The sequence below is a fragment of the Polyodon spathula genome, chromosome 20 (genome assembly GCF_017654505.1).
Source record: "Polyodon spathula isolate WHYD16114869_AA chromosome 20, ASM1765450v1, whole genome shotgun sequence".
Taxonomy (NCBI): Eukaryota; Metazoa; Chordata; class Actinopteri; order Acipenseriformes; family Polyodontidae; genus Polyodon; species Polyodon spathula.
This window is the reverse complement of record NC_054553.1, coordinates 6,929,670-7,218,027: the sequence shown is the minus strand read 5'-3', so window position 1 is coordinate 7,218,027 and position 288,358 is coordinate 6,929,670. Positions and strand designations below refer to the sequence as shown.

General features: G+C 38.6%; 12 protein-coding genes, 2 long non-coding RNA genes and 1 pseudogene across 20 annotated transcripts; 9 read left to right on the top strand and 6 right to left on the bottom strand.

Moving 5' to 3' along the window:
* Positions 1 to 57,432: 57,432 nt before the first annotated feature.
* On the top strand, positions 57,433 to 80,230 carry LOC121295886 (Krueppel-like factor 5). Its single transcript, XM_041221007.1, has 4 exons — positions 57,433 to 57,713; positions 66,454 to 67,170; positions 67,545 to 67,650; positions 78,109 to 80,230. Exons 1-4 carry the CDS (start codon positions 57,546 to 57,548, stop codon positions 78,285 to 78,287), a joined length of 1,170 nt encoding a protein of 389 aa, XP_041076941.1. The 5' UTR covers positions 57,433 to 57,545; the 3' UTR covers positions 78,288 to 80,230.
* A 12,794-nt stretch (positions 80,231 to 93,024) lies between these two features.
* Positions 93,025 to 117,254, bottom strand: LOC121295689 (Krueppel-like factor 8). 2 transcript variants are annotated; one of them, XM_041220655.1, is made up of 7 exons: positions 116,885 to 117,254; positions 109,012 to 109,059; positions 108,545 to 108,646; positions 102,150 to 102,639; positions 101,021 to 101,132; positions 97,933 to 98,066; positions 93,025 to 94,996 (listed from the first exon to the last, which is right to left on the bottom strand). In XM_041220655.1, the coding sequence occupies exons 3-7, from the start codon at positions 108,590 to 108,592 to the stop codon at positions 94,815 to 94,817; spliced, it is 966 nt and encodes a 321-aa protein (XP_041076589.1). In that variant the 5' UTR covers positions 108,593 to 108,646; positions 109,012 to 109,059; positions 116,885 to 117,254; the 3' UTR covers positions 93,025 to 94,814. The 2 variants fall into 2 exon arrangements, with proteins under 2 accessions (XP_041076589.1, XP_041076588.1); XM_041220654.1 differs by lacking the exon at positions 109,012 to 109,059 and having other exon boundaries at positions 116,885 to 117,253.
* Positions 117,255 to 120,894: 3,640 nt separating this feature from the next.
* On the top strand, positions 120,895 to 125,226 carry rbm41 (RNA binding motif protein 41). Of its 2 annotated transcripts, none has more exons than XM_041220920.1 (7): positions 120,895 to 120,972; positions 121,416 to 121,532; positions 121,694 to 121,895; positions 122,348 to 122,552; positions 122,923 to 123,338; positions 123,639 to 123,714; positions 124,227 to 125,226. In XM_041220920.1, exons 1-7 carry the CDS (start codon positions 120,965 to 120,967, stop codon positions 124,328 to 124,330), a joined length of 1,128 nt encoding a protein of 375 aa, XP_041076854.1. In that variant the 5' UTR covers positions 120,895 to 120,964; the 3' UTR covers positions 124,331 to 125,226. The 2 variants fall into 2 exon arrangements, with proteins under 2 accessions (XP_041076854.1, XP_041076853.1); XM_041220919.1 differs by having other exon boundaries at positions 123,567 to 123,714.
* Positions 125,227 to 129,247: 4,021 nt separating this feature from the next.
* Positions 129,248 to 155,487, top strand: LOC121295498 (MORC family CW-type zinc finger protein 4-like). Its single transcript, XM_041220188.1, has 17 exons — positions 129,248 to 129,394; positions 129,546 to 129,618; positions 131,715 to 131,847; positions 139,844 to 140,061; positions 141,774 to 141,921; positions 142,158 to 142,317; positions 143,189 to 143,317; positions 144,578 to 144,697; positions 145,614 to 145,717; positions 147,277 to 147,375; positions 148,724 to 148,846; positions 149,024 to 149,101; positions 149,364 to 149,403; positions 149,888 to 150,009; positions 150,487 to 151,123; positions 152,094 to 152,365; positions 152,996 to 155,487. Exons 1-17 carry the CDS (start codon positions 129,356 to 129,358, stop codon positions 153,144 to 153,146), a joined length of 2,646 nt encoding a protein of 881 aa, XP_041076122.1. The 5' UTR covers positions 129,248 to 129,355; the 3' UTR covers positions 153,147 to 155,487.
* A 2,549-nt stretch (positions 155,488 to 158,036) lies between these two features.
* LOC121295499 (claudin-14-like) lies at positions 158,037 to 164,475 on the bottom strand. The gene is made up of 3 exons (XM_041220189.1): positions 164,372 to 164,475; positions 163,314 to 163,384; positions 158,037 to 159,246 (listed from the first exon to the last, which is right to left on the bottom strand). The coding sequence occupies exon 3, from the start codon at positions 159,115 to 159,117 to the stop codon at positions 158,359 to 158,361; it is 759 nt and encodes a 252-aa protein (XP_041076123.1). The 5' UTR covers positions 159,118 to 159,246; positions 163,314 to 163,384; positions 164,372 to 164,475; the 3' UTR covers positions 158,037 to 158,358.
* On the bottom strand, positions 161,082 to 161,835 carry LOC121295500 (annotated as a pseudogene).
* A 7,029-nt stretch (positions 164,476 to 171,504) lies between the features above and the next one.
* Positions 171,505 to 175,520, top strand: LOC121295885 (protein ripply1-like). Its single transcript, XM_041221006.1, has 3 exons — positions 171,505 to 171,588; positions 174,649 to 174,725; positions 175,003 to 175,520. Exons 1-3 carry the CDS (start codon positions 171,505 to 171,507, stop codon positions 175,208 to 175,210), a joined length of 369 nt encoding a protein of 122 aa, XP_041076940.1. The 3' UTR covers positions 175,211 to 175,520.
* A 2,264-nt stretch (positions 175,521 to 177,784) lies between these two features.
* LOC121295528 (transmembrane gamma-carboxyglutamic acid protein 3-like) lies at positions 177,785 to 186,354 on the top strand. Its single transcript, XM_041220259.1, has 4 exons — positions 177,785 to 177,846; positions 179,924 to 179,969; positions 182,071 to 182,231; positions 183,267 to 186,354. Exons 2-4 carry the CDS (start codon positions 179,960 to 179,962, stop codon positions 183,759 to 183,761), a joined length of 666 nt encoding a protein of 221 aa, XP_041076193.1. The 5' UTR covers positions 177,785 to 177,846; positions 179,924 to 179,959; the 3' UTR covers positions 183,762 to 186,354.
* Positions 186,355 to 197,736: 11,382 nt separating this feature from the next.
* LOC121295378 (cyclic nucleotide-gated olfactory channel-like) lies at positions 197,737 to 201,480 on the top strand. The gene is made up of 3 exons (XM_041219920.1): positions 197,737 to 198,255; positions 198,625 to 198,731; positions 199,252 to 201,480. Exons 1-3 carry the CDS (start codon positions 198,131 to 198,133, stop codon positions 200,682 to 200,684), a joined length of 1,665 nt encoding a protein of 554 aa, XP_041075854.1. The 5' UTR covers positions 197,737 to 198,130; the 3' UTR covers positions 200,685 to 201,480.
* Positions 201,481 to 202,074: 594 nt separating this feature from the next.
* On the bottom strand, positions 202,075 to 205,767 carry LOC121295789. The gene is made up of 3 exons (XR_005946974.1): positions 205,492 to 205,767; positions 205,329 to 205,379; positions 202,075 to 202,603 (listed from the first exon to the last, which is right to left on the bottom strand). It is a non-coding gene; the product is annotated as an uncharacterized LOC121295789 (long non-coding RNA).
* Positions 205,768 to 205,886: 119 nt separating this feature from the next.
* LOC121295788 (nuclear pore glycoprotein p62-like) lies at positions 205,887 to 211,131 on the top strand. The gene is made up of 13 exons (XM_041220837.1): positions 205,887 to 205,997; positions 206,307 to 206,604; positions 206,945 to 207,411; positions 207,770 to 207,868; positions 208,197 to 208,301; positions 208,614 to 208,733; positions 209,046 to 209,172; positions 209,353 to 209,497; positions 209,728 to 209,777; positions 209,879 to 210,013; positions 210,176 to 210,305; positions 210,625 to 210,691; positions 210,991 to 211,131. The coding sequence occupies exons 2-13, from the start codon at positions 206,315 to 206,317 to the stop codon at positions 211,080 to 211,082; spliced, it is 1,827 nt and encodes a 608-aa protein (XP_041076771.1). The 5' UTR covers positions 205,887 to 205,997; positions 206,307 to 206,314; the 3' UTR covers positions 211,083 to 211,131.
* A 1,182-nt stretch (positions 211,132 to 212,313) lies between these two features.
* LOC121295226 (calnexin-like) lies at positions 212,314 to 222,404 on the top strand. Its single transcript, XM_041219654.1, has 15 exons — positions 212,314 to 212,401; positions 213,053 to 213,117; positions 213,480 to 213,556; positions 213,919 to 213,980; positions 214,864 to 215,005; positions 215,538 to 215,619; positions 215,906 to 216,098; positions 216,605 to 216,794; positions 216,996 to 217,109; positions 217,206 to 217,362; positions 217,567 to 217,782; positions 218,513 to 218,632; positions 218,981 to 219,083; positions 219,531 to 219,622; positions 220,562 to 222,404. Exons 2-15 carry the CDS (start codon positions 213,055 to 213,057, stop codon positions 220,586 to 220,588), a joined length of 1,638 nt encoding a protein of 545 aa, XP_041075588.1. The 5' UTR covers positions 212,314 to 212,401; positions 213,053 to 213,054; the 3' UTR covers positions 220,589 to 222,404.
* A 609-nt stretch (positions 222,405 to 223,013) lies between these two features.
* LOC121295229 (vesicle-associated membrane protein 7) lies at positions 223,014 to 227,506 on the bottom strand. Of its 3 annotated transcripts, none has more exons than XM_041219657.1 (8): positions 227,187 to 227,506; positions 226,218 to 226,402; positions 225,960 to 226,017; positions 225,734 to 225,871; positions 224,838 to 224,928; positions 223,869 to 223,936; positions 223,531 to 223,623; positions 223,014 to 223,173 (listed from the first exon to the last, which is right to left on the bottom strand). In XM_041219657.1, exons 2-8 carry the CDS (start codon positions 226,361 to 226,363, stop codon positions 223,105 to 223,107), a joined length of 663 nt encoding a protein of 220 aa, XP_041075591.1. In that variant the 5' UTR covers positions 226,364 to 226,402; positions 227,187 to 227,506; the 3' UTR covers positions 223,014 to 223,104. The 3 variants fall into 3 exon arrangements, with proteins under 3 accessions (XP_041075591.1, XP_041075593.1, XP_041075590.1); XM_041219659.1 differs by having other exon boundaries at positions 227,340 to 227,506; XM_041219656.1 differs by lacking the exon at positions 227,187 to 227,506 and adding an exon at positions 226,557 to 226,708.
* A 6,108-nt stretch (positions 227,507 to 233,614) lies between these two features.
* LOC121295230 lies at positions 233,615 to 244,444 on the top strand. Of its 3 annotated transcripts, XR_005946887.1 has the most exons (7): positions 233,615 to 233,638; positions 237,819 to 237,913; positions 238,385 to 238,431; positions 238,723 to 238,799; positions 242,110 to 242,192; positions 242,821 to 242,852; positions 243,258 to 244,444. It is a non-coding gene; the product is annotated as an uncharacterized LOC121295230 (long non-coding RNA). The 3 variants fall into 3 exon arrangements; XR_005946886.1 differs by lacking the exon at positions 242,821 to 242,852; XR_005946888.1 differs by lacking the exon at positions 242,821 to 242,852 and having other exon boundaries at positions 238,326 to 238,431.
* LOC121295228 (endothelin receptor type B-like) lies at positions 243,535 to 256,555 on the bottom strand. Its single transcript, XM_041219655.1, has 8 exons — positions 256,241 to 256,555; positions 252,490 to 252,991; positions 250,632 to 250,744; positions 250,161 to 250,365; positions 248,237 to 248,386; positions 247,460 to 247,593; positions 247,208 to 247,316; positions 243,535 to 245,447 (listed from the first exon to the last, which is right to left on the bottom strand). Exons 2-8 carry the CDS (start codon positions 252,925 to 252,927, stop codon positions 245,298 to 245,300), a joined length of 1,299 nt encoding a protein of 432 aa, XP_041075589.1. The 5' UTR covers positions 252,928 to 252,991; positions 256,241 to 256,555; the 3' UTR covers positions 243,535 to 245,297.
* Positions 256,556 to 288,358: the final 31,803 nt, after the last annotated feature.

Below are 288,358 nucleotides of genomic sequence, written 5' to 3'. Positions count from 1 at the left end.
TGTAACATGCACTATGAATCTAAATGTATTTTGATAAATGTATACTTCTTATAAAACAATGGTACCATGGTACCATATCAGACAGCTTGACCAGTGGTGCTGATACTGTATGAGGACCACTGGGCAAGCTTTTCCAAATTTATTATGTTGCTATTGCTCCCAATGCTGTGATCCCCAATGCTTGGCTTTCTTCATTGCTGGAATCGTTGTGGAATGGTATGTTTCAAACTTTGCAAAGAAATACATTCGATTCAATTCTAATCAACATTAGCTGACCATAAACTTTGAAAAGTGTCAGCCAGCTTATTAAGTCTGGCTCGGTTAAGAGCTGAAACAATCAAACAGGGTCTAAAGTTTGTGGAATTGTTCTAAACTCATGGTTATGCCACACCTCCTCTGTTCCCACTGTCAGTAAGAAGGCAGCCCTGCAGACCTGTCTCAGTGCATTAGGAGCATCAGCTTGCCTGGGGGTATGCAGAGGGTGGGGGCGGGATGGTGGGGTCCCTTCAAGAGCTGTCATTTAAAATTGAATGAGAGCAAGTGAGAGAGAGAGAGAGAGAGAGAGAGAGAGAGAGAGAGAGAGAGAGAGAGAGAGAGAGAGAGAGAGAGAGAGAGAGAGAGAGAGAGAGAGAGAGAGAGAGAGAGAGAGAGAGACAGTCTTTAATGTTCCTCTGATCTCCAGCACACAGTTCACAGCTGGTGTGGCAGCAGGTTTCCCTGCTCAGCCATATGTTCTGTGTGCTGCTCCAATTATCCTCCCAAGGAGCAGGGGATTTCCACAGGCTGCTGCTGGGGGTAACAGGGGCCAGCTACAGTTACACTGCAGCCTCCCTCAGCCCTGGGCAGCTTCCACTGCTGTCACTGCGCTGTCTGTAGTGCTGTCTGTCGGCCTGTCTTTCTGGCTGTTTGCTTATTGATCTGTCCCTCTACAGGGGTCTATCCATAGGTCTGACTTTTTATATTAGGGGCATGCAATTTATTTTTTTCTATATGTTTTTGCGTTTGTCTGTCTGCCTTTTGATCTGTGTTAACTGCCCTGACCTGATTGAGTTGGTGGGTATTGTATTTACACCAAGGTCTGTCTTTCATATTTTATAGTATCTTAAGGCTGTTTGTCAGGAAAAAGGACTGAGTAGATGGCATAAACGCATTTCCATATATATATTTATAACCCATATAATATATATATATATATATATATATATATATATATATAATATATATATATATATATATATATATACCAACCAAAAACATTTGGTTTTTTTTGGTCAGAAATCCAGTGTGATGTGTATATATATATATATATATATATATATATATATATATATATATATATATATATATATATATATATATATATATATAGTATAAGCCCTAGAAGTTGTGATTAGCCATACACATTAGTGTCTATGGCACCTATTTGGTAGTCAGCACAAAGGTAAAAGGACATTTTCTGGGAGGAATAAGAGAATTGTAACAGTATAAAATAAACAAATTGAAGTGAGGAGCAGCCATTGTTCTTGTTCACTCCTGTTCACCCTCCGCTAATTATTACACATTAAAATATCCAGAATATAAGGGGAGTCCATAGGGACAAACTCAACTTTGTTTAATATTACTTCATATATAATAATAGGGTTAGAGTGGCTTATTTTGTCAGGTTATTGCTGAGCAACTATACCTTCAATATAATTGTCATTATGTTTCCTCAGGTTGGCACTTGTTTTTCTGTGACAATTGCTTCATACATTGTTAAAATGATGGTGCTAATTTGGACTCTGGTTGATTATCAATGGAAAACAATAGTATCATAAGAAACCTGCACTCCTTTATCGACTGTTAACCACTGCAGGTTCAACCTTTACTGTTATAATACACCCTGTATTCATAAACCCTGTATTCGTTTTTCATGAAGATCTTCAATGTGAGAAAGAGGGGACCTACCTAGCCTTCCCTGTACAAATGATCCAACATTCGTTGTTTTGAAAAAGAACTTCAGTCGAAACTTTTGATCACTTCACTTAGTTGGACCATCTGAAAGTAAACATATTTGTTTTTATCTAGGCGATTCACCACAGGATATACATTATATATTCTGAGATTCATCAGAGTACAGTAGTTGTGATAATGATTGGCAATCAGTTTGTTTTCACTGTTTCCCCAGCCTCTCGGGCACAGACAGAATGCTAAGTGATGTCAGGATACAGCAGCAGCATCCTCCCAGATTAATCCCCCTGATCAACTGCACCTAATATACGGCGACTCTCCTTTCGATTCCGTTTACAAAACTTTCCTTATGTGAAATATTTATTAGTTCAGGGAGGCTCACAAACATAAACACCTGGGAGACAGAAAGAGAGAGAGAGAGAGAGAGAGAGAGAGAGAGAGAGAGAGAGAGAGAGAGAGAGAGAGAGAGAGAGAGAGATGATTTTTCACCTCTAAAAAACACAGAAGTGCAACTGTAATATTACAAAGAAAACACAAATTAGAAATCAAAACAGCGGCACAGTGGAGCTGGCCCCTGACTCTCAGCCACTGACCCCTCTCCAGTCCTCTATCGGACAATGACTTGAACTTCTCCTCTTACTCACATTCTCACAGTGACGGTAACTAAATAATTAGCTCCAGGCTAAACAAAAGGGTTATCTTGTTGTTCCAAAGCCAGAGGTCAAGCTAACAGTGCCAGATTGGTCACTTTGTGTCAGGTCTTTGTGGAATACTGTGGCCTCAACTTTCAGGCTGTTTTTAATATCCAGGAAAAGGTTGTATTAACCAAATAGTTTTGAATAAATTCCTTTCCCCTTTATCTTTTAGTTATATGTGGATAAACAGGCTTAGTCTAATTGGAAGAGAGCAGGCCCCCAATACAGCAAAATTAACTAACAGGGAATTTGTAGGGGTCAGTGGCAAGGACTAAATAACCTTATCAATTACTATGGAAAGAGCACTAAGCTGTAAAAGTTTGCCATACAAAGGTACTTCTAGCATTGTCTGCCTAATAAAACTTATCACACTGAATTCAATCAAGATGACCAGGGTGGAAGTCTGGTCAAGTAGAGTTGACAGCTTTTTGTAGCTTTTGTCCAATGTATGTTGCATATAAGTAAAAAAAATACTTGAAAATTACAGAAAAGGCAGTGCAAGTCTGACTTCAAATGATATATTTTTTATATAACACATTTAAACAAAATATTTGAAAACTGTGAGAGATTTTAACATGAATAAAAAGGTATGTGCAACCTCATGAAGCATAGTATTAAAATATGCTTTCAGGCCAGCTCTGCCAGTCATGGAGAACATTGTCCATATTTAAAATGAAATTAGGGGTTGTGTGCTATAAAAGAAATCCCCTGATCCTGTCCTTTTTTTATTTGGACAAGGCTTTAGAACAAACTTCTAAGTGCCGCACCAGTGGGTGTCATTGCGCGGTAGTTAAGGAGGGAATATGCTGATATTTCATATGGCATGCCTCATAAACGTGCATTCCATTAACAAAAGGTGTTCACAAAAAGAAGATTTTAGAATGATGTTTCAGTCATGTTCTAATTTTACTTACCTAATCGTGGGCATCCGGGTTTACAACATATGTAACTGGAGCGCTCTACTGGTCATCTCTGGTTTTTATATAGCCAAGGATGATTACATATAATTATTTGTTAAATGTTTCTATATGGATTCCCTTTTGCAAAAGGGATTCCTTTAAGTGCTGTGCTGAAGTTGAGTCAACATGCCACCACTACTATTAACTAGATGCCACTTCTTTTTTTAAACTACTTCAGTTAAGGTGTGCTTTGTTTTATGGTTACTCAGCACTGTAACTGCACCATGAACATCTACTATAAGTTTTATAAAATAAGTATGCTGTATTAAAATATTTTTCAACAGCAGATCTCCATGTTGTGATCTTAAGGAGTGGAAGCTAAGGGTTTGTTTATTTACCTAAACAGAGAGCTCAGCTTGGTGCTGAGATTTTAGTGATTTATCAGCCACAGCTTGGAGGTGTCAATTTGTATTGTATATCGCATTTATAATTTATAGGTATGAAAAATGTACACTATAAACAGATTAACTTCTTTGGACATTATTCAGATATTCCCTGAGAATGTACTTTTGCCAACTGGGGTAGGCATATTTTTATTTTATTTGTTATTGTGTTTATGCAGAGTTTCACTGGACCTGGCGTTACTTGTTTTGATGTAGTTGAATATGCATTTCTTAACATGAGGTTTGAAATGGGATTATAGAAGATAAGGAAGTGTATTTCTGTCTCAGTAAGATGATGATTCTTCAGTTTGTTGTTTGAATATCACCCATTCTGACCCAAAATCTAGAAAACTATAGTATGATGATGGTATAATGACTAGAAAAGGAACAATCCATTCTTTGGTCCAGAAGTCATTGTAAACATTCCCATTATCACATAGGATAACTTTATATTAAAGTCACAAAATAACCGACCAATCCTCTCCAACGAATGGCCTAGCAGGCCTCACCAACTGCGGACCCGGGTATCGCCTGGTCATGACATTCTGGGTGATCAAGTTTACAACAGTCAAACCTGTCAGCAAATTCGAGAAAAATAATTAATTTTGTGCCACTACAGCTTCGGTGCAATGATGAGAAATGTAAGTAGTGTTTTTATTTGTTTAACTTTATAATTATTGTACTAAAATTATTAAAAATAATAATAATAATAATAATAATAATAATAATAATAATGACCTTGACCGGGAGTTCCCAAGGGGTGGCGCACAATTGGCCGAGCGCTGCCCAGGTAGGGAGGGCTTAGGTCGGCAGGGGAATCCATGGCTCACCGCGCATCAGCGACCCCTGTGACCGATAGGGCGCCTGTGGTTCTGTAGTGGAGCCGTCACCCTGTGTTGTCCTCCGGCGCTATAGATCTGGTGGCCTCGCTGTGGATCCACAGTGCGATAAATGAATGATTTGCAGGAACACGTTTCAGAGGACGTTCCAGCCTCCATTCCCCGAGTAGGGGGGGGGGGGGTTGAGTGGTGAGCCAAGGACACACATAATAATTGGGCACATTAAATTGGGGAGAAAACCAGAGTAAAAAATTGGAGACGACTAAATTTATATAAAAAAAAAGAAGATAAATACGTGTTTGACACATGTTTGAGATAAAGCGCAGATAAACCTGTGTTGTGTTTATGATGTCTTCATCACACTTTACTGGAGTGCAAAATGTTTTGGAATAGAAGACTGTTAAACCCCACTATGCCAGACATACTCTAGGTATCTTGCTTGTTAAAGAGAATATGGCTTAAAGCTTTACGTGTCAAAGTTTTAAATCCCTTTGAGCTAATTCCTAAATCAAGCACGTCAAACACCTTTTCCTCTTTTTCAAAGATGTAGACCTCATGAAGTGTTTGCATGGATGGCTCCCTTACAAATAATGTTGCAACTATTAATAAGGCATTATGGAGCAGGTTAGAAACTGTAGAAAATGCACATATATTTTAGCAAAAAGAGAAAGATTTTTTGTGGGGCATTACTGATAAAAATTGCTCTGCGGTTCAAAATGGGGTCTATGGGCTGTTTGAATCTGACAACCTCCCTTTAATACAGCCCTGTCTTACTTCACATTTTACAGGGGGTGGGACTGAGGTACAAAGAAAATGCTGAAACATCCAGAATGGTATTGTTACTGTGGGAGTGGGGAAGCAGGCCTACCTGCTGTTAGCTCAAGTTGGTAAGTATGTCTCCCTATCACTTTGAGAGGAGGTTTATTTAACCCTTCTAAGTTTCTCTTAATAAACCCCCTACACACACACACACACACTAGTCATTCAGCATGGCCTCTTTGATGTTTTGTTTAAGTCCACCCCTGTGGATCCCAGCCCTGCTCCATGGCTGAGAGGAAGCACAAAGACAGGTCTGTCCCCAGGCACTCCACACCCCAGGTAGTCTTTATAACCAACACACCTCCTGCACGAGAGGCCTGCGGCTTTCTTATTGTTGCTGCAGAGAGACACACTCCAATCTGTGCAACAAGACACACACGCCATGAAGCAGGAAGCATCTTCAATATTGTTCTCTTCAGCTGGACATCATGGTTGCCTGTTAACATGCGGTATATTTAAATATTTGTTTACATTGAAACCTTGCTTTTGGCCTCCTCAGTATAAAAGCCAATGAAAGACACTTTTTTACAGTCCAATTTGCAATGTAACTGAAGGCCACCCCTGTGTTTAGAGTTCAGTAAGGACACCATGTTCAGTCTCAGAGATACCAAGCGTCTGTTCAATAATAATATGCTGAAAACCTTTTTTTCAAAACCCTCGGAAAACTTGTATGCATCACTTTATGACTCATTTGCACAAACTAACAAAACAGTAATACCAATACAAATACAAATGGATAAACCACTACCTTGTCAATATCTTATTGTATTAATTTGTTACAAGACCTTCTATGTACCTTTAGTAATAAGGCTAAAGGTAGTGACAATACAATGGCCCTGTAGTAAAAACATATATAAAGGCATTGATAAATACTTTTATGTTTCTTTTTAGTACTGCTATATGAGAGTCTGATTAAAGTTACAGATCCCAAGGCACTGCAGAGGAACCGTAGCACAAAGACAGCTACAATGTTGTGTGCCATTGGTAGAAAAAAGATAAGGTATAAACCTATACACAGGTAGCCCATTGCAATACCGTGATACCATATCAGCCCTAGTTTAAATTCTAAAATCCACAGTGCAATATTTTATCCCACTGTGCAGCTGTTAATGTTGTGATTTGATATTGGTTTCTTCACACTGGGATTGTATTATTATCGTTTACTAACTGGTCTAATTGTGATGGCAGTTGATTTGAACTTATCTTAAAGGTAGTAACACAAGGCTAAATAACAGGAATGTCTTACTGTGCCAGAGCCAAAGTTCAAACTAGCAGTGCCAGAGTGGTCACTTTGTGTCAGGTCTGTGTGGAATACTGTGGTCTCGACTTAGATTCAAACACTGCTCAACATCTCAGAGAAGGATTTTTCAACCACATAGACTTCAGTGGATACCTTTCCACTTCACCTTGTAATTACATGTGGGCAAACAGAATTAGTCTAATTAGAAGAGAGTATGGCCCCAGTGCAGTCCTGTTAAGCAGCAAGATAAACATGAGAGAGAGTTTGCAGGGGTCAGCGGCAAGGACCAAGTGGCTCGTTGCCTCATCCCAAGGACGCCCTAGGAGTTTAGCTCATCGTTGCATCGATCGAATCCCCACAAGGGAGTGTATACTCTCCAGCTCAGGACCCCATGGGTCACGCCAGGAGTCAGGGGTCACTCGCCTGACTCCGGCTGAAAACTGAGAGCAAGCAGTGGGGATGAAGAGGTCACTGTAGCTGAGGATTGAGGGCTTTGACTAGGCCCACACCAAAGAGTGTGAGACATGAATACCAGCACTTATAAACATATAATAAAGCAAGAAAAAAAGTAATTATATGAAAGCCCTGTTTACAGGACACATAATATACTTCCACAACTATCCTAGTTATGAGGCTACAGTTGGACAGCTCCCAATAGTGACCATGTCTCTTTAAAGCAATTCACTGTAACTCGTACAGTAGTTGGTTCTTAACAACAGCGTTATCAAGGCATAGCTGAATCTTCAAACAATACCTGTAGCTTTCTGCCCCAGAGGAGCTCCCCTTGTGTATAGTGTACCAAACAAAGTAATGAAGACTGGTTAGCTCCCAATGTAAAGCACTAAGGCCGACTCCTAAGGAACATGGTGGGAAGGGCAGCTTTTCTTGTTTTGAAATCCACACATTAATAATTAGGTGTGGTTTGATTTATTTAATGCATGCCGACAAATAAGTCATCACAGCCCTAGCTTATACTATGCATTAACCATAGTTTACCATGTTTTTTTAATATTCTTTACCGTACTTCTCTTGGCTTTACAATGCTTACCTATGCTTTACCATGCTTTCACTGTGCTTTTTTTGAATGAAGCCCACAATGTGTAGCTCCCAGCACATTGTTTAGGGTGGAAAGGTGTGTCTCCAGTGTAGTAGGTTTCTGGGTCACTGTAGCATATCAGAATGCATTGCACATGTCTGCAGGTTCAATCCGTCATGATTCCAGTGGTGTTTTTCTGTGAACAATGCCATAAAACTATCTGGAGCTTTAACTGACACATTGGTCCATACAGTTTGGAGAGAAGTCTGTAATACAGGCACCCACTATCATACCACTTGGGAAGTTCACTGAGATCCTTCTGCTAACAAATGATTGTAGCAGAATAGTTGCACACAACTATGATATAAATTGGGCTTCTGTTTTTCAGTTTTTATCATTTCATTTTTCTGTGCTTATTTTTAGCTATTTTCAAGGCATTCACTTTTTATATACTGCATGAAAATGCTTTCCAAAATGCTTGGCTGTTTTTTTTCTGTCTATGTATAGTAGTAACTCAATAGTACTTGCACACTTAAATTGCACCTTTTTTCCTTTGTTGTCTTCCACAACTAAATCCTATGGTCATGGGTACATTCTTCTGGGGTTTTTGTGTGTAGACATTTTTTTAAATTTCGCCACAAATTGCAATTCTGTTTTAAATCCTCCATATATTAAGTGTAATACAGCTTTAAATCCCAGGAACAGGCCTCCATTCCTGAATTTAATCTTGTTTTAAATCTCGCAAGCAGAGTCTACAAAAAGAAAGTAGGAATGGGCTGTCATTCAGTAGCTGGGGTGGGTTTAAAGTATTCAGAACGAATCAATGATAGATACAAGTCAGGAAGGAGGGACATTGCCCATCTGCACTGGTAAAGGTAGTTTGTTTTTGATTTTTTTCTAATGGGAAAGGGGCGGTGAACGTGAATTGAGTAACCATTTCCTCAGTTTTTCCGGTGTTTATTGGCTAAACATTTTTATTGGGAGTGTTTTCATGGGTTCTATCAGTTAAAACTGAAAATCAGAAGCCCTAGATATAACTAATATAGGTCTAATAGAGGACTTAACACTGTAGGGTTTTTTTTTTTCATTTTACTTACATTAACTTTGCCAGTCAGTGTAACATCTGGCAGTAAAGAATATGGATTGTTATGGTTAGAAGGTCTCAACTCTTAAGCAAATTAAAAGATCAGTTTTTTATTCAGAAGATCTACTGACAAATAATATTCCTTCTCATGCATTTATAAACTTTTTAAGATGTCTAATGTCATGCTGATTCCCTACAGTCTTAAAAAGGGATTAGTTAAAAGCTTTCAACAATCTCTGTCAAATCCTTTTGAATATAATGTTTGGGGTTCGTACGTATTGTGCTGCAGCTAGCATGCAAACAACAGCAGTTTGTTTTTGAGGGCGTTGTTGGTTTACTGTAACTGACAGACCCTCCTGTAGAAATTAGTGTGCTAATAGGTCTTAATTCCCCTGTAGCTCCTGATTGAGGCATATGATAGGAAGTAAACTGAGGGGAGCTTCGGAGCTTGCCATAAATCATTAAGCAGTGTTTGTTCTGCCTCTTGAATGTAATTAATGCATAATTAATATTGAAAGATCGAGTGGTTTAAAAGATTATATGTCTTTATTATTATTATTATTATTATTATTATTATTATTATTATTATTATTATTATTATTATTATTATTTTGCCTTGCAAGTAAAATAAATACATAAAAAAGAGCCAGAATATTTTGATTAATTTGAAGATGGGTTCCTCTGATGTTCCCCCTGTCTTTAAAGGTATTTGTCTATAAGAAGGTCATAACATTATAAACCCTTGTTAAAACACTATTGTCATACAGCTGGTATCCCTACAGCTGAATGTAAACAAACTGTACGGTGAACCATGCAGCCCGCTAATACCATAGAGTGCATAGGCTATAGAACTATGGAATCTACTAAACAGATGAAGATGAATGGAGCAGGATTGTGAGGCACCACAGCTTTAATCTCCCTCTCCCTTGCTCTCTCTGTGTGCTCCCTGGTGGCTGGGACAGTTGTCACGAGAGTTCTTCTTACAGCCTGATATAAGTGGAGGCTAAGTAGGACATTTCTGTCTGTCAATATCTCACTATTAACCTCCCAGATGTAGGGGAGCCCAGTTTCAACTGGGGGAGGGGAGGGGAGTGGAGGGGAGCAGGGGCTCTTATTTCTTCTCACCCTCTGAATGGATTTAGGGTTAAAAAAGTCAGGCTGGCAGCATGAAGAAAGCCGTATGTGTAGAGTTTGGAAAGGAGCCAAGAGCTTGTGATCTGCAAAATGTACAGAGTCTCTAATTAGTGCTCAGTGGTAAATTCAAGTCCAGAAAGTGTCAGGTTCAAGTGACTCAGTCAGTAGTCAGGGTTAGTGTAAGGCTGCATTTTGAAAGTGTATTGCCCTGAAGAACATGGCATTACCAAAAATGACAACAAAATAGATATTGATAAACATGACTCTTATACTGTAGCACAAGCTAGCTCATACATAGTGTGTATTGGTTCATACCATTCTCATACCATTGTCCGAAATGTTACCACTGTAATTCTGCCAATGGCTCATAACATTGTAGCTGCCCTTGGGCTCTCATTGTCCCTTCGCACAAAACCAATGCATTGTCTTTGTAATGCCACTACTGCATTGACATTGAAGATTTGTATTGCTCATTTTTCAAAGCACTGTTTTACATATATTGTTTTTCTGTTGAACAACTGAGTCAGAATGTACACAGGCTCCCTTTCTGTGAAAGTGCATGTGGAACATGGTGATCAACTTCTTTGAATTAATTATAGCAAAGGCACAGGGCATATTAATTACAACTAAATAAACTCCTTAGCAGACCAAAATGTCTTCTTCTGTTTCTCTAGTTTTGCATAGATAGTATGACTGAACATCATTTGTTTACTGCACTCAATAGCTTGCTTAATTAGAGCAGCTAATCTGTAAAGTGGACCATTCCCCAAAGTATTTGGCTTATAATAGTAATAGTTTTGAAGATGGAACTGTGATGCATAATGCAGATGTGCATCTCCAGCTCAGTTCAGTGCCCACTACCCTTGAGGACAATTGAAACCCAAAATCTTTCCACACAAACCAACAAGTGAAATGCTTTCTGAGCTGTCGGCAACTTCAGCTAATGAGTTAATCTAATTTTAAGACTGTGCAGCACAGCCTTGTCCTCAATAATTAGCCTGGAATGGAGTCCTGAATTTTTAATGACAAGCAAGGTAAAAAAAAAAAAAAATCCCCACTTAGAAAAGGTACCAAAGAGCAAAGGGATAAACATATCATAATTCTACTAGGTTCAGGGCACTACCTCACAATATTACTACTACTACTAATAATAATAATAATAATAATAATAATAATAATAATAATAATAATAATAATATTGATGTATACCCAACTATTTATAATAAGGGTATCATTTGATCAAGGTGTACTGACCACATTTATAAACTACGAGAGCAAAGCTCACCCAGACCGTAGCTATTGTAAGGCCATTGTGCATCACCTTTCGTGAGCACCATGTTTGCTTTCCCTAGTAAATCAGACAATGAGCACAGCTCCCAAGCTTACCAAGCAGTTCAATTCAGAAAACAACCATCAAGAATTCTGTGGGCTTTGCGCTGTATCCGAACACAGCACACAGATTCTTTTTTCCCCCTAAACCCCTTGTGCTTTAATTATGATATTGAATTTCTCCCAATTATCAATTCTGTCAATTAGAAGGTAAGGTGGAGAGGAAAGCACTCCCTTTGGGGTCTCACTTTGAGGTTAGTGTCAATGACAGTTCAATTAAATGCTGAGCCAACCCTTCCTCCCCTGTTCTACCTGCCAACCAACAGAGGCCGTCCTAATTGACCCGATTAGTAAACAAATAATTATTTTATTTTTCCCTTGAATAATTTATAGCCATGCCCAAACCCCAATTTAAACACAATCACCACACACACATGGCAGGCTGCGAGCTAGCGCTTCCCATCAGAGACTGAAGGCAGGTTTAAATACTGACAAGGGAGACCTTTCATGGAGCTCGATAAATAAATGATAGCAGTAATATATTATGAATGGTTTTGGTTCGTTGTGGATTCTCACAATCAGGAGTATGTGTTCAAGATTTACCAGCAGGCTTTTTTGGAGTTCCTTTAGCTAGGGTAGAAAACCTGCCTTGGCTCTCAAATGTCATCTCTGAGCTTTTAACTGCTGGTGATCTGCAAAAAGTACATACATGCAATGTAGAGAATGGGAAGAGAACACTTCTACACCTCTACAATGTAATACCAACACATTACACAATGAGAGATATACTATTGGCATGCTATAAAATGTGGCATAGAATTAGCTCTAATGGGGCTGTTGATGGGAAGGGATGCAGTCTGGTTTATGCCTCCTTGCACTGTGATTGAGTGTAACGCTCACATTCCACTGCACTTGTTGTGAGAAGAGATTTCATTGGGTTGAACCTCAGATGCTGAATCTGTTGAGAATTTGCAAAGTGGGATCTTGGATCACACCTTCTAAATATCAGCAATGTATGTTAAAGTTATACCTTGGTTGAAGCACCAGTTTCTCTATTTTCCTATTTTACCTGGAAAATGTATTGAAATCAGTTATATCTCAGCAGCCTGAAGAAACCCCCAATAGAGATAGCGAGTGTCCGCTGAGTACTTCATGATTTCTTATATCTTGGGGTTCAATGCATTATAGCGAGTGTGCAGTGTATTAACTATTTATATACAGATGATCTGAATGGTTCAGTGGTTTTACATGTCACCTCCATTGGATATTGTGGCTAAGTGTGGATCTTGTTGATCAGGTTCTTTTAAAAACCTCTTGGTTAATATGAGAGCTATGTAGAGCAGTACATAGGCATTGTATAGTGCTCTAATGGGAGCAGTGCTATTTTGTAAAAGGAATACAACTTGTTTTACTGCTATCCCAGAAAACTCAAATGCTCCTATTTGCCACTACATGATTTCTTACCAGTTTTAAAATGTGTGTTGTTTCTTTCAAACTTTTCACTAGCTTCAATATTTTAGAAAAAGCTATATAAACAAAATGCTGTGTCTTTAGTAAGTAAATATGGCATGGAGTAGATGCTTAGTGAGTTGTGTCTTTCCTTCATTATTTATTTACTTATTATTTTGATATCCTCTTGTGGCAGTAGTTATTTTGAAAAGTTTAAAAGCATTAGCAGGTCATGACAAGATGTGCTGCTCACATGGCCTGGCTCGCAGTGTGCTTCGTTTGGTAGAGTTTCCCTCCGGGCGGGGTCTCTCTCGCTCTGCCATGGGGTGAAAGGTAATTCCCCTATCTCATCTGTCTTGAGAGGGAGCCAGGGGCTGCTGGCTACCTGTTGGGAAGCCTGCTTGTTCCCACATTGAAGGTGTGCTGTTCCTTCAGTACTTCATTAGTGAGCACAGCTATTCCTAGCAGCAAATTTGACAGCCAGCAGCTTGACTTTAACTAGAGGTGAAGGGAAGAGAGGGTGAGGGCGATTTTCATTTCAACATGCAGTTCAGCCCCCCAGCCCCCTGGGCTAAAGGCATGCCAGATGAAGAGCGACAGACTGAAACAATCCTGAGGCTGTGTCAGGTCAGGTGACTCGAATGTCAGCTGGGAAGCAGGTCTTTCTGTCTGGTTGAGAAAGGGGGGAGGGGTCTGGGGCATGCTACTAATTACCAGGCTATGCTATATTAATTTCACTTCACCCATTTGGGTAGATGAGACAAAGATTTTAGTTTTCCATGCAGGCACTTAAAGGGTCCTGTGTGCAAACAGGCTTGATATGATAGGACCAGAAGAGAAGAAGGGGGGCTGCCCCCTCGAGACTGGTAGTTTGAGAACAAGACCCCCTTTGAAAGTTTAAATGTTCCCCTGACCCAAACTTTATCTGACAATGATTGAGCTTAATTCCAATGTGGATGTGGGAACAATACATACAGCTATGGCCAAAAGTTTTGCATTGTCCTATAGAATTGTAATTTTGCTTCAGATTAGTTGAATGAAACCTGCTGAATAATGTTGCGTTAACATATTGAATTACATACCACTTTGCATGTAGTTTGCCAGGTACTTATCGAAAAACTGTGGCATTGTGAAAAATGTGGCATTTTAAAATCTAACATGAAATACTGTACTACTATTATAGCTTCTAGTAGACTTTTGCGATATCATTTAATAGTTTCTTTGATTACATGATGTTAAATAAAAGATCTAAATTATGTTCAGATATTTTTATTTTTATTATGTCTCAGTCTTAAAATTCTAGATTTTCTAAACTTTTGGCCATAGCCATACATATACATATAGATTAAAAAGCATGTATGAGAACGTGTGTGTGTGTGTGTGTGTGTGTGTGTGTGTGTGTGTGTGGTGTGTGTGTGTGTGTGTGTGTGTGTGTGTGTGTGTACTGGTTTATGTAGACCTGTGCGTGACAGTGATGATTTTTACATGGATCACATGTCTGTATGTCCTAATAAAAATAAAAGTACAAAAGCTAATGTTAACTGTAGAAAACTGTTCTACTCAGAACGGTAACTGAACTGCACCTTCTTGAAACTAACTTGTTTAATGTTGTTACAATTCTTTTGTTTTATTCAGAAATGTTGGTCTTGTAAATGATAGGGCCCTGAGCATCATGTAAATATAGGGTTACAAAAATTAATATATAAAGTATTACTGTATATCAGCCTGAAGTCTAACATTAATCCCAATCTGTTTATTTAATGTCAGCTAACACAAAGAAGCACATTTTAATAGTGGGTGCTTATTTATAATTAGTGAAATATGAGGATTTGAATTCAAGGAATCCTGTATCAGTTCATACATTTTAGTTTGCGTGTGTATACAATGTGTTTAATCTCTTCTCCAGCGCTGTTCAGAAGATGATATATTTTAGTACAGCTCTGGCACGTATTTAATATTTCCAGTTATTTAAACTTAACTGTTGAAGCTGAGCGTGTCAGAAGGCTGAATCGAGAATGCACTTTGAGATTTTAATTGCTGACAGTGTTCAACAGAAATGCATGCAATGGTTTTGCTTTTGTACTGAATGTAATGTAGTTCCCTGCTCTTCTTTTGCATAATTTGCTTGCTCTTGGTTTTCCTTGCTTTTGTACTTTTAATGTTTCTTATAACATGATAATCATTTTGGAAACATAATTTTTCATCTGATTAGGTTTATTGACACGTGACCCATGGTATAGACCAATACACATTGGTAATCCTTGGACTTGGTACAGCACCACACCAGTATAACTGTGCTACAGCACTAGCATGCAATTACTGGTGTAATATAATGGTATTAACATATGTTCTATTTTTATGTAAAGCTTGGTGCTCAGGAAGGCTTATTCACTGAACACATTTGTCTTCAAATAACTAATGCGTTAATCTGTGTGAATTGGGACTTAAATCAGGTATAAGGTCAGAAAATATGAATTGCCAACATTGTAAAAGAGTAGTCATTATTTTAACATTATCAGAACAACTACAGCATGATCTATACTATAAGATATTAGCTACAGGTATTCTTTATGATACCAATTTGAATAAAACATTCCATTTGTTCTTATACCAAATGTTAGCAAAAAGTAGTGTTTGTTGATGTGATGTCAGTATTACTGAAGTATAGACAGATTGCAGGAATATGGATGTGTAATGGTCTCCCTTATTATAGATTCATACTGTATATGAGGTAATTGAATTTGACACTTCTTATATGATCCGTGCTCATATATGAAACTTTCATGGATGATTCTCAAATATTAAACTGGTTTATAAATTAACCATATGAAAGCTTCTATACAGTCATACAGTTATTTTTTCCTGTAAGGGATTTTGTAGCTTTGCAAGCATTTGGAACAACAGAAAGTTACTTCAAATTTGCACTGAAGTATCCCGTAAGTATTAACAACTATTATTTGATAATAGCATTGGTTTTCCAAATTGAAAAAAGTTACCAAACTATTGGATTTGTGGTAATACTGTACCTATAGATCTATCTATTTCTTATGGAGTGTTAGCATGGTTTGGGTCTGGCAATATGAAAGTGTTTGAAAGTCTTTATGCAAATACATGGAATTGTGGTGGTGTCCGTTGCTGGTTCTTTGCTTTGACTTGTTAAATGGGTGTGAACTTGTTAAGATTAACGGCTGGTAGCTGTGGGCAGATGCAGAATGATAAGTGCTTATTGACTCCACACAGTGTGTTAATGTAGGAGGTGCTACTGTGTTTAGGGTAGAGATGAGTATGTAAAACCGCAGGGAGCAGACCAGTAAGCTAGTGACAGGTTCCAACAACGCAACAGTGAAACCGCAATGAAACATCTGTCAGGGATGGGTCTGGCTGCTTCTTTGTTGTCCTCTGTCCCCAGGTTTTAATGAGACTGGACCAAGCAAAAGAGTAGAGAGGTGGCTATTTGAAACTCATTTGAGCTTTCTATCGTGTGTAAAAAAATGATATTATATGATTATATCTGTTATGTTATATTATTGTTAATAGTAGTACTATTTCATGACCTGTAGGGAGACTAAATCAGTTGTCAAACAGCACCTGGTATTCCAGGTGTTTCCCATCCAAGTACTAACCAAGCACAACCTTGCTTAGCTTCTGAGAGCAGATATAATATTTTTATTATTTTTATTAGTAGTATTATTTTTGTGATTTTCCTCATGTTTGATTTTTTGAAGCAGGTGACAGAATGAGGAATACAGCACAGTAAAAACACAGTTGATTTAATGAATAGTGTTTCTCTCTGATGTGTCGTGGAATACAGAAGGCAATAATACAGAACCAGTCCATTTCAAAATTCATCATGCCCATTCCCAGTGATATCAAGATTGTTTGTTGAGGAGGGCTTTACAAATAAGTTAGAAATATCTATTATCACCTACTGTACTGCCTTGAATAACCCTTAGCAGAGCAAATAGCAGACCACAGTATTACCATCCATGGAAATACGTTTGAAATACAACTCTTATGACCAAAATTGCAATATTAAGAAACCGAAGATGGCAAACCTGAGTAACCCTAACGTTTGATATACTAACAAAACAATAGTTTTCAATAGAATTCAGCTACACTCGATAGAAAGAAAGCTGTGCTCATTGTTGATGAATTTTATCGACGGATTAGATTTACAATTAGTGCAACAACTGATTTGGTTTTATCTTAAATCCGTGTCTAAATGAATCAATTCAAACCATAATGACTTTTTAATCAGCAAAATATGTTTAAACAGTAAAATGCTTTTAAGTCTACTATTGCCTACATCCCTGTTTGACTTGCTGATTTAATTGATAATTGGGTTTGTAGACAGTTTCTGCAGTTAAACTTCCCAAATAACTCAAACCTTCTCTTCTGATGATGATGAGTGTGGGTGGGTCATGTGAGTAGTCTAGACCCAAATCATCATATGGTAGCTAAGGAATATAAAATAACTAATCATGTCTACTGGTGCCAGAATTTATTGTTGCCGGTGCTATATGAATTACCCTGCCGCTAGAATCTAGTGCCTTGCACCAAATTTGCACCCCTGAATTCTACCAATAACTCATAGTACTGCCCTTATGCTACCATTGCACCCCAGTAGATAGCCATTGCATTGCCATTGAAGATACATTGATAGGGGACCTATGAGATGACAATCTTGGGGCTTTCAACTCATACTGTGCCCTTAGGCCAGGTGATTCATGTTTATGAGTTCTGTCTGGACTGCTCTCCCAGCTGTCAGTGGGATGGGAATATCATAACGCTCTTTATGCGTCCTAGACAGATGCTGCCACTGGTCAGAACAAGGCTGAATAAAACTGATAACAGTAATAATCATTACAAAAACGTATCATCATCGTTTGAAATTGCTTGGTGTGGTTGCTGGTGCAAGAAGCTCTAGGAGATTCAAACACTTCTTGGAGAGATATATTGATTTAAACATTTCACGGATGTCACCCTCTGATCTTTCAGTTGATTAATTCTGTGATTCAACTGAACACCGTGAATTCGTCAAAGAAACCAATGTAAAAATCAACAACAGTGCAAATTGTCTAACAGAAAGCCTGTCAGAACACCACACTACTACTTCTTTTTATTCTTAGGAAAGTAGAGACAAACATATTAGACAAGTTATTGTTTATTTGGAAATTTTTTGAAGCAGAACATTCCTGTGACATTATTCTTTGATATTTTTAATTGAATAATTATCCAGTTCAACTGAAAACTGGGATTTAATCAAAGAAAACTATTGGAACCAAATCCAATAGTCATGACTCAGTTTTCCTATTTGAAAGTAAATAAAATTGTTTATACTAACTCGATTTAATTGCTAAGATGTGGAATATCAATGATATTTGTCAATGGCCTTTTGAACTAAGATCAGTTTAATTAGAAATGTTTAAGTAAAGGATAAACAACAAATATTGAATCACTGCAGAAATAATCCACAGTTTTCTGGACTTTTTATGTTTTGGTTTGTTAATTTCAAAATTCTCTAACTCCTGAGTGGCAAAAACATCTGTCCGAGAGTGTCCCGGATAAATCAAAGACCCAACTATCATTCTTAGATTCACTGTACATACTATACACATACCAGAAACAAAGAGGAACAAACATCAGTTATTAATAACTGTGAAAACTAGTAGAAGATCTGAAAAAACGTATCAGTTAAAGTCATCCAAAAGCTCTGTGCAAGATATGCAACGGAAAAAAAAAAAAGTCCAGTTCAAATCGAGGGACATTGAAAGTTAAGATGTCCTCTGATCTTAAGGAATATGCTGTGGACCAGCACTTTGGTTGTTTATCTCCATTTGTTGGATCTCCTGAGAGAGATCTCTGATTAACAAACACAGTCAGTTTGTACTTCTGGGCTTTGCTTTCCAGTTGAAAAGCTCTGTGAAGTCACACATTTTCCAATGCTAAGAAAACCTTTTTCGGTACCATTGGGAAACTCTGTTACAAAATGGTCTTCATGTCATCAGCGGCTGTAGCACTACATGTACAAGTGCAGTGGTTCAAAAGTGCAAGAAGCACAATGACATTAGCCATTGATAGAATGGTATCATAGTGGCCAGATTCAGACAAACCATGACAAACATATAAACTGATACCCAGTGGTAACGGCACCAGTGTATTACCTAACATTACCAAATCCATTATGTTGCCATTGCCATGCACCTTTTATTAAAGCTTAACATTCATCGGAAACTAAAGGTGTAAAAAGACCCTGCATTCTACAAGAAAAGTTGAAACCTCATATAAGTATCAAGTGCAATGAAAGTGGCCATATCTGCTGTGATGGGTAGGGGAATAGAAGAATATACCAAGTCCATACTGACTTAGGGCCAAAATGTACAGCTGGAAAGTTGTTTCTTGCAGAGAGAATGTCAAGTGCTTTTTGATAGTTTAGATTGATATATATGGCTACATTTTATACAGCATCCTAATCTGACACTAACAATAATTTTAAAAGCTATATTAATATACATCCAGCAGTTGTACTGTGAAAATGCATATTTTATCCCAACACATTTTTGAGAATGTTTACTGGCATCATAAACATTCTATCTGTCTCATCATCCATCCGTCTCTTGTTCCATGCATGTTGAAGTATTTAACCGTGTAACTGAAAAGGTTTCACTTTATTTTTGATGAAATATTTAACTTCTTTAAGTGTGTTCCACTGTCTGCAAGTACATACTGTCAGTGTGGTACTCTATTACAGGTACTGCCAGTGCACCACCTAGTGGTAATGCACTTAAGGTGCGTGTAAAAAGAGCCATTCTCCATGCCTCTGCACCGGCACACACCTAAAACAACTAATAGCATGTTCAACCTACTGTGTGGCACAATCTTCATGATAAAACTAATAAAATACTAATCATAAATCTCACATGATTAGCTACATACTGTAGATCTCAACTGTGGAGTTTGAAAGAAGCACGTGTTACAGCAAATGTGATATCTGGTACGACATTAGGTTAAAGAATGTTCTCACTTTCCACGTCTTTCCACTTGAATTAGTCAAATGTACTGTTGTATTAAACTGCTTTTGATTGGCACATACCCAGTTAAGCATTACCGGGATATTGTGTAGGCATAGTAAAGTGTATTACAGCATTGTAAAGGAATGGTGACAGTAAAGTAAGCAATTAAACCACAAAACATGGAGACTGTATGGTAAAGCATGGTAGACAATGCATCACAAGAAAGCTGCAAAATTACTGTGCATGGTAAACTTGTATATAAGTATGCATAATGATTATAAAATATAACAATAATGGTTGTTAGTTATTATGTCTAGATACTTAATAAAAAAAAAAAAATTATTTAAAAATTTTCAACCACCCCCCACCCCACAGAAAACCTAATTGACACTGAAGGCAGCCCGGCAGTGTGGCAGCCAGGCTGCAGTTTAGAAGATTTCTGTTGTTAATTCTTTTAGTCTGAAGAGAATGGTGTCTTCTCAAGGTATGCCTGGATATGTGCTTTCAAGACCCTGGCTTTCTTGAGTGGCTGGGTGCGCTATTAAAACCAATGGCTTATTTTGACTCAACAATGAGTACACACACTGGCAATCCAGCATACTGCAGGACCACAGTATCTCTTCAGATGCATTGTGTTGCTTTCGCTGCTACTGCTGTGGTTGGCTAACTCCCTTCAAGTGAATATCTTGACATACACACCAGCTCTCTATTGAGACCCCTCTGTCAGTCCTTTTCCATTTGGGGGTAATCTGAAGATCTCCCGCTATTAAGACTAAGCATAATTTTATTCATTCATTTTTGGTGGTCTGACAGATGAATTCCACTATATGTATATACATTGGTAACTTTTTGTATGCTGGCCCCTGTGGTAGTGAGAAAGAGAGTGTTTGTAAGCTAATGGAAACACTAGTGAAGGACACAGGACTATTAGTATGGGAAAGCTCCAGGACAGGGCTGATAGCCCAGCCAGAGACAGCTAGCCTAATGATGTAGACCTCAGCTATGACCGAAAGTTTTTCATCACCTAGTATTTTAGGATATATATATATATATATATATATATATATATATATATATATATATATATATATATATATATATATATATATATATATATATATAATATGTAATTAAACAAGCTAGAAAATGATTTTGCTAAAGTCTACTAGAAGCCATAATAGTACAGTATTTCATGTTAGATTTTGAGATGTTACATTTTTCCATTTTTGTCAGTTTTTCGTATATGGAAAACTGTGAAGTGGTATGTAATTCAGTATGTTTACATAACATTATTCAGCAGGTTTCATTCACTTTATGAAGCATAATGTGATAATTCTATAGGGTGATTCAAACCCTTTGGCCATAGGTGTACTATCATTCTAGCTACCCTTGCATTACTATGACCAATTAATACTGAACCATTGAATTGATATTATAGTACCAAAATGGCTTTCCCACGGAAGAGCAGTTCGGAAGGGTTTGATAGTGATCCTTAAAGTTATTTATCTACAGGTCTTTACAGGTGACAGACCTGTAGAGTAGTAATATACACACATATATTTAGCTCTGAAGCACTGGTATTGGCTCCTATCTGGCAGTGTCTGCATACACATCTGAATACCTGAGCTCCACGTCCCCTGGAGAGTGAAGACTGTTCTCTCGTTTTCCCTGTCTGTAGATCTTTTTACAATCTTCATTTGGACAACAGCAGGTGCTAATTAGCACTCATTACCTGCTCCTGTTTACAAACGGCAGCATGGCAATTAGAGAGACAGTCTGATGGATTGAAGAGAGAGAGTGTGTGTGTGTGTGTGTGTGTGTGGTAATTAAGAATTTGTTTAGTAAACACACTAAGCATTAATGTCAGTTATTGCTCCTCATGTTTTATCATTCTTTTACATATTGTTCCTTGAAACACATTTGGTGAGTGGCGCCCCCAAGGGTCTAGCATAGCAATAGGCTTCCCCTCGCCACCACTTCCTGCCTGTGTACAGTATGTGTGTGCTTCTTACCACAAATACCATTTTGATAGTCTATCCCAATCAGAACATTACCGGACTACAGCACAATTTGCACATTACCTTTGGCATGGAAAAATATGAATGGTGCCAATAGCTCTATTGCAGCTGGTTTTGAGCTACCATTTTCTATGTGACAAAGCCATTCCACCACTGTAGTGCCCCTACTGCATTGCCATAGAAGAGCATTATTTGGTGATAAAGCAGCAGTCCAGACAGAACTCATCAACATGTATTCCATATAAATACTTCTCTACTGGTATTCAGTGTCCGCAGCCTGGTGGGTTGTGTGCCAGTGGTTTGGGAGCAGGTCCACCCCGGTGGAATGGGTCTCGCTGGGGTGCTCCTGTCATTGTCCCTCCCTCCCAGAGTTGCTTCACTAATCAACCCTGCCTAATGATCCCACCAGAGAGCCAGGCACTAATCCACTGAAGAACTAGGAGCTCATCTGACGACTTACCTGCTTGTCTGTCTGTCTATCTGCTTGCCACCTGTAAACACAGTGGAGTAGAGCCTCATGGAGATGTCTTGTTACAGGGGACTGCACAGCTTTCCAACAGATTCATTAAAAGCTTCCACACGCAGACACTAGCAGCCATTTCGCTTCTACAGCACAGGTGTTTCATCACTGGGGTTTGCATTTACACGTACCACAATGATGTAAGTCGTACAATAAAATATAATACAATAGAAACATACATGTTTGAAGCACCCTTCATGTTGACACTACTGTACATGATTTATAAGAAGAAACTTTCACAAAACCTACAGCCGTAATTAACTAAGGAATTATAATCCTAAGGCGAGGGACATTGTTACTGAAAGCTCTGGCTCCAGCCAATTTCAGCCAGACCTGGAGACTACAAGGAGATCAGCATCGTGGGATCTCACAGTATGAGCGGGGAATAGAGAGTGAGCAGTTCAGAGAGGTAAGGTGGTCCAAAGCCAGACAAACTAGCAAACTCTTCAAAATGAGTTCTAACACCAAGCCAACAGGCAACCAACGCAGGGAACTTAAAAGCACAAATATGACATTTTCTTTTTTTTTTTTAAAAGGTTTAATAAAGCGTGATGCAGGCCTGCTGCAGATCAAAAAGCAGACAGATGGTGAAAGGATATGTGTTTGCTGTATTTTGCTGAGTCTGTCCTACAGTAGTCACATCTGAAGATGCATTGGTTTTAAGCTGAGCATGTGTTGATGTTTAGCTGGTCATCAACTATTTATTACATACAGTTATATTGTATGAAGCAAGCTGGGCATGTTGTGAAATGAGCAATATACTGACAGAGCACTCCAGTCAGTATTGGTATACTTTGGGTATTCTATAGATTAATTCATAGAAGTTGAGGCATTGCATTTGCAGTGTTTAGTGAGGACAGTCCAAAAGGCCAGAACATGGGAACATACTGTAGTTATTCAGGAATATAATTTAGGTTATTTGCTTTCAGATGTTCAGTAGGTGATAAAAAGGAGGCTCGGTCTCCATTGCTACAATGCGTTCTGGGATAATTTGACCTCGGATCACAGTCTTTTCTCAACCAGCTCAGGTGAACAGATCTGGGGAGAGGTCCATGTCTCTTCAGCTTCTTGTCAAGAGACTCCCAGGAGAGGAAAAACAGGTCTGACGAATATGGAAAGTGAGAGCAGATTTTTCAAAATTATCTATTTAATAATCTAGAACATCAGCTAATCAATAGCCCAAAGGGAGGCTTTGTGAGGGGGCTGACAGTGTGACAGGGGAGGATGTGACCCAAGGACAGCCCCACTTAACCCAGGACTTAAGGGACATGCACTATCAGAGGCCCAGGCGCCAGCCTTAATTGCAAATTACTGTGAGCTGCATGCACCTAATTGCAGGGGAGATCAAGATGTGTGTTGACAAATGGCTTCGGTCCAATGTTGTTCAGTACTGAAAAATCTGACTTGATTGGGCTGGGCTGCTGCGTTACAATGTTTCATGATCCCAAATGTTCTCAGTTTGTCTCTAGCAAACAGACAAGTTACTATTGTAAAGACCCCTCAACACACTGCACCGTGAATACAGGACAGGTGCTCGCTTACAAAAAACTAGAAATGGGATCCCATTTGAATACCTGTGCATTACCCTGAAGAAACTTTTAGCAGCAATGGCAACACAATGGATTGGAACGCACCAATACTGTAAATGCAATAACACACTCCAGGTTGTGTAGTAAGGCAGTAATTGAGGCAATCAATTACGACTCTGCTTAATTTTATTAGTGCTTGAATAATAACATTTAGCAGGATGACAGGATGGCAGAACTTGATTTCTCCAGTTCGGGTTGATGGTGGAAGTTACCTATGACATCGAATTGAAAGGAAGAAAAAGGCATGTTTTTTTTTTTTTTGGTAAATGAATTAATAAATAGCAATCATACAAAAACAAATTATACATACAGGTGATTTTTGACTTTTATCTGGTTGAAAATCAATGGTGACTAATACAAATAAAATGCCCTTTTCTCACAGAAACATAGAAATTCGATATCTAATAATATACATGTATATAACATGGTTTATCATAGTTCTATGTGCATGCCCAGTAAATATCACCAAGAATTTGTATATTCAAACCAATAAGCCAGGATTATAGCTTATATTTAGTGCTTCTTTTTCAGTGTTTATTTTTAGTAATTCTTAAGATTTTTGCTGATTTTCAGAATGGTATCAGGGTTTTTATTTCTTACACCATCTGAAAACTTACTAACCAAAATATTCCTCTCTTCAAATAAAAATAAATAAATACAGAGAGCTGTACCTTTCAACCACAGTTACTAGTTACTTGTTTTATTCACATCAAGGAAATGTTGCATGCAGTCATTCAAAACAGCATGGTTTGTTACAGAATGTGCACCAGATTGAAATCTAGATTGTTATGTAAAGTGTTTGCCACTAGATGCCAGTATAAGACAATATTGCCTGCTGGTGCTGTGCTGTGTGCGTGCTGCAATTAAAACAGCAGCAGCAGTGAGCGGGAACTGTTGTGCTGCGCGTTAACAAGAGCAGAAGCTAAGCTAGTCATAACGTGCAAATAGAATTTGGAACTACAGATTGAACAGAAACAAAAACCGAATGCATTACAGTATTGTATTTCACCTTCAAAGTTGTAACAATTTGCCATTGGGATTTTAAATTAGAGCATACAAAAGGGTGAATTTTTTCAAGAAAACAGCGAGTAACGTTGCTGGCATAACTGATAACCGACGATATAATATTAACAGAACTAATGACTGGAATGAACAACAAAACACATTGCGCTGTACAAATGTTATTGAGTATTGAAATATGTTGCATACTTTGCATTACTTTATTTTATGTTGTTTATTTTTATGATCGCGTGCACGAGCCTGAAAAGGCTCTACCAAGGTGGTATTTTCTAACAGAACCCATAATAACCCTGTTGTCTTATCTAAATAACCATGTCAGGTGCAGATACAACCTGCAAACTTGCTGGTCCAGGACCTCGGGAGGTTATCTAGAACAGGTCTCACCTGTTTTGTGTTCAGCAATCTTTACTACAATCAACTCCACTTTGGTACTTTAATCCCCTCTTCTTTTTATGCTGTTTCTACTGATTTTTCTTAATGTTTTTCTCTAAGGACATAACTGTTTACAATGCTGCTTGCAAGAATACATTGTTATTTTATTTGGTAACACTGTACATTGCATGTATTAAGTGTCTCTATTTATTGTGTATTGACATGGAGGTTATTCAGTGAGTACATCAGTACTTGCACATAGTTACAATGTTATTACAGTTACAATGTACTTAACGTGTCAGTCTTTTTGCACGATATTACACAAATGTATCAGCAAGTGCTAGGGTGAGGGTGTGGTTCAGAGTTCGGGTTAAGGTGGTTAGGGTAACTATGAATAATAGCATTGTAATTATGTGTGAGTACAGATGTATTTACTAAGTAACTACTATGTAAATACAGAGTAATTAGAGGCATAACGTGTTACCAATTTTCAGAATCATTCTACTTATCATTAAAGGGAAAACAAAGGGTGAAAACAAATATTCAGCATGCCAATTGTAGCTGCACGGTATGTCTGTTTAAGATACAGAGCAATACGTGTTTGTCTCCTCCCAAAATACAGGAATTAAAGACTGGAGTAACCGAATGTTATTTCTATTAGCTGGTTTGCTGCCACCCTGTGGTACTCAGTTGTTACTGCACATTGAATAAGTATTGTTTGTATTCATCATGAAGGCTGAAGAGGTTTGTTTTTCGTAAATGTTTTGTTTGAAAGCTTTGTTTGCCACTGTTCTCAACAAAGACCACATTCCAGAACAGACAGTGTGTGCTTCCAACACTGGGATGCAGAATGTCCTGTTTAAGTGGTTATCTCATCAGTATAGATTGTGTTGATTGTCAAAGAACAATAATAGTAGAAAAAAAAAAAAACAGGTGCTGTTTGTTTTGATTGACTCCACTGTAATATAACACATCACAGTGAAACACCTATGATTGCAAATCAGTTGGTTGAGAAAAACCTAAGGCTTCAATATATTGGCTTCAGATGTTGTGATTATCTCAGTCAAGTTCTATCGTGAGAAATTACACAATGCAAATTAAGCCTTTTGTGCCAATAAAAACAGTTGCTGTCTCGATGTTTTGTACCAAGCTGTAATACTGTTTTTTTTTTAGCTAGCTAGTGTTATGCTTTAAAAAAAATCACAAAACTCTCGCTTCTAGTTTTGTGATTGATTAACACTTCACAATAACAAACGAGTGGTTATAAAACCTACGAGTGTATATGTTTTCATATTCCATTCTAAACTGTGTTTGAGTGGCTTTAGTGCTGGCATATCTGCACAGAGTTTTTCTGAAGTTTGTATAATGGATTGACAGGTAATGGTTAAGTATAATATAATCTCTGGTTACATCAGTGCAAACATTTAACTAGATATCCTGGGGGACACTTTAGTTTAAGGATTTGTTATAAATATTAAATAACACCTTTAAAATTGTGATATAAAACATATGTTAGATCACTCGGCATAATAAGACTCTTACCAAAGAAGGGTGTCTTTAATGGACATTCCTTCATAATAATATTCGTCAAGCACTGTTAGCACGGATGTTTTATAAATGGTGTTTTTACTGTGGGGGTAAAGATTTAACTGTAGGGTTTCTGAATGCACAACCCCATAATGGTTACATCTCTGATGACATTTGGGGGGGGGGGGTTTGAAAATTAATAATATATAAGTTTCAAACTCTAGACCCAAACAAACCAGCTCTGCTGGTTTTGCACTTAATGCACAGTTGATTTCATTGGGGATCCTGAGATTAGGGGTTCATTAGCAGTCAGTTGATACTAGGTCTTCTATAAATATGCAGCTACTCAAACCAAAGTGAGATGTTATCATAATTGTAATATTATTACAAGTATATTCACTTTGGCAGGTCTGAGGTAAATAGTATATGTGGGTTTGTGGGTTTTTTTTTGTGTGTTTGTTTTTTTTTTAGTTTTTTGTTAAAATCCTATTGTTGCCAAATCTATGTGCATAATGTGGCTTGGTCTTCACTGATTAATGTATTGTCAGTTGAACCCAGCAATATTGTTTAAAAGAGGAGCCAGAGCCTTTGTCCTGGGTTGGTTAGTTTTAGGGAAAGGACTGGGAGTAGCAGGCTGTGCTCCCTGTCTTTGTCTCTCTTTAGCATAGCTTGGGTGCCTCTTTTGTTTTGTATTTAGTTTAAATATTAATTGTTTAAACCTTTTGTTTGCTTGTGTTGTAAAATAATAAAAGTGCATGAAAAAGCGCCTTTTGAAAACTGCAATCTCCTGCATCTTGCCTCTGCTTGTCCCGTTGCTTGACTTGACCACAAAGCTGACCTTCCACATTCACCTTATATATATATATATGTGTGTGTGTGTGTGTGTGTGTGTGTGTTTCCAATAGTATTCCACAGCTTATCCTTCACAGCTCTCCAAACACCTCAATCCTGACCTGAACACATCCTGCCATTCAGTCCTGGGCCTCTCTCAAGCAGACATGTTACTTGTGAGGTGGTTCTGTGATGTGGACTCTAATGTACTACTACTCCCCATCAGATGTTATATCCATCTTTTTGTCTTATCCCCAAACTCTGAACTAAGAGGTTTCATGAACAAGTCAGAATTCCAGCGGTCTTGTTAGCAAACTTGAATTTCACTTTTCCTTTTAAAGAACTGGAAAAATTATTACAATGACTGCCAGCATAGGTGCAGAAAGACAGGCCAGCTGACATAATTTAAATAAGACCTAAACATAACCCAAACCCAAACCCTAATCTTAATTGGTTATGGTTAGGGATAGGGATAGGCCAATGGCTCAAAAAGAACCTTTCATGTGTTTGAAAGAATGTAGTACAGTTTTACACTGGCTCATCTTTCCACACCTATGCCTGATTGTTTGTTATCAGACCTGTCAGTGGAAGCAAAAGAAAAAAATAATATTTTATTACTGTTGTAAGGGACATTGTGTGACATGAGCAATGCGTAGGCATGGGAAAGAGTTTAATGTTTGTTTTTTTAGCTTTAGTTAATCTTGATTGCAAGAAAAGGAAAGAAAGGGGATTGTGTCAGTGTTAGAACATGAACGTCATGTGTGGGCTGCCTTTGTGGGTGAACATCTATGTGGCGTGACTCAAGAGTGAGATTCAGCCTGACAGATTTCATCAGCTCTGCATGCGATTTACAGGTGGGTGGAATAAAGAGGGATATGAATTATCACAATCATCTCAAACAGTGTATACACTGATGTATTTCTTTCACCCACTAGGGGCAGAGTGTTGCAGGAGGACCGGTTAATGGTTACACTCAGGTATACCAGCTGTACTTGGAGATAAGACATCCTGTGTGATAGGTGACATGACCTGGAGTGAAACCAAGCAGGAAGTGAATTAATTCCAGGAAGTATCCAAAACTTGCATTTAAATAACATTTTCTTTTAAATATCTACATATTCTAACAAATCTTCCATATAAACAAATTGGGACCAGTGATAATACAGGTAATCCTAATAAAAGGTAAGCATTCACATCTTCAGTGGACTATTTGACAAATAAGTTAACTTGACAGTGAATTCTGTGAATTCCATTCTTATGCCTTGAAGGAACCACAGCAGCAGACTTCTATTACAACTGTCTCTCTGTGGACAAACAGTATGTATCTGATAATTACCATCAGATCCTGGGGGTGTGCTGCCTCTCTTCTGAAAGTGTACACCATGGTAAAGACAATGCAAAAACAAAGCTTTTTCTCCACCCATTAATTAACTCCTATTATTATAAAGAAAAGTCCATGTTAACCCTTTAGGGTCTGCCGGCAACCTGGCCCTGTAACTCTTTACTCAGGCACTGTGAGAGACAGGCACTGTGTGTGTGTGTGTGTGTGTGTGTGTGTGTGTCTTTTGTGTTTTGAGGATCAGATTCACTGACCAGAGCTGTTTAGGATTATGTTGCCATGATCGCATCCTTGCTGCCCGTTCAAGCCACAGTGAACAGTCCCATCTTGTGCCACATGCCGAATAATTGAATGGATTCTTTTTTCTTTTTTCTTTTTTTTTTTGCACATTTTCCATGTTCCCTACATGTTGAAGTGTCATTGTACACTGTCAGATTTGAACTGGCCATGCTGAAATATTTTTTACAAATAATAAATAGTGTTTATTTCTAAAAGCTCAGTCCCTAAAGGATTAATGCTACAAAACAAACAACAAGAGGGCTTAAGATACCTTGAATTGTATTACGTAGTAGTTTTAAATAAATGAACCACTGCCAATGAATGTACCTGCTTGAGTAATGCAAAACTCTCCACTGGAATGTAATTCTTTCTCTTGAATTAGCCTTGATTGTTTAAAGAACTCATAAAGGGACTGGTAATTGTGCAAAGGTGTGTATATGTGGTTTTATTCAGCTCTGTAGGTGGTGGCCTTCTGAATGTGTTTAGTGCTGCTTTTGATGACCAGCCTCGTTTAGTTTACATTTGAACCCCAAGGTGGTGTAAAATAAATCAATTCACTTTTAGACCTTATAGGGAAAAATGATAACTGGTGTCAGTGAATGGATTAACAGTTCTCCAATCCCACCACCAAGCAAATCATCTCTTTCTACCCAGAAGATTTCAACAGCAGATTTCAATTAGTTTAAGCTCACCACGGCCAGCAGGGTCTGCCATAGCTACAGTGAGGAGAAACAGCCTGGAGATCTTGCCTCCCTAACCAAAATCCATTGTGTTGCTATTGCTGAATATATAACATTCTACTAATGTTATTTATTTATTTATTTTGTGTAGTATACAATGGTATCCCATTTCGGCTATTGTCTACTTGACTAGCTTACCCGCATTGTAACTACACTCAATGACCTTATTGACTGCCCCTCATTGTACTTAAACTGCAGTGGAATTTCCTAAGGCTCTATCTATTGATAGCAACTGTACATACAATATAGCTGAAGAATGCTTGTATGAGTTCAGGGAGTTCATGTCTGTTATTAAGTAGAATTGTGTGCACTGTGAAACGTAACTGCTGAGTAAGCCCAATTATAAGTTTGAATCAGCTCTCTTTTTTTGACTTTGGGTTTGAAAAGCAAATATATTACCACTGTACCAAGGTTGCAGACTCCTTCTTTTTATAAAACCAATAGTTTTCAAAGACAGCCCAGGATTGGAAGATCTGCTTTTGCATGGAGATCGCCCCTGTTTGATGGCATTAGTATGTCTGCATTTTAATCAAATAGTCCCAGAGACAAAATTGTCTTGGAAGGCAAAACTATTTCTAAATAACTGTATTAGTGTATTGAACCCTGCATTTGTGTATTGAACCCTGCATTTGTGTATTGAACCCTGTGTTTCAACTAATGACCTCCCTGTCTCACTTTAGAAGCTGAAGTTGAAATTCCATTAACTTGAACCCAAAAATAAAACAGAAATTCCTACTAACACAGACACAGCGGTTTCTGCAGTTCTAGTCTGAGTTCGAGGCTATAACCTTTGTTACGCACTCACTCACACTTGTTACCCTCTCTTACTGTTCTAAAAACAGTATGGGGATAATAATGTTTAAGACATCGCTGACAGGGATGAATGATTATATTCTATATATAGTACTGTTGCTCATGGTACTGTTGCTTGAATTATAGTTTCTAATGGATTTTAAGACAATACTCCTGCTGCTTATATCCAGTGTGTCAGTAACGCTCTCCAAATTGGAAAATTGCCTAGAACTGCTGTTTTAATGAAACAGGGTTTAATTATGCAGAGCTTTCCAGAATTAATGCTATCCGTCAGCCAACATTCATTACGATTCAAATACAATTTTGGGCCCGGCCCCAACCCCTACTTGGTTGCAATGTATAATAGCACGGCAAGGGTTAAAACCCGTTCTGTGTCATGAAAAATAAAACTAAACCCTGTTGTGCTGAGCCTATAAATGAAGTGTGCCTGGAAATAAACAGGAGATGGGAGAACATGATAACCCAGATCACAGGGAGTTATCTAACTTCATCTCTTGTTAAGAAGAGGACACACATCCTTTTCAAGCAACTTGTTAAGGGGCATTTGTAAGCAATTTTTTACCATGTAGCTCAAATCAAGATGGTTTGATATTGATATTTGTCTCTAGATCTATTAAAATGTAGAAATTTACTTATAAATTGAATCCACAATAAGCTTTTCGCCAGAGAAACTTGCCTGAAGGCTGCTTGGTGTTACAAAGTGGCTTTAGAGTACCTGAAGGAATTATTCCCACAAATAGCCTTTGCTTAGTCATTTGCACAACTGCAAGTGTACATTTGTTGTGTGTGTTTCTTCAAATTGTTCAAGTATATATCTGGGACTGGTGACCTCTGTTTTCCACTGTCAAGCCAATCACCTCTATTTACCTTCTTCAAAACAACAGGGGGTGCTACAGCTTTCAATACAATGTGGAGTGACAGCTAGCAATAGCAAGTCTATTTCGAGGAGCTAACAAAAGATTCCTGCATTGAAAGCAGACCAGCGTCCGGAGAAAGGAGGACATCCTGAAGCTGATAACTGAGGTTTCTCCCAACACGCAAGCCGACAAGTGCTTGTCAGCAGCATGTGTCAGGTTCCAGTAACAGACACTGCCTGCAATGTCTCAAGTAAATGCTGGGGGCTGAATGGCTGTTTCAATGTGTGAGGCTGACCTGACCTTCTCCTCTCTCCTTGCTGAGGTGCCAGAGGCCCACAGTAATCTGAGAGGCCGGAGATTCACAGTTTGAGTGTTGACGGAAACTATCACATTTCAGTCTGCAGAGCTGTTTGAATAAATCCTTAGTAAAGCTATTTGAAAAATTCTACATTCAAAACAGTAGCACAAAACAGCAACCAAAGGCCAGTTGCTTAGAACAGGTCTGGTTAAATGTACCCGTAGCTTTCCCTTTAATTGTTTCTTGAGTTTAAGGGTGTTGCAGAAATCGTCTTAATTGACTTAAATGAATACCTTACAAGGGGAAATGCACCCTTTATTGTTTACTGTTTACGCACTCATGAATATTTGTCATGTTTAATAAAGTCACTGGCATATTTTACCTTTGGGGCTGTCTCTAAGCAAGTTTGTGTACATGTGTGTTTGCTTTATTGAGGCCTGTATAAACATGACCACTGGTAGTGCTCTAAGAATGAAGATGCAAAAGTGGCTCTACACTTGTTCTGCAATAAAAGACATTGGTAGCAAAAGGGCAGTACAATGGTAGTATTTTACCACAGTGGTGTAATATTAGTAATTTTGAATTAGTGCTCATGAAAGTTGAGGCATGCAATAGTGACATAGAAACTGTTCTGTATGCTGATTCGGGTTGGCCCTAACCTCCACTGTACTTGGCTGCACAGTGACTATTGTAAACTAGGCTTGATTCACTGTAGACAGTAGAAGAAACCATTACATCCCTCTTCTTTCGACCCATTAATTATACAAAAACAAAATATAAACTGCTTGTAAGAGTACAAATTCAGAGCCATATCATTTGAAAGCTGTGTCATACGTTTAAAAATTAAAGAAAATAAGCTGATCTTGGTAGCACAGATTCATTACAAACATTTGTTTTGCTTCCTAACTTGAAGCTATTCTCAAGGGTCACAGGTCTGTGTAATTCTACAATAGTGTTCCAGACGCAAAGAGGTTTAATCTTTGATATAAAGGTTAAGATGTGAAAGGAAGTGAACTGTTTACCATGGTTCACTTGTAAAATTATGGGATTTCAAAAAGTCCAAAGTTGCAAATTTTGAACTATTTCCTCATTTAGGGGTGTTTTGAAACATTTTGACACAAAGTTCTAACTCAAACATTATACAATTATGTTGTTTGTATACAAATGATTTTAAAAAACAGTAAAAAAATAAAAATAAAAAAAAGGCTACTTTTTTCTTTGTGGGTAACTTTAAACCAAGGTACAGTATCTTAAATATTCATGGACCAAACAACCTCTTTATACAGACTTTCATGTAAAATTTAATTATTACAATTCTTAAATTATTATTTATTACAATAGTCTAAGAGCATGGCTGCAGTCAGGCACAGAGCAAGCAGACACCTCTTCCTGTGCAGTCATATTCGATTGAATTGGTTCTAGGGGCCCATCAGATTTTGTAACAAATACTATATCTCAGAGGGAGTCATTATATTACATTTTAGTTGCTTTATTAATGTTGGAGCATTTTAAATTAATAATATCAGGTTTGTCAGTGTGTCTAAAACACCAAAGTACGGTACTGCATGTATACTATACAAAGAAAACCAGCAAAGATTATTGCAAAACAAAGCAGCGTAATACAGTATTAGGCAATTCACAAAATAGCATTCCAAAAACAGCTCTTATGGTGTTTTATCAGCCTATGCCAAAATATTACCAAAAATTTTTTTGCACTGTGCATGTTAGCCCGAGACAGGAACACAAGCTGGCTTTGGAGGTCGATGGAAACATCTTGTTTCAGCTTTTTAACGGTACAGTGAGTTTTATAATGTGTAGCTTTCTTGTTTACTTCCAGTTAACATATTATGTGAAGTGACAGCATATAGAAAGTGGAAATGAATTCCCAAACACACTGTCTTTTCTTTTTTGATCTGCAACTGAATCTATTCTGTCCCGCTGAGAACTGAATTTACTGTTTTAGACCCATACTAACATGTGCATTGATCAGTTTCCATCACTACTGTTCAGTTGGGAGCTGCATGTGTAAATGGCACATGCCAGAGGTTCATAAGTTAATAGAGGGTATCTTATCTTACAGAATCACATAGCAGAATCACATAGCACAGTGGGCATCCTCTGATCCCAGGACCAAAGCCAAGCGCCTCTTTCACACCCAGGAGCTCTACAGTGGATTTTGCTAAACTATCAGCCTCGGACAAAGTCCAGCCCTGAGCTCCATTGTAGCACGATGAGGTGAAACAGCTTCTGATTAATCTACCTCCCTATTCCGCTGAAGCGCCAGTCAGCAATTTAGCTCCCCTGACTGTATGACTCATCCTGAATACCACATGAACTTAAATATATTTTTAACAGTGCAATTGTGCTGCTGTTTTGTGATGTGCTCTAATGACCATTTAAGTGGGGTCTGGTTTCCCAAACTCATACCGCTTGTGATTTGGTTCGAAACTCAGGCCTCCTGAGTTGAAACTGACAAGGATCTAGTTTATTCTCCTGTGCCACCTAGCTGTTTAATCTGAACTATAAAAATATCTAGGTCAGCGTGTTTACAAGTAGAAAGAGAATGCAGTTTGACTGCTCCGGATCATTTGTAATTTGTGATGATACCCGATCCTTGTCAGAAAAGAAAACAGAGTAAGGATCACTGGAAGTCTACCGATAACTACAAAGATTCACTGTTCAGACTTTGGCAGCTCTTTGCTTAAAATGCACCTGAGGCCAAAACTTTTAAAAAAGCCACTGTGCCATGCAGTGCTTGGTAACACCAAAGTCATTTTTAAGTGCAGTTTTGCAGGGAGTGTGCAGCTGAATGTTTGTAACAAGGGAACACTGTTCAAGACATATCATAGGATAAACTGACTACGATGCCAGTTAGCTTGTGCAGTATTGTTTAAACAGCACATATTAGGCATGTTACTTGGAAATACCATTTTATTCAAGAATGTGTTATAGGAAACTTCTCTTTAGAGAAGGGAAAATTATGTAACTACAATATTTGGTAGTATATTTATGGAATTGTATTAAAAAATATTAATAATTTTAGTAATTAAAGAATGTCTAATGCACAAATGCCTGCTTAAATATTAGTTTACACAGTTTATGTAAAAAATTAGAATACTGTGAGCATCAAAATGTGCTCTTCCTTTTGAACTTGAAAGGATGTTTGTATTGGTTACAAGCTCCTGGGTGAAACCATAATGTGCATTCACAAGATAAACACATTCCTGCTGATGTTGCAGTTGGACTTTAATTCCATAATTATGATCCCACAAAGATATGTAACAAAACCTGCTCATCTTGTTCACTAGGTGGGAAACTGAGGACAAGTCTGCATCTCAGCCTGGGGCACAAGCCTTCAGCTAGTGAGGTATGACAATCAGCACTATAGTATCCAAGTGGAGAAATGTATTAGCATCATAATGGTATAAAGCAATACCTAGTGTATCAAATTCCACTGTGTTGCTGTTGCTGGTCATGCTCTGGACTGGTAATGGTTGTGCTGTGGTTTCTTTAGGATACTATACTGGTATTATAATGGTTTACCAGTGGTACTGTTCAAACCTTCTATGAGTTTACCATGCTAAAAGCAAAAAAAAAAAAAAAGCATAGGGAAAGCATAAAGCAAGAAACATAGAGAACTGTGAACCTAACATGCAGAGTTACCATGGTATTATTTCATAAATTATTCCTGCAATTTTTTCCATAGTTGCTTTAGAGAAAGGCTGTTTTTTTTTTGGTTTTGTTTTTTTAATTAGACTAGTTCCATTATGTAATCTTCAAACACCAAAAACAGTGGTGTATCATGAGAGATTGGTCTGAATCAATTTGATGTAACAGTGGCACGATAATTACTGGCACGTACTGTAATAATACATGGGTGTAGGCTGCAGTCTGTGTATAGAATTGCAAAATACTTTATCAAATTTTATCAAATTATTTTATCTGAGATTGATCAGAATTTTAACCGACCATAGCAATGGTTTAAAAGTTGATAAAGAATGTTAAATAATTAAAAGAAAACACAAAAAAACTAGATAAACAATGTAAAGTCTGTGCGTGTACTGTAAAAAATTTATCATTTACAAGATGTTGCCCAAGGAAAGATTACACAATCTCAAGTAATTTTTTTAAAGAAATATGCCACTCCCCAGACTGTATTTTATTATTCTTTTTTTTCTTTTTCTGTTTGCTCATTTGTGTTTAGCTTGAATTGTTGTGTAATCTAGTCGCTATGGCAACAAGGTGATCTTAGGCCCACGTTATACTGTACAGCGAGAACATTCTAAACTTCCCTCCAGTGTACTGCCTCTGACGTCAGCCAGCCCATAGTCCTAAGATTGACATGGCTAGGCATGCAAATGACAGCCTCCACCTTCCTGATCCTGGACCAGAGTAAAACGTGGAAGTGCTTTCCGGGACAGCTAGTCCAATGACAGGACACCTTTTAAAGCTTAAATTGCACAATTTTTTTTTTTTTTAAATGAACACTGTGCCAACCAATATATCCCAGTTATCTTAATTAATGTATTCTTCTTCTTTATATCTGTTGTATACTTTTACTTTCACATCCTGTGACTCTTCAACTTTGAACTTTAAAGCAACCTTGTGGCCTAAATAGTGGTCAGAAGCAGGTGAAAGGTACATCAAGCACACCACAGTTTATATTTGTTAAATGTAAGAAGTATCTTCCATATTTACCTTTGTTTCAGGGCATTCAATAATCATTATCAAAACAATCAAGGCAGAATGATGATATGTTTAGTTAAACAAACAAAAGCATTTCACTAGGTGTGGACAGAGGGTGTACTTGATAAAAATATCTCTGCATTGCATACAGCTTGCTAACTATCTGATTTAGCCTTTTTTTTTTGTTGCTGTGTGGGTTTGTAAGACTTGCTCGCTCAAGCAGAGGTGTTATTTTTTTAATATGTAGTCTGACTACACCAGTTCAGTGCGACAAGCACACAAAATATTTAATAATAATTGATCAGGTTCTTTTTATTGAGATACAGAGCTGAAATACGGGGAACAGTGTCACCAAGAAAAACACAGACAATAGATACATATAAAATCAATGAGAATGTTTTTATCAGACAGCATGGTTAAAGAAGCAGCAACACATTGTTCAATATCTTCATATAGGACCACAACTATTCAGCTCACTGGCAAGTGATCAGGTACAGATTTTCCATTAATAGGTCATCATTATTAAGCTCTGACAAAAGTCATTCTAATCACCAAAGTGTAAACAACAATATTGCTTAGTGCATATAGTAAGGGTACGGTTCATTAACCAGGTGTAAAATAGAGGACAACACAAACACTGATCATTGTAAAACAAAACATATAACACGCTGTCTGTGCAGGGGAGGCAACATCAGAGCGAGAGAGAATCTCTCTCTTTCTATACCATGGGTTTCAATTAGCTACCAACAGACTAAAGACTCTTAATTCACACATTGTTCAAACCAGCATACAGTACGTCAAATACTTATCATCAGGAAAATCCATGTGCAGACTTGTTTCACTTTCCTCTGTTACTCTCTGTTCGAAACATTCAAATTGTGTTCCCACTCCTGCAAAAATAAAGGACAGAGAGACACAAGCCCCCAGGATGTCCATTTATATTCAGGTACGTAAAACTGGCAATAATTAAATTAGTCAGTACCCAATAAGGCATAACAAGTGAACTGAATGGAGAAGCTACTGCAAAGTGATAATAATATTATAATAAATAAAACGTGCACTAATCAAATCAAAGTGTAAAATTATAAAACTAAAGTGACAAATAAATAAGTAAAATAGGTGGACTCAATCATCTGCACCCGTCATCTTCCTCAAATCAGTGACCCACTGCTTTCTACCACACACTGACCTTTCAGTCATTTATTCAGATGTTTAAGACACCTTGGTCTTTGATTTTCTCATTGGAGTTGGTTTAACTGGTCTGGTACCCACTATCTAAGCCCTTATATACTAAAATAGCGACCCTTTAATCGAAGGAGATAAGCAAGATGGCAAAGGGAAATAGGTTCTAGATAGGTGCTGTGAACAACTTTGTCGTGCAGGGTTCAGATGTGCCCTTTTAGTGGGACTGTATCTTTACCTTGGGTAGCCTGACAAACTAATTTCACACACACACTCGCACGGCAACTGGGGACTACGCAATAAATCACAGCCCTCGTTTTCCAAAGCCAGTAATTTACTATTTTATATGTTGCATCATCAAAGGCAGGACAAATATTAATGCACCTAAGACAGCTCTTGCTGGCTTGTAATTATCTTTTCCCTATATTACCGTATTGATACTGTAGCCAGAAGCACACCATGGCATTTAAACCCCTAATTAAATCTGACAGGATGGGTACAATGAAAGTTGGTTCTACGTGCTTATTTAAATTCTTCAAGGTGAAATATATGTTAAACCTGTCTTTATGGTCACTGGAACTATCACCTGCTACTACTGGCTAGTTAACCTATTTTTTTAAATATAAATGACAGTTAAGCAAAGCTTTTTTTTTAACTTCAGGGAATACATGTTAACAAGCCATTTTTTTTTTCCCAGGAGGGAAATGTCAACCTGTATTCTTGTTTTAATTATGTATTTTGTTATGGTTTCTTTATTTAGTGCACCCAATTATTTTGCCTTTTGCCTCAGATTTTCTCCCCAATTTGGAATGACTAATCATTTTTCTCTTCACCGCAGCAATTTCCCACACAGCTCAGGAGACCTGAAGGTTCAGTGGGCATCCTCTGATCCCACGAGCCAGCTTCCTCTGGAGGCAAAGGTCACCCCTGCAGGTATCTGCTTTTAAGCCCACAGCGGACAGCAAGGTTTGCTGTAGAGGGATGAGGAGAAACAGTCCCAGATAGTTTTGCCTCCCTAATCCATGGGAGTGCCAGAGCCAATGCAACGCTCCCTTCAGACAGCCAGGATGCAAACCTCCACTGTATGACTCTTATTGTACAAGGTATGTCATTTCATGCTGTTTGTGCTGCAAACCCTCTGTGCAATGATCTTATATAATAAAAGACTCCCTACGGGATGTATATTCATACACAGGATGTAGTGGACCAGCAAAAGTATCCTTACATTGGCAAACACCATCACCATCTAGTTACAACTGTGTATTGCCTGCAATATAATATGAAACATGCTTCCATTTGTTCATGTGCACTGATAATCATATTAATATGCATGAAGAGGTTCAGAAGTGCTGCTGGTTTATTAAACAATTAAGTAAAATGTAATGGCTACCAAGATTATTCAGTCTTTGAAAAATCATTCCTCAAAAGTTGCCAGTGGCTTATTCCAATGCCCCACAATGACAAGGAGGTACAGTTTGGTATGACTTCACTCTTGTGCCTTGAAAGGGGAGCAGTTGGAACGTCTTCTTGTGTAATTAGTGTAATCTGTTTAAGTCCTGGCTGTCTTTGTTTGATGGGTTTAGTGTGTTATTGGGGTTTCTTTGTGTGGTTTAGAAAGTGCATAAGTGCTGGAATGTTGACCAAAGGGAAGGTGGAACCTGTATGTGCACTTACATTTGTAAAGTCAACCTCTGGCCCCCCCGGGGCTGGCAGCCTGAAGGTGTTGCCATGTCAGGACCCTCCTGTCGGATTCTCGCAGTCAGAGCCAGTCAGATGGTGGAGTACAAGGGCAGACAGGAAGACCTATAAACTCAGTTCTTCAATGCTCCAACCATCTCTTTCTAGATCAACTGATTTTGTAAACCGTTTAATAGTGGGTGCCTTTTTTCTTTTCAATTCTTCTTTTAACATAATATTTGTTTATAATAGTATACAGCAGGTGTTGAAAGATGTAGTGCCAAATAACTTTTTCGTATGAATAATGTTTTCTGAATCACGCCTAACTAGAGGAACTGATTGAAGTCTTGTTAGCTGTATGAAAAATTTGCCATGCCACACACTTTAATCCAAAAGGGGGAAAAAATGTGTATTTGTATGCTTTATTATATTATGGTCTTTGATGAGTTGACCAATGGCCTTAAAGGTAAAAGCAGATTCACACACTGGAAATATTGGAGGGGAACTAAACAAAATGTAGGGATTTTACCCAAATACCTGCACTAATACTCATCATAACTTATAATTACACTAATGCTCTCTTGTGACGGGGGGGAACACCCTATAAATATTGACTATAGTATTACATTGAGATTCATGTGGCTATTTTAAACTTAAAAAAAAAAAAAAAAAACACCAGTAGTTAATATTTAAAGAAATTTCAACAAAAAAAATAAGTTACTTCATGAACAGGAAACCTGTATTTGCATAAAAGCAGGGTTCTAATTCCTAATGGAAACCGTTGCCAATTGTGCGGTCACCCAGCAGTCAGCAGGTTCTGATAACAATAAGCCTTATTTGTGTTTAGCAATACAAACAATCACATTGATGAAGAGGGAGGTGGGCAGCACAATCATGCACAATCATGTGTTTGACTTACTGTGAAATATCTGATTCAAAGTCGACAGAAGTAGCATTGTTGCAGTCAAGGGATGTTGGAGGCAGTTAGAACTGGTAGTCAAGAGAGCAGCAATAAGTTTTATCTCCACAAGTGATTAAACCTACATTTCCTCCAACCCACATACAGTATAAACTACTCTTCGATCTTTACACAGTATGCTATCTATAGTATATAAATCGGAGGTTACACCAATCTGTTGTCAGTGAGTAAACTACAAATTGCAGTAGCTGACAACCTGTTTTCAAAATGAAATCCCTGTTCTCAACTTCTTGAGTACAACAATAGGTTAATAATGACTATTGTCTCAAATGGAAACCAATAACCATTTTCATTTTGATAATATTTTCTATCTTACCTATTTAATAAAAACACACCCAAAATAGTTTAGTTTGCATGAAGCATTCTTTGGTACCGGGGGGCAATGAAGGGTCAAACTCAATGAGAAATGGGACATACACAGCTGAAGTAGCCATATGCACCCACTATCACCACCCCTCCACTGCAGAAATTCCTATATCATTGTGTGAACAGATTATTAAGAACTATTAGATAAGCTAGTACGTTGTGAGGCGATGTTATGTGAAGAAACCAACAGTGCAGTATAAGAAAACTTGCAACAAGGATTTAGGTCAGCAATGTCACTGTTTATATCTAGAAAAAAGGTTTGTGCTTTTATGAACTAGGTTTATATACTTTCTCCCTGACCCTTACACCCCAGCCTCTGACAGACACTGACTGTGAATCCTGACACCACAACATGGAGCAGGATAGCAGATAAGACAGGCAGTCGTGACCCAACATACTTTAAAAATCCTGTATTTTCAATGTACTGTAAGTGTACATGCACATTCCTTCCCTTTGGTTAACACCCCAGCCCATATGCCTTTTCTAATCCACAAAGAAACCCAATTACACACTAAGCCTTTGAAAGACAACCATCCTTTCATATAGGGGTTGTGACTGAAGATTGAAACCCTTTCTCCAGGGTTAAAGTCCATTGTGCCATGTCCTCTGCCACAAGAGCAAGGCTCATTAAGCGGAGAAGACAACCTTTAATTCCTCAACTAAGTCAACTACCAGAGTTGATTCTGTCGGTATCTGCATGTGTTTATTTGTGTCTCTGTGTGTGCCTGTGTTTCAATCTGTGTATGGTTGATAGTGAGAGGCGCACTACCAAATCAAACACCAATCACTTTTGATATGATTGCTTATCCAGAAACAAGCAACAGCAATAAAAGGTATCAATATTCAAGGCCGACATACTTCCAAAACATCTGCTGGACATGTTTGTGTCCAAAGGCTGGCAGGGTGTCGGCAGTCCCCTAAAAAAACCCTGTTACATCTCTGGAACACATCAGAGGTTTTGAAATAAGATGAGTTCAAAAATAAAGAAGTTCAGTTTGTCTCGAAGATACTACAGCTGCAGTCACTTATACCTCAGGGGAGAATCAAATTGCTTTTTAATGTCCCTTGTCTTTCAACTCTTTTATGTATTTATTACTTGCTGCTTTAAAAAGTGCTTTCTACAATCTAGAATGGACATTGAAATAGAGAATCTTCCTTACAATAAAATCAAGCCTACCATAGGATGTATTTAATAGTGCATCATAATTAAAACTGAGTCATTGGGTATGTAAGGGAGTGTGTTTTCTCTTTGCGTGCAGATCCCTTGTCCCTCTGCAAGTGCAAGAAAGGGGTTAAAGTTGTGCATTGTTTCCTCAGGAAATGCCTCAATGCCAGATTGCTACCTGTATTCCCTACACCTGTTAGCAATGATGACAGCAGCAGCCATATCAAACCTTAAGCAATGCCATCACTTCCTTTGCCTTTATTTGGGCATGGACCTGTCACATTGCTGAGGGCACAGACTATTGCGCACTTTTTCTTAAAGGAGAAAATAACTTCTATACCTGTCACTGCCTTGCGGTCTCTACAAAGATATGCCAAATTAAAGGGTTGGTCTGGATGATGATAGTCCAAAGTAAAGACTGCCCAAAGTAAGAAAATTACTTTTTAATTAACAACTACATTTCAGAATAAAACATATCACAAACAGTAAGAAAGCAAATGCATATAATGTAAATAAAATATTCAAAATTAACTTTTAAACATACCTTCAAGTTACAAATACATCACACCACAAAACGTGTACCGTACATGACAAAGTGAAACAGCCTGTTTCGCAAATGACAGAAAACAGCTTTTTAAAAAAAATCGAATAGTTGGAATTTATCTTAGCTGTGTTAGTTTAACTTTTATATAAAGATAATTGTTTGCCTGAGAACATTTTATATTGTGTCTGTATGTTACTTCTTTGAAACACTAAAGACGAGAATGATACATAACCAAGGGCTTGGCATTTCTTTTATTACCTTGTGTAAACAATAGCAGCACAATCACTGCCCCTTCTGTTGTCCTGAAGGTCTCTTAGTTGCTTGTTTGCCTGTTCATCAAATGTAATACTGCACAATAGGTTGTCACTTCCTGTGTTGTACGATAGTATGATCACAGTTAAACACATTTTCATAACTGAAACACAGTACAATAACCAAGCAAAGAACAACAAGGGATTCAGTGCAAAAAAAGAGTGCAAATGTAGATGCAAATAAACATACATGCCTGGTAGTTTATTTAACCTTGAGACAGGACTGTACTGCACCAGTGCTGTAAAACACTGGTAACATACTATAGTGGAGACACCTAGAAACATACTGGTTTAACATCTAGGCATTTGATATATTCAATTATTAGATTCAGTCATTTAAAAAAAAAGGTAGAACCAGTTTTGCCATTTATTTTTCTTCCTTGTCAGTTAATTTGCAAATATAAGTTAAGCCCAGTAAATAGTATGTAAATAAACATTCTTATCACACAAAATGTAAAGCCAGAAGAATGACAGTCTTTTGGAGAGTAGACCCTGTTTAATGGGATGGTTAACAGCTAGTGCCAAAGCAAGAGCCTTCAGATCTGAGTTAAAAGAAGGCTATGGATGTGCTGCGTTCAGCTGTAGCTAATGACAACCCAAGGGGGGTTTTAGGATGCTGTGCCACAGGTTAAGAACAAACATATGAAAGATCTGCTTCATTAATTTGCCCTTTCTAAATCACTTATTATGAAGCTATATTTCTGAATGCTGATTGTGAGGCAAATGTTCTAATCCATTTCTTCAAAATGGCTACATTGTAATCATTTGCTAATATGTATAGAGCAGATTATCTTTGCCTTTGACCAGTTAACTCACAGTACACATGCAAAACGTTTATCCGAGTACATTTTTTGCTACTTTTAGTTTACCTGTGTTTTCTATTTCCCACGCTGATCTGCTTTGTACATTTTTACAATATTTATGAAAGGAATCATTTCCTTTTCTTACCTGTATCCTTCATGAAGGGACTGAATTGTAGATAGGAGTGACAATTACAACTGAAGACAGCTGTAGGAGTACCAGCCAGCTTGATAATATAAATGCAACAGGTAGAGACTGGCTGAGTACAGGTGACTTTGTGTTTCCAAAGCAAGCATCTTAACTACAGTACAAAACAGTTGAAAGTTTTGGATACCTTTTTTTTCAAGCTTAAAGGGGTAGCATTACTATTGAGAAAATACATTAAGCAGACACCACGCAATCATATTGTGGTAGCCGAACACTGAACATGATTGTAAGACAATGCAGCTTTAACCAGTATCAACCTTTACATTGAATATACTGAGGCCTGAGGAAAAGAAATGTCCTACCTATCACATTGCCCCTTGAAGAAAAATGAAATCGCTTACAGGGTTATTTAGCCCAATAAATGATGAAACTCTGAACTCTGTGTGTTGCTCAAAACTATTGGCACAGTCTTATAACAACATAAGCACTTCAAGGGAGTGCCTAATTAACTTATTGTGTTAGAAGACGTCATGACAAGTGAAGATTAATAATGAGCATTTAGGTCCAATTGCTTCGTCCCTGTGTGTATATGTGTGGCAGGCTGGCAAGTGGATAGAGGCCCAGAGACAGTCTGTAGTTCAAAAAAATAATTTTATTATAAATACACAAAAATAAAAGTGCACAAGGGCAAAATAAAGGGATTTAAACACAAAAAAAAGCAAGACAAAAAACAAACTTACAAAAATAAAGGTTTCCAGGCTGGGCAATGCCTTCACTGGATGTAGAATTCACAAATCACAAAAACCCACAAACACCAACCTGCTTCCTCAGCTCCCTCCTCCCAAATGAGAAGCAGAGGCCTCCTTTTATGTCAGGTGGCTGGGCGGTGATTGATAGTTAATTAAGTTAATCATTTAATCAACTAATCAACCCCAGCCACCTGAACATAATAAACCCAGGCAGGTAAGGGAAATTAACCCCATCCCTGCCAATTTAAAAAGAGCAGAGCTTTGCTCTGCCACAATATATAATGTAAGCATTGGTTGAAGAGCCAGTGCTGGCACTTACTAATATAAAGACACTTTAAGTAATCTGGCCTACAAGCCAATGAGTAGCTCCTGGACTCAAGATCCAAGAATAATCTTTGTTACGGCAGCCTTCATTTTATATATATATAAAAATAAAGACAATGTAATGTAAAATGAATGCAAACACAACTCAATTTAAGGGCAATGAAATCCACTACATGTAAATTCTGTACTAACTAGTAAAAAACAAAACCTTTGACCATAATTTCAACAAACAACTGTCTTCGTTTTCTTTGTAGCACTTTCAAATATCTCGCAATTCACTATTTCATTGCCACGGAATAACATCACTGGTGTGTTAACCATAAAACACTTTGCACAAGCTCTTGTATTTAAACAGCTGGGGAACCCAAGTTGTAATCCCTATACAACACAACTCCAACTCCAGGATTCATTTCCACTGTTCTTTTCACTCCAACAAGAAAGTTCTTGGTTTGGTTGTCATGGTTATATGTCACAGAAATCTCCCGGCTCCTAATCCACAGTTCCAGCTACCAGACCATGCTGTCTGCATATAGATGGACTGAACAGCTGACATAAAAGCTGTCAGTTGGGTGTAGGGTCACCATGGGCTGCCAGGACAACACTGATTAAAAGTGACAGATCTGCCAGTTATTTAAAGACATTATAATACATATTACTTGCACCAGGGGGCTTTGATCTATTACAGAATATCAGGGAAGCTATATTTCAGTCATGTGAGTGGCATCCCATATACACAAAAGTCTGTGATACAGCACTCACAATAGAACCCTTACAGATAGAACTTATAAGAAACTCAAGTAGACCAACGTTTGAGCTTAAGCCAATTCCAATGTAAGTCCTGCATGGACTCACAGTGGCAGTTTTTTATATGGGTGGGATTCTGTTATTCTGGAGATGCACAAACACATCCCTCTGGCTATGTTGTGGTACACCTTTAGCTCGTGAACACTGTAAAACGAGGACAGATTGTTTACTAATCTGCGGGCTGCTGAGGTAATGTGTTTTTAGGAGTTCAGAAGCCTAGATAATTACATTGATTAAATGAGAGCTGTCTGCTTGCTAGTCAGGGGATTCACATTGACCACATGGATTTATACGGTTAGCTGCAGGCTGATTTGTAGACAAAATACAATGAACCATAAAGGCAAGTGTTGTTCTGACTTGTTCTAAAAAGCCTTTGATTGAAACGTGCTTTGTTACTAACAGTTGGTGGATCATTCATTTGCATTTTTCTCTGTCTGTGTGAATGTTTTAAGAGATTGTTGGTGTGAAATTTGTTTGCATGTGCTTGGCCTGAGAATCAATCTGAAAGTGCAAATATATATTTTGTTTCCATTCACCCAGTTTACGGTTAGGGATCATGAATTCCAGCTTTCAAGTCCCATCTCTTTGAAACTGAGAGAAAATGTTTGTTCCTCGTATGCAGAAATCAACAGAATATTGCTTGAGCAAGGGGTGAGTTAAATGTAACTTTTATTCATAGCATAAAAGGGAGCTCCAGAGTTTGCACATGTATCTCGGTACCAAATCTAATTACTGAATACAATGCTGATTTGAGGGCATCTGCCTGGTTGATGGATAAAAAACAGAGATGTAAGCTGGGACCCTACCATACAGACACGTCAGCTACCAAGGCAATGGCCAACAATAAGGGTTTTATTGCGATTAGCAACTGCTATCCACTGGTGTACAGTGATTTCTTTACAGTTTCTATATATTGCTTTCTTTCTGTTTCTTTTTTTAAAGGTAGACATTCTATATGAATGTTGTTTGGTAGTGCCCTGCAATGCAGCTTCCTGATTGTAGTTGAAGGTTCTGAGGATTTTAATAATTCATTGTATTGCTAAATATTTAAGAATCAAGATAATTTTTTTCATTCGTAATAAGTATCAGTAAGTTTTTTTTCCTTACAAAAGAAAAATAAAAATAATATTGTAAGCTTTGGATGTTTATTGTTTTATACAACCTATACATTTCTAAATAGAAATGACATACAAACCTGAATGTTATACTGTTTGATAATGTATAAACATCACCATTTAATCCATTGAGACCAGTCTCAAGAGCAGTTTACAGCCCTACACTTTTCTTCCAGTATCACAACCACATCAACCTTTCTGATCGATTGATAATTCAGAGAGCGTCTTAATTGATTATCTACACTCCAGGTATACCCACAACCACCCACTCTCCCTTGAAACAACAGTTTGCTATACATCACATGTTTCTTTCCAGACCAGACCACCATAGGCACTTTGACAGTACAGTCATTCAGGTGACTAATGCTTTAGTATGAAAAGCTATAATGCCATTATAATCTTTTAGGAATGGAATGAGCATTTACATTGAAATCAGGGAACAGCCATTGGGCTTGATATTAATACTGTACAATTACAAACATGAACATGCATAGTAACATTCTGCATAATACTGTTTTTCGCTATCTCCCCATTCTAGTTCAGGTTTCATTTGTTTTGCACCCTGTAGTAGATCTATGGTTTTCTTTGATAATGTGAAATTCGCCAAAATTCTACAAAGAGCTTCCTATTGTTCTTGTTAAATAGCACAACTGCAATAACATTTAGATTTAATCTACCCCTAGGTACCAGGAATATGGCTTGGATATTGTGATACTTGATACTGCAGTGTAATGCCAAACCATTTGTATACAAGACAAGATCACTCAAGGTAACATCTTGTTTTTTGTTGTGATGGTTTCAATTCTAATACAGTCGTCAATGTTACAAAAGCTAGAACTGTGTGTTAATAGTGACACACGTCATAAAACACTTTTTCTGATTCTACAGTGTCCAGTGTAAGATTTCTTCAGCCGAGAAGCATTGCTTTTTTGCTATAATAAAGAACTTTGTATGATTTTTTTGTCCCTGTGATTTCAAAGCAATCTATAAGTTAATAAAAGTTTCAAATAAGGCTTTGAATCATTGTTAATTAATTAGTTAAACAGTCAAACAATTATGGCTTGTGTCTCTTTGCCTTTTTCTCATCTGAAACCACAGAGTGCAGCTCTAGTGTGAGAGATTGCTGCCGACATGCTATCTGTGTGGAAAGATTGTCCCACATTAGTCAGAAAGTGACTATGGCGCTAAAGCATCCTCCTTTGCTTTGTAGCTTCAACAGTTTTGAAACTGCCCAGAGATGTCATTAACTTACAAAATGTCAGTGACTGGAATGACTGCAATTAAATCCATTCAATATCCAACAAAAACAGTTTTGAATACAGCAAAAGTGTTCCTCCCTGTCCCTCCCTGACCCCAGGCAAAATACAATATATATTGAATAATGCACGGGTCCAAATATAGCATTATAATAATGTGTTGAATTATTTTTTTTGGCATTAGCAGTCCAAAACCATGAAAAACAAAGATTTAAAACAAATCATTAAGAAACAGAGGCACGCAATTGGTGTAAACCAGAAATTCCTCTCCATGTGACTGGAGAAATGTGCTTGTTTCAACAACTGAACGTAAATACAACATCTGTGAGGTTAACCAACATCAAGGTTTGTCTTTGTGCGTTTATTTATTTGCAGTGTTTGCAATGCTTTGTTTAAAAACGGCCTGCTAGCAAAATGTGTATATTATTAGAAAATATGTTATATGGTCCATATGTTTCCCTGTTTAGAGATGACTTTTGTCAGTCAAAGCTCATTTTAGAAAACACTGCTGTAGTCCTGTTTACAGAGTTGCCGTTTAGGAACATGAATCAGGATTTGATTTTAATTGGCACAAGCAACAGTGGTTGGCACAAAGTTCTGGCATAAGAACATCTGAAACAAAAACACACTGTAAATGTGAAAAAACACCAAACTTGGCTTGTGTTTTTGATGCAAGTTCGATCTGCTTTTATTGTGCCCGAAAAACATAAGCCAAGTTAGTAGAAACAAGTGGGGCAACCTTGACCTCCACAACTTTTACAGTTGTCCCTATTTGCTTGGTGCTGACCATGGTTGTTGAAACTTGGTTTATGTTTTTGATATCTTTAAATAAGAAGAAGAAGAAGAAGAAGAAGAAAGAAGAGAAAGAGTCACTTCAGTCTTCATAGAATAATTAATTTACAAGTCCACTTTTTACTGTGAAAGCATTCTTTAACTTAGAGTCCTCCTTTACAATAGGAAAGCAACAAGTATGTCCTAAGAAATTTACAGTGACTCAATAGAGCCACGATTTGAACCAGGCTCCTGGTATAAAGCAACTTTCTTTAAGCACTGTTCCTCAGTGTTACAGTAGGTTTAACAAAATGTTGTATCACATGACTTTGCAAAATCAGATTGGAATTCATCAAAATAGAAATGTATTTGTACTTGCTGCACGACTGGCCCAATTGGTTCGGAGGGCAATTCAGAACTTTGCGAAGCGTGCGTTAATCCCATAGAAGAATCAGTGATCAATTGTAATGTCATTCAATGGACAGATTGGTGATAGACTGAATGAAACAAGTATTTTCTTAAAACAACAGTTGGTGTTTACATAAAATCCAACAAAATAAGACATAACAACAGTACAAAAAACTTTCATGTTATGTCTCGTAAAATGACATTCTCAAGCACAGCAAGTGACTTGATTAACGATGTGAAATGCAGAAGCAAATTAGCTGTTCTAACACATTGCTAACAATAACACACACACACATTATGTGAATAGTACAATTTTTCAACATATATTGAGGCAATGTATTGCCGTTTGGATAGCGTAAGTGTAAATAGTAGCCTAGTCTGGAGAAAGGGTTAAGATGTGAATATGTGTAGTGTAGCGGTTATGTAGTTGGAGTAAAGCTATGACTAGTTAGGGTTCAATTCTTGCCATATACAGTATGTATATATATGCACATTAAAGTTATGTGTGCAAAAGTATGTATGTTCAATGAAAGTGTCATTCATATCAATTAAAAATGTATTTGTTACACATAAATAAAATACATTTAATATTTTGGTAACACTTTAAAATAAGTTCATGATTATTTCATCAGTATTAAGGGAAATGTTATGAATTCATGAAAAGTATGTCAGGAACTCATGCTTGTGACTTTTGAATTCAAATGAATTTCATTTGAACTCAGTAGGAAATCATGTGTTAGTTACATTGGAATTACAGACACTCACTTTAAAGTGTTACTAATACTTTTTAAAGTTTGCACTATAAACCCTGTGTGGAAATTTAACCTAAGACATGCTTGAATTCTCCAAATATTTGTTTTATTTTAAACTACAAAGAATTCCTGTCAGGGGCTGGAATTCACGGCACCAAAATAATAAATCTCTGTTTTAGTCTTGGCACTTTCACTGCATATTCTCTCCGGTCACAGCTCACACACTCGCTCAGTCACACCCACAGTTTCTCATTCAGGTTCAGTGCTGGACTGTCTCCAGTCCCCAGGCTCATGCACCCCCTTACTATATAACCTCCCTTCGTTTCCTGCCACTGTCCAGCTCATCAAACAGCAAGACAGCAACACACATTCTCCCCACTCATTCACACACATTCTCCCCACTCATTCACACACGTTCTCCCCACTGATTTACACACATACTCCCCACTCATTCACACACATTCTCCCCACTCATTCACACACATTCTCCCCACTCATTCACTCACTCCCCCTTACCACGCTAAGTAACGGTGTGACCCATTCCCCTTACAATACATGTAACATAAAAGACAGATGAGACAAACTGAACAGACAACAAGTCCTGCAACAAAGCAATTGTCTGGGGCGTTACAATATATTTTTTAATTTGAAAGTATAAATATATGAAAACATGATGACCTTTATGTACAAAAATCTTGTACAAGATTGAACAAGAACTGTTGAGTATTTATTTTCGTTTCATACAGTATTAAATGGCAGAGTTTATATCTGATAGTGAAAAATAAATAAATATCAAGATAATGACAGAAATAAATGTCTATGTATTGATTTATGTATTCATTTATTAATGTATTTATTTATTTATGTTTTATTTTTACCAAATATATAGGCTATTCTTCAATGTATAGCTAATTCTCAGAAATGAACATTCCTTTTTGTCCAGTGGGGACCACAAATAGCATTACTTTCATCAACCAGTATCGAGAGGAACCGTACTTCCTTGCAGCAATAGGGACCACAATGAGCGTTACACTGACATGAAACCAACATTTTTCAGAGATCAAGAACAGAATCTCAGAATGATAATGATGATGAGAAGAAATCTCTAAAATGTAAAATATAACAACATCCAGGGAATTCTTTGCAGGCAAATGTTCAATTTTAAAACAGAAATAAATCATTTAATATAAATGATATAGACGTCACCATAAGTGCATTCCCTAGTATATTTCATAAGAACATAAGAAAGTTTATAAACGAGAGGAGGCCATTCGGCCCATCTTGCTCGTTTGGTTGTTAGTAGCTTATTTATCCCAGAATCTCATCAAGCAGCTTCTTGAAAGATCCCAGGGTGTCAGCTTCAATAACATTACTGGGGAGTTGATTCCAGATGCTCACAATTCTCTGTGTAAAAAAGTGCCTCCTATTTTCTGTTCTGAATGCCCCTTTGTCTAATCTCCATTTGTGACCCCTGGTGCTTGTTTCTTTTTTCAAGTCAAAAAAGTCCCTTGGGTCTACATTGTCAATACCTTTTAGAATTTTGAATGCTTGAATAAGGTTGCCGCATAGTCTTCTTTGTTCAAGACTGAATGTTCCATGTTGACAAAACAAATTAATTGTCATTAAACACTGATTCCTCTAATATACGTATGCGTGTTAAAACTCCCTGGGGTCTTCAAAAAAGGTTGTTTTTTTGCATGCGATGCATGAGACTAGTCAATTTTAAAATATAACAATAAGTCGTTTAATATAAATACAGACGTAAAAATAAGTGCGTTTCCTGGTATATTTCCATGTTTACAAAACAAGTTAACTGAGATTAAACTCAGATGTCCAGTAGTATACATATGCATAGATAAAAGTGCCTGGGGTCTGCAAAAATTTCCAAAAAAGCAAAAAAGAAGATGAAGAAGGAGAAGGACGTTTTTACCTACATGTAAACTGTTCTTGCTGTATAGAGAGTCTCTGGCAGTCCTTGCTGGTAACTTGGCGCAAGCAACTACCGTTCCTCTCAATCTCAATTTGATGTGGCACAAGAAAATGTATTAACAGCTTTTAGTTTTTATGTCTTTTCGTATCAGTACCGTAAACCAAATACTGCATCTGATCCTTTATTGAGATTTCGAAGATTAATAGGAGTCTTCTCTCTTTAAGGAGATCTCTGAAAGTGAGTGGCTGACTCTTGAGGTTAAACAAGTGATAACCTAAAGCTTTAAAATCAAATTCCTTTAGTGAGAATTCTATTGTACTAAATACTGTATTGATAGAGATGATTTACTGCCACAAGCAGTCACAGGAGCCTGGCTGACAGAGTGCAATATAGCATAATAGAATAGTAGTTCCAGCAGCTACATTTCGTAAACTGGACTGTCAACACAGTATTCTTTCTGCACAGCAGCACAGGAGGCTAAATTATGGAAGAATGTGGAAGAAAGACAACAAGGAATGATATGATATTACATACACCTACAATAATTACGCTATATCCCACATAATCGTAACACATGTGAAGCTGGGCTTCTTCAGACAAAGAGCTAAGCAAGTCCGTACAAAGGGCCAGTATAGTGTTGACTACAGTTTATTCATTTCCTGGAGATGCGGTCACATTATCTCATGGTGTAATGTAATGAACTGTAGACTGGGGAGAACTGGGGCAGGTTGAATGAGATGACTCTACTATTTAAAATGCCTATGTAATATGTAGGGGGATTAACTTCAGTTGAACTGCATACTTTTCATTTTTAATGTATTTTCTTCAGTTTGAAAATCTTAGAAGGTTTAACACTGCAGGGTTCGATGTTCTGTCCCGAATAGATTCTCATGGCTTTCTATCCTGGGCACAGTCCCTTTCTAGTTAGTGATTAATATTTCTAAAGTACATCTGCATGTGAGTTGCTTGTATTTCTGCCCTAGTTTAATGATTTAAACAACAGCAATATTTTGATCTGCCACTGTGTAGATTGAATAGACTTAACTCTGTAAATGCCAGAGAGCACTGGGGGATTCTGTTACATGCAGATCAACATGGAGGGTAGCACTGTAGTGTTTTACCTTCACACATGTGTTTAGATAAAATAATACTTCATGCACATTTTCCTAATTTCTGTAATATTTGCTTTAAATAATGTTTTGCATTCTCTGTCATACTCATCTATTAAAATGTGCTTGTAAAGACTTCCTGAAAAGGATAGTGAGGATTGTGCACATAAGTGAAGCGTTGTGCACTGAAGCCTGTGCAACATTAATATGTTTCCCCCACCTCACTTTCCCGCCATCTGAGGAATCTTTTTTTAGAAGCATGTCTGCTGGAATAGTTTAGAAACGCAGCAAATAATAATAAACACTAAGAGAGAAAAACACAGAACACATATTAAGATATGAATCAGTAATTAGAAATATTAGAAACTATAGACTATATATGTATCCTTTAAGAAAGGCTGTATTACTGTAAAAATGGTTCTTAAGTTAACTGATGGTTGAAAAATGTATTTTGAAATCTTAGTTACATAAGAACATAAGAAAGTTTACAAACGAGCGGAGGCCATTCGGCCCATCTTGCTCATTTTTTTTAGTAGATATTGATCCCGGAATCTCATCAAACAGCTTCTTGAAGGATCCCAGGGTGTCAGATTCAACATTACTGGGGAGTTCTAGACTCCAACAATTCCACAACTCACAATAGGAGGCACAAAAAAGTGCCTCTTATTTTCTGTTCTGAATGTCCCTTTATCTAATCTCCATTTGTGACCCCTGGTCCTTTTTGTTTTCTTTTTTCAGGTCAAAAAAAACATTTAAATGTACCTCCACATATTTTAAAGACTTAAGTTTTTATTTCCATAGAAACCTGGCCCTTGATTCTTGATGAACATGTGTACCAAGAATTCTGCTGTTTGGTTACGACAATCATTCCTGAATCAAGACACATTCCAAAGCAGGTAGTAAGCAACGTTGGAAAGGATGTGATTACTGGTGGAGCATTCAAAACTCAAGAACACCCAAACTTGCGTAACAATGGTACAAATATGTAAAATACCAAAATGTGTATAAATATTCCTGTGACGATAACATCCAACTGTGCTTGACACGCAAGAATAGCTCAGAATGGACACACACACACAGTGTGCCACACCATAGGGTTAGCTGAAATTTAAACCAGAACTACCATGAGTTTTTTTCATATTTAGTATTGTTTTTTTTGTTTTTTTTTGTTTTTTATCTTATTTTAGAATCTATCTTGCATTCATTAAAATCCAACATTCTACAAAAATGACTTTCCAAATCACTTTTGATCTTAGGAAAGCAATTATCTGGTTTCAGCTTTTTTTTTTTTTTTTTTTTTTTTGTAGATTTAAATATACTTTCTTTTCCACATAGTCTTATTTTTGATATACTGTGTTTTGTGGTTATTTCACTCTTGAGGATGAACGTTCTTGTTTAAACTTTGGGTGATGGAAGCTTTGCAGTTCTCTTCTCTCCCCAAATTGCTCACAAAAAAGAGCTTAATAACTGAAGAGGCTAAACTATACATTCTAAGTTAAAGCCCAGTGTTGCCATTGGCTAAAGCATGACAAAATAAAATAAATACACCATCGCTTTATCAAACTGTGCAAGCCTGTGTAAACTATGAAGGTGACAGCTAATTGTTAAGCAGCTTGTTAGTGGTGTTATCATCTTCCAATACCCCTCTACACATGTGTCATTCAGTGTGTATACTATGTGTCTTATCTATCGCACATGAAATCTAATCGTACATAATAAACTCTTCAGAAAAAAACATATATAGCTGGTTCTCGATTCAGCCACTGAAAATGTCTCAGGGAACCTCCATGACTCCAGGAGTATCTAGGTTTGGACTAGGATGGTGTTTCGTTTCTGCTGTAAATTTACAATAGGCCCAGCGAGTAAAATGGAATTCTTTTTTATGGTTAAAAAAGTTAAATTAGCTTTTTATTTTGAATTGCTTTTCAAGCAAAAGGAAATGTAAGATTGAAAACATTGAAATATTTCATTTGTTTAATTTCTGAAATACTATTTCATTGGCCTTAAGTTTAGAGAAAAGAAAACAGTTAACCATCCCTAAGAAGTTAAAGAAATATTTAAACATAAGATATTCCAAGAGCATCTTGAAGAAAGAAAATTAGCTTAGGGACAGAAGCATTGTAGATGTGTTCAGTTTGTGTGCAGATAGAACTGGTAATGGTTTTGTTCAAGTAAACATGCGCTAACAGAGATTTACTCACAAGTGATCCTCTATTTATTATCTCCTTTATGAGCAAAAAAAAGCAGTCTGTTTGCAGTTTGTAGCAGAAACCAATAATTGTGATAAGCAGCCACCTTTATTCCAGTATTTTATGTAACCTGACATATCTCTGCGTAACAATAAACCTGCAGGTTAAACTTATTGCTAAAGAATGGCAGGGTTTAGATCACCCGTTAGGTTGTTAAAATATACGTTGGTGTCTGTTTCCTCTGCCAGTCAGGAAGACTCTACTGTACAGTGCAGAGTGCACATGAAACAAGCTGGCTCTCTTTGAAAGTGATCACAAAGGCGAGCAGAGAACCGGCTGGGCAGGTTTGTAGGGAAAAGAGGCAACAGGGGGAGGGGAGACTCAGGCTAAGGACTCCTGTCCAGGCACGATGAGCATTCTCACAAATAGGTCTTTTCAATCAAGTCAAAAAAAAAAATTCTCTTTTGTTTGTTTTTTTCTGCTATAATCCACCATAGCAATGTGAATGAAATGATCTATCACAGTAATAATAATCAGGAATATTTCATTTAGAAAACAAAGCATCATTATAACGGTCAGTTGTCAACGCTTTAGCGCTTTAAAATGGATTTGATTATTAAATACATTGTGAAATATCGGCTGCTGTTGGCTTGCTTAATAACAATCGAGACAGATTTAATGAATGCCAATCTCCTTATTTGTAACTTCCTGAACACCGTCCTACATTTTATGCATAAATCATTCCCACTGTCACATCAAAGGGCGGTTGGCTTGGTACAGCACTGTTTCTATTTTCTTTTCAGTTTTATATGCAGCAGAAGCTTTTGATGTCAATAGCTACCCTTGTTTGTATGTTTGTCTAAAATATCCACAATGTCTAAACAAAACATTTAAGTAAAAGACTCTCAAAGTCACTGGACCGTTGAATGTTGTAAGTCCAAACAACCAAAAGCTGTTAAAATAAATATATGTAGTAAAACTAGTCTTGTTTCCATTGTTTTGTCAGCAGTATAATGTGGTCCTAAGATTGGCCCCCACACCCATCACACTATAATATGATTCTCAATATAATTAAACAAAATATATGGATTCCCGTAGAGTAGTCTGAAATGATTTGGTAACTTTATAGTAATAACTTTCACTGAACTTTACATGTCTATTTTTGAAAGCATTCTTACTTTACAGCATTTTTTCACACCTGCCTAAAACTTTTGCACAGTACTGTGTGTGTGTGTGTGTGTGTGTGTGTGTGTGTGTGTGTGTGTATATATACATTATATATATATTAAATGTTGAGATTTGTTACAGGTGATTACGTTTTAATAGCACCTCAAATAATATAGATAATTTTAAAAGTACCAGAAGTAAATATAACTGCAGATAGATCATTATATTACCGTTTAAAAGTCTTAACTTAAATGGTCTTTATCATAGTTTTCGTTTATTTTGTGTTTGTCTTGCTTCAAGACAGCTGTGCTGTATCCCAGCATCATTTTCTAAGAGCTATGGGGCCAAGTTCCACAACTCGCAAATTATGTAATATTCACTTCTTAACGCCTAATGAAAACGAATTGTTTATGAGAAACTGATGATTACTTGCTGGAGGTGTTTGAGCTCACATCGCTTTCTAAACAGTATGCTTTCAAATTGATGTTTTATACTTACAAAGAGTTAATTCCACATGACAAAAATAAAATTTACTGCAATAAAATAAATTCATAAAACGGACGTAGAACGGTAATATATCTGTACCGTCACGCTTCAAAAATACTAAAGGCTAGTCTCGTATATGGCTATTGAAACGTAAGGGAGTATCAGGCTAGCTTCAGTGTGCGCCCTGCAGGCAATATTATTACCTAAAGAGAATCCAGGTAGTCCATCGACTCTCTACCAAGCATGGAAGGTTGTTGACACCTCCCTTAAATGATAGGCTGTTGGTCTCACTCCCTAATTCCAACTGGGCGTAGGCACTGTCAGTCAAGAGGCCTCTATGTTATTCAGCCCCTACTTCAAGACAGGTAAGACTCATTGAATGACAGAAGGAGTATGTTAAAGCCGTGACACACCTGGGTTTTTAAGGATTGCTAGCAAACTCACTTGCATTGATTTTTTTTTTTTTATAGACATAAAATACAAACGGAAAAGTTATGGCTAGCATTGGACTGGCTATAAATGCCCCAAACCCAGAGGAAAATGCGGTTTTTACCCAGTTAAAACCTGTAAGGATGTCTGGAGATGGGGGCGAAGACTCCTCTGTGTTTGAGGAAATCAAACCTATGGTGAGGATCATAAGAAACTCGCATGATATTGCCCAGGTAGGGGCAACGGGGCTTCGGTATCTGCAATTACACTTAATTGCATGTGAGATGCTTGCAATATTTCATCTTCCAAGCAACACTCTTTGATTTACTTTCTCTCAACTAACACGTCGTGTACACATCTTTCGAATGTTTAGTTTATCTAAGAGAGTGAAGTGATTTTTCATCTTTAGAAAAGCAAATCTGTATGCATTTTCTGGAGAATTCTTAATGCAGTTGTTTCCTGCGTAATACAGCAGAAACGAAAGGAACAAAATGTTTCATTTTTACAGTTAGGAATTATTACTTTCTCAGTGGATATGTTTATCTTACTTACAGAGAGTCAACAGCATTTAGTCATTTTGACGCAACATGAGAAATGTTTACTGTCAGCAACATTGTGGTTATTCCAAAGGGAATGAAGGAGGTCCGATTTTGGCTCTTACTATTTCCTTATTCACATTTAAACTCCTAATACTTGACCAAGCTTTTAGTGAGACATTCCAAGCGCTTTACGGGATAAAAAAAAAAAAAAAAAAAAAAAACTATTATAAATCACATATTGTCAAAGCCACGTCACGCTTCAGATTACAAAGAAAGGTTAACCGTGTTTCTTCACTTAGCCTAAATATGGGCTTTTTATAAGGAGTTTGTATAAAAGATAAGAAAGAGATTGCGAAACTTTAGTGCTTTAATATACAGGTGAGGGTTTTTTAAGGCAGCTGAATGCGTGCTAAAAGTCTGGATTATGATGGAGATGCGTTGGCGCCTTAAAAATGCTAGTTTAATGAGATGAATTTTTACACAGACTATAAACAAGGGGCTAATGTATAGTAAATTTAAACGGTAATTTAAAACGGTAATGCACTATGGTGTGCAGGTGTTGTTTTTGGTCACTGGTAATATTTGCATGGGCTCAAATGCATACATATTTGAATACGTGTGTGGGGGATGCGTGTATACTAGAATGCAAATAAATTCCAATTGAAATTGTTGCGGTTGTTCTGTTTGTGGTGGTTTTACATGCTAATATATTTCTTGTATTTTAAAATACGTTTTAATACGCCTATGTGACACACGCAAGGTCCAATCTAGCTGCATGTATTGGTCCAGGCGCTTGAGCCCCTGCTTGATAGTCAGGTGAATCTATCGACGACAGTGTAGTGAAGTACTGTAAAAAACATTGCATCAAGAAAAATAAAACTTAGCAGACCATAGTGGAGCAGCCTGCCTAATAATAAATCATTTGATCCATGTGTGTTTACTTCACCGTCGCTTTGTTGAGTTTGCCAGGGACTCTTTTGTAACAAGTAGCCTATGTCTTCAGAATTGTATAAAAACTCGAATATCCATATTATTATTATTATTATTATTATTATTATTATTATTATTATTATTATTATTATTATTATTATTATACTTAGTAATAGTAGTAGTATAATAATAATAATAATAATAATAATAATAATAATAATAATAATAATAATTCACACTTTATAACCTTAACCGAGTTTCGTGTTGTAAAAGGGTTGAATTCTAAATGGGTTCACTGTCTTAAAATTGCAAACGGTCTCCCAGTTAGCAATCCACTTTCTGCACCCCATTTGAAATGGAAGGTAATCGCAGAAACACATCGCCGAAGCTGTCGGGCGTGTTTATCTGCAGTGTTTTTCTTGTTCTTCAGTGTACAGATTATCTGACACTACAGTGAAATTTCACAGAAGTTTAAAAACTGGCACTGGTTTTAGGAGGTAGAGACAAAGGCAGATTGCTGCGCAGGTCTATATATTTGAGGTCACAGTTATCGGACTGCAATAAGCTGCCTCTCACTTTTCCCCATAGAGTTTTGTTAATTTACGGCTGCGCTGATTTGTGCTCGACTGCCGCTTCTCCTTTTTCAATATTGCCTCTTTTTTCTTTAAAGCACATACCTGGGAAGTCGTAATTCTTGCGATTTAGATGAAAACTATTCAGAAATACAGAACATTGAAATAAATCTCTAATTGGTTTTAAATTCTGATTTACTGGTCACAAAATCTTAAACTGCCTTTACAAAATCCATTTTTTCCACCACAGATGACTTTGTACTGACATGCTTGAGCTGTAAGCATTTAATTAACAGTAGTTCTGTTACTCCTATAGCCAACAGCCTTCACCTTTCCAGACTACTTTATGTATTAATAATAATAATAATAATAATAATAATAATAATAATAATAATAATAATAATAATAATAATTACGTGAAAATATCCCTGTTTGTTGTATTTTTCTATAGACCTATGAAAAATCTAAACTTTTTTTTTTAATCGGTTGAAAAAAAAGTAGATTATATTTCTGTTTATGAGCTTGTTCACTTTGATTACTGTGTTATTGCTGTAGTATTGGCTGTGCAGTGGATATAATGCATTTACCATTATCATTAAGAAAGTAATTTAGAAAATGTGAAAGAGCCCAAGATGGAATAAGTCTTCAATTTCCAATGTAGTTCTACCATGCTATAATTGAATGTTAATTTGAGGCAGTTTAACCTAAATAAAATAAAATTAACACATATATCCATGCAACACCCCCCCCCCCCTCCCCTCCCAAAAAAACAGGAACAACCACGTTAAAATTAGAATTTATTTTACAAAATCCACATGTTTTCACGTTGAAGCAATCAATAGTTTTTTTTTTTTTATTTATTTTTTTTTTTTTTTTGTATATATATATATATATATATATATATATATATATATATATATATATATATATATATATATATATATATATATATATATATATATATATCATAGTCAACCAATTCAAATTGCATTGGGAAATGAAGAGATTTGCCCCCAGTGACTGGAATATACTAATAGCAGTATTGGAATGCCATACTATCAACCAAACCTATTAATACATCAATGTGCTGGTACCCATATAAATGTTTACCCTGCACGGTATTATTGCAGTTTTCTGCTTTTCCCATGGTTATACTCTGCTTTTCCCATACTGTGCTTTTCCCATACTTCACCGTGGTTTGCCATGTTTTTTTTTAATATGCTTTACCATGCTTCCCTGGGCTTTACACTGCTTTCGCTGTGCTTTATTACACTTTGCTATGATTTTACTATAGTAAACTTGTATAAGAGTAACGGCAGTGTTGTATTGAAGCAACAACGCTGCAGCAGAGTAGTTAGCCACCATATACTGTGGATTACTTTCAGCAGCACGACTGGTACTTCATGAAACACATGGCAAATGCACAACTCAGTAGTAAGGCAGTGCAGGGCAGTGGGTTACCTTTGATAAGGTTACACACCCTCCCATGTGGGATTTCCTTTGACTCTTTGAAGCTATTAAAATAGGTCTGTTTTGGTGGGGAAGGGTGTGTCTTTGGCACAAGTCTAGTTTACATGTCTTCCATGCAGACCAAGGTCTGCAATAAGTTAGTTCTCTTTTTTTTTTTTTAGACACCAAAGTGAAGGAACCAACGGCTTTAGCAGTTGTAGAGTCTGATAGTGCTGTTTACTGACTTAACAGACACTTCAGGGAACAGCTTGATGATGCGCACATGTTGGCTTAGGCACCATGTTTGTTTTACCCCCAAAATTGTGTGATCTGGACGTCAGAGGACCTGCAGAAACATAACTTTCCAGAATCACAGTTTTTCCCATTTGTGCAGATAAGGTCAGGGGTGTATCATAAAACTAATTTCACTTCCCGTTGGAGAAGTCTTGCAATAATTTAAAGTTACAGTAAGAAAGGCCTTATCTCCCTTGAAGGAATTACTATTAATCACTATTTTGAACATCTGGGTGTTTCTCAGATCCTGTTAGCAAGATTTCATTCCCTTTAACCTTCATTAGTTTACTTGAAGAAAGGTTTTGCCACAAAACTTGAGAGGCAGATTTTTTTTTTTTTTGAGGATGTGATACATTTTAGAGAGAGAGAGAGAGAGAGAGAGAGAGATTCTGACAAGTCGGCTTTTCATATACCCGTGACAGTACATACAAAATATATATTGAGTAGACATACAAGACAAACAGAATACTGGTGGATTTTCTTTAAAATGTGAAATAGGATTTTTGCAATACACACAGTGCAAACAGGTGGCCATATGTTGTCATTCTGACAAGGGCCCTGCAAACAGATTCTTAGTAATTTGACTATTAGAAGATGAATGACAAAAAACAAAAATAAAAATACTGTTCACCCATTCAAAAGATTACAATCTGCAATGCAGATGATCATTTCTGTCCCAGGCTTTCCTCCTGCTCTCTGTTTTGTAGAGTTGATGTTTAATAATGTGTGTATGGTGTCTAGCTTTTATTGTTTAAACTGAAACGAATGAAAAGATTCATATCTTGCTTTCCAAGAAGTCATAAACATAACTATTGTTTCAAAGGTTTTGTTTTTTAATGGTCTTCTTCAGTTGCTGTACAGAAGTAAGGGTATGACAGTCTACTTCATTCCCATGAGAGCGGGGGAAAAAAAATCATTAAATATGTTTTAAAAGATTATACATATAAGGAAGCTAAATATAACAAATTTGTTTGTTTTTTACTAACAAAAAAGTATTTTTTTTCAAATCTGTCAGCAGGCTTAGAACATGGCTCAAAGCAATATTTAACAAACCAAAGTTTTAAAATGACATTTCTTTGCTCTTATTAACCTTGTTAACATTTGTATTTTGTATTTTATTTTTTGGTTCTTCAGTTGTTTTTTTGAATTATGTTAATATAAGATAAGGTGATACAACTCTAGATAAAGTTATGAATCCTGGCTCCTTTGCTGAATGTATTTCACCCATAAACTATAAAACACTCAATAGAGAAACTTAACAAGTTCTATGTTTTGTCTAGAGGTCTTGCTCAATCTTTTAAAAATCTTTTGAAATACTAGCATATTCCAAGTTAAAGTGAAAATTACAAGCAGAGAAATAATAAAATGGGTCAAAGAGATAATTTGGAGGTTGACTTTTGATTTTGCAAACCGATAAAGAACCCACTCGATAAACTTAAACTGCTCTACAGTAAATACCTGCTGTACTTATGAAAATCAGCCCCATTGTTAGTATTCTGTTATGTAAAGGGTTAATAAAGTGTGAGTCTTTATTTCAGGAGATCATGCTTTATATCAAAAGCATGTTTATTTTCACCCACTGTTTTATTTGTTTTTGGTTGCACTTTTCTACTTTATTGTACAACAAGCTTTGTCAGACAGGCGCTGGATTAAATTGAAGGTGCACATGAATGGGCATGTCTGGTAATACTCAGCCCAGAGAAACATGCTGCTTGTGCTCCCCAGGATGGAAGCGAGACTATAGTGAAGCTTTAGGCGTGTTTAAAATTGCTAAGACATAACCAAACAGGTAAAACTGTCAGCTGGGAACTTAGTCGAGTATTTGAAACATCAGGAAAATGCAGCTGGGTATTTTAGTAAGTAGCAACAGTTAGTAATTTGATTATATTCAGTTCAGAAAATATGACTTTACTACAATGGCAAAGTAAAGTCAAATAAAGTGGTTTAGATTTCAAAGGGAGGTAAAGCATTAAACGGTCACTGTACCAAGCTGGGATAACATGTCAATTTGTGATCTGCTATCCTTAATCGCTGAACATCTATAAAGAAGTACCAAATAACAAAAAGATGTGTGAAAGATTGTGTTGCACTAGAAAATGCAGTTTGTGTTTGCTTTATTGTACTATTATAAGGATCACGCTACCTTAATTAAAATATAACCCCAGCCACAGTCTGCGGTTTCGGTACTTTGCCAGTGATGCTGTCAACTGCAGTTACAGGGTAACAAAAATGACATTGAACTGTGGGATGTCACTGATCTTTGCTGGCGATTCTACTGGGTCACGTCACTAAGCTGCTAAGCTGCAGTTAAGAATTGTGCCAGATGGCATCAGAACGTCCTGCATATTTTTATAATATGCACATCATTAAAAGATAGCACATGTATTCTGTGTTATCACAGTGTTCATAACTTTACTTTTTTTTTTTGGGGGGGGGGGGGGGTATGGTGAACCAAAGAAATAAATTAAAAGAAAACTGTTGGTTCAAAGCTACTTATCTTAATGGCAAGCTTTGTTTGGGTTTCTCTCATTCCTGTGATAATATCCTTTGAACTTGTAGTTGATGTGAACTGGATTCATCAAAGGAATCACGGTAGCCAACTCCACCTGATTTGTAGTTTTGTAACTGAGAGTCAGACAGTTACAGAGGAGCTAGATGTGTTCTTTTAGCTTTATTTAGCAATGTATAGATCGATTTGGCTCAACATTTTCACGTCAATCCAAACTTTCATGTGCAGAATAATGGTTTACTCTTACTTGTATAAGTGTCTGAGATATATTGTTAGTATCCTTTTCTTTGGACATAATCTATAACTGCAAAAACTTAAATTCTAAAGCAAAATGATAAAAACAGTAAAAAAGCAAAAGTCAAGTAGGTGTATGTTTAGGCTAACACAGATGAAAGCAGGCATTTGCCAACTGTCTACTTGACTCATTTTAGTACAGAATGTATAGATATCACAAACTGTGTCAAACCATTTTTGTTGATTTGCAAACAGTTGTGAATATGATATACATTGGGTCTTTTTTATCGATTCATTTTTAGAAAGTGGAGGTCGTTCTGAACAATATGATTCTGTGGTGCTAAAGTTGTGCAATGGCTGGGCGTGGTGCTGGAGTCATGGAGTTGAATTAGCCACTGGTCCTTTGTTACATGTGTTTCTTGTTTGAGAGCAGTGCTCTATTAAATGTGGTTTGAGAGCAGTGCTAATCCAGGGTGTGGTTCGCTAATGGGATTAGGAGTACATTGCTTGGTTGACAGATCTGAAATAGACTGTTTTACAAAGAACAGGCATCCGATGGGCTTTGGGCAGGATTGTATTGCAGTGTTCCCTGTGGTTCTTAATTATGGAACGCAGGTAGCAAGTATTCAGGAATTAGGGTCTGAATTGTTGTTACATTTATAATAATATCTATTTTTATATAGTGCCTTTAATAGTGGACCACTATCACAAAGTGCTTTAAAGAGGTAGGCTGTGAACTGTGCATTATATGCAGTGTCACTTACAATAGGACATTGATTTATCCGCAGGATGGAGCACAAGGAGGTTAAGTGACTTGCTCAGGGTCACAGTGTGAGTCAGTCAGTGGCAGGTGGGGTGGGGTCAGTCAGTGGCGTGGGGTGGGGTCAGTCAGTGGCAGGTGGGGTTTGAACCAGTGACCTTCTGGTTACAATTCCTAGACTTTAACCACCAGACCACACTATGATAGAAGGTTATTTGAAACCAACTTAGCAGAGGAACTGGACAGACCGAACATGGGATGTGTTGTTTATATTACCTGTTAATCTTCATTTGCAAGGTTTTATACTTAACTTGTCATTTGCATGGTCTTGTTTTATAGATATAGTAGTTATTGTATCGTATAACCTTAGATCATCTGTTAAGTTGCTTGGTGTGTGTTAATCAGTTTTATTTAATACAATTTATAACAAAAATAAGATTAAATACATTTATAAAAACAGAAGTAGGGGTTATAAATGAGTTTTGAAGGTTGTGTGTTAAATATGCAAGATTTGGTAGGAGGTCTTCTCATTGGATCTCTCCTGGAGCCTTTACTTTTTACTATATCAGTCAAAGAGAGAAGATTGCACTTCCTGCGTCATGAGAGCCCCATAAAAGCCTTTGATAGAGGAATTAGAGCAGATGCAGAGCGGAGAGTCGCCCTGACTGCAGTGTATTTACGAGGTGTCTGAGACAGGTGCTGTGCAGATCCCTTCCATAGACGGCTCCACAGGTGGTCAATAAATAAACCTTCGTGTCACTGCAAGGCTGCAAGCGAGGCTCCAAAACAGATCTTACTGCGTCGGTAATATCTGGGAATGTATGTTTATGTACTGGCTATGATAAATAGTTTATTAGGCAGTTAATGTGTAACACTTTGTATAGGAGTCAGCTGCAGGACCCTTTCTGACCGTAGGTGCCAGAACTTGGTTGAACATTGTTTGGTGCCTCCACCTTCCAACTTTCTTTGTTCTGCAATGAGTGCTTTATCAACAAAAGCAGTACATTTATAATCACCCTGGAAATGCAATGTTGATATTATTTTTATATTTTTATATTATGCCGGTACTAAAGTATAGTATTTTTAAGTCCAGGTTGATGGTTTGTGAATTTTACAAACCATTATCCTGGAGGATAATGAATTAGTGGACATTGAGGTTTATGTTCCCGACCTCAGCTACAACTTCCTGTTCCGAGGTATGCTCGGAATGAGAAGGCAGATAGGAACTCCTGGTACCACCAGCCAGCCAGCCTCCTCCTCTCTCTCCTTTCAAATAAGTGAGCTGGGAATCCAACCGTTTGTAGAATAATAATAAAAATCAATCAACGCCAAAGGTATTTCTTTTGGGAAACATTTACGACCACCCCCTTCCTTCACAAATTATCTGCAGCCAAGCGTACACCTCAGTGTGAAATAGTGGGAACTTCTGCTCAACTCCCCATTTCTGAGAATAGATGCTGAGCAGCAATTTGTAGTAGATAGTGAGTAAAACTATTCTGTGGTCAGGCAGTAGTGCCAGATTAGAGGTTGGGTTTGTGATGTAGGTACAGTACCTGACCCATGGGAACTGGCAGAAATAGATTCCTTTAAAATAAACTCAACAAGCTGGGCTACTACAAAATGTATGGAATCTTCGTTCTGAATCTTGTTCCATAGTGACTTAATTTTGTCCTCTTCTGTCCACAGACCCGATTAGAGATGGATAAATACCTTCTGCAGAACGCCCCTCCTGTTCCTGCTGCCATCCCAGATAAGAAGTATCGACGGGAGAGTGCCTCGGTTGTGGATGAATACTTCTCCACGGAAAAACCGTCACCCTACAGCGTCAACATCAATGTGATACTTCCACACACCGCCCACCTTCGCACCGGCCTCTACCGACCGACCAAGCCCTTCTCACAGATCAAAACGGAGCCTGGGACTTACCCCCAGCCTACCTCCTCTCCACCCTCTTCCATTCAGACACTCCCGGACTTCACATCAGTCTTCAGCATGCCACAAACAGTCAACAGCATGTTTATCAAGCAGGAGATTCCCTCAGATGAACTCCAGATTGGCCCCCAACAGCCTCAGGTCTACCAGCTGCCAATCAGCAGTAACGAGGTCACAATGCCCCTGACTTCCAGCCAATCCAACTGCAGCACTACCATGCATACGTTAAGTAGCGTCAGCATGACAACCGGCAACAGGGTCAAATCCTTCCATGTCCCTGTCAGCACCCATAGTGGCTTTGCAGTACCCGGGCAGTTCTACCAGACCCAGTCTCTCAGTCTTCCCCCCTCCCCTCCTAACTCCCAGCCGGGGAGCCCTGAAAACCAGCCAGAGCTCATAAACACCATGTCCCCACCACCTCCGTACAAGGCCATGCTTGGCCTGAAACTGGTCCAGGAGCCCTCCCCCCGAGCCGGGGATCCCTCCTAACAAAACCATGGTCCCCGCACCAGGGTCGGTACCAGTGGCCAAAGGGGTCTGTGTCCCTTTTGGTACTGACCCGAGTGCTAAATGTTGGCGGCCTTTGTTGGGTCTCGACCTCTTCTCCTCTTAGGTAGTGACGCTGAAGGTCCCACTCCATGTACCACTTCTAAGACACTGTGAACAATGTGGGGAGGGGGGGGGGGGGTTCTAGGGGTACACGTAAGACGTAGACTAGTCCAGACTAGACGTCTTGACCTCGGTTTCAGTACTCGAGTAACAAACACTCATTCTCATGTGCATTCTGCCATCTGATCAGGTCTGATCTGCAGAACTGGAGCCAAACATGAGCTCATTGTTTGTGAATGAAAAACCTGAGAAAAGGATTCTGTTTTTGTTTTTTTTTTCCAGGATGCAGCAAAGTTTACACTAAGAGTTCTCACTTGAAAGCACATCAAAGAACACACACAGGTGAGGGCAGTTTCTTTTTCTCTTGTTTTCTATCTGATCAGGCCTCTGTCAAAGGAGGGCGTCTTTATCTTGTGTTTGCCAGGCTTCCCTGTGCTCCCAAGTGAGCCTTTCAGGGCACAAATAACAGTTTCCATAGAACCCAACCAGACAGTTTAAACAATTCATTAATACACCAGTACTGCAATGTTTCATGCCATTGTGATAACATTAATATGTTGAGCATGATGCTACCATTAGTTCATAGTGCTCCGGCTGTGGACAGCTTTGCCACTAGTATTGAATCATACAGAACTGTTTAGTCATTAAATAGTAACACTACTGCATCACTTGTTAAGGAAAGATATTTAGTTAAACAGAACACCTCACAACTATAGATTTGCTCTTTAACATTTTAATGTGTCTTTAATGCGTCTCCATGCCTACACAAACGCGATACAAACTTGTCAGTTCATAGCGAGACTAGACTAGAGAACTTGGAGAGCAGAACAACCCCTGAGCCAAGAGAACCCTGCTGTACCTTGCATTCCTTAAAGAAATACAATGTTTTACCTGCAGCTGTTAAACTTAGTTATAGGCTGCAGTTTAAATGCGTTATAGCTGAACTGGATTTAGAATGTGACTGTGGTTTGAGATCACTGTAATAATAATCTGTAGTGCTAGATTGCTGATTTATAAATTCACTTTCTATTGCATGCTTTGGAGAAAAAAAACCTCAACCAATGCCTCTGTGCTGTAGCTTGACGTCAGAATGTATGACTGAGTGATTAAAGGTATGGATAATGGAAAAACCGTTCAGTCGTCTTGGATTACCACCATGGGTCATAAACTGAACTATAACTGCTAGCTTTACATACCCCATTGTATGGTATCTCAATGGTATTGCTGCCCCTCCCTCCCACAAAGTACAGAGACCTTTACAAGAGGCAATAATATACCAATGTGACATCATTAAAGTACAAGACTTTTATTTAATAAAGACAGCGTGCTGTGTGATGCAATGTATAGGACGGTGTTGCATGTACTACAACCTGTCTCCCAGAAGCAGCTGCAGCTGTCTAATTGAGGACATTAAAGACAAATCACCAGAGTTCCCTCCAGACACAATTAGTATTCCAGAAATATTTAAGGCATTACTCGGGAGTGCTGAGCCCAGCATTGTCTCGCTGTCTTACATGATCTCAGGTTAAGAAAGAAAACCCCTTAATGTGAGTGGCTATAGTGTGGGGTCCCCTGGTAGGGGACTGTTATAGCTGTGTGTTTAAAACGTTTTACACAAACACACAACTAAAATGAGAAATTGCTGAATTCCAATGCAAATTGACCAAAAAAAAAAAATCCTCATATATATATATATATATATATATATATATATATATATATATATATATATATATATATATATATATATATATATATATATATGTGTGTGTGTGTGTATTTATATATATGAATATCATATTTATATATTAAGTTTTAGAGCCTAGAGAGAGAGAGGGAGGCAGTGAGCTCTCTGGCAGCAGGGCCTAGCAAGAGCAAGCTGCAGCCTGTATTCATGGCAGTCAGTGCTTTGTTTCCATAGCAACTGCATTACACTCCTCAGTTGTCTATTCTTCTAAACTACACGCCATGTTAAGCAGGAGATGGTCTAACTCCACCATTGACCCTTTTTGGGAAATACTGGAACAAGAGCCAGCCTAGGGAGTGGCATGGCTTGTTGTATGGATTTCTTTCTCAGTTCATGAAAGAAAATTTGTCTAAAATAAAGTTGTTGTTTTTTTTGTTTTTTTTTAAATGTAATCATTTTCCAAACCGGCACTTTATTTACTTTGAATCAGATGACAATTGTCATATGTGAGAAATAATAAGATACAAACTGAGCCGCGTTTTCAAAAAATACGTTTTTAAGGTTTATTTACCCATGTTAAAAATAAAAAAAATCAGTTAAAATCAGAACTTTCTTACACAATTTCTTTTCATGTTTACACTATGAACAATTAACAGTCAATCCTGTTTAAGCCATTAATTACCAAGGCTAACCATTGTATCATCACCACTCTTTATTATAGTAAGAAAGCCTTGTTACACCATGAACACCATGTATATCTCAGTACAGCACTGTTATTTGAAACATGACTGCTACTGGGTCTCCTCTGTAGCATGCAGTTATAGAACCTCTAAGTCAAGATTCTATCAAATCCAGGATTGACTAATCCAAGATTGAATCCTAGATTTATTTCTGTTGCGCATATCAGGATTGGTCGCGGATCTATGAATCCAAGATTGGGTCTAGGATTCTCTCGGTAATCCAGGATTGATGTTGTCAGTAGCACAGCTTGATTGCGAGACATCGTTTCGTATGCGTCTTTCGTATGCGTTTCACATTCACATACTTAATAGTCAGAGCATCACCATGGGATATTATTTAGTATATGTAGGCCATAAAATAATAAACATATTTGTTATTTTACTTTGGTAGTGAGTAGGGCCGATTACCTCATTTAAGTTTGTGTTATGAATTGAAAAAATTAACCAACCAAGAATCGAATCAACTAAAAACATTTATTCCACAGATTGGATACTTTCGTTGTTATATTCTAGGTAGCTGAGTTGTTTGAAGACCTGGTTGAAGCGGACGCCTCTCATTGTAGCTGTGCTGTAACTGTAGCATCACCTCCTATAGAGCAAGGACCACCCACCTTTACTTCACCTCCTGCAAAGAAAATGAAATCAGAAACAGCTGACCCTGGTCTAGTCCTACTTGAGATGGCTCATAAGGAGCATGACATTAAAATGAGAATCAATTAGCTGCTTTGAAAGGGGAGGGTAGTAAGCAGTTTGACAGTGCTTCAATTGAACAGAATAATAATTAATTTGTATATAAACTCGGTTAACGCAGGCAGCCGCATCACACAGGGGGAGTCAATCTACACACAGGCAGAGGGTGGGCGCTAACCCTGGACCTTTTGCACTAAAGCATAGTGCCAATACCGCTATACAGAAGAGCCAGCTCCTTTACAACAAGCATATATCGGTTTTATGTCTTCAAGTGTGATTACATCACCTACCAGCCCTGCTGCTGCCTTCCCCCGTGCACGCTACAATATAATAATAATAATAATAATAATAATAATAATAATAATAATAATAATAATAATAATAAAACTACAATATTGGGGATACTCTCGTTTCGACTCCCTGTTCCCTTTCCTTATTTTATGCTTTTATTTTCCCAATCATTATTGTTGTAAAGAAATGAATGGCTTGAGCCTTTCATTTCAACCCTACCTCTGCTGTCTAATCTCTGACCCATAGAACCTGAAACGCTACAATATTGTATCTTCTGTAAGTCAGGTGTGCTCCTCAAAGTAATGTACTACATCTTGGTGAAATGGTAATGAGTTATTTTACCATTTTAATTTATGAAAAACTGTGTCAACAACCTCTGTCTCATTGCCTGTCCACCTTGGTGTCTTTCATGTACAGGAGACAGTGGGATAGTTTCATCAGGAGGTACATCTGCTTCGAAATCACGAAGCCCTGCTCGGCTACCTAGTTTATGCAAAACTGCACATCCAACCATGATCACAAGCAACCTTTCCAATTTAACACGAAGAAATGTTACACACTGAAACCTCTTTTTAAGAACTCTGAATGTCCGTTCAGTCACAATTCTGGTCTGTGCATGAGCCTTGTTGAAACCCCTTTCAGGACCAGTTGCAGGGTTTAATATTGGGGTCATTAAATACTGCCTACAGGGATTGCCATTGTCGCCTAACAATATACCTTCAATCTCACTGTTTTCAAACTTGCCGCAGACAAAACTGTTTTCAAATATTCGAGAATCATGTTAGATCCAGGCCATCGAGCAGCTACATTGGTAATATTCAGCTCTGAATCACTGATCATTTGAACATTGATTGAAAAAAACCTTTTTGATTCTGAAAAGTTTCAGCCCTATCGCCCCCCTGGTGAAATTATTGGCACATGGGTGCAGTCTATAGCACCTACCACAGCAGGAAACCATGCTCTAGAAAAAAAATATTGCTGTATACGATAGATACTTTGTTCTGTTGGAAAGGTTATGTGTTGCTGTCGTAAACTTGCAATAGCTTCAGTGAATTACTCTGCACACGCGTCGACACGAAACAAGTCACCGATTACTTTTTTAAACGACCCTGTGGCATAAAACCTCATTGTTATTAGCACTTGAATGAGAGGTGGAAGAGAGTCTTTTATGGCTCTATATCTAATGATTTGTGGTTTTAATATTGCCACCAGACCGATTTTCTCATCCTGAATCTCTAGAAAACTTTTAGCATTAAATTCAACAAATGGATTGCTACAATCGTGAACAATACGATATCTAATTCATTTGTCTAACAAGTTCAAAATAACCGTCAGGCATAACTTCACAACAATCCAGACTCAATCCACCTTCACACCAGGATTGGAATGTAATCCAGGACCAAACTCGAATCTCGATCTGCGCAATGGAAAAAAATATCATTCCACGATTCTGATCCAGGCTGAATCTCGATGTGCGCAATCAACCTTTAGTTGAGTTGGCAGTTTACTCCCTCTACCCACCTAGGGCCTCAACCCTAAACAAGGGTTTGAAAATGGACACATAGAAACTTGTTTCTCTTATCCCCCCCCTGTTTCTCACTCCCTTTCCTAATAAAGAGAAATAATAAAAAAAAAATGTTTAAACATTGTGAATGTCCTGTGGAGTTTACGAGTACTCAGAAAGCACATTCATCTAGCTTTTATACCTCTTAAACCGTTTGCATACATTCAATTAAACCAGCAATAAACGTATTTGAAGGCTCTTAAGTACAGAATTATAGAGGGACTGGTCACATGAACACCCATGGTAACTTTGCTTGCTTTTTATGTTGCATGTTTAAATACTGCAAAGGATTATCAGTGTGTCTTGGCTCAAATAACTGTTTTGCCATCGGTCTGTTAAAATATGAAAATACTGCCACTGGCGCATACCATTATAAAAGGCCTGTACCATTGTAGCGTCCCTTATGCTACCATTATCCCAAGTACAGCACAGTTTGGCACTCTGATGCACTGCACTACAAACCTGAAGAAATATAGGTCTGGTTATGTATTGTATTGCCTTCTGAGTCTAGTATGGTATTCCAGTTCGAGCATTGTATTAGCATTGCAGTACTGTACTGTTTTCTTATGCTCTGACCTAACATGAGGTCTGATACTAAGCCTGATTGCAGCCCCCCCCCCCATCGCTATGTTCTGTTCTGTTTTCAAAGTGCAATTCAGTGATGCTTCGAGTAATCAAATTGTCATACACAGAGGGACCACCGTGGCATTTCATCCCTTGTCAGTACATCAGGTTGTGAAAAACAAGTGTGTTTTTCTGGCGTTGAGTGCTGTGTTATCTATGGGCTATTTGCTTTGGCCCTGATTAGCTGTGAAGGGTTAGGCAATAACCCCCCTCTCTTGCCCTCTTCAGCTACACAAGCACTAAATCAAATACACCTGCTGTCAAGCTAACAAGCTCAGCTTCTTGAGTCTTTTAGCCAACCACTAAAAACATGACCACAGGTCACACGATAACATGTTGTGGACAAGATATAAACTACTTCAAGTAGACTGCAACAGGGTGAAAGTCCAAGTCTACCCCCACCCTCAATTACAGTACTTTCACAGGAACACGGAGGTATTTAAAACGCAGGAAAACAGTCACTGGTAGCGTTCACAGGTATAAATGTTTATTTTAACACTGGATACTACAAATATATTTTGCAAACAACAACTGATGCTCACCGACTAGATACACTGACATAATAATCCTCTCTCCTCTCCCAAAGAAAGACATGGCATTATATAATCCCCAGCCCCGCCTACTCCCAACAGGATTAATTATTTGCACCTGGAATCATATTATACTAAAGTAAAACTATTACTTCACATTCATATATTTTACGTTAAACATGTTTCTTCTCATTTATGAGTATTTGTTTGACCTGCATGAACACTGTCTTTTCAAACACGATCATTAAACTATTATATTGTTTATTATCACTGTCATTATGCAATTTTGTCCTTAACTATTACCAGTAAAGACTGAAATTTAGCATTATCCCTTCTAATGAAAGATTACCGAACATATGGCAATAACAAAACACTTGTTCCACATATATAGCTATGGTAACTTATGGTAACGCCCAAATCTAATTACAGTAATACACCATCATATATCAAACACACTTGAACACACTTCAACAGCATGCACAATACAAACTAAACCATGGCTGTATCGCCAGTAGAATAACAAATCCCAATAATAATCACAACAACACATAGTTCAGTGTTAGAGGGAGGGTCTCACCCTCACATAGACAAACATCAATATTTGTCTACTAGACCTTTTGCTGGTAAAGCTTAAAAATGCTGAATGTTGTTTAAAGAGTTCAAGGTGGCTGAAGGGGGTCTTGGAGTAACATGATCACAGTCATATTTGTGATTTTGCGGTGTCTCCTAAATCCTACTTAGTTAAGTTGATGATATAAACAAGGGTTGAGGACTGGCATTCGAATACAGAGTTCACACAAGGGACTAAGACTTCCACGTTTATCATCTTTTTGCAACTAACTGCAGTAAACTGAACTATATAAACCTAAAATACTTTAAGGCACTCTCAAAGACACATATGATCTGAGGACCAACTCAAATCCTTGTGATGGAGTTGGGCATTAGGTCTGTTTTTTGCTGCAGTACCATGTAGTTCTTCAGAAGTTGTGCAAACTGGACGTTGTGCTGAATGTTCATGTTGAGTATTTTCAACCACTGGCACCTGAATTGCCTATTGCAGTCCCAGTAGTACTAAAGAGCTATTCTACTGTGTATATTTGCTCTCGTTTGCTAGATGGTTCATTACTGTGACTCTGCACACCTGCTTTCTTGATACAGGCTTGGTACAAACGCTTCTGTTTACTGGATACACCTGAAAATAAGTCTAAAATATTGTTTTAAGGTCAAACACATCTGAAAAGAAAACTGGAATATCTTCCATTTCGATATGGGTTAGTACACCTCAGGCTTTGAAATCCCTGTTGTGTATCCATGGTAACCGCCCCCCTCCGTTAGAACTAGGACAGAGGTGGCTGGTTTATAAAAAAATATGCTTTCCCATGCTCCTGCAGTGCCTATTATAAGACGTTACTATAGTTTACCATGATTAATTAAAGCAAAGTGCGACAGAGCTTAGTAAAACTGATGGTAAATTCAAGTTTGGTAAGCAGTAACATATGTATTTACCATTGTAAGCTTTCTGAAGTTTCTAGGCCCAGGACTAGTTACTCCGGCACTAACGTGACTCTGCAAGTTGAAAGAGAAGCAGGTCGGACAGGAAATTCCTGTCACCTGGGGATCCAGTTACTGCAGGAGGGAACAGCAAATGCGCGGAGATATCAACTGCCTTATATGGAGAACCTTTCCGGTCTCTTGCGCAACGTGTGTTACTGAGGAACTACTCACAACAACGATAGCACTTTGTTATGGGCATACAATTCTCTTGCATTGTTGTTTTTATATTGTTTGGAGGTAGGGGTGGAAATTCTAGGAAAACCTGAGCACACCAGAGGAAACAGGTAGAGGGGTCACATGACGTCCTGAAGTCAAGAAGGCAAAGATTATAGAAGTGATTGTCTAGATAGATTGTCCATATGACTAATGGTATCAGAGTTATGATGGGTCTATCTCAACAAAAAATTTCGACCAGTAATCTCATATTGATGATTTATCCAGTGTATCACGTCTTACATTTTTATAGAAGGGCTCTTGTTTTACCAGTTTTTCATGAACACACAAGTTAATCTGTGAAGTAGACAACTGAAGTGTTTTCCTGTGAAAGCTGAGATCTCAACATTGGTGCACACACAAACACACACACACACACACACACACACACACACACACACACACACACACACACACAGAGTTAATGAGAGCCAAAAATTGTATGTATGAATCTTTGGGATCTTTTATGGTATGTATCTCGCAGGAACTTTATTGGTTTTGGCAGTACTGTCCAATAGAACACTGCTTTCCATTTAATGTTTAATTTTCAATAAACAGTAGTGTGTCAGTAGAAAATCTTGCCACAAACATCTAGCTAGCCAAGCCAGTTGGATCAAAACATTACAGTGTGACTTCTCTTTGACTTAAAAACAAACTTTTCTGCAGTATAGTGTACCGTAAACTGTAGTAAATTGTAGTGGTGAAATTATGGTAAAGCAGAGAACAGATTAAAGCATAACAATAAGAAAGGATAGCACTGTATAATCCCCACAAATCCTCTATATGTTGGCATGACCTTAACCAGCATTGTATCTGGGTGCTCAGATCTCAAACCTTTTGAGGTATAAGAAACTATTGTGAAGTACAGCAGACAAACCACTACTGTACTTCCTTTATAGGACAGTTTTGAATTCCCTACTGGGCCCTGGCAAAGTGAGGTGCTGTCAGCTAGTAAACAAGTAAATAACTGGGGTCAAAAAGTCTCTGCCTGTTTTCTTCATCAATCAGTGTGAAAGCGAGGGCCAATATTTGTTGGCCACACCCTAGAGCTAAGAGCATTAAGGCTGTTTGAGATTGTGAACCTTTTTTTCTAAATAAAAAGAGTTATTATTTTCCTTTTTTGGAGTATTGGTTTTGTAGTTGCACTTTGCAAAGTTGTGCTGTACTGTACAAAGGGCAACCCTTATACAAGTATACCACGTAAATTTCCCATGCTTTTCACTGGTTATATTCCAGTCACCATAATTACAAGTTTATATATATATATATATATATATATATATATATATATATATATATTTAATTTTTTTTTTTTTTTTTTTTTTTTTTTTTTTTTTTTTTTTTAATGCTTTATCATACTTATCTGGGTTACAATGCTTACCTATTATGTCCCATACTTCCACTATACTTTATTACACTTTTATGTGCTTTTACAATGCTGGTACTTTTTATAAGGAAATGCTTGTTACTAACAAAAGACTGCAGAACTACTATATAAATTGTACTCTGTAAAATGTTCCCACTGCCAGTGTTAACTTTTGATCTTTGAGGTGATGTTTACCCAGTTATCATTTTTTTCAACATTGTTTACTTTCTGTCATTTATTCATCGAAAGAAATCGTTATGCATTTTTCCTGATGTAGCCATGGATATGAACTGGTGCCATGTAAGAATGGATTAATCACTGAAACCCATAGCTAGGTTTAGCTAGTCATTGTACACGTGTAAATAAAGGTGCGACATGTGAGCACAGCTGTTGTTTCAGGTGCATATTCATAAATATAGCATATAAGCAACTGTGTTAATTTAAACATTGGCGCAGTCATAAGGGACTGTTTCGTTATTAACTGGAGTTTGGACTAACCTCATACACATTGGAGAATTACCAATGTTTTACCAGATGTTATTTGCCCAGTAATTTAGCGGTGTATGCTGTTCCCAAGCTTTTACAAAGCATTTGTGTTGTTGCTCAAGTCTCTTCCACCAAGCATCTATAGCAAAGCATTTTGTTTTTTTTTTTTTTATTTTTATTTTTTTTTTTTGTCGCTTTGCCCAAACACACAATATTGACAGTTTGTGCAGTTAATGGAGTACTATAGTTAGGCCAATTCCACAACATGGCGTCCAAATTCGACAAGTGGGTTCAATACGGTTGAATAACCACAAAACTTCATTAACGTTCAAGTTTATGTAAAAATATACAATATGTTTAAAAAGCACAATGCATGGAAAATAAATAGTTTAAAACTAAATTAAAAAGCTGAATAATGAGAATCATTTTCCTTAGATAAAAACTGTATCTGCTTAGCAATGGAACAATGCAATGTGCCCGGTCATTCTGTCGCTGGATTTGAATGATTGCAAGATTCCAAACGATGCTAGAACTCTCAGCTCTTTTTGTATAATAATGTTGACAGGGTACATTGGTAGATGATCAAAGCAGGATACTTTTAAATGCCTTGGGAGCGAAAAACACTTTTGCTTGTATTAAATTGCTTCACACACATGTGGCTTCAAGAAGTTTCCTTGGCCAATGTATAGTGTATTATATGCCAGATTCCCAGCTTGGTTAGTTGAATATTTATTCTTCTGATGTGCAGGGTCTTTGTTCTCTATAGTACAAGGTGTCTTTTTCTGTCCCTGTCACTTCTACTCAGGTAATGCAAGAATCTAAAAAGTCATTCTGCATTGTCAACTAAATGGGGAGCATTGTTTCAGTAATGTTTAATTGTACACTTTCTGAATGTTGGCTTGTCATCGTGTGGTTTGGTCACAAGGTTATGCTTCTTAGTAAACTCGGCACAATCAATAAATTTAAACGGTTTAGTTTATTGAAGTATTTGTTAATGTGGAAGCTCTATTCTAAAGGAATATGTATAGTTTACTGCTTTTATTTCTTTTTTCCAGGTGAAAAGCCTTACAGATGTAGCTGGGAAGGCTGTGACTGGCGCTTCGCCCGCTCCGATGAGTTGACCCGGCACTTCCGCAAACACACGGGCGCCAAGCCTTTCAAATGCATTGCCTGCGGGCGCTGCTTCTCTCGCTCTGATCACCTGGCACTGCACATGAAGAGGCACCAGAACTAGGGTCTTCCATACCTCCCTGACTGATGCATCTTCTCTATTCAAAAAAAAGAAAAAAATTGTATATATGAACAACAAGCTGCCATGAAACCCAAACAAACCCAGTACTAAAAATGTATTTACAGGACGTGCGAGTGTACGTGTGAGTGTGCATGTGAGAAATAGAGAGAGAGAGGTTAAAAGATGAAAGATTTTATGTATAAGAAGATAAAGAAACTTGACTGTTATAGGTTTTAATGCCTAACTGGAGATTTTAATTATTTTTGTATTTATTCCTATGCTTGGTCTTCAGTTCTCTCCCCACCCTCACCTCCATCACGAATGTAAGCCTTTCAGAAATACTGTAATATAATTATAAAGTTTCTTCATGCTGTTACCTTGGGGATTCCCTAGGCCGAGATGTCGTCCTTTTAATTATGGCGATAGGAAGACTATTTGTCTCTTGTACAGTTAATCAACTGCTTATGATAATGGCCTTTTTTAAATCCCAGCACTTCCAAATAAGTTTTTCTTTTTATAGTGTGAACTGTTTTTACTTGATTGTATAAATTACTGAAAGAGAAAAGAGCATAACAAAGATCAATAGAACATAAGAAAAATGATGAACAAGAGCAGGATGTTTGACCCATCAGTGTTCTTTTGGTTACCAACAGTTGGTTGACGCGTATTTTTGATTGAATCTGCAGTAGGTTGCGTTAGACATTTAACTATGAGCAATAACTCCTCATAGGAGCAAGTATTACCCTAGCAGTTATCCCAAAGTTTACAAAGTTTTTCTACTTCTTTTAATGCAGCGAAGTGGTGATGTCTTCAAGACCTGTCTTCTGTGGTTTAGTGGTGAGACTTGAATGTAAAGAGAAATGTGGAGAAATCTTTCAAGGGAGCTTTTTCACAGGACGGGTTAGAACAGGACAGAGAGAGTTTACAGTGCTTATTCCAGGTACATAGTCATAACCTGTGTGGAAATGTCTTCCAGTAAAAGAAGGTGCGCACAGATTCAGTCTGGATTATGGGTTTATTAGTTTACTGTATTAATGTACTTTTGGAAGTGGCTCCCTGATAATGTACAATTATTGTACAGCAGTGTTGGACTGCGCTCAAAAAACAACCATAGACAAACTGGTAAAAGAAAAATGACTGTTAAACTCAACTGCCAATAACTGCCATTAAGATCAAGTAAGATAGGAGGCAATTCTGGCCTGCAAGTTTTTATACTGGTTCGTTACTCACTACAAAGGGGAACTACACATCCACAATGTACAGATTGCAATAATATTAATATCCATAATAAGAATATATAAAAAAAAGAATTGTACAACAATGGATATTTTGTGACAAAAGCACTTCAGTGCTCATACTAATACTGTTAGCAAACAGCTAGGATCATTTGCAGTGTATTGATGGATACTCTGTTCTGAAGGCTCATTGTAATATTCCATTTCCACTGGTATTGCAAGACCAATCATCCAGGGCTCTGAGATCATGACGTATTCTATAACTTCAAACCTATGATTCAGTAAGACATAGATTTTTGGTTTCCAAGACTCTATTTTCAGTTGGTAAAGTCCATTAAGACACCACACTTTATATTCATTCCCTGTGTTCTAAAGCAAGCATTAGGATCACATGAGCCCTGAGACTTCAAGTGGACTCTAATGTGTGGTGTATAACCAGAGTACATGACTATAAAGCTGAAATAACTGAACTGGCTGCAGACAATTGATAAGAAAGTTGTTTTGCTAGTGAGAGTGAGAAACACCTTTTACGCAAAATGGACACATCAGGAATATCATCTGCCCTATTCACTAAACTTTAAATCTAAAGTCAGTTAACTTTTTTATGTAGTTTAGACCCATCAGTCTGGAACAGTTTAATGAGTACTGTATCACACTTATCCTACAAAATGGAGGACCTTAAGTTTTGTCTTTTGTTTTACTGAATATCATCATTTAAGTGCCCAATATCTTTAGAATACCATGGTATTCAGCCACCACCCAATCAAGTGTGCAGCTCCCAAGGGTGGGTACATCTTTGTAAATTGTGTGGTTTTAAGGACATTTTGTAAATATCAATGATGAACCAATGTTTAATATTGTGAACAAAGGGGGATTTTAAATGGTGGTAGAACTTTTTTCAGAATGTTTCATTGATAATTTCATATATTGTAGTATTTTTTTATAATTAAAAGAAAAAATCAATTATGTATATAAAAAAGTGACACTGCTTTAATTTCTAAACAACTGTTTTTTTTGTGAAACAGAAACTTCCTTAGAAAAAGAAAGAACTAAATAAAATGTTTATAAAGTTTAATTGGTGTGGCTTGGTTTTTGGGGGCAAGCTAATTTTCTTGAATTGAAATCCAAAATTGGTACTACAAACACAATGCAATCGTTCTTTACCAAAGGGTATAGTGGCATACATGCTGCACGTACAATAAAAAAAAAAAAAAAAAAAAAAAAACTTTTTATCTTAATATTTGTTGCATTGTTTAAATTCTAAATAAAAATAATTAAAAATAATTTTCGAGAAAATAATTTCTCGAAAGGAAAATAAAATGATAATATTTAAATAAATACGTACATAAGTTCAGGCATTCATTCATTCATTCATTCATACCTACAAAAATGAGTTTTACAAGTAAAATTCTGCACTGAGAAGCAGCTAGAGCATGCAAGAGCCAGGAACATTACAGTCTGCTAGCCCTCTTCATTTAAAATACATAAATGTTTTACTAAATCTGCTTGGAAGCTGCCTTAAATGTATAGAGACAATGTACAGATTACACATTATAAATGGTAAATGTACTGGCATGTATGCATCGATTAATTTGTTACTCAAACTTCCCTCTTTCCCAATCAGTTTTCATTTGACCCTGTATATACAACTTCCGCCCCCAAACAAAAGTACTGCCATATTTTGACGCACAAAAAGGTAATAAAATATGGTTATAAAGTAATAAAAGAAAAATGTGACAGCAAATTGCAGGACAAAGTTGTAAAAACTATTTACTTTGTCCTTCTGCTCTACTGTATAAAAAACATTTTTAACGTTCAGATCCTACACCATTATAAGGGAGTTCCTTGTTTCATATATGCTGTATATAATTATAGCATCCATAATGGGTGCTTATGAGATAGGTAAAAATATACATATATATATTGAAAAGTGATAAATGGAATATCTTTGTGAATATAAAAACAATTAGGTTAATTCATCTTATACTTTCAAATTCAACAACACTGCAAGTGAAAACATGTATTTTTAAAGTACATTTTGGTTAAACATTTGTAGCACCCCGATATTCCTAATAATTTCCTAAGTGTGCTGGTAACTGTATTCAGATCTGAAACATATTTGGGACGAGGTGGCACTGCGGGTCAGCCTGCCTGACCTTTCCCCTATGGAGACCTGCCTTCACACATATGAGTTTGGAGGCCTAAAGTCAGTACCACTGTCCAACCCCTTTCATGAGCACTGAATTCACAAGCACAAAAAATGTGAAAAAAATTGCCACAGTTTTACTGAAGTTGTTTACTCCAGAGTGGAATTTCCAACATTTGTATGAAAGTTTGAACACTAGTTCTGTAGCACTGCCAGTTTTCTTGTCATGGGTATGATTTGATAAAACGGGCGTATTTGATGCTCTGAGCCTTGTGATTAGTTCTTGGTGCTAATGTATTTCTGCAGTGTGTAAAGGTATCAGCTGGGCAGACAGGGATGTTGGTAAAACTGGCAGTTGATCCTGTTTGTTTTTCTTAAAGCCCTGTTTCCTAATGTATTCAATAATCATGTCTAACAACATCACCAACCAGGGTGATTGAAACAACAAACAAGAGCTGAATCAACAGAGGGGGCTGCCTCTGAGCCACAACAGCGTCAGGCCTTTCCTCTTTTATCCAGGCTCTGTTTATCTCAACTCAACAAGGCTGCACCCTTTTGTGATGGGCTAATTTGACCGTTCACACAGCTCAATGGCTTCCTTGTGCAACCACTGCCTTTGTGAGCCACAATCCATTAGTTATGAAAACACAATAACTCCTGTCAGGCAAGAAGTGATGGGGTCAGAGGGAATCTTGTGAGAAAATAGTTGAGGTGAAGTAGAGCCTATTAGAAAAATAAAGCCACTTTCTAAGACTCGGGGAGAGTTCTGCATCCTTGCTATTATGTAAGTTAAAGGTTTATCCCCGGAATTGCAATACACTCTATTTATAATGTTTACATTGGGTTTAAGCAGACAGCTCTGAAAGCCATTCACTCCCATATCAGTGGCTGCAGAGGACTCCGGATCGCTATCCTTTACCAAATAACTTTCAATGGAAATTCACTGGCACTACAATGGCAATACAATGCTTTTATAATGTGCAGGGCAGTGACAATAGTATGAGACGTGATAGATTGGTACCCTAGTGACATACCATTTATCTCATGTTAACATATCTCATGTATCCATTGTGTTGCTATTGTTGGTAACCTGCATATGCCGATATTATATATTATTATTATTATTGAATTCCAGTAATATGTAAGGGTAGCCATGACTGTTCCCCAATGTTTCATGTTTTGCCTTAAAAGATGTGGGAATCCTACTGTTTGTAGTGATGTTGAGTGAAAGGTGAGCTAGCGTGGCAAAACCAAAGAAAGAGAGCTAAAAGGATAAGGTTACCCACCTCCTGCTTGCCGTTCATTTCTGTTTCTTAAAAGAATTGCTTCAAAATGTCTGTCACTATCATTTTACAATCCTTATTGATATTGAGTAATAAAGATTGAGACATGTTTCAGTCGCCTTCATGGTGTGTAAATACAGTATGGGTAATAAAACGACGCCAGTAATAACACAGACATGGTTTATAGACGGCACTATCTATACACCACAGACATCAGCCTCAAGCCTTTTTGCATCAACAGACTCCATATCGCGAGCTACATTCCTTTAGACTCTGTTCCTCACAGCAACATGCTGTAAATAGTCAAGTCAATGCTGCGGCAGTTATCAAAAAGTAAAGGGAATTGGTTAAACACTAGAGTTGTTTAGCAAATAGAAATATTATTTTATTAGCACCACATTTCATTTTGAAAAGAGCGATAATACAGAATGGAATATGTTTGCCAATAAAAAATAATATTTGCTGAGCAGCTCAAATGTTAGCACAATTTTTAATTTCTCCTTTACCTGCCTTCATCATCACTTCTTTAAAGGTGACTAACCAAGGGTTTAAAATCAATTTTCTTACCACTTATTAGCACGAGCAGTTAATAAGAAACCATTTAAATAAATACAGAACTATGTCTTCTGCAAGGGGAAAAACTAACATCCACTACCAATGAAAATTGTACAAACCTGCCATATTTTTCCATGAAATAGCTATGGAATTCTGATACATACAGTGCTTTGTATTGTTTTGCTGGGTACCTTGTCTAAACCCAGTTGGCTTATTGACTTGTGAATATTGGTTTCCTCTCTGTAAATAAACACACACAAAAAGAAAAAAAAAAGTATTTACTTTTTTTAAGTTACTTCCAAGTGCTGCAGGGGAGTCTGCATTTCCAATTAACAGAGTCATTGGTGTTTTGATTTCTTCCTTTGTACCATTTAATCAATCCCAGACACATTCATAAACTATTACTAGATGGTATACATGTAAATGCTTCATGATTATAGTCCTATGTGTCTTATTATTGGGTCTGTTTGCAGCAGTTCTTTATGTTGACCTTAAAGAGTTTCAACAGATGCTATGCTAGGGGGAATACCTGAAGAGATCTGACCATAGGCAACCACATTGACTTCAAGCCTTGAGGACAGAAAAGCTCTTGTTTTCATAGAAAGTCACTATCAGTTTTTTTTAGGAACATAAGAAAGAACATGGGAACCAGTAGGAACAAGAAGAGGCCATTCAGTTCATCAATGCTCATCCGGTTCCTAGTATTGTAGCTGATTGATCCCCAAACTTTGTCAAGTTGAGTCCTGAAGGATCCCTATGATTCTGCATCAACCACATGTTAAGTCATTCCATACCCTCACCACTCTCTGTGTAAAAGTATCTCCTACTCTTTGTCTTAATTTCCAAATGATACCTCCAGTCCTGTGGGGCTAAGTTGAGACCACCAAACACACTTGTGACTTGAGCTGGTTAGAATCCATGCTGCCTGAGCTCAAAGCCAAGAAGCCATGAGCACAAAGCCTTTACTTTCATACACCTGGGTAGATGTAGCCTATTGCATCAGTTAACTTTGTCAGTCGGATAGGTATACAGTAGAACCCCAAAGTGACGAAAACAGGAAAACTCTTAAACATGAATTATTTTCAGCAATTTCATGCATGTACTTGTGGCAGTGAAAGCACTCCCGGTGCACATGTGTATGTGTTGGTGTGGGTAAATTTCACCCTGTTAAAACATGTGGGAATGTGGCTGGAGCTGAGAATTGAATAAGCGATTAAATGATTAAGGCTCCAGCATCAGGTGTATAAACAGGGTGAGAGATGGGGGGTTTTGTGTTCAGTGCGGTCTCATCTCCTCCCATCTGTTTCTGTTTCCGTGACTTTTTGTTGACTTTTTATTCTGGCCCTTGTGCCGTTTTATTTTGGTAATGTGTTTTGTTTAAGTGGTTGTAAATAAACGTGCACGTTCCCACTTGAAACTGCAGCTTCTGTATCTGAGTCACCCTTCCTGGTCTAAACAAGATTGCCAGTGATGCTGTCCTGTCGCAGTACTGTATTAATGAAAGGTCAAGGGCTGTATATTTAATGTGAAGAAACCCTAGCGGGGTGTTGATTACATGGTAAACCTGTTTGTTAGGGCAAGTGGCTTGTGTTAAATTTAGGTCATTCTTCTGACAGCCTTCCCAACTAAACACACTGTTGTATCACCTCTAATCTGCAGGTAGTGTGCACCCAAGTCTGTTTGAAAAGTTAAAGGAACCATAGCTAATTTAGAGAGACACATGGAGGCAATAATCTCGCTTTTGTCTCTTTTAAGTAACTCTAGCAGTGTAGCATGTTGTGACAGGCTGCAATGTAACACAAAAGTATTTAAGAAGCTTGAATGCAGCCGCCAGTACAGAAAGAAGCCTTTCATAATGGATGTGTCACAGTAATATCAGGCGGCAGTAGAAAAAGGGTGGCGTGCCAGTTTACTTGACATAAAATACTCTATTTTCTGCAGTGATAATTTACCATTGAAATCCTGCCCACAGCTGGCAAAGATTAAACAGTTGCTCGTCTAAGTGCTTAAACCTTGTAGAAGTCAATTGCCCTGCAGGACAGCCCAACTTGTTTTCCAATGTGGATTGGTGTTTGTTTACTTATTTTGGGCTACCACAAGAAGAATAATCATCAACACAACCTTTTAATACTATTTTAGCCAACTACGGTTCCTTATGCAATAAAATCACATCTTCAAATACACACAAAACATTTTAATGAGTTCTACCCCAAGTAGGATCTCTTTACTACCAATAGAAGAAATGGTGCCTATAGTAAATAAAAATGATAGCATTGCCAAAGCCAAAGCTGTAATATATTACACCTAGGACGGCGTCCTTGACTGTTATACTCTTGTGTAGTTACGGCTTCTGTTCAATAAGTAATGTTGCCTTTAATTAATTAGTTATTTAACAAATATCTAATTAAACATTGAGCTGCTCTTCAGTCGGATCTACTAGTATCGTCTTGCTAAACATAATCAATTAGTTTTAATGTGTTTTAATGAACCGTAAATACATCTTCAACAGTGGTGCATAGAGCTGAAGCCTGTGTCACGTCAATGAGCAATGACTTCTGCATCCCACCTGCCTCTGTTGGAATAGAAGACTCTGTTAATCCAGGATGGGTTTGCTTGCCGAGGGGAGCATGTGGAAACACAGCTATAGTGATTATACTCTACTTCAGTTGAACCTGTAATGTCTGTATTATCCCAGAGCCCCCTCGCTCTAAACCTGTGAAAATGCTGTGGCACAATGCACTTGTTATGTTGCTTCACTAGAGACAACATAACATTAACCCTACAGTAGAGACCTTCCCTTTTCTAGCACCATTTTCTGAGCAAATCTTTTAGTGTACAGGAATGCAATGCTGTTTAACACTGAAATGTGGGAGCCACAGGGACAGTCTGGTGCCCTGCAAACCAGCGCATACCTTTCCTTTTTGACATTGTATGACAGGCCTACAGTAGCAAAGACATCAATAAAAATATATTAGCTCTGCAGATCGAAATCAGACCTTCACTCCACTTCTTGAATACTGATTAATATGGAGTTTTCTGGGAGGGTCTGCTTTTAGCAGGCGTTATCAGTCACCTTTGCAAAATAAATGAGAATTAAAATAAACATACTAACAAACAAAAAACCTACTATTGATTGAAGATTTATGAATATGTTCCTACAGTAGGGTTTGAAGTAATCTACATTGTAGATTTAACATGAACGTTTTTTTTTTATTTGTATTCTTGAAATATGTCTCCTCTTGCTATCATGGCTCAGGCCCCTGGTCAGTTGGTACTCTGAAGTGTGGTGAGGAGAAACAGCCCTTGACAATTTTGCCTCCATAACCTGAGCCAACGAGAACACTCTTGTGTAGACAATTAGTGCTTGTAAGAGGCATTTCCCTTCCTGACTCAACGGTTACAATTTTTTTAAGGTCTGTGAACATATATATATGTGAACATATATAACCCAATAGATTTGGTTAAACTGTCTTCTTATTTTCTTGTTTTCATAAAAAAATATATATATATATATATATTTTCTTGTTTTCATATATAAAACAAATAAATATATATATATATTTGTTTTTATATGAAAACAAGAAAATAAGAAGACAGTTTAACTTCAAACAATGGTGTTTATTCAGTACACCCCAGAAAGCCCAAGTCTAAATACCTCTTTCAGGGTGACATAATACAGCGCAAAAAAAAACAAGTTGTGAGCTAAAGCTTTGTGAATAGGCTTGGTTTCAGGTGAGGTAGAATACCCTGAAGGGTGAATTACCAAAGAATGCATTAAGTCAAGTAAACAAAGATTTGGCCAACACTGTTCAGCTTCAAATTACATTGCAGTGTACTGTCCTCTTACTTCCTTATGATGTTTCCAATTGGGGGTTCTTGCTAATAAACAATTCAGGTTGAAGCACCTTGCGCAATTATATCAAAAACTGCTTTAAACATAACATTTGAGTAATTATAATGACAATGTAATGGGACAATAATGTCACAGTTATATCAGCACTACAGTTATTCCAAATCTATTGGGTTGCCATTACTGGTAATGCTGTAATCTGCTAATGGGTCTCATCATGGTAATATACTTTTGAGTGGTTAGATGAGAAGGCTTATGTAGGACAGCACACTTTTCACCTTTAGTGCTCTAGTACAACTGTGGAGGAGTTGAGCAGTCATAAACAAAGACAGCAAGTCGGTGTGGGGCCCCAGTGCTCAAGGACAAAGAGAGGATGAGAGCCCCCCTCCCTCCCTCTGTCAGTCCAGGAGCCAGAAGTACTGGAACAGAGGGGGGAAAAACAGGCCTGCCAGCTCACCACTAATATCTGAAGTGAGGTCACCTTGATCATGGGATTGTCATTGTAAGGATTACTTTTCTATTGCTCATACATCGTTAAAACATAAACATTGTACTACTGAGGAAGTTTCAGCCAAGTTTTGCAACAACTCATAGGTCACATTTTCTACTCATTTCATGACATGCAAAGTTCATGTGGATTTGAGCAACGTGCATGAACTGTTGTCTGGTTTTAAAATCCATTCCCTATGCTTTAGTAGCTAGTGCCAGGTTCCACTAATCCCCCAATCATTATACAGTTGAACTGTTCATGTCTCCACAGCGCCTTTATGTTTCAAAGTTACAAATTCGTATAAGAAATGAAAATTTTAACTGAACAATTGTAATCAGAAACTATAAAAGTTGTTTCTTGTTAGTTTTAGTTACATTTAACTGTCAGAAAGGGTGGTGAGATTTTTTTTAAGTAGGGACAGACTTAGGAGAGAGGGTAGGAGACACTTCTTTACACAGAGAGTGGTGAGGGAATGGAATGGGTTACCAAGATGTTGAAGCTGAAACACTGGAATCTTTAAAAAGGGAAAGTTTTGGAATCGATCAACTATATGATCCACATGAGCACTGAGGTGCCGAATGGCCTTTTCTCGTTCTAATGGCAATAAATAACTCCAAAATAAGTTTCGCACAGATTAAATACTTTATGTGACTTGAAAATATGATGCTAAATAACATGCTGTCTTTTTTCTATGTGGCAGTTCTCACAAAAGTGAACTGCCAATGTTAATCATTCATCAGCCAAGCAAGCTCTTCTATAATCAAGGCCCAGACTAACGAATAACCTTCTTTAACAGACACCTGACCATAAAACACAACCAATTCCAAGCAGAGGAAGTTTTAAAGAGACATACGACCTGTTACCTTGGTATTTCTACATAAAGAAATGTTCACCAAAAGTAAAGGTGGGAGTTCTCTTACTGTGATCTAGTCTGTAGGCTCCATAAACACATATTTATTGGTTGTTTAAAAATAAAGGCCTCTCTATTGCTCTAATGTTTTTTCTTTCCTCAGTTTAGCTACAGGGGCCCTCTTGTGGTTGTCTACAGTTATCCAATCGTGGTCCTTGAGGGCCATTCCACTCCAAGTTTACAGGTAAAATTAGAAAATGAGCTACTGTAGGGTCAATTAAACCATTTAGAACAGGGTTGGAACAAAAACCAGGAGTGGAAGGGCCAACGTTGGCCACCCCTGGTCTGTATATATGCTGCTATATACTGCTATGTGCAGGCTTTTGTCACACCAAATGTCCCTATCATACCCTTTATAATTTACTTAAAGCAGCCTCCTCACTTCTGTTTTACAATTTGCTCAGGTACAATTAAAGACATTTGACACAATTAGACAGGTAAGACAGATTTACTGATAGAGCAGTCATTATCCCACAGGTAGACGCCCTCTAAAACCCAACGAAGCTTCAGAATCTCGAAACTCACTTTAAATGATGACATAACATTTCAAGCAGCTTCAGTGATCCAGAGCAAAATACACATTTTTTTTTTATACATAACAACAAAACATTTCTAAGGTTTATAATGGCATGAATACCATCTGGAGCGGCAATTACTGGTTCATAACTGTCTTTCATCAAGTGCCCTCCTGTCACCAATTATCTAGCAGGTAATGACCACTACCTCTGACATTAATAAATAATACATACACTTCCCCTTTAAGGTATTGTTGAATACATTTTAATCAAAATGAATTAATTACCATGCAGTCATATCTGCCCAGAGCCAATTTTATCACCCCTTATTTGCATTAGCACCAACCCCACCCAACATACAAGCCCTTTACCTTTCAATATATAGCTTGCCTTACTGTACTGTAAATACTTGAGATAGGGGGTGCGTTCACCTTGATAACACGGGTGTGTTGCAGGGTACTGTTAGGGGACTGTTTGGAGAGCAGAGGTGTGAGAATCACAATCAGCAATCGTGCTTCCCATTTAAAAAAAAAAAAAAAAAAAAAAAAAACACGCCTTAAAAGGGTCAGACCATATTTTGTGCAAATCCTTGACCACAGGAAGCCAGCGAAAGCCATTACGTCCCACTCACTGGGTACACAACATCAAGGAAAGAGTGCCAAGTGTCTTCAAACAGACGGAATTCCTGCACTGCTTTCCCAAGTTGCACAATGTGACTAATAAAATAAAGCATGCTGCTGCAGCTGAAGAGGGGACATTGGATTAGTAAACAGTGCAGGCTGATAAAAGTGGCGTTTACTCTGAAGGGAGGGGCATTGGCGCAGCCTCTCTCTCGGGTTTTTGGACCTTGTCAGAGCCTTTAGCCAAGAATGCTGCAGAAACCTGGCTGCTCTCAGAAAGAGTATTCCCTACTTTAGATTATATATATATATATATATATACACACATAGACACACACACACGAACCCGTTTTATATCACCTCGCTTATACCTTGTTTATTATCACGATGCACCATAGGTTCTTTGAGAAATTGCCTCTCTTAATCTCATCTCAAAAACTTGTTTATTGTCACCTTCTGTGTGGCCAGGCTTTATGAAGTAACCACAGGATATAATTAATTTCCTACGCAACTAACAACCAATAATCATCTCGGCTGACAAAATGACATTTTGCACAGCCTGTCAAATGCTGCGTGGGCGGTCACAGGATAGAGTTCAGTCACAAAACACCAACGTCACCAATTTTTTCTTCTTTAACATTGCCAGTCTTAAATGCACACAAAAAAAAAGACCTCTCATCAGTCCACAATTCATGCATTTTTTAAAGATAATGACACAAACTGTTTCATTCCAGTTAATGATACAGAACGTATTTGTCCTGTAGTAAACTACATGCATTTGTTTAAATGTAAAGAACGACTAAATGCACAATATTAAAACACTGCTCTTTAATTCACCGTTAGGTTTCTTCGTTTATCTTCACAATGTGCTGCCATAGGCAAACATGAAACCCGGTTTATATCATGACCCCCTTTATATTCCAAATTACGTCTGCACAGCAATTATGATATTAAGTGGGTTCATCTGTGTACTGGAACCAATATATATATATATATATATATATATATATATATATATATATATATATATATATATACACACACACACACACACACACACATACATTTTAAAATAAAACCTTGAATAAATAAAAAGCAGAAAAGCTGGAGTTCCACCAAAAGAACTTTATTTTAAAAAAAAAAAGGTAAATCATGACAACACAGGAAAAACAAATCATTTCCCAATTCCTCACAGTATCAAAAACTTCCTCACTGATTTTTAAAGATTTGTTCTGTTCAAAAAAAGTTAACTGCATTGCACTGTGTTACATTACTGGCCTGTAAGTGGCTGCACAAAAAAAAAAAAAAAAAAAAAAAAACAATGACATAGCATTAGATTATAATAATTTTAAACCAAGGAATGACAAAATCCCTTGAAGAGCAGTTACCTCTTTCTTCCAACAGGTTGCACTGTCTAGAACAGAGTGGTCTATGTATCAATCTGTCTCACTTGAGCTAAATACTGCAGACTGTTACATTTTCAGAGGCAGACAACTCCTGTCGAAAATGATCTTCAATCTATAATCTGACACTATAATCTGTACAACCAAGCTATTGTAGCAAAATGACAAATGCAATGTGCCGCAGTAGAATGGTACCACATTAGAAACATTTTTCTATTTTGACATGCCAATGGTATCATAATAATAAGAATCAGCATCAGGACCACTGTGCAATATATCTTCCAATGCTGCTGTGTTTGTGCTGGTAACAGGTTTTATGGCTGGGTAATACACTGTTAATGTAAACATATACCAATGGCTACCATGATTCAAATTTAGACAAAATCAATGGTACTTTCAACAAAACAGCTTCACAATATCTAGCCTGTGTTAAAAATAGAACTCACACCTGTTACATTTAAGATTCTTCAATTATATACAATATTTACATTTTTAAAACATTTTTTTACTGAGATTCAGAAATTCAATGAAATACCCTTTAATATTATAAATATGTGGTTGCTACCACTGCAGCGAGAGAACAAGATTTTGTTTATGCTCAAAATTATGAACATACTTCCCCCACTCAAATTGTTTTTTTAAATTGTCAATTAAAATACTTAAATCATACATCATGAAGGGGTGGACATGTTTTATATATATATATATATATATATATATATATATATAGATATATATATATATATATATATATATATATATTTTGTGTACATACTAAATTCATAAAATTAACTGTTTCATAAAATATTTTAATTTTTTTTGTTAAAAACACCTTTCATATATATATATATATATATATTTATATATATATATATATATATATATATATATATCAATATAATTTTTGAAAATACGAACCTTGTCTAAGCATAAACATTGCCCTCCTCAATCCGAGTTGAAATGTGCTTTTTTTTTTGCATGCAGCATAATCAAAACCAAGTGCCACCTACTGGCAATGAAGTATAACTGCTCTTAAGGAAGTTAAAAAAAAAAAAAAAAAAAAAAAAAAAGCACTGCAATACATTCGTTAATGCGACAGGAGAGGTTTACATTAAACAAAATACAGTATATCTAATACAGACAACAGATATGCAGAAGTGCCATGGAGGACCAAAACATGACAGTTATTTTTTTTTTTCCCTGGAATAAGGGAACTGTTCAAGTGACTGTGTTTCTGACTCTGCTTTATTATAAGTTTGACTGTTGACTGAGCAAACAGGACAGAGATACAGCAAAGTGTTTCACATCTCAAACTATTCATAGGTTTCGTGCTTTTTTTTTTCAGGCACTATGAAAGGGCACCGACACTTCTGCCCTCTCCCAACTGGACCCCGCTGTAGCTACTGTGAAGGCAGTAGCAGTACAGAGGCGATAGAAACCATATTTTAAGTTTTTTCTGATATAAAGCTTAAGTAGCAAGCTCACTGGATTTCTAGGTAGACTGTAATGATTAGGGACACTGCATATTTCAGTATGGCTTTCAAAGTGGGGTCCCAGTGACTACTTAAATGCACACAAATGTATATTTAAAACAGCAGTCAAAATGTATGTAATCCTCCATAGAATTCTATACTTGTATTTGTTTATTTGTTGCTGTTTTTCTATTTATTATTTACAGTAGGTAACACCTGAAAATCAGAAAACAAGAAAAACCTTTTGTTTTGTTTTTTAAATAGATAAAACATCATAAAAGCAAAGTAAAATTAAATCTGAAAAAAGTGCCCTTTTTTGTTCTTTAAAATTGTTCCAGAGGGAAAAATCTTCAAGAAAAGAAAACTGGTGCTCCTGCTATAACCAAACTGTTTCTCTGTCGTACCAGCTTGCAGAAGTGGAACCAAAAAGCCAGTCTTAAGCTGGGTCTACACTTAGCAACTTTGTAGTGCTACCAGTTGCTGCTAGAAATCCCCCAGTCAACACTTAAATTGCATGTCAGTAACTGAAACAGCAGCCAGCCAGGAATGGGGCACATATAAGCTGCTTGAGTAGACCAGTTTAAAACCCTGGTCTGCTCAACACAACCAGTTGTGCAACTGCTCTTAAGTAGCCATTTAACTGCCTACTCCTACACAAGGTAGTGTCTAGGCATGAATCCATAATTGAATATAAATCCATAAATCCTTCTTCAAAAGAGTTACATAAACCTCTCTATCCCGGCAGTAGAATAACTGACCTGGCAAGATTCAACAGGTGATTTTCCACAAGCGGCAGATATGAAACAAAGATTCACAAGCTGCAACAGCAGGAACCGTGGGGCAGCACTGTCTCCTAATCTATCGCAAGGCTTTTTCACAGTCTTAAAAATGATAAAATACCAATGCTGCTAAACTGTCATATATTTGATATATTTCAACTGTATCACAGCTATGTGCAAGTGTGTAGCAGCCAGCAGCTGTGTCCCAGGACAGCAGGGTTCTTGCGGGTTGGCAAGAGAACATCACTCAAGTTTCAACGTGAGCCAACCGAGTGAGCAAAAAATGTCAAACAAGCAAAGCTATTGCATTTTACGAGACGTCAATGTGAAGACTCACAAATGTTTCTCAAGAAGCTACAAAACAAACCGTAGTGCCTTGGAACCTTACAATCATCCATTTCAAATGGGAAGGGAGACTTTTTCCAATTGGAAATCTACAAGTGGAAGGAGAATTTCTTTTTGCTTTGATTTTTCAATGCCCCTAAAAAATACTGTTCTTGTACCACCCTTAAAAAAAACACAGCCATTTATTTATTTAAACAAAAAGGAAAAATTCACAGTCTTGAAACATTTTCTCTCCTCTCTTTCTTTCTCTTGCTGTGTTCATTTCTAAGGCATCCACAGGTGCCATGTCTAAAGTCCAACCATGCTGAACGTTTTAAAGATCCCTCACAGTGAGAATGCTCAGTGTGAAGGCAAGGCTGAAGGCAGGGGCTGTAATAAAGGGGAATCAGAAAATGGCAGCCAGCTAAAACCACTACTCTTTAAATAACACAATTACCTTAGAACTTCAGCTATGCATGTATATTATTATTTTATTTACAGTAATACATTTGAAATTTTGTAAAATCATCTTACAGCGCATCAAAAGAATTACAAAAAAGGCCGCCATTTTTTGATTTTGTAGCCTTGTCGCCTCAAGCTCTTTGCATCGACTGTAGCCTTTTTGTTGTTGTTGTTGTTTGGCCCTGCCCTTTCCTTATTTACTTACTCATATTGGTTTAAATTTAGTTTCCAAAATAATAAAGATGGCGACCGCTGAGTGACACACAGGCCGGCATCTTTGACAGCAGAGGGGACCAGAACACTCCCATTGCTAACGGATACAAACCCCGCCTCCATCCTGTAGGACCCATCCACTTCAGGAAACAGTTGGAGTCACGGTCTGTACCCGTCCAGTTCAGCACGGCGTACAGCTGGCAATTCCCTCCCTCCCCCAGGGCAAGTGGAGCCATCCCCATGTGGGCGTGGTGTGTGCAGAGGCCCCGCCCCTCACAACATGACATGTCGACGCCGGTGCAGAGCCAGGTGGTCGGAGCGCGAGAAGCTTCGGTCGCAATCGGAGCAGCGGAAGGGCTTGATCCCGGTGTGCTTGCGGAAGTGTCGTGTCAGCTCATCGGAGCGGGCAAACTTCCACGTGCATCCCTCCCATGTGCAGTGGTATGGCTTCTCCCCTGAATCGCAAGACGAAGAACTGTGTTAGAGATGCTCAGCTCGCAGGCTGCTCACAACAGAACCCCATTACACTTCCACCAACAATATCTTAGAGTCGGAGCCTCCTAATGAGGATACTGCCAATCATTCATTGAGAAACCTGCCAAATTCATACAAGTAGGCAGCAATTTACAGCAGGTTTATGTAAATATAGTGACAGTGCTTACTCACTTACCACACATGCTGTGACTGATAAGCAGGTTTAAGCAGATTACATTTCTCACAAAACATACGAACCATATGATTCAGATTGCTGATTATAAAAGACCTTAAATCTATGAAAGAGGAAATGCACATGACATTCTGAAAACAAGATGACTTTTGTTTATCGATTTAGGTTGTATGCGTTACACAAGCGTAGGAAAGACATTCTAAAATGATGTGTCTTACAAATTAATTGGACCTCTACACAAAAGTGTGTGTTACATATTGTGGGCATATTTGTCATCCATAATTTGAAGTAGCCTGCATAAAGCACTTACTTACACGAATAATAAAATGCTCACATGCACTGACAGACTCAAGTACATTCAACTTAGCCCAGAAAAACGTCCTCATTAAATAGACTACTTAAAGTGATTGCAGCTAACAATCTGTAACTCTTACAGATTGGGTATTCCACTCGCTATAGTCTCAAATGTTCAGTTAAGAAAGATACACTTTATAGTAAACTTTTATTTTAAAACGTGATGTGTTTGCAAGCCACGTTTTAAGTTTGTGTTGCAATTGCTTAGTAATTTCACCTGGAGAGTGGCATTTCTTTGCATTCGTATTGTATTCTGTGTGTGGGTGTGTGTGTATGTGTGTGTGTGTGTGTGTGTAACAATAACAATAATAATACCGTTTAACTGTGAAGTCATTTTCATAAACAGCCCACACCTGTCACACAAGACACAACTATGCAAATCAAACAATTTGTGTCTAGACCTTTGTTCTACTTGTATGTTCCTTCTGGGGCCCACAATGACCTTTGAACCCAAATGGGTTGCCAAACAGTCAGTCTGTCACTGAAGACGAGGGGAGTAAGTGTGGCCTTGGCGTGAGAGTAGGGGGCTGGAGCAGGAACAACACGTTAAATTCCTGCCTGACTCAGGGACACCCAACAACTGCAGAGCCCAGAATAGGTTGTGCACAATTAAATCAAGTATTATGCAAATAAATGTTGCAGGTCTTGTATGATTTTTAACTCCACATTTTGTTCCTGGTGCAGACTGGGCACTAATTTCAATGTAAAACAAGTACAGTACTTCCTGTACTTTTAATATATATTGTACATATTTTTTTTTATATTCTATTAAACACATACCTGGCACCCCTACTGCCTACTCTTAAACAAGACTAAGAGTCAAGACTAAGAATCGGTGCCAGCTTCTGGAGAATTTTAACTTAACCAAGAATGTTAAAGCCACCAAAAACTTCAAAAAGTAGGCATCAGGTCCTATATCCACCGCTTGTACATAGGCGCAGATCCTGGGGGGGGGAATAGTACATGTATTTGTCCCCCCCACAAGGACATACACTTTTATGACCTCTTAACAATATTTTTAAATGGCTTTATGATTCAGAATTATTAACTTGTTTTGTTGGGACTATAACGCACCAGATTCTCCACCCCTCCTTATTTTACACAATGAACTAGTCCGAGCATGTGAACCTGAAACGCCTCATTTGTTTGCACACGTGCCACTGATGAAGTTGATGCGTACGATAATGTATTTTTTTGATTTTAGAAATGGAAATTCGATTTTTTTTTTGGGAAGCTACCTGCAAAACAAACAAACAAACAAACATAACAATACAGTGCAACAACTTGGTGCTGGCAGTGAAAAACTGACAGAAGTTAGTGAGGTAGGGTTTTTTTTTTTTTTTTTTTTTTTTTTTTTTTTTTTTTTTACACACACACACATTACATTATATATATATATATATATATATATATATATATATATATATATATATAAGATATATAATATATATATTATATATATTGTTATTTTGATAAGGGCAGCTGGCTCTTTGAGCTATATATATATATATATATATATATATATATATATATATATATATATATATATATATATATATATATATATATATATATACAACATTATATATAAAATATTAAGGCTAATCTTACACACAAATTATTTTGGGAAACTTAATGCAGCTTCTGTTATTTACCGAAAAGGCTTTGATATGAATATGTTTAATTAAGGGGACAGGTGAAAAAATGCAAAAACAAAATGGAGATAGAAATGTGTTTTGATGAAATGTAGCTTATCGTTTTGTGAAGGTAATCGCTGAGACTACTGCAATTTCGACTTGATACATAACTTGTTTCCAACTTGTATTATCTAGCTAGCTACAACACATATGCATTGATAGTGGTGATAAACTGTTTAATAAATAACTGTGCAAAGCAGGAGACAGAGTAGATGTATTTATTTTAATACAGGGTCAGCTACATTGGCTACTTCTCAGAAACCTGCTGTAGGTGTAAGTAATGAATTAGTTGGCAGCAAAGGGAATTTAAGCATCGTTTTGTTGCTTACAGACAGGTTCCTCAACATATCCCCAGATTCTTGTACAGCTATAAAAAGCAGTTGACATACATGTACATATTGAGACATCTCCTTATATCCCCATATCTTGATACTCTCAGAATGTCTTTACCAAGTTCCAACCCAGTCAGAAGTTCAAGAGATACATTTTACATTCTAAGGAGTTGACAACTCCACTATGCCCCCAGCACAGGGTCTGCATTCCGAGCGAGGCACAACAACCTACTGTTTCATTAAAGGATGACAGATAAATCCCTAAAGGTCTAGTCCCTTCAGTGGAGCTCGAGTGGGGCGAGACCAGCAGCAGATGGAGGAGCTCTGAAGGGAGTGTGTACCTGTGTGTATGCGGCGATGTGCCTTCAGGTGAGAGCTCTTGGTGTACACTTTGTTGCAGCCGTCGTAGTCACACTGGTGGACACGCCTCCTCTTCATCTCTGGAGACCCGGGGGCCTGCCGATGTGGGGTGGAGCTGAGAGAGGAGAGAACGGAGCACTGGTAAAGACAAACACAATGAAAAACAAGAACCCCAGATTCTTTCATAGAGACAAATTAGGGGGAAAAAAAAAAAGTGCCCACCTCTGTGCGTATTTTGTGTTGTATGTTGTGTGTTAATGTTGGTGCATAGTCATTGGTACACGGGATATAAACGGGTCTGTGTAACACGAGTGTTTAAAATGTATATTTGTATTTAGGCACGAGGATTGCACAGCACTTCATGTGCAAGTAAAATGTAACAAAATGTGAGCACGGGGAATTGCAATTTACTAATTCACGTGCAGTTGTACCGCGACTCCAATTGAATGATTGATTACCAGTCGAGTCTCGGTACAGCTGCATAAAAGCAGCATGTTTTCACTCACTCGGGGTTGTGTGTTCGGTGAGTGGAGAACGGGTGTGGAGAGGAGAGAATTAAAAACGAGAAAACTAAACAAAGTAAAATATATAACCGCTGTTTTGACTCGCTGTGTTTGTCTGTTAGTCCACTGTTTGTTTAAGTGTTAGTCCGTTTTGTTTGTTTGTTTATTTTGGCCTCATGTGCCGTGTGCTGTTTTTGTTACAGCCTTTTTATTTACTGTCTGTTCATTTATTAAATGCTGAGCGCAAGGAAGTGCTCAGCTTCCCCAAAACTCCACCTCTCCGTTTATTTTGTGTTGGTTCCTGTTTCTGGTCTGACGTCACCCACTGCAGCCGTCTATGTGACAGGCCCTAATACAGCTTTCACAATGTCTACTTTCCAAGAAAAGAGCGACACTGAGGACACAGGGGTGCTTTTAGGGTTTAAAAAGTTACCAGGATGTGAAGGAAATGACCAAAAATGGGAATCTAAAGAACAAGAAAAATACATTAGTTAAGATAACTCATACCCATACCAAGTCTCTCTCTAATCCCACAGGCCGTGGGCGCAGCAACTAAAAGCCACCAGCTCACAGATTGAAGGCTAATTGGTGGAACGTGTTGGATTCAGTTTAAAGTTATTAGATCTACATATTGCAGTGGTCCCCATGTCATTTCCCAACCCCTGCACATCACAGCATGTACGGTGTTCTACAGGATCACGTTTCAGCAACACATCTCCCAGCCTCTTTCTGATCCTCTGACTGCCGAGCTATACATAGCTGCTGACTCAGCGGAATGCCATGGGATTGACTCCCGCTGCTGGGAGAGAATTCCCAGGACGACCCGCCAATAACTTACTGACAATCCGGGCAGATAACTCACTCTATCCCCAAACGATGAAGCAGGTCTCTGGAAATTACCTGCTTGTAATTTCCAAAGATCTGTATATGCAGGACAGGTAAATAACTAAATAAATGAATCCAATCTGAAGTTGCTGTGAATTCACTGGACCCAACACAAGCGTAAAACTGACAGCGCATCATCACATTCGACGGTGTAAAAATCTGATGATCAGACACTAAATAACAAGTTGCATCAAATGGAATGTTACTTGTAATTTGTTTGCATCAGACCCGGGCTCAATTCCAATTATAATTGTGCAATTCGTAATTCACTGTAATTGTAGTTGAACCGGAACGGAATTTTATTTGTGATAATACCATATAACTGATCGATTACAGTTCAAATTACGCATTTATTTGTCATTCGATCATTAGTTATATACCGGTAGTATGTTTTTGTATTTGTACCTGCAATTATTGCTTGGCTATTTACAATAGAGTAAACATGTTAATCTGTGTAGTTGTTTATGTTACTTTTTAGCAGAATTGTAATTAGAATTGTAATTGCTGCTGCCTAACTGTAACTGAACAAATTAGCACTGGAACTGGAATTGCAATTTCAGCAAACAATTCTGCTGTATTTGTAATTATAATTATAATTGACCACAGGTCTGACTTGAATGTCCCTTTCAATATTGTGTTTTTTTGTTGTTTTTTTTGTCTATGACCGGCAACTAGAATGGAGGAGCAGATCCTAAACTCAAAAGCACCTTAAAAGACTAATGTATATATGAAATCTGAAGCTCACTACTCTTTAAAAACAACCCCCCCCCCCTTGTCTACCCAATGTTTACCCTGGAAGATAAAGGGTGTAATACTGCCATGATGACAGCAGAGGGCGCTGCTTGTATGTGTTTCCATTGCTGTGTATTTTTCACTGCTGACTGCAGTCTAGCCTGCTGCTCTTTCCCAATCCGCAGCAGGGCGTGGAGGCAGCAAGTAGACTCCTCGATTACGTAACCACTGTACACCGAGCACAAGCCTGCAGTGAAAAACCTTGCCAGACTCCATACCCCATACCTCCCTCACACAAGAGACAGAGAAAACTACTCGCTAGTCCACCCACCTAGGTTACCTGTTTCAAACAGGGAGGCTGACACTGGCCACCAATCACCTTGTGTACTGACACCATGGCAACCACCCTTCGAACAGGGCAGGATTGTGAGCCTGCAGGCTGGGGAGGTGTTCAATAAAACTGCAGTGTTATTAACCCTGTTATGTGTGGTGTAAACCATGCACTTGGTCCCTTTGGATGCATATCAGACCTAGCACACAATGTACTGTAGTGAGAAACAATAACTGTACAATTGAAACATTAACCAAAAACTGTTGTGGCAAAACTTGAGTGGGAATTTCTAATAAAAAAAACACATATTTGAGTCCTCGAGCACTACGAATTTGACAAAGTAAGTCAAAGACAGATTTTAACTGTCATCTCAGAATATTTTGAGTCATTTTGACTCAATGCTATGAGTGTCTTAATAGTTGGTTTACACTCCCCATTAGCATCCCCATCTGACCCCACAAGGATTCGTATGTGCGGAACAGGATGCAAGTATCAGGCCCAGGTGGTTTCTTAATACCTGTAACACTGAAAGTTAACAAAAAGCTCAACAGCAAAACAGTAATCATTTTGTGACGGTTTCATAGTTGGTGAATTGGGCCGAGGGAATGAGACACTTACCCCATCCCAGAATGCAGTGGGTGGTAGGAAGTGACGCCGGTCTCTGTGCCACTCTCTGTGTCACTGTCGCTGTTGATTTCTACTGGGGAGGCGGAGCCAGGCTTGATCCGAACTGCGGGAAGACAGAGGAGAAACTTAAACACAGCCCCACAGATCAGTCCTTGGGAACCCTCAACCCTCTATTCAATTGACAACATTCTCTGGAAATGACCTTAACATGTGATGCGCAGCCCTATGCGACACCTACATGAGTTTTAATAAGAACATGAACTGCTTGAAGCCTCACGTTTTGGCTCGGCTTCTCAGAACAGTGACCAGTCTGCTCTTTTCAGCAGAGTGTGACCTGAAGTGAAATGCAGTCTGCACCAGCAGAGCAGCAATCAAATACAAGAATATCTTCATGGGGGAAACCTTAACTTGAGGCCATTAATATGAATGAATAATACAAAGTTTACAATGAAGTACCTACAGGACATGGAGTGTGGCAAGCTATTATTAGTCTGAAGCATCATTTCCTCTTTGAGAAACTTTCAGAATGAAGGCAGCCCCACCCCTAAGCATACTGTCCCCAGCTGGCCGAACAAGACCACCCCCTCCAGAACACAACATGAAAGGCTTCCCCGAGTGGGTAAGAACACACTGGCTACTGTTCATGTATCCCTAAGTAATGGTCCATCTTCAGACTATTAAAGCCTAATTACTGTTCAGTTACACTCTAATAAAAACAGATTGGAATACCAATTTTTATTCTTTTGTTATTATTATTACTACATTCTGCTTAGATTGGGGTTTACTTAAGCAATTCTTAAAGAGTTGACTCCGGGATACCAAGAGATTTAGTGAGCAAGCAGTCTGAGTGAAGTTATCCGGCAATAAACTCCTCATCCCCAGCTATACTGCTTTCGTAGAAAAAAGGAGACAATTTCCGGGGTGCCATTCTACTTGAGATGTCTTGCTCATTAAAATCCTTAGCGTATGTTTAAAGAGGAGACAATTATCTATTCAGGGATACCAAAATAGTAAATAAGTAAAGGGTCCAACCCCCACCCCTAGTCTTGCTGTAAAAGATTTGTTGTTTCCTAACACTACTGTATACAAATGTTGTCTGGTTCCTAGATATGCTTCTTACCCGATCCCTCAGATTTGCCGTCGCTGCCGATGAGGGGCACTGTGATGGAGCCTGTCAGTCCGTCGCTGGGCATGGTGCTGTAGACCACGGGCATCGACTGCACCACCACTGGGATGGTCTGCAGGCTGCCCATCTTGCTGGGTAGGTTGACGGAGGAGATGGTGTGGATGACATGCAGGATCTGCTGGCCGTCCGCCCCCTGTGTGGAGGCCAGGATGGAGCCAGGGGAGAGGACCGCGGGGATGGTGGAGCCCAGGGTGAGGGGTGGGGGGTTGTGCGTGACTGAAGGGGTGAAGCAGACTGGGGGCGAGAGACGGGGCTTGTTCAGGGACAAGTCAACAGGTTCGGTCTGGTCACTGAACAGCAGCTCCACCGGGGGCTCCGTTTTGATTTCGCAGAGTGGGGGAGGCGGGGGTGAGGAGGAGGAAGCTGAGGACTCCATCTTCACAGCGCCCCCTGCTGGCTTGGCTGTCTCTGCAGCCCGCTCGTACTGTGAGGTAGAGTGAGAAGATACGAGGAGGAATGAGGGTGACAGAAATGCAGTGGGATACAAGAAACAGCAGGAGGGAAAGGTGGGGTGGGATAGGAAGGAGGGAAGGAGAGAGAAGAGCCGTCAATAAACAGTGTTTACATTCATTGAAGATTCATTTTTGTACTCGGATTGGATTTGAAAATAATTACAAATGGATTGTTTTTGCTGGTACTGAAAACGGTAATGTGTTAATGAATGTGTGTTAAAGAATGCATTTAAAATATGAATGGATTCTTCTAGGTTTGCTTACTGTAAAAAGTGTGAAACTATAAAAAAAACATAGAGTCCAGCATTGCAAAATCATCCACTTGTATTTCAATCGTATGCAAAGAATACACTGCAGAAAAAATATATTATCCATGCAAGAATGCAATTCCAGTCGATTTTTACTGTACTGTCATAACAATTTGCTTATTATCTCTGTGCAGAGTACTGGTTCCAGAGAACATTCCAGCTCAGTGTTCATATGCTGCTGGTGGATATGCAGGCTGTGTGAGGAAGGGTGTGGTCCAGAGGAGCAATGTCTGTCTGCTCTTGCCTGCCCCACCCAACCCACAAGGAGACTGCTCACAGAGGCACCAACAGAACCTGGCTGGGCTGGAAAGAAATATGGCATATTTCCAATGCACTTCGCCTTCTAGATAAACACTCAACAACAAAACTATAGCGGTCGTAAAGCTGCAGTGTCCCTAGAATCATGATAATTTATTCTATGTATACAAAAAACAAATACTGAAGCGCAGTCAAGGTGCAATCTTTGAAAACACACGCATCCTTGTATTGTGCGCTTTACTGTATGTTTCTGTGGGTGTTGTTTACAGCCCAGTTAGTTTACATAGTTACAAGTTAGAACAACAGTCATCTTCCAAACTCTGTGATAGCTCAAGTAACTCAATCTGACCCCTTTCACAGGGCTTCAAAAGCAATACCATTAATACACACCTTTCTCTTTTTAAATGTACTTTGTCCCCAGAGGAACACACCAGCAGTACTAAAATGCTTAGATCATGGAACAGACCCCCTTGAATGAACCCATTGATACTTAAGGCACACTGGTACAGGTTTTTAATGCTTACTATGCCAAGCATATTCAGTTTGTTTGCAGAACAAATATCAGTCAGCCTGTTGAGATGATCATTAACTATATGTGCCGTTGGATACGACATATAATGCACAAGTCTTCCTTGTTTTTATAGCAGTAAAAACTAATTGAAGTATGCATTTCCCTAAAGTAACATTACTCAATCTAGCACAGCTCTCCATTTTCACAGATTAGTACTAATCTTGGACTACGTAATGTTAATTAATCCAAAATCAGTGCTAATAAATTCCTTACTTCTATACAAACTGGCATTAAAGTCTATAGAACCCCATTATTATTATTATTATTATTATTATTATTATTATTATTATTAGGTTGTAAAATGGAAATGGGAGGAAATGTACTTTTTATCCCACTTTTAAAAGGTGCAGACAGAAACATAACATTATAGCTTAGGTTTGAATCCCTGACTCAATGCTGGCCATGTTGATTTCACAGTCCTACCCAGCTGCAGCTCAGCCACTCCAAAGCACTCCAAATGAATTTCCGAATCTCAGCCAAACCTCCCTGAAAGAGGGATTCCATTTTTTAAATACAACTGACAATACTATTGCAGTTGTAGGTAATCTCATTTATTGGCACTTCTGAGCTCAAGGTGCTTCTTTTTCTAACACCAAGAACAGTGTCTGGGGAACGAAGGCAGCTGGAGCTGTCAGACTGGCAGACAAGGCTGCAAATCCATACTTGTTAAAACATTTTTACACTCACATACATCCCCCGCTAAGGCTATAAATACAAAATTAGCTTTATCATGATAAAGTAGATCACCATGACAACTATACGTAATTCCAGAGCACTCCGGTGAAAGTATTGTGACTGTGAAAATACACCAGGTAACTCCTGATTAATTTTAACTCATGAAAATTGAGTACTTGGAACGGTAAAACCCTAACGTGGATTAAGTGGTACGGAATCTTACCCACATCACCCAACCCCCCCCCCCCCCCCACCCCCCCCCCCCCCCCCCCCCCCCCAGCCCCAACCCCCCCCCCCCCCCCCCCACCTGACGTGACACGCAGACCAGACAGACTCGAAACACTTCCTGTTTCTCAGCCGCACAGCACTGTCAGCAGAGCACGGAGAAAGAGAAAGAGGGGAGTGGGTGGAAACGGCCTTTGGTTGCCATGGCAACTAGACTAGAGTTCACTGTCTCGCTCCATTTCTTACACTTCTCTAATTTCTCTTCACATTCCCTTCCTTTCCCAGTCACCCCCTTTCCTCACCCCCACTATCTCTCTCTCTACATCACACACACACACACTTTCTCAACCACCCACCATTTCCCTCCCTCCCCTCTGGAGTGTAGCCATCCTTCATCTCTCCTCACATTTTAAACCCCCCCCCCTCTCTTCACCCCATAACAACACCACCAACGCAAACCTTTTTTTCTTTTCTTTTCTTCTTTCTCACTCACTACCACTATATGGCAGAGCTCTAGCTTCCATCTTTTTCTCCCTCCCTCTCTCTCCAGCCTCTTGGGATGAAGCTTCTGCTGAATCTCTTTCTTCCCCCCCAACTCCCTTTTACCTCTTGCTGCAACCAGATGGCTGCTAAACTTAATAATAATAATAATAATAATAATAATAATAATATCTTTAAAAAGGGGTTTAAAACCTAGTTAAACCATACTGTATTTAAAGAGTAGCTTTGTCATTACAATAGACTTTTTGGCATTTCCCCTACTATCTGTTGGCATTTGCAATCATTCAGGGTTCTGTTTCCCCACATTGTGTTACTATCGTTTTCTCTAAACCTGCCTTTACCTGGCTCTGAGCTGCATTGAGATTGTCTGTATGAACAGCCTCCCTTGTTCAATTCAAATCACATGAAACTAGCCTTTTAACACTGTCAGCCCCACCTACCTATATATATATATATATATATATATATATATATATATATATATATATATATATATATATATATATATATATATATATATATAGAGAGAGAGAGAGAGAGAGAGAGAGAGAGAGAGAGAGAGAGAGAGAGAGAGAGAGAGAGAGAGAGAGAGAGTGAGAGTGAGTGGGTGGGGCTGACAGGGATTATGAAAGAGAAATTGAAATGCCATTTGAAGCTGCTTACTGTGTTTTCTGGTAACGCCGTCAGTGAGTAATTAGTGTCAGGGTGAGCACCCCTGATTGAGTGTACGTGCCGCCCAGTAAGCAAACAGCCTCTCAGTGTGTCCAGGAGGGCCCTCATTTCCCTGCCTGTCTCTGAGCACGTTCCCTGACAGTACTGCCAGCTGGTCTGCACCCAAACACAAACAAACACGCACGCACGCGCGTGCGCGCGCACACACGAGAGAACTTTACAGCACGGCTTCTACTTTCTCAAAGTCGTCAATGTTGAAATGGATTCATTTTAAAAAGAAACACCTTCCCAAAACACTCGCTGCAGGTTTTATTTAGCTCATCTCGTTTGCAGGCTGTCATCATCATTCCGTCTTCAAAATAACAGTGAATGATTTCTTGGTAAGCTGCAGGAAAAATCGACCCAGTCCCAAACAAACAAAGTTTTCTATCGCAAGCTTGACAGTCCTGAAAGGGCTACAAACTTTATACGCTCAGTTGCAGTAGTGCTACCGGGCTTCATAGTCTCGTTACACGGAAATCGCCCTGTGTGCAGTGCAGTAAAGTTCTGTCAAGGTGCTCAGTTGTATGCAAAAGGCAAGTCTATTTGCAAACCTGACCAATGCAAGAGGGACAGATACTGGCTGTATTTCTGTCGGTACAGATTTAAACAGAAGCTGACAGCTCTTAGGCAAATAACCATGTTAATTGTGAATGGTCTTTTGAAGAGGACTGCCAGGTTAGAGCCACGTCACGACAGAAAGCATGAAAACACTGTGCAATTTGTCCTGGTGCATTAACCTCAAAAGGAAGCAGAAGAGATCATGTGTACTGATTTTTGATTGCTAGTAAGTAAACGCACTGGTAACCCTATTGGCAGATTCTTCATGCATCTTTAAAGCACCGCAGGGGTTATAGAGGTACAGAGAGGAACATACGCATCCTCACCTCCATGAAAATAAATAAAACATTGCAGGTGTCATGAAAAAGTAGTTCAACCTGCGTCTGCAGCCTAATGAATAATGTGCAGAACCAAATGTTAAACGTCAAGTGCTTGGAGGAATTACTACACACCAGGTTATTGGATGTAGTTTTCAGGATATATGTAAACATGCAAGTGCTTGCCAATGCTAGCAAGCATAAGCCTCTGCTTAAGAGACAGTCCATCTGAAACTGACAAAAGCTTGGGTGCACACCAGCTAACTCTCAGCCCTTAATGCAAACTTCTCATCGCCCTCCAAAAGTTTCCCTCCCCCTAAGACACATAGTGAACAGCTTTGATATTCCATTGTATCGTCACATCCATAGGGGTCAGCATTTCCCATTATTAGAAAATGACTTGGACCTACCCAAGAACGCATGACCTAATTTCCAAAGTGCAAGCATAACATAAACATTTCTTGGATGTGTTGAAATATTACACAAGCGTCCATACACCCTGTTTGTTTCTAATGTAGCACATTAACTAATATGGCACAACAAAAACAAATCATTATCGCTATGCATTTCAATTTCAAATGCTTGCAGAGACAGAGCACAGGAGATTGCACCATCTCAGATGCAGTGAGTGGATTCTATAGAGACAATTAGGAAAGTCGAAGACAAAGAAGTATGATTTGCAATTAGAGGGGGATAAAGGGCCAGGCCAAGTACCCAAAAGACTTCAATGCCCCCAGGCAACACCCAGTGTAACCACTGAAACTGCATGTGTATGCACTTGTGCAAATGTGGGTGGGGGTGGGGTTGGTTTCAGTTTGTATACAAGGCTTGCTGGAGGCTGGTTTCTATGGCAACCTGGCTGGGATGCTGCAGATTCCACAGAGGAATGTTCAGGAAAGTTTGTTCCAATGGTTCTGTGGAGATCACGCTAGAAAAGCAATATTCTAATTTGCTTTGGTATTGTGGTCACCAAAGTGGTCAATGCAAAGGCTGGAAATTCATATGAATTCTGTGGAAATAGCTGTGCTAACCCTACAATACTCAGCTAGAATTTATAATGAAGCCTCTTGTTTTAAAGTTATTACTGGCAAAACTAGAAAAAGTGTGAACAAAATGATTTATAAGTGCTCATTAAGGTGCAGGGCAGCAATTCTAGGGAGATTAAAATGTGTTCATAAAGTACAGAGTCCCAGTTCTGGACAGCTGGGAACGGTGTTACTTTCTGTGTCTGGGAATTACTGCATTAAACCGATTTACCCAACGAGACTCCTGCCAAGGTCTTTAAAATATGGAATGTCTCATAATACACTGCCGCATTGTTTGTAAAAATACTGTTCAGATAATAACACTTGTCTGTGTACATACACACACACATACTGTATAAGCAATGTTGAAATCTACTTTGGGTGTATGATAATAGAAAATAGCAGCTGCCACCCAATTTGAAAAAATAAATACAAAACAAACTACTACCGTATTTGCTTTTTCTGTAAAATAAACCAATGAAACAAGATTTTGAACAACCTTTTACCATCAATTGTGTCATTCCAGTATGCATTATTTCTAGTATAACAATTATCTGATGGAATGTCCCAGTACATCCCCTTCAAAGTGATGTACAGTCCATTAAACAGCACATATCCCCCACTCTTCAGCATTAACTTCACATAGCTCCCACTAATCACCCCCACCCCACTGTGCGGGAAGCGCATGCTGGGATCCACTGCTCAGGTCTGGCTCACTCACTCACCGAAGCTCCCGGTTCTATGGGCTCCAGCTTGACTTCTATGGCTGGCATCCCCTCAGGCGTCAGTGTGCTGCTGGGAAAGGAATCCTTGGGATTGGCTGTGCTCTGAAAAAGAAGAGTGAGAGAAAGAGAGAGAGCGTGAGAAGGGGAGTGTGTCAGGGTGGGGGGTGGAAAAGCAAGGGGGTCTCAAACTGCAATCTAAAATCAAAAGCTCTTCTTTTCTGTTAAAAAACAAAATGTACACTTCTTGTTTATTTATTTACGGTTTGAATGGGATAGAGATGGAAATAACACTCCCATTCCTTAGCAGTCCCTCCTGGTTTTACTGCTGTTTTCTGAAAGCTCCATTCAAGGTTTGGCTGTAAATGGTCTGTTTCCCTATAGTAGAGAAACACAATTACTACTAGCAACCTGGTATAGAGGGTCCCCAGTGGGGGGCACATCTGTGTGGAATGTCATGCAAGACTTACAAGTGTTGTTTGAATCTCATTTTTGCCGAGTTGTCAATCCTGGGGGTCCTGAAAAAGAGCGCTACATTAGCCTTTGCTCTCCGGTATGTTAGAGAGGAAAACCGTCTCACTCTGTTATAGTATAGCAACCGTTGGTCAGGCGCCCACATCAGCACAGACTAGTCTAGCTGGTTCCTTGCATCCAGGGTTAAGCAGCTTTTCAAAGTAAAAAGAGGCTATTGGCTTGATGGCATGAACAGAGGTTATTGGTTGATCTTCAATAGGACATTTAAAAAAAAAAAATGTTTTAAATATATGGAAAAGAAAACAGCAAGTTTCACCTTTCCAACCACTCTGCAGGGTTTTCAAAGCACAGCATATACTGTGACGATAAAGTTCAGTGGGGGGGGATTCTATTTCATGTAACACAGGAAGTGAAAATGTTGCGGCAGGAAAAACTGGCTTTACCAGTAAAAAGATCAACAGCTAAACAACACAGGACTTGTGAGAATGTTGTTATGTTAATGAGGTAAGAAACAGCCTTGGTTGATACACCTTTAAAAATACAACATGTAGCTCTTCATCAGTTACCTCTTAAATCAAGACTTGAAAGCCGTAAGAAGTCATAAACCGCAACCACCAGTTGGTTTAAATCAATTTGACACAAGTTCAGAAGTCATTAGTTATTGTTTATCTGCTCGATCTGTAAGGGGAAAATAAACTGTAGCTATGTTAGTTTACAAATGTAAACTCAAACTCCGATACATTTAGAGGAACAGTCTTGAAAATACAGGAATGGGTGGTTGGGGCTGCCGCTGCTTCATGTCTGATGGCACTAAAAGCTTCTGGGTGACTAAGATCCTTTCAGACAGTCTGTTTTATTGTGGTGAGAGGTCTTCTTCAATACCACACCCGACTGGGTCCCAACACTAACCTCAAAACCCAATGGCCCCTTCTGTAACACACACTGACCTTTGACATCGCACTCCGACAGGACGAAAACAAACCAATAAAGTTTGGGCGAGCACACGCCTGTAACACCACACCCTTTCCAAAAAGACGTTTCCAAAATTAGACGCTCGGTAAAATAACAATTAGCTGGGGAGTGTGCTTTTCAGTATTGGTTAGATTGCTGAGTAACAGTTCTTCATTCCTCAATGAAGGGGTGGGGTGATGGTACCAAGAGTCAAGAACTGTGGGTGCATTCAATGTTTCTCCAAGATAGCTGTGCTTACAGCATTCAGCTGCTGCCTGCCTGGTCCCCTGTAGCCATGCCTGCTCTACAGTATACACTATGGCAGATGTACATGCCTTGCAGTTACACTCTTCTGAAAAAGAAAGTATGGACAGAAACTGCTGGTTGACTAACTCATTGTAACAAATGTTCTTAGCTTAGCTTATGTCACCGATTTTCCACTGTTTGGAAAGTGACCATATAATACATTTATTATGGAGGGTCAATTGCCTGCAATTTGCTTATGAAGGGCCCAAATGGTGGCCACTGTGTCCTCGATTTGAATCCTCCCAAAAATTGTCCCGATGATGCCTAAATGCACAGCTCAAACTTCCCTGACTGGCCGACCAATTGCAGGATGCACCAGGGATTTTCATTTTTACATATTTTCAGCGAATGAATCAAACTACACCAGCAGTAGCCAAAACTAATACCACGAGCATGTGTGGTCTCTGGTTTCGAGCCCAGCCCTCTATTGGGAAGGCAACGAGCAGCAAGTGTGTGTAACCTAGTCAAAACGTGAAAGCCAATCCAATGAATTCTGACTTCAGTAGTAAAAGGATATTCTTTGTGAAGATGGTTTAACAGACAATTTTAGCAATAATTTTAATATAGAAAGGTTCTCAGCTGCTCTGCTTACCCTAGGGCCCCTTAACCCTTAGGTACATCTGGGACTTAATGAAACAATAAGAAGCATCTGTGAAGTGATTTATCTTACTGTGTTCCCTCCAGGACCAATGGCTCAGGCATCAATCTATTTGAGCCCCCATCCTGGAATGGTCTCTGGAACAATAGCCCCTTACCTTCCACAGCCTGGGCCAGAGAGCTTGAGAAAATTCCACTGTGAGGTGTGGTAGAGAACAGGCAGGGCGGGACCCCCTAGACAGATGACTATCATTAAATCTGCAAACAAACGCACTTGAACACTGCAGCTGTGCCAACTAAACTTAGTAGGATAATCGTGCACATGTGCACACAAACTCACAGACACACACACACACACACACATTAATGTAATTTGTCTGTTAGGTGTTTAAAATGCTTTTGAGAGATATTTGTCATTCCTTATGATTGCCGCTTGTTTAAACAGGGATGCTACACAATATCAGTAGTTTGCAAAGTCTTGGATACAGAAGAACATGCCGCCCACCAGGCACGAGCAGTCACATTAGCTGGTTATAAGGTTTTAGAGGCTTGCCATAATTTCACACACGGACACAAAAATGGGATTTAAGTATTGACAGTGGTTATATACATTTTTTTTTAATATTGAAACAAAGTAGTATTTTGAGTCAAAGCGATCATTTTTGCGTTCGTTCATATGACATCATTCATAAATGATACCAAAAAGATATACAAGAAAACCAAGGCATAAATGACGTCTAAAATAAACACACTGTATGGGAAAGTGGTTCCCATTAAAGGCAACGTCGTGGGGTACTGGGGTTGTTTTACTGTAATATGATGTACAACCTTCAGATTAGAACCCCATCCTCGTAGCAGCTGTTTAATGTACTGTGTAGCTGCCATAGAGACTTGGCAAGAGAAGGAAACAGCTGAGCCCCCAGCCCCCACCTACCCCACCCCCTCCAGCCAGGCTGTGAAGCAAATCGGGAGCAGGCTGGAAATCTACCCTGCAGTTTCATTCACCCGGACCAGAGAGCAAAGAGCCAAAACCACTCCCCGGATCTGTCCACAGAAGCCACAATTCCGCTCTGCAAGAGCGGCTTAAAACTGAACAGAGAAGAGAGGTGCTCTGCTGGGCCAGGCACCTCACAATGTCACTGCAGGGGAAGGTTTCTCAGTGTTTTGGATAATAGAAGCTGTGATGGGGGGTGGTAGTTGAAGGAGAACCTCAATGGTTAAATGTGTTTTGGACAGGAGTGCAAATTACAGTGACGCCAAGAAGGAGAGGAGTTTGCATGTTTTTAAACTAAGGAGGGGGATGATTTAGAGGTTGGAGTGATACTAGACTGTTAAAGTGAAGGGACTGCAGAGTTTGGAAGTGGGTGTGAGTACAACTCTCTCATACAAAGAGCAGGGCTGTATGAGTACAATGGATACAGGAAGCTCACTGGGCAGAAATGAGAGAGAGATTCACTGTATATATTTGAGTTTTTGTTTTTTCGCTAATGCAGGTGTTTGTCTGGGCAGTGTCCCTCCATGACCGGACGTTTGATTCAATAGCACAACAGAACAGGGAAATACCATAGGTCACAAATACACACCAAAAGAGCTTTGATGTTTGCATTTAATAGGACACCCCTGAGCTTGTTGCCTATAGACTGGGGCTAATCAAGCTCGCAGTAAAACCTGGAATGGTGAAACTGCTATGCAATAGTCTTATTTCCATCCTTAAGTTACTTCATACAATTACTCATAAAACCAATGATCCAGTAAAGAAACATTTTCTATCATGTTATAAATGTTGAAACATTTATCTATCCTCCATGCTTAAATTCATAATTTTCCAAAAATAAAAAAGATTGAAGTTAAGCTCTGAATAGACCAGATTATTCTAACGCAGAATTCCTACAGTGGTTGTAATGGCTGCTGGCCCCTGATCTCATGGACCATGCTGGGAGCAGTCAGCATCAGTGTTTTACAACAGTACAGGGGAGCTGCCCAACTTTCCAAACAGCAATGAAGATACTGTAGATAGTCGACTTTATCTCCGGCTCTGCTTCACGCATGTTTGAATCGGAAAATGTTCCACTCCTCCCTTCCCGGGCCTACAGGGAGTTCATCGGAACGTGGGGCCCCACCCCGCTCTCCTGCCACGGGCTGATTAACCATGTCACAGAGAGGGTGAAGGGATTAGGAGCATGGGAGTTAACATACAAAAATAACAATCTCTCTTCAAAAAAACTTCGGTTTTTATTTTTATTTTTTAAACAAGTACGGTTTTTGTTCATTCTATACAGGGAATAGGGAATCTGACCCTCTGAAAGAAAACTAGGAAACTCAGGAAGTGAGAGTAGCAAACAGCTGAACACAACTAGGGAATAAAGAAACAAAGGTGCTGTCATTGCTCTTCGTGCAGAGAGAAGGGGACCCTGATAACCCCCAACCCATTAACATCTTTCTGCCCAGATTCCAGAGCAAGCTCTCTTCCCCTCGGGAACGGGCCAGTAGTGGCTCAAGTGATGTCAATTTGGGGACAGTGGGCGTAGGGGTGTGTGTGCAATGCCAGTACAATACTCCCCCTACGGCTTCCTAAGGGGGGGGGGGGGGCAGCAAAGGGGGACTCCGACAATTACAACAAACAGGCTTAAGCAAGCCAGAGATACCAGTTTCCCATTTCATCTTAACTGCTAAGAAAAAGAATTTCCAACAAGCTACCATCAAAATTGTAGGAAACAATGAATAAAAAGCAGCACTTGATTAGATTGGGGCCTGGCAATGGTTTACGCAGTTTCACACGTCCATAACTGTTCATTTGTTATTGGTTGCTGTGATAGCAATGGATCCCATAATTAACCTTCAGGAGAATAGGCTGCAGCTCAACAGTTAGAGTTCCTTATTAGAAGCTCAGAGCTGAGCTACCAGCTTGGCCCTACAGCCCATTTCCCTCAGCCTTGCTGTGTGTCCTATAGAAACTTTGTCCAACAGTTCTTCTCCAGAGGAGTCAGTTACAGCAAGGTAAGGGATCAATGTAGGGTGAGAAGTGGTATAGGGGAAAACGAGAGTCTGCTAAATGACCTAATGCAAGAAAATGATACAGCGCAATCAATAGGGGGTTAATGGAGTGTAATATTTGATATAGATCATCCACTGTTTAGATCATTAAAAGATTACTCTGTGATACAGAATGGTCATCTGTGATGTGTTTCTTCATACCTGCGGGGTGCCTTACAATTCTCTATTTCATATGTAATAATCTGACTAGTAAATGCCTGATCAAGGACAAATTAACCCGACTGACACATGAATTACTGGATTAGTCATGCTTAAAGGTAGCTTATAGTTTCATAACTAAATTATGAAAACAAAGTGTAGGAGACAGTGAAACTCATTCTACTCATACCCTGTATGTGTTAAATACACAGAAGTGTGTCAAAGAGAGCTTGTCCAGCAATCTGATACTGACTGCAACGGCACAATGATACCTGATTTTCATGAAATGACTCGCATGCAGTTTTTCTAAGACTGGATGCACTGGTCAGCAGAGACAGGGATTCTGTGTTTGAGGACAGATTCTCGCTCTCACTTCTTGGGGGTTTATTTTGACACCAGAATTTAAAACAGCCAAATGTTATTATTTTCTATGTGAGCCAGCCCTCTCTCTGTCCCCAGTTTTCTACATAGTGGGAAAGTGAGACGACTCTGAAATTAATGAAATTGTGTTGTATAGCTCCGTCTGTCATGAACACCCCCCCCCCCCCCCCCCACTGCCCTGCACAGCTGTGACCTTCCATGCATATCCTCCAAGCCAGCCTCCTGTTCTCAATCAGCTCACCCTGTCTTAAAGAGACAGTGCACCAGCAAATAGCTACTAGCTAATCTCAATTCGATAAGGGAATGGTTTTAGTTGAGACACCCAGGGAGGTGTGTGTGTGTGTGGGGGGGGGGGGGGGGGTCTTTTATTGACACTGCGAGTGTCTGTAATCATGTGGCTATGTGTTAGGTAAGGTAATAACTGCAACAATGTAATAGGATTCAAGGATTTAAAGATTTTATAGAAGGCTGATGTTTCTGAAATGCACAGAATTTTTACCAAGTACAGAAGACTCGCAAAGCATCTTAGTAACTTACAATTTTTTTAGTTGCTTCACTGTTTTTAGTTTGTACAGCAATAAAAGCGTATTGCTTTTGTTTTGTGCTTTTAATTTACATTTTCTTTAACTTTCCATTGTTGGGGTGTTTGGAATCTTGCAGGTTATGTTGCTCCAACACTTGTGTTCATTATTATCATCCCTACCCTCCCCTCCCCAACAGTAAAGACTGTATCGTTGAATCAGTTAAATTCAGTTAAAGTGTTGAGGAGTAGCCTTTCATTTCCTTAATTCACAAATTCTTGTGAGAAGATGACCTTTCAACCTTGTTGGCTTCAACTGGTTTATATTTTAATATTGGTCTGTATGAAATAAAAAAATATGTTGCTACAAACCCCACCTCTACCTTGAACACCTCAGCCTTTACCTGGAAACACTAATCTCCTGGGCCAGGCAGCCAGCTGGATTGTTGCCATGGAAATAACAGGTGGCTTCTATGTCCTGGTTCTGCAGTAATCAGGGTCTCTCAGACCAGTGATCCCATTTTCAAAAGACCACACTTCCCCATGCTTTTCAAATGTTCTATTCTGCTGTAACTTCTAGCCCACACTGCCTCCCTGACCCTCAAACACTGTGCTGTATTCCAGACCTGCAGTTCTAGCCAATGTAAACACAGACCTTCCAGTCCCATTAGTCCAAATGCCTCACGGCCCCTTGGCTCTCTGTTAGTAGTGCCTCCCAACCACCAAGACATTCTGCCTTTTAGCCAGCTCACCATTCCAATTGCATATGTGCTACCAAGTCCCTATACTTAAACATTTATGCTACACTACCTCCTCATCAATCAACTCTAACCACAAAGCCACACTGCCTCCAGGTCTCTCAGGTCTCCGTGGGGACTCGCTAGACCTCACTGCCCATCCTGTATTCCAGTTGAAGGGCCTTTATCAGACCTATGCCTTCAATTGTCTACTGGTATTAAAAGCCCAGCTGAAACAACGACCCCTCATACATGTTATGTGGCATTTAGGCTTCTTTTGCAGGCTGTATATGTTGTTACTGACAGATTAAATGAAGTGTTTAAACATGAAACTGTGTACTATGACATTAAATTACATAGAGGATGACTGTTTAAATAAATATAATTCACCTTGTTTTGAAATCATGTGAATAAACCTGGGTAATCCTGTGAGACTTGCCTTGGTTTTGCAATTGAAAGGTGTGGAAATGTTTTTTCTAATGACATAAAAATGTAATTAAAATATATTCGCATTCAAGCATATATCCAGTACAAGGTGTACATTAAAATAAAAGAAAAAAACACTTTTTATTGCGTCTAAATTACACTCAAATTAAAATCCACATCGAAAATAATAACACTCTGGAAATGTAAACGCGTGTTTATTTATAGGTTGCCAGCTCTGGTCTTGAGTTGAGACATGACAGTTTGATGTTGACCATTAATAACCAAGCACACACCTTCGCTTCGAGCGCCAACTATATCTGACCAGAGTTGCGGTTTTTGGAGGCGGTACTGTAGCTTTAAGACAAGCTTAAGATGGTGCCTCGCACTGCCGCTGCATCTGAGCTTCCTTCCTGTCGCACGCTTACAATTGTACAGCCTGAGATCGAGGGAGCTGATATCTGCAATGATTTGCAAACGCAAATCCGCGAGTTACCTGAGCTAAAAGAACAGTTTTTTATTTATATTTTTTTCCCCCAAGACTACAGCTTTAAACAACGTGTCCGACTGACCTGCTGCAAAATTGCTACCTCCGCACCAAACCAGGCGACGATCCAATGACACAGAATAGACGTTCCACTGTAGGCTAGCAGCAGTGTGTTAATCTATACCGGTTTCGAATATGTTTTGAACACATGGGAAGTTAGACAGCAGACAGACACAAAACCGTATCCCAGTTTGGAAAATGTGAAATGGACTTACTTTCTTGTTCTTCAGAACCTCCGTGTGCATCTCGGTGGCAGCGGCAGATGCTGAGGAGGGGGGCGCCCGGGTGGGGTTACGGTTTCTCCGGCAGTTTATTTTCATTTAAATTCCTTTTCTCGGGGCGACTTAGACCATAGCTTTCGCTTTGAAAAACCTCTTTTCTCTGTGTGGCTCTCCCTCTCTGTTGTTGCTCAGTTCGGGTAGATTTTTTTCTCTCTCCTCCGCCTCTCCCTGTCCCTGACCCCACCCTGCGTCTCCACCCCATACACTGCATGCAGTGTCAATCAAAGGTATTGCAGCCGCAGCCCTTGGGAGAACGAGCACTTTCTAATCTCCTTATTTGTTATTTGATTTTTTTTTTTTACCTAGTCGTCATCCCCACACCCCTGCAGGATCCACACCTCAGAAGGCTACATGTTATCTTTATTTTATTTATTTATTTTAACACTGCATGCACTGTTACTTTTTGTTGTAATTGCAGCGGTAACATTGTAGTTTTGTTTCCAGCTCTTTCTCACATTTTCATGTTAACTGTCGTTCACGGCAATATACAGTGTACATTGCTTTATTCCCGTGCATGTGCATGTAGTTTTATTGATCTTAAAATAATGAAACACTATTTTCACATGGATTAGCATTTGCACGTTTTCCTTTGTCTAAACCACTTTCTTCATGCAAATGTAAAACATGCTAGACTTGTGTTCATATTACTCTTATTATTAGTAGTCGTATTACAGTAATGATGAAGACGATATTTCAAGACATTTCTTCGCATTTTATGTATACTGTATTTTTTTTTTTCACCTGCAGCAGCCCCGCCCACCGATTGCAGGTTGGCAAAGGGATGGAAACGCTGCTTGCAGATGGCGCTCTGGAATGGAGAGTCTTTTGGTTAAATATTGTTTTGCACTGTTTCATAAACACAAACTACATGAATGTGATAAGTATGGCATTGCAAAAAAACACAGGTAGCCCCATCATTCAGTACAACTTCCCTTTCAAATCTAAAAGCCCTGTAATTTTTTATTAGTATTAGTAGAAGTCCTATTTAGTGCCAGTAGGGGGACCACACCAGCTGCCCAGTGGCAACAGGTGAAAAAATTCGGGACCGGACCAGGGTCCTGAACATGGCCCCACAGTCATTGTAGGTGGCCAGTGGTCTTGTAGATGGCCAGTCTAGCAAGATCCAGGAGCAGATGCACCAGGTGGTCTCTCTGCTTGGTGGAGCCACGAAAAGGGATGGTTAACAATGCAGCCAGAGATGCAGCAGGAGATTCTTCAGTAGGAGAAAGAACGGCTGCAGTCTGGCGCATAAAAAATAAATGTGAGAAAGGGCTGAGTCAACGAAGTGACTCAGGATCTCTCCTGATGCGAGCGTTCAGTGTAGCACCCTCCATCCCAAGTCCCCAGCTCCTCTACGGACCAGCGATGAGTACAGGGCCTCCCATTGGGGACTCTCGCCCTCTGGGGGTTGGAGGGGCTCCCACCAAGCAGTGTCTTGGTGGGAGATGAGGGCGAGGAAGTGGAGGGTGTGGAGCACCATCACTCCTCAATGCAGAGCGGAAGGAAGTCGAGGAGAACTGCGAAATCCTGCTCAGGCTGTTCTCGAGGGGAGGCCGAGGGGGGTTCCGTGCCTTTGGTTCGATCGGCAGGACCGGAGAGCCGAGGGTATTATTATTATTATTATTATTATTATTATTATTATTATTATTATTTAAAGTCCATACAAACAAACAGAAAAACATTTTCCTTCTACACTTAACAGCTTGCTTCAGTCAATTGAATAAAAGCCACAAACAATTAATGCATTGATTTATTTTCAATGCAGTTACTTTAATATTAATTGCATAGGTGTATGCCCGAAAATTGCATGGAGGAGCATGATAGCTATTAAGATGCAGTCTGCATGTTCACCAATAATTCTGTTTGTTGTAAATGCTTAAAACAATAGTTTAAGTAACTCTCAGGTCTCAAAGGCCATTGGCCCATCTTCATTCTCAGTATCTGTAAGGGGCAGGGCTTCAAATATAAGATTTTGCTGAAGAATTCCATGCATATCAAAGAAATTATCTGAATACATAAGCCTCTATTCTATATATGTTAATAAATTAGCCGTTATAAACTCTTCTGTCACATTACTTATTACTGCTTGGATTGTATTTATCACCTGATCCCCACCTGCATTTATAGTAATGTACGTCCACATATCTGATTGACTGTGAGTCCCATTGTGTACAGTATTCTATTAGTTTAATTGAATTAATTTGTTGGTTTAATGGTGTTTAAAATGCAGTACAAATGCTTTCTAAAAAGTTATAAAATCAATGTGATGCCAGAAACTATGGATGGTAATGTCATGTTAATTTTAGTATGCATTATTTTCTTTCATGTCAGTTGTAATTAGCTCCCTATGGACCATGGTGGACCATGTAATGCTTGCAAGTTCCAGATTCAAGAAGCGGTCTGAGCAGGTGAAATGTCCCTCCCCCAAGCATCCCAAACCAGCAAGGGTGGTTGAATACTTTTGCGGGCAGAGCCAAATTAAACAAAACACAATAAGAAGTACCTCATTCCCCTCCCCCAGCCATTCCTAACCCCAATTTCTAAATGGGTCTTGTTTACTTGGTCATTGCATCTGGGCTGTTTTGCATGTTCTGTCTAATAGTATTTTGCATGATGAATGGAAGCGCTATTGTGCTGTTACTCCATCCCTGAATGTCACATTCAGGTCAGGGATTAGAGATCCCATGACACTTGTCAGTTACATTCTGGTGGAAGGGATAAGGACCACAATACTGTCTCCCCCCCTCTTCAAGAAAACTCCCCTCTCCCCACTTGAGCATGGGGTAGAAATGGTGCTTTTGTATTCTTACAATGGCAACACAAAGCTACATGCCTGAAACCATTGCTCAAACAAAAATGCCTGGTTGGTTTGAAGGCTGGATTAGCCTTTAATAGATCTCCCTCTAGCTAGACAGCAACTCTATTAAAACACAATGACCTGCCCTTTAATATAAACTGGGATTCTAGCTAGTCTCCACCTATCAACGAGTAAAAACATTAACCAAACACAGTCCTGGGTGCATAGGAGGGAGAGACCGAGACAATGGGTGATATTCCTAGACACTGAAAGTAGTCCAGACCTTAGAACTACTGTATACTGGTGCAGGGCCAGGTTACACAAACTCTCCTACTTACTGTTATAAAACAGACAGCTTGGCTTAGTCTGGAGAAGATGAAGAGGTTTCCATGATGTCATGAGTGTGAATGTGAATGGCTCTGCTTAAAATGTAAGTGCAATGAAAAAGCTCTGTGTGTGTGTGTGTGTGTGTGTGTGTGTGTGTGTGTTTTAAACCAAGTCAAATTTGTTGAGAAAAAGATTACAGGGTTTGGTTATAATTAGGTCTATTTTAGAGCTGAAAGGATCCCTGTAAAAAAAAATAGTACTGTACTGGCTTTTAGAAAACAGAAAGAAAGAAAATGTGTTAAATGGCGCCCTTCACTCTGAATTATAATCCTTATAAAATGTTCAGTATAGTGTGTTGAAATCAGTAACAATTAGCATCCTCTAGTGATACGTGAAATGTATTAAAGATTGAGAGAAACTGGCAAAATTATTATTTTCAATACGAGATAATGTTAATAAGTAAACAGAATGCATTCAAAAATACTTGCAAAATGCAAGGACAGTTGCAAAACAAGCACTACAGTACCTCATTGCACTACCTTGGTCGCACGGACCGCTTTTCCCTTGTTCCAATTTATGTAATACCAGGAGCATATCAGAGTTAAATACGGTATGTATCTATTGATTGTGAAATTCGTGAAAAATTGTGATATATTTTAATGTGCATTGATTACATGCAGGCAGATGAACTGAAATTATGTTTTTTATTAGATTTTATATTAAAAAGCAATAAAATGTGAATTATAAAGATAAAAACAAGCAAAACAATTGCAGTTTCGGGTGGGAAACTACAGTACCCAGAAACCCCGCTAGTGCCAGTTATTTCCCAGAACACTTTGTGACTGAGTAGGAAGGAAGTGGTGTGTTTTTCAAAAGCACCGATCTCTATAATGCGCAGGTAAGTTCAGTTATTTGATTGCAAGGGAGGGAAAGGGGGGGAGAGATTCACGTTGGTCGTAAGGTTGTTTTAAAAAGTAAGCAGATACATTAACAGCGTTTTAACCTGTAAGATAATGTGTGGGTCGATATAGCGCAATTTATACTAACAGTTGCAATGTACTGCACATTATGCCTGTGCATATTGTTTTATTTCCCCTTCTTATTGATAAATGCACCAAAATATAAGTTATGTGGTTATTTTAATTTCGCGTGCCAAATATGTCGGCGCAGATCAGCATCCTATATATTTATGTAGCCGATTATTTGTATGTGTTAGAAAGTGAAACACAATCATTAACGTAGGGTTGGAATAATTGATCAATTAATCTCAGATTTATGGGATGGATCAATTGATAATCAAAATGCCATCGCGGCTGTCACTGCCTGTCTCTCACTCCGCAGAGTAAGCAGCAGGCCGTGCCGGGATGAGCCACTGCCTGAGGAGCAAGAGACAGAAGGAGAAAGGCAGCTTCACAACCTGCTGCGGCAACAGCTGGACACAGCCGTCAACATTGACCAGTGAGTACCGATAGAGACATAGCGAGCGAGCTATGCAACACAGGGTATTCTATTATTTACAACTCATTTAAAAAAAAAAAAAAAGTGAGCAGTTCTAATTCTATAATCCTGTTTTTAACCATTTAACTTCAAAAGGATACTGCCTGAATCATTCCCTCTAGGTGTGTAGCCAAGAAGAGGTGTTTCGCCCCAGCATCACTATACAAGGCCTTTGGAGAGCAGGCTTCCGGAGTGAGGAGTCTGACCCAGTTTCGGTCTCTGCAGGATGGGGAGAAAGAGCAGGCCAGCCTACGGGAGCTGGGCCTCAGTGAGGTCGAGATTGAGTTGTGGCAGAACAGAGACATCCAGGGAAAGGTAGAGAAGGTACAGAGGAACACGAAACCTAATCAAGTGATTTAGCAAAGTAGCACAGCATATAGGCTATGACTTCAAACTACAGCATTATAACAAGGGGAAAAAATAAAATAATCCCTAATGTCATTCCCCCCCCCCACCCCAGTTTTGATCATAATTCAGTCTATTACCTTAGAGGGGGTTGCTGACAAGGTACTATAGTTATTACTTTGTGCATATCGTCAGGCTTTTCATAATCCATCTTCAGCACCCAGCATGGTTAAAGTGTTTCAGCAAAGGGGTTAACATCAGTAATTGCATGAGTAAAAACAAAGTCCTCCGATGAAAAGCAGATGATGGGTCATTCCGTACTTGATTTAAAGCACAGTTGATATGATGTATTTGTCCGTTGACAGTAGGTGGGTTAGACATGCCATGATTGCAGCAGGGGCAGTGTGTCACAAAAGTCTTGTCTTGTTCAGCGTCGGGGGCTGGGCGTGGATCCCGGGGCGAAGCAAGACCGGCTGAGAGTCATCGAGGAGAAGATCACACGGCACCAGGAGATCCTGTCCCTGCCACAGAGATTCTCAGGGAGCCGGGGGCTGAGTCGGAGAGAGATGGAGATCGAGAAAGCCATGTTCCAGGGAGGAGACCGGCACGGCTTTCTCAGGGCGCTCTACCACCAGGGTGAGAGATCCACCCCTCCATTGACACCTGCAATGGCTTCAGTGTACAAGAACACTTTAGTTTTTCTACCACACATTATTTTAACCTACTTTTGCTGCATCCTGCACTATGCATACTGATGACTGTTCAGATGTCATATTTTCTGGTAATTAAACCTGTGTTGCATTGTGCAATTCTAGAATGAAAAAAAGGATTGTATTATTGACAATTCAGAAATGTAGTGTTTGAAGAGAAATCTACACTGTGTAGTATATAGGAAAAATATACTAGTGATATGTTGTTTAAAAATAACACTCGCACACAATAAGCGTATGCTGTTCACATTACCTGGTCATTTTATTGTTTAATTAAAAAATGTGGTTATTTGCAGATGAAAAAATCAAGGATGAACAAGACCAAAAACTAGACACCATTTACAAAGATCTACTCAATGGGGAAGAAAATAAATCCTCTTCAGGTGTTGAGAAAGAAGGGGAACACCCTACCACTGACAACAGCCAGTCTAGCACACCTCTGGAGGTCCTGCCTTTGAACGTTCTCTCGAAGAGTGACTCAAGCAACCCTCGCCAATCAGTGACTCAGGGCAGAGGACTGGATAGTTCTAGAAGTCTCAGTGTAAGCCAGCGAATCGGCAAACTCTCATGCAGCACGACAGAAACCCCGGTAAAGGTGACGGGGGCAGTGGAGTCAATCTCAGAGGAGGAGATCAGAGGGAACAGACAGACTGCAGTGGAGATACGACAGATCCCCAGGTTTCAGAACTATCAGCAAGGGGAGCCCTCAAAGGTGAGTATGAAGATTAAAGCTACAGTGTCCCACAACAGCGTTCAGTTTTACACTAAAATGTTTCTTCTAAAAAATATTAACACTGTTGCAGAGAGCAGTACTAAAACATAATTCACATAATACTGGTGTTCATGCACTGACAAGCAGGACTGTGGACAATGAATTGGAATTGGAATGGGGTATTTCCCTTTGCGGTATTTCTGTATTTATTGTGTGTGTCCTGTGCAGGTGCTGTGTGTGAAGAACCTGAGTCTGTGTGCCAAGCTTGCCCACCTCGTCTCGCTCTTCTCTCGATTCCAGACCCCGGGTGAGCCTCCGCTCCTCTACCGCCTACTGACAGGACGCCTCAAGGGCCAGGCCTTCATCACCTTCCCCGGTAACTACAGCTCACTCCAAATTATTCATGGTTGCCTTCTACAAGAGTGCAAATATTTAACTCTGTCCCTGTCCCACCATTTCAGTTAAGGAGGATGGCAAGTATAAAGTGAGGTTCTGTAGTACTGTACTTTGTGGCTTTTCATACTTAAGTAAGAAGCTTTAAATGACATTTTCTTAGTTTCTATTGAACTGTTCTTTTCCTGATGTTTGCACTTATTTGTAATATTTGAATACATGTTAAGTTGCTTTGATGATGACTTCATGAACTGCTCTTCAGCTCTAGTCATCGTCTAATTCCAGTTATACTCCCTTGAAATGATTACAAGCATCCTAAAAAGGTAAGAGGACAGCAAAAAAAAAAAGAAACATTAAAATGTATCGCATTGAGAAGGTGGGTAGTAAAAATGAAATAAAAAATAACAATTAATGGTCTCAATAACTTCAGTTCATTTGAGCACACTTCGAAATCTGTCCTTCCTCCTAACAAGTTGAATTGCGTTTTCTCCACAGACTGTGAGACGGCCACTAGGGCTCTGGACCTGGTGAATGGGTACTGCCTGATGGGGAAGCCGATCGTCATCGAGTTTGGAAGAGGCCGAACAGAACAGCAGTGATGTTCCTCTCTCTTTCTGAGACTTGCTTTGTCTCTGCGTACTGACTCACAGTCCACTGAGAGAAGAGATATAGGTCCCAGGTTCTTTGGGGATAGATGTCCCTCTCTTAGTCAGAAATAAGCAGAAAGAATCCTAGTTTCCCCACGCATTCTGTGCTTTTATGGGTTAGGTTAACAAATAAGCCTCACCTGCTTTCTGCATGGCTGAAACCTCTTTCATATTTGTAGCTGCCTTCAACCTGGCCAGCCAACTTAGTTCAAAACTGAGTTTTGCCATGCAACTTTCTGTATGAGCCAGACGTACTGCAAACAACATGTATTGTCTGTTGTGCAGTTTGACTCAGTTTGACCCATTTGATAGAATCTCCTACCTGACCCAGATTGAAATGGTGCATTTAAGAGTGCAAGTAAAACATGCATAGGAAGTAATACTTCTGAATCTTCCCTCCAAGACATGGCCTCTGCTGTGATTAGATTAACAGCTCAGCCATCAAGACAATTCCGTTAATGTCAGCTCTACTGTACAGGTAGAAACCATGTGACCATGTTTAAGGTTCTCTTAACTCAGGAATTTCCAAGCATTTATCTGCAGTGTTATTTAAAAAAATAAATAAATAAATAAAAAATAGAAATTGGTATTGTAACAAAATGTTCAAAGAAAAATAGGGATCTTGATGGAGTGTATATTAATAATATTAGAACTACTGTAACTGCTCCCTTATCTTTATAATAAATATTATTTAGTAAAGTTATTTAGTACTTGGTGTGTAAGGAACAAAAAGCTAAATGTTCTTGAGTGACTCAGTCAGAGCTCCAATGTAAATCTAATTGAAAATTTGTGGCATGACTTGAAGATTGCTGTCAATCAGTGCTCCCCAAGGAATTTGACAGAGCTTGAACAGGTTTGTAAAGAAGAATGGTCAAATATTGCCAAATCTAGGTGTACAAAGTTGGTTGAGACCTATCCCAACAGACTCACAGCTGTAATTGTTGCCAGAGGTGCTTCCACCAAGTATTAACCCAGGGGGGTGGAGACTTATCCAATTATGATCTTTCAGTTTTGTATTTTTAATATGTAATTTTTTTTTTTTTCTCAGTAAAACCTTTTTTCCCCTTAACAGTGTGAAGTATGGTGTGTAGATAAGTGAAAAAAAAACCCTCATTTAAATGCATGAAACTCTGAGGCACTGACACAACAAAATGTGAAAAAAAGTTCAAGGGGGTGTAGACTTTCTATAGGCATATATATATATATATATATATATATATATATATATATATATATATATATATAAATGTGTGTGTGTGGGGGGGGGGGGGGGGGGGTTGTTTATTAACCCTCTATTGCACAGCGTCATGCACAAATGACATTGAGGAAAACAGTCCCTTGCAGTACTAAAAAACATTTTCTAGGTTGTGTTGTACCCTATTAAGTATACATGAGTCCTTTTCTATCCAATAAAACCTTTGGGATTAGTCATGTGATCATCTTGACCGGTAAAAAAGGAAATACATACAACATCTGCCACCTGTCGAAGCACATGGCATAACGGTAACACGGTAAGTTCGTTTTTGGGGGTAAAACGTTAGATAAACCCAATTAAAAATATATAATTTTTTTTGTTTAATGTGACAGAGTAGAATTCATTTTAAGGATAATTTTAATTAAATAAATATTTTTAAAAGGCATAAGAAAACTGTCGTTGAATATATACACTATGAGTGATTTTGATTCAGTCTTTTTGCTAGTTTTACACGTTGTGACTGTTTCATAGGTGGATGTCAACACATTTTATGGCAGGCAAATTAGAAATGGTACAATTCTTGAAAATAGCGACCATAGTGATGCTAGTGGAAGCTCAAGTGAGGACAGAATAGAGTCATGTTCTTCCTGAAGAGCAAAATAACTGCAGTGATAGCAGTAGTGAGGAAAGTGTAGCTGAAAATGATGAAATGTCGCTACCAACATCATCGTTGATGAACAGATTATGCCCTTTAAAGGAATCAGCAGCTTAAAGCAGTACCTCCACCCAAAAAACAACAATTGGGTTATAAAGTGTTTTTGCTCTGTGACTCAAAGGGCATTGTATACAAATTTGATCTTTACTGTCGGAAAATCTCCCTAGCAATTGGAATGCCTGATAAAGGTGCCGTTATCAATATCGTCTTGAAACTGGCTTACATAATACCCCAATATCAAAACTTCAAATTGTACCACGACAATTGGTTCACAAGCATAGGCCTAGAAGTGCCGTTAGCAAAGAGAGGGATATATTGCTTGGGCACAGTAAAATCTAATAGGTTGAAAGGACTGAAAACTAATGCTGAGCTTAAAAAAACTAGGACGAGGATCAGATGAGGAAATACTCGCATCAGTTGACAGAGTGCAGTTGATTGCAATCAAATGGCAAGGCAATCGATCTGTAACTTTGTTGAGTACATTCTTTGGCATCTACCCCATTTCCAGTGTAAAAAGATGGGACAAAAAAACTAGAACAAAAATTGATGTCAAAACAAGTCTATGGGTGTCACGGACTTGATGGATTCACTGATTGCACTGTACCGCACCAAAATCAGGTCAAATAAATTGTACCTGCGTATCTTTTTCAATTTTATGGATATGCTTTGTGTGAATGCATGGTTACTCTATAGAAGAGACTATCAGGCTTTGAAATTGTCAAAGAGAGAAACTCTGCCTACCGGAATTCAAGACATCTCTAGCACAAAAACTCTGCAAAAAAAGGTACAAATGTTCAAGGAAAGCGCGGTCGTCCCTGCTCCAGAAATGTGCAAGAACGCCCTGAAAAGAAACGTCATCATCCAAAAACTGTAATGCCTAATGCAGAGGTCAGGAAAGATGAAACTGCTCACAGGCCTCACTTTGTAGAGAAGGAAGAAAGGAAGATACAAAAATGTGGGATGTAATGCCCAAACAATGGTGAAGTGCCAAAAATGTGCAGTACACTTATGTTTCACACCAAAGAAAAACTGTTTCTTGGTGTAACATGAAACCTAAGGTATGTCTTAACTTCTGAAAATATCAATAAAATAATAATACAATAGAATAAAAATAATAACACAAAACTACTGATTAAACTAATTAAATTGTATGTTCAATATGTTAATTTGATGTTTGAAATGTGATGCTTTTTAAACTATGAATTAAAATCATATATATATATATATATATATATATATATATATATATATATATATATATATATATATATACTATATATATAATATAGAAATATCTAACACATGTATTAGAATAAAGAACATTAATTTTTTTCATATAAAAAAACGTGGTACATTAGAGTATACCCAAAGTAAAATACAAATACAGAAATTATATTTTTTGTACATTATTATATATAAAATGTAAAGTAACTTTGTATCGTTTCATTCTTATGTTTATTATTATTCTTTTAATAAAATTATGAACCGTAGTTGCACATTGTCATGTATAAATGACATTCATCCAAAAAATGGTGGTCAAAGGTCAAATGTGTAATATAAAGTTATAAACTTAATCCTTGGGTACACTAAAGTTAAAATACCAATATTATTAGTTGTTTTTTTTTTTTTTGTTGGTTCATCATAATGCGTGCAATAGAGGATTCAATGTATTTTGTAATTTCAAATTGTATTTTCTAAATACAATTGTATTTTGTATTGAAAATAGAGTGATTCCAAAGTAATTTGTATTTTGATACATTGTTTTCTGAGTATTTTGTGTATTGTATTGAAAATACATTTCTTGAGTATTCTGCTTAGTGTTACAAGTAAGCCATAATTATTCTCAAAAAGAAAAATCCATACTTAAACAGATATATCTGAGAGGGGTCAGAGATCATCAATCCTTTAAATTGATTATAGCTAACAAAGTAATTTCATAACCCTTACCAGTTATGCACTTGTATTCATTTTATGTACAGTATACATCTGGAATGTGCTGTAAACATGTTTATTTTAAAACATATGTGGTACTACAGTAGGCTGAAGAAATAGTTTGCAAGCCTTGATTTCAGATAGCGTTGCACTTTGTTGGTCATTTCAGCTAGAGAGTGAACTTGCCCCTACCATGGCAACGGCTCATTTTCTGTTATTAACCAACCAGCAGCTTTCTCTATGCTTTCAGTCACTAACATGCTTTGAGTGCAAGTGTAACAGATTTTTCATGAACATATTTAGTACCAGGGGCCGGTTGCGTAAAGATAGACCAAGTCCTCTTTCTCTTAACCTCAGGGGGCCCAGTTAATGCCTGTAGACCAATGGAGGATAATGACCAATCAGCTTCAAGGTTATTGTTTGTGTTTCACGCTTACAGATGCACCTGCTTGAACCTTGCCTGACTGTACAGAGATTTGTGATCCACTGGCTCCCATTCCATTTGTAATAGCCAGGATTTGTACAACTACCCACAAGATGGCACTCTAACACGTGGTGCAGCCAAAGTAACACTTCTGTGGTGGCCAGTAGCTCGTGAATACAGTAAACACGATGAAATACAAAATAATATAAGGGAATAGGATATGACCACATCTTATTCAGTAATTAAGTCATCTGTTTCAACAACACTAATTGTGATTGATTTAGTATTGATTTGATTATCTAAAAGGAAACTATTATCCTTACTGAAAATAAGTGAGATCCGCTTTTTTAAATTTTTGCCTTGACAATATTTAAAACATTTATTTAAAAAAAAAAAAAAAAAAGGTCATTAAATACCAGTACAAAATAAATACACATTTATCCCCTATTCAAACGAGTATACGGCATGTTCCGTGCAATAAATAAGGCGACCTCTTTTTTCAGTTTACAGAACAGCGCCATATAGTGATAAGATACGGCAAAAAAAAAAAAAAGTTACAGTAGCTGCGCTGGGTCAGGACACCTTGAGGGGCGAAAACGCGTTTCTCAGTATTGCGTGAGCAAGTCAGACCATCGCCTGAGGGAGACTGTCACATACGCGCACCGCTGTGTCTCGCTCTCTGCTCTTATTTATGTTTTTACTGTTCAAAAAATGGCGAAGCTTAGTGAGCACGGGATTCGCCTTAGCTGCGTAAGCATTCTCTTTTCAGGATTTGTTTGACATTTCTTGCATTGTCTATTATGAAATTACAGTAAAGCAACATTGCGGTGTGAATTGAAAGTGTTTATTTATTTTTGTGTTTATTTCTTACATTTGTGTTTTACTTTTTTGTTGTTTTCAGATGAGCCCGTCTTACCTTTACAGCAATTCAACGAGTCATACCTGGCCCTTCAGCGCTATTGCAGAACTTGTAGGTAAGATTACAGATTATATTTACAAGATTATATTTATTAGTCAATACAAAGTTTTATTTGTGTTTTTTTTTTTGTTTGTTTTGTTTTTTTGTTTTTTTTCCCAAAAGTCATTCTTCAACTTTGCAGGATAAGTAACCTGCGCAATACCGCAGGTATTTTGATGATTGTATTAGTTTTTTGTTGGCTTGTTTGTGTTCTTTGGATTAATGACTTGTGTTTTTGGTTTGGCGTTGTTTTTTGCACTTGCTTGTCACTCGGTGGACAGTGCTGAATATAAACCGCGGGGGTGCGCAGAATAACATTTTGTCAAAACTCACTGAGAAAATGTACCGTATATCATAAAACGTGTTAGTTTTAGTTTGAAGAACAATCTATTCTCGTATACCTTTAAAATAAAACCGAATGTTGCCAGGCTTCATTCGGGTTTGTGCTTTGTGCACACTGACTTGTGCACCTCTGTCTTTATTCTTTGCATTCATTAGCAATGTACATGCACCATGTGTTTACACGCAGTGCTGCTTTTTAGGTATTATTTGCAATAACGTATATAGGTAATATATATATATATATATATATATATATATATATATATATATATATATATAAATATAAATTAGGAAGCTGTTTTAACCTTCAGCGCAATAGACGTGTTACAGTTTGCATTCATTTATTTACAAATGGGTAAGTTATTTTATTTGTATTATTTGTTCTAGTTTTGACCGCGCTGAGCTTTTTTTGTACATCTGCAGCACAGTAGCAGTTCCCTGTTGTCCAGTCAAGCAATGGTCGACATTTTACACGAATACTAGCGCTCTGGTTCGTTTAAGGGTCGTGGGGGGAGGGCGCTGAGACTAATCTGAAACGGGAGATTGCAGTGTGAGAAGAACCTTTTTCTCACTTTAAAATTAAAAATAGTGTTATGATGAGATGCTGTATAGGATGTGAACATCGGGGGATTGTTTGTTGCGATAGTGATTTGAAATACGAGGAAGCAGGTGCTGCAATTTTTTTGAAGGAAAGGGGGAAGGGTAATTAGCCAATCACAAGGTGCAAGGTATTCATAACAGAAACACGTGTGTCGTTTCACAACACAGTGAAAGTGTCACATCTAGGCCCATCATTTTGCCAATACCTTCAATATCCAACTATGGTTACATATTTTACACTGAAGCAATGCCTGAAAAAAATAATTCTAATATTATGCATTTCTTGCAAATATTGCCCCTTAGGTGTTTCTGGGAACCTGGACCCTAAAAACAGACCACATTGCTTAGTCTCACCCTTTGTCTTTCGCTTTAGTGATTACCTGCTTGTCGTTGCTTCGTATGTTAAAATACTGAAGTAATACAGTTGTTTATTTTCTTTCTACTTTAGAAGCACTTACAAGCATTTAAAAAAAAATCTGCATGCAATGTGCATGCCCCATTGATATTACTCCATCTCATTAGTGTAGCTGTACACCCAAATAGTGGCAATGATAGCAGGTGTCTCTAAAAGTGTTTTCGCCTGATGTTATTCACGTACCATACCTCAGTATGTAGCAGAGAAAGGGCATGCTTGACTTCTATGATGTAGCCTATGTGGATTGAGGGCTATGGGGAGATTGGGTGCGGAGAGGTCTAACGAACAGCTTTGGTGGTTTTCCTGACAAAGTATTTTTTAGCGGCTATACAATGTGGCAGTAATTCTCAAGCTGCCAGATGGTAAGGCATCTATATTCACTATTCATCCAGCCACATCCGGTTGATTTAAAGAGAATCAACGTCTTTTATCTAGGAAAGAAAACAGTTGGGGAGACGGGCTGATAAATGTGGGGTGTCCTAATAATTGGGCAGGTGATCTGGCGACAGAGCTGAGGGACTGAAAGATAAGTTTTGGAGATTATGAGTCAGTTTTGATTGTGGGAGCTAAAGTAAGTGGGGAGCTTAGTGTGGTTTAGTGGTTAAACATTGGGGACTATGAGATAAGCTACATGGTGTGGCCCATGAGCTAAGAGCTTGGGAGCTAAACTAAGATAAGGAGTGTGTCCTAGTGTTTAGGCTGAGGACATCCTCAGTTACAAACTTGTCATGTTTTATATATTTTGTCTTCTCCAGACAATGCCTGTGACCCCGGAGTTACAGCCAAACAGATCTGGATTGATGTTGTTGAAATCAAGGGGCATCTCTGCTTGACATTCACAGACAATGGATACGGCATGACACCAAACAAGCTGCACAAAATGCTCAGGTGGGTGTCATTGTTTTCCACTCTGCACCAGAATACAAACAGGTACCGCTGACAAATGTGCTGGCATGTCTCCACATTGTGCATGATTGCAGGAAGCCTGTTGTAGCAGTCATAGTTACATGTGGGATCCACAAAAAACACTGGTTCTTCATGAGTAACTAAAATCAATTTGTGAGTGAAAACATCAGTATTTGGACGTTGGCCCTTAATGTATATGTCTTTCCTCACTCATATTTTTGCATTACCCACTAAGAACCAGAGTGTTTCCTCTCTGTATATTTCAATGTGTTTTATTCCTTTGCTGTATTGTAATGGAAATGTAGAAACACCATAGCCATGTGTTCCATTTGCACTCAACTGTGGGGCCACTTTCAAGGGTGAAGTGAAACAGGTGCAAGGAACTATGTATGAAACAAAAGGAGAGACTGCACTTTTACAGAAACACATTTTTATAAGAATCAAAGCCCATGCTTGTACTTGTGTGGTTGTCCTTGGAGTCTATTGAGTTGAACACAGGCTTATTGAACAGATCCTGTGTGCTTTTGTATCTTTTCTCAAAGGCCGTTGGTGGTATCTTATTGACTTCTCTCTGTGCGGGGGGTGTGAACCGCAGGTGTGATGGCTGGGGGGCTGGGGGGGACAGTGGAGTTGAGGACGGAGAGTGAAGAACACCCCTCCCACACACACACACTTCCTCGCTGATGCTGAGGGGATATAAATGGCTCGAGGAGGCTTAAAATGTGTGAAGCAATAGTTAACGCCAGCTCAGAATCAGGAAACAAGAACTAACTTCAGCCCAGTACACAAAATTAAAAACATGCAGACTGTTGTTAAACCAGCTTGCCACAGGTGTTAAAGTACAGCTTCATGAATATCAAACTGTGTTTAAAAAAAAAAAACATTCTTTGAAAAGAATAAGAACGCTACATTTACAATGTATTTATGTTTTTATTTCCTTATAGAAATCGCAACAGCTTATTAAGTATGACACTACATACCCTGTTGATATTAATCCCTTCATACCCTAGATTGAGAAATCAGTAATATATGAAAAGATATTCATATGGGTATCAAAATGCCAAGATCTTTTTAAGGTTTCAAAGTTCCGTCAAAACCAAACTTACTCAAGCTTCAGTACCAAAAATGTTGCAAATAATTACATTAATTCTTCATTGCAACAGTGTTCTGTCCGCAAAACAAGATACGCTGTTAAAAGTTCAGTACTATAAACTGAATGGGAATTTTGCAGTTTTCCTATGCTTTTATTGTGCTTTTACTATGGTAAACTTGTTGTGAGTTGTTTTCTGTTTGACATTTAAAGTGTCTCCTTTATATTTCCTCGCTGAGAATAAGTTTTCGTTTCTTTTCATGCTTTGAACCACAGCGCGTTTCATTACTGCTCTCCAGCGTTTTACTGGCACAGTGCCACCTCCTCAATCAATTAAAAGGCATTTCTAAAACTCAGTGAGTCAGCCTCTGGAGAGTTTTTCTATTAACAGGGAAGTCGCTTGCAGCGTTCAAAAAAGACACGTCATTAAAATATTAAGTGCATGTCGTGCATGGCTGGCTGTGTCTCATGACTGCTGTTATTGAGGTTTCATGTCATTTTGATCTTCGGTGGTGTGGGCGTATGGTTGCTTTCCTCCTAATAATAAACCATAAAACAGCAAGCTCAGATCTTGTGTGTTATATCCAGTGTCATCTCAGGGATAGATATTAAATGAGTGGCAATCAAGGCTTTAAAATCTACTTATTAACGTGTAAAGTTTGGTTACTTCAGGTGCCACAAGAGCTTCCTGCTTTTAGTTAGCTGTGGGCTATCCTTTTAAAAGTGCTCTTTTTGTGTTCTTTGCATGTAAGGTCTGGACGCTAGAGACAGAACTCTTAAAGTGATGAGGTACCTCTGGGATAGAATATTAGAAAGTGTGTTACCAAGAAAGACAGTGTTTAAAACGAAGCAATAAAACCCATTGCAAATGCGTAAGATATGCATCTTGCGTTATTCCTGATATGTCCAGTTTCTTCAGTATTACTCCTATGTAGTTTAGCTTCACTATAACAAATCCTTCTTATAGCGAACCCACTTTTTTAACGATCCATCAGCAAGAATCGTTTGTGAAAGTGTTATTCTCTCAGTGAAAACAAAGACCTTGGTAGGTTTATTCGAAGATAAAACTGATTCGTAGATAACCTATTGTAGTGCGAATCATGTGTAATGTATGCAACCGTTGCCATCTTAATACAAACTGCAACCATGGCAACAGGGTTGAGGAGGTAACAAGGTGAGGAGGTAAAAAGATTGAAACAGCGTGCATTGAGAAAAACACAAAGTATGAAGTAATCTGTGCTGGTTTTTCTAGAGAAAGGGCACGTAATTATTGTATTCAGCATGTAAGTACTTGCTTTTTTCATTTCTTTACTGTTCTGTTTTAAATATACCGTTGAAATGTTGATCAATGTGAAGTTGTCTTGAATTCAATTTGGGCGTTTCTTCATTATTCTGATACAGCAATATCAAAATCAAAGCAATATCACCAAACCCTATTATAGTGAACAACCTGATATAGTTAACATTTCTCCAGGTCCCAGGGGGGTTTGTTGTAATAAAGTTAGATATATATATATATATATATATATATATATATATATATATATATATATATATATATATATATGACACACACATACACATATTTAGAGTGTCCAATTCTTTTTTCAATTTTTTTTCTTCCTGATTTAGAATGTCCAATAACTGTATGTTCTCTGGCTGAAGCAAGTCTCCACGCCTGCTCAGGAGAACTGAAGGTCAGTGGGCATCCTCCGATCCCACCCTCAAGCCATTCCCCTGTTTACAGTGTGTGTGTGTGTATATATATAAGCCTTAAAGCCTTATGTACATTGCAACACCGTGAATCATCGAATTTTGATTATCATCTTTTTTACAGAACTGTTTTTCTGAAAATGAAGTATCACCAAACCTTTTTACAGATCCTCTGTATCTTGGAAACTGTCGCCATGGTTTTCCTCATGGTACTGAAACCTGTAGTGTTTTATTGATAGTCTTGACTAAAGACATGCATGTTACTAATACAGAGTTGACCTAAAGAAACTTATTTTGGGGGTGGGTGGGGGGAGTATTTTTTCAATCGCAGAGTACTGATCTACAAAACTGACTGGATTCCAGGAAAGTAGCATTTCATTTTTATTAAAAGGAGAAGCTTCATAATCTTAGTTTGTAATTCAAAAGCCTTTGTATGTCTTAGTGGATTCAGTTTGGATTCACATTACTAACACTGGTCCAATGTAATGACACTGGGACAACTGCTGAGAGCTACTCATCCCTGCCGTGAATACAAAGAGCTGCTCCTGTCATTTTGTCAATTCAACCTCTTTCTTCAGAAGCTGGTAATGGAATCATGAATCCATATTTGTATGAATTAGAATACTAGGAGAGGGCATCAGTAAATTGTATGCATTTTATATCATGTGAAAAAAAAAATAGGCACTAGCAACACACAGTTACTATAACACACAGGCACTAGCAACAGTGCTGGCTTAAAAAGCTACAACTATATGTCACTCTGTCATCAAGTTAGAAATGATACAGACAAGAACATGGCTTTTCTTCTAGACAGCACTGCAGCTGTAGCTTGTGTTGACTGAGGTAAGCCTCTGTAATTTGACCTTACATTTGCATGATTTCTGATGCCATTGAAAAGCTCCCAACAGGAGGTGACCTAAAGTGTTATTTCTCATTTAAAACAATGTTTTGTTTTTTTTGTGCTAAAGACATAAAACCAGCTTCTACTTGAGAGATCTCCAGGTTTAAAAATGGGCGGGGTTTGACCAACAGGTTTTTTGCAAATTTAATATTTAATTTAATAATAGCATGTTGCTTGTCAGGTTTGCTTGGTATGATTTTTGTCCTTTAGCATGCAAAAAAGGGGAACTACTACATTTGAAAAGATGACGCACATTGCTAACACCAGGAAAAATGAAGTGTACATTTTTATTAACACTATCAGGACTGGAGATATACTCATACCTAGAAGCCCCGCAGCAGTCTTTCTGACGGCTGTATTCAAAACACTGTAAACAGTATAACGAAAGGAGAAACAGTCGGATGTAATTGGGGTTTTTTTTTGTTTTTTTAATTGAGTACACCACAAACATCTGAACAACCGAAGCGCATATATATATATATATATATATATATATATATATATATATATATATATATATATATATAGTACTACTGTTTTATATTGAGTTTTTTAATAATACACACAAAACGAAACAGAAACAAAAACAAACACCTAGCTCCCTCGGAGCACTATCTAAACATATGCAGGTCTCTGACTAACGCGTAGGAGAGCAAAGCGGTTTACCTGACATATAACACGAAAACAAAACACGCACAAATTATCAAACACAAGCTTTCACACTACCCCTTTTTTATTTTTTTTTACAGCTACACACACAACTGGGCTCTTCACTCTGCAGCCCCAAGCAGACTGGCTGCTCTCTTTAAACCCCCACACCTGGCATTAATTTGCAATACTTACCAGGTGTGGGTGATAATTAAGCAATATACAAATAATACAATTAAATTAAACAATAGAACTAAATTAAATAAAACTTGCATTTGCACATGTTTTTAGGCAGAGAGGAATCTGCCCCTCTCCCTGCTACCTTACAGTATATAAAGTAATATGGTACCTTATATATATATATATATATATATATATATATATATATATATATATATATATATATATATATATATATATATATATATATTGGACCCCTAGTTATATTGGCCCTAGCTGTTCTGTGGATTTGGATTTATCACGGTCCTGGAGTTTTCTCCCAATTTTTACTGTGTAACTGCGTATGCCTTAGCTGCAATATACATAGGCACTTAGAATTACCGTTTGTTTTATTTCGTACTGCACATCGCAAACAACAATATACAAAACAATTAAAAACAAAGCATTAATATTGTACTGTTATCATATACACACGCATTGCATAATAACACAAAGCAAGTTAAATATCTACTTGCTGAAGCGGTTTTTATTTTAGCCAATGAGGTGTTCACGTGTGGCAGCAATGCACTAGCAAAAGCCACAGGGCAGTGATGTCAGCTCCCTAGCAACAAGCCTCTATGTTGGGAATGGATTATTTCAATGCAGCTGTTTTGTGCATTTGACAAAGGAGAAGCCTCTCCTTTAGGTTAACCTCTGACTTCAACTACTCCTCGTTAATGGAAGCGACAAATTAATTTGCTGACACGTGCTGACCGACTGACCAAAGCAGCGCAGCTGGCAAGCAGGTGCCAGCCTTCAAAAGGCTGATTGAAAACAATAGACTTTCAGTCATTCACTCAGGCAGAGAGTAGAGACTAATCTGATTACAGCTAAACACATTGCGGACTGGTAAATAAAAATAATAAAGCAGAATACCGTTCTGTATAATCTAAATACAGTTGTTTTCTGTGGGGCCGTCAATGTGACTGCTCCCGGAGTGTTTAGGTATAATGTAATATATCTCCTTTATTTCTGCACTCTCGCATCTCAAGCTTTGTGAGAATATTTAATACATACGGGCAGAAAAGTACATGAATGCACAGACCCATATGTGTTACACGACTGGAGAGAATTACATTTTAAAACCAAAAACGCCAGAATGACCACTGCGGGGCTTCTAGTGTTAATAGTGTGACTGTGGGACCTTAAGAATTGTAGTCATAGGGTGAGCAGAGGGAATAATGAAAAAAAAGAAAAATAAAACCTTCATATTGTGGTAACGCAGTTGACAAAATATTTTGTTATAGTTTTTTTTTTTAATTTTTTTTATGTAAGTTGAAACGAGATGCACAGAACATTGGGCTAGTTTATTCAGACTTGCTAAGCTTGACAGAAAGTCTTCTCCTAAATCTTCACTTGCTTAACAGTGCAATGTCCAGTGTTTGGTAGGTTGTTATAAAGTGATTAGCGGTTATCACCTTCACATGTGGGCCAAGTTATGTTTCAACAGCCATTAGAAAAGTGCTCACAATTTAATGCTACACCTTGTCAGTCCTCAAACTGTGAAATAAAACTGATGGAAGACTCTAGTGCTGAATCACAGCCTGAATAAAAATAAAAAGCATACAGCACATGGAGGAGATAAACAGTAAAAAAGGAAATGTCTGTTAAAACCTAACCTCAGTTCAGCATCCTGTCCTTGAGTGGAGGGACTTCTAAGAAATTAGGAGAGGTCCGTTAGAACCCACAACAAACCGCTTCTGTGGCATCAAACACACAGACCACAGACACACAGCACACAAGCTCTCTTCCTTGGGTCTGCTGGTTGAGTCTCGGGAGATGTCTTTGTGAGGACTTCCAGCAAAAATGGAGGCTGTGGGGAATATGAGCAAAGCTGAGACCTGGGGTCTGTTTAATTAATACAGCAGTGATACTCCATTGATGAGCTGTCCCTTTCAAGATTTTAAACCTATTCGAAAATATAATATAGATGACAAACAATTGTTAACTAAATGTTCAAGTAAACAATAACATACTTGAGATCTAGTTCACCAATTATTTTACATATTTTTAAAATAGCAGTGACTATTTAAACATGTGTTATCTCTGCAGTTTTCTTTGGGTGTTTCTTAGGTTCAACTGTTATTTGGTATATATGTTTGAAAGGAGGTGCAACTGCAGTGTACGAAAATCATGAAAAAATACATATTTTTTGGATGTACACAAAGGGTTTAAACGATTAACAAATCATTTATTCTAGGACTTTTTAGACAATAGCCCTTCTCCCGCTCTGTAGAAAGAAAGGTATACACAGTGCAATAAACGTCTGAATAAAATTCTGTGGATGATGGCATGATTATGTCTGAATAGAACGTTCATTCCAAGAGGTTCCAAAGTTGAAGATTAACGTACGTTGTCTTTGTTTCCGAGCAACAATTGCTCCATAGCACTGACTAATCCCACAGATGGAGATGTGTCTACAGCAGTGTTGGTGAAATGTCAGGCTACTGAAAACATAGTGGGGTTGATTTGAATGCATAGTAAATGTTCCACAATGCTACAATATACAGAATTTCAGGCAGATAGTGCTGTATACTATTCCTTAGAGGTGCATGCAACAGGCTCATGAATGTTGAATGATGATTTAGTGCCTCTGATTTCTCTCTCTCTCTCTCTCTCTCTCTCTCTCTCTCTCTCTCTCTCTCTCTCTCTCTCTCTCTCTCTCTCTCTCTAATAGTAGGTCCTGAGTACAGTGTTAATCAATAAATATGTTGTTTGCATGAGTATATGTTGCCTCTGCTCTGTGGTCCAGTCTCTTACAATAGTTGACCTTATACTCAACTTATATAATAGACATGCAGCAGTGTTTCTCATAAAACCAACGTTAAAGTCACCTGTCATGCCAAGATTAAAACGCAATTGTACAAACAAGAGAAAAACATAAAATTGTTATTTTTTTGTAACAATGTACTCTACAATATGCATGAGGTACATTTTCAACAGTGAGCATAAAAAAACGATCACACAGTAGATAATACGTTGGCATGGTTCAGTATTCCAAATGTATGTACAGGTACAGAAGAAGGATGGATTTCCCACAGTGATATTTGACCTATGTCTCTTATGTACTGAAAGCCTGCTTTTCCTACCTCTCTATATATAAAGAGTGCTTTTTTTTCTTCCGCTGTCTGGTTGCCAATGGAAACACAAGCCAGTAAATGTAAATTACCATTACAGAAAAAGACACGAATGTGTATTTCCACCGTATTCAGGTGTTTCTTTTTAATTGAATCAAATTTGGAATAATGACTATTATACACTGAGATGGTAACCATGCCAACATATTATCTAAGTGTACCAAGCTTTGTTTTTTGCACTGTGAGAAAACATACTTAAAGAGCACATAAACACTTGAGCATTGGGTCTAAAAATGGCTCTTGTTCTTCTTTGTCTTCTCTTTCATACAGTTTTGGCTTCACAGAGAAAGGGTCGAATAGGAGCCGTCAGCCCATAGGAGTGTATGGAAATGGATTCAAGTCTGGATCGATGCGGCTGGGTAAGGACGCGATGATCTTCACGAAGAATGGAGGCTGTCTGAGCGTGGGGCTGCTGTCACAAACTTACCTGGAGCACATCCGAGCAAAGGCTGTCATTGTGCCCATCACTCCTTTCAACCAGCAAAACAATATCCTCTCCAGTGCTTGCAACAAGTGAAGCACTAGCTACACCGTCATGTTGCTTGTTCCTGCATATGTGGTTCATTTTCATTTTTAATCCTTCTCAGTATTAGTTAAAGCCTTTAATAATGTCACTATTCAGTAGTGCATTGGCTGCCGCTCACCACCAGCCTCACCTCACTCAAGTTTGAACTCCTTTTGTTGGTTTCACAGACCCTGATTAGCACCAATCTTGGACTGCCTTAACTAAGTAAATATTAGGTAGTCCAAGATGAGTGCTAATCACAGTCGATGAAACCAGCAGCCTGTCCCAGAGTGCCTGCTCAGATTACCTGAGGCTGGCCTCTTGGCTGGATTGTGTGGTAGAGGAAGAACTTGGATGACCATCACAGCTCACCAGAAGCTTCATAAACACAAGATAATGTTGGGATATTCATTGTAAGTCATGTACTTTAAGCAGTAGAAAATAGGGAGTATTTCTTTCCTACAAACATTTTACTGTACTTCTATGTGTCAGTTTTTCAAATGCATCTTCGTAGTAGCTTGCATGCATCATATTACCAAGCACAATATCACTTACAACACATTTAGAAATAGAACGCACATCTGTTTATTTGGAACAGTATCATAGCTGCCATTGAATTTTAATGCGTGGCAGATTTCAATCTAGTTTCAAGCTGTGGCAGTTTTTGTTCCCAGCTTCAAACACAGAAAGTGGGTTAATTACTCAGGAATAGAGGACTACAGGACACTTAAGTATGTGATAGATCATTATTAATAAGGTAACATATTACAACAGATTAGCCAAAATATTCTGAGATACGGTAATGGGAGCTGTTTACCTTACACATTTTGCTAATTGCTTTTTCAATATTCTTGTCAGAGAATCTGTAAACAGCCTTGAAATATTTACAGGGACCTTGTGAGAAGTTCTCATGTTTACATTTGACATGTTAATGTGGTAGAAAATCTGTTAAGATATTTAACTATTAATATCTCTTGGAGGAAATGATATTGAGGTGCTGAGAACATCTTGAGATATGTATCTAAAAGAGCAGATGTGAGATAGCATGTCTGGAACAGCTATTTTAGGGCTGTATTTATCTCATGGTACAAAGTGGTTTATTTTGCAGTCTAAAAATAGTTATTTCAAGATATTTCATGGTTATTACGTGTTACAACAGAAAAGAAAAAACATTCTCACATTCAGAATTGATCATTTTCTCTGGTTAGTATAAAAAAAAAAAATCCTAAATACTGAAATGCTTACCTGAAAAACAGTAAATGCTAAATTGAAAATATTTTTGTTTTTTTATGTCCACCTTTTAAATACATTCTACTTTCACCATCAGTGAAGTATCAAACTAAATAAAAACATAAATACATGTAAAAATAGCAACAGACACCTGAAATAGGCTATAATTGGTTCACTTAAATAATTATGGACATGGTTCGAACAGAGACCTGCAATGGAAGTGTCTAGGTTGCTTGCTGCTGAGAGATTGCATTGCTGTATAAGCAAGCTAGGAAATAAATTAATATATAACAGTGAAATATATTTATACAGGGAACTAGAACTACTTTGTTTAAATGTGTTACTAACGCGCCTAGCAGTCCGTCCAAGAGCTCTTCTCATTCTGCTCAACTGAGTTGCTTAGTTTTCTGAACTAGCTGTTTGGTTGGCTGGTTCAAAGGATGTTTTCCTTAACATGGTCTTCACAGAACCTGATAGTAACAGAGGACTCAGTGGCTAGTCTGGATGCTATCATGACCCACTCACTGTTCCAGACCCAGGAGGAGCTGCTGGAACAGTTCGATTCCATCCCCAGCAAGAAGGGGACCAAGATTGTGATCTGGAACATCCGCAGGTAAGGTGGAGGAGGCACCGAACAGAGGTTTCAACCTGTGGTCTCAGGTGAACCCTGAAATAGGTATTGCAACCGCATCGACCACACTGCAAAACCATTAATCTGCTGCTCAACACCTAATGCAACAGCTCAGCAAACAAAACCTCTGCTTCTTTGTAATGTCAGATTTGCTTGTTATGAAATACTTTCCATTGCAAATGTATAACCACATATTTTGCTCATGATTTATTTTGAAGAAACAAGGATGGAAAGCCAGAACTGGACTTTGAGACAGACCCACATGACATCCGGATTCCAGATTTACGCTCTGAGCAGTCAGGGAGTTCCAGCAAAAAGAGTTGTCGTGAACCTGAGAGGGCTGACCGAACTGTGCCAGTGATGGACAACTCACTACGTGTTAGTATGGATACTTTCAGCATAAAATCTTTTGGAACACTAAATTCAGGCATTGTTTTGAAGCAAGTTCAAAGGCAAAGCAAAGTTTTTGAGAGTGATACTCAAAAACCAGTGGCACTGCTCAGCTGTATTATTTACTTGTTCACCTTATTATAGCTTCATAGCTTATTCGTTTAGCTTGCACTGTAAAAGCCAAGGCTTTGTAACATGGATATATTTAGCTCAAGGAAAATAATATAACACAAGCTCTGTAGTATTGTTGTTACAGTAAGAAGTGAAGCAAGTGTAATGTGAAGTGTTCAGAATATTGGGTGTGTTGACATTCCTTGCAGTGAGCAGAATAGTGAGCCGATACAGGGAGTGTTCAGTAAGTGGGACGCTCAGAGCAGCTCAGTGAAAGAACCCTCTCACGACATGGTCCGTTCCGCTCCCTCTGAGCAGCTCAGAGCGCTACAGAGCGGATTTCATTGGTTATCCGAAAATGTCTTGCTCTGAGCCGCTCAGTTACTTAACGCACCCGTGGTTTTAAACATTTGTAATATACGTTGAGTTATTAGCACCATTTCCATGAAATGAAAGCCAAACTGTTAATGTTACTAACTTATTGACAAACCACAAAGGTGTATTTTTTAGTCCTTTTGTTAAACATTCCGATTTGCTTTTTCTCTGTTCTGAGCACCAAGAGGACTGTGCAAGGTCTAGCTAGTCTTTAAATAGGAGAACCTCAGCGTGAAAGGCAGGCACATGGTGTGAGTCAGGTACCGTAGACCTGGTGGATTCTGAACTAGTTATTGAGAGGTGAGTTTGTTCTATTGCCTATTGGACAGATTATTCAATGTATTGTGAACCATCTCCCACTTTCTCACTTCAGGAGTACTGCAGCATCCTGTACCTGAAGCCGCGAACTCAGATCATTCTACGGCAGAAGAAGGTCCGGACCAAGCTGATCGCCAAGAGCTTGGCCAACATTGAGCATGATGTCTACAAACCTAACTTTATTGTATCCTTACCAGAACTGCATGGATTCCATCCAGATACAGATTGTTATTGAAGGTAGACCCAAAAAATGTTCTGCTTCAGAAATAGCATTCTCTAAATAAATAGATGAGGCGGGCAAAAGTTCCCCCGGTCTGCATGATGGTTCAAAGATAACTACCTCTTTCTGAGCTACTTTTGTACACACACACCGGACAGCTGTTGGTATTCAAATGAGATGCAAAGTTTAAGGACAACGGGAGGGAAAGGGGATTGTTTTCCACATTACAGATACCAAAGACCATACTTACATTTTAAATTTTACAATAGAAAAACATCACATATGAACCAGTTACCGATTTTCATTTTCATCATCTAAATCAAAGTAGCTGCAGGTTCGGAAACTTCCTGTCGGAACTCATTTCCATTACTTCAACATTCCTGCAACTCGTGTCAAACCTTGTTTCAAATAGCCAAGATTGGTAATTGTGAATTTCAACAAACAACGAGGCTAACCCCTGGGTTCACTTAAAATCAAATTGTTGCTATCATACACCATTACTATACAGACAATTACCTGATAAAAACATGTTTTGTTCTCTTCCTTTGCTTTTCATTATAGGATACTTGAATAAATCTAGACATTTTTGCCTTTACTTTGATCTTTACTGCACTCGACTCCATGTTTGCCATAGGGATGAAATGCTTTTTTTTCAACTTAGTGTACCTACAGCAACGTTCATTGAGTACTGTAATTACTCCACAAATTAACATCTATGGAGTATTCTGTTTATATAACAAGTACAATGTATGGAAAAGAAAGGGTGCTTAAACCTAAAATAAACAGCTTGATTTCGGATACTTATCCTGAGGGAACACACAGCCACGTTTTCAGGACCAGTGGCTTGAATCCTGGTTCCAGGAGACTGGAGACCTAGTTTGAGTCAACTTTGCTGGACCTAACCCCATGTCTCCCCTGGTGTGCCATGCAGTGGCCTGAAACCTAGTCTCCTGAAACCAAGTTCCAAGCCACAAAGTGGCTTTGTGTTGCCTCAGCTTTACTTTCCTCAGAACAAGCGCAACATTTCTTTAGCAACACGGCATAATTGCTTAAAATTGTGCTACACCCAGTCGTTCTGTTCTGTTTGCATGAATGCAGTATAGATACCAAAACAGTATCTGGTAAAAAAAACAAAAAAAAAACATAACAAAAAAAAAACAAAACAATATTCACTCAGTAGCATTAAATATGAAGCTTGTGTTTATTCCTTAACACATCTCCTAGAACAAGCGAGTGCGAATTACATTCGGGTTTAACTACAAGAACAAGGAGCACTACGGAATCATGATGTACCACAATAACAGGCTGATCAAGTCCTATGAGAAAGTGGGCTGTCAAATCAAGGTAAGCCTCTTGGCTGACATTGAGCTGTGCTTCTAACACTGCTTCAGGGCATCTCAGTCATGGGCATCTCAGTCATGCCTTCCAGCAATAAGGAGTATTATAAAACTGACTACACGTTAAGACTAATTCAATCAAGGGCTTATGATGATATGATAAACCACAAGAGTGATTCAAAGCTTTAACTAGGAAAGCTTTTTAGTTCATTCTCTTATTACTTCTCAGATATATTATTGTAGTGCTTTGTTTGCTGACCACCTAGCTGTTAAATATGCTTCAGTTCAGAATGCTGTTCGTCAGAATGTTTCCTTACACTTGCCAGTTTTAGCATATCATGTCAGAATCCAAAGCTTTGCACTGATTTCCTGTGAGATACAGAATTGATTTCAAAGTGCACTGAAGAAGGCACTAGCTGAAACAGTGTTTGACTTATCTCCAAGGTTTGTGGATTGAACATATTTGTGGAAGCATGGTTTTTGTAGTTGGAACGGATTGTGTGTTGTCAAGAGCTGTGGGATACATTGTCATGAAGAGTAAAGGGAAATTAGTGTTGTATTGCTTGGTAAGTAGTGAGTGGTACTGTCACCATGTGGTTTAGCAGGCGTCTTTGTAAAATGTATTGTATTTGTTATTATATTAAGGACATTTATGAGGTTTTTTTGTACAGTACATAAACACTTCCCTACAGACAGCTCATCTGCCCAAGGGCTTTGTTGTTGCCACCCCCTGCCCGTTACAGAAAAACCCATAGAGGATATGCATTTTCATGATATATCCTCGCTGGCTATAATTACACATTGAGCATGATTAGCTGCATGATTTATTTATATGGTGTGGATTGGATGTGTGCTGTTGCTGTGCATTATTAATAATAATAATAATAATAATAATAATAATAACACTTTGTGTTCTTCCACAGTCCAACACCCGAGGTACTGGTATAGGGGTGATTGGAGTGATTGAGTGTAACTTCCTGAAACCAGCACACAACAAACAGGACTTTGAGTACACCAAAGAATACAGGTAAGCAGAACTGACTTTCACTATGCAGTACAGGGGCATATATTCCAGTCTCTTACCTTTCACTCTATCAATCCTGTGGCTTCTAATTTAGAGACAGAACTTCCTGGTTTTTGACTGCTTACATCACTTCATCTATCTGGCTAGGGAAAGTGACCTTAAACTAGTCACAGGGTAAGCAAATCTAGTGTAAGGTGATTGTATGTTTAGTGTTGTAGTTGCTATTCATAGGTTGCAATGGGAACATGAGTTAGCAGGTTCATGTGGTTGTGAATGCTCACTTCATATTTATGTTGTGTAAATCTATTAGATCCTGATCTACTCTAGTGTTGGTAAAGTTTAATCTGCATGATCATTCTCGTTCAATATCAAGAAAGCAGAGATTGATGGAGCAAATAATCATTTTTATACCTTATAACCTGGGGGTAGAGGCTACACCTAACTTAACCCTTAACAAAGCAGTAGTACTGTAGGCTTTTAAACTGTAATCTAAAGGGAACATCTCCAATCACTACCTTCTCCTCCCTCCAATGCTGTGAGGGTAAGCTTGTGATTCCTGACTGTAGCCATCGGCATTGTCACATTTGATGAGCATTAAAATGACAAGTTTAAAGAGGATGTTGCTACTTTGCCTGTGAGTGAAGTTTCTGGAGTCTGGAGGTAAACAGGCCACAGACAACCTCTCCTCCTCAGAAGCAAAGCAGCTTCCTGCTGGCCTGAGTAGCTGCTGTGCGATATCAGGGAAGTGAAGGCAAGCTATTTCTGCTCTCAGTACCACTTCCCTTTGTGCCATTAGCCTCTGCACTCAGCTCTCAGAAGCAGAAGGGGGTGAGGAGCGAAGGCCTTTCAGAGAGGCCCTTTCTTAAGTACACTCCAGGGTTTCCATGGAAACGGAAGGTCTTTAAACCAAAACCGTATAATAAAGTGAAAAAAAAACAAGTTTCATCTTCAAAATTCATTCAGCCAAAATGAACTTGTGTACTGTGGGTTCTTGAAGATGTTAACATGGTATTTGAAATATTTAATCTTATGATTTATTATTTAGAGGTATGGATTTTTAACTGTTCAATAGGTTACAAAGGTTTCCTTGTTATGTTATTTTTTTGGGGATATCTTCATCCAGTTTTTCTGAAAGCTTCTCACGTCCGTAAACTCTATGCCTTATAGTAATATATATATATATATATATATATATATATATATATATATATATATATATATATATATAATTAAATTAAGTAATTGAATGTTATAATAAAAACAGATATTGAAGTAGGATGAAACAAACCTTTAAAAACAAGCTGGCTCAGCAACCTTAGTAAAGCCAGATGATGCCAGCACGCTATGAAAAGTGAAGAATCTAATGCTCTTTCAAACAGTCAGGAGAAGGGGCAGTCCTGTTGTATACACACATTAGTTTACCCTTTTAAGAATCTTCACTGCTACTGGTCTATATCTGAAGTTGCCCTGTAGTCCTCATTTCTTCTTTACTGGTCATTTAAATACCCTGAGACCCTGTACATCAAGCAGGTGCAATTGATCTATTTCATGTATCCCTGTAGGCTGACTCTGGCAGCTCTGGGATTGAAGCTGAACGACTACTGGAAAGTGAAGAAAGCAAAGAAATTGCAGGATCAGGTGGAAGCCAACGAGGAGACACAGTGAGTGGGACGCCTCACTCCCCCACCCCATAAAGGCATCTTAATAAAGCCTCTTTAAAGATAAGAAAATAAATGCCAGAAACATTCAGCTAATAGGTATTTATGTCATTTAATAGGACTCACTTTTCCTGCTTGAAACATGTACGTGAATTTATTTAATGGTGTTATTTAAGCTATTAGTGAAGAAATATTCTTGCAGATATTTCAGTGATACAGTGCGGATTCATTGCATGCTACTTCAGTAGGTCACATGAAGGAACACCGTCAGTATTGAAAACACGCTATGAAAAGCGTAAGCAGAGATGAGTTACTGCACATTATAATACTTTCTGTTCCATTCCCAACTTTCAATGCAAAACAATGTCCTTAACTTAGCAATGATTGTGCCGCACGATTACGTGTCTGTATCTCATGGGAGGAGAGGCAGGGAGTGAAGGCACTTTGTTTTGATGTAGGTGCTGTCTATAAAAACACACGTTTCTATTTTAACTTAATGCACGTTGCCACCTGGTGGACTAATATCATTGTTGCAGTATTTGTTTGCCTATGTGGCATGGTGAAATCTTGGATGTATGCTTGTCCTGTGACTTTTACAGCTGACAGGCCACAGGAAATCTGAGCTGAGTTGGTTTGCCTGGGTCTTGTCCAGTGATAAATAAACCCCACTCATTTTTTTTCATTTGTTTTATAGTATAAACACACAGTGTGTTTTTCATTACTATAAAATTTGATGAAATACACACACATACATACGTACACACACACACACACACACACACTCACTCATATATATAATATATATATATATATATATATATATATATTGAGTGATGATATATATATATATATATATATATATATATATATATAGTTTGATCACGTAAAGTGATCACGTAAATCTTTCTTATTTTATCCAGTTTATCTCTAAATACGTAAACATATTACTTGTTGAGTGAGCTGAAGTAACTCAGATTTAAATTAAAGGAGAATGTGTGTCTTTAGTAAACTTCCTTTGGGTAAATCCAGGCTGACATTGCGATTACCTGAAACATTCTTTGAAAGATGGTTAAGCCTCAAAGAAGATTCTGTTTCATTTAAGTTACAAGGACCTGTGCAGTGTTGTAAGCTTCCTTGGCCTCATTGGTCAAATGACATGCGTAAGTATAATGGAAAGCTGTAGCCTGAAAACCTGTCTCTGACTTTCTTTGTTGAAAAGGTAAACACTATTTAAAGCACAGAGGAGCGTGTTTTGCATGCTACAGCATTTCAAACCACAAGCACACCACACACCACACCGCACTCTTGTGAGTGTGGATAGTGATTCTCTGCTGTGTTTGCATCTCTGCAGGAGGAACCCAGACCAGCACTGGGTGCAGTGTGAGGAGTGTCTGAAGTGGAGGAAGCTGCCTTTCACAGAGGAGCCTGTCCCTGAGCCATGGTACTGCCACCTCAACCCTGACCCCAAGTGCAGGTGAGTGGGAGAGAGGGGCTTTGTGCTTTACACTCAAGGCAGGGGGGAGTAACTGTTATAAAAATATATTGTAGCAGTGCAGGACTTTAGTGTTGTCTATGAATACAGATGCACCTGGTGGTGGGGGTACTTTGATAGCTTCATAACTGACCTTGTATGTTGTGTGTTGAATTTCAGTCGCTGTATCGACCCAGAGGAAGCTGAGGAAAGTGAAGACGAGCTCACACCCAGCTATGAGAAGACCTTTAAAAAACAGTAAGTAGTCTGCCTTCTCCTCCTATTGTACTGCAGACCCTCCTCCCTGTGTGCTTGTAAAGCCTGTGCTGTGTCCTGCGAGGCTGCAGAGAGAGTAGGGGGAGAAGGTTCTGTTTGTTTTTCTTGTGAATCTGCTGTAGTCCTTATTCTGCTACTATTGTTTCTGTTTCTGTGCAAACTGTAGAGGTAAGTTAGCTTGACTATGTGATCATGTTTTTTGATGATGTTTTTCTGATTTTAATGTATGAACTTGTGATTTCAGAGATTTGAGCTATGACAGAAAAAGGAGTGTGTCTCTTGAGGTGGGTTGAGAAAAATATACAGCACATACAAATGTGAAATCTAATTGGAAAATGTTTATCAAAGTACAGAGAGCAGATTTATTAAGACTTGATATCTATAAAAAGACAGCAGAATAAAAAGTAACATATGATACAACTGGGGCTAACTTGTCCCCCCATTTGGGAAACTTGTATGAAAGCACATCTTCACTGCCACTTCTGAATTCCCTGTTTCATAGCTATAGATATGCAAAGCCTAGTGAAAGCATGGTGAAGCACAGGCAGTGATAAGGAAAAGTAAATCCACAGCACAGTAGAAACATGGGGAACTGCACATATGTGTTGTGAGTGTGTAAGTGGATGATTTGAATGTAAGTAGACAGTGAATAAAATAGTGTAGGTGTGTGTGGGAAACATAGACGTAATTGGCATCTAACTTTGACATTCCCCTAATCCAGGTCTGTTCGTATTCGAGTGTTATAAATGAATCTGTATGGTCTTTCAGGGAGGTATCGTCAAGCCAGTGCTGTCCCGGGGTCTGTCTGGGCCGCCTAATCTTCTCACCAGTCAAGAGGAGGAGGAGATGCAGGGGAGGGAGAAAGGCGCGACTGGGTCGAGTGTCCCCAGGTTTGAGGATTTCTGCTTCTGTCACTGATCATGCCAAGTAGTATTCCTCTTTTATACCAGTGAAAACGCCTTGAAGAGCAGCGTTGTATGGCTGTGAAGCATTCCAGCTGTTTAACTAAGCTATTCTTCTTGTTTAGGCTCTCTTTTTATAATTTCCTGTTGCAGTCATCACAGTTTGGTGACTTTTGTAAAGCAGCCTGGTATGGCCTCAGTAGAGCTCACAGATTCTCAGAGATTCTCATTACCTTGTCCCCCTGTATCACTCATGGATTTAAGAAATACTGCAATGAATAAATGTGCTATTTCTTACATTCACTGTGTCCTCAACAACATGGTATGCATAAACTCCTTTTTATTTTTCTGAATGCTTTTTTGTACAAACTAGTTCAACTATAAAAGTATCTCCTGTGATAAAAGATTTTCATTTTAATGGGGGATTATAATCTTGCGGTTATATTTCTGGACTTTTCTCTCCAGTAAAAAGCAAAAGCAAGGCTGGGACAGCAGCCGCCAGGACATAAGCCCCGAAGCTTGGGGAGGATTGGGAGATCAGGCCCATGCCCTTGTGAAAACAGACTCAGACTCCAGTGGGGAGGAAGAGGGCATAATCATAGTTTCAGAAAAGAGCACCCCTCCCACCCTGCCCATTATCAAACAGGAAGAGCAGATGTTGCCCTGGCCTGCAGGGGGAGCGGCTCCTAAGGGACAGCAGAATCTCTGGAACAAATCCAAGAAAAAGGCTCCCTCCACAGCCCAAACAGTGGTAGTGCAACCAAGAACGAGAGAAGGTAATGTTACAGCACAGGAAGGGAGAAAAAGGAAGCCTAATGCCATGGCTGCAGACTACCCAGAGAGGGAGCAGCTGACAGAGATCCGGGCTCTAGAGGAGGCAGCCATCTCAGAGAGACTGGCAGAGCTGGAGAAGGAGGCAGAGAGGTTGAGAGGGAATCTGAGGGTCCCCAGACTGCCCCAGGACTGCCCCACAAGCCTGCAACAGATGAGGGAACTGTACCAGCAGGCCTGTAAGGAGAAGGAGTTCTTCAGCCAGGGGCTGAACGAGGCCGAAGACAAACTGGTTGTTATCTCTGCCGAAAGGGACAAGTACAGGCATAAGGTAGGGAGCTGCTTGTTTGTTACTTAGTTGCTTACATCTCATCTTCCTGGAGGCCCCCATGTTGTAGTGAGGTTTCTTCCTGTGGCTGTAGTGGCTGAGTATCTCTGTCTACACCACAACTTCCAGCATGGACACACACACACACACACACACACACACACACGTCACAGGGCAAGCTTGGTATAAAGAACTGCACTTTCAACTGTTTATTTATGTTATTCACATTTTTCTGAGCAAAATAAGTAATTGCTAAAATGGTACACCATTCCAGTCCCATTCTTTACCTGGAAATGGTCCCTGGGCTTTCCTAGATTAATGAGCGATTCCTAAATCTGTAAGCCGCTGTGCGCTCTTTCATGTTGTCGGACAGACATTCCAGGTGACTGCCTCCAAGTTGTAAGCAAAGCACTTTTTGCCAGATACTGAAAACATAACAGTACCAGTAGTCTCAATCCAGCTTGTAGGTTCATCTCTTCATTTCAACTGAGCAGAAAAGAACACTAAAACTATATATAATGTAAGAACGTATTCAACTCTGGGCTTATTTTGAGTACAGGGCAAGGCACTAACCCTAGGTTGTTAGTGTCTTATTATAGGGCACTATGTGCACAGTTAGACTTTGCCCTGTGAAGTGATTTTGGTACCATGAGTTTTCATGCCTGTGCTACAGCTATGTGTTGGCCAAAAATTTTGGGAGTGGCTTCATTATCATTTTCCATTTCAGTGGATTGGTCAGCGCTAACCAAATCGTGCCAACTAAAACCTTTGTACTTTTAAAATCACAAGGATGCTGTCAATTGTTTGGCAGAGTCATTACACACATTCCTTCTCACCCCAGTGGCTCATTATCAGTATGGGCCTGTGCTATTCATTGGAGTATGGGTGTGAACAGTGAGCCCAAAGCAATGCTGATAGCCTGCCTGCCATGTGTGTGTGTTTGTGGAGTGACTCTGTAGGATGTCCTTTGCAGGTGGCTGAGCTGGAGCGGGAGAAGTGTCACTTGCAGCAGGAGTGTCACAGGAGCCAGCAGGAGGTGCTGCTGCTCCGAGCTCATCCTACCAGTGCCAATGAAGAGATCTTCTGGGGCAAGAAGCACGCCAGCTTCCAGTACCAAGAGCTGGAGCCACTGCGGGCCGAATTGGACCGGATTCGGAGGGAGAAGAAGGAGCTGGAGAACCGACTAAGCAGGCAAGGAGAGACCCGGGAGCAGGGCACAAGTCCCCAGCCCAGTGCCACTGACAGGTAACCTGCATGGAAAGAGAGAGCGCAAAACCTCTGCATGCAACCATTCTCGACTCCAATGCATCTGTTGTAAATGGTCTTACCTACACTACGTGTCAGTTCAATTAACTTTAAACAAGGAAAAGTATACATTCATGCAATAAATAATGCAAGAGAGGATTTTTAACACATCATCAATGATGAATAAAATTAAATATTGTTTAAGCGGGTTGAGAACCCGTTCCCTGTTATGTCATTTCCAAGGAGACAGCAAGCAGGCTTGCATAATTATTATTGTTATTATAGCAAGATACAAAATACAATGACTTCAGTCCTAATAAGAGCACAATCATGCTCATTACACAGTAGCACATTGCAGTTGTTGATATAAAATCACCTTTGAGGTTTAGCTCATTTGAAGTGCCTGTTTTTAAATCGCTTCATGTACACAAGTTTGCCGTTTGTCTGAGGGAGTTGAAAAGCTAAAGCTGTGCAGCGCAGGATGCTGCTCAGCTAGAAGGCAGTACCGGTAAAAGTGTTTTTAAGCCCTGTGCATTAGGTCTGTTCTCATGATTGCGTGATTGAAGCAGTGCAGTTAGGCAGGTTCTCACAGGATGTCACCACCCCCCCACCCCACCTTTGTTTCCACAGCGTTACCATGGAGAGGCTGCGTACGCTGCGCCAGAATGTGGCGAACCTGCTGACCTCAGTCTTGCCTCACCTGGACTTAAAGGAGATCAGTTTTGACACAGGAGACATCGACCACATCCTGGAGAAGGTTATCGAAGCCAACAAGATCTGAGGCCCAGGCCAGGCCAGGACAGATGATTTCATTTTTTAACAGGCTGTTGTGCTCTGTTATTTTCAAGGATGCTGCCTTCAAAAGATCTGTGTATTGAGTAAGCTGTCCAAATTGTACAAAATCTAGCAATCACACAAAGTGTAAAATATAAGAAATAGGGAGATTAAATGAGCTATACTGTAATAGTTATTTACGACATCTGTTCAGTAACAAAGAAAATAAATAGCCTAACAAATTAGTTTAGTGACTGCTGTCTGGAGTTGTTTTTGTGGAATGGCAAACATACTGGTATAGAATTAAAGTGTGCATGTTAAAATGGAGTACCCTTAGAAAAGGAATAGGGCTTTTTTTTCTCATGCAGTGCTTTTATAGAGGTAAAGACAGGTTCACAATTATCTTTCAGTAATGTCTTGATAAAAAATACTATCTACATTGTACCATAAAATCAAACGTTGACATATTTATTTGTGTTTTGTATCTGAATTCGAAGCATAGCTGGCTCATAGAACCACTACACTATAAACTGACAAGTATTACCTTTTTTCCACATATAAAGTAACCGGTTTTTAAATCACCTGGTTTCAATTCTTACAGAAAAACACAACTGAAAAAGTGGAATTTTTTCAGGTTCAAATAAGATACTACTGACCAAGAGTACAACATGTGAATAATATGGTTAATTCACCTTAACCACTGTGTGTACATATTGTATTGTAAATCAGATGAATGCTGGACCCACATTTTCCTACCATGTGCGTGTTTGTACTTTGTTTTTTGTTTTAGTTTTTTTTATTGTAAGGTTCCTAATATGTCAATTAAGTCAAATTGTCATTTACAAATCCTATAGAAATAAAACATTTAGTTGGAAACAGTATGGTAGCGATTAGTGTAAATAGTATAGATTACTAGTGATTGTTTTATATAGGCTGCCAGTCCTTTTTCCTATTTTATACATTGATCATTATACTTGATCACATCTCAGTAACAGCGAAATCAGTGAAAGATGCCTAAGAGTCTTTTTTATACAGCTTCAAACCATATGGAAAGTGCCTAGTGCTTCAGAACAGTGCCTTATTGCAGTACTATGTTGAGAAAAGAGTGATCTATTGGGATGTATTTGTTTTTGCCCTGTGTGTAACCAGCTGGGGAAAAAAAAAAACAGCAGCAATCTGAGAATAGCTAGAACAAAATGAAACCTTTCCCAATACTACTAGAACAATAATGACATATCCCCAAGTGTGGGGTCAAGGCCTCCTTAGAAAGACCTACGCTTAATGTTAAATACAAAATAAAAATAACGATAAATTGCAGATGAGTTAATAAAGGAGTTGTTTTTACTAAGTGAATTACATTTGGCACAGCTTACCCTTAAATCTAAATTAAAGACTAACCATTTCTTGAACCCATGACTAGGAATGCAGTGTCTTTGTAAAACATACTTTTAACATATTTCATAACTAGCACCAAAAAGGTTAAAGTATGAGGTGTGTTGATCATATTTAAATATTTGAAAACTAGATGTTAGAAAGCAAAAAGGTTTTGTTATATTTTTTCATTGTTGATTTTTTTTTTTCATTAACAATTGTTGTTACTGATTGTCAAAATACCATAGAAAGAGTTTGCTTATGAAGGCCTGAAGCGCAACTTGTGCTCAGTCCACTAGAGGGAGCTGTTATGCAGTGTTTTATGCTACTGCCCTCTGGTGCATACCAAAGGAGGTACATTTGTGTACAATGCTATGCGGTTCCTTGATGGGAAATAAAAAAAAAAAAAAAAAAAAACAATACAAAGCTTTTAGCTGTAGGAACTAGGGTTAATATATTTATGATGCATTCAATTCTACTACCTTTGTATTATGTTGAGCCTCCGCTCTTTTATTTAAGCACCATGCAATTGTGAAGCACACTAGAACGGGAGGTGTCGACGACAGCTTCATTTTGCAGATATCACACTATGGACATATTTACAGCAACAAATGTTTGCGTATATAAAGAACACATATACTGTTTATATGTCCAAAGTAGTGATGATTTTAACTTTGTAGCATGTATATATTTTGCAGAATTGTAATAAACAAAAATATCTTGTGCGCAAACATTCCATGTTTTGCAGTATCAAGCAGCTGTAGCAGTGTATGTATTTCTCTTGGCCGTTAACCAGCATTGTGCATCCACTCATAACTTTGATCAATGTACTTATTCAGCCTCATATTTTCTATGTCTTAATGTTTAATTTATTGTAATTTTTAATATTTATAATGTATTTTCTACCCAGTGTAAAACCTGTGTTGTTTTGTAATATTGTTTATAAATGCTGTGTGGAGTTGGAAGAGCATAGTGTTTGGCTGCTGTTGTGTTGTTTATATATATATATATATATATATATATATATATATATATATATATATATATATATATACGTAGTTGAGAAAAACTGTTTTTTATAAAATATTTGAATATATAAATCTGCATGACTTGTGTTCTTAATGTGTTTCCTAATTTCTGATTTGACCTGTTTAGAGAATACAGCCAGTAAGCATCTATCACAAGCCCCAGTATAAAAAATATATAAAAAATCAAGTGGGCAAGTTATACCACATGTTAAACTGAGACCCTAAACTGCAGTAATCGAAAAAAAGTCAATGCGTATTCGTGTGAACCTCAAAGTTGCGCAACGTCAGCCTTGTTTATAGATCAATAATTTTGCTTCCCAGCTGAACAATCTACCAAAACATCAAACTATTTACACGCAATTCGAGATAACGCTTAGTAATAATTAAACAACTTTGAATGCAGTTGTGGTAAGAAAACGCTAAAATGTGTAGATGTAGCTTGAACAACTTCTACCAAAGTTCACGCACACAGAGTTATCAAACGTTTGTCTAAAATCATAATGAGGGTCGTTTAAGTGCTAATGTCAGCTGACATTAACAAGACCACTTGGTAGAACATAGCAAAGCATGGTAGGGCACGGGGGCGTGTGGTAATATTGTGCTAAAAGATGCAGTTACTGCACATACACAGGGAAGCATGAACACTTAATACAGCAAACTTCCATCAGGGTCTAGCCTGTAGAAATGCTTATTGAAACTTTGGTAATAGAAATGTTGGAAATCAGTATTGACTATAGCAGTTTATGACATGAGGGGCGTGTGAAAAGAGTTGCTTTCTGTCTAAGAGAGCTGCAAATCGAGTTAAACAGGCAGGTGAAGTTTATTTACAAAGTAATGGGTTTTAAAAATCAATACTAGCAGTAGATAAGATATGTTTGCTTTCCAACTGTTATTTCTATGTCATGTTTGTTGGCACATCCTGTACTATCGAAATAATACGCCTGAAATGACGTTATCGAGCCTATTAGATTTTTGTATGAAACACTGTGACACCCTGCATATGACTGTAGTAAAATGGATAGATCCTTTGAAGATACAGAACCTGTAATGAAATGCAACGTGTGTTTAAAAGTGTTTAAAATTGTTCCCTTGTGTAATGGTGTTATTGCTAGAAGGGGTGTCCTTCTGTCACTGGATGTTTTGTTGAGTTGACATGAAACTGTGTTTTTCAATAAATCTACCCCTTCGTAAGGCCCTTTTACTTAAACCTTTTGGTGGTCAAAACAGTGAATTTCCACTGCACTGTATAACAAAAAGAAAACAGACGAAGTAAATTGGTTTGACACCTTTTGCTGTGGTTGATTTGTGCTTAGGGGAAAGATGTGTTGGATAAATATAACGCATGACTCACTGCTCATGTGTTACCTGCTTTCTGGCATTAAATAAATGTATGTATAGCTGTACAGTAAGGCAGTAAAATGTGGTTGTTATTTAGTCATCATTTAAGTTCCAAACAAAGCCAATATATCAATCATGCCTCTTACTAGTTTCAGTTAAGTATGTTTTCATTTGTTTGTATTTTTTATTGATCCATACACTAAAAACATACCCCCCGTGTACATTCTTGAAGTGTTCTTTTAAATAGCAAGGATAATGTATGGACGACACTGCATGTTAAACCTATATTAAAGAGACACATTCTGGGATTTTCTTTTATATCAAACTGCATTTTCTTATTAACACTGTTGCCTTAAGTACGAAGAAGTTATTCAATGCTAGACCTTTCAAATTAATCAGTAAGAAAAAATGATATACAAAACAAAAAGAAATGTAAAAAATGTACGCTAGTTGTATCTCGCAGTAAACAGATACACGAATAAACGGTTTTGAAATGATCTGCTATTTTGAGTAGATACTGCTCATCTGATAATAATCATCAACATGCTTACAGATCTGCTTACAATGTACCTTAAAGTGTGAGCAACACGATCTGGAGCACTTGAACATTGTTCTTGGTCCCAGTGAACTAGAACAACATATTTTGATTCCACTGATGAAGGCTTTTACTTGGTTTGACTTGCTATAGTTATCATGGAGTTCACGGTTTCCATGAAATGCACCCATTGTAGTGTAATATGTAGTTTTACTTGAAAAATCCCAGTTTCTGAACGAATAGTTTAAATATCATGTTTTTCATCACTTCAAAATAAAAAACAGCAAATGTTCGCCTTATTGACAGTTGCACTGCATTCTGGAACCTGGCAACCATCTTGTTTTGCTTCTGGTAAACGATTTAACACACTGCATAGAGCTGCAGGATTTCTTTAAAATGTCTTCTGTAAAAAGGACACCAGCTGCATCAAAAATCAGAAATTTGTCTTCTAAAGATCGCTCTGTCTAGTACAAGAAGGACATTTTACCTGTCATTATTTTAAATGTATTTATGTTTTTTATTTTCTCATAATTCACTGATGGTGAAAATAGGATGTCTTTAAAAGGTGGACGTTCTGCAATTTAGCATTTCAATATTTCGAGAAAATGATCAATTTTGAACATGACAACACCCATTTTTTTCTGCTTTAATAATATTATGTTTAATCATAAAATATCTTGAAATACCTATTTTCAGATTGTGAAAAGCAGTGAAATAAGCCGTCTTTTTACTGTGAAATAAAATACAGCCCTAGCTTAGTTTTATCATAGATTAGCAACAGAATTTATGCTGGCATATTTCAAGTTTTAGAACATTTTAAATGCACTGCAACCTGTTTATAATAGACTGCACAGGGTGCAAGGTGTAAGTTTTCCAGTGATAGTCCACTGTCAAGTAACAAGTCAGTGTTCCATAATTCCTGGTCCAGTTCACCCACCCTAGCAGTGTCACACATACCCATTGAGGTTGTAGCCATTGAAGTTGGTTCTCTGAGTCCGGGAGGAGGAGGCGGGCACCGGGGGCTGGGGGTCTTTGCTGTTGTGTGCCGCCGGGTTCCGAAAAGTCATTTGCTGTGAGTACTGGGGATTGCTGATTGGGTAAGGGTGGAGTCCCCCAAGACCGAAGTGTCTTGCGCCCTCTTCCTGCCCACAGCAGGAGGCACATAGAATACCCCCACCTAGGAAGGAAAGCAAGGCAGACACAAAGCCCACGTAGAGCGACTCGCCCATCTCGTATTTGTAGCTGGAGGACAGGTTAGGGTTATAGAAAATGCTGATCACCTCGTTAGTTGTCCATGACACAGGGATCAAGCACATGAAGCCAGCAGCCAGGAAAAAGCAGCCCCCAGCGCCAGCCACTTTGGATTTGGCTGAAGACGTGAGCATGCAGGTGGTGCACTTCATTCCAACACAAGAGATGGCACAGCCCAAGCTGGATAGAACCACTGAAATGACCATCATGGCCCGTGCAGCCTGGAGATCAGAGGGCAAAGCCAGCAGGGAGTTGTAGGTCTCGCACTGGATGGTGCCCGTGCTGAGGTAGGCACACTCCATCCACAGGCCTTTCAGGTAGCCTACGGATGTGATAATGTTGGAGCCGATGTATGCAGTGGTTCTCCAGTTGGGCAAAATGGTAGCAACCAGTGTCCCTAAAAAACCCAGCATTCCCAGAGTGAAGCCGATCAGCTCCAGCCCTGTGGAAGACATTCCTGACCCTTCTTTTCACTCTTGACTTTTCCAGAAATGGGATTCTCCTGGGTAAGTTGGCGAGAATTTGTTCGATGTTCCTCTCCTGTTCTGGGTGGTCTGAAAGCCGTGGGATATCTGGGCCACTGTCTTAATATGAAAGCAAACACGCTGGTTAAATATTCACTCATCACAGATCAATTTCCCAGCCACCAGTAACAAACACTATTCTATCATAAAGGGAACATGCTACAGCGAAGAGGGGAAGGATTTCTAGGTCAGGGTCAGTGCCTGCTGGGGTGAGAGAGATATTCTGCGTCAAATCCTCTCAATGGCTTGTGTGAGACTAGTGTCATTTTTGAGATGTGTTCAGTGAGAAAATGCAAGTCAAGCTGCAGCTCTACTGCTGAATTGGCCTTCACTTTTGATTGTTAAATAGACTTAGAAACGTCCAACCAGGACAGGCTATACAGTGTCAACAAATAACTCCATTATAAAACGGACTGGGTGAACAGAGCTCTCTGATTGGCTGAACAAGATTCTAAGCAGTGCTGTTGTTTAGGCAAAAAGGCATGGCAAGTGTAGATAGCCATGCAGTAATTTCAAAACAAACCCTTTAACTGTGTCTTATAAGAAATGACCCGTAAGAAAAGGTAATGTAGAAATTAAATTTAATGTCTATTAAATACGTAATTGCACAGCACAAAGTAGTTTCTCCATTAAATAAGAGATAAAGGTAAATAATAATATATTTAAATATAAATATAAGTATGTTTTTATAAATAGAATAAAGAGAAGGCACAAACAAGTAAAGGAGGAAGAAAACACAATTAAATGCTGGTATATACAAAATGTCAGATTTTCTGCTTTTAAAAGTGACTTGTACAATATAATACACCATTTATGTTTAAAGAGGCTTATTAATGTATCCTTAAAGGGTGACCTTTTGAAATGCAGAATTTTGAGGCAATTGATGCCAAAGGAATGTATGTGTGTTTTACTTTATTTCATCAAGGTTATTTTGATTGTAATTTATGGATAAGTACTATTGACTCTAAGCCAATATAAAAAGAAAGTCATAATTAATCTGTATTAGCTAAAAAGTCAGAATTAAGCCATATGACAACACAATGCCTATTTATGAAATGGAAAAAAAAATAATAACAACAAGTGAATTACTTTCAGTTATAATTGCATCTTGGGCTTTGCTCTTGTGGTTTATGATGTCACCAGAACCCCTCAATGCAATTATAATCTTGAAATTCACTGCAGTGCTTATTCTATATATAATTAAGCAATATCCACAGGAGGCATGTTTGACTTCCACCCAGTCATTTACCTCAGCTACAGAGTGCTGTCTCAATGGAGTCACTGGTGTTTGGTATTCAAAACTGTACCTTATCATTTTATCCCAGGATATAGAATTTGGAATCCCAGGGAAAGTGATTGACAGAGAGATTTCACTTATCATATAATTATAAGTATAAAATATAGTTTGTTTGTAAATAACAACAGTGCAGGACCAGAAACATGTACAGTGCCTGGCAAACCTACTTCTGCATCCACTAGAGTCATTAAACTCAAAATACATAACACAAAGGGTATGAAATGAGATCACATCTTGCCTAGAATAAAGTGGCAATCAGATTTCAAGAGGTACAGCATACACAGTCGGCAGCCTATAGAACTTGAGTCGGTGATTCCTGTCATATACAGCATGCAAAATGACATCTCTTCCATTGTGTTATGAGTCACAGTGTCCAAACAGGCACCTCTAGATGTTAGTTGGTGTGCAGTCAATGTTGCCAGTGCAGTGCAGGACCGGGGTAGTAGAGTATCAAGCCAGTGCAACAAACACATGTTAACACAGTGTTGAGTACAAAATATTTGGATTGTATAAATTGCATTGTTCCTGGTGTTCGACACGGTGCCTGTGGAAGTGTGGCCATGCTATATTCTACACTCCTCTGTCAGTGTTCCTCAATTCCTGGTACAGCCAGTGCAAACACCTCTGCAGTGTCACACATACCCATCTAGGTTGTATCCGTCGTGGCTGGTGTTGTGTTTTATGCTGCCGATGGCGCTGCTGTTTTGAACCGCTGGGTTCCAGAAAGTCATTGGCTGTGAGTGTTGGGGGTTGCGGTTTGGGTAAGGGATGAGCCTGACGCCCGGGCGTCCTGAGCCCCCTTCCTGCCCACAGCAGGAGGCACAGAGCATACCACCAGCAAGGAGGGAGAGCACGCTACACAACATACTAAGGTAGAGTGCCACACCCACCTCATACCTGTAGCTGTTGGGTAGCATTGGGTTGTAAAACATACGGATCACCTAGTTAGTGGTCCATGACGCTGGGACGCTGCAGCTAGAAAACAGCAGCCCCCTGGCGCCAGCTACTTGGGATTTGGTCGTGGTTCTCGGCATGAAGACGGTGCACTTCATCCCAATGGAAGAGACGACACAGTCTAGAGTGGACAGAATTACAGAGATGACCATCATGGCTCGTGCGGCCTGGAGATCCGGTGGCAAGGCCAGCAGGGAGCAATATATTTCGCACTGGACGGTGCCCGTGCTAAAGTAGGCGCATCCCATCCGTCCCTTCAGGTAGCCCACGGCTGTGATAATATTGGAGTCGATGTACACTGTCGTTCTCCAGTGTGGTAAAACGGTGGCCAACAGTGTCCCTAACAAACCTAGAATTCCCAGAGCAAAGCCGCTCAGTTCCAGCTCAACGGAAGCCATTTCTGACCCTTCTTTTCACTCTCGACCTTATCAGAATTGGAAGTCTCACTTATATGTTGACACAAGAGAGCTTCAGACTCCTCTCGGTCCTGTTGTCGGAACGCTCCTGAAGAGCTATGTTGCTATCTTATATAAAAGCAAGCAAGCTAGTTAAATATTTGCTCATTAAAGAACTATTCACAGCTACCAGCGTCCTGAAACAAACCTTTGACCTATCATAAAGGTAACATAGGCAATATAAGGTAATGAACTACAGAATAGATGGAAAGGATGCTGCTAGTCAATAGAGCACTAGTACCTTTTAGCCTCATCACTAAGCGTTTGCTTACTTATGGAATATACCATGTTGTGATGTTTCCATCCAGCACTAACTATGAACCTTGTTGTGACCTATTGCTGAACCATCAGTGACTTCTTTAAAACCCAATATAACCCATAATTTTCTAGAACTGTGTTACTGAGTGGCGTCTCAAGTTTAGGAGCGGAATAACACTGATAAATAGTTATTTCTTATTTCTACCACATGATGTTTTGTCAATAGTAACCTTGTTTCCAGTCAATATAAATGAGTTACAAAAGGGGACCTCCTGGTTTCCATCAAGAGATTCTGATGACATCATAGACCACAGGAGCGATCTCTAATCGGATCAGGGCAGTTGAGTTTTTTTTGTAGTTTCCGCTGGTTTTCTTGTTCAGAATTGACTCTTGTCGGTCAGAGCTCAATTGAAATCCAGTATGGTACAGCAACTTTTTGTTCACATAAAAAAAAGTATTTCAGTTGGTATGGATTTCCTCACACAACATCACTTTAACCCAAAATCTTTTCATTCATCTTTCAATACCAGCAACCATTTACAAATGTGCATTTTACAGTCAGTAAAAATGATGAATTTTAGTCAATGTCAAGGTCAATGTTGCTAGTTATGTATTGAAGTACAGGGGATCAAACATATTAATTCCTGTAAAATTTGTAAAAGCCCTCCTGTTTGACATGTTGTCGTGTCATTATAAATTATATATAAGGGTTCTCGTAACTTATGCATGCTTCTTGTTTAGTCCCCAAAGGTATACAAGGAACTGAACAATTGTTCAAATGGTTTCTTCTTAAAATGCATTTGAGGTTGACTCAAGCAGAAAACAGATAATTTGGATAACCAGATCCAACCTGACAGTAAATTTGAAACCCTGTTTCGTGCACCTCAGTGCAAACATTTCCGTTTCAAACCGTGGTGTCTACCACATTTGCTCTAAAATTAAGAAACAGCACACGGAACACATTTAGACACAATTCTGAGAGCACTATTGAGGACACAGGGATCTGAGTTTTAAAAAGTCACCAGACCTTGATAACAGAATAGAAAACCGCACAAAGGGAATCTAAATAGCAATTAAAATAGAACCGGATAAGATCAGCTAATAGATAAGATAAGTACAATGTCATACTCGATTGGCTCTTTAACAGGAAACCTGTTTCTTACCTGCGTTTCAGTGATACTCAAGCCCTGTTTACAGAAAATAATGACATTAGGATTGTGTTCTTGGTTGGTTTCTGCAAAACAAAACAAACACAAGAGCAGTGATGTACAGAGAAGACAGTGGCATGTTGGATTTATTTATTTTTTTACCTGTATATGTACATGTGTGTGGAGGTGTGGCGTCAAGTACCGCAGACGAGAAGAAGGGGTCTAGAAAGTTGGAGAACCACGGCCCTACAGGACAAAGGCCAGCCTGCAGGCTCGTTGGGAGCTTGACCAGTAGGGGCTACTGATGCATGATAAGGTGACTCATTTCCTGGTGATTTTGAATCCCTGATTCACAACAAATTTGATCTGAGCTTCACTGTACTTATCACAGTTTCCAGACAACTTGTCATAGCATGTGACTACACAGAAGCTGGGTGAGAACTAGCGACTCCGCGCATCGCAAGCAAGCGTGTAAACCACAATGAAAAAGAGCCAGGCTCCTCTGCATTCTTGGTTTTAAAGCATTTGAGCTCAACTCATCTAATCAACAGGGGACAGGAAAGAATCTGTAACGGCAGTTATTCCACAACACCACCCCTGTTGCACATGTACAAGATGGTTGCACAAGGCTGGGGGATTTTTCTGTTTACCACTGTTCTCAACAGATCACTTTGAACTTCAACTCTGCCTTCTCTTCACCAGCCTCGAAGCAGCACCGATCCATTGGATTCAGAACAGTCTGATGTTTCCTTCTCAGTTTTACAGAATTTAATTAATATCAGCATGTTTTGCTTAGTCCTAGAATGACATTGAAATGAATACAGGGTCGATATTTAAAGACACGACAATAAATACATTAAAGAAAATTTGAATATTAGGCTAAATTCACAGGTTCTTAATCATTTTCACAATCACACATTTAGTGTTTTGTGATTAAAACTAAGAAAAATGAAATAAGTAAAAATGCAGGACAAGAACACAAACCGCAACAGGCTCAGACATTCTTTGGGACTCAAGTGCATACCTATACTTGCAAAACTCTGTACAACACTGGCACACACAAAAATACATACCGATATAGCCTTCTGGTTCTTTTGATCAACAGACACAGCCGGCCACCAGATTGTCCACAGGGTAAGACGGGGCAGGTCTGTCTCGTCCCATGGACTCCCCTCACCAGTATGCCTGTTCCCTTGCTCACTGCAGTGAGTTGTGAGACCGTACCGTCCCCAAGTCCTGGAAGGGTTACTCGCCAGGATTAACGTCCTTTCTTCACCCTAATCTTTCCTCACATGTTGGGAACACAATAACAAGCTTAGCTGCTGGCTAAGCTGCCCCCAGTCTACAACACACAGGTCAGAGAACAGCAAACAAGCACCATGCTTAAGAATGTCCAGCAAAAAACTCCCACTTTCCTTAATTATCCCATACGTGCCCATTAATGAGATATACAGCTATGGCCAAAAGCTTTGCATTACCTGATAGAATTAACTAATTTTAAAGTCGGATGAAACCTGATGAATAACGTTATGTTATTGAATTACATACTGCTTTATAGTTTTCCATATACTTAACGTAAACCTAACGCAAATTGTAAAATGTGACATTTTCAAAATCTAACATGAAATACTGTATTACTAGTATGACTTCTGGTAGACTTTTGCAATATCATTGTGAGGTTTCTTTGATGACATGATGTTAAATAAAATATATATATATATATATAAAAAGTATGTCTCAATCCTAAAATTCTAGGTGATGCAAAACTTTTCTAAATCTGAAAGTACAGGAGCGCTGCTTAAATATAGATTTTCTTAAACATTTTCTTACATTTTATTTTTCAAGTAACACATATATGCATATGGTAATGCATTCCCCCCTCATTTCTGCGAGTATTTCCACAAAGTGTCTTTTTCCATCTTGTCAGAACACTTTATTTACGTGTCTGAGCGTCAGTGGGTTGGTTGTGTCCACAGCTGTAGTCGGTGCACCGTCGCTGTCGTCTTCATCAGCATTTTTAACCTTCTTAAGAAGTAGCTCATAATAGAAGTTTGTAATGCTCTTTCCATTGCGTCAAGAGGACTACTGACTGAATCAGACAGTTGTGTGGGAGATGTTAGTTGTGTAACTTGCTTGCCTATTATGTTATTATACGAGTTCCACCATTGCTGCTTATAGAAAATAGTACCAGAACGGTGTTCCGGCATGTTCTGGCTTGACTACACCACTGGCCTGCGTGCATATTTCATTTCACACTGTAGAGTCTAATTTTTGCATGATTTATGATTTATGCTGTTGTTCTGCTGTTCACTTGATGGTGTTGGTTCTTTAGTACTATAAAGACTGATCTTGACTGTGTTACTTATGTCTATGGCTGGCAACTAGAAATGAAGATGAGCTTCTGAACTCAGGTCAAAGCACATTAAACATACTTGTAAAAAAACAAAAAACTTCATAAAAAGGTAAGGGGGCAGTACAAACTAGCTCCGTACTCTTAGATCTTTCTTGTGTTTTTATTGAGAAGGGGTCTTATCTAAAGACGTTGCAGTGGAGTATTAAAGGTTTCTAGTTTGGAAGGTGCCTCTTTGGGAATTTCAAGGCCAGTCTGTAAAGGTGCCAGTTGTCACTTCTCTGATGATTCTAACAAGGGGGGAGAGAGGTTCTGTGATCAATTATAGCTCCTCTCTAGTCTTCACTGAAGTGTGCCTGTGAAGGTGTGAGGCTGGGTGTGCCAGAGACACCTCCCAATCAGGGAGGAGAGGTGTGAGAGTGACCAGCTCTGAGTGTGAACGCCCTGGTCAAAGCACAAGGGACATCGAGACACACTCAGCCCTTACCATGCCACCCATTCCCATAATGCACTGTGTCCCCATTTGAAGCCTTGTGAAGGGTAATCAGATGAGTAAGACATGATGTTTGAATTATATATTTACAGTAAAACAATGGCATAAAACATTTTTCTCTAAAAGGTAATAGGGTGAGATAAATGTGTTTGGAATGTCTGGATTCTGCATTTTCAACAAAGTAATTCCATGAACATTAGTTAGCAAACAGCCTGACCCTGCAGTCAGATTCATTAACAGTGTTTGTGCGGGGGGTGTTCAGTCACGTGGGACTGGGACTCTCCACTCTCCCTGGACCCTGCCTGGCACTCCACTCCTCTGAGGTGTGGGTTTGGGAAAGCGTCAGGTCATTGGAGCTGCAGAGAGGGTGACCTCTCCTTGCCCCCTTCCTCCACACCCAGAGTGTGCCTGCAAAGGTGAGAGGCTGTTTAGAGGAAAGAGGTGTGAGTGACAGGCCTGAGAGGCAATGCCCAGCACAGGCAATGTTAGCCTGAGTCCTCTGTCATGATGCAGCCATTCATAATTAGTTTCTTGTTCAAATATATACATAACACTATGTAACACAATTTTTGTTCCTGGGTAGTAAGTGTTATTTCCTAATTGCTTATGCCTCAAAAGTATAGAAAATGGCTATTATTCCCCACGAACTTTGCTTTTGTGACCAGGACAGTGATATTTCAAAATATCACTATTTCCAATGGGAAAACGGGCAAATGTGTGTTTTTTTTTGTTCACATAAAGTCAGAAAAAAAACAACATATGAATCCAAATTAACATGTATTTATATTAAAGTAATACAAAAATGACTACAAAAGATTTAGAAGTGAGTAGTTTTTCGAGATTTACGATTATACTGTAAAAACAAAAATTGTTACACGGTGTAACCATTGACAAATGAGAAATGGAGAAATGTGTGTGAGAATGAACGGTGTTAAATGTACATTTGAATACTTCTTGTTTCCTGGGTCCCTCTTGGAAACAAGCTGGCTCTGCCAACTTAATAAGGTTTTCATGGTGTGTGTCAATTAGAAATTGAAATAGGAGATCGGGATATTAGCTAGAGAAAGCTACTCATGCATGTGGATCAATAATATCATACAGTGGCTAAGATCATTGTATGGGAACCATAAGGTCAGCAGGTCCTGTTTCATGAATACAATCAGAAGGTGTCCAGTAGTAGAGGTTTCTGGAGGTTTGAAAGCTACTATCTGTGAAGGTGCTGCTTTGTGAATCCCATTAAAGCCAGTCTGAGAGGGTGCCAGCTGTCACTTGTCCAGAGGTGTAGATTGTAGCAATGTGCGGGAGGGAGCCAGTCTTTACTGAAGTATGCCTGCGGAGGTGTGAGTGTGGGTATGCTGGAGAATGCTGGCTCCCTCTCCCATCTCCCTGTCCCTCACCCTGCCTGGCACTCAGCCTCTCAGAGGTATGGGTTTGGGTTAGCTGCAGAGAGGGCGACCCCTCTGTGCCCTCTCCCTCCACACCCAGAGAGTGCCTGCGGAGGTGAGAGGCTCTTTAGGGTAGAGGTGTGAGAGTGGCAGGCCTGAGAGGCAGTGCCCTAGAGCACAGACAGCCTGACTCAGAACAGGCGTGTCTGCAGCCATATTTCAATTAGTACACACTCTCAGCAGCACTGGCCTGCATAGACCTCTATTCATGACAACAGCAGAGAATATATATTGCAATACAAGTGGAATATTTCTGCTATCCTCTTTCATAGAGATTTCAAATTGTGTTATCCTATTGATATGGTAGCACTCTGGTACAAACATATGGTACCATGATACTGAAATTAATAGTATGTCATTTTGATATCACTGGTGTATCAAAATAAGAAAATGTTCCCACTGTGATACCATTCTACCAGTGTTTCATAACAATATAGCCCTCCTTGTGCAGAACCATTGCTATTTTAGTGCACATCTGCACTGCCATTGAAGATCATTTGATAAGAGTTTGTCTCATGCAGTTTTTTACTATTTATTTTCTTGTTAATGTTAAAGTTTGCTAATGGTTCTGTTTGATACACTTGTGTTGTAACAATAATACTAATGATAGTTATCAAACTTTTCTCTGAAAGATAACAGGGTGAGCTGATTGTGTTTGGGATGTCTGAATTCTGCATTTCAAACAAAGTAATTCCATGAGCAGTAGTTAACAAGCAGCCCAGCCCTGGTAGGTAGAACACTGGTACTAACCTGGTAGCTTGGAACTGTATTGAAATACAGGAGTGTTACCATTGCAGTCCCATTCTACCACTACCGATGCATAGTTCTCCATAGTCTTTCTTAACCTCTTAGCACAGAACCATTGCATTTCCATTGCAGTGCCAGAGCTGCTTTGCTGTTGAAGATCATTTAAAAGCTTCTCATATCTCTCTTTTTTTAATCTGTGGAGGTGCTGCTTTGGGAATCCCAAGGCCAGTCTGTAAAGGTGTCAGTTGTCACTTCTCTAAAGGTGTAGATTCTAACAAGGTGTGAGGAGGAGGAGGGAGAGAGGCTTTGTGATGAATTATAGTTCCTTTCTAGTCTTCACCAAAGTGTGCCTGTGGAGGTGTGAGGCTGGGTGTGCCAGAGACACCTCCCAATCAGGGAGGAGAGGTGTGAGAGTTACCAGCTCTAAGTGGGAATGCCCTGGTCAAAGCACAAGGGACGTCGAGACACACTCAGCCCTGGCACAGTACTTCATTTTTTCATTCCTCACACAGTTCCATAATCTTTTATTTGTTTACAAGACATTATCTAAAATCTACAATGTTTTGAATCAATTTCCCATGTGAGACTCGTAAAATAGGCTAGTGCTTGTGACATATGTTTCATCTGACCATTGAGATGGCCATTGATTCACAGACTTTTGTTCTTTAATTTATCCATTAATTAGTCCTAACAAACCTTTGCAGTGTTGAACTGGCAAGATTGCATATCAGTTTCAGACATTCATATGTCTAGCTATACTCTCTAGTTAAGTGTATATGCTAGTAAACAATTGTTATTTATTTTTATGAATGATAGTGCTCTTATAAAAGTTTACCACGGTAATTTTGCACACGAATGATGCCATTTTCTGATGCTTTTGCCATAGCTATACTATGCATTTACCATAGCTTACCCAGGCTTGACATAGTTTTAAATTGTATTTACCATACCTCTCTGTGCTTTGCAATGGTTTCTTATTCTTTTATAAGGGTAACGATCAGAAAGGTAACACTACATTTAAAAAAGAAAAACATTTGTTTGCAAGGAGACACAATTGAGCAGTTACCATCTACAGTACATACACCCAATATAATAGATAGGGAGCAAGTATTAGACACATAGTAGCTGACTGGTAATGATAATTAATAATATAAAACCCTAATATGTCAAGTTTCAGTGTTTCCATTAATGTGATAATGGGATTCAAATCTACTGTAATATCAATAAGGTCATCATGTTTACAGATTTTCATTCATGTAAATGAATGGGGCAGGGTTGGGAAGGGGTGAGTGGAGCTGCAGAGGGGGTGACCCCTCTGTGCCCCATCTCTCCACATCCAGAGTGTGTCAGCAGAGGTGAGAGGCTCTTTAGGGGAAAGGTGTGAGAGCGATAGGCCTGCAAAATCCAATTTGGAAAACCACTGGAGCCTCACTGTAGTGGAAGAGCAGTAGATTGCACTTTGGAATAATAGAAGAATGTTCCTGTGTTCTAAAATCTCCCAAACCCTGCTGGAATGTATCTGGGGCAAACCAACATATCTGAGTTCACCAGAAGTAGCAAACATTAGTGTACCAGCAAGGTATCACCCTTGCTAATTCCATTTAAAAGAAACTTAGCTAGAAATGTTTTTGTTTTTTGTAATACTCTATCTCATGCCTGTGTGTTTAGTTATGGGTAATTTGGTGTGGTATAGGGGCTAATTTCACCCCTGACATTTTTCTCATCTGTAACACAGAGTTTTATTATTTTTATTAAAGAATATTATAACTTCAAAAATCAAGCTCATCCCAGATATAGTTAAAACTAAACAGTAGCTGAAGTTGCATATAACATGAGACAGGATATAACATTAATGATAGTGTCAATTTGAGTTGTGATTAACCACAATTACTAACCAGTTTGTAACTTTAACAGTAACGTATACACATATGCATTCATACACTTTATGTATTGTATTATGCGTATTAGAACAATTTCATTAATGCAAAATGTATCCATGAAAACAAGATTCAATTTTTATAAATAGGGCCTTCAGGTAAGTAGAAATAGAATCAATCATTCTATAACAATGGTGCTGCTGGATCGCTCTACAGCACATCTTCCCTGGACCCTGGCGGCTTCTTGTAAAAATGAAAACTATAGGAAACTGAGTCGAGCAAACAGGTCTCTTCTAAGTACACTGATGAAGGCACTAACCCAGTTGTATGTTTACTCAGATTCCTAAGAATTTTACCTTACATTTCGATTCAGGGTTTTTGAATTTATGTATGAAACGAGTATGCAGTAAACTGTACTGTTTATATGAACAGTACATTGTGAAATGTAACTACTTAAACAGTACTTGTTATTTTCTAAGAAACATATTACCAAAAGTAACAATTCAAATAATAACAAAGCAAAAAAACATTTATCAGCTAGTGACTGATGTTAATGGGTGAAAGGGCCAACAATAGTGTATTTGTTTAGGTCAAATGTCACAAAGTTCTGAAGCGTTTCAGTCTTCCCTGATTCATTTGTTTGAATCTTATACCTGGAGGGAAAGAATGTCTCACTGCTGCCCCCCAGTGTCCCTGTGCTGTTGTGCACTGAGAAGGTGTCCCAATGAGTTGAACAGGGAGGCTGAATACACAATAATAACAGCATATAAGCTTCTGAACTTCTTTCTAATGTAAAACTATTGAATAAGACATGTGTGGTACATGATACATCCATGATTGATATATACCTTGAACATACATTTATGACATTCGAACTATTGAAAAGTGACAGAATTCGTGTATTTATTATAAGAGACAGAAAGACCTTCTTCGGCTCTTCCAGTAAAACTATTGCTTAAAGATTTGGGAAACTGTGTCTGGACAGATGGTGTTGCTCTGAATCAAAATTGAAACCATTTAAAAAGAAATAACTTTTACAAAGTTTGGATAATATATACCATGTATCTATTATATTTAACGTTTGTGTTGTCTAGTATGTAAAGAGGTTAACAAGCTCTAAGAATGACCTCAAAGCATCAAAAAGTGATTTAATCTTCAGGATTACACATTGGCAATTGCTAAAAGTAACACGAAATAGTAACTTTGTAACCATGTATAACAATTTGCAGAGGGAACACGTTACTGTTATTTTGGTACTGTGGCATTTTGGTTAAAAACACAGAAAAACGTGATCATGCAGATGCTCTGTGTATTATTAGAAGCTCTGAGGTCTGGTGAAATACCTTTCTCGGTGGGTGCCCTGGCGCTCTCCCCCGGGGTATGTTGTTGTAAAACCTCTTGTCTGAACTACCAGCAAATGTGAAAAGGGATCCTTCAGAGCAAACGAGTAATACAAACAACCGTCTCCAAACTCGTGTTTTCATAGGGGTCATTTTAAGAGATTCAACATTTGGATCTTGGGGATAAACTTGTGACTGGGTTCAATACAATCTGGTAAAGTTGTAGTGGTGGGAGTATTCAGCTTCTTAAAGGTGTTAATTAAAATCCTATTACCAACAACAGAGGTCAGATTGTCAAACGTGTAAAGATAAAAGAGCGCACATTTCAAACAAACAAAACCGTCTTTTCCCTATTGTATTATTTTTTTACGCTTTTGTTTTTTTTTTTTAAAAAGTGAAGTTGATAAATTTAACTTTTTGATTTTTATTTATTTATTTATTTTAAACAAAATGATCATACAGGGCCTACCCTGCACTAGTGGAAAAATTTAAAGAAAATGTTAATAATTTTACTAAAATGAGTTACTCGCCTAAATACAGATTATATGTTCTGTTTTCAAAGAGATTAAAGGCTATAGCTATTAAAATAAACCACAAGCAAGTTTTTTTTTTTTTTTTTTAGTACAGTGTCCATAGTTATTCCAAATTAACTAAATTAATATCACATTCAGATGCCCTTTGTCGAATTAATGGTCATTCAGATAGCACTTTTGATGTCCCATTTACGCATTTTGTTGCAGGCTCTGCCAGAATGTGGGATGCCCTGCTGATACAATAAACTGCCTTGTCCAAACTGCCTATAGAGTCAATCAGACCCCATTAAAGGGTCATTACTTAGGAATACATTTACAAACATTTAACACTTCAATCTCAAATACTGTAAAACGCGCGTAATCTACAATGCCCAGAAGTTCAATGTGTATATTCTTTAAAATAAACTATTTACGCCTAGAGCACGTTCATGTACAATTCAGTAGGCTACCAAATATGAAAATGTTGTTCAGCGTCACTGTTAATAGGCTGTACATTTTAAATCCGCACAAAAAAATGTGGTATAGGTATGACATTTTTTTAATTCTTCTTCTTCATGAATTACTCTAAAATGTAATTCGAATCTCATTTTAAATGTCATTTCATGCTTTGAATCGTTCACCACAAATTTCTAGACATTTAAATAACGATGTGTGTAATTTTTTCAAAGTTTTAGCATGCTTGAAAGCGTGTAAAAATGTGTTAATATGATCAAGAAAGTGTATTTAGTTATTGATTTTATAAAGAACAGATGCACATACTGCCCGGATAAAAAAAAAAAAATCTACACACATTTTGTTTTTAATGACTATAGTTTAGCTACACATATTTTGTATGTATTTAGAAGAACGCGTATGCTACAGTTATTATACCACTATAACAACGCTTTACATGTAGCTATATCACTATGGTACTAGTCTATGGAGTAATGCCTGCTAACTAACGTTTTAGTTTATTTTTTATAACTCACTGTAAAATATGTTAAATCCATAGAGTTACTCTACTTTACAGGCAATAGACAAATGTTTCAACATACAGCAGATATGCCCTTGGAGTTTCAATCCAGGTAAAGACTGTTTCGCGTTTTCGCCCATTATATACATTAATTGACATTTATGACTGCCTTGTCTCTAAGCAAGAATGCCCAGGCGTTCTTTCAGTCTGGGGGCTGGATACTCATTTTCTCTCTTAATTACTTTTGCACTCCAGCTCTATAACTCCCCTTGGGTTTTCCTCACAGATGGTGTCTAACTTTCCTCCTTTCTGTTATCTTTAATCACCTCTCTCGTACCAAATTTCTCACCACCGGCTTCACCACCCGCTGCCGCGCTCTGTTTATTCAACTGGGACACTTTTGACACCAAAATGCAAATAGCCCCAGTCATTTATCACTGTCCCCCTTCCCGAGGCCTATATAAACTCTGGAGAGAGACCGCAGCAAATCACAGAACCGTACTGCCATCGACCCGAGAAGTCACTTGAGACAGAGACAGAGAGAGAGAGAGAGAGAGAGAGAGAGAGAGAGCGACAGAGAGAGAAAAAGCAGCATTCATTTTTAAGGTTAACGGCAGAACACAGCAATGGAATCCACCGCATTTTTCGTTAATCAGACATCGTTTGAATCTGCACCCAGCTACTGCCTTTACAGCATGGCTCTGAACGGACTAACTCAGAAAAGCAGGTAGGTTCTTTCTTTCTTTGTATTACATGTTTACAGCATTCAAATTACAATATGCTTTTTCGTGCTGCCGTTTTATTTGAATTGTATATATATAGATATATATAGATATAGGATATCTATAGAAAATTATTGCTAAAGTGGCGAAAGGTCGGTTCTGGACTCACTGAGTAATTATAGTAAGAAAGAGGTCGGGTGGAAAAGATACCTCTGGGACTCAGTACTGGTGGTTTCTGTACCTCCTCTTTATTTATCCTCTGTCGTCCGAACACAAAGACAATTAAAGACACGTCAAATATCAAACGTATAATCTGAATTTCTGTGCAGTTAACTGTTTGAGAGAAAGACTCCCTTGACTACTCGTTCTATATAATATATATATATATATATATATATATATATATATATATATATATATATATGGATAGATACCATCTGTCCCAGTACTTTTAACTTGTATTTTAAACTGGTACTGTCAGACACAGGAGGAGCGAACTCACATATTGTAATGGGATTAGCACTACTGTTCCAGAGAAGAAGGTGTAGAAATGAAGTTGATTTAAGAGAGATATGTAGGTGCTAGGGAATTAGCACCCAGATGAGATGCCATATGGCAGTCTAGAGCCTGGTACCAAACAACTGAGCTGACACTGAAGGTGGTACTTCGAGCCAAAAGGCTTCTAACGCCTACACCAGTACTGGAGACGAGCACAAGCAAAAGCAAACCCTGTGTACCGGTGGGGGCTTCCCGTAGAATTGTTCACCTACACTTCAAAGTGTTCAAAGTGTTATTTGCCAGTTAAATACTTTGATACCCTCGTTGTTTGGTGTTTTGTTAACAAATACAATGGAATTCCTTTATTAATGTCTTATTCTGTTTTCTCTCCAGCCTTACGCCAGACCTGCAAACACAGAAAGCTTCACTGAAACAGAAAAGACACAACCCCAATTCCAGCACCCAGTCAGGTAAGCATCTAGTTTTGCCTTGTGAATGTGCTGTCAATCTAATTCCAGATCATAGCCTTAATAGGAACTTTACTCTTCCACAATCCAACACAAGTAGAAGACCTTCATTCTAATGGAAGCTTGTGAACGTGCATGAAAAGCTGACCTGGGCACTGGAATCATTAACACTTCTTCCATTATAGTTGTATTATTTCTTGGTTAGATAAATCTGATTTAGTTCAACCAAACCTCAAAATTCAATGCTCAGTATCCTTTTCTTTCATTTTTTTTTCTCTAGACTATTTTGGCCCAAATCCAAATCCTACGACTACCTGTACAGTGATGGGGAAAACCTTCTGAAGAACTTCCCAGTCCAGGCAACAATTAGCTTCTACGAGGAGTCTGACAGCGAGGATGAGGAGGAATATGATGAATCTGAGAGCGAACAGGAGGTCTCTCCAAAATACAAGGCTCTACCTGCAACTCACTTCACCAGCTACAACTGAACCTACTATCAACAGCTTAGAACCTATGTATTTATATTTCAAATATAGTTATTTTATTTCTGCTGGAAATGTATGATGAAAAACAAAGATCAATTGACTGCAGCTGAAGAAAATCTTTGTTCTTGTTGGAAGTCACCTAGTTCCTCCACTGTTTTGTGCTTGTTAAGACAATGAGTTGTTTGCCTGATCAATGTGCCATCTGTTTAATAATCTTGGTGTGATGCCTAAACTTTTTAATTATTGTTTTTAGTATTGGACCTAGTTTGTCCCATATTGGGGTTGTTTATTTGAGAGGAGTGGCATAACAAAAATCAAGGGTTCTATTTTTTTTTTTGTAACAAATATATTAAAATTATTTATTTGTTCATTTATGATGCAAAAAAAAACTGTACATATTGTAAACTGAAATTGTTTTGTACAGAAATTTAATTTAAAACCAGAATTCTATTTAAATAAAAACTTTCAGAAAACCTAACTTTGTTCTTTGCTGCATATAGTATATGCTCTATTGTGTTTAAAACAAAATAGCGTTTAAAGTTGCTTTTTGTTTTGGGATAATCACACTATCTTTGCCTTACCCTTTATCAATGCTATTACCAGATGGTTGCAGCTCATTTCTGTTCATTCAAGACTTTAAATCCACCCCCCGTCCCGTCCCGTCCCGCCGCCATTAGACAGGACTGGCAAGGGAGCTAATTCTCTTGTTCATTCAACTGGGTCTCCTGTCACTGCAGGGGAGCAAAAAGTCTTTTATCCCCCAATAATGTACTTCCTATCAAAACCCTCTCTGTGGGTGCCCACATAACTTTAGCCATCTGTGATGATCTGTAGATATGAACCTATCCGATATGTTATGGACTGTGTCTGAGCCTGATTTGGATTACTTCTTCACACCCTACAAAATTACTTGACATGATGTGTCACACACTGTTGCCTTCACTCAAGTCACATCAAAGACAACACCAACTATTAGAGAAGAGGGTGGGGGTGAGGCATTTGTGCTCGTTTGACCCCAACCACTACCTAAGCAATATGTTCTCTTCAAATACAGCAGGGTACATGCAAACTACCTGAAAAATGTGCCCCCACTTATTCATTTATGCTGTTAATTTAATATGAATGCAGAACTACAAGGTTTCATTGAATCTTCATTTTGCACCAGGAATTGGGATTCTGTGATGGTGCCTGCTAAGGCTGGTACTGAACGAGGCACAATGTTTCTTAATCTGCATGTATTCATCTGTGTCAGTTACATTGAGTGCCCCCCACAGCTGTAATTAGAAATTAAGGGACATCAGTTATATGAAAAAAGTTTATCACCAGGGCCAACACTGACGGCTTGAAACGGTAAAAATATAAGTTTGAAATACAGACAGAATGCCTGCTGTTTTTACTACACTCCTATTCTGCTGTTCTCAATAGTTTGTTAAAGTATATCCACACCCACTATTCATGGAAGAAGCACTTCTCAAGGGCAGACAAACAGGGGGCCTCCCTATTGCCCCAGATTGAGATACAATTAACAACTAAAGCTACACAATGTCCTTTTCTAGCGGTTCTCTAGATAGCTGCTTTGGATTACCAATTAATAGATATTGTCAAAAAGCCAAGAGTTTGTTTTAAGGTTTATAAAACTACTGTAAGGAGTCATGTCGCTCTTGCAGTTTCTCGGCTTCTAGGACGTCATGAAACACACACACACACACACACACACTCTAATCACAGCCCTGTGACTAAACCTGCATCACGGTGTGCCTCACGCTTTCTTCTGGTCGGGACAGATACACACGGTTTCACAAACACACCCAGACAGTTTCAAACGCACTACCCCATTCTGATCCCAGCGACATCTGTTCTTTGTTTGTGAGCACAAAGGCTCAAAGCGTTTCAATTCTAAATAACCCCGTCAGTCCTAAATCTGCTAATGATGAGAACATTGTGGATCTAGAATTACTAAAAAAAATAAAAATAATAATAATAATAAAAAAACACATAAGGAATAGCACTGAGCATAATTATCGATCATACACAATCTCTATAGGGTGTGTTTCCTGTACTGGGGCTTGAATTATACAACACAATTAACTATTTAAAATGACAAAAACACCCGGTCACTCAAAATGAAAACAACAAGCCAAGATCCCCAACTTCCATGCTTGTTGCAAAACAGCTTTTTAGAAAAAAAAAATAGCAAGGGGACTGGACCCGTGTTGTAGGGATTCATTCTGGTAGTTGTAGTCTTTTGTACAAAGGTGTGGCAAATAATTATTCATTTTTTAGTCTGAAAGGTAGCTCTTTTCTAAAAAAAAATGTAAAAATTTAAAAAAATCAAATCCTCTGAAAAAGAACGATAACCCCTTATATCCAATGACAGATGTCGCGCGAAGGTTATATATTTTTTTTACTTTTTGGCGAATTAATTTCAAAGAATAAAGTAAGGAAGGGCGAATGAACATCAACCCCCGTAATGCATTGTTAAAAGAGGGCTGTTCACGTACAAATCCGAGAAACCTCTTCCTGCAGTGATTGGATAAATCTGTCGGTCTGAGTCTTGTGATTGGCTGAACTGCGTTTCTCTCTCAGACGCTCCACGGCTTATATGAAGATGGTCTTGTTGCTGTTCAGCAGTATGTAAGGTATGGGGGTCTATTTTCTATTTATTATTTTTATAAACAATTTTGAAAACATATTTTCATAGTTTGTATGTGTCATAGACGTGTTATATATTCCTACGAAGTTAAATAAAAGTAAATGGTACAGTACATACATTTCAAAAACCACAATGAAGGTTTTTATAAATATTTCATTATGGTATGGAACATTTTTTCGCAAGGTTTTTTTTTTTAATTTATTTTTATTTTAACAAGACTACTGAATGGATAGGCGAGGGTATATAATTAATTTTAATTAATTATTTTAATCGTACTTTCATTAATGTACAATTGTTAAAAAGATACAGAATTCATATTCCCAAAGGATTAGTTTTGTTCCGGCATTGTGCTTTAACTATATAGTTACTTTTATTTATTTTTGAATTTGTTTGTTTGTTTTGTATTAGGTTGTTGCTTGTATGACATTAATAGTTTGGTAAATTGAGAATAAAACATTTGCCAAAGTCAAAAATAATTCTCGCCACTCCCCGTGATACAAACTGATAGATAGCCATTTAAAATATAAATATACACTGTACATTGAAATGCGTGTTGAAACAAACTTTTAAAAAACATATTTATTTATTTTTATTTATTTATTCACTCATGCTCGCCCTACGCTACGTATTTTGGCGTCTCTTCTGCCATCTCCTTCGCCAGGTTGTTACCATGGGAACACCTCGACGATTGTGTATTTACAGTTGGCTGCTTATAATATTGAAAAACTATTTCCCGAGCACAAACTTCGAACAGAGAATATAGCAATGCTTCTCCGTAAAGACACGGAGTCCGGGGTATGTCGGATTCAGATTGGGACTGCACTTTTATCTGGCCTCCCGAATGAAAGAGCAGACCTCACCAAAAAGTTTCTCACTGAATAAACAGTGAAGAACAGACTTGCAGGCTGTTCAGGACTATCATGTACTTTGATTTATATGTCAAATGTCGTTTTAATGGATTGTGCGCTGCTAGTGTTAAAAGCTGTTAATATAAGCTTAATAGATGATTAGCCCTTCTCCAAGAGTCAAGTAGAACATAAGAAAACATTTGTGCCATTTTGTATGAATGTTGCATCTAAAGGAAAAGGTCATGCTAACTTAACTAGAACCACATTATTCAGAACACAGCATGAGTCTGTAATTAGTTATTTTTTTTTTTTTTTTTTTTTTTTTGCCAGTTTTTGTCTGCTCTATGTCTTCTAAATGTTAAAATAATATACTGCATCTAAATTCTGTTTGGAATTCCAAAATGAAATGAAGTGATTTTGTGCAGTGGACAAGACTGAAATATAATCAAAACTGTTCCAATTGTGCTAAAAGCATGAAACCTGATACAACTGAATGTTCTGTTAGTGGGATTAATATATCAAAATGCCACATGTCCTGCTGGGCAAACACTCATTCAGAAAATGACAGAGTTTTGGCTTGGGACTGATATCTTGAACCATAGTCTTTTTTTTTTTTTGAATTTGTTGGTGACCACATTTGTCATTTTGTCACTTACTGACATGCTTTTAAATCCACCAGTTTGTTACGTCCTGGCTGTCTGGAAACAGAGAAAAATAAGCAAGCGACCCATGTGTGAAATGATTCTTTTTGTTTGCAGCACAGCGGTGTGACAAGAAACAGTAGCAATCATTTCCCAGCAAACACATAAAAAATCATAATACACTGCACTTGATCATTATTATATTAATATCAAGATAGTACTGTATCTTCAATCCAAGATCAAAGGTAAGCTGCCATTAAAATAGGAAACCGAAGGCTGTCATTAACTTTTCTTTTAAGTATTGATTTTACACCAGGCTAAAAAAGTAAGTTAAGAACAGATGGTAGGAAGCACGTTTTTACACAGAGTTATAAATGCATGGAATAGCCTACCATATGAAGTAGTAGGATCTAAAACACTGGGAACATTTAAACAAAAAAAAATACTAGAATCTGTGCTTTTAACTTAGCTCCAGTAGAAGAGAATGGTGTGCTAACAAGGCACAAGCCTTGATGGGCTGAATGGCCTTTTCTCCTTCTCAAACTTTTCTTATGTTTCTTTCTGTTTTTGGTAGGTCAATGAATTCCATTAGAAGTGGTGGTCTGGCACGATGACTGAAAGTGAGTACGTCTTTATTTAAGAGAGAAAAATACAACTTGCCTGTCATTTTGAAAGTGATGCATACACAGCATATACATATACAACATGCATGGGCTTTTTACAATAGGGATGCATGGTATTTCAGTCCCTTGTGATGTCTTACTGTTGAGAAGAGAAAATGTATAATAAACATTCTCCATAGCATTATTTTATATTACAATACACTGTTCAGCAGTACTTATACATGTGTCCTGGTGTATTAACAGAACACATCATTAGGATATAATACAATCATATGTAACAGAGGTTTACTAAAATATAATATGTCCTATAGGATTTTAAATTGTTTTTCTGAAGTGAAAGATGGTGGAGTAGTGATGCATCTCCATAACTCCAGTGGTGGGGATTACAGGTTAATAAAAGTGTTCTGCTACAACAGCACTGAGGTATACCATGTTATAAGTAAAACATACTGGGAAATAGGAATGATAAACAGGGTAAATGAATAATAAAACAAATTGCAAACTGCTCAGTCACTGCAGTTACCACATTAAACTGATATGAGGGATTCTTTCTGAAATGACCTGGTCAGGGTTAAGTGTTCAGTTGGAGAGTATGCAAAGCAGGGGAGCCCGGGTGGGGATTTAGATTTGTAATTAACTTGACCACAGGCACAGCAATATGAAATTAGGATGGGCCAACTGACTCCAAGGCTGACTATAACATTGTTTTTTCTCCTGTTTTAAAATGTTATGATTCCATATTAATCTTAAACACGTATTTTAAGGTATTTTGTATGTTTATGTCCTGGGTGGCTACCTCTAATCAAGTTGAGAGTGTATTTCTTGTATGCTCTTTGCAACATGTTTGCCTAACTGTACTGTTTGTATTAATGTGCTTTTACATTGTGAAATGTAGTGCTTGTGAAAGGCGAGGTTACAATTAGTCAAGGATCCCGCAGGGGCCAGGAGACAGCTCTTCAAGAGATTACATCTCATTCCTGACCTGAACAACCCCTTGCCTTCAAGTCCTGGACACCTTCTTAAGCAGTGGCTTTTGATAAATTCTTTGGTGTCATCTGTGCCAAATTGAGGGTAAAACCGTAAACTCATTTTGGTTGCAATCAGAGCCATTCAAAACCAGATGAAAGGATGAAAAGGTAGCCTATTGATCCACTAACCCTATCTTATTTGTGAAACCAACTAACACCCAACTGGCTAATTTTTTTTAGAAGACTGTATCTTAAACACTTGGTTTTGATTGAAATATGTATCCGCATTTCACAGGGGGGCCTCTGTAATGTGTTATTTATATCATTGACTTTGTGTATTTGCTGTCTGTTACTTACTGTACCTACCTTGTTTTTAATGCCTCACTGGGAGCTGAGGAAGATATAAAAGGCTATATGGTACTGTATATTGATGGAAATAATGCTATGACTAACATTACAGTGCCACCCCAAGATAAAGTAAAACTAGGCAGGAGCAGACTGCTGTTGCTGGAGGTGCTTTGTTTAATACAACTAATGACATCCCTTGGTACCAAAACAGACAGAGGAAAGCACAGCCGCTTTGATTCAGGGCTCAGGGAACCAGTTTAAGAGTGAAATCCTATCTGATGTGAAAAATGAAAAGAAGCAGCAGGATTAAAAAGAAGCAAGAATACTGCAATTCAACAAGCTTTCTTCTACAAGACTGAGAGCCAGAGTATAAAGTCAAATTTTTCAATATACCCACCCCATATTTGATGGCTCAATGCTGTAAGCAATTAACGCTCTTAAATTGTATTGGTGTAATATTGGCAAGACAGAAGTCGATAAAATATTGTATCATGCTTGTATTATTTTATTCCACACAGTCAAATTAGCAAGAAAAAAGGCCAAATTGTTTGTCATATGATATGTGAAATGTTTTTGGCTTTAGTTACAAGTTGTTGCTTTGGCTAAGGTCGACAAATCCTCCTCAGAAAGTTACCTTGTAATAGGAAACTTCAGATCATTGCCACTGTTTAAACAACTTACATGAAAGGCTTTGACAACTTGAGATGACATGTACTTGCACTGACGGCTTCAGTTCTGAAAGGTTTGAGTTTCTGATTTTCTGCCGTCACCCACCCCCCCAGCTTTCCTAGAAGCGAAGGACGCCAAATCCCTCCTCAAGCGTCTGCCGAGGGCTAATAGTTTCCTGGAAGAGTTCCGTCAGGGCAACATTGAGCGCGAGTGCAACGAAGAGATCTGCAGCTATGAAGAGGCCAGGGAGGTCTTTGAGAACCAGGAGATGACGGTAACCGCTTTCGCTCTTCTCCCTCTCCTCATTCTCCAACATAGCTTACTGTGTGGTGGTGGAACCCAGATACAGTGTGAAGAGCGTACTTTTATATTACTTCATTTACCAAAATGTTACTCACTTGTTCTTGACTGCTGAGACTCCTAAACACACATTAACCCAAATTCTGAAATCTTCTAATCAAACCCTGATGACATTTAGCCTAACCACAAACTAAAGCCTTACAAACATGCACTGTGATCCATAACAATGGTTAAAGTCCTAAACTTGACGCTTGGCTTTCTGAGACCCTTGTTGTGTGTGACTTGTTTGTCTCAGCAATGAGGATATAGTGAGGGCAAGTGTGTGTGTGTGTGTGTGTGTGTGTGTGTCTTTACATGTACCTGGTGAACCGTTGATCCAATGATGTGATGAAACTTGGTCTGGTCATTTGTTCTTTTTAATTTATCAGAATCTGTGTATATGAGGAGGTGCCTGTTTGTCTTTCTGTCTGAGGCCTCAACCTGGGAAGTTTACTTGGACTTGTGGTTGCCTGACTAGTGGGGAGGTCACTGAAATACAGTGAAGTGCTTTACTCGGCCAATTTACCTCCCTAACCATCCAGGAGAACAAAGTCCAAGACCGCTTGCCCTGTGGGTACCCAGCCAAGATGTGCAAATCAACACAAACGGATTCTCATGAGTTCCCCTGCATTCCAAATGCTGTGCTTTTAGTAGGAGAGCTACTGGGGACCCCCATAAGATTGGTGACCTACTTATGAGTTGTGGACTGGTTGGTGTAATGAAGCAGGGATGAAAACAAGCCTCTCATTGCATAGTAGTTTAGTTTGTTCCAGGTTATGTAGCTCAAACTAGGGTCATAAGCTCAATCTTTGAAACTGCTTGCCTGAATTTGATGCGACTTCTAGGCATATACTTTTGGTAAAGTTATTCAAAAAACTGTAAATGCAAGTCATGCTGACCAGCATTTTCACAGTGCTTGCATTTCTATCCATGGCAGATAATGGCAATGTAGCTCGTATTGTTGTTGCAGATGGAATTCTGGAAAACCTACTACACAGTGAGCACCAACTTTGACCCGCAGACTGAGCGCTCTGACACCATGTACATGGTGGTGCCCCTGTTGGGCGTGGCCTTGCTCATCATCATCGCACTCTTCATCATCTGGAGGTGCCAGCTTCAGAAAACCACGCGCCGCCGTCCCGCTTACTCCCAGAACCGCTACCTCACCAACCGGACCTCCCGTAGCCTGCCCCGCATCCTGGTGCACCGGGAGCCCTCGCATACGACCACAGAACTGCCTCACCATGAGCCCAGCGCCAGGGCAGGGGCAGCTAGCAGCGGGCACGCCAACCGGACACTGTATGTTCAGGACACTTCTGTCTCTGTTGCCTCCCGGCTCTCCAGTGCCACACCACCCCCTTCTTATGAGGAAGTCATCGGACATGTGGAGAGCAGCAGTGACGAAAACAGTGCCCCCTATAGTGACCCTCCGCCTAAGTATGAGGAGATTGTAAGGCAGAAGTGACCAGAACCCCCATCGCCCCCTTTACAGGAAAATACGAAACAGGACACCTTCGCCTTAACTTGAATTGTTTAAAAAGAAAAAGAAAAAGCACAACAACATAAGCTTGCTATAAAGAAATAGAGAGAGAGAGAGAGAGAGGTATATGGAGAATGTCCTCATTTTAGAGAAAAGCAATAGGAGTCTGGTTTCGGGAAAGTCCTTTTCTAATGACTGTGACCCCTAGAAATTTCTTGTGATCTCTGACGTTTAGGGTTGTGGACCTCTGGAGTTGTGTTCTGATTGGTTATTGAGAGTGAAATGTATTCAAACAGCTTTCATGATTAGCTGAACAAAAGTGATGCCACAGGATTTCTGTGCTTACTCCCACAATTGCTGGGTGTGTTAAGAATGAATGTTACAAGAATCTATTCAGGCAGAACAGAGCTTCTGTAAAACTTTGAGGGATGGGAGAGTCAGGAATGTGTGCCAAGATTTAAAGCTGAGGGAGACCAGGTACTGTGAGCTGCTAAATGAAGGTCTATATTCAGCCTTGCAGTCCAAAGGTCTCTGAACTCTCTCTGCAGAGGCCTCTCCACTCTGTAAAGAATGTTAAAGGAGGATTACTGATGAAAGTCTCCAGTTGAAGATTCTGTTATGGAATGGACCAATGGAAATTCTCAAACACCTGATGCCTTTCAATGACTCTGCATTATTGAGAATTTGTCAAATTTAAAATAAGACACACATAAATACTTGTGAATCAGCAATCATCTAGTTGACCTGCCACTGTATCAGTGGTAGGTTTAGGGGTGGGTGGGTGAGTGGGTAAGGCTATGTTTTTAAAAGTGTTCTAATATTGAATGTTTTGGTGTTCTAAAGCACAGCTGCACTGCCATTGATCACTGTATTCAATCAGGGTTCGAACTGAACAGGTGCACCTTTAGAGTCTGGTTTAGTGGAAAGATGTGAGTAAATGTTTGACTGGGCATAGTAGGAAGAACTGGAGTTTTTGTTATAACCTGGACATTTTTTTTTCTTCACTGCTTTCTCGTTAACAGATCTACAGTAGCCAACTCCACTGAATGTTTTGTGCAATATATATATATATATATATATATATATATATATATATATATATATATATATATATATATATATATATATATATATTTCCCAGTAAATGAAACTACTGTTTTAAATTAGATCAATTCTAAATATTTTAGGAAAAACAACCTAAAATGTGGATAATTTCACATCCAGTGTTGAACACATATTTAGTTTTTTATTTCATAAACACATTGTAAGCACACAGTAGTAATGAGTTTGTGGTTCCCCAGTTCTGTTCTAGTCCTGATGGTGTTCTTGCAGAGACATGCTATTTTGAGTGCAGGTGGACAGGATTGAAAGCCCTGAAGCCAGCAGGCTGTTTGCTTCCCTGCTGAAGTAGTAATAGGTTACCAGCGCGTGATCTGTCAGCCTCTGTGGACCTGCTCTCAAGTTCTGGTTAGTTTACCGCAAACGCGCATGAAACAGATCAGGATATCCTAGCTTTTTTTTTTTTTTTTTTTACTCTCTCTTTTCTGCATATGGTGAATGGAAGGTTCTCATAACTTTGTCAATGTGTGATTTCTGTTTTTCCTTTTTAGATAATATAGATGCATTCCAAGAAAATGTACAAGGGGCGGTGTGTGTGTGTGTGTGTGTGTGTGTGTGTGTGTGTGTGTGTAAAGTTTTATCATTGTTTTTTCCAGCCTACTTAACCACTTGAATTTGAGTGTTAAAGCTGGGTCTGTACCTCCCTGCTGAAATGTTAGCTAAAAAATTCTCATTTTTTTCTATTTATTTACTGTCCACCCACAGTAGCAATGGGGAACTAATAGTTTTCTCTGTAGCAAAAGCTATATCAATGAAGTTAAGTTAAAACACATACATGTATTAGATGAGGGTCAAAACCCTCAACAGCCTTGTGTCAAAAAGTGTTTTAAAAATTAAAATATTTGCATTTGTTTTTTCACAACCAGTAATAAACAAATTTCATTTTAGAAACTAAGTGATGTAAGCAAGTCCATTTTCATTATTGTTATTTTAAACACAGTTTTCAATAGGGTGTACTTCAATATAATGTAACTTTTCTGGGGCTGTCCAGTCTCCTAATGTACAGTGTGTATAGTAGCTTTTGCTATGCATGTTGGTGTTTAGGTCATTGATGTCTGATGTAGTGAAGCAAATACAATGTTTAACTCTTAACTTGCCACGTGGTTTGCCTTCCAACTCCAGTACTTTTCTATGTCAGGGGCATGAAAGAATACTTTTTACTTCAGACAATAAAAAAAAAAAAAACAGATGGTTGCTTGCAAACCTAGAACATATTTAGTCGTTCCTGAACTCAAGCCTTGTTTGGTTTCCTTTCAGAGGTGGACAGTGGCACAAGAAGAGTTAAATATTGGTTACCTGCTTTTGGATGCTTTGGATCACTTTCTATTTCATGTTTAATGCTTGGGAGTGTATAAGTTACAAGTGGGCACTGTTTTGTAACTGGGCGGCCAGAACAAAATAACTACTAAAACAGCAGGATTATTATCGGCTATCTCCTGCATTAAAGGGACTATATCTTTTGGGTTGTTATTTGTCATTATATTGTCTTTCATTGTGTATCATATAGCATATAAAAGCTGTTCTTGTTGCATCTGTTTGCAGTTTAAAAAAAAAAAGTTCTGCCTTTTTTTACAGAAATCAGTTTCAAAGGTAAAGTTCTGTGTTCTAACTGGATTGCATTATTTGTAGGAGTAATCCCAGGATAACCACATAGAAGTGGCTGATGGAATCCAGGGTGATTTCCCAGGTGCAGTCCAGCTATTTGTGGCTTATCCTGCAGGGTATAGGTTGATCAAGACAACCCCTAAGGCTTAACCGAAGAGAATACTAGCATCAACTATGACTCCTACAACGCTGTTTAATCTCTAATGCTAGTCACCCAGAATTGCTAAGTTGCAGTTGTTGAACCTTTGCTGCCTTGTGTAAAATGAACTTCCAGTAAGCTTGGGGGAGGTGGAGGAGGCTGGTGATGATGTCCCTCTTATTACAGATTATAAAAATGTTGCTATACATTTTTTTTTTTTTTAAGCACATGATGGGGCTTTCCAAATGGTACTGCAAGAAGTGCTTACAAACTCCCTCGTTCAAATGCTTTAATTCAGTCATTGCACATACCAAATTGAAAGCAATTGAGAGGAGGGACATAAGTTATGTTTGATTTGTGTTTTTTATTTGATATTCGTTGTGTTTTGAAATGGGTTTTTCTAAGCAAGTATTAAGGCAGATTTTTCCAACAAAGCTTAAGGATTTTTTTTTGGGGGGGGGGGGGGGGGGGGTGCTACTGTGTTTCTCGTTTCTTGACCCGGGCTTATCCAATTATCCAAATCTAATTCCCCGTTTCCAGAGGGAAGCAGCATGTGCAGCCATTAAAAAACACTTGTCTCAGTCCACAATACAATTCTCAACTGCAAGTTAGAAAGTATTTTGCTACTTCTTGACACTGCTTAAGAGCAGAAAATGTTTACAAACCGTATTGAGTGCCATATTAAAAATGAAACAAAATGAAAAGTAAACCAAAATGTAGAAAGTGGAACCAAAAAAATGTACAAATGGGTGTTAGAAATCCAGCAAGATGAAAGAACATTTTTGTAAAATTCAACATGTCGAATTCGCTCGACATTGCTTTTTAGTGATCATACAGGTTTATGAACGTACCTACATACTATATATATGGTGAAAGTGTTTTCTTGGACTCGTGTAGTTTGTGTCTCCAGTCTGCCCAGGGCCACTGTATGTTGGCTTTGTTGCAGGCCAGTACTTCTGCTGATGTGTTACAGCCAAAAGAGGAAATGCTCATCTTTGCATTTATCATTCTACTTCATTACACAATGGACAAGTGGTGCAAATTATTGGTTTGTGAAAGCACATATTAAAAAAAATAATAATTAAAAAAGAATTGGTTGTCTGCGCAGTTATTTATTCATAATAAGAATGAAGAATTTCCAGGCTGTTTCTGCCTCCTGCCAAAAGAGATAATTATGGAGATCTGGTTAATATCAAGCTGGTCTGTACTTTATGGTTTTTGATACCAACAACTTTATTTCTGATATCAACAAATGTATTTTTGACATAATGCATACTTGTTAACATCCGTTCTGAATTTCCAATATCAAAATGTAATCTGTTTTTAAATTGTGTTTTTAAACTGCATTATCTCCTGAGAAGGAACCTTTTGTCTTTTGCTTCAGTTTCTGAAAGTAGTTTCCCTGAGCGCACCCAAGCTGACACAACAGACCATGCATTTACTGAACATAGTAAAAGAAGGTGATACACTTTCTTTGCTTTACCTTTTCATTTTTTATTAAAGGTCACAGTTTTGAAAGTATATGTTAAGCAAGTTGCTGAAGGTCACACAGTGAATCAGTGAGTGAACGGGGGACCTTCTAGTTACAGGGCCTTTTCTTTAACCACTAGACCATGCAATTCTGGTTATTCTTCATATAAATATAACTCATGAGTAAATATTTCAGTGTGGGAGTGGGGGGTGTGCTCTTGCTGACTCAAGCTTTCTGTCTCCCAGACAGCAGATACAGGCAGATTAAAAAGTACAATTGCCTGGAAACCATAAAGTTTCCAAATATCCAATTTCAGTAAACTGACTTGCTTCAAATGCTCTTTAAAATGGAAGACATCACCGATTCGCTGCTTCCACCAGCCTCAGCTTTGCTGTTCGGCTAAATTGTAGTTGTTAAACAAAGCCAGTCTTTGTGTTTGGTAAAAATTTTGGAAGTTGAGAGATCTGACAGCACTAAGTGACGGCATCTCCTACAGTACTGTAGGTCCTCTTCTCTCGGCCTTTCCAGGGAAGCAGCAGAATTACTACTGTGCAGATGGAGACCCCTACTGGGTATTCATGGAACTACAAGTAATAGAAGACCAAACAAAAAGAACACTGCCTATTTTAAAGCTTTGTTGTTTTGCATGTTTAAACGATTGACATGATCAACAAGAGTGTTGTGGAAGATAGTGGGAGCCAATGCCCTGCAAGTCCAGTGTCCTGGCCCACTCCCCCCAGGTATGGTCCTTAACCGTGTCCATGCTTAGCGGCAGCATTACCTTGTGCATACCTTTCAAGTGTATCTCATGCTGTCTGCAACCTGTTCATCATTTATTAACGCCATGCACAACAGTGATGAATTGTAGATATATTAATAATATGCAAGCAAGTACTGTCCCTGTCCTTTTTTTCCCCTGGTTCACAGTCATAAGCAAATACAGATGCAGGGTTATTTATATTTAATGACCATGTTTCCATGAATGACCTGGTGGGACATAGCCCTGAATCACAACATCTCTTTTGTGTGGCTGGAGGGGGTGAATGTAAAATAACCCTATAAACTCTAGTAGATGGTTTCAATAACCCTGATTTGCACTAATCTGGGACTATCCAATGTTACTTTAGATAAGATAGTCTGATATTATTGTTAATCAGGATCTGTGAAACCAGCTGTAAGTGAAAAACAAAAAACAAAACATGTTTACACATTCATACTTCCAGGAATAGCGCACTTAAAAGTATAAGCTACTGCCTGTTTGTCTTTTAAACATTACTTCTGAATATACCAGTATTGACTGCATCACCAAGGTTTGTCTGCTGTATTGTCTTTGCTTTTAGTTGACATTACCTAATAACAAGACAACAGTTCTATATGTATAACCTTCCTTTTTAAGTACGGTGTACTGTGCTTGTGTGGCCTTGCAGTATCCATGACACTGTGATTGTTCTTGAAGGAGAGGACATGGGGTTTGTGGAGGTTCTTGCACTTAGGAGACAGGTGAGGGGAGGGAATTGTGGTGCTTCACTTGTGGCTTAATATCCCTGTGGCATTCCAATTGAGAAAAACTAGCATGACTCCACCTCCACAAAATGAGGCTTGACAGAATAATACAAGATGAAAGGGATTCATCTCAAACCAGTTTCTGTCTGTTTACTGTACATGTCTGTCTACTGCTCTGTGGTTATATATAATGCAGTGATATTTATGGATGTTGTGAATGGATTATGGTGTATAATGTAATTAAACTTGCACTTTTGACTATATTTCAACTCTAACAAGCAACAGATCCATACAGATTTTACCTTTCTTTTACTATATAGGTCCTGCCAGTGCTTTCCATCAAGTTTTTACATTAAAATCAGATACATTTTAGAGCATGATTGTGCTCTAATGATGTTTAGATTATTAAAATAAATATTTAGTTGCAAAATTAACTCAGCTCACTAATTTGCTGTTCTGACTGTGTCAGTTTAAATTACTTATGTATTTAAAATTGTAGTTACCACATAGGTGTAGTTATCATGTATCTACAGTGTATGTAATTACAGATTCCTTCTGTTTCAGTTGAGTAAGATGAGCAGGTGTCTGGCAGGGCTGGAGAAGCAGAGTGCGGCGCACCGACAGACCGAGCTGGTGCTGTTTACCATCCTGGTCAGTGCCAGCCTCGTCAACAGCTGGCTGTGGCTGCGCAGATAACCCTCTACCTGCACCTTGCACTGAAACTGTAGAGACTTGAGTTATAGCAAGAAATTACGTGGGCCCGGCGTCTCACTGTTCGAACTCAGTAGAGCTGGCTGTACACCGTGATTGTGATAGAATGACATGTTTACTGCAGCTAGAGAGAGACTCTCTGGAATAAGGGATCTGTACCTCTGACTGCAATTCTCTGCGCTGTCATGGCTACAGTGACAGCTGCACACCAACACAGAAATATGGGCTCTGTATCCTGAAGTCTGCTTTCTGCTACACTTCACATACTTTTACAGACAATGCCCTTTTAAATCATATTTCAGAATAAGAGTACTTGTGTCATTATGATAGGGATGGTATTTATAGAGGAGGTCTAGAATGCAGTGTGCGCTATTGGTTAGAATAGAGTGCTAGGAGGCAGTGTGACCTAAGTCTATTTAAAAGCTAAGGACTGGGAGGCAGTGCAGTCCAGTTAGACATAAGTACTCGCAGCCAAACGTAATATTTATTAAAGCAAAATCGATCATTTTGTCTGGAGTTGTTATACAAACAAATGTTCCTAAATACTGAAATGCTTCCCTGAAAAACAGTAAATGTTAAATTGTAGAACATTTTTTTATGTACACAATTTAAAGACCTTTTACTGTCACCATCGGTGAATTATCAAACAAAATAAAAACATAAATACATGTAAAAAAAATAATAACGTTAACTTGTACTGAACACAATGATCTTTAACAGAAATATTTCTGATCTTTGATGCAGCTGATGTCTTTTTCATTTAGGACATTTTAAACAAACTGTGAGCTCTATGCAACGTGTTCATGTCATTTGTCGGAAGCAAACCAAGCCAGCTGCCAGGTTCCTAAATGCAGTGTAACAGGTAGTGTGTGGATAAGGCAAATGTTTGTTGTATTTATTTTTAAGTGATAAAAAATATGTTTATTTACACTATTCAGAAATGGGAATTTTCACAGGAAACTACATAGTCCACAGCAATGGGTAAATTTAACAGAATCGTAAAAGTCGTGAAAAATATACACCCTTATTTATTCTATTAAAACGTGTTGTACTTTTATTGTGCAACATCAAATGAGCAGCACGTTCCAGTCTGATAGTTTGTTTACTAGCAGGCTGACAGAATACAAAATCCAATGTGCTCTGTAGAGACTTGAAAGACTGCATCCCCCAGGGAGAGAAGAGCAGAAACTGCTAATTACCTGCCTCAGCCATTAAGAGTTTCAACCCCGTCTCATCAAATCACAATTAAAAGTGTTTTAATTACTGATAATATAGAAGTGGTAGCCTTTCTTTAAGGTTTCAATCCTTTCGTCATGAAAAGATTTATCTTACATAGTTTAAACTACTGATAGCTAATATGGGCATCTATTTGCTGCGATCTTAATGGGGTAATTTAAAGAGCAATAATATTTTACCATTTGAAGAAAGAGAGGGAAAAAACTAGTTTTACCCTACAGTCCCTTACAGTATATATCAATTGTGTATCTAAGTGCAAAGCTCTTTGAAATTCCTCTTGCTGTTATTGGGTGATGTTTATGTTTGTTTGCTCCCCTGCTTCCCTGCCTTTGAATGTTAATCAGTCCCATGAAGCAGCGTTCATTAATTCATTTCAAAGGCAGTGGCTGACACAAGAGTGAGATAGTTTGAAAAGGAGGAAGGGGCTTGTGCCTTCATCAGAGGCTTCTCCTGAATTTTGATCAGATTGCTGCTCGCATTGAGGATGGTGCATTAATGAACTCCCATCAAAGGGAGACCCGCATCTCCATCCTGTTTGTTTGTTGTGTTTTTATATAAGGACTCTCTGATGTTACACTGTTGATTCATACGGTAGTAACACAGACAACAAAAACAAATGGCAAAAAAACAAAAAAACAAAGCTCATCATATAGAAACCAAGCACTCACACAGCTGCACCCTGGTGTCAGTGGTCAAGATCACTGGTCAGTAATCATCCAATGTGAAGACAGGACAGAGGTACTGAAATATATTAATACATTATTGTTTAATAACACCTGTTTCTTTACATTTCCACTTACACTCAAATAAGTACATTTTGAGGTCTGCATACAGTATATCATAGTATATCTAATAAACAGTCTCAACTCTTGACATTTATTATGGCTTTTACCTTGATTCGTTTTATTAATAAAACATTTTTTTTTTATTATTATCAGTGTGTCACTGACTCCTTACAGCCTATATTAACAGATTGATCGCAGTAGTGTAGAATTTGTCAGAAACCATTTGAGAAACAGGCTTAATATTAATTACTTACTGAAACTTTTTTTTTTACTACATGATTGTGTAAAAGAATGGACTCTTATTATACAATTTAAAAAATATTTAACAGTATAGCCTGGGCGATTCAAGTTCAACCAGTCCAATACAGACCTTGCATCAACAGTAAAGTAAGACTCTCCCCAGCTTATGTACCTCTGCAGGGCCCTGGCTCCTGCTGTTGTTTTCTATTGAACCCATGCACAGAATGTGGTTGAACCCAAGGGCTAGTGGGGACTGTGCACGATTCTGGGAGATTAGTGGTGAGAGGAGCCCTGGGGAGATGGGAAGCTTGGTGGAAACACTCAAACAAACAATGCCTTCTCTAACTGGAAACTGAAGTGCAGTTGGTCTAGCAAAATAGTTCTTTATGAAACACAAAGGGACAATAGCTGTGGCTATCAGGAGCAATGAAAGCTTCCCCCTCACAGTGAGCTTCAATCTTTACCTGAACTACAAGGTGAGACACTGATATAGGTGTGGACATCCATGAAAATACCTAGTTATATTAAAATAAAAAAAAGAAGACTAAATCTCATTCCCATTTACAGAATGAAATGTGCGTAGGTACTGCAGTGTGTCTCATCTGTCAATGGCGTTCATAGAGATGAACTCCTGTGTCTCTTGATTCCCCTCCCTCTTGACAGGGGCTGTGCTCATCCCCACTGGATCACAAGCTCAGCACTGATGCCAGTCCTGCTCTGCAAGACATCTCCACTGGGACACAGTTGATGTTATTCATCCAGCAAGCAGGACTGGAAAGAGCGAGAGCTACACCACGGCGCAGAGCAGAGAGGAGGGACGCTACACAGACACCTAACAGATAGACAGCCAGATACCGTTTTCCTCATTTCCATTTTATTCCTTGCAATGGGGAGCCCTGTAAGGATAAAGTGGGGTTTTATGGCATACCGACACCAATGGTTCTGAGTAAAACTGGATTCCTAAGTGGGTCGGTGAGTATTGTTACACTTTTACTACTAGCTCTGGAGAGCTATTGTATTGTGCAACGGCCACGAGAACATGTTGTGTTTCAAGAACATTTTCATTGATCCATTCATTAAAAGAATCAAGACATCAAAACTGAGTGGTAACATTGATGGTGTTAGAGACATCCCTTACTCTAGCACAAAGGGTTAATGGGGAGAGACAGGCATTGAATAAGAGGAGCACATTCACTTTAATCTGTACATGCTGTATAATCAGCATGGTTGCTCAAATAAACAGTTCTTTGCAGTGTTTTTGTTGAAATATATAATTTATTTTGTTATGCATTGCATTTGTGTGTTGTCTACTATCTCTTAACCAGGACGGGACTTTAAAGATGTAACATTGCTTTTACCTCGCTTTCAGTATAGTGTACTACATTTTGCAATACTTTTATCATAGTGTACCACTGGAAGAAAATGGGCAAGTACTGGGCAATTAGTGTGAAGTTTAAGGGGATGCTGCTGTGGTCAGCGGACAGCTTGAGGTGAAGCCGGGATTTTTTTCTAAACCACAAGTGGTCGTGAAGTGACTGAAGGACCAAAACTGATGATCTTAACATAGAAGTCCAGTTTCCAGGCTTTCAAAGCTAGTTTTCAGGATAATACCCTGGGATTATCCTAGTGGTATTTTTCATAATGGTCAGAAAAGGATCCAGTACTTGAGTGTTGTGCCTAATAAGGGATGGTTCTATTGAAAGCTCAGGTAGGTGTCCAGGGATTTCAGTATGCACCCAGGGACAATGTAATGTGTTGCACGGCATTGCACGAACATGGTGTCCACAGCCATGAAGAAAAGCAACCTCACAAAACATTGAAGCACACTTTTGAATCAGGCAATATTTCTGCAAAGGGAGCGACTTACTAAGCTTGTGCTCCGATGTAAAGTTTGCTCCCCTTTTCTGTGTGGAATCAACAACAAATCTTTGGAATTAGTAAAAAGGACACTCAGGTATAGGCAGCTCTAAATGGACCTGTTTATTTCTGGTTTTGAAGCATTCATAATTTCTTATTGGAGGAAAATTGCTAAGAAAATCAATCCCACTGTATCCATTGGTTGTCAATCAGTATTAAAGGAGTGGTAGCGAAGATTTTGAATTCATTTTCTTATTAGCAATGGCATTATCCTGGGGTCTTTACTTGTGTTTGTATACATCACTGTGTAATATGCAGAGATATCTTAAAGACAGTTGCTCTTGCTTCCATGTACTAAATCTGTTGAAGTTCAAATAACTTCTATCAGATCATGTGACCTACACCAAAAGTACCAAGAAGTATAGTAGTGTATCTGAAATATTTAGGAAGAACTAAAATAGGATCATTTCAATAACAGAGGGAACAGTAACATATTCTGTCACCCTTTTTGTCTGTTGAGGAGTGATTTTCTGAAAGCTTTTGACAGATGCGTTTGTTAGTTTATTATAATACAAAAGCTCGATACAGAAGGTTCAGTTCACTCTTCTGTTTAATTAGAAATGTAAATATCACTTAGCCTCTAATGAACAATTTCCCTGCTGTGCTCTTCTCAGCAGCAGTAAGCACCTCAGTGCAGGACATCTTATCCTTCTTTCACATTCATTTTTCATGAGTAGGCATTCAACATAGATTTCTGGAAACATGAAGCCAGCAGATTGCATAAACATCATAATAATGGTTTCTACCATGTTCACAGTATCACATCAGACTGAATCCTGGAACAGAGACCTTACCTGTATAAGTATGTGTGCAATCTTGTTTGTGTCAGTTTTGTGTGCGATCCTGTTTGTGTCAGGTAGGAGTTTTAGAAGGAATCCTATCATGCAAGCAGGCATGCTAAGTCTCATTCGTATGCAGCGAGAAGCTTTTGGCCTTGGTCACGATGCATTTTATTCGATTTTTCTTTTTTTTAAATCTCACTAATTTGAATGAGCTGACCTTGAGCTGACCTGTATAGATGGGGATTGGACTGAAATAATGAACAGAAATACATGACTAAAACTCTCCTTTGAAAGCTTTAATGGGTCAAGGTAGAACTGAGATTGTTGTGCCTGGTGTTGTCATGGTTGCCAGTGCTGTATCCCTAGCTACGAGTGAGGCCCCCAGACAAGCAACAATAACTCTAGAGCCTAATTAGGCACAGCATTTATTTACATATCTTACACAACTGTGTCACACTCAGTGATTTGTTTTTAGTGATTTTTACTGTAAATGAGCTAAATATTTTGACTAACTAGTATGTTCTCTAATAAAAGAATACTCTTCTTTGCTATCGTACAATTAAGGCAGGGGATCACAGGCAGTGTAGTCTAGTGGCTAGAGCAAAGGCATAGATCAGCAGCTGATACACTGTCACATTTAAATATTGAGGTAGTGTGAGGTTCATTAGGCACCACTGCAAGGAACTCTGGGAAAGAAAAGCCCCGACAGAGCCGGATTCCATGTGCCAAGTAGACAGATACATCCTCATATGAATCAACTCAGCCAGCCAGTAGATTGAGTTCATTACATAGTACAGATGCACTACAATGACAAGGCAATGGGGTATGCGTGTTGGGCCAGGTGCAGATGCAATGGTATAAGCCATTGGCTGGATGGAACCACAACGGTAGTTGACAGGGGGGTTTCTGTGTGGTGTCGGGGATGAGGCAGCCTAAACTCAGATCCTCTTCTCTGTGTTCTAGCTCTGCCTTCAGCTCAGAGTAGTGTGCTGACAAGATGACTGGGCAGATGAACATCGAGAGCAATCAACTTTCCAACCACAGGCTGTCTGTCAAGACTACCACAGATGAGGAGCTGGAGTGTATGGACCACACTCTCAGCAGGTCAGGGACAATCAAGGCTTTGTCAGTCTTTGAATTGCAGCAACAACAATGTTTAACTGTGCCTACAGTGAATGGATTGAACAAAATCCATGTTTATATGTACTGAACTTGGAACATTTTTCAATGCCTAACAAATGAAAGTGAAACATCTTGATGGAATTACCTACTAACTTAGCTGTGTGTCTGTGTGTGTGTGTGTCTTCAGGGCCCAGTCCATGTGTGATGACACCTCCTCAGAGCTGCAGAGGGTGGCCTCACTGGACCCCAATGGGCTGCACTCCCAGAACTCCTTCCAAGGGAGGGGGGCACTCTCAAGGTAGGGGGTCACTGAGAATAGTTCTGTAAGAGGTGCTGTAAGAGGTTTGTTATGAATAAGTGTCGGTACAATGCTTAGTAGAATCATGCAACATGTTACAAATAAAAGCACATTTATAGTTCCATTTGTTAATAAAAAAATTGCAGATATCCAAGAAGTTTACATTGAATTCTTTAAATGAACATGCCAATGCACGTATGTATTTATGTCATATATGGTGTCCTCTGTTTGTATTCGAGGTCCCTCCATCGAAACCTGTGTAGGATCTACACTAGAGAGAGGATATCTGGTGTCCCTCATACTATCTGATATAGCAGAGTTTGCACTAATGCGTGTTGCACATGACTAGTCGTGTGGGTTACTTGTGTCCTCTCTCTGCTCTGGCAGGCTGGTGCAGATGGTTGTGACATTGAGGGAGTGGGCTCACAAAAGCCTGCACGAGGAGGAGCAGCGGCCAGACTCCTTCCTTGAGCGCTTTCGAGGGCCGGAGCTGCGGACCATTTCCAGCCGGGTCAGCAACTCCCGCAAGGACCAAGAGAAAAGCGACAGCAAGGGAAAAGACAAAAAGTATGTGCATCTATTTGTGTGGAGGGAGGAGGTTGTCATGTGTTAGTTAGTGTTTGCATAGAGCATTTCCACAGAGACAGTTTTCTTGCTGTGGCAAGCAGCATTTTCATCCCCAGTTACTGAGACATGTAAACACAGCGAACATCACACTGCTTCATAAACTAGGTAAATTAGGTTACCTAATAGCTGCTATTAGCTAATGCAAGCAATTAACCACATACATTAATCACACCTAAATAGCAGAAATGAATGTCAGCGGCAGAGCTACAGATCTAACAGCCAATACAGTTGCTTGTTAATTCCAATGTATTAACCTTTTGCTAGAATTCTGAAAATATACTCCAGGATGACATCCCTAACCCTATGGTATTGCAGTGTCAATACACCATGTGAGTTTCAAATCCATGGTGTTGCCATTGCTGCTAATTGTGAGATCTGCAAATATTCATGCCAGGGGCCCTTCTGAGTAATACACTGGTATTGTAATCATGGGTATTGGAATCTCACAATGAGACAAGGACTCATCTGGTGTCATCAGCCCTTTTGAGAATTGGACATTATTTTCTTTTAATGGAACACCTGGGCTCCACTGACTCCCTGTCACTTGGGCAGCACAGCTAAACTTTTCCATAACAGGGAGTCACCCTGCTCCAGTTCCTGTGGTTCTGCTATTAAAGTAATGTATATGGTATAAAGCATACCTGTAGCTGTTGTTTCTGATGTTCTTATTCAGCTAGACCCAGGAGCCGGTGGTGACAGGCATGCAGTTGGGGTGGCTGCTGTTTCTCCTCCAGGGAGTGTTGCTGAGCCCATAAACAACTTCAATGAAAAAGCCAGCCCTTGGGGCAGTGTTTAAAGCATGGTAATGTTTGTTCACAGAAAGAAGGAAGTGTTTGTGTTCGACCCTGCTGAGAATCTTTACAACCACTGGCTCTTAATAATCGCCATTCCTGTACTCTATAACTGGTGCATGCTGATAGTTCGGTAAGTTTTGTAAAGTCATTTAATAATAAGTATTTTACTATGCATGTGTTAGATACTTAATCAGTTAGATAAGCTGGCATCGTTCAAGCCATAAGCTGGTAGTTTGTCAAGACTGGACCAATAAGACAAATGTCAATATAAAGCTATGAAACATATGACAATTCTGTGTAATGGCACACGGCCTTCAAGGAAGGCTTATTTAAACCATTAACCAATTCTGAAGATCATCTTCTGAACCTGTTGGTCTTTTGCTTGTGGTGTGAACTGGCTGCCAGATGTATCATGGCTCAGATCAGATCAGATCATTCCAATGAATACAAGGATTTTCTTCAAATTCAAGACACCTTCATTGCTTTGTTTTGTATCCAGGGCCTGTTTTGATGATCTGCAAACTGAAAACTACATTCTTTGGCTGGTTCTGGATTACATTTCGGATGCCCTCTACATTATGGACACTGCTGTTCGGCTCCGCACAGGTCTGTTGTTTGTTAAAGCTGCAGGTTATCTCTTACTTCCCCTAACAGACAAATATGAAACAAAACCCTGGGAAAACTGTAAGTAGATTGTAACATATGTACTCTGTATGCATCTTTAAACAATAAAAGAATGCTGGCAATAAAAAAAAAAAATGGTTATATCAAGGAGCAGTAGATCATGAATATATAATTCTCAACCCTTACATATATATACACGTTTATTTCACAATTTTATGCAATGGTGCCCACACTGCACTGTACTTCTGAATCATTTAAAGTGTAAGAAACATGGAAAATTATATTGATCACATTACATCAGGTCCATGGTATGCATTGTGAATTCAATAAATAATTAGACCCTCAATTCTTAATGAAGCATGTACACAAGTTACCAAATAGCTAAATACAAAAGGCATTTTCAGTAGCATTAAAAAAAAAAAGCAAGGCAGTTTGAAAGGAAATAAACATCCCATCTGTTATGGGAGATTTATAAATAAAACACATCATTAATCTCCCTTAGGTTTCCTTGAGCAGGGGCTGATGGTAAAGGACCTGGCCAAACTTAGGGAGAGCTACATCCACACCCTGCAGTTCAAGCTGGATGTGATCTCCATCTTACCGACAGACCTAGCTTACATCGCCACAGGCATCCACACCCCTGCACTTCGCTTCAACCGCCTTCTGCGCTTTCCCAGGATGTTTGAGTTCTTCAACCGGACAGAGACACGCACCAACTATCCCAACATTTTCCGCATCTGCAATCTGGTGCTCTACATCCTGGTTATCATCCACTGGAATGGCTGCATCTACTTTGCTATCTCTAAGGCCTTTGGATTAGGGTCGGACACCTGGGTCTTTCCCAACTTTACAGACCCCACTTACAGCAAATTGACTCAAGAGTACATCTACTGTCTGTACTGGTCTACTCTCACACTCACCACCATTGGAGACATGCCAGCCCCGGTAAGGGATGAGCAGTTTTTGTTTGTTGTTTTTGATTTTCTGGTTGGGGTCTTGATCTTTGCTACTATTGTGGGAAATGTCGGATCCATGATCTCTAACATGAACGCCACAAGAGCGGAATTCCAGACCAAGGTCGACTCTATCAAACACTACATGCAGTTCCGCAAAGTGAGCAGAGGGATGCAGGCCAGGGTCATCAAGTGGTTCGACTACCTCTGGACCAACAAAAAGACTATGGACGAAAAGGAGGTCCTCAAAAGCCTGCCAGACAAGCTGAGGGCTGAAATAGCCATCAACGTCCACTTGGACACCTTAAAAAAGGTTCGTATCTTCCAAGACTGTGAGGCCGGGCTTTTGGTTGAGCTGGTTTTGAAACTGAAGCCTCAGGTTTATAGTCCTGGGGATTACATCTGCCGGAAAGGGGACATTGGAAAAGAGATGTTCATTATTAAGGAGGGGAAACTGGCTGTGGTAGCTGATGATGGGATCACCCAGTATGCCCTCTTGACAGCCGGAAGCTGTTTTGGGGAGATCAGCATCCTTAACATTGAAGGCAGCAAGATGGGCAACAGGAGGACAGCCAATATCCGGAGCATGGGCTACTCTGATCTCTTCTGCCTCTCTAAGGATGATCTGATGGAGGCACTGATTGAGTATCCAGATGCTAAGAAGATGCTGGAGGAGAGGGGCCGGGAGATCCTGGTAAAAGAAGGAATGCTGGATGAGTCAGCTGGGCAAGGGGGGGTGGGGGAGGTGGAGGAGAAGATAGAGAGGCTGGAGTCCTCCTTGGACAACCTGCAAACACGCTTTGCTCGGCTGATGACAGAGTACAACTCCACCCAGCTTAAGCTGAAGCAGAGGATCACCTTCCTTGAGAGGAGGGTCAAGAACCTGGGCAGTGGGTACCTCTCTGATGGGATGGACAGCACCAATGACACTGACGGAACCCGCAGTGAGGGCATGCAGTGGCCCTCCCTCCCAACCAATTAACTTTATCAAATGCTTTTATTGATTGCTTTCAATTGTAGGCTGAGACTGTTGGAAGGTCTGCTATCCTATGTAACCCGCACAAGATTGAATCACTATATAAACAATGCAAAAGTACATGTGAAATACTAGGTCAGTGGAATCCCAAAGTTATGAACACATAGGGAATGGAAGATGTTCATAACAATGACATGTTTATAACTCTGAAACTGATACTATTTTCAATGATTTTATGTATGTGTACTGTGTTAATATAAGATCTACATCTTTAATATGATAAATAAGTTAAAAACAAAAAAGAAGACAGGAGAGCTATGTTTAACTTGTAAAATTCAGTGTTGGATGTCTTTTACAGTAGCCTTGGTTAAGCTTTAAGTGGTGTGCTTGGTTGAACAGTCAGTGTGTTGTTTGTAACTTTGAGGCTCAACTGTATTAAAGACTATTTTGTTATAATAGACCATCAACCTCACCTTCAGCCCAGAAGTAATCAAACCATTCATAAAGGCTGGCAATTCACCAGTGTAGGATATTTCTGGTTAGATATTAGGCCAGATGTTTTTTTATAAATCACAGAGTTCATCATTTGGGATTTCAAATACTAGTGTATCATAGTTTTTCTCTATTTCATGCTCAACTGTAACTTAAATTATTGTAAATTACCTCACCTAAAGGTCACTTGAACCATAGTGATCTTTACACAGACACGGCAACTTATATAATTTAACTTGTTTAAACATGTATACTTGTTACTCTTGTGTTGGAATTACAGTCTTGTATCATATGTATGACCATCTAAGATCTGAATAATTAATACTGAATAATTAATACTGTATAAAATGTAGCAGTCAGGACTACTGTTAACTGCTTGTTTTTTTGTGTTTTTTTTTTTTATTTCTGCATTTTGCAAACATTTTGATACAACTATATTAGTTACAATAGTATTCATTTGGTACAATAAAGGGCTAGCAACTAAATTAGACCTCTTGTAGTTTCCAAAAAAATATCTGCAAGAGGCAAAAAAGGTAAACTTAACAACATGAAAATATTAATATCATGGTAGAACAGTTCAAAATCTATCAAATATTAACCCATAAATCAGTTCTCAAGGTGAAAAATACTGTCCAGAGGAACAAATGTTCCCAGGGCATGTTTGCAATGTATATAACTGCATCACAAACATTTTTCTAAATAGTGCATGTCTTTCCTAGTAGAGCACTGGATTATTCATTTGAGTAAAGCCTGATTTGGCAGGGTTAAATACTTCATCTATTTTTATAAAACTCAAATTGAGTTATTCATTATTCTTGACAACTTAATTTTGTTGGAATACATTGAAATAAAAATTGTGTTCCTATTTTAAATACTCTTGTCTCACACTTATTTGCTCCTGTATTGTTTTGGTCTTGTTCAAGGTTAAAAGGTTTGACATAAATCAGACAAAGATTGACATGCATGCAAATCAATGTTTTTAGTATACTTTATATGAAAAAGACTACCATTGGGTTAAACATAAATACAAACCTTTAAAAAGAAGATTGCAACTATCTTATAAACAAAGCACAACTGGTCCAGTTCATAAAAACAGTAAAGATCTACTTTAAAAGTAGAAAACAAGACGCATACAGAGTAAAAGCGCATAAAGAATTGTATTCAAAACAGGACATTTTTCAAGGGTTCTTGGGAACTCCATTTCACAGAAGCCTTTGGAAGCAATCACTTGATCTCAGAGCCCTTCCATGATTCCAGTGTGGAAATCATACAGGAAAGTATGGAACAAGTTGTAGATGGCTTTTCATGCAAAGGTGGTAGAATCCATCTCTCTCTGCACATTTAAAGTGACCTCAAGGGTCTGTACCGCTGGGATAAAATGAGCTTTGCCAGTCTCACTGCCCACAGGATGGGGCAGGTGCAGGCCTAATTTACTGTGAGGAAGAAAGAAGAGTTAGAAATATTGGATTTCACCATGCTCTTTAGTGTAGCAGTGCTCAATGCTGGAGCTGTCTGCACAGGAAAACACTAGTGTGCTCCAGATTGAAACATTTTTTATTTTTATTTTTTTATATGTATTTTTTTAATTTAATTTATTGTGACCAATTTTTTTTTTTTTTTTTTTTTTTTTTTTTTTTAAACCCCCCATTTTTGGGAAGGTCTACAGTATCACTTCCCCTGTTTATTAAGGAGAGACAGAAACAGCTACTGCCTAGGAATAGGCAGCTGACTGTACTCGCTCGGGCTGCTGCCTGGGGTCCCAGGTGTCATCAAGCTCTGAGCCCTCTGGCACCTCTTCTTCACTCCAGATGTCTTTGCTATTCGGGCAGCACATCAGGGCATGGAAGCCTCTCAGCATTTATGGGACTTACTTCCAAAGCATATTATCTTTCCTACCCACAATATTGCCAGTTTCTTAGATTGTGAACATTTTTGGGAAGGACTGAGATCCACTTTGTCAAGTTCCAATTCCTTCAGATGGTATTTTGTTCCTTGGGAAAACCATTTTTGATCATTTATATAAATAATCTTTATTTTAAACTGAAAAACAGAAGGTTTCAATATAAATCTAAACAATGACAGATAGGTCAAACCAACGAGACATGTCAATGCTTGATTTTTCAACCCCCTAATTAACACACCAATTGTTGTCTGCAATTGATTTAGATATTAAACCCATTATATAAATGCGCTGTTGTTTAATATATAAGAATGGTTCTTTAGAACCTGAGTAAAAAAAGAGAAAGACTTAGAAGACTTCTATATAGAACCCTCAGGCTGGGTGCAATATAATACGGTTGCTGTATAGAGGGGTAACAATGAATTGTGTATCCATGATACATGATACTTTCTTTACATAATATATTGTATTGTAATTGAGATACTTATTGTGTGTGTATATATACAAAAAAAAAAAAAAAACATAGCTCATTGTAGTTCTTCAAATAATTATTAAATGAAGAATATATGCATTTTATATTTGGAATGAATACATATTTTCCATATCCATTTAAAATTTTGTCTCCTAACAAAATGGTTCATCATTAAATGACCATTTGATCTTAGCATGCATCATACATGTAACTCATCAGAACCATCACATGTATGACCGGCATACTGTGATATGTACCATATTATGACATTAGTATATCGTTACACCCCTATTGCTGTAGATGAGGTGATGTTTCTATTGTGTCTTCGCATTCAAAACACTTTCAGCAAAAGTAATATTATGCAGTTATTTCTGAGGGTGTAGGTGCAGGTAACTTCACTGCTAGTTATTATTTTATTTTATTTTTCATTTTGCCTAAGAGTTTTATTCTTTAACTGCATAGTGACACCCAGTGGCAAGATTATGTAGTGCAGTCCTTTATCTACGGTAGTTCTATTTCACACCATTCTTAGAAGACCAAATTCCAAGCAATTCCTTGCAGAAAAAAAGATGCCGACTTTCACATAAGCAGATACATATTCTGCAGTAGTGTGTTAATTTATATGTTTACTACGCAACAAAATATTAACTATACATGTAAGTTATACAGTGGAGCTGCTAGTATGGAAGTATGCACAGATGATCATTAAACCACCCTTTGTGATAAAAAGGTCAATTATTGTGATTACAAGATTACAATTATACAATACCACAGATTGTCAATCAAAGAAAAACTATTAAAACATGCATGCCCCATAAGGTAACATGCCATCATTTCCTTGATATATCAAGATTTTTTTTGTTGTTGTTTTACTTAGTTTTTTTTACCTTACTGATAATTATGTCATGACATAAACGGTTGCATGAACAACAAATACTGATTGCTTTCTTGGAGTTTTTCAATGTCAAGACAATGCCTCTTTTTTGTGCAGAGGCTGGGTTCTCACTTTCTGAGTGTTAGTTTAAAATATACAATTTGAACAGCTAGATATCTGTTATCTGCATTTGAATGACATAACTGACACTTGTAATTACATTTGTAAGTATGTATTCAACAATATCATCGTCTTGCTTGTAAAATGTTTCGATAGGGCAGACAATTATCTGTAGGCAAATGACCATGTGACCCACTTATCTGCTTTTGATTACATTATACTCGTCATTTGTCATCATGATATATGCTAGTCTGCATGTTGACCCACTTCTGAAAACTATACTGTGTTACCAATGTAGTCCGTATGTTAATAACATACCTTGTTGAGCATTTACAGTAAACTGCAAGGTACTGTATCATGTGTGTTCTGCACACAGTTACTGTACAAAGACAGACGTCTTACCATTTGGTTCACATTTTGCTGGGCCAATGTGACCAGGTCCTAGGCCCGCTGTCAATGAAACAGGCTAAAATAAATAAATAAAAACACAATACATCCGAAACCGAATATACACTTGGTGATTTTATCGTTGTTATCAAATTTTATGATTTTTATCAGAGAAATTTCTTCAACTGAAAAATATGAAACAGTTGTAACAAACCAGAACCAAGCTGCAAGTAATAATAAACAGTCTCAATTTGTAATTCAAATGATAAATACTTGAGTGGGTAAACTAATTAGATTATTGAAAAAAAAAAAAAAAAAAAAAAAAAAAAAAATTAAAAAGCTAGGAGATCACATGTTCAAATCGTACTAAATATAACATTACGTGATCTAAATAATTATAAATACCTGCTCGTCTTCTTCATCGTCTCGCCCCGGTGACAACAGTTTGGAAAGTGCCTGTAACGATTGAATAGAAGAGAGACAGTCCGTCTCGGCTGCAAAAGTACATTCCTTTAAAACTTGAGGAAAGACTACTGAGTTAAATGAAAGTTGCGGCTTTGTTGCTTACTTTCAGATGTTTGAAACACTACGTTTTCCACACCGTGTCCAAACATAACTTTACGTTCATGCTCAATTTGTTGGAGTCCTCGGGTACCATGGAAACAAGACAGTACCGCCCTTATCAATCAGAAAGTAACTGACAGAGGTTCAGCTAATCCAAGAACGCTGGAATCTCTGAACAGCCAATCAAATCAATCACATTGATAATTCCTGTTTGCCAGACTCTTAAGTAAATAATATTCTATCAGTAACTTCTTTTTTTTTTGTAGATAATGCATATTTTCGTAATTTTTTTCTCACATCTAGGTTGTCTATTTATTTGTTATTCAGGCATTTTGGTAGTCGCCTTACGTAGAGTCTAGGTCCTTGCATTCTCAGTGTGAGAAAAAATGGCGCTTTGGTTCGGATAGTGTGGGTAGAGAGAAATTAAAGAGGCAAAATCTATTTTAAAAATATAAACAGTTGTTTGGCCGCTTACTGTTAAGGGTTCCAAAGCTGTTGGTGTCGTAATCGGTGAGTAGATCGTGTATGGCCGATGTGTGTAGTTAGAAAACAAAGAAAACCCGGTTCAGTTTTACTGACTTAATTTAGCACGCACATTGTCATTGGCATCAATACAGTTGTAAATCAAAGACGTGTCACATTGTAAATAAATCCCGCTCTGCTAAAACTTGATAAAAGGAACGTAAACATTAGTAACATGGAAGGCGTCGCACCGATAGTCATACGGAACTAGACAGATAAAAAAAAAAACATTGGTTTCCCTGGTGTTAAATAAAGTTCCATAGATTATTTAACTAAGTTATGTTTTTTCCCCTTCAGAATTCAAAATGAGTGGATTTAATTTTGGTGCCTCCTCTGGTGGCTTTAACTTTGGTACCCCCAAGACGACAGCAGGTGGCACTCCTGGGTTTTCACTGACTGGGGCCAGCACCACAGGAAATACAGGGGGTGGGTTCTCCTTTGGGACCCCTTCCCAGGCTCCTGTCCAGCCCTCTGGTCTCTTCTCCTTGGCTACTCCGGCAAGCTCTGGTTCTCAAACAGGATTCAGCTTTGGAGCCCAAGCCACTTCAACACCAGCAGCACCTGTCCAGACCACTGGAGGGGGGTTCTCATTTGGGTATGTCTGTTTCTCTGTGTATTACACCTAGAGCCCTACCATTGAAGTGCCTAGATTGCCCAGGATGATGATGAAAATGCTAGTCATTGATAATTGTCATATAATACATTGATAATCATTATCACAGTTATCAATGGCTAAAATTTGCATCTATAAATTTTAAAGGCATCAGTACAGCTGATACTGTATTTTTTGAAAGCAACAAAAAAGTGTTTTCAGGGTGAAATTCCTGCCATGTGATGAAAAGAAGCAAGCAAGTAATGATAATTACCCATAAGAGTAAAGTAAAAGCTCAAGACCATAAATGTTTTGTTTTTTTTTCCTGTTCCTCTGCTTCCAGTGCCAGCGCTCCAAAGGTAAACCTTGCCATGCCGAATCCCACCCAGGCCTTGACCACTGCTGGTCTGACCCTGGGTAGCAGCATGGCAGCCTCCACAGGGACAGGGTTCTCCCTTGGGGGAGCACTGTCCACCCAGAGCACAGCAGCCCCTTCTGGAGGAGGGTTCAGCTTTGGTGCTAGTGGGAGCCTAGGGGGTGCTATGACCACGCAGCAGCAGCAACAGCCTCAGCCACCACAGCAACAACTACAGCTACAACTACAACAGCAGCAACCAGCGGCCAGTGGATTCTCCCTTGGTAGTAATACTGCTGCCCAACCTTCTATGGGGTTTTCTTTTGGGGCCACAAAAGTGCAGGTGACCACAACAGCCCCCCATACAACAGGCGGGGGATTCTCATTTGGGAATAGCACTGCCCCTGCAACCAGCCAACCCGCAGCTACACTTTCCCTTGGTGCTCCAGCAACAGGTGCGTATGTTTCAGCCCAGCGGTCTTTAGATAACCCGTTCATAGTTGTCGCGTTTCTTTCATCAATGAAACGCCTGTTGAGACTTTCATTGCTTTTGGGATTGTAGAAAACTAAAACCCAAATGAATAAACCGTTAGTGTTCAAAAGAAGAAATGTCGACACCCCTGATACTGTAATAGAAATATTGCTGCTGTATCTTTCGGCAATGGGATGTTCGACATATTTTTGTTTTCTAGTAGCAAAACAGACCTTTTAAGTGTTTTTTGTTTTTTTTTTCCCAAATGGTATATCTTGGTAAAGAAATGTAATAGTAGTTTTTGTGTATTTTTTTCAATGTATTGAGAATTATTTTTTTAGGGCTTACTTTGGGATCCTTAGCACCAGCTTCAACTGCAGCAGCGGCCACAGGTACCACAACCCAGGGGGCAGGCATGTTATTTGGAGCCAAACCCCAAGGTAGGATTTTTTCAATCTTTTAAAAATGTAGTTTATATACAAAAATAGAAAACACTTGAAGAGGTAACAGTAGGGAAGTTACATTATTTTTAAATAGGCTTTGGAGACTCCAAACTGACATTAGTCAATATTAGCAAACCACTGCACAACTGGAAGTCTCTCTGAGTGGTTGGAGATATTCTTGTGAGGAATCAAGGCTAATGCAAGGAACCGTCTTAAACGTACCCTTGTCCTTCCTGTTTCGTGAGCACTCAAATCTTCTTGTGTAGGAAAATGTGGCTATATTTTACAGTATTTTTTTAGCTTGGTGGTTTTCTGTCTCAATCAGCCCTAGCCTCCGCTGCCCCCACCACCACCCTGGCCAGCACAGCATTAGGGTCCTCTCTCTTCGCTTCACTGGCCCCCGTCTCATCAGCTCCCTCCAGCTTCACACGTGAGTTTGCATGACTACTCTCCCATGTCATGACTACTCTCCCAGGTTATTGTATCCATATATGTTCAGTGATGCCAGCTTATGAATAGATAGAATATGATATGAATAGGCAAAAATCTATCGGACTGATGGAGTGAGTGAATCTTTGTGCTGAGTTTTCTTTGGGAATTAATATGGAAGTGATTTCTATATATATATATATATATATATATATATATAATATATATATATATATATATATATATATATATATATATATATATTTAAATCAAAACACTCTTCTTAATAATACATGTTTTTCTCCGTCTAAAGTTGGGTCAACAGCTGCCTCTACAGCTACCTCTTCAGCAGCAGCAGCATCAGCAGGAGGAGGATTGGGGTTCATGCTGAAGCCTCTGGGGGTCACCACAGCAGCCAGCACTGCTCTCTCAGGTAAGAGCTGTGAGATACTGACACTGGAGAGTGTTACCCAGTTGTACAGCTGGGAGTGAATTGTATATGGTGGAGCTCAAGTAGTGTAGTCTGTCAATTTTCTAGCTTCAATGGGTTAAACTTCAGAATACAGTCCATGTATATGTTTGCATGAATAGGAACCATCTCCTTTATTGTTGTTCATCTGTGTAGCAGCTGCAGTTTGTAAACAGGACTGGATGACTTGGAGATCAAACCACCAGGGCTACAGTGTTTTATTTTTTTTTTGTTCTATAGTCCACATTTGCATTTAATAAAGGTGTACTGTTTCAGCTGCTGCCCCCACAGGTGCTGTCACCGGGTTCTCCCTTGGAGTGAAACCTGCAGGATTGGGCACTATTGGCACCACAGCTCCCCCCGCCACCACCACCATCACAGCAACTGCAACCTCAACAGCCAGGTAGTACTGCAATGATGCTTTTACCTTTCCCCTGTGTGTTTTATGTCTTTGAACTGCAGGGCCCAGTTCTTTAGACACCTTATTTCTTTTAAATTTGCTGTAGCTTCTCTGGTTATGTGAGATGTATGGATTGGCATTATTGTTATGCATTGTGCCTTGACTGTTTATGCCTTCCTCCAGTGCCCCCCCAGTAATGACATACGCCCAGCTGGAGAACCTGATAAACAAGTGGAGTCTGGAGCTAGAAGACCAGGAGAGGCACTTCCTGCAGCAGGCAACGCAGGTCAATGCCTGGGACCGCATGCTTATCGAGAATGGAGAGAAGGTAAAAGAAAGAGTGCTCTCATTTACTCATGCTGCACGTTAAAAGCAACCTTAATTTATGTTGAGTCCAACATCCACTGAAACTCTCCATCAGTGGCTGTATTACAATTTGTAAATAGTTTCATTCTGGAGGAGTCTCCTATTTATACAGCATTTTTAGTTTATTTGATAGCATTGTCATTATCACCTTTATATTAATCAATGACAGTGCGTTCTGTTTGCCCCACCTAGATCACATCTCTGCACAGGGAGGTTGAGAAAGTAAAGCTTGACCAGCGAAGGTAATTTTAATTTTGCTTTGTAGCCATTAGCACATATGTTGTGTTGATAGACAACTATTTGTAGTGTGCAGTTGTGTTGATTACCTCTTATGTGTGTTCAGGCTGGACCAGGAGATGGATTTCATCCTGTCTCAGCAGAAAGAGCTGGAAGATCTGCTGACACCCCTGGAAGAGTCTGTGAAGGAGCAGAACGGGACCATCTACATGCAGAATGCAGACGAGGAGCGAGAGAAAACGTAGGTTTGAGATCTGGAGTTCCAGCCCTGCTATGTAGGATAAGCTGGACAGTTATATGTACCAACATGTGCCATCTTTTGTAAGCAACTCAACACGGGTGCCTTGCTCGATTGGAAACTTTTTATTTGTTTAGGTTCATGTTTTTGTCCCAATCTTTCCAGATACAAGCTGGCAGAGAACATAGATGCCCAGTTGAAGAGAATGTCCCAGGACCTGAAGGAAATTATCGAGCACGTCAACACATCCAGCAGCTCCTCTGAAACCAGTGACCCGGTATCCGGGGGATTTAATGTGAGAATAGATTGCAGATGTTTTTTATTTGTGTGTGTTTTTTTTTTTCCTAATCTGGGCCAAATCTTTTAAGGATTTAAGTGTTGTTGTTATTTTTAAACTTGGGAGATAAAGGCGATTATCGGAAAATAATTTCTGTAAGAGTTACAAACATGATTGAGCTATCTGATATATTTAGTTACAGGTAGTAATTCAATTTGGGCAATTGAATGCTCCTATGGATACACTGAATAATAGAAAACAAATTTTAAGTAGCATTTGTGATCTGAAATGTATAGTCTGCTTTTTTAAAACTAACGTTTTAAATGTTTTCTTTCAGCTTCTGCAAATCTGCAAGATTCTGAATGCACACATGGATTCACTTCAGTGGATAGACCAAAATTCAGGTAAGTTGTTTTTATTTTTAATAGAAGTCTTTATTAGTGAGCTGTAGAGAACAAAACTGGATTGTAATGTAAAGCAAAGGGGTTTTTAAAACACTAACTGATTTTTGTATATCTGTTATTGCTTTGTTTGGGAAAAATGTTGGTTGAGGGTAATAGTTTGCTTCTGGAAAAAGTTTAAAAAGGGAGAACAACAAATTTGTTTTTATTGACTTCATGAGTGAGTATTGAATGTAAATTGTTCAGATAGAGAAGCCTATGGGAAGTTGTGGATTAATATTGTATGTTTGTTTTTTCTCCAGTCTTGCTGCAAAGGCGGGTGGAAGAGGTGTCCAAGCTCTGTGAAAGTCGTCGCAAGGAACAAGAAAAAAACTTTCGTATTGCATTTGATTAAAATAAACAAAATAATATATAAGCACACAAGGGTCTCTTTAAAATGTGTTCCCAAATGTAGTGAAAAATAAGAAACAATTTTATTTGTCTGTTTTGTTAAAATAAAGAATTGTTTCCACTTTTTTTTTTAGTCCTGCTCTGTGTGCATGATTTGTGTCTTTTGTACTATGAATTTAAAATCATAAGGATGCATTCACAAAGCATAACATTGCCATTTTAAATAAATACAGAGCTTGGTCAAGCCCACTGTGTTTGCACTAGTGAAGGGGGAAAAAAACTTCTGCCAAAAGCCCTAGTCACTTTTTACCTTTTAGCTTTAAGTGCCCTTCAACGTTCAGCAAATGGCTTCTATCATCACCAAGAAATAATATAATCAGTATAGTGTGTTTGTGTGTGTGCTCTAACTAAGTGTTTCACACAAATTGTGCTTTAATGGCTGGTTTCACAGACCCTAATTAGCACTAATCTTGGACTACTTTACCTTGGCTAATAATAGTAATCCATAATAAGTGCTAATCAGGATCTGTGAAACTGGCTGGTAAAGTTGAAAGAATTTGCTTTCCTGCAGCAGGTGTGGAATATTGTTTTCTTACTGAGGTTTAGCTGACTGTTCAAACTAGACCCAGTGATGCAGCAAGCCTCTGTCTATCCCTGTAATCATTGTGGCACCTCTGTTTCAGAGGCACTCTGGAAGAAATGTAAATACTCTACTGCTAGTCTGATAATCTGCACTAATATCCCATCTGCTCAAGAGAGGCGACACAAGCAACTGCGGCTTTGGAAGGCTTTTTGGTGTGTAAACAAAATTAAAGAATCAGCATTATAGCAATAGGAGAGGAAGCAGGCAACCAGATCAGTAAACTCCTAATAGAAACTGCATGCAGTTTACAGTTAAGTTTGTCATCACAATACATAGTTTATTGGACAGCTTTCTGTTATTTAATTTTGAGGTTTTTAATTCCCAGTGTAGTTTTACAAACGTTGCATCTGAACTAAGATTTAAGATTATGTTGCGTGTTTTAGCAACATCATTTATGTTGCACCGTTTCCACTGTAAACATTCAGCTGTATCACTGTATTCATTATAGCCATTAGAGGTGGATTGATGTTACCACGCTGCAAGAACAATCCCTAACTAAAGTTTTACTGATTAGTGCTGATGTGATTAATGACTAACTTGGTACCACTTAATGTGTTTGCAACTGCATTTTATCACGAGTTTAGTTGCCGTGGGAACACTGAAGGGTGAAAGTTCATCTGTGAATTAAAGGTGATTACAGGCAGATTCGGAAGACGGTACTTTCGGTTGTTTCTGGAAAGGTAAAATAACTAGTTGTTCTTTACATTTCTGTTAAACAATATATACAATCACAGTTTTTTTTTTTTTGTAAATACAACCTTGTTCGAGGAACAAGGAAGAGTATAGATTTTAATTGCAAATATGTAAAATTTGCACTAGTTTCATAACTACTTGTTAACCAAGACAAACTGGAGTACTGTGAAGGATTATTTCAAACTGAACTCGCAGAGCGGCCGCATGTACAGTATAACACACACACACACACACACACACACATATATATATATATATATATATATATATATATATATATATATATATATATATATATATATATATATATATATGTATAATGTATTGTTTAATGTTTAATGTATTGGGTCAATTGTTTTTTATTTTTACTTTTTGTTTTGTTTTTTTAATTGTTTGTAGTTGTTTGTTTTACAAACTAATCCCCTAATTTACAGTAGTACAATTTAAACTGTAGAACCGTGTCAGTTAATATCATCAAAAATATATCAGAATTAGTCATATCCCAACTAACCTATGATATGTCGAGTTCACGTCTTATGATAATTATTATTAAATTGCAAAATTACTGTCCGGATACTTGTGGAATGTATTGTACTGTTTAACTTTTTAAATTGTTATTGTTGTTATTATTATTTAAGTGATGTATGTGCTTTCGCTGTTCGTGTTATCGTGCACCTCCGTGTACTCGCAGGAGACTCCTGGGGTGAGTTTTTTTTTTTTTTTTAAATATGATCATTTATTTTAAAATGACAGCTATGTGCGGTTTGAAACATTTACACATTTGTGTTGGTTGTTTCCTGAATGAAAAGCTCGCGCTAAAGATGGAATTTGATCTTACTGATTTATAAAATAACATACATGAGATTCTGTTTCACAGTAGATGTAAATCATGTTAGCTTTAATGTACATTACTTGTGGAGGTATGTAAATGACATACTTTGCTGATCATGCTGTCTGTTGTTTGGTCCGGTTTCCTTGTTATACTATGAATGTCCTTCAGAATGATAGAGAAAGTGCAGAAGCTGAGTGCTAATGAGTTTTCTATTCATGCTGGATATTTTTCAGGTGGCCTATAGACCCCCACAGCCAGCAGGGGACGCGCATTTCACTGAATCGTTTCACTCCAGCACCATTGAGGAAAGGTGAGTTTCATCGGAAGCTCACAGTGCTGAATATAGACATTACTGTACAATGAAAACCACTTCACAGAATCAGAGGTTAATTTACTGAAGTGCATATTGTAATTAGAAGTTGCATCCCTCATCCCTGTGCTATCTGCTACCAAATCCACTGCTTAATATTTGCCAAGTTCTGCACTCTAATTATTTTTATAGAATACTGTAGTTTGCCATACCTTTGTGTTTTAACTGCTTGCCTATGCTTAGGCATGACATTAAGTAAACAAATAAACATGTTGTATGCATTTGATTGGCAGTGGTAGCATTCTCTGAATCAAATTTGAAGGGGAAAACCCAGAATGCATTGTGTATTTGTTTTCTTCTAGCAAATGGGTGACTTCCAAAGCAAAAAAAAAAGATGATGATGACAATGAGGTGAAATATGACGGTACGTTTGTTTTAATTTATTTAAATGGATTCTGCTTCACCTATGTTTGACATATTTAATAATTACACTGTGTAACAATTTTTTTTTTTTTTTTGTTCCTGGGTAGCAAGTGTTATTTCCTATTTGCTTATGCCTCAAAAGTAAAGAAAATGGCTATTATTCCCCACAAACTTTGCTTTTGTGACCAGGACAGTGATATTTCAAAATATCACTATTTCCAATGGGAAAACGGGCAAATGTGTGTCTTTTCGTTCACATAAAGTCAGAAAAAAACAACATATGACTCCAAATTAACATGTATTTATACTAAAGTAATACAAAAATGACTACAAAAGATTTAGAAGTGAGTAGTTTTTCGAGATTTACGATTATACTGTATTTACAGTATAATCGTAAATCTCGAAAAACTACTCACTTCTAAATCTTTTGTAGTCATTTTTGTATTACTTTACAGTATAAATACATGTTAATTTGGAGTCATATGTTGTTTTTTTCTGACTTTATGTGAACGAAAAGACACACATTGTGGGGAATAATAGCCATTTTCTATACTTTTGAGGCATAAGCAATTAGGAAATAACACTTAATACCCAGGAAAAAGATTGTGTTACATAGTGTTATCAAGCAAGGGAGAAACACTATGGCAAAATGAGTATTGTGACCTTCATTAAAATGTACCCTGTATTTGAACCGAAGTTTACTGGCTTTTAGTCTTTAGCTTTAGACCATTTAGAGAATCTATAAAAAGTTATTTAAAAATAACAACTTAAAGGGGAAGAGATTTTAGCAGCAGTATTTCATCACCTCTAGGTAGCTGTAAATATGTCTGAATAAATACTATACTTTGATAATTAATCAATCTTGTCCTTTGTTTAACGTGCAGGACTGTGGGTTTTGGAGGAACCAGTGGAACAGAAGCTACCCGGGGATAAAGGACTAGTCCTGAAATCCAGAGCGAGGCTCCATGCCATAGCTGCCCCTCTGGATAGAGTCTTTCACTTCCATGATCAATCACTCATAGTGCAGTGAGTAATGTTAGCTTGACTGCCTGGGGCTTGGTGTGCAGGGGGACCACATGTACTGAACATGAGACTGCAACAGTTAGATGAGCAGAGTTCCTTCTCTACAATGCTGTGTTAGTAACCGTTATGTTCAAATTCATGCTTGTATTCAAAATGAGATGCTGCTCAATTTTACCATATGTAGTGGTGCTTTGTTAATTGAGTTAATTGAGTTGAGCTGACGGAGCCCCAATTCAAACCGGGTTCATCTCTATCTGCTGCTGTTGTAAACAAACAGGACTGATTTCAATTAGCATCCTACACAGTGGCACAGTTCGGCAGATCGAAATGCATCTTTTTTTAGATTAGCACATTTCGGGCTTTATAGCAGACTCCAGATTTAAGAAATAAGCTGTATAGTTTGTAGCAATGTAAATTAGCTAGAACAGGGGCCTCTGTCTTAATCAGCAAATCCTCCACTGGTGTTGTGTGATCAGGAGAGCTGCACCAATACAAGTCTTTTGCTCGATTTGTCATTGACTCCATTTATCTGCAGATATGAGGTTACCTTTCAGAAGGGGATAGACTGCGGAGGGGCCTACATAAAGCTCCTATCCCACAGCAACCAGCTCGATTTGGTGAGTTGAGCATTATCTTCTGCCTTATAAATCAAAAGTCAAATAAGAAATGTCTGCATCTGCCAGCACAAATGTCTAAAACAATGAAAGTACCAATTTTTGAGTGATACTCGTAAGGCACATTTGTACAGTACTAAGTGCAGCATTTTTTGTTAAAAAACAAATTGATAATGTTATAGAAATAGCAAGAAACAACTAAAGAGCTAGTTGTTAGGAGCTCTTCATAAATTAAGGTCATCGTTGTTTTATATAGTTTTAGTTTCTGTTTTTTTTTTTTTTTTTGCAGGCTCAGTTCCACGACACAACCCCATTCTCCATCATGTTTGGCCCAGACAAGTGCGGAGAGGATTACAAACTGCACTTCATCTTCCGACACAGAAACCCTGTGACAGGACTGTATGAGGAGAAGCACGCTAAGAAACCTGACATTGACCTCAGAGACTATTACACTGACCACAAACCACACCTGTACACTCTCTGTACGTACACGAGGGATAGGAGTTTATATTGGAGGGTGTCGCGCCTAAAAACCATTGGCTCTGTTTCATTTCTGGTTGTCAATCCTTAACTTTTTTTTGCTCTGTAGTTATCATCTTTCACCATTCTACATGCTTCGAAAGATTTTTTTCTGTACAAGTAATATATGTTACGCTAGCCTACTGTGTAGACTTGCTGTCTCTGTTAGATTGAGTAGTTAATCCAGAATTTGATGATGGTACTGTACAAAGGCACTCCTGGATTGTTTTTTTTTTTTTTTACTTCTCTATCTAATCACATATTTTATTCAAAAACAAACAAAAAAAAACACCACAGTCTAGTCCTGGTCTACTAAATTAACCCTCTGGGGTTTGTCTTTCACAGCATGGTGGTGTCAACAAGAGCTGTGATGTTAATCTTGACTCTGTTTCTCTTAGCACATCACCTTCAGTTTGCCTGATCATTTTCTTCTTCTGTTCTCTGCTTCTGACCCATCTGTTGTTTTTAGATTTATACCCAGACAACAACTATGAAATCCTAATTGACCAATCAGTGGTAAGCAAAGGCAGCCTTCTGAAGGACATGACCCCTCCTGTGACCCCTCCCAGAGAGATTGAGGACCCTGCTGACACCAAGCCCGACGAGTGGGACGATCGAATCCACATCCCAGACCCCACTGTCCAGAAACCCCAGGACTGGTGAGTACAGGAGGACTATCACAGCCAGCTCCAGAGCTGTCTCTCTTCACTGGGGCAGACAGGCTTTGCCTCTGACCCACATCCTTGTAGCAGAGTGAAAAGGAGGGGGGCTGACACTAACCCTCTTCCTCGCTTAACACCCATGTAAATTACAGTGTTGGTGCACCCAATATTCGTGAACCTTGTGTTTGTCCTTTGAAGGGATGAGGACGCGCCCCCTCAGATCCCAGACCCTGCGGCTGTGAGACCCCCCGGCTGGCTGGTGGAGGAGCAGCCGTTCATCCCTGACCCCGATTCAGAGAAGCCGAACGATTGGTGAGCCATGATTCTACAAAGCTAGTGTAAAATGATTAAGCTCAGCAAGAGTGCCTCGTTTCTCTGTTTCATGCTCTCATACTTGTTCTCTGTTAGGGAGGAGGAGATGGATGGTGAGTGGGAAGCACCTAAGATCCCTAACCCTGCCTGCAAGGACGCTGTTGGCTGTGGGAAATGGACTCCGCCTCTAGTCTCCAACCCTGCCCACAAGGGCAGCTGGAAGCCGCCAATGATTGTCAATCCGAATTACCAGGTAACTCCCAGCATTCCAGGCTTAATTGTCAGCTTAATTAGACATATCTCAGTGGCCAGTGTCCTAATTATAGCTAATTAAGTTGAAAGTTAGTAAAACGTAAAATGCTTTAACGAGTGCAATGTCTTTTCTTAAAACATTACATTTAAAAGCTGTGGATCTGACATCAGAGGTTATCTAAATTGAATCTCTCTTTTCTCCCAGGGTGTGTGGAAGGCCCGAGTGATTCCAAACCCCGGTTATTTTGAGGACCCCCACCCCTTTCGCATGGACCCTATCGGGGCTGTGGGTCTGGAGCTCTGGTCCCTGACTCCTGACCTCCTGTTTGATAACTTCCTGGTGTGCTCTGAGAAGAGCCTGGCGGATCACTGGACTGTAGAGACCTGGGGGCAGAAGCAGGCAGCGTATGATGCAGATGCGGTGAGACCCTGCTAGGGGCTGTTTCTTTCACATTGCATTGTGCTCCTATTTATTCAAGGTTTCAATAAAAGGGATTTATTCAGTGAATCAAAACATGATCCATTTTTCTTTATAGGGATCTTGAATCAATCTGTATCTGAGTAAACAAGCAAGCCCAAAAAGTTGGTTAAAATTCAGTAAGCTTTTACTTTAACACACAGATAGCACTTTAGCAGAAACGTGGGAAAATTCCATGAAGAACAGTCCATCAGAAGTGCTGCAGCTTGGTATAGAAGCAGAGCCCTTTAATCTAAGAGAATTACTTCCACAGCTGGACTTTTAAACATGTCTCTTTTCCACATTACGTAAATAATTCATGTTGGAATGGCAATCAAATGGTTTTCAATGTGTGTTAATCACCCATTATGGAGGTAGTTAGTTATGTTGACATGTACATTTTTGTGCAATTTGTAGAAAAGAATAGGTGTCAGACTTCTTTTCAGAAATAAGGTGACAATGGCAGTATACATACAGGGTTACAAAGCCACACTAGTCAGTGAACTGTGTTGTATTTTACGCTGCACCCAGTCATTGAAATGGTGCCAGGAAATCGCGTAATTGGGCCCCTGCTAAATCTAAAAGTAGTTCTACACCCCAGTGCTAGGAGCGAGTCTCAGTATTTTGAAATATTCCTCTTCCATATGAGTTGCCCCGTTCTCTCTTCCTAACACCTGTTTCTGTTTCTCATCAGCCGGGTGTTGTGTTGAAGCTCTTTGCAGCCACAGAGAAGCGGCCCTGGCTTTGGGGGGTGTACGTATTCACAGTAGCTCTGCCTGTCGTCTTGATCATCAGCTTTTGCTGGCCAGACAAGGTAGGCAATGGCAAAGTCCACCCCTCAGCACCCCATTAGGAGCTCAGGGCCTCGTTATTAGCTGTCCTGCGTGACACAACTGCTCTGCAACATCTGGATTTTGTGGGGCTACATGTTTATCCCTGAACAAGGTCCTTGTACACCTCACTAGAACGTTTTTTCTATGGTATTCAGTGATGTTAAGAAAGAGTCAATAAATCACCCCAAGGGAAATAACCAGTGAGAATAATTTAAATACCAACTGCCTTTATTGAGATCTTGTATGTATATCACATTGTTCGCGGTCTTGCTTAATCAAAGGAGGCTAGTCATATGAAATGGTACTGGGAATAGTGCTTTGTATTGCAGAGGTTTGGTCCTCCTGATCAGGACTATTTCTATAAGAAAACAGATGATCCACAGCTGGATGATTCTGTGGATCCGGAGGAGGGCTCCAAGTCTTCAGCCCGGGGTGAGTGCTTCTGGGGGTTAACCCTTTGTTACCTAAAGTGGGCCTGAGCTCTCGTTCTCCACTGTGTTGTCATTAATGACGGCACTCCTTTGCAAGTTACTGCACTAGGGTTAAAACATTTCTAAACTTCTTACTGACTCGTGATTCAATAAGCCTTTAGAGCAGGGATTCTCAACCCTGGTCCTGGGGACCCCCCTTGTCTTCTGGTTTTCATAACATGTTATAGCTAACTTGAAATATGCAACTGTTTAATGACTGAAAACAAGTAAAAAGTTGTTATTATTATTAGTTACATTAAGGGTCTAGTTAAGTAACTGAGAGCTCTGTTGGAATGAAAACCAGAAGACACATGGGGCCCTCAGGACCAGGTTTGGGAGCCCTACTTTAGAGGTCGCTAGTATAAAACTTTTATTTTTTCATGCAAGTTTTTTTTTCTGTCACTTTTAGGCACACAATCAATGGGAAGTAAAGATAATAATGGAACTAAAACAGAGGACATCAAGAGACCATCAAAAGCAGACCTGGAAGTAAAAGACCAGGTAAAATAAGTTATCCTACAATTACAAGTAATCCTTTCCATTAGAAGTTAAATGCTAACCTGTTAAGTAGAAACCTATGCTCAGAAATTAGTGTCATGGGATTACCCGGTTTGAAATTATGACATCGTTTCAGTTTTGAAACCTGTGTACGCGCTCATCCTTAACAGGGAAACCTTAACTAACCATTCTCACTGAGAAGGGACTGGACCCACTTGAGTGGAGGCGGGTATTTGAATCGTGGTAGCCCAGTTAAAAGTGCAAGCAGCTTCACATGGCAATTCACTTGTCTTTTTTAGTTCCTTTGATATTTAGTGTCTTTGCGCTCATTCGGAGTGGTTTGTTTGCTCCAAAACTAACTAAATATTTTTTTCTCTAAATATGCCTTTACATGAGTTTGAGCTTGTCTGGAAAATCCTGAGTGGCAGGCTAAACAGACTTTCTCAGTCCATTCAAAGTATCTGTCAGTGATATCTTTTTGGGACCTTGTATATTTTATCCATGTACACATTTTCTCATTTATGTACGTTTCATTGATGGGAAGTGTGCTATATAAAGATTGAGTGGAACGATGGACTAGCAGTCCGTCGTATTTTACATGCATATAGCACAGCTAAAAGGTCACATAGCCACATGATTACATTCAAATCATGCTTCAGACAAGTTCAAAGCAAGCTCAAAGCTGGGTTAAGGAAGATTTAAAGAAACAATGTTAGAACTCTGGAGTAACAAACCCTATAGCCACTTGGAATGTTAGCAAAAATCATAACCTAGTTAGAGAAATGACATTTGATGGAACTCTACTGTGACTTTCCAGTGTCTGCAGCACAGGATTTTACTTCCCATCAACAGTTAAATACATCTGCAGTCTAATAACCAAAGCAATGAATATGCTAATTTATTTCTAAGTAATTACTCAGATTTTTCTCATTTTATTTGTAGGTTCAGTCTAGAAGAGTAAGGTTCTGAAGAAGCCTCTGCCTGCCTTAACTAAATTGTAAGAACAATGCTCACTAGCCTGGGTGTATCATGGAATATTAAAAGAGGTGTATATGCACTCCAACACCCCCAGGAGATCACCTATACTGATACTGAGCCACATTCCAAGCACATTTTAAGGTACTGCCTTAACAGATCACACACAGCTGTTTTCTATTGATTTTTTTTTTTTTTTTTTTTTTTTTTTTTTTTTTTTGAGTTCCATTACCAGTAAAAGTGAACTGTTTCATTGCTACATTGATATAAGCATTGGTCATATCAAGGACACAAATATTTTCACATGCTCTTCCCCTTATGGCATGACCTTGTGTTGCTTGTTCACAAAACAATCTAATTTTTTTTATTTTGAGTGACTTACAGATTTTCTTTTTTTTTTATACAAGTGAGCATTTCCATATTTTCTGTAAGGCGTAGCTCTCTCCTTATAAAACCTGACAGAATTTTAACAACCAAACTTATTTTTATAATCATGCATGAAAAAGAGGATTTACAATCTTAAATAAATAAAATGAACATACTCACATCTCATCATAACACTTTATTTTTTTTCCATTTTCTTTTAAAACAGGGGTTATATAACCAAAAAAAAAAAAAAAAAAAAAAACCTTTTTTTTAAAGTGCATTAAACACAAACATACCTTCACTAACAGTGAATTGAATGGGGCGAGTGAGGATAACTTCAGTGGATTACCTGGTAAACAGTGGGTTTGGATTTCAGCTTCTCTATGCAGTCAGTTCTCATTAGAAACACTGTCAATTCCCCAGTGTAAAATTACATTCACATCAAACTCTTATTGAAGTGATGAAAGGTCAATGCAAACTACAGCACAACCACAGAGGGGAAAATAACTTGACCTCCACAAGCTTCAGTCCCTCTCCAGGTTCAAACACAGCCCCTTACGATGTACACATGGATGTAGTAGTAGCTGGGCTGCCCAGAATGTATTTGTTAAAAATAAAAAGTAAGACTTGAAATTAACTGAACATAGTTCAGGAAACCCAAATTGCCTGTTTACAGTTCAACCCTAACTGCATAAGTAAACAATGACCTGTGCAATTTAATCTGTAATACAGCATGATATTTTTAAATTTATCTTATAAAACTGTTACTGTAAAGTTCCTATCTTTTAATATATGCTGCGAAGAATATATGCCACAAAAAAAAACAGTGCAGCGTATGTTAATGTAGTATAAGTCACTGTAGCTTTTAAAGTGTTTTATAAGTGAACAGTTTTAAGAATTTCTACCTGACACAAACCAGTCTTTGAAAGATTAGCCTGGTGTTAGTTATTTTCCATTTTCTTTCAAAGCAGGGATTTTATTTATTTATTTTGTTTAAACTGCATTTAACACAAATGTACCTTAACTAACAGCAAATTGAATGGGGCCTTTGCGTGAGTCATGATAACTTCATTGGATTACCTGGATTATTATTTTTTATTTTTTTACAGAAGAGAGCCAAAACCATTTGTTTAAATTATAGCCGTAAGAAGCCTTAACTATTAGCCAATTTACAGGTTGGTAAATTAATCACATGGGTTGCAGCTACCATCGAGGAGAAGGGGGTTGGCGGCAATATAGTCAATATATAAAAAATAAAGCTAAAGAAATAAATACTTGCTTCTTTCAAAAAAAGCGCTACTTTTTCATTCACTTCCGTTGATTGATGTAGAGAAGAGCAACTTCAAAGAACATATTAGAAAACTACGAGTTACTCCGTGCATTCTGCAGTGACCTTTGCTGTCAATTTCAGATTCCACTGTCCTGTATGCAGCTCACCATTTTCTTTCATCTGCAGCTGCACATCTGGCACAAGTGTCTTGCCTTTTCACTGTGTTTTCATGTATTAATCTGTTTAGTTGAGTGGGACTTGATTTCTATTTTTCTATATAAAAAACAAACAAAACAAAAGTTACAGTATGTGCATCCAGGTTTACGGAGGATATACCACTACATTAAAAGGCAATCAAAAATAAAAAATGGGAAACAAGCTGGTAGTCGTAGCATATTCCCTACTTTATCACACAGTGGCTACCGTTGGATCAATTCTTTGACTCAAGCCCTGTGGCCATTCATCCTCCCAGCTGTATCATAAGACTGAAAAGTTACAAGATTAGAACTGAAATCTAGAACAACATTTAAACCGTCACACTAAATCAGGCTATTTCTTTTTTTCTTTAACAAAGCAACCCAGAATACTACAATTGAATCGCAATCAGTACAATGATTGTCGAGTCCATGTCTATATGAAATAAGTGTATCTGTGTGTCTATATATATATATATATAAAATGTGTTTGTTTAGATGGGTCTTTTTCTGTTAATAAGGCAGGCATGGATGCAGTAGTCCTTGAATGGGAACGGATTAGAGGACAAAAGGAATGGGTGCAGGTTACGGATGAGCTCCAAGACTGGTTATCAGTCGGTTGGTTGTACAGTTCTGTTCCCTCAATGGGGGCCTCATGCTATGGTGCGTTCCTCTGCCTGTTACTTTTTGACACAGCTTGGCCAGCTGAGCCCACCACAGGCTGCGGAGACGATGACATAGATCACAATCTGAAAAAGAATAGGGGTGGGGGAGGAGCTATGGTTATTTGTCTAGTATGATTACCAAATCTCTGAATGTGCAGATCTATTAAAGTGATTGTTTGCACTTTAAGACCATTTTAGTCTTTGTTATACAGAGACTCCCCCACACTTGTTATTCTAATATTTACCCTTGCTGAAATAAATATAGGTTATAGTGATATAAACTCTAAAAGTTAGTTACTGTCTCAGGTAATTATTTTATTTCCAGTACTAAACTAGATGGAAATCTAGATGGTGAAAGTAACTGCTTCCACATGTAAGCTATTCAATTCTTAGTTGTTAGGGGCTTTGTAAGAGACAGCGAATGAGAAAAATGATACTTACAAGGGATACCACCGCTATTATAATGGTGAGCTTGAAGTTTTTCATGCACATTGACCGGGCCAGGTTCCTGCTTGTGGTTTTGAACGTGACGGACTGAAATAGAAACAATGCATTTCAGGCAAGCTTTTCCTGGTTAATGTACAATATGTATGAATAAAGAAATCTGAACTTTACTGCACTGCTTTTTATGGGCAGTGTTTGTCTTGAGGATGCTGAGATAACACAAAATAGCATAACAAAGATACTCACAGGGACACCTCACTTTTTCCACAGAATCAGTTCAAAATAGCATACTGACTTTATAACCTCCCTGGTGTATCTAAATAATGAAAACTCACTGAATCCACCAGGCTCTCTGTCTTGTCTATTAGCAGCTCCAGTCTTTCTCCTCTCTGTGCCACCAAATCTGAAAAAGAGATCCCTCTGCTGGTTAATTTAATGAGGAGACAGGAGATGCAATGAACAGCATTAACAAGATTATACAACAACAACCAGATGCTTTGTTATTACTCAGTAACAAAACAGCAAATAAAGCATAGCTAAGAGAGGTCACTAAACCCTGTCTTGAAACTGCTTCTTACTGATGAAACGCTTTACAGGGATGCTTGAGCTCTGCTCTCAAAAAGCAAGCTCTTTCAACTGACTACAATGAGTATTTCAGTCAAATAAATGCACATAAACAACTTTAAAAAGTTGTATAATAGCGATAATGGCATTGCTGTGGCATGTTCCTCTGTAATAATGGAAATCCCTTGTTCAAATAATGAGGGATGTGTTTCACTCTTCAAGGACTATAGTCTTAAAGAGCAACTTGGTTTGGGTAATAGTTCTTATTCATTCTTGTGGTTGAAAATATCTTTGTATACAATTTTCTATTTTAGTCATCCCATCCTGGTGACTTTTTAAAGCAAATCTGACACCTCAGCCATGCTCTTAGAAACTAATGTCCAGCAATTAAATCTGGTACACCAGAGTGTAACTATTAACGTGGACCCCTGCAGCACTCTGAACCTCGTCCTGATATCTCTACTGAGACCACACTGAAATTTTACAATTCTGAGTTTTGAAAAAAGTCTCCAAGATGTGAAACAGAAAATGACACAAGAAGAAGAATCAACAGGAGGCACATATTTGTTACAATTACTCATACCCATATCAGGTTTCATTTCAAGTTGAGCAGCAATTTTAGGCTTGGATACTGTATTCACCTTCAGGTTAATGTGTATCAAGTACAAAGTGTAGTCATTTCAGCTCTTTTTCTACACTTTTAAAGGGTGCATGTGGGAAGCAGGGGAACTTTTACTTACCAATGTTTCTGACCATGATGCCTTTGAGCTCATCCACCTGGGTCTGAGTCTCCGTCACGCGGTCAGAGCCCTTGATGTCTGAATGGTGCTTCTGAGCACACAAAATGAGAGAATTTATATTGGAGCACTTATATAAAAACACACACATACAGAAAAAATAACATGGGTTTTGATTAAATAGTAATGTTCTGCATATAGTTCTTTATACTGTGCAAGAAGCATTCTCTCTGGATTCCATGACAGGGAATCATTTTGCCCCATTTGCAGTTAATCAAGGTGTCAGTAGCCAATATTTCCTAGGCGCTGATCTTAAATTGTATTTGGTGTATATCCATTTAAACGCAGGTTGCACATACTGTATAATTCAAACAATTTCAAAATGTACAGTAATAACTACACTGACTTAATGATATACAACGTTATCCACTCCTAGTACACAGAACAAGGCTTAACCCATTTGAGACATGAAAGAAAGGAGAGCGAGCTACTTGCTGTGCTACACCAACGACCTAAGGCAGTGACCCCGAAATTATCACGAGACACAGACTGCACACCCGCATGACTGAATTAGCTACAAGGGAATCTTTTACATCAACTTTCAAAACAGCTTAGTGAGAGAAGACATTTTTCTAACAAGGAGTTTTTATACAAGGCCTCTTAATCCTGCAGGCTCTTATCAGCTCCAGACTTTCTGCTCTGAAGGTCTCTGAAGATGCCATTCACTTCCCCCTCGTTACCAGGGCAGCAGTTGGGATTTACAGGAAATGAGTACATCAGCTAGTACACAGGCCTTGATAACTTCCTCAATATGCAGTTTTAGCTCAACTCAACATTAAAATGTGCTTTGGGCCAACGCTCCACATTTTTTAGGTGTGGGAATGGGTAGGTTTCTGTACCATCTGAGCTGCGAGCAGGCTGGAGAACTCGCTGTTCATGGCGTAGGGCAGTGCCGTCTGTGCCCGCGAGCCGTACGTTGTCTGGAAGCGCTTCTTAATCTCATTGAGGAAATTAAACGCTCTGGATCTCTCAAAGTCCTGCAACCAGAGTAAGACTGCTGTTAACCTCAATATAGTAACACATGACAGAGAAGACATATTGATACTCTGAGACTGGTTTACTTACATCGTCTGTGATACAAAGGAAAATTATTCTGTCTTGACAAATGTAATGAAACAGGTAACTGAAATAAATAAAACAATACAATTCATTAGTGCTGGAATGAGAAGGCTTAAAAACATCCTTCATTGCCATCAGAAATGCAGCACCAGTGAGTATGCACACAGTCCAATACATTTTTTTAACCTATCTGACCTTATGCCACAGTCCATTAAAGACATGTATTCAAAATACTTGAGCCGCGAGTGATGGCAGGAGACTTACTTGCCATGTGAGTAGGTGAGCTTGTTGTTCTCTGAGGGGATCTTAGCCAGTACCTGCTCGGTCACCTCCAGGAAGTTGCCTCCACACCAGGCATGCTTTGCCAGGATTGTTGTACCACGGGCTACTACTGCAAAGAGGATAGCCATGGCAACAGCTGGTAGAAGAAGCAGTGGGAACTCAGCAATCTGGAATTAAATAATCAGAAATACATGTTACTGTTATTATAGAAAGGGGCTAACAAAGCAGCGGCCACAGGATCATTTTGGGAGACAGAAAACTTCAGAATGGACACAACGTGATTGAAACCAACATCTTAGAGCTGGTTTTAAATTCTGATACCTGTGTAACTGTTCCCCACGTTCTTCCATCGTGTTCCCTGATGTGTCCTCTATCAGAAACTAGGTTTACAGTCCTGTATGTTAACATTCCCCGAAGGTAACTGCTTGTTTCCACAGAGGAAAAGGACCTCAGCGTGTCACATGAACTTAAACATCAGACTTATTATGTTTTTCTTTACCTACAATGATTAACAAGCCACAGGACAGAAAGGTACTTTACACTCATGTGGACTAGGCACAAACTGCCTTCCTCCTTGACGACGAATGCCCCATTTGCACCCTATGAACCAAACAGGCATACTCCAGACCTTTTAAATAACATGACATTCTTCATTCGACTGTCCTGGTAAAGAAAACGCTAAACTAAACACACTAACATAGGGAATGAAAGGCAATACAAATATAGACTTCATAACAGAATATCACACACTCAATACTGAAAACTCTTTACGCAATACGAGTCTCTGGTTTCGACAGTAATAAAATAACCTAAACAAGAACACCAGTGGAGTCTATACACTTAAGCAACTGCTTCGAAGATTTTCTACCACAGATAAGAGAAACATCTTGTATGGTACAAAACATGCTTCACATTTTAAACAACATGTTTTTATCACCGCCGACTACCCACCTGATTCTGACAGAGTTGAAAAAAATTAACGAGTTTATTCTTCCCCTTTCTTTCTCAGTTACGACAGCACGGCGTCGAGTAGATAAACACACCTTCCGCAGAGCTACCCCGTCAACAACACCTTCATGACATGCCACTGTCTATCTCTGTTACCTGTTAAAATATGTATTCCCAGCACAGTAATTCAAATTCGTGTTTCTTTTTTTTTTAAAAAAAAGCTATTTCTTATTTCCGTTATATTCTTGACCGTTTATCTGTTTTTCAATTTCAGCTTCTGGGTCACACACAAACAGCTCCAGTGGCCACTTCCTCCTGCTTTGCGTCATGGGTATTGTAGTTCAGAAAGCAGAAGATTGAAGTTTTATTTCTGGTATATGGCTCAGTCTGCTCATGCATATATTTCATGGTGTATTACCAGTTATAAACATTTTAACGATGGTATTTGATTTTCTTTAGTTTGGGGAAAAATAAATTAATTTGATCGACTCATAAGTACTACAAATTCCATCAGGGTTTTGCGCTCCTTGACAGTTTGTAGTTCTGTGTGTCGAGGGCCCTTTGTTAATGATACATGACCAAGTGGCCTAATTTCAACGTACAAATAAAACATATGATTTGCCAATCAGACTACAAGGCCCAGACTGCCCTGCGTTTTTCGTGTACGTTTTGTCCCTGCGACACGGGACTTAGAGGAAACAGAAAGCATGGCGACAGAAGAGGGAGTGAAAAAGCATGCACTGGAGGTGGTAAGTAATAAAACTGAATATATATTTCTGTTATCATACAAAAACAAATAATCAATCGCAATATCGTAATATACGCGATAGCAAGCGTTCAGTTTAGCGGAGTATAGTAGGTATTCGTCACTGCAACTGTTGTTAACCCTCTTAGTTATGTATAAAACTAGCAAGTAGTTCTTTGATTAATTTATTAGTCGCATATAATGTTCAATTCCCCAGTGATGTACTAATATAGGTGCTGCTTACACGAAACTGCGATTTGTTTAATGCATGCTTTTAAAAGTGAATCGATAGATATAGACGTATTGCACCTGAACTGCGAATGTCTTCACGATTGAATGTTAAAAGGTTAACAATGTAATATCCACACAATAATTCACAAATGGTTTCCAACCTGCTGTCCGTGGCGTTTTGATTTGCTGAGTAATAGCTAATAGCTTGCGCTTAGTCTGTGCTCATTCGCTTTAAAGAAATGAACTTGTATACAGACTGACATCTATTATAAAGTCTATTCTTTTTATGAACACATTTGTGAAATATTTTTTTTGTATGACAAAGCATCTTGGTTGCGAGTAACTGGTTTTCAAACTCAGTGTCTTATTATTTGTTAGTAGTTAGTTACTGTGCAGGGAAAAATGTATCATGTAAGAGAATTGGATTTCAAATTGTTTGACCAATTATAAATAGAATGAAGTAACAACGTTGATAAGTATCTTCTCATTAGCAAAACATTAACAAACGTTTTCATGTTAGTAAGCTAAACCCAAATTAAAACCACACTTTCCTTACACTTTACATGTTGCATTGATCAACAATAGGTTCGAATGACGTTTCGTTATAGCATATCTAGTTGAATTTTAATTTTCTTCTCCAAGTTGAAGTTCCCATTGACCTCCACTAGGGGTCAGACTTGATCAACTGCCAGATGCTGGTGTTCTTTTATATTACATTCAGCACCCACATATCCTACCCTGGAAAATTTGGACTTTAGTGACGATTAAACATGTGTGGCGCATATCCGATTTATTTAATTTTGGCCCTTTCCAACCCTTGTATCTTTTGTGTTCCCTGACAAACAGACAATGCAAAAATACGTATCTGAAAGGACTGTGTTTTAAAATAAGTAGGCTTACATTTAGATGTACTGTACTGGTTTTGTTGGTACAGAACTATATTTAACAGTAGTATTTTAATTTAGAAAGATGATTCTGAGAATATCACTTACAGTACACATGTTAAAATCTGGTACGTATTGTAGTGGTATGTAACATTTCCCATTAATGACCTAACAGCAAAATGAAATCAAATGTTATCCATGCACAGACTTGTGTAAAATGTAAAAGGCAATGCAATTTAGCAATAGCAAAAAAAAAATTAAAAAAATACATCGCAGTGTCTAAAACTGTTTAATGATTAACTGTTACATTACCCTAGCTTGTCTCGTTCTCTTTGTTTTGGCAGAATTTTAGTCAGGTCAAACTGCACAACAGACAGACTAATTTGGCATTGTTTTTTTTTTTTTTTAAATGCGGGCTGCGACGGATATTCAGATAAATTGTAACATTGAAGAGTTGGGCTTTGTATCCAAAATACTTGTCACAGGGAGTGTCACAGAGACGGCCGAAGTGGGCGGCGTCAGAACCAGGAAAGGTAAGGCAATACACAAACCACAGGACAGATGAATGAAATGAAATGATGATGGCGCTTGCTTGCGCCGGTTTATTGCAAAATAAAAGGGTTGAACAAACAAACAGAAACAGGACACGGCACTGGTAGCCAAAATAAAACAGACAAACAAAAAACGGACTAATACTTAACAAAACGGTGGACGCACAGACACTGACAAACACGGTGAGCGGATACTTTCCCTTATTATTATTACTGCTACTGCTACTGCTTATTTTCTCCGTCTCCAATCCCGTTCTCCGCTCACCGAACACCCAACAACCAGTATGTGACAACGTGCATCTATATATACTATTGTGCTGGGATTCAATTACCAATTAATTATTCACTTGAATCCCAGCACGTGAATTAATAAAGTGCAATTCCCCGTGCTCACATATTACTACATTTTACTTGCACGTGAAGTGCTGTGCAATCCTCGTGCCTAAATACACATATACATTTTTAAACACTCGTGTTACACAGACCCGTTTATATCCCGTGTACCAATGTCTATACACCAACATTTAAACACACCACACGCAACACATAACAGATAATATACACAGGGGCGGGCACTTTGTTACATATACCCCCTCCTGTGCAAAGCACACATGGCCTCAATGGCCACCTCCCCCCTTAAAAGCCCAAAAGTCCCACCCAAAGTCCTTGGCCAGGACCAGAGGCTTCCAGGGGCCCACAGGTCGTAATGCTGTCAGCAGGGTAGCATTCTCCTGCCAGGGTAGTCCTAGCAGCGGAAAGGCTGCTTGGGGTGTGGTCTCCTGACCTTCCCCCTCCTTCGGCGCCGGCAGCTCCCCTTGGTGGGGCTTCAACCACCGTTCTTCCTGCAGGGAAGAAACTGCAGAGGGAGCAGGTCTCCGGACCTCCCCCACGATCTCCGGCGGAGAAACTGCTGCTGGGGTTGGCGGTCTCCAGACCTCCTCCCCCTTCTCCGGCAGCGAAACTGCTGCTGGGGTTGGCGGTCTCCAGACCTCCTCCCCCTCCTCCGGCAGCGAAACTGCTGCTGGGGTTGGCGGTCTCCAGACCTCCTCCCCCTCCTCCGGCAGCGAAACTGCTGCTGGGGTTGGCGGTCTCCAGACCTCCTCCCCCTTCTCCGGCAGCGAAACTGCTGCTGGGGTTGGCGGTCTCCAGTACTCCGGCAGCGAAACTGCTGCTGGGGTTGGCGGTCTCCAGACCTCCTCCCCCCCAGGCCGGCAGCTCCCCAGAGCGGCGGGCAACCCCGGGCGATGCGGAGCGGCGGGCAACCCCAGGCGATGCAGAGCGGCGGGCAACCCCAGGCGATGCAGAGCGGCGGGCAACCCCAGGCGATGCAGAGCGGCGGGCAACCCCAGGCGATGCAGAGCGGCGGGCAACCCCAGGCGATGCAGAGCGGCGGGCGGCGGCAGAGCGGCGGGCAACCCCAGGCAACCTTGGGCGAAGCGAGGCTGGCATCCTTGGGCGAAGCGAGGCTGGCATCCTTGGGCGAAGCGAGGCTGGCATCCTTGGGCGAAGCGAGGCTGGCATCCTTGGGCGAAGCGAGGCTGGCATCCTTGGGCGAAGCGAGGCTGGCATCCTTGGGCGAAGCGAGGCTGGCATCCTTGGGCGAAGCGAGGCTGGCAGTCAGGACAAGCTGGGGTGCGGGTGTTGGCCCTCTTTTCGGCCACTGGGGCCGGGAGGTTCTTCCCCGTGCTTCCCTCAGCAGCCTATGCAAGGGCTGCTGAGGACCGCCAGCATCTAGTCCTGGCCCTGGTGGTGCAGGGAGAGGCAGCTCCTGCTCCTCTCCCTCTGATGGAGGTGGAGCCAGAGGTTCTTCCCCGTGCTTCCCTCAGCAGCCTATGCAAGGGCTGCTGGAGGAAGTGATACCAGCAGGCATTCCACCCTCTGCTGGTGGCAGGGAGAGGCAGCTCAGGCTCCTCACCCTCTGCTGGTGGGGGTGGTGATACCAGCAAGCATTCAGCTCCTCTGTCGTGATGGTGGGGGAAGCTGGTGGAGGGACCAGCAGGCATTCACCCTCTGCTGGTGGGGGAAGTGATACCAGCAGGCATTCACCCTCTGCTGGTGGGGGAAGGGACCCAGCAGGCATTCACCCTCTGCTGGTGGGGGAAGTGACCCAGCAGGCATTCACCCTCTGCTGGTGGACAGGGACCCAGCAGGCATTCACCCTCTGCTGGTGGGGGAAGGACCCAGCAGGCATTCACCCTCTGCTGGTGGAGGGAGGCAGAGGCAGCTCCTGCTGCTCTCCCCCTGCCGGTGGAGGTGCAGGATTCACCCTCTGCTGCTCCTGGACCCTCTGCCCCTGCTGGTGGAGGAGGCAGAGGCAGCTCCTGCTGCTCTCCCCCTGCCGGTGGAGGTGGCGGAGGCAGAGGCAGCTCCTGCTGCTGCTCTCCTGCCGGTGGAGGTGGCGGAGGCAGTGGCAGGTGGCTGCTCTTCCCCTGCCGGTGGAGGTGGCGGAGGCTGCAGCTCTGCTGCTCTCCCCCTGCCGGTGGAGGTGGCGGAGGCAGAGGCAGCTCCTGCTGCTCTCCCCCTGCCGGTGGAGGTGGCGGAGGCAGAGGCAGCTCCTGCTGCTCTCCCCCTGCCGGTGGAGGTGGCGGAGGCAGAGGCAGCTCCTGCTGCTCTGCCCCTGCCGGTGGAGGTGGCGGAGGCAGAGGCAGCTCCTGCTGCTCTCCCCCTGCCGGTGGAGGTGGCGGAGGCAGAGGCAGCTCCTGCTGCTCTCTCCCCCTGCCGGTGGAGGTGGCGGAGGCAGAGGCAGCTCCTGCTGCTCTCCCCCTGCCGGTGGAGGTGGCGGAGGCAGAGGCAGCTCCTGCTGCTCTGCCCCTGCCGGTGGAGGTGGCGGAGGCAGAGGCAGCTCCTGCTGCTCTCCCCCTGCGGCGTGTAGTCTCCTGGTGGTGGAGGTGGGAGCGGTGTGTAGTCTCCCCTTGTTACAGGGGACTGGTGCGGCTCTCCCTCACTTGCAGGGGACTGGTGCGGCTCTCCCTCCCTTGCAGGAGACTGGTGCGGCTGTGGAGACAGCGGTGGGACCTCTGCCTTCCTCTTCCCCTTTCCCCTTCTCTGCCACCTCCTCACCTTCCTCTCCTGCGGCAGTTCCTCCTCTCTTTCCTCCTCCTCACCTTCCTCTCCTGGCAGTTCAGCTGGTAGGGGCAGCGCACCACCGGGTGCCCAAACTCCCCACAGGCAAGGCACCAGCCCTGGTCCTCCAGACCACCGAGGAACTCCTCCAGGTCCTGGCAGCCATCTCTCCAGTCCCAGCCTTCCATGTTTTATTTTTTTTTTTTTTTTTTTGTTTGTGTTTTTTTTTTTTTTTTTTTTTTTTTTTTGACAAAACACCTCTCCTGGTCTGACGCTTGGAGGCGCTGTTATCCCACGCAGGACACCACGTGTCACAGAGACGGCCGAAGTGGGCGGCGTCAGAACCAGGAAAGGTAAGGCAATACACAAACCACAGGACAGATGAATGAAATGAAATGATGATGGCGCTTGCTTGCGCCGGTTTATTGCAAAATAAAAGGGTTGAACAAACAAACAGAAAAAGGACACGGCACTGGTAGCCAAAATAAAACAGACAAACAAAAAACGGACTAATACTTAACAAAACGGTGGACGCACAGACACTGACAAACACGGTGAGCGGATACTTTCCCTATTATTATTACTGCTACTGCTACTGCTTATTTTCTCCGTCTCCAATCCCGTTCTCCGCTCACCGAACACCCAACCACCAGTATGTGCCAACGTGCATCTATATATACTATTGTGCTGGGATTCAATTACCAATTAATTATTCACTTGAATCCCAGCACGTGAATTAATAAAGTGCAATTCCCCGTGCTCACATATTATTACATTTTACTTGCACGTGAAGTGCTGTGCAATCCTCGTGCCTAAATACAAATATACATTTTAAACACTCGTGTTACACAGACCCGTTTATATCCCGTGTACCAATGTCTATACACCAACATTTAAACACACCACACGCAACACATAACAGATAATATACACAGGGGCGGGCACTTTGTTACAACGGGAGTCAGAAATCGCGTGTGACGGGTAAGTGCATTAGTTTGTTACATATATAATGGGAATTGATTTTATTCTTAATAAAAGGCCTGTAAAACGCGACTGACATGTATCCGGGTAACCGATATACCCGAGTGCTGACTGTATTGACACTGTCCTGCGTGAAGACTTTTCCTACCTTCACACCACACAAGCAAATAAACCCAGTGCTTTTCTATCTATCTCTGTTTGCTGTGGTAGCTTAAGCAATGCAATTCCTGTTTGCAACACTGCTGGAATGAAATCCTTGCAACTTCGTATAGTAATTGTGCCTGTCATTTAAGAAAAAAAAAAAAAAAAAAAAGATATAAACTGACAAGTGTGTGAACTCTTTCACCTCTGCTTGTCCAAAAAATAAACTCTCACAATATCTCAGCATTGCCCTGGTAAATCATTTATCAGCTTCCTTCCTCCTCTGCTCTGACTAACTTCTATGAAATGATGTTTGTTATATCCTACCATCCCTCCCTTCCTGGTTTACTTCCCAAAATAGCCGGGTCCTTCATGCTTTGTCGTGTCCTTTACAGAGCATTTGTATGTTTGTTCCAGAAATTGACCTGACATAGTCAATTCTAATTGCAATTACAGCAGAATTCTTAGCTGAAATTGCAATTAGTGGCATAATGTGCCAATATTCAACTACAATTGCAGTGTTATTGCAAATACTTACAAATTGCATGCACAATTACAATTGTAATTGACCCCAGGTGTGCCTGGGACCATGTCATCTCCCAATTCTGTTTATATACATTTACATGTGCTGGGCAAACCAGTTTACTATCTGTGAGATCATTACTGGAATGCATTCAAGTAACACATGCTTAAAAAAAAAAAAAAGTTAGTTTAGCATAATTACCATACATTGAAAAAAACTGAACTTATTTATTGTTTTTGAGCATTAAAAATGAACACAGTACTGCTTGTGAGTGTTTGTTTTAGGTTCTTTGAAGCTCTTACTGGTAATAAAAAAAGCATGTACTGTTTTTGGGTGGAAATAAACCAGACTCTATGGGGCCCTAACAGATGCTTTAGGTTACCTTATTCCTAAACACTTCATAGTGTTATTATGAAATTCTGTTAGGTATACAAAAACAACACATTTCCCCCTAGACGTTTAGCATAGCCTAAAACACCAACAGTGCCTTACTGCCACAATGATTCATGAGGGGAAACTGCTTGTTGTAAAATACACACATACACATGCTGAGATGTTTGTAGGTGCAGTAGATCACTCTAATCCCATGAGCAAACATTGTGGCCCACACAGAGGCAAAGCACCTGCCTCGCTTTAACACTCGCCCCCTGGATCCCAAATACAATGACAGCTACTTGGAGCAGACCTCGTCGGTGAATTTTCCTCTCTTACTTCACGGAACTTTTTGCAGTAAAGCTTCTCAAAGGGGTTTCACATAAAGCCTCACACATCTCGGGCCCAATCCTGTAACACGCGCTTAACCCCAAAGAGCTGAGTTTTGCATTTCTTTTCTCTGGAAACCGATTCTGAGTATTGGACGAGCTTGAAAGGGACGGATAATTTCCTTTACGTTTTATTTTTCAGATCCTCCCCTTTTGGCTCCAGTAATTCCAAAACCACAGGCATGCCATACCAGGGTTTGTTGGCTCATTTTGCCCCCATATCCCTTCTAGTAGCTGTAGCTTTCTACCTTCTATATAGATAGGCTTACTCCAGAAAGAGTGCTTGTTTGAGACCCCATCCAAAGACATTTGAACTCTATTTAGGATTCACTTCACAGCCTCCCGCAGAAGCACCCTGCTGTTACCATTATGGTCATTTGCAGGTCACTTGCATATTAGAGTGGGTGAATAATAACTTTTAAATACTCATAAGATATTAGTACTAGGAAGACTCTTTTTATTTGATTCTGATCCTAAAAGGATGATCTTGTTTATTAACCCGCCCAAAATATTTAAATTTGTATTACAATTCAAGAAACAATGTGTGCAGGCAGTTTCTCAAGTGCATATTCATCCGAACAGGGAAGCAGAAAACTAAAATCAAAACTGTAAAAAAGTCCAGAAGTCATTGTTACTGAATAGGTTTCAGCACGCGAGAAGTTTTTGTGTGACACTCACACAGCTAGTCCAATTTAGGACACACAAAGATCTTAAGTTAAAAAGTATTTTTCTTTTACTTACCACAATTGTTTGTTCATTTTTAAAAGTGGTGCAATCTTTATCTAGTGGTGCAATTACGCTAGCTGGACAGAGGAATTTGGATTTGTTCAGTAGAAGGATCGTGCAGTTGTAGCTTTCTGCTGTGAAAACATTCAATGACATTTTCAAACAAAGCACAGAAAATTATTTAATAACAAAGCTGACAAGACTGAAGCTAGCAAAAAAGCTGTGGCGGGATATGAAAAGCAAAGCCGTATTTTTCAGCGTTTTAACCGCAAGTAAAAATCAAGCTACAGAAGGAAGCTTCCAAATTGCGCAGTGCATTGCAAAAACTGATAAGCCGTTTACAGATGGAGTACATAAAATAAGCTTTTCTCCGCAGCTCAGAGATTCTGTTTAATGATCTGCCAAATAAAGATCTCTTATCTCGAATAAAAGAAATACCAGTCTCTGCAAGAACAGTGGCGCGACGTGTAAGTGAAGTGGCAGAGCATGTTAAAGATAAGCTGACAACTGCATTAAAAGACACTGCGATATTTACTGTTGCAGTCGATAAAAGCGTCGTTATCAATGACGTTCCACTTTTGGCAATTATTGCAAGATACTGTGCATTAGATGAAATTCGAGAGGAACTGTGTTGCCTAAAACCTCTGAATGGCACAACAAAGGAGGAAGATATTATGGACGCTTTTGTTAAGCATTTTGAAGAAAGGGTTTTCCTGATGGATGATGTAATTTGTCAAACTCACAGCTTAATGATGTGATGAATACCGTAGTGCGGATTGTAAGTTTTCTCATTGCTCGCTTTGATTTAACTCACAGGCAATTTGCATCACTGCTGGAGAGGATGGACTGTGTTTATAGAGACATTCGTCTTCACAGTAATGTCTGGTAGCTAGTGGCAAGGTTTTGTTCCGCTTTGTGAACTGCTTTGATGCTGCCGAGCAGTTCTTGTCTGAAAAGGGGCAGGACTACCCTGGCCTGGATGATGACAGATAGTTAGGGAAGCTAATGTTCCTGACTGACATTACCTCGCACTTGAACGAACGTAACCAGCGCCTCCCGGGTGCAGGGCAAACAGTTTTGGATCTTTATGAAACCTGAAAGTCATTAGTTGTAAAACTAGCAATTTTTGTTCAGGATTTGTGCTCTTCAAGCTTCAGCTACTTCCAACACCTAAAAGAGCTATCGACACGAAGCACCGGCAGTATTGATGAGAGTGGTGTGTACATGCAAGCGCTGGAATCATAATTTTCAGAAAGCTTTCAAGATTTCCCACATTGTGGGCCAATGTTTTCCTTTCTTATTAAACCTGACCAATTCAAGGCGAGCGAGCTGGATTTGTCTCAGAATTTAGAGATCTGTGAAGTACATTTGAAACTACTGAAATTAAATCTGGGGTCTCTCTTCTGACCTGCTGGGCATCACTTCCTAAGAAATTGAACTGCTTAAAAAAAACTGCATTTGCTATGCTTTCAGCATTTGGATCCACTTGCCCGTGTGAGCAGCTATTTTCACACATGAAGTCTGTTCTCAGCCCCTCCTCAGTCGATTAACAACCGATTGTACTGAAGCCTGTGCGCAGCTCAAACAATCCAAATACGTGCCTGACATCAGACATCTTGGCATGCTGCATTTGAAAGGTTGTCGACCCGTTACAGAACACCCTGCAGTGTGTAAAATAATCGCCTTACTTTGTCCATATTGCAGCACAGTATTTCTCAACATAATTGCTTTATAAATCCTGTGCATGTGTCAGCTTGTACCTGGGAGTGTTTGCCAAGAGCAAAAAGCATTGTTTTAAAAGCATTGCAGTGTTCCCACAATACTCTGTCCAATCAAAGCGCCAGCAGTGTTGCAGGAGGAAGTTTGATCTTGTGAAATGATCTCTCCTGGTAAACCTTCACGAGTAGAAGTTGATGTGAACAATGCATTTCCCCATTTAATGTAGAACCTATGGTGTTCATTTTCTAGTGAGTAAAGGTATTTCTACTTTTTTTTTTTTTTTTTTTTTTTAAATTTGTATTTTATTTAGGTCCAGGCGGAGGGCTCTGACTCCTGTGTCACCTTCGTTTTGCACGATGAAGATCACACGTTGGGGAACTCTCTCCGCTACATGATCATGAAGAAGTAAGCATTGTACAAAAGTTACAGTTGGGTCAAGCCATGCCAAAATAACAGGGAGTCTGCATACTGTATTTCTACAGGAAACACCAATAATCCTACAATAATTTCCATTAATAACCTAATAATATCCATTATTGGGTTATAGGGATGTGCTTTTAGTACATTTTTATGAATGTCTAAGTGTTATACAGGTGTCGGCGTTTAAACCATATCCACACACACATTCTGATGTATACACAGCCCTGATAAGTATTTTCGAAGCAAAGAGACCGTGAACATTTTTAATAAAGGTAACAATCTTGTAGCGGCTGTCCTGTATGAGACACTAAAATATCAATAGAATCTAAACAAAAAAAAAAAAAGGTATTTGTTGTTTTTTAAAAGCATTTGTATTATTTTGTCTCTGTATTTGTAGTGCACTATTAAGGTACCTGTTCTTTTTTTCTAATATCCTCCCTTACTGTGGCACGACAGCAGTTGGATATGTGACGGACTGCTGTATATGATGATCAGTTCCTAAAGTGAGTACATTGAGTATGCGTTTGCTGAAATTTGCCACGTGACCGGTTATACATCAAGCATATTATTCAACATTTAACCACTTCTTTAGAGTTTGTTTTATATTTTTAAATGTCCCATCCCTACTAGGTTGTGACTTGCAAACAGTGCATGCATGTCTCTTTACTGATTATATATCTGTAAAAATGTGAATAATTCTTTTGATTTCAAACAGGAACATTGAAAAATATACTAGTTTTGATGTCTAATGGCATATACAGCAATAACTGTATCTAACTACTTTTTTATCACAGCCCAGAAATGGAGTTCTGTGGCTATAGCATTACTCGTCCTTCAGAGACCAAAATAAACTTCAGGATTCAGATGAGAGGTGAGTGTTTTTTGTTTATTTCCTCTAGTGTATTAATTGTAGACCTTCACACGTCCCTGGCCTGACCTCCTGTCTCCTGAGGGGAGCTGAAATCTCTCTGGAAAGCTGCCTGCCTAGCAGTCAGCCAGTGATTTTCCTCCCCTCTACCACCCCTTTCTCTCTGGGCTCAAGTTCACATCAGCCAGCTGTGTGCTGGTGGCTACCGTGAGGAAGACGATGTGCTTGCTGTAACTGTTTTAAACGAGTCTATATTGTGATATTTCTCTTTGGTTTACAGAAGGGTTCCACAGGCTATGTGAACCCTTTTCCAATAAAGACAGCTGAACTCTTTAAATAAATACCAAAGCTAGCTTGCACTTGGGTATATGTATTGAAATCACACCAGTGAAGGTATTATGTGGACCGTGAATCATCATGGACTAAGGGGTGGACTAAATACTGAACATTGTATTTTTTATTTACATCAAAAACAGTTACTGCTAACAATCAGTCAATAAGTGAAAGGCAAATCTGGATGCCTGCTTAAGGAGGCCAGGCATTGTGAGTTTGTAAGTAATTACATTGGAAAAGCAGTGTAACATCTCAATCAGCATTTGAAAAATGTGAGAAATCTTACTCCTTTTATTCACTCATTTTATATCCATCAAAGTAATTGTGAATCATGTGCAGTTTTGAAAGGAACACCTGTATTAAACATGTATTTGTTCTGAAGTCTTTGAAAACCAAACTGTTGCACTTCATGGGAAAATAGACAATACTAGATTGGGAGGTGCCAATATTTAGAGGTGCTGCCTACCCTTATAACCCTGTCATTCATTAAGGTATACTGTGTTTAATTTGGTTACTGTTATATTTGGTGGAAATGTTTATATTTCACCTACAGTGTAGTGGTATTGTCAGATCAGGTTGTAATACAGTACAATTGCAGTTAAGCTTTTTGTAAAAATATATATTATTGATTCTGAAACAATTCAAGAAACGTGTGCAGCCAGTTTATCAAGTGCAGTTTAAACACTATAGAAATTCAAAAAGGGAAGCAAAACTTTTCCTCATGGATTGCTGAAGTTGATACAGTTAAGCTTAATTTCATATTTTCCCCATTTATTTTATACCAATATGAAAATAGCAATGTATACACCTTTAGAATCCTCCAGGATTTGCAACAATCATTTATTTGTAGTGACAACTATGTTAATGGCAGATGCAATCAGAGGATTTATCTCGGTGCTGGGAAATGCTCAAATAAGAAAATTAAAATAGTAATTATGGCTTATCCCATCAAATCAGCCCATTTTTCAAATTGGTATGCCTCCAATTGCAAACAGGAAACTATTCTTATTGTGTTCTGTATCATGCAAAGTCTGCATTTCCCTTGTGCTGAATGCATTGATGGGATACTTGTTCAGGGCGATCACGTCCAATTGCATGAAAATAGAGCCCTGCTCGATAGCTTGCAATAGGATGCAATGTGATCGAGCCCGATTGCACGGTGCAGTAATGATGCAGTCACGGGTTGCAATCCGGTTTCATGCGATCGGATTACACCGAAATTGCATAGTGCATGGTGGCCTTTAAACTATTATTTCTGCTGTAGGACTGACCAACACAAAATAATAAAAATCTGAAATGTGTGACTCACGCCAAATAAGTGGCTGTGGCTACTAATAATTCCCTAATCCTACCCGGCAGAAAAGAGCAGTTTTAAGAGAAACACATGTTCCTAGTTTTATTGCCCCTCTTCCTGTCATTACGCAACCAGCTGCCCCCATTGACTGAGAGACAAGCTTTGCAGCCAGTAAGCTCCCTTGCCCCCCAAAGACACTGCTAACTGAAACGGTAACATCCTTGCCTAAAGTAAGGTAAGCTAACGGACAACATTCTTAACCAAGTGGAGTATAACATTTCTTTTTTAAATACATGTTTGCTGGAACACGTGATTCTTTCAAAACTGCATATTTGAGACCTATATAGCAAATGGAGGTGAATGACCCAGGTAACGTTTATGGAATTATTTTGTTAACTGGAGCCACTTTCAAATTGTTTCTTTCAAGATCACATTGACAGAGGAATTGATCTTATGAACTCATGTACCTATGATGTATTGCAACTAGAGGCAAGCATTGGAGATGAGTGAAGTTAAAGTGTCATCAAAAGAATGTACCAATCTTCATCAAACCTAGAGAAGAGCATTTGGCTTTTGGTCTGGAACTTAATTTTATCTACATGTTTTACCTGAATGGGATTTACGAGGACTTTCTATGCACGCACTGGTTTCATCAGGGGCTCAGTGTGAAAGTCATGTATTCTGTACGTCATTCTGGAAAATGTTCAGGTCATGTTTGATTTGGAAGCTATTTTTTTGATTTTCAGTGTAAATTAGATTTTAAATGGCCTCCTGGATTCCTTGCCAAGTACGCTTAGGCTAGATTAGTCTAGATGGGAGATACCATCTCTGCTTACATTCTCTTTGCTAGCTCACTAATTGAAAACAGTCAACTTAGATAAATAGGCGAACTGGATTGGATCATCTACCGGCTCATTGTTTTTAGTCACATTCCAATGTCAAGGGAATACGTTTTTAAAGCTGCGCTTCACATCCTCTCTGGTTTCATATCCATCGTAATTTATTAGAACAACCCAAATTGGTGTGTTCATTCTTCAACATGGATAATGCTTGTTTTCTATATGTATGGGATTTTAAATTAATTCAAGGTGTGTTTTTGTTTTTTTTGTTTGTTTTTTCACACCTGAGGTCATGTGGGTGGGAGAGGTTAGTTTTTTAAATGGAGCTTCAGTAATACTAAAAGAAAGAAAAGGTTTTGACTAGGGGTGTGCGGATACTGGGTTAATTCCTTTTTAACATGTTTTTTTGTCTGCAGCTCTTAAATTAAGCCGGTTAAATTTCACAAGAAGAAAAGCTGCCTTCCATTAGTTAGCCCCAATTATACAATTAAGAGCCAGAAATGTTCCTTCTACCCGACTACTTCTACTGCCAGGTGGTGGCAAAGTACTTGGGTGGGTTCAGATTTCTAAAGGGCTGTTTGCTACCAGCAGGGCTTTCAGTACCTATTCTTTCTTTTCCATTGTTGGATTGATTGCGTGAGGTAGTGTTGGAGATTGTAGGGTTGGGCTTAATGCTTATAGTTGACAAGACTACTAATGGCCTTGAATTTAGTTTCACTGTGTTCTGTTTTTGTATCTACTATAAATGGATCTGTGTTTCTCTTATGCACGGATGTGTGCAGTTCATTGCTGTCTCCGTGCATTCTGCAGAAAGGAAACATTTTGAATTGGTTTCTCTGTTCTGCAGGCGAGCTCCCCGCTGTAGATCCCTTTCGTCAAGGGCTGAATGATTTGACTAGAGTCTGCCAGCACATTCTCAACACTTTTGAGGTAAGATGATGTACGAACTCCAGAACAGATCAGTCACCATCTTTGGGCAGTGCATGAAACCTTTTCTGCATTCTATGTATGTTTCCATTACTTACGACTAGACCAACCCTGAGTGTGCAAAGTATGGTTGAACTGATGAAACAACAGTACGCTGGTAATTCCTGTGTGTCCTTATTAATGTGTCTTGTCAGTACAGTTCAGGAGATTAGTGTGGTATGTGGTTTTTTTTTTTTTTTCCTTCCTGAAAGCATGTCAGATTTCACATTTTCATGAATTATTTATTTTCTCAAACTATTTGCCTGTGATCTTGATTCCAGCTTTTGATTAAACTAAATGGGGGGAAAACTACATGTTATTTAGGCCACTTGACATGGCATCACGCTCTGTAATTAGTTCGTCCTTATGCTTTGTTTCAAATAACATCTTTATTCTATTATCGTAAGCTTTTTTGTGTGTGTGCAATTTATAATTTTGTATGCTAATGTGAACATGTGAGAATTTAGTATTTGTAATAATAGTTTGTTGAATTTTGGTGTGTCTGCATATGTGATGGAATGTAATTCTGGTTTCAAAAGTGTGGATGTGCAAAAAAAAGTGAATTCATTCTAGAATAACTGGATTTTACTAGATAACCAGACGTGAGGCGCTGCCACGTAGACAGTGAGTGCATATCTCTACTTTGTTACTTTTTCATTAGAAATGTATACGTTCAGTTAAACGATTAGTAAAATACTATAAGGATTGTATTTCTGTTTACCGCTTCAAAGTCTTAAACCTTTTGCAGCCGTGATCTTCACACAAGGTAATAATGTGGTTGTGTTTGACTGACTGAGACATGATGAGGGAGCTTGACACATGTGCATATGTTACTGTAACAGTCTTTACCCCACTGCAGAATTTACTGGATTACTATAAAATTAACCCGTTTCTGACAAACAGTACAAGGTCAGGGTTCATATACAAGTATTTGTTTGAAGGATTTTCTCCCTCATGAGCCAAGAACCTTTTTCCGCAGGCAGCTGTAATGCATTAACTAAAGTACTGTGTGTGTTTAATATGTTGCAGACAAGTATGAAGACATACAAAGAGCAGAAAGAGGAAGCCATGGACTAGTTCTGGAGCGGACCAAATGTTGAGGTTCCTATAGCAACAGAGCTCCTAGCAGGGTGCCAACCTTGCAATTTAGTTTTTACTGAAATGCAGACGTGCAAGTTAGGAAACAAATCAAGACAACAAATTACAGTAAAGTTAGAACATTAGTAAGCTAGAAACTTAGTCACTTTTTGACAGTTGGTTAGAGTGAATCAACTAAAGTAAGTTAAAATAACTTAAATAGACAGTATACATATATAAGCTTTTAATAAGAAAAAACAACCCATGTATGCCTCTCAAGGCAAGAAACACACAACTGTATATAAACATTGATACACACAGATACACACAAGTGGTATTTTATGTTTAAACATAGTTATTATTCTGGTATTTTGTTATTCCGGCATGTTGAATGTATTCCCAGCATTTAACACCAGAATTCAGACAAATCTCAGATATACATACAAAATCCTTAAGAAATTTTTAGTTATATATATATATATATATATATATGTCTGTGTGTGTGTGTAAAAACAACAAGTCTGTTTGAGCTTACGCTCCCTTCTCAAATCAATCCACCAACCTCGATTTACAGATTGAAGTAAATTTAGTACACGGTAGAGCAATTAAACTTGGAGGCATCATATTATGGACAACAGGGTGACTTACTGCATGCTTTCAAAGTTGCATGTTAGATTTGTTAAAGTTAAGAAGAGAGTTGGGCTTCATCACCCACTTCATCCCTCAGAAAGAGGAAGCAGGAATTTGGTAATTCATCAGATTGGGAAGAATTGTGATTGAAAAATGTAATTCCTCCTGTCAAGGCTTGATCCATTATGACTTTCCCTACACTTCAAAACATTACATAATAAGGATGTCACTAAAAAATAACATGGTTGATCTAATAAAATGTATACTTGCATGCATTGTATAAATGTGCTTTTTTAAATGCATCTCAATTAGCATGTACAAATATATAGATTTGTTTTAAATACAGTCTTTGATATATTCTGCATTCACTTTTGATGTGCTTATTTCCTCTTACATGTCAACACGACGAAGGAGGGCTGCACCAATCAAGATGTCATCCTGGCCCGGATTGAAACATCATAGCTGATTAATTAAAGACCAGCCCATTTACTTAACCCATCACACACCCCTTTCCTTTCAGTCGGCTTTTTTTTCTCAAATCCTAACAGTCTTTTTAGAATACTAACCCCTCTGCACAATGAACAGGGATCTCAGAAGAAATTCCTATAAAATGGGTGATAGACGAGAGGCAAACACAACAAGGAACTTGTCGGTATAATTCATACTATAAACTGATAAAAACAATATGTTAGGTGTAACCCCTCTCCCTCCCTATATACAAACCATTCGGTGGTTGGACCAAAAAATTTGGAATATCTGCAATATGTAGCAAAAGTCCTTTTCTTGCCCGACTAATTTGTTATTCAAATGGAATCCCTAACATGTAGTCTGTGGTATATAAAATATCCGTCTTGTCACATGATGAACAAGAAGGGATAATAGCGAAAGATTCCGTATGCAAGACTGCACGAATGACTGCTGACTAAAGATTTCCTCCGACACAAGCATGGAGAAAGTGTCACATCCTCTACAATTTGAACACCTTGCATGGTGGCCCTACCCTAGCATCTACCTCCCTTTGAGAGAGACAGAATTTACATGTGTCCATTCTCATTTCCACAATGGCTTTGGTTCACCCGGAGCTGTATTGTCAGTCTGACCGTGGGTGTTTGTGTTCTTGTTTGAAGGAGCTGCCCCTGACTGGATTTCCAATATGAAATGTGTTGGCTGTTTTTTTGTTGATTTATGATTTTGCCGAAGTTGATTCTATCAGCTGCCACGGTGGAGCCTATCTGAGAATGGGATTCAGGCTTCCCAAGATGAGCTTCAACGCAACGTGTGCCACAAATTTCCCTCCCCAGTGAAGTCTATCTGTTGGAGGAGTTGTGCTGTGGCTGGCAGGCTCCAAACTGCCCCTCTTGATTATGACGTGCTGTACTTGTGGCTGGAGTGAGAGCTGCTCCTGTCCAGGCCGTTTTCATGGCAGTGGCCTTTCCAACACCCCCCTGATCCCTTCTCATCGGTGGGGGTGATGTTTCGGGTAGGCCTCTTGCACCAGCAGCACAGGCAGGACTGCAAAAATAGAAGAAGACATTGCTTTACAGTCTGTACTGCTCGAAAGGGCTGGTAATTATAGTGGTGTCTAGGATGGTTTTAAGAAAATTTAACCTGGTTTATGAATTTCAATATCTAAGTTGTCCAATATTCACATGATATGGTGTCAACATCAGCATTTCATCACCTTTTTTTGTTTTTGCTATAAAACACTGGCAGATAGGATTCAGCGGTTGAACCAGATCATAGCATCTCTGGGGGTATAATGTAGGGGGACTGGCCTATCTGATGAAACAGTTTGTAAACGTGAAGTAAAACGGATTTGCTCATACGGCCATGGTTAAAACTATGTGAAACAGGTCAATTTTCATTTAACACCAGCAATGAAACTTCATTGAGAACACTATGTAACACAATTTTTGTTCCTGGGTAGTAAGTGTTATTTCCTAATTGCTTATGCCTCAAAAGTATAGAAAATGGCTATTATTCCCCACAAACTTTGCTTTTGTGACCAGGACAGTGATATTTCAAAATATCACCATTTCCAATGGGAAAACGGGCAAATGTGTGTCTTTTCGTTCACTTCAAGTCAGAAAAAAACAATATATGAATCCAAATTAACATGTATTTATACTAAAGGAATACAAAAATGACTACACAAGATTTAGAAGTGAGTAGTTTTTCGAGATTTACGATTATACTGTAAATACTGTATATATAAATACAGTACTTGAGGCATAAGCAATTAGGAAATAACACTTACTACCCAGGAACAAAAAAAAAAAAAAATATTGTTACACGGTGGAATCATAGAATACAGCTGTGTACCACATATAAATACAATTACTCAGTGTTACACAGTATACTTTAAAACAAGTCACATGACCTATGGCAGACCTATTACGTCACGGGAAAAGGTTATGACCACCAATAAAATATGAAGTCAATATCTAAAATGGTTTATAACATTAGCTGTTGAACTAGTGTTGTGTATTGACAAGTACATGCATGGGGGTTTTATTTAAACCTATTTTATGAGTTTTCCAAGATTTTATATTTATAGCTACTGCTAGTTCATGTTGTTAAACAACCGGAATCAAGTATACATTGAAGCCGTTGATGCAAGTAACGATAAGGCCCACTGTTTTGAAACCAAGGAAAATGCTTTTGAAGTTTTTAATGGCTTGTGACAGCAATGGTAATTAACAGGCTCATGCTTTCAAGTTTCTCATAAATTAGATTATAGCAGAGAGAGGTCAGACACCTTGACATGTGAAACTTCAGTTCTATACTTCCCGTTTAAGTAACTTACTTGCAAGACTTTGATCACTCAAGGATTTGCACTGATGGCTTCAATTATATACGTTGTTCCAATGTGTAACCAATGAGCTGCACACACATGTATATGACTGTATATACCTAGTTGAAATCCACAAGGGAAGACTCAAGTTGAACTTATCCAGAAAGTTAAATCTCTGCATTATTATCAAACTGCTAAACTGCTACCCCCCCCCCCCCCCCCATACAAGCACACCAGTATATGAATATCAAATCAAATTGGATGATGATGATTATGATTAGTAGTAGTAGTATATAGACAGCTAGTTTGAAAATGAAGGTCAGTATCCTTTCATCAAGTGTTAAATAGGCCCTTTGAATATGCGGGTTGGTAACAGTTTCAAACTTTCAAGTGGCTGAAAGTTGAGCTGTGCTGAAGTTTTAAAAAGTAAAAGGTCAGGTCATTAACCATAAAAAAACAGCGATTTGCTTTTACCCACCTGGAAACAGTTCTTAAATTTCTGGCTCACGAAATAGAGCGCCACAGGATTGATGCATGAGTTTAGCGAAGCCATGTTGATTCCCATATAGTCCATTACCAGCAGGAAGCTGACAAAAGAAGGTGAACAGGTCACAACATATTATAGAGATCAAAATCCCCAATCTTCGTTAATGCACTTACCCAAAACGGGCAATCCCCAAAGAACTACAAACTAATAAGATTCTGCTTTCGCCTGCTCTTGCCTGCCTACCTTAGCAGCTCACAGCGGTTGGGGTCATTCTCATCATAGATGGTTTTCTTCAGGATCCGGCTGAGGTGGAGAGGCAGCCAGCACAGGGCAAAGATCACCACCAGGCAGAACACTGTCTTAGCCACCTCGCGACGCTGCAGGGAACCAGACTCGGTGTAAATGCAGGGAGAAAACACTGCAGAGCCATCGGCACTGTTTAATTTCTTTTGTGTTTAGACTATAAAAGATTTTGTGTTTCTCAATCTAAATGACATGCAATTATATTTTGTGACAAACAAAATCAGGAGGAATAGTTGTTAGTCATTACTTACCTTGCATATGTAATTTTAATTATCTAAAACTGCTGCCCATCTTAATGCAACCCCTTTCAATTTTATTCTAGGGGGTCATATGTGCCACTATTTAGATCATATACTCATGAATGTCATTTGAAAGACTTGACAATTTGTTTGCCCAAGAACTTAAAAGTTTGAAGATATGACTAAATTACCTCAGCTCATAGCAAGACACACTTGCACACACTTACATTATCTCTCACAAATAGCATTCAGAACATTCTTGGACTACCTTGTTACCTTATGTAAGGTAGTCCAAGACTAGTGCCAATCAGGGTTTGTAAAAGTTTAAAGTCAAGTTTAAATTATTACAACAAACCTGGTTGTCTTGTCTGGTATATACACGGTCTATCCATCCAATGTCACAAGCCGAGTATGTAAGAAGTGATTGTATTGCATAAACACTCCTGGGTGCTGCTGTCTCCCTCCTCCCAGTTCTCACCTGTTTCACGTGGTCATTGAGAGCTATGCGCATCCCCATTCTGCGGTTCAACATCTCACAGGACATGAGTGTGTAAAAAACCCCAGTACAGGCCAGCGGGAGGCAAAAATAAAACCCGAAGAGCCACCAGTCCTTCACGTCGCGGTAGAACTGTAGAGAAAACAACACAGGTTTACCAAATTGTCAAAAATAAATAAATAATACAAATATGTACATGTGCTACCCCCCTTATCTACCATGTTTTAACCATGCTTTACTACAATGTGCTACATTTTTACCATGATGTGTTGCAGTAACCTATTAGAAGGGTACAGGAATACACAGTATTGATACTGTTTTTAAATGTCCCCATGGGAATCTGGATTTATTTAACTGAGGATAAACTGTACTTGGGGGGCACAGTCCATTGGTCCACAACTGTGGTCATGCCACGGCAGTATGTGTTGAATATTTAACATGAGTTTAATACAGTCAGCGCCACTTTAATCGGGATGACTTGGAAGAAAAAGAATATCGCGAATAAGCGGCTGTCCCAATTAAAACGAGAGGCAATTGAAACGACCTCACGTCACATTATGATTAAATGTTAAATACATCAAAATATTGCAACAGCAGCCTGAGAAACCGCAGGAGACTCCTTCAAGAGTTCAACGTGGTTTACCCAAGTCACAGTGTAATCACGTACTCACTGCACTGCACTCCGTGACCTGTCTTGCTCTGAAATGCGATCTCTGTTCATCATTTGAAAATACTGTATCCCAATTAAACAAAGTGTCATCCCAATTAAACAGCATAAATAGCAAATCCCATTAAGCAGAAATCCTGATTAGGTGGCGCCAACTCTTCATGCGTCTACTGGGAAGTGAATACATTGAAACTCTTCCTCTGGGGTGGTTTGAGGCCATGTCTAATATAAGAGCCTGCCAGAATAATTTCTCGGATAAATCTAAACAGCGTTTAATAAAACGAGTAGAGAACAGTTTAGAATTGCTGTTCCGATTCATGGAAGTCAAAGCAACAAAACAGGTCCAAAAAAACCACCAACGCAGCCCACATATCCTAAACGTAAAAATATGCATTTTGCATGATAGGACAGGATATGCTGGCACTGGAAGTTGTAGCGTTTCCACCCCCTTCTTTAACTATACTGTACTTGCATGTGAGGTACGGTTTACTGCTAAGCTGAAACCAATTGCTAAACCTGGAGCCAACTTAAAGAAGTGTTGCTTTTAGTCTATGCATTTATTAAATTTGTAACCTCAGTGTACAGTCATAGTAGAGCATCACCATTAATTGGCCTTCAAAACTAGCAATTTGCTTATGTTTTTAGCAAGCTGGTAATGGGCTTGTTAAAGTTTAAAATACTAGAACAAGTTATAAATATTACAAAAACACTCTCCTCAATAGAAACAGGATACACTCACAGATATTTTTCAAAATCAGCTCTAGCATAGAAAAAAGCCTGTACATGCATGTGTTTGAAAATGAATCTCTTAATGTTTTATAAAATCTTAACTCTGAAAGTATTTCGGACATCAGAGAGACACACCGAAAAAGAGAGTAACCCACTAAAACAAAGAGACTTGCTATTTAACAAATTGCTATCTTCGATGTAATCTGCCACTAGCTACAAGATAACATATTCATGGAAACCATGTAATCAGATTTCCTTTGTGCCTGGAAAATATTTCTGCTAACTACATTGTAAAACTGCGTGTCTATTTTATTGGACCCCAATACATTTACTATGATTTCGGTCTCATAAAATAATGAGAAATAACGATTACATCCCTTGATTTCCTTCTGTCATTTTGATAATTAGCTTTGTAAAAAAAAAAAAAGAAATCAGGCCCTAATTACCCTACGTGAAAATTAAATATGTTCTTAATGCAGACAGGTTTATGTTCAAGGACTGCCGGATTACCATCATGAACACTGATTGTTGCTGGGGGTGGAGGAGGCAGACCCTCAGCTTGGTGCCTCTGTAGGGCATCTCCATCATGTCAAAGGCAATGGCCTCTGGCACGGCTAGGAGCACTGCAGCTGCCCAGATCAGTGTCACCTCTACTGCCTTCCACAGCGGGATCCCCATTCCTTGAACACGGCTCCACGAAACCACTGCCCGGTACCTGAAGAGAGTGGGGGACAGTCAGCCAGAGAACAAACACGTTAGTCTTAAAGCAGTAAGCAAGAGAGACCTCAAAACACCTTGGATTAGCAACATTTGTGCAAACCTTTTGTTACTTTTGGCACAAGGTGTATTTTAATTACTGGAAACCCCTATTATTGATGTTATACATTTGAAAATATATTTGTATTGTAAGATCGCATATATGTTATAAAAAATGTAATACCATTTTTTTTTTTTTTTAAATGTAAAATAACCAAAGCTTACCTGTCAATACTGAGAGCACAGAGGCTGAGGACCGTGATTCCTACCGATGCTTTCTGGATGAAGGGCATCAGTTTGCAGATATAGACCCCAAATGGCCAATCCTCCGCCAACAGCTTTAGAGAGGAGAGTGACGAGGGAACATTGGTTTTAAATTCTGTTTTTACCCCAACATTTTGGGGTTCATCAAAACGTTCAATTCCTTTTTTTTAATGGTTTAAAAAATGACTATTTTTTGCAAAAAAAGTTACATTTTCTGGACATAATTTATGTGCATACCTGAGTAATAAATACAGTTCTTTCTAGTTCTTCCTAAGATCTGTCTTATTAGATCTTACACCCCCACCACACCAGAACTCTAGCTGAACACTTGATACTCTATGAGATTTCAATGAGAACTTCGTTAACACCATGTTTTAAAAGGATGTTCAGAAAGAATGCTGATGTGTTCAAGTTAGCACTGTATAATAAAATGCTAAATGTGTTATTTGAATTCAAGGCTAAACCCTTATTCCCAGGCGTGCTAAAAAAACAATGAGATCTGCAATAATCCAAACTTATAAAAATTTTAAGACCAGAACAAGTCAAAGTTTATAAACTGTGCCTAAAAACACTTTTTTTATTTGAGCTTTTAATCCCATGTGTCTGATATGTTTAATTTATAACTTCCACGCACAATGTCCCAACTCAGTTGCAACACTTTTTTTGCAGTGCTTTTGTCCAGTCTTACACCCAGAGAGAGACATATTAAAGTTAGCTATAACTGCTTTGTGCCTAAGCTACATCTCAGTTTAATTTTGAAATTAATGCAAGGTGATAATAATGTCACAATACTTGGCAGTTGGCCTCTTAGGATTATGGGGAATATACCACAGTAAAAGCATAACCAGATGGAGGCTGCTGCCTATAAGAACTACTTTTGTAAAGTGCCCTGGGATGCCTCTGCATGAAGGACACTATAGAAGTGTTAATGATATATGTAGTAATGGTATAATAGGTAATAAACCATAGAAAAAGCACAGTAAAAAGGAAGTGGAAAGACACCAAATGAGGGACAAAAAACAACTTACAACTACTACAAATGGTTCATAAAAGGTAGCTGAATTATTACTGCTTAATATGAGAACCATTTGTCTGGAGGAAGGTCATGAGAAAGTGGATAAGTAACTGGAACTTCACCTCAAAGCAGATTCAGGACTCAGATTTAGATCAGGTTAGATTGGAACAATAAATCAGTTAAAAATGCAACTCCAAAGATCTGCAAAGTGGAAGTGACTTGACAGTGATTTTGAAGATGCATGACATGACATTTGAGCATCAAGACTGCACCACTCAAGTGTTGGCCTCGTTATGTTTTATGTCCCATAGTCATATTCGGTTTTACAATAAAACTATTATTCACTAGTGGCTGCTTAAACATTAACCCTCTGCCTAGCCTTCTCGACACTGTACTTTATCATGAAGCAGTCAGCTTCCTTGCAAAGGTAGTTTTGGTGCCCAAGCCTCCTTTCCATTGCACCCCTCTGCAGCATATACTTGAATAATTACTGTAGGAGGAATAAAAACAATAGAGCTATGAAGGGGTCATCTATTTGAAAAACACACCCACAAGAGAATGTCTAAACGCAGGATGATGTAACAGTCTTTTAAAGTATTTCAAGACTATTCTCCATAACAGAGAAATAGGTAAGGGCTTTAAATTGCATACCTCCTTAGCATAAATAGTGTCACTTATTTGTTATGAGAAATGTTGCTATGACAAGGTGAGGCCAAAAATAAATAAGTAAATAAACTTGAAAAGCCTTCATTCTCAGACACTGAAGGCCTTAAAACAGTAAACCATCCAGTATCTCTCCCTTACCTTGAAGATGTTGACAGGGATGGCAATGAGAATATAGAGCAGGTCCCCAAGGGCCAGACTGGCAATGAGCACGTTGGGTCCATTGCGCATACACTTGTTCTTGTAGATGATGCGTAGGAGCGTGGAGTTCCCAATGATCCCCACCACAAAGATAAGGCAGGAAACCACCGTGTTCACATACTTGAAAGCGTGCTTGATCTCCGTGGGCTTCACACACATGGGAGGGTAGGATAAACGTGGGGGGCTGGGCTTGAAAGGGACCTCCGAAATGTTCTTCTCCAACGCAGGCTGTCCATGGACACTCCCCTGGCCAAGCCCCAGTTGGTCACCCTCTTGAGTGGTCTCTTCAAGCAAGCTCTCTGGTGTTGTCTCTCTTGTGACGCGAATGGCCCCGGAGACAGCAAGCAGGAAAGCGAAGAGGAAGGTAGATGTCTTCATGTTTTAGCAGGAGAAAATCAAATAGAAGGTGATCTCCAAGATCGACTGGGTCTCCAGTAGCTTCCTGGAAAACACACACAGGAGGCAACCTTTTTATAAACCATTCTTCTACCAACCCCAATCCCTCCTCAGCTGAATGCTGCCTTCACCCATATCAGTTATTATACCTCAAGCTGTGCCTGGCCTAAATCTGACCATATCATGAGAGCACATTGGTGACATTTGTTATAAAATATTATTCCATCCTGTAAATGTACACAGTTGGTCATGGTGTCTCTGGAATGTTGTTTATATTGCACCCTTTTATATCAAGGAAACGCTCATCAGGTTGTGACTTATTTATGATGAGAGAGAGAGAGAGAGAGAGAGAGAGAGAGAGAGAGAGAGAGAGAGAGATCACAAGCTTGGCTGTGTGTAGCAACTGCTGCTACTGACTGATAACATCTGCAGCACAACACTGAAGCTATTTTGTTAGGGGGCTTTGATAAATCTATTCCCTCTACAAATAAGTTATTGCCAAAATGCCAGGGGCAACAGGTTTTGAGAAGATAAAAGGGCTGAACCTTGAGGTGCTATTAGCTGTATATTGTACAACAGAGGTCCACATTCAAGATGAAGAATGCTCCTTTTTTATCTGTCTCCTGTATGTTATCATTTGGCATACAAAAGACATTGTAATTACATGGCCTATTGAACGCAAGACAGTATTTTAATAAAGAAAAGCATTTAAACGATTTGTTTTTCTTGTGATGTGTGAGTCATATTCATTTTGTCATTTTCCGTAACCTTTCTATGACTAGCATAACTTTTTCATGTGATTCTAAATCATTTGCCTGGAATATTACGATGTCCAACAAGTACTGAAGCACACATTTTTCGACCAAACGACATTGAGAAACATATATATTTTTTATTTCTAAATGTACCATTATTGAGTATTTTATAGTTATAGATGGAATAATGTAATTAATACACAACAACTATTTTCAATCAAAATAATTCTAACAGCCCAGATGGCATATCTGACCCAGTGCTAAAGGATAAAATGTGTAAATTAACTGGTAGTGTTGAGCATATTACTGAAAAAAAAACTGTAATATTACTCCCATTAAAAATCTAAACTCTAATGTGTTACACAACGTCGTTATTGACAAAAGTAATGTTACTACAGTAACTTAAGTCACATGTTATGCCCAACTCTGCTGGTGACTAACAAAAATCTCACAAGCTCTGTGTTTAACACAATATAATATAAAAATATGGTTTTGGATTTGGATTGGCAACGTGTTAATCAACTCAAAATAAGATCCATATTTGTTCTTATTATTGCATAATTCTCTAAACACTTTTCCCTAGAAACAGTTAGTTGATGTTTTTGTTGAGTTGAGGACTTTGGATATCTAACGTCCCAGTACATTAGTTATGCTTGATTTATTCATGAAAGGCAGTAGAGGATAGTTTTTAATTGTACTGATGTCATGGGGTAATAGTGGATTACTTTAATAACACAGATTAATTTACAACTATTCAAACACACACACACACACACACACACACACACACACACACACACACACACACTAACTTTAAATGTTAAATTTACCAGTTTAATTATTTTAAAATCCAGTTATAAGTTTAACAGAGTGAATACGCTAATGAATCTGCTAACTCTTTCCCGTTTAAAAGTTCAATTTCCTCATTCGGCCAAACCTGTACAGTTATACCTTTCCACATTACCTCCCTGTGTGGTCAACAGAATAGATTTTTTTACAAAAACATTTCTACTGAGGTCCAAATTATTACATAACCAGGCAAAACAGACTTAAATTTAATAATTAAAGATGGAATAGTGGAAGGGATAGCGACCTGGAGACTGATTTTCTACCGTGGGTAAATTGCCCATGCAATGCATTTACCATGATGGTGAGAGTAATTTGCCAGCGATTTTCCCATTCGGGAAATACAGGTCCTAGTCTAGACGTTCTGAGGTTGCTTAGAACTGGCAGTACTTACTATCACTATGCAGCATCGGATGCAATTAAGTTTTTCAACCTTTATTTCCTTCATACCCAGAGATCACAATGTCTTTGTACGTCTTGAAACACGGATATGAAGACATCTTAAGACATAGGTGATGTGTGGGTGTTGCATGAACGAACCAGCTACTTCCACTATTGACTGACATGTTTTTCAACCAGTAACATTCTTTGAACCAGAAGGCAATGAGGTTAATGACCCAGGCAGTGGTGCTATAAAATAAAATACAAATGAGGAAAAGCCGTAGACAATTAAAGCAGTAACGCACGGTGTGTGTGTGTGCGTGTGCGTGTGCGTGTGTGTGTGTGTGTGTGCGCGCGTGTGTGCGCGCTTTAGTGCGAGTGGTCCCGGGATCGCGCGCCCTCTGCCTGTGTGTCGATTGCCTCGTCCTGTTTGATGCGCCTGCCTGCGTTAACCATGATCGCTACAATATGTACGAATGTATTCAAATAGATTAACTGTTTGATAATGATTTATCATTTAATTATCACCAAACATGCGGCTTAAGTAAAATATATTACAACAATAAAAGGAACAAGCCACCAGTTTACTGCCATGTAAAGTAACACAACATTTATTTGACATTCAAGCAAAAAAAATTAAAAAAAAACATAAAAAACGTTTTCTGTGTGCGTTTTTAATTTCTCATTAAAATGTGATTTGTTTATAGCCTACTAAACGCATTGGCAAGGCAGCAGCTCCAGCCTCGGATACGAGTAGAATTAAATCAGCAATAGCTGAAAGGCATAATAATAATAATAATAATAATAATAATAATAATAATAATAATAATAATAATAATAAAAGATAACGTCGAACCATTTTCAGAATATAAAAGCATTTGCGCATACCGGCAGACCAGTTGTTTTCAAAAAGTATATTAAATAAATCAAATTTATTAAGTCGTCTTTGAAAACAATCCCTTTGTGGTTTTTAAAGTATGGGGAAATTGCAGTCGAGCATTTACAGGTGGATCGGAAACACACACATTTAAAAAAAATAATGAAGACGCGCATATAAACCCGACTATAAACGGTCTACCTGGAAATCACCCTGCCTCTGTCTGATCTAAGTCTGTAGATATCTTTCTTACCGTCTCGTTTCTCTTCTTTCTCAGTTTCCCATTATAAAATAAACACTTAATATCAAATAAAAGCACACAATATTGTTAGCCGATTATTATTAACATTTCCCATTCGTTCAGTTTTAAAATGTGTATATTTCATGTAAATCCTTACAAGGCTCTTTCAAGATTAAAAAAAAAAAAGTTTCTTACCTTTTAGTGTTTATTTTTTATGATACAACAAATTTCCGATGTGGTTGTACATGTGTTTTTCTAGAAGGCTACATATTTGAGTTATTTCAATTATCATCCTGCACTGTTCCAGTCTGAAGTGAAATATAATATAAAAAATCTGTTTAAACAAAATAACAAACACAAATAATAATACCTATTCTATTTAGCCCAATGCAAAACTATCTGATCTGTTGGCGTACTATATTGCAGACACGCATAAGGATGATCTGTCTCCGTCTCTGACAAGCTGCATGGACAGTGTGTTTTATAGCCGTGTGCCTCTTCTATCCCACGGGTACCGCACCATTGTAACCAATAAGGTGGACTGCCTCAAACTGAAAAAAAAAAAAAAAAAAAAAAACTGGCGAGATGTTTGTATATCCTCGGGGTAAACAAAAAACACCCCTCCTACCCACAGAAGATGACAATTTAAAAAAAATAAAACATCCCTGTTGGAATGTCACCACAAGTTCCCGTAGTCTCATACACGCCAGACGTGAAACATCTCCGTTACAAAAACAAATAAAGAACCAACAACGACTCTCTTCCTTCGAAGTTTACCAAAACAATTCCAGAACAAGACGCACCCACTAAAATATAAACAAAGAGACATGCTCAGAGTAAAAGACAACTCGGGCATATGCAGTCCCTGCTACACATAAATACCCGTGACTAATACCAAAAGTGGGTAAATGTATTTCATCCAACAGGGCAGAGGTCGTGTAGCCTTTGCAACTCCGCAGCAGTGTGTTGACAAAAAGCGACGTGTGACAATGTGCACAAAGAAACATGACCGTTAACAAACACCACTTACATGTAAACAACGCTATCCATTATTTGCTTTTAACACAGTAGGAGCAAGCATGCTTATTCAACGACGACATGGTTTCCAAAATGAGCATTTAGGGTCTATGTTTCAAATTGAGGTCAGAGCGGTTAATAACCACATTTTAAACTGTACCCAGCAAGTACAGCTTAGCACGTCCCGTCCCGCCCTGCCCCACCCCTCAACATTCTTCCCTTTCAGTTTTGCTTAAAAAATAGGACATGGCATGACTGACCTAGTCTTTTTACAAAATGTTGGTCAAAATAATAATATAGAGGGTAATAGATGGAGTCTATTGTATGTATTAAATATATTTTTCTACCAATTATTTGTTTTAGAATACAATATCAATTCACATTTGTACAGAAGAACTTTGAAGACATACTTTTAAATTATGTAACCCACAGTGGTTTAATGGGTTACAGCAAAATAAATATATAACCATTTGTATGTAATACTTTCAAAACTAAGGCCTGATCATAAATTCAGAAGGTACAACTAATACAATTGAAGAGTTTTGACAACCATACAAATTGATTAGCAGCAGTTAAGTTACTGGAAGAACCAAGCTTTGTTTAAAGAGCTTATTGTCATAAAACTCCTAAAGTGAAACGACTGACCAACAACAGACCACCAAGGATATGACAGGTCCATGGGCACAGAATACACTCTCATTGAGTCATTCGGAGTGACATGGGTGAACCACCAGATAGTAACAATTAAAAAAAAAACACGTGCTCCATAACATGCTGCTATAGTGCCGCAAAGCAGCTCTTCAGATGTATTACTGGACACCTGGGGCACCCTTGGGCTTAAGGGTTATATGTTTTGATCCTTGGTCAGAGCTCCGATGTGGTATCTGAAGTTGTTTTGTGACGCTGTAGGCATCATATGAGTTCATCAGCAGTTTATACAGAGAGTGGGCAAATATTTATGGGAACCATGTTCCTTTTAAGTGTTAAGATCATGCACTCTTCTCTACAGTCATTTACAGACGGTGAGGTAATCTAATGAATTAGAAAGAGATACTTAGGCACTTTCCTGATCTAATATTATACAGGTAATAAATCAACAAAAAATTTTAAAAAGCCTTAAATTACAACTGAAAACATGCATATGCATGTTATTATATATAGCATTATGATTTGAGAAAAGAAAGCCTACATGTACCATTAATATAATACATGAGACGTGTGGCTCAGCATAGGGCACCAGGGTGATTAATCGATCAATAAATATTTGAAACTTGCAACATAAGCCATGGCGATCAACAATCAATTATTTGATTAAATATGAGTTTTGATAGCTTTAGTGACATTCTTTAAAGTGAAACTGTTCTCCTTTCAAAATAACAGGTAACCGGCCAGGCGACATGCTTTAGTTTTATCTGATCACAGCAGAAGACACAGAGAATACACAAAGTTTGCAGTCACAAGCAAGGCACATAATAGCTCATGAAGCAGGAGAGCTCCATTTTCCAGAACAGACGAGCTGCTCAGACCTCAAGTGTGGCTAAAAGCATTTTGGATATAAATATCTTCCTTCTCTAAATCATGCACAGGTTCCAGATCTGTTTTTTCGGTTTTTGAAGGCAGCCAAGATAAGGGCTTGAGAGAGACAGATAGACAGATGCAGAACTGACAATATTCACCACCCCCCCCCCCCCCCCCCCCCCATCAGAGTTTTGCATCAACCCCTTCTGCGGAGATAGTGTAGTAGCTGCTTGCATTTTGCAGTTGCATCACTGGGCTGGCTCCAGAGGTTGTAGGTTGATTCATATGCCTTCAGAGCAGTCTACCCAGGCACATTAAAACACAGTGATCAGTGCAGGACAAAAGCACATTGAGTTTACAGCTTTTTTTTTTTTTTTTTTTTTTTTTTTTTTTTTAAATCATTACTTATTGTACTGAGAATTCTTGGATTTTCACCAGAATTGGATTTAGATTTAATTCCAGAAGTGGTTAAAACACTTATACAGTCAGTGATCTTGTATGTAATGTAGCACTATATCCATTTGCCAGCACTAAATGAGTCTGAACTTCAAGTCTTTAGAGGTTTTCAAGTCCATTCACCCTTATAACCTGGCACGCAGTAAGCAGCGGGGTTGTTAAAACGAGCAAACACAAACACGGTTCAAGCTGAAGTTTACTGAGGCAGTCTGTTTAACAAAAGTCTTCCCAGTGGAGCCATTCCTGACGCCACTGCCACTCGAGGAAGCATTTCACAGATGCGCATGCAGCCAACTTCAAACATCCTTATCAGGCCCTTAAACACAGGAAAACAGCCAGTGATTGTGAAAACAAAATTAACATCAAGGTCATTTTTGAGAACTTGTAACATCATGCATGGAAATGGTTGTGTAGAACCACTTTAAAACCTTCCAGTAGTGTTGAAAAATCCACATAGTTACTGTAGGTTTGTCCAACCTTATAGAAATAAAAAAAAAGAAACAAAATAAATGAATAGACAAATGACTAGAAGTCTTGGATTGAAGACACTGAAAAAGTCTAAATAGGTAATTGAATTCATTAGTTTCTTATGCAGCACTATAGAGTGTTTTACAGTTATGGATGGAATATCTACGGTATCACAACAGATATCTCCAATAGAAGAGAAAGTGTTGTGTGAGCTTTCTGCAATGAACACAAAGGTATTCACAACAGACTGTGAGACAATGAGGACCTCACAAAGACAGTTTAAGCAAAACATTCAGAATACATTATGCCTTTTTGCCTCAAGCAAATCAGATAACTATAACTTGTGATTTTTCTTCTATTTATTTATACCAGGATTATGAATTTGTTTCTTAGTCTAACGTTTTATACATTACTGAGGAAAAATGTACACTATGTAGAGCTATCCAAAGCTCTGGTAGTCCAATGGTCCAATATTTTGCAATCAGGCAGTTAGCTTTTAAAAGCCATAAAAAGAATGGATCCAAATATTAAAAATAGCTATGGACTATTCAGAAAATTGTAGCGGCTCAACAGCATAGATAGTTAGGGGGGAAACTTTGCTTCTATCTTAACTACTATAGGGGTAAAACTAGCAAATAAGTGGCCACTAAATGATTCCCAAGATCTTCTTTTCCATACTTTACTGAATTCTACCTCTCTAGATGGGCTTGCTTAAAGAGTTTTATACCTTAAAAATGCAATCTAAAACCAAGTTCACCATTGAAGACAGAAAGACTTCTTGTCACTTGTCAAAAAGTGTTGCTAAGTTGCTTTTAGTTTTGCTGTAGGTTAACTGCTTGTATCCAAGTCAAACGTCCCAGAAGACAACTGCTAATGGGTCGCAGTGTGATTGGAAGTGACAGGTGGCAACAATAATGGCCCCCAGAGGAATCTGACCTCTGAAACGCAATGTACACAGTAACCTAAAACAATGAATACAGAAAACGATTAAGACAAGATGGGATTTTACCAAATCAAGAGGCAGTGGCCATGCGAAGAACCTGGGCACACCCTGTAGGTTTATTTTGTTGTTGATGATAATGTATAAAGTTTCATTGCCTCATATTTCATAACACTGTTTTTAAAACGCTATTCTCCACAGTTCTGAGGATCTTTGCCAATTACAATAACTGAAAATACAAAACAAGCTGTGACACTATGGAAGAAAAATAACAAAGGCAAGCAGGGCTATTGTGCCATAATATTAGTAGCGGTAATAATAATAATAATAATAATAATAATAATAATAATAATAATAATAATAATAATAATAATAGCAACAACAACAGCATAGTGCCAGTGTGTAGATTCAAGCGTAATTAACATTACAACACATATATCTTGGATATTGAGAGTCACCGTAGTTACTCCTGCCAAGCTAAAATAAATAAAACTGCAGTCACTCTGTGCTAGAATATTGCCACACTATTCCAATTGTTTCAATGCCAGTCTACTTACAGTATGTAGTTTCGGTACAGATCTAGACAAACGTGGACATCTCAAAAACAGAGAACTGGTATATCTTTTTTTTATATTTCAAATAACTTACTAGAATATATATTTGTTCAGTATATGGGACCAAATCTAACCAGTATATCAGTAATATAAATAAAATCAAGTGCAGCAGATTCCTAGTGCCTATCAAAATATGAAAAACAAACTCAAGTTTGCACATTTCTTTTTTTTACCTGCTATGTTTCTGGGAAATGTTTAGCATGTTTATAACTAATCAATGGAGAGAGCCAGGAAATCTGTTCTGTGGCTGGACGTAGGAAAGGGGCTTGACGGAGAGGATCACCACTGTTTACAGAGCAAAAAGCTCCATCCGTCCTACTGGGTGGAAATGTTTGGAACAGGTGGGTCTGCAGACCAGTTTTCCAAAATATAATACTTCTTAATGTGAAAATACATCTTCCACAACTTTTATCTCTGAAACATAAAAGGCATGCTTACATTGGCATATTCTGCAATTTACAGCTATGACCAAAAGTTTTGCATCACCTACAATTTTAGAATTGAGAATTAAAAAATAAAAATAAATACATTATAAAAATTCAAGAGACATATTACTGTAATTCTACAAATAGAAAATCACACAAATTTATCCCATGTATGTGGTTAAGTAGCCCAGGGTTCCTATTCTTAAATAGCACATATCTGTATACTATTTTATAAGGAAACTCAAACTGTACTGCACACCTTTTATGTACACACAAACCATATAGAACATACTGAAAATCTCAAAATAAATGCAAATTATGACAGCATTGTAACAATGTCACACCACATAAAAGTTGTGTTTAAAAAGGTCATCCTCAGCTTACATATGGATGCTGGACTATTTTATTAGTAGTATTTATTTCTATATCTTCTTATTTTTCAGCGAATATATGATATCCTTTCATATAAAACTAAAGGTTCAAAATCTTTGGTATAAAAAACATGTTGACAAGGATTTTATTCCTAGATTCCAGTTGGCTATTGTTTTTTTTTTTGAGCAGCACTTGTGCTCCATGCTGCCTTGGGAAATACCAGCTCCATGTTGGAGAATATAAACAACATTAATATTTTTTAGTGCCACTGTTGGCTTGCCTCTATGTGGATCTGCTGTTACAACTGTTGTAATCTGCCAAATCAAACTCATTAAGTGGGAGACCTACTGTGGTTTGAGACAAAACTAACACATTTTTATTACCACCCCATGTCTTGCAATGTAAACCTGACCAATTCCAAGGGGAACCAGACTTCAAAAACAAACCTGCTTTTAGTTACCAAGAATGAGGAGAACTTGAATGAAGATTGGACTGTCAAACATTTATTACAGAAACAAATGTATTTCATGTTTAGCAACTATTGGTTTAAAGCATGTTTATTGCTGAAATATACTTCTGCTATATGTTGCTCCTGCACAGAGATTCCTGTTGCGTGATGCAGGAGTAGCCAATAGGTGGAGAAATATGTATCATGTGACACCAGGACTACCAGAGATGTGCAGCATTGTGTGAGGATGCCATTCTAAAGAATGTTGCATTATATAGGGCTCCATCTATGTACCAATGCAAGGTCGCACTTGCATTTAGGTACAATAGCAACTTACATATAAACAATTAAAACTATTGTATGCCAGTAATCCGGAAGAGGGCAGACCATGGCTGTAACTGTATGTTCAATACATCTACAGTAATAAAGCTAGTTTTTTGCATAACTGCTCTGATCTAAAAAGGAAAAGCCAATAGAACACTCAGCTTATCAACAAAAGCCATGCAGAACTGTAGTGCTGGAATGCAACAGAAGTGGATAAATCTACTTAGAATCCACCAACCAAAGTAATACCTGGATATTCATATTTTAATGGCATACATCAATACACACTGGTTATCCTTTGCTGTTCCAAGTGTGCTAGCAGGACCACTGTATAATATTACGGATTTGCTCTAATTCTGTGAGCTGCCGGTGGATTTCTTAGGGTTTCTTCAGGAAAACAGGGTGTAAAGGTATGTTTGTGTTTGTGCCTCGATCCAAAAGAATGCTGATCGTATTAGAATGCAATCAGTGACCAGCAGGATATAATTTGGCATTGCCAATGAGCTAATCCACCTGGAAGTATACACTTGGAAGAAGACAGTGAACAGTTCAAAAGCTGTACGTCAGTAATAGCTCCCTCGGAAGCTAAATGTTTGCCAAATCACACCATTGGAAGGATCAGCAAGGCGTTGGGAACAGGATATTGGGTTCCTGGTGACATCCACTGGAAATGTACCCTTACTTTATTTATTCCAGCGTGTGTGAATGGAGACACAAATAGTGCTGGGTCAAAAGACTATAAATCTAAAATGGAGACTTTCAGGATAGGTGGATGCTTCCTTTTCATAAAATCCAGACCAGCGGGGCTCTGCTAATTATAGGTGTGTGTGTGTGTGTGTGTGTGAGAGAGAGAGAGAGAGAGAGAGAGAGAGAGAGAGAGAGAGAGAGAGAGAGAGAGAGAGAGAGAGAGAGATTCTCAGTCTTCACATCCTGGTAACTTTTTTAAAAAAAGCACACCTCTGGCCTCCCAAACATATGAGTACAGTTGGTACAACAGAGTGTAACCATTAACATGTTCCTCTGCAACACTCAGCCCCACACATACCTGTGGCTGGAGCCTTAATCATTTATTCAACTGCCTCCAGCCACATTCCCTCCCTGCCACCTAATACTCCCCCTGCATCACACAGCAATGCCCTGGCAGGGCTTTCACTCTGCCACACACCAATAATAATAATAATAATAATAATAATAATAATATATAATAATAATAATAATAATAATACTACAATACATTTAAATAACAACAATAATAATACAAAAAATACACAGGGGCAGGTGTACCCTGTCACAGAACCTTATTTATGAGATTCAAAGTAACAAAAAAAAATTCCGAAAGGCAGTGCATTAAACACCAATGGCATACCTCAACATCTATTGCCACTATGTTCTTGAAATTATCTTTAAATACTATATACTGGAAAAAAAACTGTTAAATGTATGTATTTTTTTAAATATTTAAATACCTCAGCTTACATACTCCTGTTCAAATAGTACCACAATTAGGCAAACTAATGTGCAATATAAAGATTGTGCGAGAGAAAAATATGCACAGCTCGTACTTTCACACACCAAGCCGATGTGACATGTGACATAAAATGCAATCCAATCGGGCCTTTCGCTGGTTGTATGGTTTGGCAGACTGTGAAGTTTAGCACAGAGTTCCCTGATCATTGTGGGCGGAAGCTGGTCATGTGATTGACCATTTCCAAAAGAACCACACTGGAACAGGATGACCATGTGGCAAATTGAACCATCCACAGGATATTTTAAACTGTCCTTGCCGCCTTCTTCACCCCTTCCACCCAAAGGAATATCAACGGTTGGAATTTCTGTGTTAAGACAATTGTCAGTTTGTCAACTTCATAAGAGTATTTAGGTGCATGCTGTGTAGGCCCGTCCCATATTCTCTGCAGTGTTTCTTTAAAGGAAATGTCTTTATAAGTCATGCATACTGGACAAATAGATATGGACAGGAGATGGTGAAAATACTGTACACCACTTTGTGGAAGCAAAGGTTAGGTATACTATGACCTGCTGCTGAAAGGTTTGAAATCTTTCTAGTCTAGCTAGGAGAAGTGAGGAGTGAAGAACATGCCTTTTTTAAAATAAAGAAACAGACTCTGAAATTTCTCTTTAACAATGACAACCTTAGATTGAGAAGCACTGAAAAACAAGGCAGCATTCAAGAAACATTTTCTGCCAACTCATTTCCTTGAGTTTACACATGGACCATGGGTAAAACCATGAGTTTCAGCCCATTCAAACTCACAACCCTAGAGATGACACAGTTTTTGAAATGCTGTCTTCTTTGGTGGGGGAGGGAGAGTAGATTTGTAAGGAAATTCCACAATTACCACATAACAAACCAACCTAAACCTTCTAGTTGTGTGAGACATACCAGTGCACCTCAAATCCAAAACCAAGACCCTTACAAATTCTCCCTGCTCCACTGTACATAGCTCACATGCTCTCTGTAAATAACAGGAAACCAACCCATCATGACCCACATGTCTGTCTGATCACCAGAAGTATACATTTCAAGCAAAAATGTCACTGATTAAGATGGCTGGAATACATTTAAGCATGCTAGCCAGATACGCTAGAGCAGCACAGTAGAAAATTGCAAATTTCTTCCATGGGGATGGATGCTATTTTCAGATAGTTTTTGTGGGTCCTTATTCTTGGCAGCTAATCGCCCCAGTGAAATATCAGTGAAATATTATAATAAATACCACCCCCAGCCCTTCTCCAGGTGGAAACTGTTACTGTTAACAGTGATTTCACAGCAGTCCAGCCAAAAGGTCAAGCCCCAAGATCAAGGCTAACACAGTCACCATTGCTTCCAAGCACAATACTATTCCTGTTTCCAAGCGCATTCATATAATTTATTGCTTATATTGAGATAGATAGACAGACAGACAGATAGATAGATAGATAGATAGATAGATAGATAGATAGATAGATAGATAGACTCATACATACATACAGTGTATATATAGACTGTGTCAGGCAAGCCCATGTGTTGTTTTTTTATATTGAATTACCAGAAATCACAACACTGGTATAATAATAAAATTAAATCTAATATTAAAATGGGCATCTGTTATAAGAGAATTTTACAACATGGTGGGTTTCAAAACAGCAAGACCAAAAATTCTGGTTTTTGATAATAGTCTGAAGCACCAAGCTTTTCATAAAATATACCTAGGGCTGGTGTTTTACTCTGACTTTTCTAATCTCCTTTAAGAATTTAATTGATACCTGTTAGACCATTTGTGTATCTCAATCACAACTGAGGAAGGTGTTAATAACAAAATGGATTTAATTTACTTTTTTTTTTTAATAAAACTAGACAGGCTTTTAAAATTGTCCAAGCCTTAATTTGTTATTTACAAGCAAAACATACAAATGAGATCAACATGTTAATAAGTGACTAATCTTTAGTAAAGCGATAATGGAAAATAAAGTATTTTATGCTGGACACACTATTACAATTGTTATATGTAACTGTATTCACATTAATAAAGATGAGTCTCTTCTGCTTTTAAGTGAAAAAGCCTTATGATTTAAAAATCCATTTAGTTGTTTCACAGAAAAAAAAAAATACCCAAATGAAGTCAATTTTACTATTAACGCTTTTCTCAGTTCTGCTCGAGATACACGAAAGGCTTAACAGGTATCAACTGAATTTTTAAAAAGGAGAGTAGAAAAAAGTCAGGGTAAAAAAAAAACAAATCAGAAACACACCTCTCAATTTGAAAAGAAACAACATGTTTGTGAGTAGTGTTTAGTTAATGTGTCTACTACAGTCTGAACCTCAGCCGTCAATATTATTTACTCAACACCAACCCCTTGTGGGGGTTCCTGTTGTGTACTGCGTAATGAGTGCAGCCTCCTTTAAAGTAAAAACAAATGTTACCGGTTTAAAATTATAAATTTAACATCAACATTAAAAGGAAATTGGGAAAGGGGTCAAGATGCATAGTACTAATACTATTGATAACAATAAAGCAGTATCTCATTTTGTAATTTCAGAAATGTGAAAGAGGTAGAAAAATCTAACACATTAAGGAGGTAGGCCAAGACCAGGTCAGAATTTGTCAGTACTAGTACCAACAAATACTGGTATTGTTTACATGTGTTACTAGCACTTCATTTTAAGCAGTTGGGTATACACATCCTGCATGATAAGGTCAGCAATAGAGCATTCCATGACTAACTCTTACTGCATACGTATCATTCAGCAATGCAGTTTGCCTTTAATGAGCAACTGAACTCTCTCCGCTCACTGTGTTTATAAACATGCATACTGTGTGTAATGCACATGGCAGAGCAACCGCAGGTTACATACCTTGTATAATGTGCACCTCTTGTATACTATACCATATTATACAGAATAGAATGCTATTACCAGAGTATGCTTCATACCCATATATAACATGAAGGAATTCTCCCAATATTTTAAAATGAGTTGTATTCTTAAAAGTGTCTGTGTGTAATTTATATATTTATATATTATATATACACACACACACACACACACACACACACACACACATATACACAGAGCATCAAAAGAAACGTAGAACTTACATTTGGATAAAATTCACTAGATGTGATAAAAACTCTGTTTTACAGCAGGTGCAGTGACTTTATATTGTGCTGAATAGCAATTGACATCATGAAGATCCTGCAAAATGATCTGTCGATCTTGAGCAGGTGTTGTGACTCTTGGTCTCCCAGATGGTGGCCTGTCATTGACAGAGTGTTTCTGGTTATACTTTCTCATCAGGTTTGAAATTGCTGGCTGTAAGCACCCAAGATGGTGAACCACAGTATGCTGCCCTAGTCCAGACTCCAACATGCCGACTGCACGAACGCGCTGCTCTCTTGACAGACGTGGCATTTTTCTTGATTTTCTTTATTGCTTTCATTCAAGCTTGCAATTCAACAGCTGAAATCACTCCATATTCAGTGTCCAATCAACTGTCTCACTAATTAGGTGATTAAGTGCATATGCTTCACTCATAGTCACTCCAGCATGTCATGGTCAAGGATGAGTGATAGAGTGATTAAATAGAAACCAAAAACATTTCTTCAATGTCCATCATTTATATACCTTATTTTTTTCAAAAATAAATGTGTCATAATAGTGGTAAGTTTCTTTTGATGCCCAGTATATATATATATAAAACCAAAGCTATAGATTACAAACATCTTTTCTATCTATGAGAACTAAACCAAACCAATCAAACCAATAATTAACAAAAAGTATTTGTAAGGGTCTGCTATTGAAGCAGTAACATGGTTCACTTCATTGCCAGATTCAACAACATGGAACGTCTCTTGTTGTGTTTGATTATTTCCTGGAAAAAAGATTATGTCAGAATCATTTATATTCCTATGTAGAAGCCCACAGCACAGCTGATAAAGTACTATGTTACTACAATGGCTCACCAGTGCATTTTTGTTTATAGCATTGTAGAACCTCTGGAGGGCTGTGTCACTGCTGCATTGCAGATCACTGGCTAGTGAATAGAATAGTGAAACAGTGCAGCTTTCTTTGCTCCAATATATATATATATATATTATATAAATATAGATATATAATACGGCGTTTATATATAACTTGGTGTGGGGGGGGGGTGGGTCGCTGGGCATGCCTGGGGGGGATATATATATAGATATATTTATCTTATATATCTATATGTATATTTTGTACAATATGTATGTCTTTCCAGCTGATCTCCCATTAAACAACGTGATTACATTCTAATTCTCTCCAGTCTCACTACAAAAGATTTTGCATTAAGCAGAAACACCAGAATAAGGTTTTTCAAAGCTTAGCTTTAAATTCAGTCTTTCACCTCAACAGCTGAAAATGAAACAAATGAGAACTGAAGTCGAGCCAAAAGAAGGCATTAGCTTTGCTTCTTGCTAACCAACACAAATACAGTACGTGCATTCATTACTGTACAGGAGTAAGAGTTGGTACCTTCCTGTCCTTATAATCCATTGAGTGGCTTTCAATGCCTCAAACTCAGTAACTAAACTGTGCTAGAAGTGAACATTTCAAAGGCTTCCATTTTTCTGCATTGATTTTTATATTTTCAGACTTTTTTGTACTGTTAAAAAGTTAATTGATTGGTTCTTTCTTGTATTGGCTAAAAGAAACTTCTGGAGTTTTGATGTATTGTGGAATCCTGATAACCGCTCAAAACAAATCACTGTACAGATAGGAATCCCAATGTGTATTATACCTTCAGTGCAACAAAATATCTATGAACAGAGGTTCATGCACCTTCATGTAATATATCCATCATATTGTAATAACTTCAGCAGTGGTCTGTTTTTTTTTTACTTGATATTGTTTCAGGGGTGTTTATCAGTCAAAACCTAAAGTCAGAAACTGTTATATTGTTATTCTATGGGGCTAACCATTTCTAAACTGTGGTAGCTAGTGCAGAGCTTAATTTATAATGTTCCACTAGAAATAATATACCATCCCTTACAGAAACATGCATAAAATATGTGAATCTATTGCAGCTTCCTTCTGCTACCTTGAATACAGAGCAATTGCCATTGTGGTGCCACTGGATAACCATTGAAAATGTTCAGGAAAACTCTTTTCTATCAAGGAATTAACAGGCCATAAAAAAACTGAAATGGAGTGCGTCATTGACAATAGCATGTGTCGAATTAGCCCTGGCACTAGCACCCCCAACTTCTCAACAATTACTGATTAGTTTCTCGTTTGGAATATTTTAGTGGAGTCTCTGTTTTTGTGTCTTACAAAAGCAAAGAAGTGCACCTAATTGGTGTTTGTATTTTCAAAGCGTTTGAAATGAAAAACAGACAACTTGACAGAAGCTTTTTACATTGTGTTTATTATAATTGTTAGTTCTCATTTTGTAACCCTTGGAGTTATGACTCATAGTATGTTGGTAGCACCTTCAGTAATGATTTTATTTAAATATACAGCTCACATTTTACAAAAGTAGGAGAAAGAACTTTAAAATTAACAAAATTGCACAAGTGGATGTAGGAATACGGCAATAGACAAGTTCATTTCTGCAAATATACCCAATTGTAATTAAAGGAGAAACAGCTTCCATGGTTTCATCTTTGGCCACCACTTTTCTAATTTTATAGGCCCTTGTCTGATCTTGGTTGAGAAAGCCCTGTCAAATTGTTTGTGAATTCATTTTATAAAAGCTTATTTTAGTATTACTATAGAGGCTACTGCTGAGTGATTTCTAGTTATGGATGATAAAACACAAGTATACATACAGTGAAGAATAAAGACACCTCTAACTGTCTTCCTCTGATGCTACTATGAGTGGCTGACCTTTACAAATCTGTATCTCACAAACTCTTATCTGGTTTTGATTTAGTCATGGCTATTTAAGATACTGTGAATGTAAGCCACAGTGCCCTGCTTTTTGATGATACTGACATTTATCTGTTATATGTTTCTGGCAGGGGATATTTGGGTTTAAACATGAAAACAGCTAGTCTGAATTGGCCCTGCATGCCTGAATTTTTATTTGGTGTATTTTAAATGAAAATGTAACAGGGACTGAAAAGAATGGCAGTAGTTTCAATGTTCTTTATGAATTTCAAAGACATCATACCAAAAAATTATCTTTCTCTGTATACAACACCCTGGGGATGTCAGTAGGGAATTAACAGGCAAGCAACAAGGCAAGCACCTTTTCAAACAACCAAAAATTGGCTGAGCTTTGTCGTTGTAAGAAAACGGTGCATTTTATGACTATAAAATGCATTTAACTGCATTATTTAGTTGGCTGTGAGCCTCATTGTAATTGTACAGGACCTGCAATACATATTCATGAAAAAATGATACGTAGCAGGTAATCAGAAAACTGTAGTGACAACATCTACGAATACTTTATCCAAACTATCAGGTCATTTTAGAGGGTTAATTACTTTTTTTGGAACTGCTTATGACTCAGAGTAACCACAATGTATTTAACTATTTTGCACATGTCCTTCGAACATCAATTACAACATTGTTTTCATTTTGTACCAATATGTTCTTCCAGAAATGGAAGCTAAACAATTAGATTTTTTTAGTGCTATTCTCCTTTGATAGTTGTTTGCTGTTTCATGGTTTCATGTTAGTTATCATGTCTGTCCAGTTCACTAAAAGGGGTGAATCATATCTATGAATCCTTGGGGTTTTTATTTACATGGAGGGAAAGCTGTTGAAATGTGTATGTGTTGAAATGTGTATACAATGTGTCTGTCAAGATTATATGCCTGTGTATAGCCGATTAATACCTTTCAATGGCTAACTGTCTGCATAAGAACATCTTAAATTAGCACAGTCTTAAATTGCCACACGCTTTCTGCTGTGGTAACAATGCCCTCAGACAATGGAGAACATAATTAGTTTGAAGGGGATCCACCACTGAGGATGTAAACTCTGTACACATTTCAAATGGTCTGCAGTATTGTTTTTTTTTTTTATTTAATATTCTTATTGTCCCCTCTAACTGTGAGGGCACAAGCAAGCACCTCATTTTTTAATTGAATATTGGACAGGTAATAATCTTAAATAATCGCTTGCTGATGCATTGAGAACAATATTGTTCAAAACAAAGCAGCAAAAAACATTCTAACAAAAGCCTTCAAATGCAACTGAAAATGTGTTATACTAATATGAGGTTCCACGTTTAGCACCATGCTGAATAATCAATCAATGGTTAATTGAGGCTTGTAAAAGAAAATCCATGGCGATGAATAACACTGTGTAACAATTTATTTATTTTTTTGTTCCTGGGTAGCAAGTGCTATTTCCTAATTGCTTATGCCTCAAAAGTATAGAAAATGGCTATTACCCTACAAACTTTGCTTTTGTGACCAGGACAGTGATATTTCAAAATATCACTATTTCCAATGGGAGAACGGGCAAATGTGTGTCATTTCGTTCACATAAAGTCAGAAAAAAACAACATATGAATCCAAATTAACATGTATTTATAATAAAGTAATACAAAAATGACTACAAAAGATTTAGAAGTGAGTAGTTTTTCGAGATTTACGATTATACTGTAAATACAGTATAAGTACAGCAGAACTTAATGCAAAGACTAACATTAAACAATTATGCACTGAGGGTCTTATATTTTTTCTTGAAAACCGATAAAAAACGATGCTGTAGATTTTTTTTTAAGTATCCCTGGCAAAGTTGGATAATGCAAAAGCTTGGAGTTGTTATGTCTTTTCAAAATTAGATTATTTTTGCAAACATTTATAAAAGAAAACAATTGTTATTTGCACCATGCGTACCGTGTTCCCCGTGCTCTGAATGCGATCATGCAGGTGCCCTTCTTTGTGGTTCTGACACTTGTCTTGTGTGGTATTCTTCGAAGGGGGTGTACATTGTTAATGAGAAGATCAGTACTGGCAGTCACAAGCACAGCAGGGAGATTAGGAGACCTTTGTGCGACTGTACTAACAAGAATGAGATGCAATCAATGAGGAAGACAAACCAGATTTAAAGACATTACTTTCAAACTTATTTGACCATTAGTCAGACCCATGCTTTAAAAGCTTTTTGTTTTTTTAAAGCAGGGAATTATTAAAGTCCCAGGGACCAAAAAAAATTAAATAAATTGAGTTAAATACTTAGTGAAGTCAGCAGCTAAAGCTGAGAGACTCGAAGCCTAGAAATCTTGAGGCTTGTCTCAGACACAAAATAAACAAGATTAAAAAACGATTCCTTTGTCAGCAGCGAGGGGTGCTGATAATGCTGCTCTGGTATTGGACATTTCTGAATGAAACTGGGCACTGGAAACGTACATTACAATAGTAATAGAGCATGGCCGGGTTACTGGGACATATTGGCACAACAATGGCAACAGTATAATTGAATTGCCCGAAGCCACCTCTTATATAAAGCCCTTGCACTGCCAGTTATGCCAAACAATGATAGTATTGTAAAGGCAATACTACAGCAGGGGTATTGAGTAGCCATTATGAAAACTGGGTGACTGGCAATCATGCGGTGCTATTAATACAACGGACACTTTGTTCACCAAATGGTATTGCAATGGCAATGAGTTTGCACAGTACCAATGTTATACTGGTAAAATGTGGACGCTCCGTTTACAGAGACTAAAGGCAGGATCTGGCATATTTAAGCCCATGAGCTCTGTACAATGTTTCAGTAAAATCAAAGAGTTCCCCTGCTAAAGTAAGTGGCAGGAGAGTGTAGGTTCATGTGTCCTGGCTGTGCAAAGTTGCCAATTTTCACTAGAGAATTCTACAGGGACCAAAATCAGCAGGAACTGTTTCTGTTTTAACCCTTTAAGGTACAGGGGACATATGTGTCCCACAAATAAAAATGAGGCTAACTTTCTTATTTTTGCAACAAGGTGCAGATGACAGGGTTTAAAATGTACTGACGTCTTGGATCTGGTCAGTTTCCTCATGATACTCTCAAATGTATTTTAAGAATAAACCTGTGTACAGTATCTTAAGGGGTTAACTGCTCCCAGCTTTTATAGAAAAATATATATATTAAGAGCCAGAACATATTGGAGACTAACACAGATGATGGTAATCAGACTATAAAACAAGAAATCATGATGTACCTTTTAAAATGAGGAAATCGCATTATGGTAATACAATGCACATGTTTGTTCTGGATCATGCACAGCGCAGAATAACAGAGCAGAATCAAAAGAGAAGTGTTTGTTCCATTAGCTTAATAATATGGAAGTGTCCTGGAACTGAAAGGATTTGCTCATCCTCCTGCACAGGATCTAATAAGTCAGTAAGGGTTGTATTCATACCTTGAAGCTTTATTTGCAGTTTCTATTAAGGGTACCTTTCTGGACTTCCATCGTGTAGGATAGGGTTTGCATTACTGTTTTTTTTTTACTTTTTTTTACTTGAATCCTTATTTACATTTTTTTACTTGAATCCTTATTCATCAAAAACAGGGTTTAAATATGTTGATGATAAACAGTAGGGCTACAAAAAAAAAAAAAAAACTGACATTGATATTTTATTGGCCTTAAGTTTATACAGAAGTAACGGGAGAGTTATATTAACACAACAATAAATAGAGTAAGAAATATTTTTTAAAAAAGGAAGATAGACATCTTGTACAAATATTTACAATTATTTTGCTTAAAGAGAGAATACACCAGAATAGTGAGGAAAGAGTGGTCAGTTATATATATATATATATATATATATATATATATATATATATATATATAGAGAGAGAGAGAGAGAGAGAGAGAGAGAGAGAGAGAGAGAGAGAGAGAGAGAGAGAGAGAGAGAGAGAGAGAGAGAGAGAGAGAGAGAGAGAGAGAAAAGCCCTGTAGATGTGCTCAGCTTCTCTGTAGATACCCCTAAAGCCATGGTTGATGCATGACTGATGCTGCCTAGCTGTATTTGATTAGGTAATGTCAAGTGTTCCCCTCTGATTGTCTGAACAGACTTAAAGGTAGTAGAGGGTTAGGACTTGGCAAACTCCTCAGACCTGTAGAGTAGGATTTGCTTCAAATGATGTACCTTCCATCTAGGACTGTTTCCTATTCAGTCGAGGAAAAGAAACCCAAAGTGGCGCAACACAATGGCTGAAAGCAGTGTGAAATTCATAAAACTCCAGTTCAGCAAAACCAGTAAATAGACCACACCGCTGATAACTTTCCTGATTGAAAGCTTCCTGAATTAAAAAAAACAAAAAAACAAAAAACAGTTTAAAAACTATACAAATGTCATCAGAAATGTAATTACATCTTAATTAGAGCCATCTGAGTTTCTGCTTAATTTGTTTCAAGTCAATTTTAATTTGTAAATCCCAAGAATATGTAATCTAGTTCACCAGCTTTCTCCTTTCCACCGAGGAAACTTGATTTAGAGGGACCTCTCTTGGGTGGTGTGGTATTGCATCCACTGGTAACACTAACAAGGCTTGCATTATTGGATGTATATCAGCAAATCTTAAGACCTGTTTTTATCTAGTCCTGTAAGTCTTTCTGATTTGCTATTAAACTTAAATACTCCAGCCCTTACCAGTACCGTGACTCATTGAGGACATGGGAACAGAATTGGTATATCTAGATCCTGAGTTAATTTATCTTGTCTTCTCAACATAGCACATTAATATTTCATTTGTGCCACTGTCTTTAATGAGCCTCCTTATAATAGAGATTTGCGCCATTAAGGCACGGCATCCAAATTGCATACATTCAGAATTACATCACCTATGCAGCCAGGCACAGTTTAATGTTTAATGTTTAATGTTTAATGAACTCAAGATTAATTATAGGGGAAATACACATATATTTGAAGAACTACGTTTAATAGCTAATCAATTACAGGGGGGATCCACATATAAATAAGTGTTCTGCTTCACTGAAATGAGAGTGAGGATATACTACAATACCATCCGAAGGTTACAATTGTATACAAAACACAAGTTGTCTTGTGCTTATGTGGTTAGATAGAGGAGGTTTAATAAATAGAAGTACATTTTCCCCTACCAAAGTAATGTGATTTCCTTTGTTCACAATTCCCCATGGGGTATCAACAGGAGTCACATCTCTGCTCTCAATAAGAGTGTTCTGGTGACGACCATTCACTTTGACCCTTTTAAATCCATTTATATAACTTTATCTAGTCCTTTCAATTGGTTGCCTTCACCACGTGTGGAAATTATTCATTTCTCTTTTTCACTCTTGACATTGGAGAAAGGAGAGAGAAAGTGCTCACTTATCGCATGCAGCTATATAGACTCAATGTGAATATAATCAAACAGTTTATTCCTCGCGTCGGAGCACATGAGTCGTTTTGGCAGAGCAGAAAACAAGCCATATTGTTCTGGCTCTAACCACTTGGTTCAATAAAAGTTTCATAATGTGTAATAAGTGCCAGTGGTCACTATCACTGATCGCCTTTTCAAACCGTTCTGTAGCTATAGTGCCCTCAGCCAGCACTTAGATTGAACAGGAAGTACTTCTTTCACAAGCTCTCCAAATGCTTGCTCATATGCTCTCAGCCCATGTATGCAATATCATATGTGCATGATTTGTACACTATTGGGATTTATGTTATACATGAAGGATTCTGTCTTCAGTTGTTGTCACCCGACAACCCTCTTACATGGCTGGTTTTGTTCTGTGTCTACCGACAATCTTACTTAAAGCAAAAGAAACATGGCTGATATGTTGTAGAAATTGTTGACTTTACACATAGGCTTTTAAGTGACATAATTTAAAACGTTCGTCAAGCAATGAAAGGTTTTTAAATCCCACAATTTTATTTTAATGCCATTTAAAAAAAAAAAAATTCAAAACAGAAATGTCTAAAGAAACAGCCACAAGCCAATCATGAAGAAAAATCTTTTTGGTACTCATCACTCTTCAAGGCTTCCAATCCCAGTGAACACTTAGGGTCTCCTCCTGTGTTTTGGTCCATAAACCTCAGTCTAGTGAATCAACATTCCTGACATTTATGGTTCAATTAATGTTCCAGTAAATAGTTCAGTTTGACTGAGATCCCAGCCTTAACTAAGTTTCACTCTAGTTTGTTCCAGCCAATCTCACAAAACACAACAGCAACTCAATTCATTATCCAGCAGCTCACTTAATTGGTGCACTTGGACAACTTGTTGGACTACTCTTAAAGGAGCAGACTCCTTAATGAAACCAGGGCTGTTACAAGGTTATTTAGTCTAAAACTGAATAAAGTTGACTTAATACATTTAAAAACAAAAAAGTTTTACCAAGCTAAACTAAGCCATTGCTTCAGTATTTGTGTGCTTTGTTTAACAGACGTTTTGCCTCATTTTGGACCTTCAACCATCTTTTGAACCTATTAACAGCCTTAAGCATCAGTAGGTATAAAGATTACAGATATTTTATTCATTTAAAGCTCTGTAAAATATATATGGGTGTTTTCCAATTGCACTGAACATTTTTCATCTTTGATGAATTGTTACTCCACAACACAGTCCTAATAGAGAAGCAGTGCCCTGGCAAGCCTCCAAATCACATGCAAGACATGTGACCCAATAACATGGTCCACAGTGAACTGTAATGAACCTCCACAGAGAGGCATATTCAGACCCTTACAGACCTGTTATCATTTGCATGACCACTTGTTTAAATTATTGCATTATTATCCAACATACAGATTAATGGACTGTCCAAAAATTGTTTTTGGATGGAAAAAGGATCCTCAGTCTCAAGAAGGTATTTGCCATGGAGATAAGGATCTCTGTCAGGTTCCACACAACATTAACCTTAGCAAGGCATACAGCTCAGGCCAAAAGTGTTGCATCATATAAAATTAACTCACTGTGCTTCATAAAGTCAAATTAAACTTGCTGACTAATGTTACGCTAACATATTGAATTACATATCGCTTTGTAGTTTTCCATGGATTTTTTTAACCCTAAAATTCTAGGTAAAGGAAAACTTTTGACCATAGCCCTATGTGTTTTGGCCACATGTAGTGGTAATACTTAAATGTAGAGTTTACCAGTCAAAACTACAGGAACCAGAACATCAAAGCGCTGCTTAACATCATTGTAAGGATTGCATGTTTTACCAATAAAGTAGTCTATGAATCATTCCTTTATGTGTTCATGTTTTTTTTTATGGAGTTTGGCTTCTAACGAGGCATACTTGTATGTTTCTTTTATAAATAAAGTCCTCCAGTGACAGTTTTATTTTAGTATCTGGGAAATAAAAAAAGAAAATCAATACAAGCTTGTAGGCAAGTCTTAAATCGCTTAACCAGCCAAGTCAGTAGAGTGAAGAGGCATGCGGTTATATTATTGGGATACTGTTTCATTCCACTCACAGAAACTTTGTTCAGAGACACGATTGTTAGCATTCACATTTGCAATGGCATTTGAAAGGTTACATGCTTGTGGATATGATGTGCATGATCAGAAATTTGAATGCATTTTACAACCTGTCTGTTAGGACTTTTTAAAAATGTAATCTGTATTAAAGTAAATGTTTATGTTTTTTTTTTTTTTTTTTTTTAAGTGGTATCTACCGCTGCCATTTGGTGTACCAGATAAGGGCCTCCTGAAGTAAACTGAGTTTCTCTCAGAGAAGAGAAGAGCATGTTCTGTGTAGCCTGGAGTCACATGCAAGACCACAACCAGATATTTTTTAAATAGCACTTTGATGAATTATATTGTGAAATTTTAAAGGCATTAAGACAGTGATTATTAGCAAGCCATGCAAGTAGATTTTATTTGTAGATTCCTCGAAAAAAAAAAAAGCAGTGCAATTTATTTATAAACTTGTCATATATTTATAAACCTGTCATAAATTTAGATCTATGATTTTATGAAGCCTACACAAATGGTTTATTGTTTATTAGTCTGCTACAAGTGCTTTTCTCAAACGTGAATCCAGCTCCTTTGTCTTGACCATCATCTGCTGTGTTACCAAAACATTCTTCTTCAACATGTGTTGGAAATACATGTAAGTACATCTTTTTCTGGCTATTGGCATATAGTGCAGTTACTGTGTACAGGTTTTGAAGCAAAGAATATATATATTTTTAATTAGTCATTGTGCCAACATTTTGTCAGTAACAAATATTTTAAATTGCTTTGCTTAAGCTATTATATATATATATATATATATATATATATATATATATATATATATATATATATATATATATTGTGAGATAGCAGTCGTATTGAGGTATTGTGTAAGGGTGTGTTTTTGAATGTTTGTGGCAGGTAAACGGTTTAGCCGTCCTGCGTGATAGTTAGGTTCCTGTTTGTTTAGTGAGTGCTCCAAATAGGAGCTAGGTGTTTGTTTTGTGTTTATTTCATTTTGTGTTTATTAAAAGTGAGCGCTGTTTCAGTAGAATCCTGTGTGTGTTGAGTCGTGATTCGGAAGGGAGAAGAACCCGTGAGAGCCTGTGTGGCAAGCAAAAAGGTGACATATGGTACCAGAAGTGCCCTTCTGACTCAACACGCAACAATGGATTTGCAGGAGCTCATAGCTCAAATAAAGAGAAACACTGCTGCTCTAATTGAGCAAAATAAGAAGTGGGAAGTGGAACTGGGACTTCCAGAGCCGGAACCAACGGCGCTGGTGTCAATGTTTAAGAGGTGGGTGAGCTCAACACTGGAGCCGCCGCTCCCAGAGCCCAGAGGGGAGGAGCCGCCGCTCCCAGAGCCCAGAGGGGAGGAGCCGCCGCTCCCAGAGCCCAGAGGGGAGGAGCCGCCGCTCCCAGAGCCCAGAGGGGAGGAGGTGAGGTGCCCACCTCCATCACCCCAGCGAACCAGTCCGGCACTGCTAGGTGCGGTTCCTTGCCCCTTGCTCCTGGACACCCTGCCGGTCTTCCTAGACCTTCCTGCGCTGGACCTGGAGCCCAGGAATCTGCAGCATTGGCCACAGCTTTTCCCCTGGTTCCCTGCTCCGCTCTTCCCGAGCACCCAGACGTCGCTGGGCTGCTGCCAGACGTCGCTGGTGCTCCCCCTGTTCGCTGCTTCGCTTCCCCTGGGTGATCGGACATCGCTGCGCTGGTCCCCAGTGGAAGATTTCTGTCCACTGCTGCATCCTCCTGTTCCCCGGTCATCGCTTCGGTCGGCCATGTCATCCCGGTGGGGTCCCTTGTCGCCGGTTCAAGCTCCCTTCCCGGAGGTGCCGGAAGATTCGACCCACCCTCAAGCCCGCCCGTGGAAGAGGGCGGAAATGGACATTTCTGGACTTGAGGGTGGGTGGTTGTGTTTTAGGGGAGGGGGTGGCCTTGGTATGGCCGATCAGTGTTTCACACTTGGGGGGAGGATGTGTGAGATAGCAGGGAGGGGGTTAAAATTCCCTTCCCTGCTAAAAACCTTGTGAGAATGCACATTTGGGTGTTATGGGGTTTAATTGTGTAATTGTTTTATTGTTTAGTAATCCCCTGCACCTGGTGGTAATTGTAAATTAGAGCCAGGTGCAGGGTATTTAAGAGAGGCAGCCAGTCTGTGCCAGGCTGCTGCTGAGAGAAGAGCCCGACTGTGTGAGTGAGCAGTCGTATTGAGGTATTGTGTAAGGGTGTGTTTTTGAATGTTTGTGGCAGGTAAACGGTTTAGCCGTCCTGCGTGATAGTTAGGTTCCTGTTTGTTTAGTGAGTGCTCCAAATAGGAGCTAGGTGTTTGTTTTGTGTTTATTTCATTTTGTGTTTATTAAAAGTGCGCGTGAGCGCTGTTTCAGTACAATCCTGTGTGTGTTGGGTCGTGATTCGGAAGGGAGAAGAACCCGTGAGAGCCTGTGTGGCAAGCAAAAAGGTGACAAATATATATATATATATATATATATATATATATATATATATATATATATATATATATATATATATATATATAGTTTGTTAAACTACCAGCAATTGTGTGGCTAATTAGCGACTAATGTGGTTAATGTTCAATAATGCTTGTTTTCTTCAATTAGTGTAGGACACCAATACTTTTGCCTGTTACTATATTCCATGTATAAGTATCTCACTAGGATTTCACCACAATGTCCTTGAATTGCAGTCATCCACAGCAGTAGAACCACATGAACGTCACTTTACATTAACATCAACAAACACAGCTTTGTCTTACAACTCAAGATCAAGTACATTTAAAGATCTGCAGGGGCTTGTTGGTTGACTTGATGCTAGCAGATTTGGCAAAAGTTAATTAACCCCAATTAGACCCATTAACTGGTCCATTTACAGATTTTTGACAGGTATAACTCAGTTATATATTCCAAAACCCAATTAGGAATGTCTCAATGCATGTGTTACAGGGACTGATCAGTTTTGTTAAGAAAAGCCTAGATTATTTCTGGTTTGACTGGATTCAATTCTAGAGAGCAATTCTAAGATGGTCTTGAACAAATATATTCTTCTTGTTTATTTTAGAATCACTAGTATGCCATGTTTAAGACATCACATCCTGTTGACTTTTTTAAAATTTAGAAGGTAAAATGACCTCTCTCTATGTTCTGGACAGCTGGTACAACAAAGTGTAACCATTAACCTGGCCCCCCTGTACCCCCAGTGGATACAAGAAATATCACTTTTGCTCTATGTGGTATTTTATACTGATGTATTTCTTACATCCACTAGGGGAAGAGTGTTGCAGTGAGGCAGGTTACATAGAGAAAGACATGTTGGAGAGCTTTACCTTTTAAATTGTTTTTAAAAAAGTAATCAGAGTGAAACAACTGAAACAAAACGTATTATAAAGTTAATCTAATAAAGAATACATGAATTAAGAAAATTGCTTTTATTAACGTCGGCTTTTGCCAAGATAAAATTAAATACTAGTGGTAGGGACCAACCAAAACGTAGCTTCACTGTGATGTAGGAGCCTTCAGTGCTTTTCCTCTGCCAGGTAACATGGATTTCCTGTTGGCCCGGTGTTGATGACAAAATTGTAATACTGTGTAAAGTGGGATCTGCCTATTTGTGCTCTCCCATAAACCATATGTATTCACTAAATCCAGGAATGTTACACGGAGCTCCTTTTTTGTTGCCAGATCAAGCTATTTATTATGAGTCCCCACTACTTAGATTAATACAAGAGGCCCCAGTGGAATCAAATGTCTTCATTATTATCAACCACTGAATACTTGCTACCTGCAATCTATTATGACAGTGACAGGGAGCCAGTAGATTGCTGTTATAGTAACTCCATTATGTGCAATGTTTGTTCATTGTTAGTGGCTCCGCAATTAGATGCACTGAACATGGCTCAGAAACCACAGGGGCATTCATTGATTCTGCCCTTTCATGTGGTCGTTGATATGTTTATTCTCAGAAGTGGGATTATTTGCATAAAGATCATGACAGCAGGGCTTTGTATTTTAAGTCTTTTTTTATACAATTTTATTTTAGACTGAGAACATTTTCAAAGCAGATCTGCTGACCAGCACTCTAGGCAGTTACTATGAATGAAAATCATTTTTTGTGTATGGTTGCAAAACTGGCGATAAATAACGATGTGTGTCTGTGCTGCAGGCTAGCTAGCTTTGCTGATAAGTAACGAGACATACACTCTTAAAATCCATAGAAATTGTTTTATACTCCAGAATAGTTATTCTGTTAAGCTTTTGCTTAAACAGCAGTTGAGCTCTGTTCATTTTAATGTTCATAAGAATATAAACACGTTTGGCATTTTGTCCATTTACTGGATGTCGCTTTACTGGATCAAATGCTGTGAGAGATCATAATGAAGATATACAAACATGATTTTTTTTTAGAAAGATATTTTCAGTATGCTAGAAAATACTTCTTCTAATTGTACTTATTTTAAATGATCATATTCAGTTTGACAAAATAATTGCTGCTTTGAGCAGCTGTTCAAAAAATAAAATCACAATGTTCCATCTCCCTTTATTTGTAGTAGACAAATAGGGACATCTTCATTGTAAAAGTCAGCAGTCTATGCGATATATTTACATTTCTGTACACAGCACACTGACCAGAACCACTTCAAACCTCTTTGTGCTACTAACATACATGGCACAAAGAGTTTATTTACAATGACCCCCACTTGACCTCATGCATCAATTTTGACCTTGGCCTATAAAACATGACCTCAATATTGCATGGACCCTAGCCCTAAGGTTGTGGTTTGACAGGTCAATGTGAAATGGGAGGATGGGGTCAAGATGTGGTCATCATGAAGAAACTCCATTGTTCTGAGTATTTGATAGATTTTACACCAGTCTTTTAGTTTTGCATCATTCTGGTGCAAGCTCTGATCAATACCCAGCTTTGATTAATAAATAACAGTATTTCATACACTGCAATTCCTTTGTTTACCATGTCAGTAATATCTTTACAAATTTGTTAAGCATGACCGCCCTGCATAAATCCATTCAGGCAGTTCTGTATCAAGTTGGGCTTTCATAGATGTTCTCCATGATATTCAGTATATTTCTAGATTTCCCAGCTGAAACTCGAATTAAATTGACTGGTCTGTTCTGAGTCAAATGAGTTTTTAATGTGAGTCACCATATTTTATTTTTATTTTACCTTTATTTTACCAGGAAGTTACTTGAGATTAAAGAGACTTGGTCAAGAAGGCATCAAATAAACATGAGCATCACATATCTCAAACACACACACCACCCAGTTACAAATACTACAGTATCAAGTAAATTCACAAAAAAAAGATCAACATATTGTGTAAGACAGGATCAGCTTTTCTTGAAATCATACGAATATACCAAAGTACAAAGTTTGAAGAATGGACCAGAGAGCAGGTGTTGTAATAGAACATTACTAGAATAGACAAGACTTGACTGGTCTAGATCAATTACTTCAAGTCAGCTATAGACTAAAACATACTCTTTCAAAGAATGTCATTTGTTGATTATCTTAACATTTCTTGTGTTTACAAACTTGCCAACAGATGTGGCCAGTTCAATATATCAAAGGGCACTATGTATCCACCACCCTACCTGCAGGCTTGGAGTCCCGCTTCATACATTTAGTTTGGCCTTAGCCTTGGCCTTACGTGTCTGGTTTTCAAAAGTCTTTGGTCTGAGGACTTCAAGGACATTCCTTTATAAACCAGCCTTGTGCAGTTCTTCTCACATCTGCATTTGTTTGTTTTCTTGTTTCAGCTCATAAAGCAGTTCTCATTTCATTTGGCATTATAAAGTGTTTACATTTCTTGTCTTTTTTTTATCCCTTTTCAGGACAGTTTATAATGGTACGCCTTTAAAGAAAACTGTCAAGATTTAGCACAAGTTTTATCTCATGCATAACAAGTACAGCAATCAAATACTGTCACATAAAAATAAACAGTCAACTACACAGCATGTTCAGATTAATTTTGCTATATACTTGGGGATGCAATTCCTACTTTTTAATGCAGAGCATGCAAATGCTATCCTTCCATAATCTTTAAGTATCTTTGGGAAGGTATGTTCTTTGAATCTTAGACCACAGGAGCTTGCAACTAGAGACACACAGTCTGTCAGAGAGGTTGGATGCAAGTTTGCATTTAAATAGTTTTTGATACTCTATACCCATCATACTGATCTATTTTTTCAATAAAAATCCTTTTGCACACGTTCCGATGAGCATCCATTACAAATCTGCACAGTTTGTGAGAGGTGAATCTGGATTTATGAAGTGTAGGCTTGTACACATGATTTTAAAATAATGTTTGAAGTGTTTTGTTTTGAGTTGCTCCACTGATGCTCTGAGCCTAATAGGTTGCAGAGACTTCAATATATCCCCTTTAAATCAAAACCAGGCGGCCTCCATTTCTAAAAACAAATAGAAAAAGTACAACTCAAAGTCTGTAGCATTTTAAAAATCAAGCGCCATCTCAATGCATCTATAGGTTGAGTGCTTCCACTCGCTGGTTCCAATAGTAAGCTTCCTTGTTTTATCAGCTAATGGGTACCATATTTCAACACACACACAAACTGATAAACACGCACACACTATGGTTAAAACTGCATTCCTCTATTACCTTACCTTATAACAAATGAAAATGGGTTACCACTATCTTAAATGTGTATAACAGAGAAAAAACAAAACACAAGCAGAACCAAACATGTGTTTACAAGCAGTTGATGCGATTACCCTATCCCCCTGGGATAAGCCACAGCTGGATTTTCTTAAGACCATATTTGGGGTAATAGTCCTGGATTTCACCAATCACCCAATATTGATTATCCTAGTATTATACCTAAAAACAAGTGTTTGAAGCTATCCAGATGGTATCTCTGGTGCTATAAAATGGTATAAAAATCCATACATTTCCTGCTAGGGCATGGAGCTATGGTGCTGCTGCTATGCATAGCTATGGTTCTTTGATATCTTTACATTCAAATGGTATCACAGTGGTATGAACAAATACAGACAGTGGGAATCCATTGCAGTTCCACAGTACCACATCAGTACCAGTGGATCATTTACACATTTATTAAATAGTAATATCTTTGTGTCAAACCTTTTTAATTGACACTGTTTAGTTATGTGCGATAAATAGATTAATGAATCTATGTTTATAGCTGTGCGGATAAATTCTATTAAACATACATTTATCAGAGAACTTGCAGAGCCAGTCCATTCAAACTTACACAAGGGCAATGCACTTATTATTATTATTATTATTATTATTACTTAAAATGGTCTGTTGTTTTCTGTAAAGGTAAGGAATCATTCTCACAAATACTCAGACCGCTATGGGTTGATGATTAAGTGTAAGAATTCATTTTGGTGCCAATCACTTTACCATAGTATTTGTTCACTGTGACTCCCTTAAGCCTTATCTCAGTGGACCAGATGTGTTTGTGGTTAGCTGACTTCATTCAGAATTTTAGCTTGTGGAAGCCTCATTAACACTCACGTCTGGAGGCAAAAGTTGTACTCAAAACCTATATTGTGTCAGAAAAAAATAGATGCTTTAAGTGAAAATAAGGTCCGGAAAACAAATATATGACCGTATCTACAGCAAAATAAAAAAAGGCATTTTTGAGGCAAGAAATGGATATTGCATTACTCCTGTAGTTACCTTTGTTTCCCAGTGATGGCTAGATTAAGATTAGGGTGGATACTTTACAAAGTCTTTTTTTTTAGTTACTATAGTAACTCCTTTTCATTTCATTACATAAAGGGTGACCTCTAATCAACAACTTCATTGAAGCACATGACCGAGGGCTTTGTTTTCTAGGTGTAGATCATATCAATAGGATGTACACAACAGAGCCCATGTGATCCTAAAATATCTCAGATGTATTGCTTACAGCTGGGGGCAGAATTTACAGGGCCAGTCCATTCCAACATATGGAAATGCAGAACGTCTTCTTCTTTCTCTTCATCACCTTCTTATATTATTAATATTATCTAGATAATATGTTTTTAGGTTATATTTTGGTCTGGATCTCTTAGGCTCCTTCAAATGAATGACACTGAGTAACAAGATTAGCTTTCAGTGGGAACCTACCTCAGTGATTGTAACTGAACTCAGAAACCTGAATGAATCATTCAAATTACACAATGAAACATTTGAAAATAACATCAATAAAAGCTGCATTTATAGTTGAGCTTTACCAGATCGTGGACTGCCTACTTTTAAACTGGTCCATGTACTACAGTTACAGCCAATGGAAACACTCTCATTGTCAACTTTTTCTAGCTCAGTAAGCCTGGAAACTTTTAAAATGTATATAATTTAACCAATTATATTTTCTTATGACTTTGTTCAATTTTCTATCTGGCTCACTTTCAAGTTAATTTCCCCTCAGCAGTGTCCTAGGCATGTCACAGGATGGTTGGTCATAAAGCTAGTTGGTTATTAGTTGTTTATTTAAAAGAAAACAAAAAAAAAGAGGTGTTGAAGGTAAAATGACCAAAAAAGGACAGCTTTCCTTTCAAACGTATAAAATGCAAATGCATGTCTTGCTGCCCATATAGGAGTTGGCAGGGGTAGTGAGTAGACTTTTGTTTTATTGATTCATCTTGTTGCCTGTCTCTGACAGTATTCTAGTTATCTGGATGTTGTTAAGGTAGTGAGTACAATCCTTAAGAGGTAGTGCAGGGGTTATATAAGGAAATGTTAAAGAGATGAGGAATTGAGGTATGAGCCATTCACTACACATGGCATGAAATAATCAGGAGCAGTTTTCAAGATGATATTACAGTAATACAGTATATGGGTCATTATTCAAGTATAGATCAAATATTCACAAGAGCTTGCATAGATTGTGTAAAGCCCAAGGAACACTGTTATACCTCCTCAGACAACTCCTTACCCCGATAACCACTAAGCACTTGATTCATGATTCATGTTGCAATGTAGCATTTTTATGAGGTGAGGCACTGGGGATTCCTGTGGTGGATTTATGAGGTGAACTACAATCCTTTGCCACTATCTGAGACAGATAAACTGCATATCTAAAATGGATACAGTAGGGCACTGACCCACTGCAACACAGAGCCAGTTGACATACCAGTTTTTAAAAATATTTTAAAAAATCTCCCAAAACTGTTGACGTTGTAAGTAAATGCCTCCAGCACAGGCAGTGAATGGATCATTATGCAGTACTGAGCTGAGGAAAGGGAAATTAAAGCCCATGACTCCATTGTTTGCAGTGATCGCCTGCCAGATTGGCTCAAAGTGCCTCCTTACTCACCAAACTAGCGGTCTCATGTGACATTCCACCCCAGGTGGTACATGCATAAACACGCAGCACACTGGGGCTCCATATGGTACAGTTGTTTACATAGTACATATATTGTGAATGTCAATTACATTGAGTTACTGTCTGAGGATGTGAAGTGCCAACTTTATGTTTGCTGTGAAAAAAGAGTGAAATCAAGACCATATCTCAGAGTAATACATTAATGAACAGCAGAAGCCTGGTTCTAAAAGCTGTGTTAACTTATACTGAGAGTCTCTTCCTGTTAGTTATTGATAATAATAAAGTCATTTTATGTGTGCGCTGATATGGTGTTATCCCAGATGACAGATATATTTCTAATTGAAATGTTTTTCGATTTTTTTTTTGTTTTTTGTTTTAGATAACAGATTATTTATTGTTCATAATGTAACAGGCAGTTATGTGGGGCACTGACGTGAGAGGATGTTAAAAGATCTAAAAACCATGAATGAAGAGGAATCCAGTCTTTTGCACAGCAGTTAAGACACTCACTTGTGGTGTGTGGGGTTGTCAGTTTGCACCCAGTCTCCGTCCTGTTACAACACAGGTTCATTGACAAAAATTGGCAAATTTATAGTGTCTGTCTTTAAAAGAAACAAGGAAAATATTGTTGGCAATACACTTAAAAAATGCAGGTAGAATAACTACATGCAGTTAAACTGTAGTTACCATGTACTAACATTTACATGCACTTAGCGCACACATGCTTTTAAGTAACGTTCCAGTAATCTAAGCGTTACATACTGTAACAACACACTATTACACATGCAATTGGTTTAAATAAAGCTGCTCAATTGATCTCCTTACTATCTGACGTGGATTAGTCATCTTTGTAGGGTGTCTGCCACAGCACCCTTGTGCAGGGATCTCAACTCTCCATCTTCTGGCTCCAAAGCTGGTCTACCAAGGAAAAGTCTTTTCTTAACCAGGACAGTAAACTCACTGTAATGCATACTGTAAGGTAAACAGTCCCCTATGTGAGACATGTGTACCTAATCCATAGGGGTTCAGAATCTCCATCTGTGGATAAAAAGCAGTTGTTAAATAAGTGAACTGCAGACGTCATTCAAGTAGACACAATTATTAAGTTCATTCTCATGTTAATAAAGCAGCTTGCAATTCGCTCGATTGTTTCATTCTATTTAAGGCTGGTTGCAGGAACCTCACTTGAAGTGGAGCTAAACAGAAATTAGTAGTATTAGCAAGAGTAAGAGAGCATGTGTTAAGTGTAAACAAATTCTTGGCAGCATCTGCTATTTATTATTGAAAAGGAAAATCAATTGTCACATTTTCTCCTAAGCTTATGTTTATGAACATATTTGTATTTCGTGCATCTTTCATTGTAAAACGCACTCTGAAGCATTCTGTAGTTCTGTGGTCACTCCCTCAAACTGACAATTTGTTGTGAAGTATGTCTAATTAAGCTTGTTCTTAGTATAGCCTCCTCTGGTGTCTTAAAGAGCAACTTGCTACAGTAATCTTCACCAATGCATTCTTCTTAGATCTCTTCCCCCTTCCCTACCTGTACAAATTACATTTCCAATTG

What these genes read in the sequence shown, in the direction of transcription:
- LOC121295886 (XM_041221007.1), top strand. Translation starts at nt 57,546, where the DNA reads ATGGCTAGCATTGGACTGGCTATAAATGCCCCAAACCCAGAGGAAAAT. An exon ending in ACTCGCATGATATTGCCCAG is followed by an intron (nt 57,714 to 66,453) that starts GTAGGGGCAACG and finishes TTCTGTCCACAG; the next exon opens with ACCCGATTAGAGATGGATAA. An exon ending in ACATCAAAGAACACACACAG is followed by an intron (nt 67,651 to 78,108) that starts GTGAGGGCAGTT and finishes TCTTTTTTCCAG; the next exon opens with GTGAAAAGCCTTACAGATGT.
- LOC121295689 (XM_041220654.1), bottom strand. Translation starts at nt 116,989, where the DNA reads ATGAAAATAAACTGCCGGAGAAACCGTAACCCCACCCGGGCGCCCCCC. An exon ending in AGGTTCTGAAGAACAAGAAA is followed by an intron (nt 108,647 to 116,884) that starts GTAAGTCCATTT and finishes CTTCTTTTTCAG; the next exon opens with AGCACAGCCAATCCCAAGGA. An exon ending in CCATAGAACCGGGAGCTTCG is followed by an intron (nt 102,640 to 108,544) that starts GTGAGTGAGTGA and finishes TCTACCTCACAG; the next exon opens with TACGAGCGGGCTGCAGAGAC.
- rbm41 (XM_041220919.1), top strand. An exon ending in ACAGCCGTCAACATTGACCA is followed by an intron (nt 121,533 to 121,693) that starts GTGAGTACCGAT and finishes CATTCCCTCTAG; the next exon opens with GTGTGTAGCCAAGAAGAGGT. An exon ending in TCCAGGGAAAGGTAGAGAAG is followed by an intron (nt 121,896 to 122,347) that starts GTACAGAGGAAC and finishes TGTCTTGTTCAG; the next exon opens with CGTCGGGGGCTGGGCGTGGA.
- LOC121295498 (XM_041220188.1), top strand. Translation starts at nt 129,356, where the DNA reads ATGGCGAAGCTTAGTGAGCACGGGATTCGCCTTAGCTGC. An exon ending in GTGATCTGGAACATCCGCAG is followed by an intron (nt 141,922 to 142,157) that starts GTAAGGTGGAGG and finishes TTTATTTTGAAG; the next exon opens with AAACAAGGATGGAAAGCCAG. An exon ending in TGATGGACAACTCACTACGT is followed by an intron (nt 142,318 to 143,188) that starts GTTAGTATGGAT and finishes TTCTCACTTCAG; the next exon opens with GAGTACTGCAGCATCCTGTA.
- LOC121295499 (XM_041220189.1), bottom strand. Translation starts at nt 159,117, where the DNA reads ATGTCTTCCACAGGGCTGGAGCTGATCGGCTTCACTCTGGGAATGCTG.
- LOC121295885 (XM_041221006.1), top strand. Translation starts at nt 171,505, where the DNA reads ATGCAGATGCTCTGTGTATTATTAGAAGCTCTGAGGTCTGGTGAAATA. An exon ending in CCCTGGCGCTCTCCCCCGGG is followed by an intron (nt 171,589 to 174,648) that starts GTATGTTGTTGT and finishes TTTTCTCTCCAG; the next exon opens with CCTTACGCCAGACCTGCAAA. An exon ending in CAATTCCAGCACCCAGTCAG is followed by an intron (nt 174,726 to 175,002) that starts GTAAGCATCTAG and finishes TTTTTTCTCTAG; the next exon opens with ACTATTTTGGCCCAAATCCA.
- LOC121295528 (XM_041220259.1), top strand. An exon ending in TTGAGAACCAGGAGATGACG is followed by an intron (nt 182,232 to 183,266) that starts GTAACCGCTTTC and finishes TTGTTGTTGCAG; the next exon opens with ATGGAATTCTGGAAAACCTA.
- LOC121295378 (XM_041219920.1), top strand. Translation starts at nt 198,131, where the DNA reads ATGGTAATGTTTGTTCACAGAAAGAAGGAAGTGTTTGTGTTCGACCCT. An exon ending in TGGTGCATGCTGATAGTTCG is followed by an intron (nt 198,256 to 198,624) that starts GTAAGTTTTGTA and finishes TTTTGTATCCAG; the next exon opens with GGCCTGTTTTGATGATCTGC. An exon ending in TGCTGTTCGGCTCCGCACAG is followed by an intron (nt 198,732 to 199,251) that starts GTCTGTTGTTTG and finishes AATCTCCCTTAG; the next exon opens with GTTTCCTTGAGCAGGGGCTG.
- LOC121295788 (XM_041220837.1), top strand. Translation starts at nt 206,315, where the DNA reads ATGAGTGGATTTAATTTTGGTGCCTCCTCTGGTGGCTTTAACTTTGGT. An exon ending in GGAGGGGGGTTCTCATTTGG is followed by an intron (nt 206,605 to 206,944) that starts GTATGTCTGTTT and finishes CTCTGCTTCCAG; the next exon opens with TGCCAGCGCTCCAAAGGTAA. An exon ending in GTGGATAGACCAAAATTCAG is followed by an intron (nt 210,692 to 210,990) that starts GTAAGTTGTTTT and finishes TTTTTTCTCCAG; the next exon opens with TCTTGCTGCAAAGGCGGGTG.
- LOC121295226 (XM_041219654.1), top strand. Translation starts at nt 213,055, where the DNA reads ATGTATGTGCTTTCGCTGTTCGTGTTATCGTGCACCTCCGTGTACTCG. An exon ending in GTCCAGAAACCCCAGGACTG is followed by an intron (nt 216,795 to 216,995) that starts GTGAGTACAGGA and finishes TGTCCTTTGAAG; the next exon opens with GGATGAGGACGCGCCCCCTC. An exon ending in GCTTTTGCTGGCCAGACAAG is followed by an intron (nt 218,633 to 218,980) that starts GTAGGCAATGGC and finishes TTTGTATTGCAG; the next exon opens with AGGTTTGGTCCTCCTGATCA.
- LOC121295229 (XM_041219656.1), bottom strand. Translation starts at nt 226,643, where the DNA reads ATGTTAACATACAGGACTGTAAACCTAGTTTCTGATAGAGGACACATC. An exon ending in CGTGGGGAACAGTTACACAG is followed by an intron (nt 226,403 to 226,556) that starts GTATCAGAATTT and finishes ATTTAATTCCAG; the next exon opens with ATTGCTGAGTTCCCACTGCT. An exon ending in CATCATGGTCAGAAACATTG is followed by an intron (nt 223,937 to 224,837) that starts GTAAGTAAAAGT and finishes TCTCTTTTTCAG; the next exon opens with ATTTGGTGGCACAGAGAGGA.
- LOC121295228 (XM_041219655.1), bottom strand. Translation starts at nt 252,927, where the DNA reads ATGAAGACATCTACCTTCCTCTTCGCTTTCCTGCTTGCTGTCTCCGGG. An exon ending in AACAATCAGTGTTCATGATG is followed by an intron (nt 248,387 to 250,160) that starts GTAATCCGGCAG and finishes TTTTCTCTACAG; the next exon opens with TTCTACCGCGACGTGAAGGA. An exon ending in AACCGCTGTGAGCTGCTAAG is followed by an intron (nt 247,317 to 247,459) that starts GTAGGCAGGCAA and finishes TTCTTTTGTCAG; the next exon opens with CTTCCTGCTGGTAATGGACT.